At 42.5% G+C, this 288,358-nt stretch overlaps 1 protein-coding gene across 9 annotated transcripts; it reads right to left on the bottom strand.

The window, feature by feature from the left end:
* Positions 1–59,932: 59,932 nt before the first annotated feature.
* rnf220a (ring finger protein 220a) lies at positions 59,933–222,470 on the bottom strand. 9 transcript variants are annotated; one of them, XM_088927602.1, is made up of 16 exons: positions 221,828–222,470; positions 111,063–111,192; positions 102,852–102,897; positions 99,576–99,671; positions 97,068–97,110; positions 93,198–93,302; positions 90,483–90,604; positions 89,540–89,672; positions 81,871–81,967; positions 81,318–81,404; positions 81,044–81,099; positions 80,401–80,491; positions 70,783–70,891; positions 69,106–69,267; positions 68,798–68,872; positions 59,933–62,724 (listed from the first exon to the last, which is right to left on the bottom strand). In XM_088927602.1, the coding sequence occupies exons 1-16, from the start codon at positions 222,468–222,470 to the stop codon at positions 62,653–62,655; spliced, it is 2,067 nt and encodes a 688-aa protein (XP_088783728.1). In that variant the 3' UTR covers positions 59,933–62,652. The 9 variants fall into 9 exon arrangements, with proteins under 9 accessions (XP_088783728.1, XP_088783729.1, XP_088783730.1 ...); XM_088927603.1 differs by lacking the exon at positions 69,106–69,267; XM_088927604.1 differs by lacking the exon at positions 69,106–69,267 and having other exon boundaries at positions 90,561–90,604.
* Between the last annotated feature and the right edge of the window lie 65,888 nt (positions 222,471–288,358).

Below are 288,358 nucleotides of genomic sequence, written 5' to 3'. Positions count from 1 at the left end.
TTTTGGAGAAAGGATAAGTGGAAGTCAAGGGCAAATTCTATCATTACTTTTGGTATATGAAAAACTGCTCTGTTTGCACCTGAAGGAAAGATGGTCATTTTTGTTATATCTCTGATTTAGTCAAGTTCTGAAATTCCAGTATTATATGCTGATTCAAAAAGATGTACAGCATAAACTCAGATTGAGTGCGCTATAATCTATACTACCAGTAGATTCTCCTCCACTAGATTGTGCTGATATCCATCATTGCATGATGATTCACTTTCCTGAACTTTTTATGTACTATATAAAATTCTTTAATTATGTTCCCACAATCAGGAAACATGTAGGGGACACACTGAGCTGTCCTGTTACTCATCTCTGGCCAATGTTATGACTAGTTATTCTTTTACTCTTTTCATGATGTTACAATTAACTGTTGTCTTTTTTTTGTTTTTGGCTTATTGTTGTACACATTCTGTACTGTAAATTTAAAGAATTTTAACAAATAACCCATACAGTTATTGAATTGTATGAACTGCCAATCATGCAGGTATAGGGCTCCTATTTTATTGTAGAATCTCACAACTTGCTGTGGAGGTAGTTTAGTATATAAATATGTACTAATAAATCCTTTAAATGCTTCAGTTCTCAACACTGACAAATCTTAGCCTTCACTGACAGTTCTGGTTCACTGTCCCCCTAAACCTTTTACCAGGTTTGTATCTGAGTTGTCGCATCTCAGCTCTGATCCTGCCCTGCAAATGTTTCTATATACAGGATACTTCAAACTGCTTGGCTAATGCTGATTTCTTAGCTTCTTGATTCAGCTTTACACAGCATGTCATATCATGTAAGCGCAAGCATATGTTAGACATATGTTGTGCCCAGCTTACAAACATTTGAACTGGGCATTTCTGACCACAAGGCTAATTACTGGACCAAACAGTTCCCCCAGCTCTTATCAATAGTAAACGAACTGTGACCTTCTATAGGCTGAATTTGGTGAATTTAACTAAATTGGAGGAGTGGTTGACAAAACTCATCTTAGTGTAGCTCAGTGATCTTGTGATCTTGTATCCTTGTGATCTTCACAAATGTCATCCTCACACAAGTCATTGGTACTGTAGCTTAGCTCCTACAAAAGCTTGTTTCATTTCTTTTGCTTGCTCTTTCTCCAGGTACACAAATGAACAGCAATTTCCGAAGGCAGCAGGATGCTGTCTTGAGTCTGTAGATCACAAGATCTTGAGTCTGTAGAGTAAGATGGGTATTGTGGACAACATCAGCTTCAATGTCTTATTGGTAGGGGTAGTAATATTCCCACAATCCTTCTCTTCAACAATTCTGAACTGCATTGGTCCCCTTCAGAGGGAAATGCAGAGCTGCCTTTGAGTGTTTCATGCTTTTTCAAGTTATTATAGACATTGTACATGAGTATGGTCAACACTTAATCTGAGATCTGCTGATTCAGACCTTTTTACTCTGGTGAAGACCAGGCGATGGACAACAGTGCTCATTACAGGCTCTGTGACTGTCAAGGTCTTTCACTAAAACATATTATGTATAGTTTAGCTTTAGCTTGATCAGTTTTGCTGTGTTTTATCTCCACTCTTCACTTCGGTGACTTGTATTATGTTTGCTGCTGTACAGTGCTGTGAGTTTCTTGAAAGTCCCCCCTAAGTTAATTTATTAAAATGTATGATCATTAATGACCATAATCATTATCATCTTCCCATTAGGAAATAGATTTGTAATAAAGGTAATGTATGTTTCTTTTTTGTGTGCACTCCATGCATTCCTAAATTATGCATCTCAAAGCTCCCAGACGGATGAGCTTCTGCTGTGAAGCTATGAGGAATGGCATCCCATGCTGTTGTCTAGCTGCATGCCTCTAGCAATAATAACTGCTCCACAGAAGACTGGAGCCCTGTCTGTTTTTCCTGAAGGGTGTGGTTGCGTCATGCTCCACTCGGCTGCTTGAGACACACGTGAGAGGCAGAGAAGGAGAAAGGTGGAGCTCACAAGACTGCAGCAGAAACTGGCATCCAGTGAGAGCACCACCAGTTTCCACATGCTGCCAAGCACTGTTTGTCACGCAGAGAGTCTCAGCTAGCAAGTTCACACAGGCCTCTATCTCCCAGCTACTGGTCCATCCCTCCCCCTGAGTTTTAGTTTTTCCCCAGTCCTACAAAAAAAACCTGTCTGTGAGCCCTGCTCAAACTAGTGGATTTACTCAGTCTTTGCTTTGAAGTGTCAGCCACCCTGCTCCTCTTTCTGTCAATGAGCCAGTAAAGACAAAACCCTTATTCCTGCCGAAAGATCTATTTCTGTAGCATCTGGTTCAGAAAGAGATTGTTGCAGGAAGAAGACCAGGAATTGCTCAATTCCATTCATTGGCTTTTATTATAAAGTTCAGCTCAGGATCCTACCCCCATTTGTTCTGAAGTTTTTAGCGTCTTCCCATTGCTTGAATAATTAAAAAAAAATAGTGATCGCATGTGCTCTGTGCTGCACTGCTTATAGCACTTGCCTCCCCTGTCTCTTGTGCCCACTCTCTCTGTCCTCTGGCAGCCTTGTGGTGAATCAGCTACTGGTGAACAAACATAAGGACTGCACCTCCCCTAATTATCTTTTGCTGTCTGCTTACAGTTCATCTTCTCAGAATCTAAGATTCCTATGCTGTGCCTTCACCGATACATAGATTAATTCAACGTCTTTACTGTGTATTATGATCATTCTATCCTTTTTGTTAATCATATTACCCTGTTTTTTTAAACATCCTGCCTTCTGTACTCTGCATTCTATTTATATATTTCAATAGTATTTGTTGTAACTTTAGCTTTCGTGTGACATTACTTTTACATATAACCTTGTTACGTTTGGCTATGAAATATTCTGATTTCATAATTGATGACTTGGATAGGCTTCTGCAAGAAGACTTGAACATGTCTTCTTCTCTCTCTAGTATTTCTTTTGGTATCCATGAGTAGGTGGAAAACTGTATTGTTCAGAAAACAATGGCTCTACAGACATCTCCATAAATGAACCTTGTAAAAAATACTGGGTGTAACTAATGACAATATGGTAGCACCATGAAATTCTGAAACTTTACCATGGAAGAGTTCTAGTCTCAGGTACCCATATAAATTGGATTAAACTGGGAATGAGTATGTTTTCTTTACAAATCTTCTGTAGTGTGCGCACCTGCCCGGTAATCTGACAGCTGCCTTGTAGTCAGAAACATCTCTCTCTTAGGAATGTTGTTGCCCTTTTAAGCAGCCATTACTACCTGCTGGCAATATTTCTCTGTTGCCTCTATTGCCTGGGGATTCAGTGGAATTGAAGTTGTAAACTCCTGTGATGTAGTTGACCAGGAAGGTAATTGAAGGAGGGCAGGTCTTCATTCAGGCCTGGCAGGGGGCTGGAATCGCTGGCCTGCCTTAGCCTTCGGCCTGTCTAGCCTCTGCTTAAGGAGGTCCCAGCAGGAGAGGATATCACTAAGTTCTCATCAGCCCATCCTTCCCTCCACCTTACTGGCGGGTATGTTTATTCCTGCTCTAGGGAATCTCGTAAGATTCGCGTGGGACCGTACCAAGGGCAAAAAAAAGAATAATGCATGGAGATGATTTTAAGCAGCTCCTGAGTTTGATCCTTGCAAATAAATATTATTTCTTGCACTGCAGCATGAAATCTGTCTCGTTGTGTCTCCAGGATCCAGTTATGTTGCAATGCATAAACGTTATATAAACTTGAGCTCCAAGGTGTTTTGTATGAAACTGAAATGTATAGAAAATGTGATAAACAACTGTATCATTAGTGCATGCCGATTTTCAGGAATCGGTAAGGGCCTCCCCTCTGGTGCTTTTGTGAACAAAGAAAAGGAATGACTGCAGACAGGTGCTGGATCCTGGGAGGAGGCCTACAGAAACAGTCAGGCTGGCTGCCTCTCTCTGACAGGCTGATGAAACACACCGGTTTTAGCATCCAGCCAAAATAAGCAAAAAGTCATGGAAAAGCAGAGTTAGCAGCACAAATCCTAATAACACCAGCCATCAAAACTATGACAATATCTATAAAGTCTCCAAGACAGTTATTAATACCATGATGAACAGATAAAAAGACATTGAAAAGCTGTAGGTGTCCAGTTTAGTTTTATATAAAGTCTGAGCTTGACTTCAAAGTACCTGTTTTTTATGACAGGGATGATTCATTCTGAAAGCACTGAACAGAAAACTCTAAAATTTTAAAATACAGCACACCTGTTGATCACATTCAATTCTCTACTGTTATATTGTATTATTGTATATTGTATTCTGGTAGTACAGAACTGTTGTGTGTCACCCAGCTAGGTGCTGCATTTCAGTGTTGGATGAAGTGGTTCTCCTGCTATATCTAAAGCACATTGTGAGCCTTAGGGAATGAAAGTGCAATAAAAAGTAAGTTTTTGATAAAATGCATCATTGATGGTTACTTTAGGGCAGAATTACATTAGCCATTACGGTGACTAGTGAGTGGGAAGGGACACATCTCATTGCAATTCGTGAAAACTCAAACACGGAGACGTACAGAACTTTCACAAAGTACACGACTTTGTTCTTAATTGGAAATTGGTCAGTTTTTTTTCTATAATGTCAATGAATGTATTGTAAATGAGATCTAATAACTGGTCTGAGAAATTGGGACTACAGTGGGTCTTCACATTTGTGAAATCAAACATTTTGAGATTTTTGTTTCAGCTTTTAAGACTGGGACATTGACCCCTGTCCTTTTTTTTCCACCACCTCAGACTGAAAAAGGAAAATTCGCACAGCAAGTCACAATTCAACGGAACATGGTGACAGAGATGCTGGATGTTGAAATGAGTCTTAATTACGTGTGCACGGCAAACTCTCTCGCTAAACTCTTTGACTTTTCAGGAGAAAGCAGCGGCGGATCTCTTAAAATTCCCTCCTCATTCCTGCGCTTCCTCTGTTTTTACAGCTGGTGCTGAAATAAATGAATTTGCAGCTTTTTAAGTAGAACCTAAACTTGGCAGCAATCAAGCAGCAGGACAGCATCGCGTCATCACAGCGCTGGGTCAAGCCATCGGAGATGATGCCTGCACACTCCTCCCAGCCGAGAGCAGCAGAGGCATCTCTGTTCCATGGCGAGCCTCATCAGAAAGGAACCAGATTACACACAACCAGTTTCCACTGATGTGGGTGGCACAGGGAATTGGCCAAGAGGACAGAGCAATTACTGTAAGCTCCATTTGTCAGCTTCAGACCAAATAAATGCTTTATCAATCCTCAACAACCTATCCTTAAGTCATTGAATGGTAGAACGTTTAGAAAGCTAATATTGAGAATAATGCTCTGCATTGGAATTTATTCCAGTGTGCTTGACCAGAACTGATTTTTTAAACTGTTGACTGCTTCATGATGACAGAAGATTATTTCGACCTGAATTAAAACACACCATATTATACTCGGTTGGAACATACTTTCTGGCACACTGACACCAATGGCAATTTGAACTCCATAGGTGGGAAAGGAATTCATTAGTAACATCTCTTTGGTTGCCTTTGGATATTAATTAAAGCTACCAGACCTCTTTGTGTCACAGAATGTTAAAACTGGGATGATGTCCAACCCGAGCCTCGTTTTAGTGTACATGCAAAACTCATGAACAAAATATAATGCAAATATCAATAGACGATAGTCAGTGATCTATGATAGCAGAAAATCAAAAGCCAAATGGCACCATAAGTACTAATTCCCTTTATACCAACATAGCTATTGCAGTATGCTCATTATGAATGAAAGACAGATATTACATGTCATATGAACATGAAAGTCACAGTCGCTGTCAGAGGGACTCGCTACTTTCCAGCAGCAATGCATCTTGATACAAAACCGCCTGCATCCATTTCCGTGCAGATTTTACTACCAGATGTATGACTCAGCTCAAGAACAGGCAATTACCTCCTCAGAAAAGAGATCGTGCTCATGCAAAAGTTCCCAGGCTATGTCGAGGAGCAGCCAAAATCTTTTATCGCGTGTGCACTTGCAACACCTTTGACCTGGGCTAATGGCACCCCTCTTACTCTCACACACAACTGGCAGTGTGACCGAGGCTGACACATACCGATACCCCTCCTCAAACCTTGCATTGCTGTTTCAGCACTTCTTCTCCCACCAATGCGACAGCCACTGCAAAGTTAACACAGTCCGGTGGGCTAGTGGACTCACAGGCCGGTTAACCTCTTTCATCTCAACAAGCCCGGCAGTGGCCGAAGTTCATTCTTAGCAGAGCCTTGACCCCCTCACACCAAAGCCGAGCAGGTAGGTAGAAGAGAAAACAGTTCACGTCCTGTCAGTTATCTCCTCCAAAGTCAAGTTTTTAAAAACAAATCTCCAACTTAGAGCTCACTGGGCGGATCAAGGCAGCAAACTATAGTACAGCGCAAGATTTCACAAACATTCCTCAGTCAACATAACTGTGAATATTAATAAAATATATAATAATAATATCTTTAAATCACAACGTTGTTTTTTCCGAAAGTCCTACAGTGATGAAAGGCCAAATGGCCAAATGGTTCTTCTATGCCTCCAGTTTTAGAAGCCTTTTCCAGACTTTTATTTTCCTGCTCCTCATATTTTTTCTTGATCAAGCACCTTATAGTTTAAAAGAAACAGTTTCCCCCAGATGGGCTCATAAATTTATTGTGGATTTAAAATGTCAATCAACCAACGTTTGGCTGATGCTTTTACCCAGTGCTGAAGTGAATAACAGCAGTGTCTTAGCTGAGGCTTGAGTCCACAGCCATCCAGTTCAACTGAAACTCTAATCAACTGAGACACTAGTGACCACTAATGACAGGGCTGTATGGTTTTCTCAAAGTAGTTATGAGCATAAAAAATGTTGGTGGTCTCAATATAGGAGAAAAAACACCTTTATCACTACGGGAGTTTTATATTAAGAGCAAACAGACACTACATAAAAATGTTTTTGAAAAATGGAATTAAAGTGGCTAACATTACAGTCTCTATAAGGGCAATGCGCAGGTGTTGAATAATCTGGCAAATTCTACACAGCTCATTAACCTTTGAAGAAAAACATTTTCATTTTTGATATACTGGGGGGAAACATTGTGATGCTGATTAAATGGAGAAAGACAATCTCTGCTTTATCTTTTACATTGTGCATTGTCTTCTTTTAACATTGCACACACATACATTACTGTACATTAAATATGTATAAAACACAATTAACTTTTATCATGTGCTGCGTTTCATTAAGATGTGTCCATTAGAAATCGTTTGTGATTCAGATGTAAATATCTCATTTTTGTTATGTGGGTCCCGCATTCACATTTGTTAATGCACTTTGGTTTTGTTTTTTAAAGAAAAATATTTATCCTGGTAGCTTTGAACCGCATAGCAATGTAACACTTCATGGTAAAATGTGATTTATTGATTTGCTCTTCTAAGTTAAGTATCAAAAATGACTTCAAATAAGAGGAGATTTAAGAATGATTTCACCATATTTCCTTTTAAAAAGGTATTATGCAAACATAATTATATTATTTTGCATATCCATGATATTATCCTTTAATTATAATATTGCACATATAAAGGATAAGGAATATTGCACAATATTGTTTATCATAATAATATAACAGATATTGTGCAATGGATATTTATTCTTGTCTCTGATCCTTGTTAAAATGTAGTGGTGAGAACTCCACTACATTTACTGAACAGTCATTCTTGTGAAAAGCGCATGTGTTTCCGTATTACTTGCAAATGTGTACTGTATATGAAAATTCTGAAATGCATAATTCTTGTAACATATGAATGGGAGAAATTTATACAAAAAGTTTAATTTGTTGCAAGGTAGGAAGGAATATTTCTTAATGTTTCAATTATTTAAATAATTTTCAGTGTATATTGGTTATACTTGCATAACCACATTCATTTAGCATCAGTATTGCTATTGTATTTTATATTAAGAAGTAAAGGTATTTAAACAAAGATGTTTAAACAATATACCTAATGTATTCAACTGTATGAATGATGAGCAGCATCGCTGGTTAATATGAAGTATTAGTAGACCAAAACGGGCTCCCAGATCCTAAACAAAATGCTTGAAATAACAAATTCCACATTTACAAACTGAAGAATAAAATAAATATGAAGGTATATTTGCTATGATGCTTTAATTTTGATGATGCCTTTCATTTTATTGAATTATTGTTTGCACTTAGGACTTTTTCCCCTTGATCAGTTGTATGAAAATATTGTAAAATAAACAAACTTGCACGCATTAATATTCAACTTTAAAAACACAACAAAACAGAGAAGTAAAGTGGTCATAAAGCATGGTTATAGTGCTTGATTGTATGTAAGTAGCTTATCTTTGGCAACCTGTAGCAGTCTTATCTGTGTGTCTATCGCAATATTCATTGAGATAATTCTTTAATCTTTAAACAAGGTGAGGATAAGGTTTGTGTATCTCCTGGGGGTATTTTTGACTATAAAGGGCTGTTAGGGAGAATCTAAAAGAAGTGATAAATAAGTGTCTCCCCAGGGCTATCTAGTGTGAGCTCCTGCAAGGAGATGATAAAAATCAGAGGTTTGGACAGAGGTGCTGCAGGCTAGACACAAGCCTGTATAGTGGGACCTGTGTGTCTTCAGATAAACAGCTCCCTTTCTTCCAGTAGTGTTTTACCCTGCTGTGTAAAGATGCCATATCAAGATACTCAACTTATTGTATGGTAGTAAATACCAAATGTGATACTGTACTCCATCATTTCATTCATTCTAGTGGCTCTAGGCTATTATTTTATCAAATTCTCAGATTACAGTGATAATCTTTCAAATTGATGTATCTGTCCTCTGTGGCAATGGGTCTTTCTTGAATCAAATGGTGAAGACTGATTTGGATATAGTTTTCCCTGGATTTTTCTAAGGTGTAATTAATGACAACAGTCACCCGAAACTGCTACTATGATACTGACTGTGAAAATGCATCGACAGCCACTAACAGTACAAGCTATTAAGGGCACAAACACCTCCCAAGATCAGTCCATGCATCAGCTATCTGTACAGATGCACATCTTCCAGATCTGCAAAACAGAAAATCAGCCCTAATTGTGCCCTGATTTGATAGAATCTAATAAAATTAACTCATGTGTGGATGTGTGCAGGGACCTTATAGATGCAGCTATTTTTTCCCCACTGACAGCAAGTTTGTCAAAAAGAACAAGTTTTTATTTTTGATGGAATCTTCACAGTTCCCACTGTGACGCAGATTTTAATCTGCTGTTGAGGCCACCAGTCTCCCCGAGGGCTCTGAGGTGACCTATAATAATCACACTACTATCTAGAACTGCACTCCTCTTAGCACTTCTAAAGCATTCTGCTCTTTTCCTTTTCCAATCTGAAATCCCCATGCTTTCTTGTGATTACATGCCCTAAGTGCATGCAGGGCTACCTCATTACAAAGCCTATTAAACAAAACAAAAGTGACTGAAAAAAGGAACAGTAAGGACAGGTACAGGCCATTTCAGATAGTTACTGAATAAACAGACTGAGGCAGAAATGCCATAAATCTGCAGAGCTCTTTGTGGTATACCTAAAGTTTGGTAGGTATAGGTAAATTTGGGATTCTTTTTAGAGACAAAACAATAGCTAATAGCATCTCATTACATACTGTGCAACCTAAGTCATATTGTTTATGTGTGTAATGAATCCAGTGTACCACAGAAGAGTGAAAGCAATGCAAAACGTTTTTCATCTAACAAGCTTTATGATGCTTTTTATCATCCAAATATTGTCAGTGCCAAATAGGAAAATAATGTGTTGTACGTGCATGAAGATTTAAAATGAACTGAAATCTGGTTTCCTCCCAGGGTTTAGCCAAGTCACTGACCATCATAAGCATAAGCTGTTGTTTTCTTAGACTCTGTCTCAGAAAACAACACTTTATTCACATTCATTTCCCTATGCTGCACTGAATAAACTGCTTTAGCCTGATGTTGAATATATACATAGATGTAGCCTAATAGAATCCCAGTGGAACTCAACAAAAGAAATATCATTATTGCCTCTTAACTCCTAACTGGGAAGGGTCCTTGTGATACCGTTGCTGGGAGGAGTTAAATGTACTGAACATCATACATTTCCCATGTTGCATCCTCCATTTGTCTCAAGTGATAACGATTAAGAAGCTGGATGTTTGTCTTGGACAGGGACCAAAGTAAACACCCACCTTTGAGGTCATAAATTGGGTCGGATGTGACCTGGATTCACAAGTTGACACATTATTCAGATTATTCACGTTGCACAGGATGCTGGTAAAAAAATTAAACTGACTTCTACTGAACGAATATGAATCTACTGTAGCTCCTAGCACAAAGAACCAAAGGAAGAATATAATCTGCATTTAACTGGTTAAGTCCTCCTTTGTATCCAATTTGTGTATGGAATGTAAGATATGCTGGGTTTTTTAATTCCAGTTTCATTATGAATTTTGCTCAGGCATTACATTATGTCAAATAACAACCAATTACATGTTTTCATGGAGCCAAAGTTTCTCTCTGGTCACAGTTTTCAGATGTACCTGCCTGCAATGGTAACATGCTTTTGACAGCATCATAAAAATGTGTATTGGTTTAACTTGGCTCTAATCCACGCCAGAAAATAAAGTGATCTTAGCAAAAGTGATGTGCAATTTGGACTGGAGTTAATTTAGAGTTAATTTACAATATGATTAATGAGACCAAACACTTAACTAACCTCAAATTCTACCTAACTGTTATGGAGCGCGTTAGATAAAAAGATTTTCTTGAGTAACCACTAATGTTGGATGCCAAACAGCACATTTGAATAAACATGCAAGAGCTTCCCTGTCCAAACAACAAGCTAGCATAGAGCATACTGTAGGGGATTTATAGGACCACAGAGTACAACCACCCTTTCTTAAAAGCTAAGAAGAGTGTAACTGTGATTAATAGAGAAAAAACATCTTTATTCTTCTAATCTTTATGAAAAGCAACAAAGAAGCATTTACAGATTATCTGGTCAGTTTGCTTGAAGACATGTTGCTCTTACTTTTGGTTTTACAAGGGTGTGTCTGGATCCTGACCTGTAAGGTATCGGCAAAATTCAGTGTAGCATTTTGTTGCGATTTAAGCGATGCTTGCGTACACTAATCTGTCAACCACTTAGAAAACAATAATGAACCACACACCCAAAAGGCTTTTGTGATTTGTGGGGTTTTATCTGGAAAGCACTACTTAACAGCAAACCTTCCTATCCTAAGCTTAATGTACTGCACATCTTTGAACGAGTGACAGCAATAAATGGTGTTGAGCACATAACATGGAATATTTAGATTTTCAAAAGGCTTTCAATTATTTTCCTCATTAAAGATTACTGCCTCAAATTGCAGACAGTAGGCAATACACGGCATTCTGCTGAGAAAATTAGTTAATTGAAAACAGAGTACTGATAAGGGGTGGGCGTTCAAGTTTTGATGAAATTAGCAGAGAACCACAGGGAACTGTATTAGGGCCACTGCTTTTCTTAATTTCTGTCAGTGAAGGGAAGAGTGCTATATGTACAGTACATTACAGAAACATAAATCATAAATATAAGATAGGAAACACTGAGGTTGAAAAGGCCGAATGTGAAAAGGACTGAGACGTTTATGTTTACACTATTTCCATTTGCTAGATAATGTGGAGAAGCAATAAAAAGGCAAGCACAGCATTAGGAAATATACAGGGTATAGGTAACCGTGCCTCCTTTTGATATAAGAAGAGTGTTATAATGCACTTAGAAGTCCTTCTTTAGAATACTGCATACAGTTTTTGTCACCATATTACCAAAAAAAAAAGATATCACTGCTCTGGAAACAGTCCAGAGAAGAGTGAACAGACACTTTTCCAGAGTTAAGGGAATACACAGTTCTGAGAGGGTAGAGAATGCCTTGAAGAGCGAAGACTAAGAAGGCATATGTTCAGAGTAAATAGCAATTAATGAGCCAGGAGTGCTGACATGGAGGATTTGCTCTTAGTTGTTCATGACTGGCTTGTGCTCATACAGCACACAGGTCCTTTCAGTCCATTTTTAAAACATGATAACATTTTGTAAAGTCATGTCTTCAAGTATCTTGTAGATACTTAGAAGGTCTCTAATATGATTCATGGCAGAGCATTTCAGAACTCTTGTGATGCACGAAAATTCAGAACTATTAGTGAATTAAAATATAAATCACTAACACATTGGATAAAACAATACCTTAAACACAGAGGTAAGGGTGGAGCACTGATGTAGTTGAATCTATGCCAGTGTGCTGTCTGTTGAAATTGAAGCAGAGGTTCAGTTTATGCTGAAAAGCAAGATGACAGAGAGTGAAATACATTTTCATTTTCATGTATATAAACCATCCCCTGCAGCAGCTAAATCTACTGCCCGTGCACAGCACACAGCAGACAGCATCCTGGGTAAAGAAGTATAGCGCTCATCAGAAATTCAGATCACTAGAGAAGTATAGTGCACCATGGCATATTTTTGAATGAGTTTTGTGCCGCCTAGCTGAAGGAAACGCATAAGGTTCTTGTTCCTGAAGACGGTAATAGAAACTTCTCTTGGAGACTTCCCTTACACAGACACGGAGATAAAAATACCGTCTTTTTCCCCAAAGATGGTGGAGTTTGTCCCTAAGGCCCATAGTGGATTCGCTGAAAACAACCTTTCCATGAAGCTTCACCCTGTGGGGTCTCCCAGAGAGAAGGAAGTCTGCCACAGTCCCTGTTCCTCTCCTCCTACGCTGTTTTTTCATGCCTGTGAGTGTGTGTGGGAAAACAAGCTGGCTCCAGGAGTGGACCATCAGCGAAAACCTTACCAGCCACCGAAGCATGAAATGTCTGACCACAACTGGCTTCTGCTGCGATGCTGACTGCAGAGTTAAGATCTGAGGTTAACTGATGGAGACTGTGTTAACAGAATGAAATGGGTCCCCCCGTGGATGGTAAGGAAATGCCTGCCTCTCAGATGCAATTAATTCCAAACCTATTAGGGTGTTTGTGCTTAAGCCAAGAACATAACCGAGACAGATTGTCACAAGCTCTCCCTGTCGTTCCTGAGACACGTCTCGGACAGCGCAGTAAAAAAAGACAAATTTGCACGTGCCTCCGAAGAGGGTTTTCAGGAAGCGAGCAAGCTATGAAGTCATGCAAGACAAGATGTCTTCTATGATGTAATCTACAAGTGCACCACCCTAAAAAGTTCATTTGTTGAAATAAAAGACTGACACTTAACCCAGGACCACCAGGTCCTTCCGTACAGTAATGAAGGTTACATTCAGTTAAGATGAAGAAACATCTTTGTACTTTTACATGATCAAAGCAGTCATTCATAAAACTTATAACGTGGAATACAGAAGAGTATCCAGTAATGCAACAGATATTTATGTCCAGGACTGGAAGTCATGTTTTTATTTCTGTCCAAGATTGGAAATCACATTTTATGTTCTCTCAGAAGTCTCTTGCCTTCATTCCACTGTTGGGAAACATTTAAAAAAAGGCAAATGTAAACATTAACTGCAAAGATGATTATCCCAGCCATTGAAAACATGGATTTAAGATCACTAAAAAGAAAGTACACCAGTATAACGTGTGAAGCCAGCGATAAGAAATGATGATTCAATGGTTATTTTTAAACAGAAAAAGCATTCTCATCTTTTGTCAGTCTGTGACAGCTTGAAAGCTTTCCAATTCTTCTGCATGGACTTTCTTAACTAGCTTTAAACTTGTTATCCATAGCTCAAATGAAATGGCAGCTCTTGTTCAACACGACTAATCCTGCTGTTGAGCTACTTGTGTGGTAGACAGGCCCAACATGTACCAGGATTAATGCCTGTGATGTTCATTGACATAAAAAATAACACTGTGTGTTACAACTTTGCCTTTGACTACTTGAGACGGCTGAATTAATCTACACCACATTGAGATGTTACTGGTTCAGAAAGTCCTGGTATTCACTGATGTGCTATATATTTATTTTATATTAAATTTGACAGTTTGGAAATGCCATTTACTTTTCTTTTAAAATACCCCTTCTTTTTTACTCTACGCAGCTCACCGCTAGGACCATCATACCAGCGGCAGGAACGAAACCTGTCCTCTGCATTTTCTGTCATGTCACGCCAGAGGCCCCTTATTTTTCAATTGATCACATTTTGTTTTCAGTGATACGATACCCCTACTTCAGTGTTTCTTTAGCGCGTTGTACATTTTAAGACACCTTTAGGTAAGATCATGCAGAAGAATATACGTCAGAACTTGGATCAAGAAAGACAATTTGGTGCTAGAAACCTTAATTGTACTGTACATAAACTGGGGCTAAATATAAGCCTGTAACCATGAACAAAAGCCAAGATTGACTACTTAATGCTTTAATGCACATTCTTTGATGATAACTCATCTGCATTTAGAGCTGAAAGCAGTCCCATCAATCAGATGATTCCCTCTGTACTTTTGATTGGTACACCACAGGTGTGCCCTGTGGCATAGCTTCAGAACCATGAGGATTACAACACTGAGACAACACCCATCACTCTCCAATTATTTTATATATTTCCATCGAGAAATATTCACATGCCCATAATTTATATATAATGTTCCACAAAGATGTCAACTGAAAAACGGAAAACCCTCAAATCTTGAAGAATAAAAAGACTTCCTTTGTAGAAGAGGTCCATGTCATGCTTAGACTTTAGTCTTGTCGCATCAACATGAATATTCCAGCAAAAACAGCTCCTGAAAAGACATTTCACGACAGAGACAGAAGTGTACGACACGAGGAAATGTAGGAATTTTTCTAGCTAAAATCTATTTCCATATAATACTGGAAGCAGGGCAACAGAAGAGCCATGGGATTTGAGGGAGGCTTAAATCAGAGAACTGTTGCCTCTGTGGATTGTAAAGCACATCTGAAGAACACCTTCATAGCTTAGGTATTTTCTGATTTTTCCTTCTGTGCAATTATATCAAGTTTGAGGCTTGTGACATACTTGTGCATGAGTAATAGTGTATAAAGAATTTGATCTGAATTCCATGTATGATGAAATTGCAAAAACAGCAACTAGATGACATAAACTACCCATTTCTACCAAATGTAGAGTACATTACAAATGTAATATATTGATTAAATTGTGAATGAAAATGAATGTTTCAAGCAGATGGATAGCACATTCTTTGTGCATTTTCTAGAAAAAAAGATGGGGTTTCTATTTCATCAAAGTCCCATTTCATTTGCAACAGCATTCGCTTTTCCAGCTCTGTGCATTCCGACGCTAGCTGGGCGCTTTCAGCATTGGCACACTAGGTGCAATATGATCCATGTTGTTTACTGTTCTTATTGCGTAGGTGATCCACAAAGAGAAACTTCAGCTAGGTGTGCTACTGGACCCCACCCTCACTGTGCAGCGCCTCCGTACAGAGCCCAACCGAAGCGCTGCACTCAACCTCAAAGTCAAAGATTCCTCGGCAGGAAGCAGACAGCCAGCCCTGCCACAACATGCACCTTCCAGTCGGCCCTGCTGACAGAGAGAGAGAGAAAGGGGTGGAGGCTGTCAGGTGAGTCAGCTGCAGGTTCGCTCCCTCTGAGCTCTTGCCGACTTCTTGACAGGAGAAAGTGGCCTCGTTTTCCGTTTCGTTACACCTTTCGCTCAATATCCACTCCAAGGACAAAATGCCCCAGTGCCCCATGAGGCCTGTGCTGAACTGCAACGCCAAGTCGTTTTCATTTGACTCTAATGAACCAACCCACGCATGGTCTAAATAGCTGCAACAAAAATGCATTCATCCTTCTGCTGCCTAACTGCATCTAGTACCTGTTTTGACAGCAACTACTTCATTAGGCTAGCCGTGTATTGAATCCTTTATGTTGAATTGACGGTGCTTTGGCTATTTAACAACTTGGAGAAACATGACCTTGTAAAACATTATTTATGAGTTTTGTATCCAGCTAAAACCACTGGACTAGCTCAATAGTAACATGTGCTATCACGGCACTAATCTACACATTTTCCTGTGCCTTTATTTTAAATATGTACTTGTTGTGCCACCTATCTATTTCAGAACTGGAGAGAAAGGGGGGCCCAGGCTTTGGCACTTGAGACTTACAGCTGTGCAAATGCGATAAGATCACCCACTGAATCACAATTTTATTCAGTCTCAACAAATTGAACTTTGACTGTAAACACAAGATTAAGAAACTCAACAATTATTCACTCATTAATACCTCAGCCATTTGTTTCCAGTGGCATTACATGATTGACATAAGAATGCACAGTCATTCGAGTTCACACATTTCTTAATCAGCTATCGTTGCATTTGCAGGCCTTTGCAGTTCACTAAATCCAATTGATTAAACATGTTAATAATATCAGTGTCCTTCACAGATAGGGTTATGTCATAAGGTCTTGGTTTCAATGGCTAAGACAGGCAAACAAAGAAGATTTTTTGGAGCAAGCAGAAATCTGATTTAAATAATTCTATTACCTCCCCAAACCAAAAATAAAATTAGGAATGCAAAACTAACTCTTTTTGTGTGTGAGGCTTGTTAAAATAAAACCTATTTGAATCCAATAAAGTCACAAATCCCTAGTATTGAGAGATGATGGATCCTTTAATGATTTAATTCCTAATTTTTTGAGCTGAAGTCAATAGGCGACAAGGGTGTTTTAGCCCCAGTCCTCTATTGGAACACAGTATACCAAAACAGAGCCCACACTCACTTACCACAGAAGGCTATCTGAGAGAGCATATGGGAGATAGGACTCCTGGTTACATGCCAAGAATTTTTTTTAAGTTGTGAAAAGGTTAACTGGAATGTAAAGTCAGAGATCAACTGCCAATACTTATGCATACAAATAAAATAAGCGTGTTTGCTCACTGATGCAGTAAACTGCGGTGTTATTACAGCACTTGGTTCTTAGAAGAGATGCAAAGTTATAGCAGACACGAAAGGTCAACTGGCCAATGTAGTACTGTGCAAATAGGACAAATACATTTTCTGTGCATGATGTATTAAGCTTGTGTTTGCTCACAGTAAAATAGGAGAAGTTTTATAATACAGTTTCTATTGAGAAACCAAAAGTCACGACAAGTAATTTAAGCCAAAAGTCATTATTATCATTTCCACTGGGATTTCAACACATTTCTTGCCCCACAGCCAGCCTTGATCTGTACCGATCAACCAGGATCTGCACTCATATCCTTCTCTATTTCTGGGAAATGCTTCCTTGACCTCTGAAACACAGTAACATTTGACATAAGTAAATGCAGTTTATGTAGAACTCCACTTCTCCAAAATGTATCCTAACAATTTCCTTGTTCTTCACTGATCTGTCAAAACTGCAAACACCAGTTTTGCCTGCACATGTGTGCCAGGCTCTCTACCTTATTTATAATAATCTCCTGAGTGAAAAAAAAATGATCTGCACTCATATCCTTCTCTACTTCTGGGAAATGCTTCCTTGACCTCTGAAACACAGTAACATTTGACATAAGTAAATGCAGTTTATGTAGAACTCCACTTCTCCAAAATGTATCCTAACAATTTCCTTGTTCTTCACTGATCTGTCAAAACTGCAAACACCAGTTTTGCCTGCACATGTGTGCCAGGCTCTCTACCTTATTTATAATAATCTCCTGAGTGAAAAGAAAATCCTATTGTAGCTCCTCTTTTGGCTTCTCTGCATTACAACAAAATCGCCTGTTCCTGACCTGTCAATCACAGCATTCAATCATTGAACAGCACTGGACACCTTTTGTCCAGAAAAGAGAGGTATTGTGCTCTCAGAAGAATTTATTCTTATTCATAATGTAACATAAATCAAACTTACACAGATCTCTTAAATCTTGTTCTGCCAGGAAAAACTTTTTTTTGTGCTTATTTACTGTGCTTAGACTCCATTCATCAATCAACTATCAACCATTACACTACTGTGCAAAAAGCTTGGAAATTTTCACCACGAGGACTTTATACTGCATTTTTACACAAAATAATGATGAAATCTGCCAGTTAAGGGGTTAAACAGTTCAAGGAAACCTTGACTGGAAAATTGGTGTGCTAGCAATGTTTGAGTGGCCACACAACTGACACCACATGGTGTGGAACGAATTTGTTGTGTAAGTATTCCAGCGGCACAATGGAAACACAATTAAGGAGACAGAGGCCAAAAAAGCAAAACTTAAATCCTTCTGTCTGCGGGTTGTAGCAGCTGGTAGCCTCATGAGGTACAGTAGGGGTCTTTCAATGGTCTCATCACATTATCCCCATGATGGCCTCTCTGAACACTGCCGAGAAGACCTCTGCTGCCCCTCAGTACACAAGTCAAGGACGGAAAGAGATTTTACACTGTTGGACACAGAGCAGCATAATATTCAGGTTTATTAATAACTTTTTGGTGCACAGAAGTCTTTCTGATGTAAGCATATTGTCTGGACATTGAGTCTTTGGAAATCCAGTTTTAATTTTCTTCTTCTTACAGCTGGATTGCCTTCCACTTTACATAAGTATAAGACATGAAGGAAGCTGGACACAAATTCCAAAGACAATATATATGCCTGTGTGTAAAAGTGGATTTAAAAAAATCCACTGGACATACAGAAAACTAGTAAAACAAACTGGACACCTGTGTCCTGAGCTGTTGGGATTCGGTCATTCAGCTCAGCTTTTTTCAAGTGCGTAAATTGTGTTTCTGATCCAGGAACAGGAGCCCTGATTAACAGGCGTGAGGTCTGAGGGTCTGTTTGAATAACCAAGGGTGTTGCTTCATTTCTCAATAGGTCTCCACAGCTCACTACTTTCTTCAGGAAATCATTATGAGATCATGGATTAGGGTGGATTCTGCTGAACAAGTGCTCTCTTCTAATCCTGAAGTTCTGCTACCTATTAGACCCCTATTCTGTGAACAGATGCCTTCTTTGTATCTTCTGCTATTCAAACCCGAAGCCAGGTGGAATCTAGAAATCTGGTGTTTATGGTTTCAGGATTTATTTTGCAACATTAAGAGAGAATGCTGACGAACCTCTCTTTGTAATGCGCTACTGTAGGAGTTGTGATGCAAAACTGTATCCACCTGAAAAAGATGAAGGCTTGTTTATTCTGTAGATTAAAGTTTTTTCAAAAACAAATCTGCTTTCCCTGCCTAATGACCCTGTAGACAGCCTTCATGTACTGGTAATCTTCCCATAAAAAGGCACATATTAAGTATATGAATTCCACAAAAACTGCACCATCATGTTGCGTATTATTATGCAGAATTTTAACAAATAAACCTTTTTTGATTTCAACAGTGACTAAGACAGACAAACTGATAAAATTGTAATCTGGTTTCAAAGTTTTTATCAAAGTAACATTTTTCTCTTCATAGACAAAGTAACATGCATTTTTAACTTATGCATAACTAACCTGAAAACTATATCAAATCCGATGTTTTCATGTCATTAGCCATTGTTTCACCAGACCATGAAAGCTGTAGTTCCATATTCTGCTTGGTGTTCTGTTTTGAAACCCTTTTTATGTCACCACAGATTCCTGGTCGAAGGACAATTCTTCAAACTATGTTCTGCATTTATTGTCTAACAGGATCCAATGCTTGTAAATCAATTTAAAAAGCAACAGCAATCTATTGGATGCTGTTCTTTTTAAATATATCTGAAAGTCCTGGAAAAAAATAATGTTGCAAAATATTTATTGAAGTCACTTTAGTGATTCCTACAAAACTTTGCATTTGATTATGTGGTACAACACAAACCCAATCGCTTTGTGTGGCTTTATTTTACTCAGAGATTGGAATAAGCCTGCAATGAAAATGAAAACAAAAGCAAGGTCTATCAATTGCTTTCCATGTGTTTATCAATGTAGCTTGTCTCTCAGCTCAGAAAGAGAAAGCTTGTTGCATCATAGAAGGACAGGCAGTGTTAAGGTATGTAGTGTCCCCCAGCCGTTTCAGCATGGGCTACAGCACGTATCAGAGATTCCCCAGGGACAGCAGCACAAGCAGTTGAGAAATTAAAAAAGGAAATTCAGGGGTTTCGCTTCTGCATTACTTCAAAGGGGCAAAATGGGATGGTAATTGCCAGTGGTTATTTTTCCATTTAGATGCTGTTGTGGCAGTGGCACCAGTATATCAAATATCTCAATATTTCAAACTCGCAGGTCTCTCAGCTCACTCTGTCCCCACGGGGTCTGTTCAGTAAGGCATAGCATGGAGTAGATTAACAGCAGATCAGTCATGCCTTACTAATTAGTTTTTCTTTGTAAAAAAAGGGCAAAATAGGAGCACAGAACATACAAACTCACTACCCAGATACCAGCACCTTAGCCTTACTATTTCCACTGAAGAGTGAAATCTATCTATAGTGAAACGAAACAGTTAGGGTATCGTCTCCTACAGAATATTGAGTGTCAATACTGGGTTTATTTTCTTATGTGCCCACCATGATTTAAAGAAAGTGGAATTAGTGGGAATATGGAAAAAAAAGTATATGAAGTGCCTATTTCTTACGTGACATAAATGGTTAAACTTTCTAATGTCACTGAGCACAGAGGGATGCTCAGACTTGTTCTAATCAAGCCACATTCTCATTGAACACAAGTGTTGCAAGTAATTACAGCACTTTCATCTCCAAGGCAGAACACACCTGCTTTGCATTGCAAACCAAAAAGTTTAAATTGAAACAGCCGTGTTTTATAGTCGACATTAGGTGACCCCCAGTGACAAATCTGCCTGTGTTTACAATGCATGAATAATTAAGTCTACAGTTGGCTCTGGGTCCATTTGGACCAAATTGTGAAGTATTACATGAAGAGCAAATCAGCTTCCTTAAAATCGTATGTCAGTGCTGTTTTCTAAAATGTAAACATGCCTTCACAAACTTGAGAAGTTTGAGCCAGCAAGACACACAATGAATTGATTCTACATTCAAGTTTCCACTTCAAATATATATATATATTTCACATGCTGAGTGTTGTCAAGGATTGTTTGCATAACAAAGCAAATATGATGGTTTTTAAATAGTGACAGCTCATTCACATGTAATATTTAATTTACAGAGACATCCTGTTGGTACAGCACAATAAAGGAGGCTGTATATTAGATAACATTGGGAGTCTTGTGTAAACATGCAAAATGTCATTCTGATGCCATGCTGTTAACGTTCCAATGAAAATTCCCCGCACAATAAAGATAAAATAGGTTTTCACAGAATTTTAGCAGCTTAGGTAGTGCGATGGAGTATCATCAAATGTCTTCAAGACATGAAACTTGGCCAGTCCGTCTAAAAGGTGCAGATGAAATGCTTCTTTCTGCAATGCCTAACAACATAAATAGCCCCCCATTGAGGGCGATACAGTGAAGTCTACCACCCTCTAGTGGTGACTCCTTGAAGTGTATTGTATTTCATAGCACTCAGTATTGTATTTGAGAATGAATGGACTGAGTTACTGCCGGACTATGCGAGTCAGACTCTGGTGGTTTTCTATAGGCTGTGAACGTATGGATGAAGCAAAGGTCTTGTACTGATATTGTTTTGTGTGGCTGTGGTCATTAGTGATTGAATTTGTTCAGAAATGACTTTTTATTTACCAACGACATCCAAGTGCATACACAGAGCCCTTGTCTCTTTGTATGTGAATTTAAAACACTAGTATCTTTAATTTAAAACTAAGTTTTCCATTACAGGCTTTTCTATCTTCACATCTCTCTCCCTCCAATGTCCCCTGAAAGGGAAATACACTCTGTAGGTTTCTTTCTCAAGTCAAGGGAAAGTAATAGATTTTGACCACTTGAATTGCGTAGAACATTCCAGTTCTTCACTGCTGAATGAAATATGGTTGCTGAACAAATATTCAACCATAAAATGTTTTCATAACCTGAAAGATTGATGCATCCATTCATAGTGTTGACAGACCTGTCGTAGAGCAGGAACTTCTCTGCAATCCAACGAAGTCCTAGAAGTACAAGATCTCCTGATTGTAATCTTAATTTAAAAATTTGCCTCTGTGATACTTCGCTGGATTTAAGTGCTGTGAATAAGGTAAAAAAAGTGTGATTGATCCATCTAAAATGACAGAGATTGAACAAGCAGTGCAAGTCTATAATACCCATGTTTATATAGCCTATCGTGTAAAAAGAAGGAAGACCCACAGGAACAACTTTCTTATCAAAAAATCATTGAATAATGTAGTTTGGACTTGTGTAGTAATCCCAAAACTAGGGGGGGGTGGTATGAAAACTATACATCCTAAAACCTTTTTTTTTAAAAAAAACCAACTGCATATAACCAAGTTGCTAAGTCTTTCTCAAATTGGTCTTTTCGTTTTCCAGAAAACAGTCCGTGTGAATCAGACAAACAAAAAGCTTTCTCTGTGTCGTCTTCTCAGATTGTCTTGTACATTTGGGTTGCATGGTTTCAAATATTTTCAAAAAAGTATTTTTCTGTGCTTCAAAATACAAATCACATTCTAATATTTACTTCCTGCTTATAACAAAAAAAAATGGAAAAATCATTAGGCACAGTCAGTGCCTAATAAATAAGATCATCACGCCATCAAACCTACAAGGGATAAAATGTCTCCAGATTCCTGCCAGCATTTCAAAGGATTACTTGAATCTACCCGAGTCCCTCAGGGAAGGTTGTGTGAAGGTCCTATTGCAGGAGAAATGATAAAGTTCTGCAAGATATTTGCTGGCATCTGATAGGAAGGTTGGTCTCCATATTCCACAAGTTTCCTGCAGGATTTGCTGTGGGTGTGTGTCAGTTAGTGTGTGTGGACACTAGGGATTAAGCAGGTTGAGATAGTGGATAGACAATCAGAGCTGACAGATAGCTCTGAAGAATGGACGTGAGCAATCATGGTAATGAATTTGAACTCACCTGCATGGCAGCTGCCTTTGCTGTAATAGCACACATCCTGGTCTATGAAGGAAAATAAAAGTGACAGAGCAGCACTTACAAAGGTGTGGCCCAAGTACACATTCCCCAGACTGATCCGACACTCTGCATAAATGCATTACCAGTTTCTTGCCTGAAAGCTTTACGCAGTTATTAGCAAATATAAACACAAACGCCTTTACTTTTTCTGCACTTTTGTTTACTTTGTCATAGAATGTCAGCCACTGCACTTCAGAGAAAAATATTTTTTGGAAAAAACATTATCAGCTTGGAGATATAGAGACATTGAGCATTAGACAAGATAACCACAACAATCACATGTCACAAAAGCACAAGGCATGCAGATCAGACACAATATGTCCCAGAGATTTGTTTTCATGGGAACTCACTTGGTTCTGTGGAAAGCATCGCAGTTTGATTCTGCAGAAAACATTCCAGATTGTTAACTGCAATATCGTTTCAGCAAGTGCCCATGTTCTACACACCTCCAGGCCTGGAAGCTTGAATACTTCTAGATTTATATATCCCACCCAAAATCTGTGCACAACGTTTTTCCTGAACTGAAAATTTAAGACTGAGGTCATGTTTGTGATTTAATCAAGCGAGAAGTTTGAATTGGAAAAGGAACTTAAAGGTTGCGTTCAACTATTGATTCCTTGATCACGGGGACTAAAGATAATTCTGTGTGCCTTTTTTATCGTTTTCTCTTCTTTATTATTGGCAAGGAGCCAGTGCAGAGAGTTTTTTCCATGTTTAAGGCCTATGCATTGTGGTACGAAAGTCTTTTTTTCTCTCCTTGTAATTGAAGGAAGGGCCATTACAAGTTAACACATGTTCTACTATTCTAAATAATTCAGCGTTTAATGATAGATGAGTTTTTAAAATATTAGGTTAGGGACATGGTGCTTGTAACAATTACAACTAAAGCACGGTTTAATTGATCGCTGTGTATTTTTGTGCTAAACATTAAACCTGCTAACCGTTAATCCTGGTTCACAAAGAACAAATGAAAACATACATCTTGAGATCTGCAAAGCAATAAATACTGTATACAGACATTAAGAAACCCCTTGATGACAGCATGTTCAAATATACCTAAGATTATTCACATGGATCAGGCTATGGTCTTCAAACATATTATACCACTAATCACAACAGACAGATGGAGAACTCAATTGGTCTTGCTTGCTAATTGGAATTGTGCTGTGATTACTCAATGTCATGTTCTTAACAACATATTTCCTGCATTACTGTGATTTCTTGAGAAACTTGACTATTGGGATATAATCTCTGTACAGACAAATTCATATTTGTCTCCCTACATAGAAACATGTAATTCATCTATTTCAATATAATAATCACCTATTTCTGCAATTAGATTCCATAAAAGGACAATATTTCCTAGTTGTGGAATAAATAACATCACTACATTTTTTATTGTAAATTACACCAAAACAGTGCTCTACCCCATGACGGTGGGATAGCTATGGAATTTGTACAATGACTTATCATTCATAGCAGTTAATGTGTGAATGATATTACAGACATAAGACCACTGGGTCATTTCATCGATATAAAACTAATCATTTTTTTAGGCATTAAAAATCCTCCTACACTGAAGGTAGAGTGTGTTGCCAAACTATTCCATAAACATATGCAGATTATTCCCTAATTAAAGTGCTATTTGCTGGCAACCTTTAATCATTTTGGTTGCAGTTGATGCACAATCTTTCTCAGGGATGCAGAGATGTTAACGCCTTTTTCCAACAACAAGTCTGGGTGCCACTTGTTCCTCTGAATTATAAGAAATCCATAATTTCAATAGAGCAATGTTTTTTAATAGAGCAATTTTGAGATAAACTCATTTTTCTGCATTTGACATGGTACTGTAAAGTGTACTATACCGTACTTCCCAGCCTGTGGTCTGCTATACCGAGTCAGAATTTGACAGTGCTAAATTCTGTTACTTCAGATTAATGCACAGCAAAAACACTGCCAGTAACTCTGTTGAGCAGCAACACTTAAAATTAGCAGTTTAGTTCATCTGTTGGATTCTGAGCTAAATTCAGCAGCAGTTACTTTGAGTGCCAACAGACACTGTTTTACTGTTTTTACAGTCCACTGAAATTAGATAAAGTTTTCGGAATAGTGCAAACCAATTTGAAAGCAACGATTTTTTTGACAAACTGATTGGCAACATCCATTTAAATACTATTTAATTCGAAATATCAATACCCAATAAGAGCATGTGCTTAGGAATGTTTATTGAGGAGTTAGAAGTTTTGGCTTAACCTGTTTGGCTGAGGGTTAACCACCTGTACATAGGATGAGGAAAATAGGACCCCATGCAGAGAGAGGAGTGAACTGAGGAGTAGCTGTAAATGGGTGGAGGATGGGTTTATAGGGAGAGATGTCATTAGGATTATGAATAGGAGCAGCAGAAGTGAATATGGCTGCCATGATTCTTCATGAATTTTCATGAAAATCTTTGATTGGTTTTAGTGTTAGTCAGTGGCCACCAGAACCAAGTAATTTTCATGGCTGTGCTGCTCCAATTCATGCGACCATAGTGTCAGCTCTTTTCACGTTGAGGATCAGAAAAGTAATATGGAAATTCAGGAGGAGCTCTTATATTCCAGCCAATATTAGACTCTAGATAGCACAGGCTGTGGTATATTAACAGTCAGTCTCTTTTGAAAAGCTAGGACTTTCCACTTTAGGCATTTATTAATAAATAATAATTCTCAAAATTACATAGCACTTTTCTGGACACTGCACTCAAAGCACTTTACAGGTAATGGGGACTCCCCTCCACAACCACCAGTGTGCAGCCCCACCTGGATGATACGACAGCAGCCATAGTGCGCCAATAAGCTCCCCACCCATGAGCTATCAGTAGAGAACAGAGGATTTCAGCCAATTCATAACATAGAGGATTTTCATTTTAAAAAATCTCCAAGTATGATATTTGGAGTCTAAACCAAAGGAGCTGCTCAATACAATTCTTTGTAGTAAAGCAATTCCTGTTGGAATGTTAACATACAGTGAAGGAGGAATAAGAATCTGAGCTCAACATACAGTCATGGAGCAGGAGGAATGTCTCAACACATTAAAGCCAGTGAATCCTTAGGGATTTTACCAAGTGTGGCCTGGAGCATTCCTCTTTCACTGTCTCACGTCTGCAGGGGGAGAAACTATGCTGTGCCTACACACCTGAGAAGAGAGCCATAGAGATTGACAGTCAGAAAAATGAAGCCCATTCTGCTTCATCCTAAAACACAAAGCTTATCTCTTCCAAGGGAGCACTTGTGAAAGCCTTTAGATCACAGTTAAGAATGAATTCAGCAGAAAAGAAAAGCAAAGGGGCCGTGCAAACCAAGGTAAGCTTTGTTCAGAGGCTGCAAAACTCATAGAACTATGAGCTCATTTTGTGACCTCAAAGAATTATGTGGTTTCTAGCAAAAATCAGATTGTTCACATCCATTTTTAAAAATATTTACATAGTGACAATATTACACAGTGAAATATTTTCATAGTGAAGTATACTTCACTAGCAGCTTTATAATGCATTTCTAAAGTGTTAGAGAGTTTTGTTTTCTCTATAGTATATTTAGTATATATATAGTAGAGAAAATAGGATATAGTGAAAACATGGTATATTTTATCTATATAATGCTATAGTACAAGACCAAATTAAATTTGTATTATAGTAGGATATATTGCACTTAGTACCATAGCTGCCGCAGTGCATTTTAATTCCTAAATTATGTGTTATCACTAAGATGGACATGCAGAAATGTCTTTCTGGAATTTAGGAGATGGTGACAGGTACACAGACATTAATTGAATAAACCATGAATGAAGTGGTGCCAAATATCTGTCAGTTAATGTTGCAAGGTTTTTTTTTGTCTTGAGGAATGAAAATGTCAGTTTTATGTCTCACCTCATATGACTTAGTTAAAAGCCCTGTAGAGTTAATTACTTTAAAACTGCCCATGCCATCTTTCCATCAAAATTACCAGGTGTTTTTTTCTCACATTTTATTTCAATGAAAAGTGATTCTCAAGACTGCATTTGAAATTTTACCTTGAGGCATAACTTAAAAAAAATCAGACCTATATTATCAAATATAATTAGGGAGTTTGCCTTGATACTTAGGCAACACAAATATTGCCTGTGCTTTGTGTAGACATAATTAGCAGAAAATACGATAGCATGCTCCTCAGCTGTGAAGCAGATTCTGACTAATTCTGAGATTTTGATTCTGCAGAATCAATAAATGGGGAATTCAGGAAGTACATTTAACTAAAAGTTCAGGGGAAATATTCCTTTTACATAGGATTCTGCCTCCAACACACAAATATATTTTTGAATCCTTTTAATCTCAGGCCTTACACACAATGAACTTCACATTTTCCAGATATCACTTATTAGATAAGGGACATAATTAATATAAACATTGCTTTTGCAAACGTGCAATGAGTATGTTTAGCTTTTCCACAGAAGGATGTAAAAAGATTGGATTCATGTTTGTAGCCACCCTTATTTATGTATAATAACTATATTATGAGTTGTCTACAGAACTGCATGTCCTATTGCAGCAGAATGACTGAACCTCAAGTACTGCACTTTTCAGAGGTCTTGCCTGTGCTGTCTGAGGGATGTCAGGGGACTCCTCCAGGGAACCTGCGAGCTCAAGCTGGCAGGCAGCCAAATGCAAAATAGCTTGGCACTTATGGGATCAGGAGCGACTCCTTAATATCTGGGGTGCTTTTCTGGGATTAAAGTTACTAAAATGCGCTTCAATGGGGAAGACTCCAAACAATAAGTTCATTTTCTGAGAGAAAGCCAAACTCCATCAGTGAAAGCTGAATCAGGAGGTATTTCAGCTGTAAAAGGATGATAATCATGTTTAATGTACCTGTATTGTTAATAAAGAACCACCAAAGAACATGTAGTGCCAAATTTATTTTAGTATTGTATTCTTTACCCTTGTTTTGAAATAACATTGATTCTCCCTTTTCCTTTTAGATGTTATTTTTCTCTTTATTAATAATTCAAACTCTTCACTCTGCTTTGTCCAATGGTATTTCAATGAAAAGTTTGAGAAAAATCTGAAGCTTCCACAGAAGCAATAGTAAGAATAGAAAAAATAGCGGCAGCTGTTCTTAGGTCCACAGATTTTTTTTCTGTAGAACTGGAGAAAAATTCACATCATTTCTACAGTGAAAGAGGTAGAAATCCCTCATCTAAGAAACAGCCTTCCAATAGATGAGGGAAGTTAACAGCTCCACCTTAACCTCCTGCTGTTTCACCAGTGCTGCTAGTGACCTCAGGGTCTGCAGCACCGACATCAAAATCACCTTTTTTTTGTCGATGGAATCTCTGTCCACTTGTCAGCACCTGGGAAGGACATCTTTTCCCAGGAGACCCTCCATGCCGCAACAGCGATCCATCGCTCACACACACACGCGGTTTGTGATGCGGACACAAGGCAAAGAGGAACAGGCGAAAGAGAAGAATTGGGAATCAGTCCAGGGACAGATGACCCGACACATTCCTGGGCTCAAAGGAATGTCCCAAGAATTTAACTGGCATAGATCTGTACTTTTGCTGGTGTTTTCCCTTTTTTAATAGCAACCTGTGCTTTTATAGGTAAGCTTTAGAAGTTTGGCACAAACTCGAGGATGGAGTAGAGATGCGATTTAAATCCGTGTCACTGTTGGCTCAAAACGCCTAAAAAACAGACTAGCCATAGGGAAGCCTCTGCAATTGTGAGGATGAGGGGTGAATGATGATGCTGGATCAGTGTTTGTGCTGTTTATATGCAGGAGAGCAGAAGAGGGTGAGATTAGGGCTTGACCTTATTCTAAGCTCTGTGGTTTTAAACAAGTAAGCCATGGTGTACTATAGCAAGCATCACACACACACCCTGAGCATCAGAAAACAAAAAAAATTACAACATCTATAAGACATTCAAAAAGTTACTATTGTAACAATCATTTTGTAGCAGGTGCACAGTAATTGTATTTAATGGTTAAAATGATGCTAGTAAATTCATTATATCCGTTAAACATGTATCAACAGAACAGGGAGTCTACTGAGAAAAACACAGGACAGTGGTGTGCTGCCCACAGTTGTACGTCTATGAGCCAGATATATCACCAGGAGGTAGAAGCTTGTCTAATGACATCCTGTCCCTTTACTCTCATAGAGGCTGTACAAGCTTCTGTTCATTTGTCTTAGAGCCCTAGATATCACCCATCATCCTGGCTCATCCCAGAAATGTGTAGTGATCTGAGCATCCACAGCATAACAGTCACAGTCCTCTCGCGCGAAAGTGGTTGTTAAAAGAGCTTGTCCTGCTGGAATATTGTGTCAGGATGAGGTTCCAGCACTTGATCAATGTAGGTCTGTGCAGTGGTTGGCGATCTGTAGCGACTCAACACTCCTGCCCAGACCTTCAGAGATCTCCACAGTGATAGGTCTGCCATGTACAACAACTAGCGGATTGTCAAGAGGGTCATGCCGACATCCACCAGGGTGGTCAACACAAAACCCTGATTCACCTCTAAAAAGGCACAAAGATGGTCTCTTGATAAACACAGAGAGGAACCAATATTCTTTGATCTTCATGTAGCTTCACATTCACAAGTGAAACTATTAAATGCTGTGATCTAATGTTCAAGAAACAGTCAAATTAATGAGTCATTCATCAAAACGAAAACCTCAGTATCCAAAGTCTGTGTACTACATACTTCAATACATTTTGAAAAGACAATGGAAAAATCAGGAATCAGGACCTTTTCCTGTTTCACAAGAAATATTGGAGTTGTCTACCAAACTAAGGCTGATTTATTAAAATGGAAGGGGAAAAAAAGAAAACTCCTTTTGTTTAAAAGTCATTTGTTTTCTGGCTGATAATGGGTTGTCTGAACTGTTGACATGGAAACACTCCATTTCTTTCATCGGTTAATATTTTCCTGCGGTCAGCTATCATTTACGAAGGAGATATTTCTCTGGGTTCTTGGATTTGCATTAGTTATCGAGCGGTTTTGATATAAACAGCAGTAATACAGGCATCCTATCCGTGCCAAAAACAAGCTAACCCCTGTATGCGGAGCCAAGTAACTGTGAAAACGAATGAGACCGTAAACAGCCCTACCGTCTCCGAGACGTACTCTAGTAGTACTACTTAACAAGAAAGAGAATGTGTACCTTGTGGCTGGTCATTAACTTGCATCCACAGATGGTGAGAAGGAAGCGGAAGCAGTCTGTAAACAGAACAAGGTAAATGTAACCTTCACCTTCCGATAAGGTTTAGTGGCCACCCTGCCCATAGCGCGTATGCATGCGCGTATGCATACGCGTACGCGTAAGGTTATATGCTTTAAGCATCTCCTATGAGATGGTAGTGATGTTGAACACGTCTTACTGCATTACTGATGCTTGCCCATTGAAAACTTTTGTATTCATCATTCACGACATTTGATTTCAGCATTGAAAAGCAAGATCGCGAGGCTTTTAAATAGCATTTACGACATCACTACAGTCGAGTTGGATTTATTTTGGGATTTATCAGTTTCGCTCTTTTCCAGTTAGCTCCAAATCCAGGAATGAATAAGTTGCTCCGTAGTTTTTAAACGCACTGGAGTCCTTCCCTTTATATTCTGGTTGGCAGGTGCTCCTTTTCTTTGACAACTCGCCTCCGTTTTGTGCACAAATGTCACCTAACTCAATCACCCTTTTTCAGTTTTCCACATGAAAGCCTAAAAAGCCACACAGCACTTCTGCAGTCTTGCAAAGTCACAAGTCCACATTTCAGAGTTATACTAAATTTCTGTAATCCTCTACTGAACAAGTGAAGGAATCAATCACCTTGGTTCTAATTACCTTACAACGAAAGCGGTCATCAACGTAGGTGTGTTAAAAGAAAAAAAATACTATTCGTTCGGTAATTTCAAGCATCAACCATCTGTGCACCAGTTAATCTAATTTCTCCTAAATTTTAGCTCATCTTTGCAAGAGAATATCTTGACTCCGCTACGAAAAATAACAGCTGCACTTCCAAGCTCAAGCAGTTAACAGCCTTCTTATCAAATTCCTAAGAGCGTAATGTGTTAGAAATAGCACCCACAATTGTCCTAAGCATTATTTACATTTCAAATACTGAATGGGTTTTTGACCTTGCCTGTGTATTAAGAGGATTTTGGGGGGTTTAAATAAAAACTGATCATTTTAAAAAAAATAGCTACCAACAACAAACATCTGAGTTGCCATTTAAACAAAAAAAAACATCTGTGGGACAAATTCCAGAATGTTCTGATCACTTCAAGCTCTGACTCATTAAGGAGAAAACCAGTCTTCACATGTTAAATGTGAACTCGTTGAGTAAAAGTTAAAGTACATTTCCCACTTTCCTCCTCTCCCTTGAAGTCAGATCTGCTTTTAAAATAAATGAAGCATGTGGGGACATCATTTAAGAGACGAAAACACAAATAAATACTGTACTACTGTGCTTTATAATAAGACTCCCAACTCTCCAGCGCTGTTGCTAAGTCTCTATTCCTTATCAGGAGCTTCACATTTCTCCCAAACCTGGAAGTCACTTTGTTTTCTTTATTCGATATCCTATCTGGGAATAACATCTCTGGTCCTCCAGCTCTCGTACAGCAGACCAAGCCACAACATGCTGGCCTTACACGTGTACCTGCGACACTTCAGAAACCCAGACAACACACCAGGCAGGATGATTCACCCCTGATGGCTGTGTGGATATTTCCAGGAACTCCCAACTGCACTTATCAGTTGCAGTCTCGACTTCAGTAAAACGTCCGCCCAACGTGGCGGTATGGAAAAGGGTTTTTGGGATTTTGGGTTCAAGACAAAGCATTATCGTTATGCCTAAACTGTGAACTTGCTTTTTTTTTTCCTCTGTTTGAGTAACGTTAGTGTGACACACAATTAAATCAACTGGCGTTTAGTTTGAATGATGCATGGTTTGGTTGGATAGCTTTTTGGTCTAAATGCAAAAGAGATGGTTTTGCCACATGTTTGCAGTATCACATTAATGCTTTGCTGCAGGCTCCACGTAGGATATGAATAGGGTTTTCTACTCTATGATACAGGACAGCTTTGTGGAGTGATTGATTGAGATATTTTTGTGTCGTGCACTTTGTCTCCCATCTCAGCCACTGAACCCTGCAGGTCTTTCAAACTTACCTTTGGTCTCACAGTTGGATCACAATAATTTTCCTCCTTGTCTGTCTGGATCAATGTGCCTGGTCAACTTCACCATGCTCTCAAAGATATTACGGATATTTGTCAATTATCCTTCTCCTGACCTGTGCCCTTGTGCAACTTTATCCATGAGCAATTTTGAAAACCTCTGAGTCTTCATAGTTAAATCTTTGCTTGAAATTCATGACTTGGCCAAGGTGTGTTTGTTCTGACACCATGAGAGCCACTATTATTGCACACAGACAGGGGCCGCTGAACTAGCTGTGAGGCTCGTTAAGGTAATTGTATGTACCTAAATTAAATTTAGGTTTGCCACAGCAAAGGACTTGAATACTTATGCAGTCATAACGTTTCCTTTTTTTCATATTCATTATCTATGTATATCTTAGTTTGGCTGGCTTTGAGTGTGTGGAGTTGGTTGTGTATGTAGCAAATGTTAATTGCCATTTCAAGGTGTCATTACCACAAGATTTGAATAAACAACGCAAAAACCACAAGGGTCTTACTTTACTTCAAATACTTTTGCGAGGCCCTGTATGTATACAGTTATTGTGTTACCATTTGAGAGACTCCCAGCCTGTGCAGGTGAATGAATGGGATGATACAGAGTCAAAAGACTGCAGGGGAAACCGCAACACAGTTTAATGTACAAGATTTGCAAAATTTATTCTGAAGAGCAAGAGGTTTTCTAAGAATGTACATTTTCATTCTTGAAAAGAATCTCTCTCTACTCCTACTAGCTGAAGGTTGTCTTTCTGTCTTGTGCCTTATGCGTTTTTAAGTAATTAGAATTGTTAAAATTATTCATTTTCTTTTGAATAGCAGCAAATGGGAAATCTACATGCGTTCAAAAAATGTTTCCAAAAGGGTAGAATTTTTTTAATTCATCCTTTGCCCACCTGCATTAATAACAAAACCTCAATTAAAACTAACAGCTGCATAATGTTTCAGTGCACTGTATAGTGTAGGGCTATTGGATTTTTAAAACGATAGAGATAGAGATAGAGATAAAAAGGGGCATGGAGCTTTCAAAAGCCATAACTGGAGGGGAATAGTTTGCAAAGCACACAGACTTTCCTTCATTCCATCTTAAAAGGCAAGCCCTTAGACTTTTTGCACTAGGCATATTCTGTCATTTCCTGTAATTCTGTCTGGGAAGATACTGTACATACTTCATATACTTCTGAGAGAAGCTGATGTTGTCCCTAGCTTGTCTTCTGATGTACAGTAAGCAGTTGTCTCACCTGAAGTGTATTGTTTGATAGTTTAAGGGCATAATCTAGGAAAGTATTTTTTCGGCTTGCATTTCACTGAAGAATTTGGTGAGTGTCTGCAGAGTAAATTAATGGTCGCTGCAGGGGTTTTGGCACAATCTGGTTTGATTGTTTTCTGCATTTCATTAGCTAACATAAGTAATTATACTCACACAGTGCTCAGTGTTTTGAATAGTTGCAAATGTAGGAGAAGAGGCTTCAGGTTGAATCCACAAATGCTGCATTTCACCCTTTACTCATCACACACAAAACCAACGTTACTGCACTGTCTTTCAGACGTGTGCGATTCATGAGGTTTGAGCCAAATAACTTACAAAGTGCTGTAAGAGCATTTACAGGAAAAACTAGGCTTCTAAGAAGATAAGAAATGTTGCAATTGAGAGAAGGCTGTTCAGTTCATCCAGCCGGTTTGATAGCTAGTAGTTAATTTATCTGAGGATCAATTCCTGAAATCCACTGCAAGCAGCAACAGACCCCTCTTTCTCCCCTCAAATCTCACCATCCCCCTGCTCATTTCTTGAAAGAACCTAGGGTACAGGCTTCAACATCATGGATAGCTTGTTTCATCCTCCCACAACCCTTTGGGTAAAGACATGCAACCTGCTCTGGGTAGACTGACGTACCAGCCCTCGGGTTCGCAATCATCTGTGAGTGATGGAGTTTCGAGCACCATTCCTGTATAACCTGGCTGTAAACAAGGCAACCCGCCTGCCACTATTCTTTTGAAATGGGATAAACACCTTTTCTGTCTGCTTGCCTGCAGGGAGATCTGATGGGTTATTTTAAACTCTGCAGACGGTGACAGGTTTCACTACTGCAGGTTGAGAGCGATATTTTGTTTACATCGACAGGTATCTGCATGCTATACATGCCAATGATATTTTTTTGCCCTGCTAGTGTTCCCACCCTTGGGTTCTTCAAGGCACCCGAAGCTGATTCACTGTTTTTCAACCAAGTCCATGCACTCACACAGCCACTGATGGCAAATACGGTTTATTTGTGACATTTAATATGTTAATGAATTATACCCTTAGAGTGCTGAAAGGAAAGATATGGGCTGTGGATTAAAATAACAGATAAAAGAGAAGGAGCAAGCAAAAAACTTGGGAATGTGGCTGGGAAATATTAAGGGATATAGCAAAAGATGGCCCATGAAATTATTTTTAAAATAAGCAACACTGCACTTTTGAATATTATAATTAATTTGTAATTCTAAATATTATTTCTCAAATCTATTTATTTGTAGCCTATAAAGGCACGTATACAATTTAAAATCTTTTTACTGACTTATAAGATATGCAAGATATTCAATCTGGTTCCATCAATCTTTCTGGACTGCTCCGTGTATGCACTCTGCATAGACTCCGTTCGGTTGAGGCTAGTCTTTGCTCATCGTACCTGGGACTAAATATCAGACTATTGGTGACCGTGCTTTTTCTGTCACTGAAATGCATTTATGAAATGCTCTTCCTGCACCTCTTCCAGATGCAGATCCTTCGACTGTTTTTACATCTCAACTTAAAAACACATCTTTTTACTGCTGCCTCTGTCTGATAGTCTTACAGTTTGTCTTGTATTACGTCTGGGCGGATCAGAGCCGCTAGCGCTCGGTTTCCACGTGAACTGATCGCAGTCGCACGAGGAACAGGACTCCACCTGGCGCCACCCAGACCTGGTAAGGCAGGCTCTCTTGGCCATCTGCCACTAACTAAATAGCAATCAAACCAGGCTTTTAATCCCCGCTTGCCACTGGTCCTGTACTCTGTCATTGAGATGTTGTTGTCCAGGTGTCGCACGTAACAAAGTTTATTCCATTGTCTGCATTAACCTGTGCCTTTTCCAGTCCATAACTATTCCTGTATTATCTTGATCCCCCCAGCCCTGTTTTCTGAATCCTGCACTGGGACAGTGGCATTGCTGTGGATCCAGTCGGCTCTCACACGCACAGCCTCAGCTTTCTCCCTAGCCAGCCCTTTCCTAAGCTGTCCACAAGCTTTTCCACACCAATACCATGTTGTAACTGAAATAAGAGCGCCTGACACCGGGAATCCTGCAAGCACTAGTGCATGCCCACACGTTCAGCAAGGCTTCTCCTGTTTCACCATGGAGAACATCTAGTACGACTGCAACTGAACTGTGGAGCCCATAACAGCATAACATTATGTTCTTTTATTTTATTTTTTATGTACAGTGTCCTGGGTTTGGAAAGTTGCTTTCTAAAACAATTTTTAATTTTGCACTTCTCAAGTTAGCGTTGTCCATGTACAAGTTCAGAAGGTGGTCTTTAACTAGCAATTAGGGGCAGCACAGTGAAGTGGTGATTGAGGATTCTGGCCTTGTAACTGGAAGGTTGTGGGTTTAAATCCGAGCCGAGACAGTGCTGTTGTAACCTTGAGCAAGATTCTTCATCTGAATATCCAGCAAATACCAAATGGGGGTTAATGTAAATCCCTTTGGATAAAAGCATCAGAAAAATAAATTTGTGAAAGCATGGCCAGTGCAAAAAGTTCCTTTTGCCTGTGGAAAAGATCTCGTAGACACACAAAAACAGTTTTCAAGCTGGGATCCACCCTATCCTTCAGTGTGCTGCACCAAGTGCAGTTCTTAGTTAATCCTGCCCAATAAGACTTTTCTTATCTGTCCATCTGCAGAGCAATTGACTAATACTTGCAGAAAATGCATCATCCTCTTTAATTTCTCAAATTTACAAAAAGCCAGCTGGTTTACACAGAATTTCCTTTATTGGAACACTTAGCAGCAGAGCACACGCACTTCAATTGATGTACAGTGCCTCAGTGAGCAGACAAGAAGTAGGTTCACAGACCTGCTTTGTACCTGACAATATTCTGATTGTTAAACTAAAGAACTGAAACATACAAGCTATACTTTTATTTCCCAATGAGAATTCTAAATCTAGCCAAAGCAGGCTTGCTTGAACAGTGAAGAGTGACTCATTAGATGTCCTGTTAAATTCCTTTGCTGTGGCTTGCTTTTTGCAAAATCTGGCAAAGAATACTGTATGCACAGCAGGATTATAGTCTGAGTCAAATGCTCATTTTGTATGACCAAATAAATGGGAATAAATGGGGGGGGGAGTCTTGTTGTGTTTAGCAATGGTGCTAAACCCAGCCAACATGATTACACACATCTGCCGTCTGGCATATTACTATGACAAGATCCGTTTGAAGTATTCAACTGAAATACTGTTTCTTTTACAAATTAGTTTAACAGTTTAATCTGTTTTTCAGTATGCACTTCAAGACCAAGATTTGCTAATTCCTTGAAAAGATGTGATTGAATTTAATGGTTTTTCAGTTTGGGAGGAGGTCAGATTAATAATCTCCAATAAATAACTTGCCCGGTCAACCCCCCCCCCCCCATCCACTTTGTGGTTTCTTTCCTTCCCCCTTCCTCAACCCATCCCATCTTCACCCTCAGAGCGGCTCCCTGGCTCATTCCTCGTGAAGAGGGGATTCCCATCAGCTGACTGCTGTGCCCTCAGCCAGGCCCATTACACGAAATAAACTGTTGTCTCTACATTACACTGCATAAATTAGTATATGGCTGAACTACTAAAACACTTTTGTGGACTGAAATACTATTGTTTCCAATGAGATGATGTACTGTTTACCTGAAAAGGATTTTTCAAGTTAGTCGATGAGAACAAGCATACCTCAGTGCTAAGCAGCCTTATCTAAGGTGTATAGTAATTCTTACAATGTACGGCAATACAGGAAATATAACCTGTTGATAAAATATTCCTTATATATAATATTCATGCTCAGTAGCGTCTTTGCTTTCAAAAAAAATCTTAAAATGTTAATGGTCCAAGACTTATAATTTGGGGGTGCTGTAGTAAAAAAAACAAAAAATAAATCTTCTAGGAATCCAGTCTATTCTTAAAGTGAAATGATGCCACAATAGGAAAAGAAATACACATTGGAGCAGATTCTCCGGGAACCCCTGACTTCACTGGGCCTTCCAAAGTTTACAGAAAAAAAAAACTGCAACAGGAGCGCACAAGGTTGGAATAAAAGAAAACAAGAACACTACTGTGCATTGCTGGACTGAAGAATGTCTGAACATGACCTGCCGATGGACTGACCAGTGGTCGCCGCGTGTTTAAAGTCTGGTGTCCGATATAACATGACAGGCTCGCTTCCAATGGCTACTGATGAAACTGGAGGCAAGGGGTGATACAATTGTCTTGGCTGCAATACTGCAGTGACCTTTTCAACCAGAAAATCCATTGCGAGCAGCAACAGACCACTCTTTCTCTTCTCATATCTCACTGTACTGGAAACGAAGATCACCATTTGCCTGATCGTTAGATTAATTTCCATCAAAATCCTTTTAGGTTTTATTTCGTTGCTTTTACGGCGGTCAAAGCAGTGCTTAGATCTTATTATAATTATAACATCTTACCCAGCCGGCTTTTCAGGATGCGAGAACCGGTACAGACAACGTTAACTGTATTTTAAGTTAAGCAGGGTTGGCCTTTTCATTCAAATGTGAATCTCCCCGGTGGAGTCAAATTACAGTTAAGCCTCCCTAGGGCTGAAGTCCCATTAATACACTTCAGGTCTGAAAGTGGAAAGGTCTGTGGGGATTCCTGAGAAAAGAGTGAATTACTTATCAGATGAAAGAAACCAGTTTGGGTTTGTAAAGTCACATGATTTCCCTTTCCTGATAAAGCCATGTACACGGCAAACAAGCAGTCAAGCAGAATGGTACTTTAGCTCAGATGATTCCCCACAACAGCAACAAAACAGCAAAGGAGATGTTGTGTGGAATAATGTGCCTTCTATAGTGCAAAACTGCTTCTATGAGGGCGAGAGTTCAGGCTCTCAGTTTGAGAGCTTGGCTGCTCTCTGCCTCTATCACTGCACTGGGACACTGCTATTGATAAAGTAGCTCAGGTGATGTGAAGTTTCACTTTCCTATGTGTTTCTCCCATTTTTCTTTTGTTTTGGACTAAAACTCGGTATTGTACATTGTATCTCTCTGGAAGAAGTGCACGTGGTCTCTTTCGTTTCGGAATGACACTCCTTCCGCGGGGCTGGGGTTTGAAAACGTTAACACTGAAAGAATTGTTCGACAAAAAAAAGGAAAATATGTCAAGCACAAACTACATCTGCAATACATGGTGCTCACCAACATGAATTTGGCCCTGAGTGCTGCTAAGGGAAAACCTGTAAAACAGGTCAAACCACTTGTTTATTTCTGTTGAGCTCCTAGTGTAATGGAAGGGCAGCCCTTTACTTGTTCAATACAAGCTCTGCACTCCACAGAGAGAAACTGTTCTCTTTCCCGGTGCCCCAAAGTCATTCCTTATTCTTCCCTCCCCTGTGATAACTTAAGCAGTCTTGTGTTGCCTATTGCGGTAGTTTTTTTTCCCCCCCACACAAAACACAGGCATACTCCCCAAATCAAATGCTGTATAGCAATCGAGAGTCACAGTAAAATTGTGAAATATTGCTAAGTAGTATTAATAATAGACTGAAATACTAGTAATTCTACACCTGTCTTTATCTCTCAGGTACTGATCGGGGCCTTTTCCAGAAGCTGCTTTGACTGGAGTAGTACTTTAGCCTGTCAGTTGACATTCAAATGAAGACAAACTGCAAAAGCAAAACCTTGCAATGTATTTGTATGTACCTAATGTATGTATGTAATGCAGTTTTATTTGATATATGTCAACAGCATATTAAGGGTCTGTGCATTAAATTCTGTGACATCAGCAGGAGAAGGCATTAATCTAATTCTTCAAAGTGCACACTCAAACTGGCCAGAGGAATAAGTACCAAATGGATTAATGAAAAACCATATCAAGTGCTTGTTGTATACGAACAAAACAAAGGCTTTTGTCATTCCCAATGTACCCTTTCCCCAGTTAAAAAAAAAGCTTATAATAGCAAAGTATTCAGTGTCAAGTGCACAATTCACTTAATGCCTCTCTACAAAAGGTTATCTGACACAGCTTACCTGTATCAACACTATCTGCATAAATGGCTTTAAGATTCCATTATGAGACCAGTGACATAAAGAACCTGTAGGAAGTATGATTTTCATTGTTCCATGTCAGCTACAAAGCCTTCTTAAACATAAGAGCCTAAAGGAATTCATATGACACCTTTAAACAGGAAATAGGCCTTAAATTTAATGGTTGTCTAGTCCTACATTACATCCTTTACATTCAAGTGGTGGGGGAAACATTCAACGGTATTCACAGCAAAATATTTCAATGAATGTTTGATTGGTGAAAATCATAGGGATATGTGTCTGCTGTATTTTCATTACATATCGAGGGCATCAACTTGGATTAAACTGACTCTCACTTGCAACGTCAAGACAAGACATTAAGGATTATTCATGTCTCCATGTTTCTTACGGCAGAGATCATCAGTTTTGGGACAAATGCAATGCCAAGCATTTCTCTAACAGATCTGTTCCCTGCTGAATTTTGTGTTTTTTCTCATTTTCATGGCATCAAGAAATATTGAAAGACAGAGCAGGATTTGAAAGGTCCACATGCATACATTCTGTTGTGGGAATCATCTGGAACTAGCCAGTTTTAGAACAGTGCAAAAATGTCTCGCAGTAAAATACTTTTTTGTCCCCACTTCTCAGCATCATTTATTTTTAAAAGAAGCCGCAGTTAATTCAGTATTTTGTACAATGCCAAATGTTCAATGGTCAGAATTGTGTGTGTATCTCTGATCACAATAAAACTGAAAGAACTTATAACTGGACAAGCAAGCCCTGTGTGGGCTACATATACTGTAAATTGACAGAAATGCCACGGCCCTATGAATGAATATGTAAATAAAAACACAAGCAAAGAAAATAAGGTCTGGAAATTTTTCTCTTCGGCTGTGTCTGTCATCGGCAGCAAGTTTCTGATTAAAAGATATAGCTTGTTTGTCTGCACGCTGTAGGAAGTACATTGCATGCAACCACCCGGTTAAAAAAAACAGAAACTGGCTGTGCTTAGATTCTGATTTCAGTTTCCAAACAGCCTCCGGGATTTTTATGATGTGTATTTTGTAGCAATGTTGACAATCTTTGGCAAACTTTGTTTAAAGTCATGTTAAAAAGACATTCTGTGCATGCAAATACACTGCTCCATGCAAATATTACTGTTAAATGCCACTTAGTGGCAGTAGCATTCTCTTTTCATTGACAAGTGCTTGGGTTCTCTAGGTTAAATACAAAACCTTTGGATTACTTCTGCTTTTTTCCCCCATGTTTGCATGTCCAAATCATATTGAACATTTGTCATCAAGCCAACACTGAAACATTTTTCAAAACGTTATTGATTTCTTTTAGATCTACTGAGAAGAAACATATGAATACTGCCTTCTTAAAGAAAAAAAACAGTTGTGATACAGCGGTATCATTTAACCTTAATATAAAACAAAACTATGGAGATGGATATTTAAAGTGGTGCTCTACATGTATAAGTATCTGAAATCAGATAACAGGCAGTCTAACAAATCTAACAGACTTAGGGTTTTACAACACCATTAAATTCCTTAAAATGGTGGTTCCAAACCTTCAGTGCACATTATTTATTGTGAGGAGAAACTCAGAAAGTACATAATGTACAAGATGGGCCATTCACAGTTACACAAAACTGTCATGTTCCGCTTTATAATCCACTTTAGTGAACTGACACAAATTATATTTAACATGTGATGATACACAGAAACACCAAGGAACGATAACCCCAACAGAATGCTATGCATGACAATCTGGTGTGACACTGTAGAAGACTCCACAGTAAAAACCAACACCAAGATTTGCAAAAGGAATTCAGTTATTTTTCTAGCTATAATATATTCTGCTTTAAAACTAACATCACTTAATCCTGCAACAGATTCACAAAGTTACAATCAGGAGTATGACAAAGCCACAGCACGTGCACTGATATTTTATTGAACAGAAATGACAGAGGTAAAGTGTCTATGCCTATGTTCTCACAACAGAATTGATCAACAGGGTCTGCAGTAAAAGTCGTGTGATCATAGCCGATGTGACAACGTCTGGAAGCAATACAAGCTGTGTAGCCGTTTTGTGTCTTACTATACGTGAGCTTGCACATACTGTCTCGTGGGGTTTGATCATAATCAACTCACAAAGCTTGGCCAGGCATCTGTCTGTTCACTGGAGTTTGAACCCTTGATGCCACAATATCGTCCCAGCTCAGCCTGCAAAGGTTCAGTAGGAGTCAGATCATTGAGAGGAGCATCCACAGGACAAGGGTCACATTCTCTTCTGGCATGAAAATCACTGTTGCACAAGCAGCACGAGGATGTGCATTGTCCTCCTGGAATGTTATCAAATCAGGATGAGCCTGCAGGAAAGGGACTGGAGCTCTGAAGCGCCTAGACAGTCTTGCCCAGGCCATCGCCCTTGGACTTCCCCATTGATTTCTCTCCTGTACTTGACTAGTGAAACGTTCTGCACTTGCTTGTGTCCAGGTGATCAACACAAAACCCTGATGAGTCACTAAAGACGACTTGGCTCCACTTCTAGTGAGTCAATCTGAAGAGACTCAGCCATTCTCCAACAACAACAGCATGAATGCATTGACCTCTCGGTAAGAAATACTGGTTCATCCCCATGTTGGCATTCAGCAGGTAAAATCACCTTATCACCTGTGCAATCAACATCCTCTCTAATGAGGCGACTTAGTGTTTATGGAACTGTCAGTCATTCGAATGTACCATGGTCATGAACAAGCAATTCATCAAAACAGCACCAAGACACATTTAATCAGCATTAAAAGAGTGATATTTGTACAGATAAAGTGATATTTTGATTTCAAAGTTGTCCTAAGATATATTTATTAATAATCACTTTTTTTCAGCTGACAGCCTATCGTGGGTGTGCCAGAGATTTACAGCATGCTTATGTGACAGCCGTCTATAAATTATGTTATATACCTTAGTAATAATGAAAACAAAAATTCTGCAACTCTAGGCCTAGTGGAATTCTTTTTGATGTCATTCTTTGTTTTGGCACTCTGTTTAAAAATGAATGACTCACCGATATGCAACCTTTCATTTGCTGTGACATCCTGTTGGCAGTCGACAAACAGTAACTGCATTGTGAATTCCCCATTTGACAAAGCACCCAAGCAAAGAAGCAAAAGACAATCTCAAAGTTTTTACTACGACATGTTCTAAATCCTTCATTTTTAGTGCAGAATAGTTTTAATACCATTTCACTTACAAGTTCATGAAAGATTATGTTGTTAGAAGCAGTGTCTGTGAGAGCCATTATTGCAAAGCTTAGAAAATATTGCAATCAGAAAACCAATTATCTTGCTCTTGCAGGATAGAATCTTTTTCAAAGAACTGCCCCTCTTCACCGGCAGTACAGATTTTAGGTTCCATGATACCAATGAGACAACAGGATAGTCAATGCCTTTTACATATTCTATATATGATAAATCAATAAATTTGAATTGGAAGACAGCCTCTCAGTGAGCGTAAGGCATTTTAAGCTATGAATTATAGTAATGAAGAATGGGGTGAAGTTCTTCAGTATCACTTGTTGATTCTAAGTGTTTCAGAGACCAGTTTGAACTGCCATAATAGCATTTCAGTTTTTTGTGTACTATTTGGAAACAGGAACTGCTCCCCCTTTCTAGGATTTGTTGTTTCAAAGGAATCCATGGCTCTCCTTCAGGCGAGATGAACATGATCCGTGTTGGTTTGCGAACAGAGGTGGAGGATTTAAAACCGGTCCTGCAGTCTTCTCACTATTTGCACAGGTGATTTCTGTCTCAGTCACTGTGGCCTGCGGCAACTGCTCTGTCCTGTTCCTTTCTAAAGAACGCTGTATTCCCACAGCACTGCAGTGCTGCCTCTCTCTGGCCAGTGAAACAGGTGGTAACAGTATCTTGGCCATTGTAAGAGAGGTGCATGCTGGGCAGAGATGCTCTCCTGTTTCAGGTTCTCTAGAGTGCGTTTTTCTTACACAAGGGGGCATGGATGAAAACAGAGCTGTTCTATAATAATAGAAACTTTTTCTTACCACCATACTGTAGAAATTAAGTCTTCATTTGTTCCTTTTATCATTTGTCCTTTCTGGGCAGGTGCATCAAGCCCTGTACAGCACATTAAAAGTAGCCTTAGTCTTCCCCAATATCATAGTGCAGAGGGCATTTGAATATACTGACATCCATACCCCACTCCCAGGAATTTATTTTTATTCAGTACTTAAAGTGCTTTAAGCACTTAAGCAGCTGAATGTTTAACGAGGGTCCCAGGACTGTGTCCTTTAAGGAGCGCAAATGGGGCCCACTGCTGTAAAGATCTGAAAAATACATCAACACTTTTTCGTTTTATCTGTAACTTTCTCCCAGGGAGAAGTTTTAACTTTAGCAAGAGCACTGCTGGCAATACCTGCTCCCCACTACATCAAATGCAAGTAATGTTATTAATTGCTTATAATATGCATCACCTACACCTGTCCACTCATTCTTGGAGGAAGAGCAGTTTAAAAGGACAATACACAATGTAAAAAGTGTGAAGTTTGCAAATTCTTGGTAACTCATCCAAACAATGTAAACAAGGATTACAAATACTAGATACAGGATATGCTTAATAAAAATCGGACCTCTGTCATTGTAATATTTACATAATCTTACTCAGCGTGTTACACAAGGTCATTTTTGTACTACTGCAGTCATAATAGCTAAAATCCGTCCATAGATTATAAGAGCATAAATTTAAACTATTTAATTATGTGATTGTCTAGCGCCCTCTACTGGTTTCTTCTGTTACCGTTTAAAAATTTGTTTTTCCAGGGACACTTGGGAAGGCAAACCGCTTTAGTCACTTCTCGATCAATATGAAGGAAAAGGAAAGGGAAATGGCGAAGAAATCATAGATAGGGACCACTGAGGCAATCAGCCTCACTTTTAAGTAGTGTAAAACATATGCATTTATTTTGCACACGCAAAAATGAGCAAAAAGAATTAAAAAAAAAAAGAAACCAGCAGGCAGTGACCTAAACAGGCATTAAAGGCAAGACAACATATTTTAAGTTCGGCTCAACCTACGATCTTTTGTCAAGAGGATAAGAGGATTCTTCAATGAGCATTCTGTCTGTCTCTCAGTTTAGAGACAGGAAAAGCTAAGTTAAATTCAAGTTTGTCACTTTACTTACACACAGGTATATGGCATAACGAAATGCTATTTAGCTAGCTCTCAGACGGTAAGTTGTGCAAACTACAATACAATTATGCAAGAAAAGAAAGACGGAGACAGCAGGCCATGTGCAAAACAACAACAGCTGTGCAAAATCATACGTCAACAGAAAGTTAAAAAAAGGATACAAAATAATGGGGGAGTAAACGTCTTGACATGTGAGGTAGAAGTAGATTTCAGTGTGCGTTTGAGTTTTGATAAAGAGGTAAGGCACCGTAAAGATCGTAGGTGTGAGAGGCTGGGTGTTTAATACTTTGATAGTGCAGGGGTAACAACTGCACTATCAAAGCTCTGGTACCGTTTTCCAGACGGTAGAGAAGTGTGTTTCTCAACAGGGTAAGAAGTGTGAGAGATGGATGTCGGTGTGCTGGCAGACTTAATGTATTTAATTGGTGTCCGTCTGCCCGTTTGTATCTTCAACTGCATTCTAAACCCTTCTGTTTCTTTGTGCTGATTTTATTTCCTTTTTTTTTGCAGTTTTCACTGTGTTGTCAGTCTTGTTTTTACTTTTTCCTGTAAAGAGCTTTGAGAACATGCCTTTAAAGGAGCTACATAAACTAAAAATTATTATATTAAATTTATTTGGGTAAAGAAGTGCCTCCTGTTCTCAGTTTTGTTCTCCTGCCTTCTTTCAAGCAGTAACTGAATGTAATTCTTGTATCAATCAGCTATCAAACAGGTTAGTTGGGAAAAATGTCCTCCTCTCATCTGTAACCTCTTATGTTCTGTTATTTGCAGATGAAGAATAAGCAGATTATCTGTAGTGAGCCACCTTCTCACTGTGGAGCAATCAAGTTGCACATCTGATTGTGAGCCCAAACCAAAGATGGTAGCTCTAAATTAGGACAATGCTTTGCTTTATTTTCTTTTTTTTTAACACTTAATTCCATGAATTAATGATTATGGATACTGGAAATCCTTGTTGCTGAATAATGGCATCTGATAAAAGGCATTGGTTCAGTGCCTAGTGCAATCCCTATTCAGAGAGTAAACAATGATGTGACTGGTCCTAGTTTACCTGCTGAAGTACATACATGCACTTGGTTGTCAATATGCAAATCCTTTACACCATGGAATGAAACACTGCGATCTCTACAGTCTCTCCAACAAAATACAACATGAGCTTAACAGTGCTAAAACTGTTTATTTTGAAGAAACACATTAACTTCCTTAAATACCACTTATAATTTGTTATTACAAGGTTAGAAATGTGCATTTTGATTGTATTTGTTGTTACAGTTGCCAGAGCTCTCATGCAGGCATTTGTAAGCAGAACAAGACTTTAAAATGATCATTGCTTAGATTTATAGAGATTTTCCCCACCACTTGGAGTTTCTTGCAAGTGTTTTGAAGTAATTTTGTCATGAAGGTCCCTGGAGAGTCCAGCAAATATCTCCAATGCCCACACCTGGCCACTCTTGCAGTCGTCAAGCTTTGGCGTCACCTTATACAGAATGGAAAGTTGTGCCAGGAAACCAGATACACCTGGAGGCCAGAAAAACCAGCTACAAAGAATGTCCAGCTGTTCACGATACTGCATCAGTCCATTCTCAGAGTTCTACTGTCCTCAACAATCTTTACTCCTGCAGGTTTATACCTGATGGACTGCTTCTCAACATGAGGGGAAAAAAACAACTGGATTCTAATTCAATTCTACAAATGTCTGTCCTCACTGGATATCTGGTTTTAAAATGCAACCAGCTTTGTGGTCTCATTCTGTCCCTCACATGTCCCTATCAGAGACCCTTTACGCAAACCTAGTTCTTAATATTAGCCACACATTTGGTATGATTGAGACACTTTAAACAGGTATGTTGGAACCACTCCTTCATGTTGCTGCTGCTATTGTTCCTCACCTTTGATGAGCACAAAATCTTCTTTAATGAAATCTAACATAAAATGACACTGGCAAAACGGATCCAGTTGCAGCTGTGTGGCTCTGGCTGTGCCCTCTGGTCACTGACAATGAATGCACGCTGATTCAATCTACCCCTCAAAAGAGCTGTATCTTTACCAGGGGAGAATGCAGAATCTAAAAAGGTTCAGTGCATTAAAGGTATACGCCATTGTTCAAATAAATGGAGACTGGTATAGAGGGAAAAAAAAACAGAAGACAATATTCCAATGGGAAAACTGCTCCACCTGCTTGTCACGGAAAGCACAGGAAAAAAGGATGGTGGGTTTATAATTCCCCCCAAGTAAAATTTCAGGGAAAAGTACTATACATCATAAACAAGCTAGATCAGAAAACAATGATACAATTTGTATTGTTATGTGTGGACATGATCAGATGAGAACTAAGACAGTTGATCTGCTTGTTTTCACAAGAGCTGTCCTTTTCTCTCTCTGCTTCCTTTGCCCAATACACAGGACTACAGCTTGAAAGATGAATGATCCCCAGGACTGTTCTGGGGAGAGAATACACAATCAGGGATCAGAACTGCTGTATCTTTTCCATTTGTTTACAAGGCAACAAGGTTTTTGCAGGCACAAAGTATTTAAAACTTCTTTTATCAAGAAATAAATTTGACACTTCTTCAGCTGTCTTCAGTCCTTTGCCTAAACAGCCATATTTGTATCCACTGGGTGGCGCTGTTCACTCTTAGCTCTGCAACTCTTGTGTTTTGTTCCTGTTTGCTGCAGTTTGTGGTGGATGATTTAATCTGGTGCTTGTGCATGTACTGTCCATATACGGGATTCTTTAAACAGGAGTGCCTTAGGGGCTCATTTTACATGAATTCACTTCTGTCTTAAAAGGGAAGCACTATAAAAGTATTTTTATTAAAAGTCTTTAATTGTATACTTGTTTGCACGTATAGAAGTCAAGTGTTTGCCTTTTGTTGCATGATGTACCCGATTGGTTTTTCACTTTTCTTGTAATCTTACCTATTCTACACTGTCCAGTAAACCTGCTAACATTTAAGTATTTAACGTCTGAGAGATCAGTGTCTACATTAGGGGAATGCCTAAGCACTTGTCAAGATAAACTGTATGTATGAGCACACGCTTGAGTACAATGAAAGAAACCGACAGTACTGGAATTAGTGAGGAGCAAATTATTTCACTGTAAATTGCCTGATATGGGGGTAGATGGGTTTGAATGTAAACCATCTTAGATAAAGGCACCAGATAAATTAAATATTACTGCTCATTAGGGCATTAGTTATGAAAATAATTTAAAAAATAAAAAAAGAATATGTTCAGACTTATGTAGTGTGTTACAGTACATGCATTAGGGCAAAGCTTCTATAACAATAACCAGAACATACAAATGATTTTGTTTTTACTCTGCAGAGTCTGTGAAGGGCATACTGTACCACGGCTTAAATTATTGCAGCGTTTTATTAGAAGACACCTATGGTGAGGTCATTAAAAAAAAACTATCTCCCTGTCCCAGAACTATGAAACATTCTCATAGTACAAGTGAATATACTCAAAAAATTCAAATTTGCATCACATGCTTCCTGCTGCTCCCTCTCTCTTTTCAGCAGTAATTCACAGAGATGAAAGGGGAAAAAAAAGGCAGAAGATATTTCATTTCAATGCACATGGTAAGGGAAATTCAACACTGTTTTGCATGACCTCAAACTCAGATGTTTTCCCACAGTTTGTAACTTGGATAAGCGAAGCTCTCTGTGCTCGAGCACAACTGCGGTAGAGTATACTTAGCTACAGTTTGCCATGTTTTCATCACGATGCGTGCCATGATACACTTTTGGACAGGTCCCTGCAGGAGCTGAGCCACCTCAGACCCAGGACGTGCCAACACAGCACATGATGTGAGGTCCCTTGAGAAAAGAACCCCCATCTTCCAGTTGTCATCCCCATTTCAAGATAAATAGGATGATGCTTACAGGTTTTCACAAGAGGTTCCCTGCGATATGAAATCTCCTGACAGTATTATCCTACACCAACAAAGATGCCTTGTTCATTGTGCACAAGAAAGGGAAGATGAAATATCTTATAATTGCAGGAGCATCTCCATTTTTTGGAAGTCAAAGACTTCTCTTGTCTGTGGCGTTAATGATTGCTCCTTTTCTGCTTGAGTGCTTGATGACTGCAGACATCGTGGTGATTGATGGGGGCTATTTTAACATACTTCAGCCTTCACTGGGGGCACTGGTAAAAGAGAAGGGGTGGTATTTTTCGGTTTTTCACAACTCCTAAAAACCTTCTGGCTAACGTGCATGGAAGGTTAATTTCACAATTTGTTTCAGTGCTTTTCCAAAACCTGTCCCAGCCTGGTCTCCAGGGAATAAGAGAATACTTCAGGCTCCGACACTGGATCCTACTGACCCCTTCACTTGTAGGCAATCTTTACAGATAGTACTTGACAATAGTCTGAGAAGAATCACTCTGCCTGAAGTGAAATTTGAGCTATGTGAGCATTAACACCATGCATCCCATGATCTTCTATTAAACAGTCTTTGTCTTTACATAGAGAACAGTTAATTTTCTATTTATGGGTTCAGGAGTCCTTCGAGTTACAGGAGGATCCATTCTTTATCAGAAAGCAACTTACCGTGATCTGGATTCAACAGGAAGCACAAGGCGGGACTATGCCCTGGACAGGAAACCTGTTCATCACAGAGGACACACCCAAGCGCAGAAGGACAATTTTCAAAATGCCCATTAATGGAGCCAGAGTGTCTTTGAAAGGTGGTCGTAAAATGGAGCACCTCATGAGATGCAAACACACCAACCCAGGGAGAACGTGCAAATTTCACACAGAAGGTGCTCCAGGCTGGAGCTGAAACCAGGACTCTAAAGCTGCTGTTTCACAGCTCTCACCTTTGTACCAATGTAGGAGTGACAAAGGGTTATAAACGGTTTGAATGGATGCATCCACTCTTTCTAAAGCTTTGGTGATTTCTCTTTTTCAATGAGAAGAATTTTTTTTTTAATATTCAATTGGATATATTTTATATTTTTAGCCATTGTTAAGAGATTAGTGGGTTCCAGCTGGATCTTTCCTTGTCCTCTGTGTGCACAGATATGCTCATTACTTTGAAGAAGCTCTGGTGGCGATATCCCCATCTGTCCTGCTCGGGGGAGATAAGGTTTTGAACTCCATCACAAAGGCTTCTACACGTGCAGGGCTATGACTCCATGAAAACTTGGTGCTGTTACGGCTTCTGCTTCTAATGCCCACTATTATTCCCATTCGCCAATAGGGTCTGGTCTCCTGATAATTCCCAGAAGTGGAATGAAACCTTTACTTCATATGGATGAGTTTTAAAGGTAAATGTCTGAAATTTGCAGCTGTACATTTTTACAAAAAGCAGCTGCAGTTCAGAATACCTGCAGCATAGCAAGCTTTGTTTTTGAAAGATATCTTTCTCTCCGATTTACACTTGTGTACGGTTTTTTGATTTTGAGGAACACACAAAATTATGGTATAGAAGTCCCCTGGTCAGGTGGTACCAAATTGCTTGCTAGATACATGTCACACCGTTATCGTTAAAAACTATGTGCTGTACACAGATATTTCACATCAAACTTTACTGTCTATAACAAAAACATAAATTATTATAGACACATGAAAATGCTTGTTTCTTAAGGGGTACACAGTATGTAATCCATGTTAAGCTTCATAAACATCTTAACTGAAACTACAAATAAACAAAATATTAATTTAGCAGCATTAATACAATTATACCTACTGCTGCTAATGACAACACTACTTACATAACTGCTGCTCCTACTTTTGCTTTCATCCGTTCTATTAAAAATGGCAATGCTACAGAACATGTTTGCTGAGCTAGATGTGCAGTAAGTGAGGATCTGTGAGTTTGATCTAGTAAACTGTGTGGAGGGTACTGGAGAACTGCATGACAGTTCTTAGAAGATCAAGAGAAATGTAAACTACAAGTATCGCAATTTCCCAGGAGGCACCAATGAGCCTGTCGGCATGGATTTCTGAATTAAGAGAGCGTGGGTTGAGTGGAACGATCATTGGTTATGACTTGATAAGGACATTTCAGGAATGTTCCAACATCAAAGCAATTTAAAATGAATGGGCATAATGGGCAAGATGACAAAACTGCAGTCCTCCAGATTTCTTCTTGTCACAGCATATCACAACCACTCTGAGAGCAAACCCATTGTGTGCCTTTATCTCTCCATTCTTCTTACTAATATCAAAATATTTTACCAAACAGTATGGCAGGGCATTAGATTCATAAGTTACAATGTGTAACATTTGTTTTTCCTTTTTAACATTTTCTTGGTTCCCATTTCTGTGTTAAGCAAAGAAAAAAAAAGTGTTTCCCCCCCATTAAGAATGGGTCTTATTCTGAGTCAACAAAATGCTGACTGTAATATTGAAAGGCTGATAAAAACCTATTCAATACTTGCATCAGTAAAGGACCAGTATCTTTCATTAGTCTAACATACAATATGAAAACACAAAGAGATTAAAGACCCTTCTATAACCCGATACTTTCAGTAGTTTGCTGCTTCTCCTCTAGAAAATAATCAATCCAATTCCGACATGAGACTTTTGATTTGCACTAGATTGCATTTTACAGCATTATTACATGCTACAAAACACGAGCAAGTAAATAATAAAAGGGATACAGTAGGTATGAGATATAAATTTAGATGAGGAAGCTGTTCTATACACATTGTTAAGTGTTCTCAATAGATAACTTCTCCCTATCATTACTCTTACACATAAGAATGCGTTTACTTCAGCATCAATTGATTCCACAAATAGGTCCAAGAAATGCCATAGGGTATTTTTAAGAGCTGCTAAAATAAATCAAGTAGAAAATACATTTACCTGAATATGGCAGTACAGTTTTTTTTTAATATTGTTCAAAATCATAAACGATAGGCATTCATCACATTTTCACTACAACGCCCAACTTTATTTGACATATGGTGGCGTTTGTCTCCCTCTTGTGGAAAACCTTTGCTATTCTGTGTTAAGATCGGAGAACGGCTTCTGCTCAATTTTCTGCCATTGCTACAGAACTCGTTAATCGGCGAGGCTCCACAGTCTACATTAAATATCCTGCATGACTGAATTTACCTTTGTCACATGCTGTGAAATAATTAAGGAGAAAATTTAAGCCCATACCCTTTATTTCTCGTCCTACACTACATCGGCTTTAAAACGTGAACTTCTTTTCGCAGGCAAGGTTGATCACATGATACCTGCCTTAATAATATCAGCATGTATCAGTCACTGATATACAGTGGTTTAGATTTAGAAGACAGGTGTACTACGAAATAAAAACGCCTTTTAAACCATTATCTGCTCCTTCTCGTCAGGTACAAGAATGGGAACACGGATTTAAACATTCTGAGAGAGGTATGATAGGGATCGGTACAGTGTGCTTGAAGATGACAAACAGGAAGCAGTAGTTACTAAATAGAAGGACTTTTTAAAGGAAGTTACCAGATTCTGCCCAGCACTCATACCCATTTATTATACATTAAACAGTCAGATACAAACTAATAAATGAAAAACACCATCTATTCATGACTATTTGGAATATTTAAACCTACCAGGGAAAGCCGGGTTGCAGGCGGATCAATAGGAGACGCTCTTAGCTCTGAGTTCGAATTTGAATTTCTAATCCACTTACTCTGTATGGTGCTCATGGACACGGCACTCCTTTCAGGGGAGGGTCATTAAAGATCCCAGGGCTCTTCTGGGAAAAGAAGCAGCATTAAGTCCAGTGTCGTGGCCAAATTCCACTCTGGTTTCCATAATCAAGCCTTCCTAATGTTGTCCTTTAATGCTATTGGGGAAGTAATTTCTTAACTTTTTTAACCCATCTGCTGTGTTGTGCGGTTACAGGTGGGTGACAGTCGCTAGAGATCTAGAGCTAGACAGAGGATAAACTTGAGTAGTAAATGAAGTGTGTCCCTTCCTACATTCAGAGCCTTTAAAAGGAGTGATTATCCAGTCAATGGGGCAGTCACTTCGATGGTGCACAGGCAGAGGCTGATGGTAAGGCAATTATATCCTCGTTAAGGCAATTTCTTTCACCTGTGTAAACTGAGAGCTAGCAGAACACAGAGCTCCAGAGTGATGCAAGCAGGTTTTTTTCAGTTTTTGACGTTCTGAAGATATCTTCTGACAAATAACTCCTTAGAACATTTCTGTCTGAGCATGTGAGCTTGTTAGAAAAATACTGATTGGAAAAAGATGCGCGAGGATCATCTGAAAGCTTTTAAATGGTCTGAATACTTACTGTATACAAGGCACTGTATGTGAAATTGTTTGTGATCCTTTGGGTTGAAAGGCACTGTAAAAAATGCAAACAACTAATTACCGCTACTGCAAATTCTATTACTTCTAGCACCACTTACAAGAAAAAGATGTGAGTTCTGAAGCCAGTTTTGGTTCCATAAGATCTCACATCCATTCGTTTTCTGTAAGTGCTCCGTCTAATAATAGGTCACTCTGCAAGTGAGAGCAGCATCCGGGATACATCTGTCCATCACAGGTCACACACATCCCAGGGGTGATTTAGGAATGCCAGCTGATCTAGATGAAAGGTCTTCAGATCCATGGACCACAAAGAAAAAGGAGAAAACTCCACCTAAAAGATGCTCAAGACAGAAACCACACCCAGAACCCATGAGCTGTGAGCCAGCATCACTGATCTCCACACCACCCTGTAGCTACATGTTTCAAAACTAAAGGGATCCATAGTACGAACAAACTAAGACTTCTAATAAATGAAGACTGACTTAAATAAACATACTGTACACGGGAGTGCAACAAGCCGCTTAGTCCCCTTGTAATGTTAGAATAAATGAAAAACTTTTTTAAAAATGACACGGTAAAGCACCCGCTTCTCAGATTTCATTTCAAGCGATTGTTTTTAGCTGCTAATTTCCGTGTGGGAAGCCCCCACACGTTCTCGTCTCAGGTTCGACAGCTGGTAATCCCTTCACCCCTGCAGATTAAAAATCAAAATCGGCAAAGTCTAGCTGAGGTGCTTACTAGCTTTCTGTGTAATGAAAAGATGAAATATCTTGTTTTAGCAGATCCTCCGACTCTGGTAGCGTGGAGTGAAGGACCTACACTCTTAAGTCCCATAAATCCCCGTTTAGTGTGGAAGTGTGGAAGTGATCTGCGGCCAGATCAGACCTGATGTTTTTAATCTTCTATACAATATTATGGACAATAACCTTCAGGCCTTTTCCATCCCCTGCCCCCCCCCCGAAATCTTTGTTAAATTTCTTAGATCATCGGGAGCCTATCCCAGTAAGCAATGTGCACAACTTGGGGTACACCCTGGAAGGGATGACAGTCCATCACAGGACACACACACACACTCGCTCAATCGCACGTGCATGCACACCAGGGCCAGTTTTCCCAGAATCCAATTAACCTACTAACATGTCTTTGGACTGTGGGAAGTAAATGAAGCACTTGGAGAAAAACCACACAGGTAGCACATGGATGGGTACAAACTCCACACAGGCAGCACCCCAAGAATTAAACCCAAAGTCCCAGCACTGCGAGATAATGCTCAACACTGTGCCACCATGCCACCCGGGACATCAAACCCTCGATATCAGTGCCCCTGACTCAGCAGGATTCAGTAAGTCATGGTTTTCTAAACCTTGTTGATTTCAGCCTGACTCCTCTCAAGGCTGTACTGTTTAACTAGCATATCGTCTTACCACAAGACTTGATCGGCCTATTCCAAACTCCAAGTACGCAATCTCTGTTGGGGTGTTAGTCTCGTTTAGAAATAGAAATCTGCTTGCAAACCTTGTGAAGAACTGAAAAGCTTTTCTATCAGTCTCTGGGCTGTTCCTATGCCACCTTCTAGCAGCCTAACCTAGTATTAGTACCCCAGATCTGTCTGCTCTCTTACACAATAAGAGGTAATTATAGCCCAGCTAGTCAAAGAGATCTATTTTGTGGACAATTCAAAACAAAGAGCACGAGAACATAACCCTACAGAAAATCCATGAGGGGTTACAGATGGATTCTATTACACTGAGTCAACGCTCCCTGGAATTAGCCGTCTGTTAATGTGATATGCTTGCAAGCAAGGAATTGTGACCACAGTGATCCCTGTTGATAAGTGGAGGTAGTGCACAGAAATCACATTATGTGTATAGCCAAGCTACTGATGACCTGTGACCCAAATTCCTAAGAACCCTACCAGCTGCTAGATCATATGCATATACATGTGGACATTTTTCTCTGCAATTGCTTTCATAAGCATAGATATGCATATATATTTAAATAATTATTTAAAAAATCTTTATTGTCCTTTTCGGCTAAGTTCTTGTTTTGACTTTAGGGACATTACATTCCCTGCTGCCTCTTTGTTACCCTCTTAGAGCTGGGAGAATTCTGCTGAGACGTAATGTGTATGGAGTCCTGGCCCTGTCCTACCAATCCACTCTTTTCTTCTGCACCCTGCCGACGAAAATGTCTACCGACAGTGTATTAAATTTCTGCCTCCACGAGCCTCAGCCACAAGCTGTTTAAATTGTGCTGGTTTTCCTGACCCAGAGATTGCTGATGCGGTTTAGAAGCAAAAAAAGTGAAGTTTTCGGTGTGAAGCCAGTAACAGATACATACATTAACGCATGGTGCCAATGTAAAAGGACACCATATCCTTGTGCTTGCAAATTGGACAAACTGCAGCTCAGAGGTTTGAATCCCAGCTGGTGAGTGCCATTGGGGGTGAGAGAAGATTAAAAAATTCCCTAAAATTGGTCAATTGAAAATGTTATTATCCTAACCGTTGGAAGGAGAAAGCAAGTATCAGTCGTACCTTCAAGAGATTAATTTAACAGCAGTGCACACTGAAACCCCAGTGTTTGGTTACTTAAGTAAAACAAGTTCTTTGCTCAATGTTTCATCACTCTTACCAGAACTGACAGTAATCCCTTTCATGAATATACACAAAAGCTATTTTACTTTGTCTTGTTATTGAAAACATCCCCACTCTAAATCCACAGAATGTCATTCTCCAGCTTCTTAGGCAACTATAGATATGAAAGCAATCTGGGGACAATGTAATTATGGGATTAACATGAAGACGGGACTCTTGAGCATTGACAACTGCATTTGTTAAAATGCCAAGCTCTGTTCACAGCTTTTGTTTAGTTCTAATTAAGGGGAAAAAAGCAAATTACTTTTTTTTTAAACTCCTTTACATATTTAAGGTTTTAACGGAGCGAAGGCTCTTATCCAAGAACGGCTCAAGATACTCTTCCATTTAAAAACTAAACTGCATTTTCACCAATTTCTTCAACCATAGAGGAACTACACTAGACTGAGGACAACTTCTGGTTTCTAGGCTAGGAATTTGAGAATCACAGTTCTCTATATACAGTTTTCTGGAGATGTCCCTACAGCACGTTCATGTACACAAAACTGACCGTTAGAAATATAACATTTGGATGAAGCGGTACATAATAACGCCAAGCAACCCAAGTCCAGGGTGTTTACACAGATCCATTGAGGCTGTTTCCCTTTTCATCACAGTGTAAATTCTTGTTTGGGTATGGTTTTCCTTTTCCCCCCCGTTTCCCTGTATTTCTCTTTTAAAGTGGGTGTAAAAATGTAAATTGATGGGCTGTGTCGCAATTGGCTGAGCCAAAGAGCAGGGTGAACATCAGAGTCAAGATGTTTCTAGGCCCATGGTTTAAAAACCAGGGACGAGTGGGTCTGAATTGCCCAGGACACCCCTGAGTTGAGCAAGGGACTTTACCACGAATTGTTCCAATAAAATACGCAGCTAGATAAATGGGTGGCAATGTAAGTTGCTTTGGGTAAAAGCCTCAGCAAGATAAAGTAGTGATAGATGTTCACATTTGGCACCATCTAGAAGCAAATCAGCTGATGACACCTCCTCCCTCTAAACCTGCTAGCTTCCTCATAGGAGTGCGTTCAGACATGTTAGAAGGATAGATCTTTTTAATTAAGTGTCTTTGCCTAATGGGGAGCCTTCCTTTTTCCCACAAGAAAGCTAGGCTCTGACCTTCCCCACCCTCACTCATTCATTCTTGTTAATTGGATATGGATTTGTAAATCATTTCCTTTGATAAATGGGCCTCTTGACACTGTCTATAACACATTAGCATTTTCTCAATACTTTCAATACTTTTTTTATTTTCAAGCCTATTAACAGTGTTGCTCCTTTATTAACAATTCATGGACTACGCTCTGTGTGTGTAGGGAGATGTGGGGGTGAAGGATGAGGTGTAAGCTCCTGTTTAGCATTTACAACATGCAAAACATCCTTCATTTTACTTTTACATAGGAAGCTTTAAGAAGTATATTGAATTGGTTTTTCAGTTAACCAAAAATACACAGGAAGGGTTTTGGGAGATGTCCAGATGAAGAGGGGAGTACATACCTAATAAAATTTGGCACACACTTTACCTCTTCTGGTCCTGTTCCACAACCTCAGACCAGATCCTTCGTGCTTGCCACGCTGGTAGATCAATAGTGTAAAAAAACAATGGGGGAAGAGACCTGCTAATTGAATGAGTTGTATACCAGCAATATCCTGAGTGCCAGGCAGGGATGAGAAAGGGGTTTTGAAGTAAAATTCCCACATGAAGGTGTAAATTACCATTGGAACAGACAGGCAATGTAATAGAGGAATTGCAGAACAAGGTAGGAAAGGCCTGTCCTATTGATCAGTCTGTGAAGATGTTTGTAAACTGGCAATAATGGCGCCACACTCTATACTCCCCCATCAGATGGAGCTTTGACCTCCAAAGGCAATTTCTATAGATCCGCCTTGACTTTAAACCCCACTCTCTGGTACCAAAACCACTTAGGCTCCTGGCCTAGCAGTAACCTGACTCCTACCCAAAGGCCTCTTAATGCACATTTTATGGATTAGTTTGGGGCCTGGCTAACAACTCCTGTCAGAAAAGATTGGGGAATAATGCAGCTTTTATTACTCTTTTATTTAACTAAATAGACACCTCCTGTTTAACCTGACACTTTGCCTCTTCTCCACACCCCTCCTCTCTGCGTTTGACCTCTGCCTAACAGCTGGAATAGTGTTGAAGGTAATTCTACATATTTGCTGGTCAATCCTAATCTGGTTTAGGAATATGGACCACGTCAGCTGACCGCACTCTGGTGGTGGTACTCTGGGAATGAAGACTTAGCCAAAGGCAAAAGGATGGTTTATAACAGTTCGATTTGAACTACTCAGGAAATAACACTTCCCTAAAGATCTCGTTGCTAGTAGCTTAATTGATCCAACTGCTAGCAATGCAACTAAACAAGTAAGAGAGGTTGAATGACCTCTTCTCATTTGTAACCTTTCATATGTAATTGATGACATTTGACTGGCTGAATGCAATACTTCATGTTTACCACACATCTCTGATGTAGGTCTTTACTCTTTAAATTTTAATAAGCATCGACATGGATTATAATAGAGGCAGTGGGCTGCACTGACTAGCAGCTACCACTGGTGTCCAGAAACCATGGAATGACAACTAGGGCCATCTGCTGTAGGTCTCAGATAACTTTCTCTGAACTCCTGAACTTATTTCTCTAATTCAAAGTAAAATCGTTTATATTACCCATATTCATTACCCAGAAATGGCAAAAACGTCAGCTCCAGCATACTCCCAGGAAAGGCTGTATGGAAGCTTTTTAAGGAAATGTCTACAACTTCCTGTTGACTTTACATATTTATTGCTGTTTTATTAGCATCTGCCAGTACTTACGAACACCGGGTGCTTGTCTTTAAGAGTTGATGCTTTGAACGTCCCGGAAAAATTGATAACTTAAAACACTTGAACTCAGCTCTGATGACAATCTTTCACTTGTCAACTTGTTACAATTCCTACTCCTTATTCCTGCCCTCTCCTACTGTTAACAGTGATATCCCAGGTAACATGAAGTCAAAGGAAACCTGCAACAGATTTCGGACTCCTAACCACTACTGTCATGTGATCTTTTATGGCTTTCAAAGACAATGGGCATATTTTGCCTGTAGGTGGCATTACAGGATGTTGTATTTAGCAAGCATCTGGTTTCACTCACATCCCAGCTAATCCGATTTTCTGACGATTCTGAAAACAAAAATATGAAATGAAAACAAAAGCCTTCCATTATTTCAAAGTGGACCGTATTTATCTCTGATGTCCAAAATGGTAATGCAGAGGCTCAGTATTAGAACGAACTACAGCCAGCTGTATCAGGCTCAGAATTTTGAAATTAGAAAGGAACATTGATCTGATAGCTGATAAACTGATTCCTCGATTATGATCATTCAAGCTACATTGGAGTATCTATTCATATATACCAAGACTCTTGTGATAACGAATAATACTGTATAGACAATGTATCATAGGAAGGACAGGACAAGGAAGCAGACACTGGACCAACTTTACTTCCAATAATACAATACCAACATGGTTTCTGTAAAGATGAAATTTTCTGTTCACCTCAGCTGGGAAAATATGAGATGTCAGACAGGAAAAAAAGCTAGTTCCCATCAAGAACCAGATAAGAAAAAAAAATTCAAGACACTGACAGGCGCTTAAGATTTATGAACCTTTAATTGATGTCAAATGTAGTTTACAAACGGGAAAGACACGTACCATTTCAGAGAATATACATGACACACATCATCTGACACAACTCGAGAAACCACCTTGTGCAATTTGTCTTCTTTGGGGGCAGGTTTCATTAATTCCCTAGTAGTAATTGTGGCAGAGGAAGTAAGGAGATCTCAACTCTCATGAAATAAAAAGAAAGGGCTACTGCATTTTTCAAGTATAATCAGAAATTTGACAATGTTTGTAAAAGCTTCCCAGACCGCTTCGCCTCCTCACAAGCCAATCCATACTCACAGGGCACAGAGCTCCGCGACACTGTTCCAAGTCCTGATTGGAATGACCCACGTTAAACAAGGATGGTCCACAGTATCCAAATGCAATGAAATTAATCTCCAACATTTTCAAATGTTGCAGTGCTCAGATATCTGTGCAAATGCATGACTAAAAGATCTTAATCTTAAAGGAGATCAAGGAACAACTTAGTGAACATTTTAATTGTGAACATTTACGTGGTCAAACGTTTGCCATCTGGTCCCACGTTCAGCACAAGCCTTTCCAACTCACTCTAAGAAAACAAAATCCCAGCCTCAGTCATATACGTGTTTGTAACTTGTCAAGTTTTCTAAAGAAGGCCTTTTAGCAATTAGTCCCCAGAAGAGGCTGGAGTGTTTAAATACTGCTGTAACACCCATGTTAACAAAGATGCAGCTAAATAAGCTAAGAAACTATTTCAGTAAATGTTTTATTTATATAAGTAAAAGGTGAAGGTACATCTTCACAGAAAATGAAATGGGAGAAAAGCACACTTCGGTTACAAATTCACTTAGAATTTTACAAATGTGATTTTGGAAATCCAGTTCTTTTCACAGCTCTTGCAGGAAGTCAGTCCTTGGTGGTCCACCCAAAGGTATGTGCCATTAAAATTGAAGAAAGCAACCACAAGCACAAAAAAGCCACAGATTAGTGGATATTTTTTTTAAATTAAGCTGCAGTGGGATTTAGTTTTGAAAGCTATACCTTTTCCTGTTTTAAAAGCTTGCTTACTGATTTTTTTTTGTCCAGAACGTCTTGGATTGCCACCTTTGCCATCTCAAGAGATTAGAAGGGCGGTAATCCCAAACATTCTTGAAAAAAAAAATCGCTGAGCTGAAAGTTCTTGACAAATACACACGCGTCTGAAAAAGTGAGGGCTCAGTATCCCCAAGTAACAAGGATGACCAATCAACTACTGAATCACAACAGTAAGAGGCTACATCTGAGGCCCTAGATACCCTTTCTTGACATCTGATACTTAAAATATATATTTTTATACAGTATGGACCTCTGATCTCTTTTGCTTACATTGAAACAAACATTATTACAGGATACATATTGTTTTACAGATACAAAGCACACTGTTGCTCAACAAAACGCTACACAGCTCCTTCAGAACTTCTGCAAGTGGTTTCGTGACCACGCTGGCTGGGACCAAGAGCCTCACCATCGCAAAAGGCCAAGGTTTGTGATTTTGTACTGTACTTTAGCCTGCAGAACTACGCAACCCCCAAAGCAGACAGCGCACCTGCAAACTACTGCAGAACCACAGAAAAAACCTCCTTCCCATTGTGTGTAGACGGTAGCTGACCCAGGCTGGCTTCAGTAGGGGAGCTTTACAAAGTACCTCTTTTTCTCAGCTTTCACTTCTATCCTGGGATTTTGCTGCCTGACAGAATAAAGGATTTTTTTGTTTGTTTTACAAAGAAGAAGCCAAAAGGTCATTTTCAAAGGGAAAATCTAACAATGTTCTGTACTATTATGAATTTACCTAGCAAATGGTAACAATATTAATCTAGTACTGATACACAATGCAATTACATGGGCACAAAATAAAGGTATACCAAGAGGTTTCACCCCAAAACACTCTGAAATAAATCTTTAAGAGGAACCTGATTAGTGACACACCGGTCAGAGGTGAGATATCCTGTGAAGATAATGAATCAGAACTTTTTAATGTCTCCATCAGAAATGATATAAGCAAAATAAACTGTTGTGACCAGCACACACAGAAAAAAAAACTTTCTTCAGAAACTGACGAAGTTTCTGAACAGCAGACTCATTCCATTACTGCACTGTATGTCTGCATGTTGTGTTACCTTAAACCTGTAGCATTCTTGCATCTTTAAAATAAGTGGTCATTTATGGAAGAGTGTGGCTAAAATGCATTAACAAGACATTGATTTTCCAATAAAAAGAGAACTTTTGACAGTTTTTACTTTATTCTGCCAGGGGTTTGATTTACAAATAATCTGCACACTACATCTACAAAGTCATTTTCGCCTGTTGTAGCACCTTAAAAGTATGTTTAACTTAAGGGTATTTAATCTCTCCAAATCCTGCCCCCCCACCGCCAAACTACAGCTCGTAATCTTACAATGAAGAAAAATGTACACCACTTAATTCTGAAATGCTATTTTGAGTAGTAGCTTTGTTTATTATCAGGTTTCCTTTCTGTACAATGAAATACAACTCCAACCTCAAGAAGACAACATCTGTTTAAAAAATACTGAGGGTTTCTTATTTACCACTTTGAAATTTTACCCCCCCCCCCTCCACATTCCAAATCTTCCCTCTTCCATACCCAACAAAACTGGACTTTATTAATACATAATTATATGTGTGTGTAGCGTGTTTTAATTCTATTCCATTTATACACAACATTGTAAACATACATAGAATATATTACATGTGCTTCCGCCTTCTCGTTGTGTTTATTCTTTTTAATTCGGTTGAATAATTACTCACTGAAACACCACAAGAAAAAAAAAATAGGGGGAAAAATGAGAAAACAGGATTATCCCAAGGATGTCTCGAGGTTAGCAGTTTGGTTGAGAGCTCCATCCTTACGTCGTCCCCAGAAGAACCTCTTTCTTCATCGATGCTCTGGCTCAACGGCAGCCTTTGGAATCTCACGTTGTGGAAAGTGAATGTTTTTACAGGGAAAACAGCAGCAAAAGGGATAAAAAAAACCACCTGGCATGGGGTCAGCGCAGAGGGTTCAGCAAGACTGGGGAGAGGGCAGCGATAATGTACCTGTGTGGTACCTTCATCTTAGGTGGTCAAGAGTACAGGAAGTGCCAGGTATCTGTACCACCGCAAGCCTGGAGGAAAGTAAGGTGAAGCAAAGGGATTCCAAGTGGACATGTCACAAAAAAGTCATTGGGTTCTTTTTTTTCTGAGGCCTGTTCTGTATGGTCACCTCCTGTAGCGTCCTTAAACCAGGCAGAGTCTAGGCTCTTGTTTAGTTTTAAGAGGTGCTTTTTTTAAAAAAAAAAAGCAAACAAACCAACAACAGCCACAACATAAAAAAAAAACTTGGCCTCAAATATAACAACAGAAAACAAAAAGAAATGAAAATCCATGAACGGGATGGAAGGAATTTTGGGGGCCAGTCAGAGAACTGCATCCTTCACAAGTAGACACGCCTCAGGTCTCCGGGCGACGTGATGGTGTTGCACTGTGGGCAAAGCTTCTTGGCTCCCTGTGGTGGAAAAGAAACACTGATCAATCAATGGATTCATTTGGCCCAAGAACCCCACTTCCTTTTAAATGTGAACAGGAATGGACGCCTTAGCTTTTAATGCAATTTTTTATAGAAAAGGGAATGTAAAAACACCCTAGGTTATTTCACTGGCCTTCCCCTGGACATAAACTGGAGTGAGACAGTAAAGCCAGGCCACCTGCAACACATACTGACCTTGGCCTAAATATGTTCCGATACTCCATTAGGTATCGCATCTAAGGAGTTTGATTAACTGCAAACACCGACCTGCTCTGCACAGGAGGGAATTCCTGGAGGTTCATGCCTTCCTCAACGGGTTCAGACAGTCTGTGCACAAGGAGTGTATCGTGCTGATAAGGTATGGACTTGGGGAGACTGAATGTTTCCAAGAGTATAGACGAGGGCTGTGAGAGTACCGATATTGAATGAGATTTTCAGAAATGAGAACCTATATTCTCACTTCTTTCAAAAAACATCTGGTTGAGATCCTCAGATCAATTAGTTACTAGCTACCAAATGGGCTAGATGGGTTCTTCACGTTATTGCTACCAATAGGAAGAGGTTTTCAAGTCACTTTTGAAAACCAAGTATCTCTTTGCTCATGGTTTGAAATATTCACTCCATAGACTAAGAAAAAATAAAAAAAATTAAGATGGGTAGAAAATACAGTACAGTGTGTATCATCACTCAACAGAAAGGCGATATTACAAGTGTACATCATAAATCTCTGATACCCAATCTTAATTGAAAGCTAAAAAAAAGACAAAGAAAATTTATTGGTAAGCTTACTCAACTTAGCGTTCTGCTTTGTAAAACAGCTCCGTCTGAAACGCATTGTGTACTGGCTCTTATTTGCAGGAGCTCATTAAGATTAAATTGGACACTAGACACAAAAATACCCACAAGGTTTATGATTTGCACCCAGGGAAAATGAGGAAACCTATGAGCTAAACACTTCATTGTTTCAAAACCCCGTGTGTCTCAAGTTGCTGTTCCAGTCTTCATATCCCTTTCCAGGAGTTTATTCACTGTTGTTTGAATTTCTGCCACTTCCAATAAAGATCTCGCCAATAAAAAAGGGAAAAGGAACAAGTTGAAAGGAAACAATTGTCTGTGTGGTCTCTCCTTCCCTCTCCTACCACACACGAGCTCAGACAAACAGGGCTGCAGCACAGCAGCGCCGTGTCTGCCACTGTAGGGTGCTCTGCAACTCAAACAGCCATTGCCAGCAGGAAGGGAATTTAACTCCAGGCTCCTTCTTCCAGCACATTCCACTAGTCCACACCACAGCCCAGAAAACACTTAGCAGCCAGCAGAGCCTCTCTACAGCCCACTGGCCTAGGACATGTGCTTTCATGTATGAATGTCTACAGACATGTATCAAACGTTCATTCACGGTCCCACATTGGGGACCAGAGAAGCGGCCTGACAGGTTTATCAATTAGGGACAGCTCTGCTTCAGAATTAAATAAAACACGTGTGGTACGCATTAATAGTCAAATTTTACTTTAAAAAGACCTAATGATTGAAACTAAGGTGATGCAGTTTTCTAAATCTCCTATAAAACGAGGCAAATTCTTCTCCAGGAGAACTGCATGTTTGCCCAAACACAGCTCGTACTCTAGTAACCCAGGAAAGCCCCAGACGTAATGGCCTCCTCATTTTGTTTGTGAGTGTGAAAGTACGGTAGGGGTTGTGACCTCAGCAATGAGCATTAGCTTTGCCTCGATGAGTGCAGACATCTGTCAGCAAACACCCCGTCTCCAGCTTGCTTGGCCAACACTTGATCTACGGTCTTCGGGCTCTCTGCAGCTCTCGCACTCAGGTGCAAAGAGGATTCGTGACTCCGGACCTCAATGGAGGCTTTGCCAGGCCTCAAGGTACCCAGCCAGTGAACCCAGAAAACAAAGTGAATCTCACGACAAGAGGTGAAGTCATATGGAAACATCACACAGCCTGGAAACCATTTATCACAGGTCAAGCAGCCCTGACCACAATAACAGCATTCTAATGGGAGTCGGTCCATAAATTACTCTCAAATTAAATACGAGAGCAATGCCAAGTTCACTTTAAAGCTCACAAGATTAAGAAATGATTACTGCTGAAAGCTCAAAAGATGGGCACTTATGTTGTTTGGACTTTGATGTACGTCTTCAATACCAGGCCAGCTTGTACAAGACCAGAGTGGAGTTTAGCCATCAGGTCACCAGGATTAGCACAGCCCTCATGAAAAGTGCAGTAGGATCTTTTAATGACCAAATACATCGGGAACTGAAATTCAGGTCCCTGGGATTAAGGTCTCACGTTAAGGACAGCAGCACAGTGTCCTGGGTCACCATACTGGGGACATGCTTATCAAGCTCTGATCCAGAGAGAAGAGTGCCACCTACTGGTCAAAAGAAAATGATACGATGTTTGAGATGAAAGATTATCAATTGCTAGACCAGGTTTAACAGAAACTGAAGTATCCCTTTAGGATCTTTTCTAAGAAAGCAGTCCCAATTGTAGAATTAGTCTCTGGTAGGTTCCCAGTACTTGAGAGTGAAGGCTTTAGTCCTTCAGAAGAGGAGGCTGCAATCCTAAAATCATTTTTGAAAAAACAAAAAGTGTACCCAGGCATTCTGGGCTAAAAAAGCAGCTGTAAGCCAACATCTTAAACCTGAATCCTGACATTTTGTAAATGATCTGAGCACTACCTGAACAGTATCCCTGACATTCCTCTTGTAAGTATATGTTAAAGAAAATTACCTGCAGTCCTAAAGGTCTTGAAAAGGCGTGACCAAACTGCACTGTCTACTCATGCTTGCTTTTCCTGCTGCTCCATTATCCTAATTGACTTTAACTAGTTGTTTATGACTCTCGAGACGTAAGAATTCCTTTGCTAGGTCTTCTTTTGGTACTCTTTGGGGTCTTGTGGCCAAAAAAACCCCCAACTATTTCTGCAAGGGCCAAGAAAAGGAAAAGGTCTCTCTTTCCCCTTATTAAAGAAATTACAGCCTTTCCTTCTTATAAAACAAAGGAGTTACCTGATTTTAATGAGAACAATGTACTGCGTGGGCTTCTCTCATCGTACACCAGCTGCTGCGCTCTATTAAATTCATAAAAAAGGGCAACAGTAACAAGATTACACGCATTTACTTTGATCAAGACGCAAGGAGCCCCTGCGTGCTGCTTTTATTGCTGTCTTCGGGCAATGTTTTAATGGCTACATTAGTAACAAGCTGCTGCAGCAAGCAGAAATTTCTTATACAACCCCCCTCCCTCCTCCGCTCTTTCTTTTAAACAGTGGGCTTTGTGATAAAAAAAAGAGCTTATTTAATAAATTGTATATTGGAAAACGGCTGGGGCTGTGAAACAGATGAGCGTTTTCTTATTAATTGCTTCCTTGTGTAGTAGCAGAATGTATTAGCGGATAATAAGAGTCTGCTCCCTGGGGGACAGGCTGAAAAGTAAGGAGAAACAGAGGGGAGCGAGGGAAGGCAGATCGGCACGAGTCAGGAAGATCAGACTCCCAGAGAAATCTATAAAGAGTCTGGGGCTTCTTTTAACGGGCTTAAGGTATTCAGGAGGGGCTGTCCACGGTAGCTGTCGAGATCTGCAAGCTCCTTCCTGAAGAAATGCTGCCCAAAGTAGTGGCCTCGAGGAGTGAAGACGATCATTTGTATGCAGTCCTACCCGGAGTGGAACCGTGGGATTAAGGAGGTATAAATATTCCCTCTGGGTAGTTCTGGATCTTGCTCCTGGACACTTTTTAGAATGAACTTCATTATCCACACCTGTGCATATCAAATAAACTACAGGCCGCAGCAACGGCCAACCTGACATAAGCGGTCTTAACATAACATTCGCCTAGTCCTGTCCAAGTCTTTACATGGAGACATGTATGGATTTCAATTACAATTATTTAAGAAACCTTACAAATCAGAAGAGGCCATTCCACCTGTTTGGTAGTTAATATCTAATTGATCAGAGGATCTCACGTAGTTTCTTCTTCAAAAAAATCAAGTTACTGATTTCAGAAATATGGCTGAGCAACTTATTCCAGACTTCAACGACCCTTTATGCAAAGAAATGCCTCTTGTTCTCCGTTTGAACGTGTAGTGACCTGTGGCTCATGTTAAAGATCCTGAATACTTGAATCGGGTGCCCTTGCTGTCTGCTCTGATCAAGACCAAGAAGCTTCAGTCGACCAATTCCTTCAAACCTGGGAACAGATTTGGTTGCTCAGCTCTAGCATAATTCTAGACCAACAATCATTTTGTAAAGAGGTGACCTAAACTCATTTGATTTAACGTCTGAGCTTTATATACCAACAGTTTGCTTCATTCATTCTTCACACGGTCACAGATTCGAAAAAAGTAAACGAGTCTTTCATAAGTAGCTTCTTCAAGCTTAAGATTTCTCATTTTCTGTGTAGATTTATAATTTTGCTACCTGTATGTCATACTCTGCACTTGTCCACATTAAATATCATCTGCCAGCAGTATGCCTATTTTTGATTGTCTAAATCTCTTATTTTAATTTCACTTGTTGCTTCTACAGTGTTTCCTAATCTTCCTAATCTGGTTTCTCCTGAAAACTACACTAGATTACCAAGTTTATCTTGATTGCCTACTGCCTAGAATTTCTAATTCTAGATTAGAATATGAGGAACTTTCTCAAAACCTTTTGAAAACTTAAAAACATATCGTATACTTAGGCACCACATCGTATGCTCCATGTGCCCATATTGTTTTTGCATGATCAGAGAACCTCCTTTTTAAAACCAAGTTGATTATCCCTTACACTCTTACTGTCATTCCCATGATCCGCTACTTATGGAGATGATCATTTCCATAACCTTACAGTTAACAGAAGACTTATTCAAATCAAGAAAATAACATGATGCTTGAGTAGGCAGCAGGTGAGAAAGGAAGAAAATTGGCCCCTAATTAGCTTGTCTTGATTTCAAGAGGACACTCCCAGTCTCCTATCCCAGCTGAAACAGACATTATGTTGTATTCCAGGCTTAACAACAGGGATATCGATGAGTGGCAGGTAACTGCGTTTCGTTTGTAGGGAGTGGGTATTGGTTGCTGCATTTGTATGGCTTCTCCAGTAAGAAGATGCACTAAAACCCAAAGAACAGACCTTCCACTGAGACACTGGATAAGCAGCTGTAGGAAACACTTCCTTCTGGAAATAGAATCATGCAGGTACTCTTAGAAAGTCCAACGTCCCCAGCCATTGTTAAGGTAAACCGGTGTCAAGAGTTTTAGCAGATCCCTGCTGTGCTGCCCTTTTTTTTAGCATTTTTATTATACTCCATTATTATTACTTTTGCATTATTATAACTGCTTAGCCAAACTGGAAACTATGAATAAAAAATTAATCATGTATGCCAAAGGAACTGGTTGAAAAACCAGGGTTTATGCCCACCCCTTAAAGCTGACCTTAGGGAAACTCATCTTATTTTCACAAGTGAGCACACACACAGAAGGATCCTTAAACATAAAAAAAAAACAATAAACGATTCCTATTCACTTCTGGAGTGGATCTGCTTGCCGCCGATACCGGAAAAGTTACTCGGAGGCTTAAAGCTTTCATTGCTTGGATGGCCTGACTGCCTACCAGACCGCATTCTTGCTTTTGAAAATAATCCCTGCGCAGTTCTGGAATTTCGCTTCAGTTTCAAATATTTGTTGTATTTCTGTGAAGCGGTGCGACATCTACAGTAATCCCTTCCCTCGTGTGTGACAGAAATGTCATTACTGCATACATTACACAAAGAGAAATCCTCCAAGAGCTCTCCGTTCTTAACTTGTTCTTGTTCTGAGTGGAGCTCCTGGTGCTTCACTTCTCTCCAAGACGTGTTTTAGGTTAATGGGGAGACTTTAAATTGTCCCGGTGTATGCGGGTGTCCCCTGCAACCAACTTTCCCAAATATTTTACCGATATATTTCACGGGAGTCGAAGAAAACGTCCGACGAGTGATCGTTTTGACACGGGTCTGTAAAGATGTGGAACTTGTGCTGTGTGCGAAGCTGCTGAAGTCAACAGCAAGGTGTCTTACCAGAGTCCGGAGCCAGCATTCCTCGCAGTGTACGTGCCAACACTGAATGGAGGTGAGGGGCATTGTGTAGGAGTCCTGGGAATCGGGGGGGAGGGGGGGAAAAAAAACGGAGGTCATTAACGAAGGCCCACGATTGTGAAAATAAAACACCGAATGGATAAAATGAGCCAAAAAAACGTAATCCCTGGAACTATATCTCATCCACGTTTCAACAGGCAACAACTGAGACTTCAAAACTGACCACAATCTGCAATCTGGCTGACAAATCTTAAAACATCCAAGTGCGTGTGGAGTTAGGAAAGCCTTACCCTCATTGGTGGCAGTAACTGTTTTATTCCACCGGACCCCATTAAGTATCCTCTATATAAACAGTATATGTTGAGCGGGAGTCTCTTTGCGCCCCGGCTCTCTGATTTGTTAATTTCGGGTTCCAGATTCTTGTCTTCAGCACTTGTTTGGAATCTCTTCCGCTGGAAGGAATTCAAAAGCAGCACTGAGCACGAGAATGTGGACACTAAAATCGGACAAGACACACACAGACACAAACAATATCAAGTGACACTGCAAACAGAAATACAGCATCTCTGGTTTAAAGAGCCCCTTCCTGCTTTATTACTACAGTTGACAAAAGGGTTAATGCGTTGACATTTTTCCAGCTTTTTTAAATGAGTGAATTTTTTTTTTACCTACTAGCAGCTTTGCCTATTGAATACATACCATGTTGGTGTTTCTCTCTTTCTCAGAGACACAAGTATACTGATATCTGGCTTTCCAACATGGTCTCTCTGGTTTAATCAAGAAACATGCGGTTTCTGAAGCCTTAATAACTTAACACTTGGATTTCAGAAATTCTGTGCTAATGAGCGCAACGCAAAATTCTACATTTAATTTTAATCAATTATTTATGTCCATACATTTCATTTATGGGCTAAGTGCCAACAATCCGATAAATTATCAGGCCTTTTTTGCCCATCTACAAGAGATTCCTGCACTACTCCAGACAGACACCAGGTGGAGCTGAAGGTCTACTGATACTGTGGAAAGTCCACATTTCAAATGTACTCTCAAGGTCCTAAAAAACACCCTGAAACTTTTGCAAGAAATACTAAGAATTACTCTCTGCACCCTGTTTCACAAATGAAGAGTTGTAACTTTTTTTGCCTTGGGGGTTATTCAATGTTTTTAATGACATAAAGCCAATCTGAAGTTACTCTAGCATCTTTGATGTTCTTCTAGACAGACAGCAAAACATACCCACACATTCTTCAGACTCCCAGTTCTATCCAAGCAAAACTCCCACATCACCCATCACAAACAATTAAATACCAACAAAAAAAAGAGGCAGCCTCCTAAAGTAAATACAGGGACAGCAGGCAACAATGAATATCCTAACACCCAAATTCACCTCAGGCCTGCACCGCCCCTGCTAAGACTGATGTGTCACTAATTTAATTGCTTCTGTTTCAGAATGCCAAAGGTCACAGTACCAAGCCAGGCCTGTAAATAAATATTACTCAGACGTTCTTCTGCTCTTTAACAACAAAGAGAACAATGCATAGACCTTAGCACACTGAAACACTGTTTAAACTTTCGTATTACCTATTCTCCACTGTTGCCCACCTTCTGAACAGTATGCAATTCAACAAAAGCAGCCAGGAAAGGCAACTTCTTACTACACACAAAGGCAATCAAACTCGAGAGCACAGTGTAGCTTAATTGTGTACAACAGTGCATTCCAACACTTCTTACTGCACAGTGTGTCAAAGTATTCCATTAATCAAAATTCATCAGCCACAGGACAGTGACTTCTGCTTCTCTGCAATCATTACGCATATACCTCCACTTCTGCTGTGCATGTAAGATGTGGAGTGTTTTGCTGCTGACTGGGCCTGGAGCCCTAGTATATTCCTGTATTGCCAACACACTGTTAAGACAACTGCATTAAAGAGACGGTTCTGTAGGAAAGGTAGGAGGCGTGACCTTACCATGCAGATGAGACATTTGTATCTGTCCCCCCGCGACAGCTGCCTCTCCAGCTCCCGGATACGAGCCTTTAGCGCTTCGAACGTGGTCACCGTCGAGTCCTCCGTGATCCTGCGAGGGAAAGACCGGGCTTACACACAGGAAGCTACTGCTACTTCTGGACCCAAGTTAAGAAGAACTGACGGCGCTCGCAAACTGCTGGTCTTCCTTCACCCCCCCGGGCGCAAACGCAATCTACTGCTACCGATGAGCACGCATGGTTCCAAGCCACCGTCCGCACGTGCTTCCTAGAAACCGCTGGACCTGTACCATTGGAACGGCCAGATTCTGACATCGTGGGTCAGTTTGGATTATGTGCAGCGTCTCTGCCCCCTCAACACACACAGCTAATTTCAGCCAGCAACACTGAGCTAGGTTTCTTTTAAATCAGGCCAGCAATGGCTTATCATCTTAATCTTCATATTGCATTCATTTCTGTGTGTGGATGCTGCGGTGTTTTATAAACTGACAATATCTGGAAGGTACAGTTTATGCTAGGTACAGTAACAGTACAGTTCATCTGTGTTCCCTTTTAAGATGGAAAGGGGGGCCGTGGACAATCTCTCAGAGGCGGTACAGTGCTCCACCAGCTTCTCCCTCAATTTAGAAAGAGATAAGGGCTGGCATTTAGATCACAGAATGTCACCACCCAGCACCTGGCTTTCATGCAGGAAGAGGAGCCAGACTGAGAAGAGCAGACTGGTGCCCCACAGGGGAAATCTGCCTAACTAGCTCATTAGGTTGTTAGTAACTATTTTGAGGGTGTCATATAAATATTTATTGAAAGAACCCTGGATATTGACTTTAACACCAGTGCTATGTATGCCTGTTGCATACCCCCACCACCCTTTGTGAAAAGACCCCTTTCTGTTCTTGGTTTTTAATGCACCTCCTCTATAGTTTCTACTTTCCCCCCTTGGGTAGTCTTTCACTGATGATTTTGAAGAAGCCCAATGCACTCCAACATTAAAATGATTCAGTTCTTTAAGCCAGTCAGTCCTGGACATTTGTCTAAGCCTCAAAATGTGCCTGCTCATTCTTTCTTTGGACTGATACCAGAGCAGCAATATCTTTTTTATAACACGATATCCAAAAACACACACAATATTCTAATTGACATTTTACTAGTTGCATTGAAATTGTACAATGCACTCACATCCCTTGATTTAAATTTTATACCTTAACACTAGATATCCTAACATTTATTTTATTGCTTCAGCACAGCCGGAAAAAGGACGGTCATAGGCAACAGACACCAATATCTTTTTCACAAGTAGCTTCTTTAGACTGAGTGTCTCCCATCGTATATCTACAGTTCATGTTTCGCAACCAGCATGTAACACTCTGCAGTTGTGTGCATTACATAAAATCTGGTTCCCCATCTTGAATTTTATCCAAGTCTTTTTGACTTTCCGTTAATGCTAGTTTGAGTGAACGGGTACTACAGTCATTTTCCAGTCCAGTCTTGTCTGTTATTGACTTTATAAAACATTTTGTAAAAGTAGTAGCAAGTCAATCACTGCAATGAACAGTGACAATAAAACTTCATTCACCATAGTATACTTAAATACTACAGTAACACACATTTATTGAAAATCATGCAAAATGTCCCTCCTGGTGGATATCATATAGAAATATCTTTAGGAGGCTTGCTGATACAACTGGACAACGCCAATAAAACATCTAACAAAATCTTAATATACAGGGTTAGTCACAATGTTGTCGACAAGTATAAATGACTATTTTACTAAAGTTTTGTTTTCCCCTCCACGGATGGCGGAGGATTGTAAGGTAACTGTTAGAAACTTTGATATTTATGCTTTCGCTTGAAACCTTGTTTTTGCCACAGTAAGCCATGTAATTCATTTGTAATAAGCCGTCAAAGTCGTCGACGGCATTTTGACGAACCCTGTATTTTCCAGCAAAACTACATGACGGTGCTGCTCCTTCACGTTTGCTCTGAGTCTCCACGATGAGGTCTAGCTTTCCTGTGCATCTTTGATTTATGCCCCACCCCTGGGACCTGGTGGCAGATCCTCCTTTGCTAACACATCTCTCAGGCCTGCAATCCCAGTAGGGCCCCCCTGATAAACAGTTTTCACTCTGCTGTCTGCTCCTTAGATCTCCTCTGTATATCCTACTAAATATCCTTTGATTAATGTTTCTGCTAGTAAATGTATATTTAACACTGTCTACAGCATATGAACTTGTAATAACTAAATCAATATCCCTACCATTGATTGTCCGGCACTGCACCGGTGCGATGCTTATGGCGATTCGGTAATTTTCCGGCCAGATGGAGCGCTGATCTACAGTCCTCTATTGATTTAACATTGCATCACCCCCACCATTCCAGTTTTCGGATTAGCTACCGCACGGTTCTAGCGCTTTTTGATTCATTAATTTATTACCGGCTTGCGCCCCATAACAATGAGGACACTATTATCGTCCTCATCACAGCCTGATTGAGAGGGAGCAGGGGTGTCAACCAACAGTGAATGCAGAGTCTTACTGTGCATTAATTGAGTGCCGATAAGCAAGTATCCCAGGAAGCCTATAGCTGTGAAACTGCTTTGTTATTTTTTTTTTGTTATTGCTGCCGAAAACGAGATGCACAGCAACTGGAAATCCTGCACCCTGCACTAACCCTTATCTGAACCACCCCGCTTTCCTCAAGGGCTGAATGTGAACCCCGAAATTAAACTCTTAACCCGTTAAAGATGTCCGTCTACAAGCCATGCCAGCAAACTAAAACCGGAGCCTCCTTTCCCCCCTCTTCGACAAAAACTTTCTCGACTCTCGAGAACTCGAAAACGCCCAATTTCAAGCTTTCTTCATTTGTGGCAGGAATGCAAATCCATTTTAAAACTAGCAGCATCATCTTCAAGGCTGGTGGAACAAAAACCCAACTCCTGACCCATAAGGAATCACTTAAAACTTCTGGTCAAAATTTGCCTGCCATTAATTTATAAATCAGATAAAACTGTATGGTCATTTGTCTTTTTCATCACCATAAAAAATACAAATACAAGAAACACTCAACACAAAGCACCTGAAAAATCGTTCTAGACATGCAACAGTATATAAATACACACACACGTCTCAAAACCGGTTTGTGTCATTAAATGTAATCATGTCTAAACTGCAATTTATGACAGTAAAGCAAAGAACAGAGCAGAAGGGAATGAGAGAATCACCACAAGTATCTCCATTTCTTGTCAAATGAAACATGTGCACAGCTCTATTTTGCATGGCTACAACAAATTTAACAGGACAAAAAATGTTTTACAGATGTCTCAACCTTATCCGAGATACCTCGACAGGATGTTCCCAATATACTTTTTGTTATTTCTTCAATGGTGAACCTTGATCCTAGCGCAGATTAGATGTGAGCTGCTTCACGCAAAATAATGATGAAACTGCAGTATCAACGTACACAGTATTAGTTAGGGAGATGATAATTTAAAAAATAATTACATAAAATATTCCGTAGACAAAAAAATTAATTATCTAAAAGAAGATAGGCCTCTTGCCTAGCAGGGTGCTTACCGTAATGGAATCCATTAACATCATTAAGGGATAATTACTGCATCCCAGAATTCTCAGTGGACTGGACAAGGCTGACTTCAGTGAGTGGTCATTTGTCAAAGCAGTACTGCCATCCTCTCTCACTTTCCCCTCCGTGTACAAACCATCTTCCTTTCTCCTATTAAATCAAGGAACTCCCCTCTCGCCAGCATCCCAGCTGCCAATCGCAGGCAATTTCCTTTAATTAAATCATTTTAGATTGCGCAGCCATGGAATTCATAATTGACTCGGGGCGCTTAATAAACAAAATCAACAAACAGTCATTTAGAGAGCAGCAGACAGGTGACTCTGGAGGGGAAGTTCTTGTCTGAGGAGAAAGCAGTCTTGTCTCTCTGGCTACAGGCCAGAGAGCATCTGTCGCCACACTGTTAAGACTGCCTGCTTTGGCGTGAAAACTGGACACTTTACTCAACAGCTTCCTCTCTCTGCTGTTAAACGCTGAAAAAGCTTACTTCCACTGCTCCTACAATGAGAGATGCTTTTACATTCCATTTTTAGCTTCAAAACATTTGAACTTCAAGTCGGTTTTCAGGTACTAAACAAAAATTGAAACGTATCGTATATCTAAATTTTAGTTGGCTTTAATCTGTCACACTTGTGACAAGTGTATGCAAAGAAAAATATTTCAAAATAAATTTGTATTATCTTTCAATATATTGTCTCAATATGCCTGAAGCATTAATGACAAAAACACAAAAATCTGGCTTGAAATCTTCCTAAGAAACAACTTTCTGCCTTCATAAGAAAAGTAAACTTCAGGCACACAAGAAAAAATCAAGTCCTTGGTCAATGATATAGAGATCCGACATTCCCCAGACTACAATTTGTACTGTGTCCATAAACCTTTAATATCTTCTCTTATTAGCATGGAGCTTGTAAAAAACCATTTAGCCTTGATTAGCGTGCTTCCTTCTAAAGCAGTGTCTTCCATGGTTAGCATTTAGAAGTTTGTTTTCTTTACAAGTCCATAAATTGCCAATGTAGAACACGCTGACACTTCGATAGATTACCACTAAGTAAAACTTTTTCCTGTAAAGTGAACCCCCCCCCCACACCCACCCCTTGCACAGACACACTCACAATGAATATTCATTTTGCTGGGCTTTATAGCAAACTGCATTCTTCAAGTAATTCCGTTCCCAAGTGCAATAAAAAGGGGTTTTAATTTTTATTTATGGGCAAGGTGCAGCAAAGTAATCTGCAATGTGACCCACTTTGGTAGATAAAGGCAACAGAGGCGTTTGATGATGTCAAGCTTTCTGCTACAGTCCACAAACAGGGCTCAGGAGTCTGGCCAGGCACTAGTCACTGCGAAGGATGAGTCCTAAAGCACCGAAAAGAGTCCTGTGGATCAAGCACAGCTTTCGCCATGGTGCATTAAAAACATGTTCTGTGAGAAGCTGGACAGTAGCGGGAGCCCCTGTCTGTTTGAACCCCCTCACATTTGACATCCACTATAAATTGTTTTAAACTATTGCTCCTAAGCACTGAAATTGAAAATGTTCACTCGAGATTCCAAAAACCTCAGCAGGGAATGAGACTTTTGCCCAGGAACAAAGCAGAATGAGAAAGGCTAGCTCATGCATTATGGTATAAAAAAAAATACTGAGCCAATTCCCAAGCCCTTCCCAATGAAAGACAAAAAAAGCTTTAGAGGCTGTGCCAGGTGTTTCCGATTTGCTTTGCAATGCAACTTTGATCAGGCAATCTCCGTCTTCTAGATCAGGGAGCTTAGGTGTAAAGTTCCTTAACAAAACTCTTTAATTCTCAGCGTTTCCCCGATCAATCAGAATTTCGATGCCACTTTTTTCTTCTCCGTCCACCTCTCCAGCTACGTCCCGTTCTGTCCAGATGAACATCTATCTCCATCAGTCTATAATTATCCATAGTCTGCCTATATCTCTCCATTTAAGCTTTCAATATCAATATACCCGAACCTGCGTTTATCCGTCTCTGACTTGCACCTCTAACGCTGAGGGACAGAAGTAGTATCTCGGAGTGCAATTTCATGCCGTTTCAATGCGTCATGCTAACACCTTTAAATTGGATGTCTGTGGGGTTAGGACAGGAGAAAAAGCAGGTGTGAACAGCACTCATCTGTTACTCACTGTAACTGCGCAACTCCCTAATAAATTAGAAATTTATGTCCTAGCAGCATTTTTGAACAGCCTCTCTGAAAACCTATGTGTGCCACATAACTTCTTGCAGCATTACTTAAGAGGTACTTAGAAATTCTGTATTACGATATTAATTAATTAAAAAACCAGGGGTTGTAGGAAACATTTGAATATCTAAGGATACATTAATGAGGTCCTTCTCTGAAATGTCATTATTTTTATAGACTTTTTTTAATACTTCAGACATCGGTTTCTGACAGTTTTATCCTGAGGGCTCATCTTTACAATTTTTATTCATTCATCTTCTATTAAGGAAATGGGTTCATAAAGCCACTATATTACAACCATTACTACATTACACAGAGACGGTTAAGAATTGCAGAATGCTGCAAGCCTGATTTTCTGTAGCAAATATTATACTTTATTTTGGAAAAGGGAATTTGATATTATCCAAAAATGACCAAGTTTAAACTGAACTTCTTAAATTAGGTTAAGAGAAGTTTTCTTTACACTCCTGAGCATGTGAAGACTTAAGATTAAACAGAGGAACACAAGAAAGGTTACCAATGAGAGTAGGTCACCCAGCCCATTGGATAGTGAGAAATTTAAATATTTTTAAATCAACTTTTCTTTTTGCTTCAGCTTACTAAATCCTGGAGCAGCAAGGTTTTTTTTATTAAAAAAGTCATTTTAAAAATATATAAAAAAAAGGTAATAGCTGCATGTATATATAGTACTGGAGCCCCCACCTAGCCTGACCACTTAAAGCCTTATCTGTTTAACAAATATTTAAAGTGACACAGGATAATGAAAATGGACTCCTGCATAACCACATGTGCACGGCTCCGAATCTGGAACATAAATTGTATTACAGATGGAAAAATTGTACAATTTTTCACTGGGGTCTAGGGGAAATCGAGTCGGGGAGGGGTGTTTGAGAGTCATCATTTATAAATTGAGGACAGATTCAATTACTCGCTGAGCTACATGGAAATTTCAACCATTGTTTCAAGCTAAGCATGAAATTTAGCGGCAATCAGATTGCCAGCATTGAAAGTCTCATTTATCTTATCCAGAAAGAGCAGGGCCCAGCCCGACCTCAGGACTAGGAGATCATTACCCATATGGGATAGAAACTGCTCACTGAATACATCAGGGAGATTTCGCTACACTACCTCACCCACACCCTGCTGGCTTTCTGTTAAAGGCTTTTTTTTGGTCTGCAAAACCCCACATTAACGTTTCATTGTAGCTGAGACAGACAAATCTCATTTTCATTTCAAATTTTAAAACAAAACAGGAAAACTTAAAAACAGTCACCTCACACCACAGCAAAATAATACTTTGGAAGGCTGGTTCGAAAGAAACATTCGGTCAACTATGTTTGTCACAAAATAAGATTTTAGATTTGGAATTTTTCCTCTAGTTAAAACAGCACAGTAATACAGTTAATAGAGTAATGTTGCTCACTTTTTTTTTTACAAGAAATGCTGTGCTTATTCTTTGCCCGCTGTGACTGACAAATGCACCAAAACCATTCTTAAAATTCAAATCACCGCTTTATTTAAAAGCCCTGGCACAAGTTAACCTGGAATATTTGCATCATGTGTCGTTTGAAGAAGAAAAAAAGGCCTTTGCAGAAAAAATGAAATGCTTTTGTGAGAAAAGCAAAAAAAAAAAATAGCTTTAATGTTTCTCAAATTTAAAGACTGATCCAGGTAGCACCATCTCCGAGTTCATCACCCGCAGGATCTTCGCAGAACTCAAGGAGTTAACTGAACCCCACAAAAGCAACAGCAGCTGGGGTGTCTCTTTTGGCTCACCATCCCCAACACCAACAAAGGAGCCCTCGGTGAACCCCACTATTTGATTAATGATATCATCACCCTGATTTATCACTTCCCTCCTCCCCTTTATAAAAAGCAAAAAAAAAAAAGGGGGAAAAAAAGAGGACAGACCACACTCACTACTCCTCAGGAGTACAAGCCAGCCAACCAGCCTGGAAATATTAAGCGAAATATTAAATAAACATCCATGCGTCATGTCTCAAGCAGCACTAAGCTAATAAAGCCAGCGACTCCAATCGGAATCAGGAGCCCTTCTCCTTGTTTACTTTAACACTGACACCAAACAGCTGCAATGATTCATGCCTCGGCTGGCTAAAATGTTTAATACCCGTACATCATGCCAGAGGTATTCTCTGCGGCTGAAGGCAGAGAGGGAGAGCACGTGGCCGACCTCGGCAGGCCACGATGAATCAATCTGAGCTGTCAGGCTTCAGCTGCTGCATTTAGAAACACACGGCAGCTCCCACAACTGTCTCCAGCGCCGCTCGGCGCGGGCGCGGAGCCTCATTCATTTATTCCCCAACACCAACACGTGTAGAGGAAGGAAGGCAGTGCAGATAAACCTGGCAGGAAAGTGCTACTTGATGCAAGAGGACGCAATTGATCTCTATCAGGCAGGTGTATAACAATTTGTTTATCTCTGTAAGACGTACACACACACACACACAAAAGAAAGAAGGCAAGGGATGCACTGATAGTTAATCAATAAATATCAAGCTGTCCTGCTTATCCGGTAGTTATCCTCTGTGATATTTAATATGTGGTGTAATGATTGTAGAGTAGGTCAGATGATTGATTCATTTAAATGATACATTTAAGAAGCAACTCTCCCGTGGGGCTAGTCTGCCCCAGTCGGAGAGGAGCCAGAGCAGGCGCTGCCAAGAAAACAGCGCCTTTCTTTAATGTTCCACATTTGCATGAACTTAAGTCATGTGTGATGAAAAGGTGCAGACGGGCTGCTGAAAAGCATGCTCTATAGGTACTATCGCGGGCCAAAGCATAGACAAAAATTAACAGAAAGGCCCCTGTCCCCTTTTTTCGTTGGTCACTAGACTGAAATTCAATCACTGCTCTGAAGCTAACGCTATGCAATCTGCTCACACATTTTCCTCTCAGCGCAGGCTCTGCTGGTGGAGACACTGAAAGCTGCAATTCAGGTGCTGGTCACTAATCTATTTACGCAAAAGGGTGTGAGCCGAGACAGAAATGAATAGCGGGTAAGAATCAGCGCAGCCCTGTGTTATTGCAGACATGCACCAGTAAAGCAATAAGCACAAAACGCCACCACATCTCCCCTCTCCAGCGGTAACACTGCTCTGACCCCAATTACCCATTCAGTTAGCAGAATGGCACGCTCACAAACACATAGGGCAGGCAGGCAAGAGCTCTGCCTCAGCCCGGCGATGGAAATTGTTTTATACAAGCAGGTGTCTGGGAATATGGATGAGGGCAGGGAGATAAGGGAATGAGAGGGCTGCCCTTTTACATTTACAGGTTATTTAAATTTATTTCTGGATGACATCAGTCCAAATAGCTTATTCTCTACCTTCTTAGAGCACATTGGGAGGGGAGAAATAAACAGAAATGGTCTCTCCCAGTCTCTGTGGACAAGCACATCCATACTGCAAGAACGCAAATTTCTTACAACAAGCCAATACTGTCCTCCACACTGCTAAAGGTTTAGTCATCATTTATTAAATTAAACTGTTAAGAATACAAAAAATAGTCTACAAAAAAGGCTAAATACAGTACATTCAGTACAGCACATCACTTATGAGAGTGATTGTGGCAGCAGCTAGATATTTCAAAGGAATATAAGTTTATGCTAAGCGTGTTCGGCTAATACACTTTTATAAAGTTTATACATGATCTCAGCTTCACTCATTAGTTTCTGGACTGCTCTCACATGGGCAACTGAGTAACACTTTTAACTCCTGACTCCTGGCTGGAGGAGCTGGGACTGCAGGATACCGGTGGGCCTGTGATCCGAGGACTGAAGGAACTGGAGAACGAGATGGATCCCACTTACTTTTCAATGTCACTGTTTTTACATGTCTTCTGCATAGTGGCTGTACTGGCGTCCTGCTTGCTGCTCTCCCCATTACTCGTCGAGGGCATTTCTGCAGGGAGCAGGAAAACACCGGTGAGCCCAACTCTCACCCCAGAGGTCAAAGGACATCTTATAGAGAAGCTTGAGTCATGCTGCGGTATCACAGGTATACTGACAAATATGCCTGATTTAGGTTATGTTATAGAGGAAATAGGAACTAGAAAAGTTGTTTAAATATTTTTTTTCTTTAAAAAATAAATCTCGGCAGATTCTTTACTGTTACTCCTGCTATATCCGGAATCAAAAAGCAGGTAATTAAAAAAGCAAGGCTGAGGCAGTGTTATGAAAAAGATTTATCTTAAGGGAATTTAAAACTATTCTGTTGTACAGGCACTTCACAATCTCAGAAGAGGAGGAGTGTTGGTTGTGACAGTTTCCCCCAAACATGTGAAAAACATCTAAACCAACTGTACAATCCACACATTCTGGACTAACTGGACATTTCTCTTTCGAAAGTCCCAGGTCCCAGTTTAAACCTCTCTGATAACAGGTGCTTTCCTGGTACTGTTTCCAAACAGTCTGACACCAACATAGACAAAGGCACAGAGTCTGCTGTACTCACCGTCACTGGCCCATTTGGAGAACTCTGGTGTTATTCTGTTGGAGGGTGTGCCACCACTATGAGGAAAAACACAAAATTAACTGTACAACATCAAGCTGTTGTGAATGAAACAAATGAATCCTGAAGGTCATGCCTACATAAATTCTTAAATCCTAAAAATCACTAATTTCCCTCTTTTGAGCTTCACAAAGGCAAATTTCTGGGCCACCCCACCCCTCTCAGTCTAATAGAGCCGGAATCAATTTGTTTGCTGGACAAGGGTTTTCGAACGTACTTTAAAACTGCTCCTCGCAGTGCCTCCCTTTCTTTGGCTTCTCCTGGCTCCTCTCCTGAACATGGTATGATGTCTGCTTCTGTGTACCTGAGCACAACACGTTCAGGAAAAAGAAACGAGGAAAAGGGCACAACTGTGGAAGAATAAACCGAGCCATCTCCACTGAAATACACAGGCTGAACCCTGAGCTATTCCTGACTAGAAAAGTGGCACGCGGATGAAAAAGTATACTTGCACTGTTCATTTTCTGATTTGTGCTGCATTATACTTCACCTGATCATTTTATGCAATATTATTTTCTCTAGGAAATTAGTTACAGGATATTTTTTATCAGCTTGACATGTGAAATACAAAACCATCTGTCACCTCCAGATCTCTACTGTGGCAAAGCAAATCTCTTACAGGTGATTTTCTATGCTGCACAAACGAGCAGCTATAGGGCATTTTCGCCCAGGTCTGTATTGTAAGGCACTTTCTTTGTGCAGATCGGGTTGTTTCCAAGTGTGACTCGCCCCAGCTGAAGCACGTGTGTCTGTGTGTAAGCCAAGGATACTGTGCTTTTCCGTATTCCAAGGTATCGTCGCCATCGACATCCAGGTCTGCATCGCTGTCGTGGTTTTCTTTACTGTTGCACGTCACAAAGCCTGAGCCTGAGAGAGAGGAGAAGGAGGCGGTGTTGAGGAGTGGGCACGCTGTAGCTACAAGACAACACCTATTTAACCTAATTTACCATTCAATTTTTTTCATGTGGTATATTCAAAACCAGTAAGGAGAACCCCCCTTTCATGAAGAGGCATTCCATATTACTCATCATGAAAAATACAAGTTTTGTGTTTCTATAGAATCCAAAGCATGTGCCGTCTGCTACTGTCGCACGTAGGAAGGTTCTGGTAACTGACACCCACTGCTCCGTCCTTTGGATGAAGACGGAAAACCGAGGTCCCGACTCTCCGTGGTCATTAAAAACTTCCAGAGCATGTCTTCAAAAGAGTCAGGGTGCTACCCAGTGTTCTGGCCAAATTCCCCCCTGGCCTTTACCAATCACAACCTCCTAATATTCCCTAACTCTGAACTGGCTCTGTTCTCCTCCCCTGAGAGCTGATGTGTGGTGAGTGGACTGGCACATTGTCGCTGCCATCGCATCCTCCAGGTGCGGGCTACACACTGGTGGTGGTGGAGGAGAGTCCCCACTACCTGTAAAACCCTTTGGGGTGAAGTGTCCAGAATAGCGCTATATAAGTGTAAGGAATTATTATTATTACTGCTATAGAGTACCAACACAAAAAGACGGCAGTAATCAACACAGGAAGGAGAGGAAAAAGTCATGAAACGCACAGGCTGTCCTTCCCTGCCAGGATTGATTACCGGACCTGCGCAGCAGTGGCCCTGCCCCTCCACAGACCCCCATTCCAGGCACCCTTCCCTGATCCTCCCTAACGCTGTCTCCCCAGACACATTCCTCTCCTTCCACACTCAGCCCACACGTAACAGCTACTTGGCTGAAGAAAAACAAAAGTAATAGCCCAGTTCCCAGTTCTGTCAGGCAGCCGTCACACATAGTGTGACAACTAATTCCAGGCTGCCCACTGAGTGGCATCTCTATAAACCCAGTGATGAGAAAGGAGACAAACTCCCCATTCCATCTGAGTGCGCCTTTCAGCTCTACTTAAGGACTTGCCTTGTAACACTTGAAGTGTGTCCTAGATACGCACACAGAGGCGGCAGCTTGCCAGTCCTCTTCGAAAGGAGCAGGGGAAGTGCGAGGTGCAAAACGCGTATCGCACAATAAACTGGCCCGACTTGAAGACTTGGCATTTCCAGCCGGCTCCAAACCGCGCAGGAAGCGTTCCCGGACGATGCCGGGATCAGGGTATTGAAATCGCTCTGAATGATCTTTCATCTCCAGTATCAGAATCTGTAACCGCTGTGCCAACGGTTCCAGACAAAGCAGCGACTTCAAGTACAACAGTATCTACAAAGCCCAAGCAGGAGCTGGGAAGAAATCAGCAGGCTATGTAGAATGGCACCATATGCCAAAAGAAACCATTTAGTGAGCCTACGTTAAGGAAGAAATCCAGAGGAGTACTGCTTACAGGGGATTACCATGGAATAGTGTTTTACAAGAGTGCCTTTTGGCGATAAGGACCTTTGAAGGCACTATGCAATGACTAGCAGTGCTACTGTATACACAGCACAAGAGAAAACACCCAAGTATTCAAATTCATTAAACTACACGTAGCCTACTAATCTGTGATAAGTCTTTGATAAATCCTTGATCTTACAAAAAGTGGCTGAAGTCTTTGAATCATTTAAAGGGCTGCTTGCAGGACAATGCTGACAGATTCATTTCTACTACATGAAAGTCAGGTCAAAACAGCTTGGTGCTCAAAAAAAACCTAAAAACTAGGAGTAGATTTTATTTTTGTAATAGCAAACCATTTGAGACACTTGATATGCGACACCAAAAACTGTATGTATTAATAAAAGTCCTTCTTTCTAGGGAAATCTGCAGTGATGAGGGCAACGCAGCCCCCGAGGAGATGAGCAGCTGACTCTGGCAGCTCAGTTCCTGCAGTTCCGTCATGAAGCAGTAGGGCCCAGTGCTGGTTTTTGCCCTGGTTTTTGAGCAGGGAGGGCAGTAACTGGCCAAGATTCTGGGACCAGACTGCTCGCTCTAAGTGCAACGCCACCAATTCCTCTCAGAAGTGAACGCGTTAAAGGGTTCTATCCTGAGGAAGAGGATAAAACGGACCACAAATGCTAAACCTTTTACAACGCACCAATGGTTTTTAGTGATCAAATAAAATGGACCTTTTAAGTTTTATTTGGTCCCTATGGCTGTGAGGAACATATGTTAGCAATAGCCTGCCCACATAAATCACCCATTTGCTGTTCACAGCTCCTCAGTGCAAAAACAACTGGACATTCCAGACAGTGCCTTCCACATGGGACCCTAACCAAACACACAAGCACAAAGTCAAGCCCATTCTTATAGCTGCATGAGTGAAAACCTGGTTTCCCTATCCTAATGAGGATTCCGGTACGTCAATCCGACTGCCGGTGGGGACACTTCCTCACTTCCAAAGATATCTTACCAGGTAGGGATTCCTCTCCCCCTGCTTGAGATCAATGAAGTTTCAGTTTCAAATATGGACCTTGTAAAAGGAATATGTAAAAGCTACATTCCACGATTTTTACTTTCTTCACGTTAAGTACCTGAAGGCTCACAATGCAGAACCGACTCTCCTATCCCTCCCCAAAAAGACCTGATTTTCCTGTACGAGTCGCAAACTCACAAACCCTCCTGACAAGAGGAGACTAAAATGATCTTTTCTTTCTGAAAAAGATCGTCTGACAAAATGTTTAACCAACGGCTCTTGAGCTGCTGGTTCTCCACTGGAAGGCCTCCTCATTCCCTCTGCTGGCCTCAGCAGATCCTGGCATTGTGGCACAGGAGCTCTGGGATCCCCGGTGCCAGCGCAGGCTTGGGGTACTTCTGCTGGCTAAACCAAAGCCCTCTGGCACACATTTTCCGTTGTGGGGTCTTTCAGTAGAAACGTGGAGTGGACGAGCCCCAAGGGCGATGGTGAAAGAGAACTGCATTTTTTTTGGCCTGCATTTGGTGTTTTGAAAATAAAATCTGTTAAAGTATCAATCACCATTTCCAGTCTAGGACCCCATTCTAAAATATCGTGCCACGGACGTAAAAAAGGAAGCTAAAAAAATGGGCTTTGCCACATACTGAAAGCACTGTTCACTGCCAGCGGGGAAGGGGATGAGAGAAACAGCAGGCTTCTGCTCAGGCCTGTGCTCGCAGATGGCCCTGGAGCCTGAGGTTAACAGCAACAGGCAGAAGGGGAATGGGGAGGGGCGGTGGGGGGTCAGCGCTGAAGTGATGAACAGCTAATGAGGCTTAAATTTTATTAATTTATGTAAAAGAAGTGCAAATGTGAATAAAGAAAAAATAAATAGATATTCTGACCACTAATGGTGGCCTAGTGCAAGGAGACTTGGTGGGCTGTGAGCAGAAAGAAAATCACTGTTAATTTAATCAATTGATCAGAATATTGATTTGGGAGTCAGCTCAGATAGTTAGCCATGCATGGCGGGTCCACAGATGTGAGACCGCAGCAAAAGGAGCCATTGATTTCCGGGGCCTGTCACTCAGCAGTGCTTCCTGAATAGAAATGAAACCCTGGCTGGTGGGGGTGGGTGTGTGCACAGAACAGAGGGGCCAGAGCAGAGGAGGACGAAAGTGGGGAAGCAGTAAGTGCCTGGGAGAGGGTGCGTCATGGGGGGGTGTGGAGGGCATAGTTCTGGCACCGTGGGAGATTCAAAGTTGAATTAGTTACAGATGCAATCACAGTGCCTTGTGTAAACTTTATTGATTGGATGGCTGTCAGGCTCACTGCCTTGATGATCAGCCAATCAATCGGTGCGCAATGTCACCTGCCACTTTCCTGAACAGTTGACAACGCAATTATCCGATGCGGAGGCAGGGAGTTGGCGTGTGTCAAAGGCAGTTAGGCGCTCACAGGAGGCCACTCAATAAAGTATGCCAACGCCCGGCTAGTGACAGAGACACAGAGGAGACAGATCCACTTGCACAGGGAAGGAAAAAGGCATTTCTGGCAGCAGGATGCAAAGACAAGTTTTACACATTTGCTTCCTGGTGTCCCCTACAAGGGCAGTGGAATGCCTTTGCACCGAACGCAACCGTGAATGAGTTCTCCAGCACAGGCTGCCTGTGATGTAATGCTGTCTTTGTGCATTTTTGAGTTCTCTGGAGCCCAACAAATGATGATGATAACAGCTCCTGTGAAGTGACCTGTCTGAATTCAGCAGCTGGCTGCAGCTTCTCTGCGCCATGCTTCTGTGTTCTAATCTTGGGAGTGCAGAAATGTAAATGGATGAAGGGAGAGTGGGAGCTTTCTTCTACTCATTACGAATGTCGGTGCTCCGAAGCCGGGTCTAGAAAGGATCTTAAATACTTTCCAACAAAGAAGTGCCATTCGGTTCTTTGCTTTTGGGCTGAATTCCATCCTGCGTGGTTCTCATTTTGTTAAAGTAAACTGGTTCTCTTAATTACTCTCTCAAAGCAATGACCCGTCTTCTGTTGGAACGGCAGACAACTTTAAAAAGACAGCATGCTTTTCGGATATAAAATGATTCATACCTTCCAAGTGATCCAACTCCCGCAAGTGATGGGATAGTAAGAAGAGAATTCTCAATTTCCACAGCATTTAAAAGGAAGAACTTTCGTTTAGGTAACATTTTGGTCTGTGAAGATTACTTTGCAACTTGCTGAGATCAAGGACATTACTAACAGGGGACCGCAGATGGCCAAGAAGCCTATCTAACATTACAGAGCAACGTTTGCAAAGAAAGGCAGGATTTCTACCTAAAAGCTACAAACTAACACTGAGGCTTTGAAGCCGGCAGCTCTGCGCATCTGTCAAAGAACAGATTGCAAAGGGGGAGCAGGGACGATGGCTAGAAGACACTACTGTTTCATCTCCCGGCTCCCCCCCCCCCCGCCCCCCCTCTTTTCTCCAGAGTGTACTCCAATCGTACCCCCACCCCTCTCCTGACACCCACAAGTATGGTACCCTCTGAAGTTGTCTGGCTAGCTTTCCTGATCAACCGCTATCACTCCTTTTAACCAGTCTTGGCAGGCAATCTAATCTCCCCTGAAAAGGTCACCGCCACTTTAACTGCCTTTCAATCACATTATGCACGCTGCTGCACGCGCTCGCAGTCTGCTGGGCCCTGCGGCGCTGGCCCTCCACTCCCTTCCGTCAGCCGAGACAGGATCAATACCCTCACGACAGCCACCCAGCCGCACACACACACACACACACACCGAGCTCCCACTTCTAACGCGGCTACCGGACCAGCCCTGCCCGCTCGAGAACGATACACCGATTGATCAATGGGAGAAACGGCGATGCAGTAAGGAGGAGAGGAGGTGGTCCGGAATAGTAACAAAACCATAAAAGCCAAATATAACACCAAAATCAAGCAAAGCCGGTGCCCCACTGCTTGTGTATCTAATCTACTTAGCCCCATCTGCACAGGTCAAGGCTGAATCAGGATGGTATTTGGAAGTTCGGGGGAGGAAAGAGCCATCTTTGAAGTGATTTTACAAAGGGGAAGGCTTTCAAACAATCCCTGATGCCATCATTACAGCCGGAGCTGTGCCCCCACCCCCACCGCCTCCCGTTTCCTCCTGCTTCACCACCCAGATCTGAGGGAGATCGCCCGCTCTCGCCGGCGATATCGCGCAGGCAGGGGCCCATTTAAAGAGCGCTCCCCTTTTGCGAGCAAGATAAGCCGTTTAAACATGAGAGGCCTCTGCTTCTGAGCCTGAAACGGATCCAGTTCGATTTTTCCATCCCTGTTCTTTTTCTGGGTTGAAAGCGTTTCTCTGGCCAGCTCCCTCCCCTGGTGCAGACGAAGGAGAGGCGAAGCAGGAACACAAAGGCGGGAATTCTTATCCCACCGATGCCACACCTGTGGCCCCCGTTCCCAGAGCGACGACACGAAGCCGCGAGGGAGAACTCAAGAGCGCTTGTGCTTGAACGTCGCCGTGCTCCGACACCACTTTCAAGAGAACTCGTCTGTCTGAGGACACCAAGCAATCCTCCCTCTCCTTTAAAATGCATATATGTATCTGCATTGCAAATCACAGCATCTTGTACTTGTTCGAGTGAGCAGCATGCGGAGACTGCAAAGGAACAGGAAAAGGTTCATTCCATGCTGAAAGGACAAGAAAAGAGACAATGTCGGAAGAAGGCTCCACGGCCGAAAAGATCATCTCTTTTCTTTTCATCTTGTGCTTGTGTCTTCTTCAGGAACCACCCAGCACACCTCCCCAACCTTCAAAGATTCACCTTCAGTTTGAATAATACAGCCCCGTAAAACAGAGTGGTCTCTTTCAATTTGACGAGATTTTAAGAAGTGCTTTAACTCTGCACTCACGTTCGGCTTTTAATCACCTTACTTTCAATATCTGGACCTTAAGAGAAACGGATTCTTTTGGTCCTTTCCCTAATCAACATTAAACGGATCTACTTTTGACATGATTCACCTCGCAGAAATTTAGAATGAGAATTATCAGTACCTTCCTACCAGTGGAAAGAAGTACTGACAACAGACCAACACGCTGCTTAATGCTACTAAAATGAGTGTCTCACCTCTCCAACCTGCTGTGTTTAACCTAACTCAGCAGATCGGGGTGGGGGGGCTTCTGTTTGACAATCGTTCATATCATAGTTCCCCCTCAGCCCCAAGAGAGCAAAGGCAGGTCTCAGCTAAAATTACATTCCCCGAGAAATGCAACCCAGAGGTCAAATATTGCCCTTTCTCTCCTCTCGCCTTTCTCCTACTACATATCATTCTGCCCAGCTCATCTGGAGATCTGCACAGCTAAATATGTTTTTGCTTTCATTCTTTTAAGGAGTGATGTTGGCCAGGAAAGCCAACATTTTCTGCGCCAGAGGTCTTGCTGAGTGGTGCTTTTAGAGCATTTTCAATTTCCACCTCCAGGAAGCCACACGGAGTGAAGGCATGAATCAGAATACATCTATGCTGTTCCACTGCCTCAAAAGCAAGCCATTCATAAAACCGAGCGTCCCGCACGCCAGAGCTAAAATACACTTCCGCAGCTGCTTCAAACCTTTCCGTTTCAATTTCCAACAGTCAGCTACTTCACAGGTCTGAAGGATACCAGGACGTAACAAATCACTTATCAAAGTACCTCAAGTTGAAGCTTTTATTTTGTCATTTCCACATTTTTCTAAGATTCTACCTAACATGAGCTACGTGCTCTACTTTTGTTAAAACTCCCTACTTCAACTTGGGCTTGGGGCGCTTTTGGGGAAAAAACGTCTGGACAGTCTGACCTCCCTAAAGTTCCCCCTTAACTCAGCCGATCGAATAATTTCTTTCTTCACCAGTTCTGGCAGACAGAGGCTCACAGGCTTCCCCCAGGTTGGGGCTGCACATGAAGAGGGCTATAGAAATGCAGCGGTTTTTTACTCCAGAGTCATTTTTACGCTGCAAAATGGAATGACAAACCCCCGGGCTGAGGTCTGAACACCCGTCTTTCGGTTCATCCATTACGGAGCACGCACACCGCACGCGCGCACGCCTCTCACACACACACACACACACACACACACACACACACGACATCCCACAGCGGCGACAGGCTGGGGTACCTCTGAAGCCCCCTTCCAGCAGGGACGTGGCGCGGACCCTCTTCTGGCCGCACCACTCGTACTCCTCGAAGCGGTTTCCGTTCTCCCCATCCATCTCCACCGAGTCCTCCTCCGCCCCGCATGCGCCATCTCTCTGCGGGAGGAACACTGCAGTGACTCGGCTGATCGGCTCTGCGGGACTGTCACATGTCCAGCTGGCCCACGCACCCTGGCAGTGGTCTTAAAGAAATGTGCAATGGACAGCACTGCAAGGGCACATAATACACAGCCCGTCTGCATTCACATTCATCATGGGCTTACTAGCAAGTCCTAAGTAAGAAAATACAAACCAAACGCCTGTTCAGTGAGTGATCCAAAGGGTAGAGGGAGACTAGGACACTATCTAATGCACTATAACAACGAGAACAAGAAGAGTGGAAAAGGCTGATCAGCCTATGACCTAGAGCTGCACTAATTCAAGCAAGTGATCAAGAAGAGTTTAACTGTAATATAAAAGCAATGGGGGGTTCCCATTAAGACACAAAGATCATGCTGGTTTTCACACGAAAATATTTTCAGAAAAAAGCGGACCCGTTTTGTACACCTTGCTTCATTGGGACAGAGGAAGAGGAGGTAAGATCTGAAGCGTAGGAGGCCAGAGGTTTCTTTTTTTCAGAAAGCTGAAAGCAGTCTGAATTTCTAGAATCCCCCAACCTGTAAATGACTAGAATTTAGTCTGTGACAGTAGGAGCTTGCAACACACCCTTTCTTCTGTCCCCCCGTTGAGTCCTGGAATCAAACCATACAATCATGCACTCCCACTTAACAGTGCGCTCAGTGACCAAAAGCTAAAGATTTGATCAAATGAATAAAACCGCTGGAGAGCCCAGTGAGACAGCAGAGTCCTAGAGAGAAGAGCCAGAGGGCAGCGGCGTGCGAGAGGAGACGGCGGCCCTGATGCTACCTTGAACAGACACTGTTCCACATGCCTACTCATCTCCAGCTCCGTGCCTGCCAGCGCTGTGCCGCACAGTGGACATACCTGTCCATCCTCTGGCTTCCGGCGCTTCATCTTCCCGATCCGAGCTGCCGAGACACAAGGAGAGGAGGGACAGCGTCAGTGCCGGCGACATGCCCGGACCCACTCCCAGGCCAGAGAATGAGAGCGATTATTATCAGGCATCTAACACAAATATCTGAAAAGCAACGCTGTTTTTCAGCAAAAGCACTTTAGAACAGGACCAGTCAACATCTGAGAATCTGTCACTGGACATGTGATGGAAACAGGGCCTTAAACTGTTAAATGACCAGCCCTCACTGCACCCGCCACACTACCCCTGTAAACCCCTGGTAATGACTGGTGTGCTCCTGAAAAGCACCGCAGGTAGCAAAGACACAGAGAAGCAAATAATGCAACAGTAGGGTTAGGGTACATGCACATTAGCAAAAAAAACACATTTTATATAACTGCATTTAAAAAAATGTACATAAAAAGGAATGTTTTAAAGCAACTGAATGGTGAGAAAATTTTAAATGCTGCAGACCTTTCAGTGCACTGTGTGCAGTACTATACAGTGACCTGACTTTTACTGTGAAACATGGCGCAGTAAACTGTACAGTGCTGTAATAAGCAGCTGTCTATAAGTGCCTCCTGTGCTGTGCCTGACCAGCTGGTGGCTCTGTGTAACTGAAGAATGAAAGAAGGATTTGCGAATAAGGAATAAGGTTCTGTGAACATGGGCACTAATTTGACCATGTGGAAGTGAAAGGAGGTTGTGAGAAGCACTGAGTGTAGCAGGGTCTATCCGTTCCTCATTCTCTGTACAGTAACTGGCCGCCACAGCTCCTTCCCAGCAGGTTCTTCTGGATGGCATGGCAGTGATGCAAACCAGTATTGGCATTTACAATGCATCAAATTAGTTTCAAACTGCACTTGAGTTAATGTGGGTCAATGAATTGGTCTGAACACAGGAAACTCAGAATACACAGGTTTTGCCAGGGGCTCTAGGCAGCGAGCACTTGATATACGTTTCTAAAACACAAAAAGGGGTGCCCACCAGCACATATTAACACTTTGACCTTCAGAGTCTATCACTTTGACAGTGGTCGTTGAATTTTATCTAGATCACTCTCCAAGTGTGTTAATGTTGCACAGATCCTAAACTAATGTATGTACTTATGTAGGTACAAGCAGCTCTAAGTGCATGAAACTGTCCGACAGTAACAATAATTCTGGGCTGCATCTTGCAAAGCTCTAAAAGATGAGGATCTCAAAGGCAACATTCCTGAAGAATCATCCCATAACCGGAAGTCTAAAACGATCCTTTTCACAGCAAGGTTTGAATATTCATGTGAACATGTCATGCAATCAGCAGAGAAACGAGCAGGAGATGGAATGTATTGGAATCTCACTGTATGGGAAACTGCATTGCTAAGCTACACAACTATAAGGACTCAAGACTGTTAAAACCGGTCTTACGGAGGCCTTTAACAGGTTTGCCATTTAGACAAAGGCAGACTTTTGTCTGCACTCTCGAATGCACCCCACATGCTCCAAAAAAAGATTTACGTGCAATGCAAGAGCATGCCAGCAAAATCACACCGATGATGACAAACACGGCAGTGTATTATTTATAATGACATTCAAGTAATCTCATTACGGGCTATTCCAGATTATCAATGCTTGCTCATTCATCAAAGAGAAATGAGCTAAAAGCAGTCTGTAAGAGGGAGAGAAGAGTCAATCTTATGGACGTCACGTCAGAGAGAGGCCGCGGTTTGTGCGAATAGTGGAGCGCGAGAGAAGCGGCTCTCCAGCACTGCAGACATCCTCTGTGGGAATCCCTGGGAATCGTTCCCTCTTTTATTCCCTTCTCTCACAAATGGTTTGGGATGGACTGCCAATCTCGCTGTACAAACCTCCCATTCCCTTTACAACTCCCCCACACACATAATTAGAAATTTAACACAGCAGAACAGCGCCTATTACATCGTAAGTCTTTGTCCCTTTTTCTTAACTGCAAATTGCGTGCAGGGACATTAATTTTTAGGTGGCTGCGATTCTGAACGGGCCAAGGGGACCAGCAAGGAGAAGGAGGCGCCATAACTCTGAGTGTGGAGGACTGTTACTGATAATCTCTGCCAGGTAATAGTGATGGTAATTGAGAGAGGCTCCATTAAATAGAAAAAGAAAAGGCAGATTAATTAGGCAAGGCAAGGATTTTTTTTTTCCCCCCTTTAAATCACTGAGATTCAGAATGTAGGATAATAAACCGTAACGTTGGCGTGAGCTTTAACAGAGCCAACTAAGGCTTTTACTGCACCGAGAGGAAACCGGTGTGGACGTCAAAACGAAGCCACTGCCCTTTGGAACCGCAGTAACACACAGGAGCTCCGGAACGGCAAGCTCTCTTGGCTGGAAGGGAACGTGGGTAGGCAGACGCAAATCGAGAACATTTAAGAACTTCGACTGCACTGCGGTGACTGGAATTAAACGCCCCCCCCCATTACCGCTGCATCAAAGTTATCCGAGCGGCTCAGCGGGAACACAACTCTCACTCATTTGATTTCACTGAAAGTCTGAACTTCTGTTTCGACAGCATCGCCCTGCTTGGCGGAAGTAAGGCAAGGCTGGGATCTGCCGGTATCCGGGGAAGGTATTACAGAAGTTGGCTCTTACCATGTCGCGGGCAGCAGGGGACAAAGGGGGCTCCGTTGTGCGGCCGTAAAGGTACGGTTTTGCCACTTTCCCTGGCGTAGCGCCTGCACCAGCAGAGGTCATCGACTGTTAACATATCAAGAAGTCAAGGGTTAATAGATCCTCTGCTTGTGAAGGCGCCATGTCGGGGAAAAGCAGCAAAACAGGAGAGAGACTTTGCCATGAAGGCTGGCCTGGCTCACTGTGCCTCTTCTTCCTGACAACACTTCCAGCTGGCCTCGGCCATAGCAACAACATTTACATGTATTCATCGGGCGGATGCTTTTACCCAAAGCGTCCCTTCTAGATGTCTAGGTGCAAGTGACAGCAGTAAGAAACGGAGTCAGAACCACCCAAAACAGTACGCGCAGCACTAAAAAGTATGGAGAGATGCTGGGCTCCTATAATCCTAACCTATAATCCCGATGCAAGTGGAATCAACAGACATGGTTGTAGAACAACGGGCCACTGTCATTTAATAAGATAATAGTTCATACAAAGCAAGGCACCTCAATAATATATGCATTTATAAAGCACGTCACATGTAGTGGTGGAGCCAATTCATCCACCCTATAGGCAGGACCTTGATTTAATGCATTGTCACATGGGCGCCATCTCCTATAGCAGTGTCCTCGGTCACCGCAGTGGGGTGCAGGGGTCTGGAAAAATTCTGGTCCAGAGGGAATGGTGCCACCTACTGGTCCACCAACACAACCAGGCTGATGCTGTCAGTGTTCTCTGGATGCCTCCATCTCAGTCCTGACCAAGTCCAACTTTGTTTAGCTTCTGAGATGTGACCAGATCAAGCTACAGGGCAGTATATGACAAATAACTACTAGCAAGCCCATGCATCCATCAACCCATCCAGTTTCTTGTCCACTTTATCTTTCGGACTGTGGAAGGAAACCCACACAAGCACAAGAACATACAGACTCCACAGACAGCACCCCAGGAATTGAATGCAGGACCCCAGAGCCGCGATGCAGCAATGCTCAACACCGTGCCACCCAAATGAATTCAAAGTCTCTTTTATATTCTAAACTGATGCTTCAATTTAAGAAGTAAGCAGATGAGCTTAACTAAATGTTTCTTTGGTTTTCTCAGAGTGTAAGACCAGCCTAATGAATTTACTTGGAAGCTAGGGAGTTGTCATTCACTTAGCCTTTTCCTAAACTAATTTTAATGAATTCCCATCCTGAAGGGTCAGGGATCTGCCTCTAAACCGCATCCATGCTGGCAGCTGTGAGGATAATTTCGACATCTCATTTTGATCGCTGCTCTATTACTGATGATTGATGGGCAGAAGGGATTCCTTGGACAAATGTGGATTAACCTGGGAGTCCAGGAAGCCCAGAGTGCTGCACTCCACCCCAGTAACACCTCATCTGCACAGGCCAGACTGCAGTCCGGAGCACCACCTGGGTCTCTCGCTGACACGGGCACACGAAGCGTAGACTCCTATAAACAAGCTGGGTCTTACTCAAAAGGCTTCATCTCAGCGTGTAAATGCTTCAGATTAATGCAACAAATACGTACATTGTTTAATATGAGGACAAGTTAAAATTGAGCGCAACAAATTTAAGGCATTATGGTGCACCGTCCTTTTGGACTGAAACTGCAGGATCAGATAAAGATGGAATATGCTGAAAAGTCCTCTGACCAGCAGTCTTTAAGCCACTCCACATTTTTCTGAGCAGATGTGGTTATAAAGGTCTGGCCTGAAAAAAAAATATTCTGTAATTTAAGAGTCTCAATCGCTCTGCATTTTGGCCTTTATGACATTGATTCATATATTTATATCCTTTTCGATGCCTTTTATGACATATAGTTGATCTACTGAGCTGACGAGCCCCAGGACTGGTGGTAATGCAAGACTGCCTGTTTCTGCTTTGACAGTACACGATCACGGAGGGCGTGGGAGAGTGCGCACTCTGCCACACTGACCACCCCCCGGACATCTGCCGACACGCGTCCAGGGGAGCTGGGGCAAAAACCTGCCGGGAGCACGGCCAGGTCACTGCCCCCTCCCTGCGTGGGATGGCCATTCAGAGCATCGACGCCCCAGACAATGAACCCAGGCCATTAGAGATGATGATGATGATGATGATGAGCCACAACTCGCCAGCATTCTACAGAAACACTGACGTACACACAGAAACAGCCACAGGCCCCTCCGGTACCAACAAGGGCTCTAGATTAGAAGAGTGTCCTACAACACGTGCACACAGATCGTGCGAATGCTAGGATTAATAATAATCCATTATTGCAATAGGTCTACTAAATACCTAATATAACAGGCGAGAGGTCTTCCTAGTTATGCCATATTAATTCTGCTTAAAACCTCTTCACCTGTCACAGAAGGGGAAACGTCTGATGTGATGCCATACCTCTCAGGTTCGAAGAAGGCAGGGCTGCACACAAGGAGTATACAGCATCTCCTGCTTTCACTTGTTTTGTGTACGTGTGTGTGTGTGGGCATTTTATTTTCAAATTAATTCCTGTTTTTCTCTCCTCTGTTTGGCACTGCCCCGTCACTTCCAATCACTACAAATTAATTAGATCTTGTGACCCGCAAGCACACACAAGAGGGGGTCTCACTGGCTGTGTGAGGGGACGTCTCATTCTAAAGGGCACTGGAGAGGCACAGCCGTGCAGCTAATTAATGCTGAAAGGTGTGATCACGTCAAATTAACTCAGTAAGCTGTTCCACGCAGAACGCCGGGGCTTAAAAACTCCCATCGCTTGCCAAAACCAGAGTGCACTGGCTGCTGGAGATCTGACACCTCGCATTAAAGACAGGGCAGGCCCGTCCTCGGCGCCGCAACAGCGACCCCTGCAGGTGAGCGCTTGGAACTGACCCCCCCCAATCGCACGCACCGATCCGCCTGTAACCCATCCCGACTTCTCCCGTCTCTCCTGAAAGACGACCAGAATGCTCGGCAGCAGACTTTGGGAACGTCCCTGCTCAAGCACAAGGCTCATCGAGGGATCTGGGATTCTGCAACAGAATCCGCTTCTGATCAATATCCAGCAATCGGGACAAGTCCTTTAAGAAGTTTACTGGAATGTGTACATCCAATGTGGGTTGTTTTTTTTTTTTACTTTAATGTATACAAGTAAAGTATACTGGAGAAAAATCGGATGCAAAACCAGTTAAGAGTTTTGTAAGTAAATTAAAACTACACTGGAATCACCATGGGGGGGGGGGGAGCAGGGTTTAACTGGGTAGAGCTACAATATGAACAGGTAAGGTTTCCCAATCATACACAACTGAAGAACAGGAAGAAGTATCTGTACTGGCGAGCACAAAATTCCGTGCTTAGTTGCAAAGTACTTGAAATGAACTTGTAAATGACAAAAAGATGGGCAAAAAGATCCAAATATGGGACACCGTAACCTCCAGTGTTCGGATTTCCCCAATATGCGCAGGTAATGCACCTATTTGCACAAGTCAGGCACATGAACCGAGCTAGCTCATCGAGAAAGTTTCCATTTTGTGTTTATTAGGATTCAAATTAGTTCTTAGGAGAAAACAAATACCTACAGTTCAAAAGCCTTCTGGAAAATATGGTGTGTGTGTGTTGGGGGGGGGGGGGTGATTAACATATTATTAAAAAAAACATTGTAAATGAATACAACTTTTTTTTTATTACCAAGTCAACCAGACACGTTCACCCTGATTCGCCCACCACAACACAAACAGGTTGCAAAGGCATCTGGTCCCACGACAGTAACTACGCTGCTAATTGCGCAGAAAACGCGGACAATCCTGAATTTCCCAGCTAAGGATTTCAGAAAAAGTTCGGCACGTCAATCAGAATGGAGTAAAATAGAAATAAAAGCGGTACATACCATTCAATCGTGTTTGTCTGTTTGCCCTCACTCGTAAAAATGTCTGAGGGAGGGAAGAAGGAAAAAAAAGCGACAAGAAATAAAAGTTAGAGAACGACCCTCCGGAATCGTATTTTTACCACACTATTTGTTAACGATTAGACCTCGGATTGCGCTGGATTCTGCCACTGCGCCGAGCCGCAATCCCGGATTGTAAACAAAAAACCTACTTCTCTTTTGCCATTGCTCTGTTTCTCCTCTTCCATAACTACGGGCTCTCCGTACGAGGCATTAGGGCTCCAAAAGTCACCAACTCACTCGTATCAGACAATCATAAAAGCAGCCCGGTGCGCAAACCACCCGTAAACGGGCGGCAGCTTTAAGAATTTAAGAAGGATGCAAAGGGATTGAAAACAGCCGGCTTTCACAACACCACCGCTCATCCCACAGCAGCAGCCATGTTTGCTCCTGTCATGTGACCGGCAACAAAGTGAAAGTTCAGCTACTGAGAAACACGGCCGTGGAGACGTGAGAGCTGTGGTCTTACGAGTGGCCAGTAGGTGGCAGGAGCGCGCCGAAGGCTGTTAAAGGAAACCAAGGTTAGGATGCTGTGTTATTAAACATTTTTTTCATTATTATTATTATTATCATCCACAAGTCTTAAACAATAAGATCGGCGTTGAATGATTTGTTTTTAAACATGCCGCATTTTACATGCGCAGGAAGAAAAAAACAAAGTGGCCGGTCCAAGAGGCTGAACGTGAAATGAAAGAGGCGTGTTATTGAAGCAAACGATCGATTTACTTTTCAAATTTTCTAAATTGTTTCCAGCACTTCCTTAAGTAAAATAACCATATAATTAACATGGCTGGCGTTCGTTGCAATAATTTAATGGTATGTGGCATCTGTAAATTTCTAATATCATCTCTCACATGAAAAAGTAATAATGATAATTGCGGTTGACTGGATGGTAACTGATTTTCTCCAATTTTATATTTTAGGGGGAGGAATTAAAACCAATGGAAAGAAGTATCAGCAGTTTGCTTTTCGCAGTTAGTTTGAACTGCTGACTTAAGTGAGGGCAGTCAAAGGGATGGATGCCTTCATATTGACAGTGGACTGTGGGCATCAGTTCAAACTATGCCAGAACAGATGATATATCATGTGTTCTGACAGCTTCTTTTAAGAAAGCTGAAGTAATAGTATTTTTTTAAACGTGTGAATTATGATGATATGCTGTCTAAGTGGTTAGTACAAACGATAGATTGCCTCAAAAAGTTGATTAGAACTCGAAGTAAAAAGGCTTAATTGATTTTTTTCATTAGAGCGGCCTACACAGGATTGTTAATGAGACCTTCCATGGGTTGCACCTCTGAAAACACTCTTGACATTACTCAAAACAAAAGAAATCTGCTTTTCAAAATACATCTGTCTTTTAGATCCATAAACAGTTGCCTTTTCCCATTTGTTTAAAGAAAAGCCCTGCATGCTATACACCTGTCTGTAAGAACGGGCCAACATCTGAAAGTGAAAGTCAAGATCGTGCAGGTCTCTGCATTTAAAAGAACACCCTTTTCAGATGCTTGAGCTGAAACCTTCATTAGACCAGTACAGCTATAAGTTCCAAGACCTTTAAAGATCGTGAGCTTTAAAGATCGCAAGCTTTGTTTTCAAAAGGAAACTGTCTTTTGGGAAAATAAGCCTTTTTGTACCAAAACAATTCCTTAACCAAACTGGTTCTAAAAAAAGCCTAAACTACGATCACTTACGCTGGGCAGTCCAGCTATCCGCAGGTCATAGAGAAAGTACTGAAGTCAAGGACACAGCAGTCCAAGGGATGATAACTTGTTCTTTATTACATTAGAGATTAGCTCGAGGGAAAAATAGGAATGATTACATTTCTTAAGAGAAAATGAATTTCAGCTGTGCAAGGTGTCAGCTCTTCAGCCCAGATAGTGAAAACCGACTGTATCTAAATGGAAGTCTTGTGGTTCGTAAAATAGCTGTGATCTAGCTTAAAGGCAAGGGAGCTGTCTTCAGTTAACTATCAGATATACTGTACATAATATACATTTTATTATACAAATGTATTTCAATCTCTTACACAGGAGTTCACAGAAGTGTGCGTCCAGTATTCAGGCTAATGGATTATTACACACTGTTATTGATGTGGGTGGCATATTTATGGTTTGCTTTGCAAGGGCTATTAAAATGATGCTGTTCATGCCAAAAGTTTAGAAAGTTTCTTGGTGCTCTTTCCCCTTTATTTTTTAACACGGGCCACTGTTGGTCACTACCAGGACATGCGTCTGCGATCATGCAATGGCAGAAAATGCAAGCAGTCCCTGTCTGTGTTTGATCGTGACTCGGATATTTTTCGTACTGGGTGCATTTCACTGACGTGGAATATGCATCGCATGGCGTCCGAGTGACACCACAATTGTGACTGAATAATCACCCATCAAGCTAGAAGAGTCCCGTGTCTTTCTACCGAATTTACAGGTAGATGACGGGCTTGGCGCCTCTCACCTGGTATCTGTCAGAGTGGTGGATGTCTTCAGATGACAGTGGAGAGGCAGTGGGAGACTCTCCTTCCCGTTTGATGTGCACTGATAACAGGATAGACTGTGGAGACACAAGGCAGACGGGAAGGGAAGCTCGTCAGCTGCTCGTGCATCAGCCGGCCTGCGATTTGCATGCAAGTGGGACAGGGAAGCCATTTCTAAACCCCAAAAAGGTGTTGGGGTCCATCAAGAACTTACGAAAATGCATCGGAATCATTACTAGAATCTACAACCTGAAGCCCTGCAATTCAGTAGTTATCACCCCTGTTATTAGAAAATAATCCTCTGGATTCTTAGGTTAATTACTTGTAGATCTCCTCAGCTTTATTAACTACATATTATGCCTTATATTAATTACCTGAAAATGCAACATCATAAAAACGTACATGTCATACTCATTTATTTCAACATACGCAGAGCTACTTTCTGCACACGCAGGCAGCTCATCCGCTGGACTAGTGCTCAAATCACCAGGTTGCATGGTTAACCATCGACTTGACAGACATCATCTTTCTGTGTGGCCGAGACCTGAAATATCTCGTTTTTCAAATGAACGAAGCCACGGAGGAGTCGCGGGGGGGGAAATACAGTTTGCAATACTGTAAGAGGCTCTTGTCTTAAGCGCGGCTTTTTTATGGGCCGGCTATAAAATATTTGTATTTACAATCCAGCCCAATTAATCAAAGGAAGAAAAAAAAATGTTTTAGTGGCGCACAACTCTAATCTAATATTAATGTGTGAAAAATGGCGGGCCTCTTTTGCCGAGACAGTAAATTAAGTGTTATGCATTGCTTTTTATGCTTTAGGTTGGCAAGGTCAGAGAGCGATTTATTTATTTGTATATGTGCGTGTGCGCACGGTGAGAAAGGCCCGCCTGTAGTTCTGTGAATTAAGAAGTGTGTGTGTGTGTGTCCGGATGGGGCTGTGCGCGCACTGTGCGGGTGCGTTCATTTTTCCTTTTCTTAAAAAAAGATGACAAAGTGCGTGCTGAATTTTCTCCCGACTCCCAGAAACGGGAGAGGCAAACTGAAATCCAACGGGAGCGCTTCGTCAGAATGTGGGCCAGCCGAGCAGTCTGATCGAGACGACGTGTGCAATTTAAATAACAAGGACGATTAGGTGGTCAAACGTACAGTGGCGCTCTCTGTGCTTCCTGCGCGAACACGAGAGATTAGGGTTTAAGGTGACAAGCCGGGAATTGTCATGGTAATGACCGCCAGGAATAGGTGGGGTTAATCCCACCAGGGCCAGTGTCGGGATCTCGGTCTACAGGCGAGCACGGCTCAGATTATTAAAACGTCCGGCTTCTAAATTGTACGGAAGCCACTTCAATTCTTAACGCTTCGCCAGCATGCTAAACAATCAGCTCGAGATGCTAAGTCACGCTTTAGCTGCTAATTCCCCAAACGATTCCTGTTAGACCGATGCGTTCCCAGCCCTTTGCTGTTTATCATATCGCCTGGACAGATTTCTTCCGTTTGCATAATAAATTCACACTGACCTAGAAACAGAGTCATCCCTTTGTTCCTGCTTTCAACTTTTTTTTTTTAAAAGGTGCATTAAAATATCATTTGTAGTTTTAGCAGTCCTTGTGTGTCGCAGTCCTGCATCCGAGTCTCGTTTCGAAAGAGCAAGTGACTTTTCGCTGCACCCAATTTGGGTTCCCCTGTTCCCTTGTTCCCTTTCCAATGTCCCACCTCCCGGAAGAAGAGGCCTGCGTCTTTAGGGGTTAGGATGTTGCCCAGTGGCAGTTAAACTAAAAAAAAAAATACTAATCATAATATTAAAGGATGACTTTTGAGTCATTTAGCTCATAAAAATTGGCCTTTACAAGGTAAAATTATCATCTGGAGAGACGGATCTTTAAGAAAATAATTCATGGCTTCTTCACCCTCTGAGAAGATAGCCGCCACTGGCTAATTTTCCTCTTAATGGCAGCAGGACTATCAATCTCCCTGCCTGTGCCATTTTGTCTCCCCTGCTCTCTGGGCCACACAGCCCTTTCCAGAGAAAACATTAGTGCTTCTCTTTAAACCTCTGCTGGGATCCTGGCACGTCCTCGGCCCTTTCCTTTCTTTACATTTTTAAAGAACGGCTAAGCAATCCACTTTTTGTTGCACTTTTGGGAAACAGAAAATTTCACGGGAAAAAAAAAACCAAACTGGGCCTCAAAATGCCAGCAGGCTAGCAGGCAAAATGCTAGCAAAAGGCCCGGCAAAGGAAGCAGAGGATTGCTTGTAAATTCACAAAATCCTTCCGGGGCTTGAGTACTTGCTGGGCAGCAGCTCACTGAGTTACAGAGCCCCCCAAACCACTTAGCTCTCACAATGCAGGCTGAGCTGTCGGCAGGAGGTCTGTCTCCCGAGGGCCGAGAAAGACCTGACCCTATTTAACTTCCCAGATCTGACAAGATCAGAATCGCAGGTGGTACTGGAAGTGCAATAAATCCGTCCCTTCGCTCCTGCCTCCTCGGAATGAATTGAAATTGCCAGGGAGCGGTAAATACTGTCAGCCTCCCCTGCCTCTGCCGCCACAGAACCGGGTGTCGTAAAGCAGGAAAGGCAAAGGGAGACCAGGTTACTGACGTTGACATTTTGTTAACTGAATTCCTGCAAGAAACTGCCATTTGAGACTATTAAGTACTTCAGCTCTCCTTTCTCTCCCGGCTGCTGTCTGGCAGCATGGGGCCAGTTTACCTTTGTTTAGCTCTAGGCTTTAGGTTCTTGGGCTGACAGGCTGACAGCGGGATGAATAAAGCTCCTAGCGGGTCGATACCCTGCTGCCGTCCCGGTTTGAACTGCGGTGTCTAAACAGGATCTCTTCAAGCCTGCAGAGCCGCTGTTGTGACACCGTTTCAGATCACCTTTCTGAGAGCAGGGGGCTGCTAGGGGCGAGAAGCCCTCGTTAGAGAGAACTGCCTGTGCCGGAGTCTCCTCTCAATGTTGCGCCACTCTGGCACGGTGTGTGTTTCTTTCTGCGCCACAGCGCCCGGGAGTGCAAAAGGCAGTACATGACTTTTCGCCAGGCTGCGCTGCGCTGTTTGCATGTGTGAAGTGAACGAGGTGTTGGGAACGTAGCTGGAGATGCTGAATAGCAATAGAGAAGTACAGAATAACGCTCACCGCCTATAATCATTTTTTTCCCCCCACATTTCAGGGCTGTTTCGCCCTGGGATCTTTCCGTGATTGAGCACAGTCAGAGGACGGGATCTGTCTCGGGCTGCGCAGGGTTGTCTGCTTACCTTAGGCGTGCCCGGAGTTACACCGTCCTTATGGGCTGGGTTTTTGCTGGAAATTAAAAACAAGAAACGAAATCAGAGAGAGGGAAGTCAGAGAACATAAGTGGAGGCGACAGTCACATAAAGCCCACCAACCTCACATGCTTATCGCGGGAAAAAGAACAACAAATCACTTGAATTAAAATATGTATCTCTTTAATGATGAGGTCCCCAAGGAGAGAGGTGTGAAAACCAGATGGAGGGAACTATCGCTTTTACGAATCAGTCCTAAACCTGTCTACATTCTCCTCACGAGATGCTAATATGTGCTTGGAATAATGTGTGGTTTTTTAAAAAAAAAATGCATGATCAAAATCTCACAGTAAGGCATTTCTTATGGGAAGATCTGGTCAGTTTCTGACTGTGAACTCATCATACTGGGACTTGGTCTTACTGGGGTTGGGGCTGTATGTGCAATTCACTGAGCGTCTGGAGCCATCGTCAGTCCCCGTCCCAGTCTCAACGGGCACCCCAGGGTGCTGCATCACCCAATTCAACCCCCCCCCCCCCCCTCCGCCTTCACGCCCTGCGTCTGCTCAGATCGCAAAGCCGCCTCACTGGGTTTTCAAGGCAAACCCGGTGGAGAGACAGTTCCAGCGCATGTGGATGAAACAAAAAACATCGCAGATGTAATAACCTGCAGATTTAAAGCTTCCCCATCCCCTGCCCCTCCCTCTGTGCCACTCAATCCACCAACCCTTGGGCCAAGTTAAATTTGAAACAATTACTGTCCAAAGTAAGATTGCTAAGCAGATTTGGGATATAATTTTTTTATTGAAGTAATCATTCTGGTGGACCTTCCCCCCCTTCCACTAAGAGCGAGTGGCATCAGGAAATAAATTATTTGCTTGTTATTTGATTTGTCAGCGAAATGCCCTAAGCATTTGGGACTTTGAAATATGTTAAGAGCAATGCGTTGGCTTGTAAACATTGTATTAAACTCAGGAGAGGAGGAGAGAGGGAGAAACAAAGAAAGATAGGGCTGTGCTTTCTCCCCAGGGCCTGTCCAACTTGGGCTAATGACATAAAATCACAACCACATCGACATTGCGGCTTAAAGATGACTGATTAGAAGCCAGAAAGTATTAAATGGGCTGGCTAAAGCGCCCGGCGACAATAGGGAGAGACATATCAAATCAGATCTCTTTTCCGAGACATTAATATCCCCCCTCCTTGCTTCCTCTCACACGCAGGCCCACATCTCCTTTCCCTCTGTGCTGCCGTACTGGGGACATCAATACATTTTTATGAGCCTCTGAAAAGATGAGCCGAGGCGAAGTGACAAAAAAAACAAGGCTCCTGTCATGTTCGCTTTGTGCCCTGCACACAGACCCGGATTCTGAGCCGCACAGGCAGGGCGCAGAAATTGAATTTGCCCAGATTTAATCCGCCAACGTGATTTGGCAGACACTCGGGTCCCAGGAGTTAAGGAAATGAGAGATGGAGGGGAGGGGGGGGGAGACAGGGAGAGGGAGAGGGTGTGAGAGAGTTAAAAGGGAAAGGCGAGGCAGCTGAAGGACCCGAACCGAGGAAGACCCGGACGAGGAATGGAGATGGAGTTTGGGGCAGGGGAAGGAGCGTACAGGAAAATGGGAAGTGATTAAAGAACGGGATAATGACAATAATGATAATGTTGCTTTATTAGACCTATACAATTTCTTGCATTAGGAATTTGTCTTTTCGCATACCCCAGCTTGCTCTCCATGAGACACAGACACACAGACAGGGAGAGAAGCTTGGGGTCAGAGCGCAGGGTCAGCCATTGTACAGCGCCCCTGGAGCAGTTGGGGTTAAGGGCCTTTGCTCAGGGGCCCAACGGAGTAGGATCCCTCTGCTGGCTGCGGGATTTGAACCGGCAACCTTCTAGTTACAGGCACAGATTCTTAGCCACAGAGCCACCGCTCCGCCCACTCCGGGGGGAATGCAACACAGCACAACGAAAAGACAAAGCCCAAGAATGAAAGGGGCAAGATGAAGAAAGAATCTTCACATATCCAGCAAGCGCATTGGCCAGTCGGAAGAAAGATATTAGTGCTTAATGTACACGTACACTTGCTGCTTGCATCCACTTTTGCTGCTTAGAAAACTAAACGTTTTACATTTTTATTGAAAGTAACTGCACTGTCAAGAATGTAAGCCACAGTGTGAGCCAAAATGAACCATTTTTTCAGATGCAAGCAGTAACTCACAGATGTGCAAGACGATGCAGGTTCTCAAAGATGTAATTCAAGTGTCCCAGAGCAGCCACATCCCTCCTGTGACCCCAGTTAATGCCGTTTTTCATTAAGAAGCAGTCTCTAATTAAGAATAAAGGTGGTGGCTGTGAAAGAAAAGGAACCGACTGGACAGGCAAACCAATGGAAACGACCGACTTTAGAAATGTATTTTGCAGCATCGGCTCTCCTGCAGGTAGTCTAAGCTGCTCCTGAGGGTTTACAGCCCTGTGCTGTGCGATGCAGAGTTGCACTTGCAGGACGTAAGTCACCCTCACTCCTACCCCTCTCCTGGGGGCTGTGATTGATCTGACATGGCGGAGAGAGCCACACAAATCAGGGAGCCCTGAAAGAGGATAAATTCACAACATCACCAGCTCACTGTTTGTGAGATAATAAACACACTCCCCGCACCATAAATCCACTCTGTGACACAGTACATCCAGCCATCGAGTCTCTCTGTTACTGCTCAGGGGGGAGGTGGGGAGGGGGTCGGCCTTTAAACCACTGTAACTAATGCATTGTGTCATTAATCTGTACAAACAATGCCCCATGCTGAAGGTAGATGCAGGAGGATCTTTGCAGGATCCTTGGGTTTTATTGCTCTTTCTTGGCTCAGAACAGATGAGGTTAATGGGTTAAGAAGAGTTAATGCCTCAGTTTCTCACCTAACATCTGTCTGCGGTCTACATTCACAACTGGACTACCCAGTTACAAATGTCATGGCTAGATATCAGCTAGGCAGCGGCTCATCTTGAAGGAAACTTTTCAAAAAGTCGGTGATTTAAAGATCAACCCGATCAGACAAGATGCTCCCGTTGACCTGCTGTGATAACTGTCAGGACAAATGGTTGCAGAATTAAATTCAAAATGAGTGGCCACAGCCGGGGGTGAAAAATACATTTTCGGAGATCGTCCAAAGTCACCACGGAGATTTGATTTCAATGTGGAGTAACGCACACAGCCAGGTGACATAAAATGCGTGGACATTTAGGAGGGAAGAAGAAGGTGCAATGTGTTCCGCAAGATGAATCTTCTGTTATTGTTAAGTGACGATCACAATATTCAAAATGACAACTGTCCAAGGAAAGCAGACGACAGGCACAGTGCAGACAAAGAAGAACCTTAAAATTGACAGAGAGACGCCACGTCGGAGACAGAGAGCGAAAACAATGAAAAACGGAGAAGAAGATCCAGATAAAGGCAGACAGAGGAGGCTGGGGCTGGGGGGGGGGGGGGGGTGTTGGGGAAACTCAGAGTCAGAAGAGAGTGGTGCACTGCTCACACGGGCCTGTTTTCACAGCTTTTCACTGTGCAGTTTCAATGAATTTTGATGTGTGTGCTTTGGCAAAAAGATGCCTGCCTGTCTTGTCAAGCCAATAAAACGATTTTGAAATGAGCGGACGCTGAGAGAAAGGAAACAGACAGACAAGAGCCGGGGAGAGCAGAGAGCCGGTGAGTGCCTCGGAGTTTAATTTAGTTTAGTTAATAAGATATTTAAACAGAAAAAGACAAAAAAAAACTGCATTCCAACAAAGCCATGGTACCTTAGCACGAGCAAACCTGTTTAAAAAAGCAGAGTTTAAATCCAAACAATGCACTATCACAATCCTAAAAAAAACTGTTTCACTGAATGGCTTCTTCAGCTTTTGCAGATTTAAATAAAACTGCCCGTGCTCTACCTCAGTTCACTGATTTCCTTTTTTCTCTTCACCCACCTGATTCTATACCCCTGACAAAGAAAGGCTCAAGCAGTTCTGGATTTTACAGGTGTCACTCTCTACAAAATCCCCTTCTCCTTCGTTCTCAGGCTCAGGAGGAGCCCACCTCTAAAGCACATGGTGAGACCAACCCGTCACACGCGCTGCGGCCTTTCTGCACACACTCCAGCGCGCTCACAGAGACGCACGCCCACAGAGAAGTGACTTACTCAATCTCTGCTTTATGACGTCCTCAATTACAACGTTAAATGAGAAGAAAGAAAAATCAATTAGCTGGCAAATTTTTCCAATTAAAATTTGGGATAAATCACACAGATGTTATTAAGAAAAGGGCAAGCATGTTAATCTGTTCTCTCTCTCTCTCTCTCTCGCTCTCTCACCCTCTCTCTTGGTCGGCGTACAGGGGATGAGAGGAGAAGGTGCTCAGTGGTTTTGCAATGGACAGCAGTTAATGTCTTGAGCCTGCCACAGCCTGTGCCCTTGAGCCTGTCATTGCAGTCCACACCAGCTCCACCAGGCTGTCAGCCACAGGACAGCAGGGACCAAAAGAAAAAAAGTATCGAGTGGCCGGGCACGTAGGTGGGGAGGACGAAGCACTTCGTCTTTATCAATCTAAAGGGAATTTCACCTGCCGCAGAGATCCACTGTCAGCAACAGGCCAGGCAGGCCTACACACGAGACGGGGATGTTGGCGATGTGTATGTGCATGCCTGGGGAGAGGAAGGGGGAATAGTGAGCTGAAGGAGGGGGACAGAGGAGGAAGGCCACAGAGGGAGAGTTTGATAGAAATAGAAGAGGGGCATTTCTACAAAGTGTCATGTGAGGAAAGGTACTCTCCAAATGTTTGGAGTGCTCGCCCCAGCCACTGCCTGTGCATACTGACACAGGCCACACACCTGCACTGCGGTGGCCGGCACGCCCGGTGTGCAAGATATTCTGCTACAGCGCCGACTGGCACTGCCTCTCCGTCTGCTGAGAAACCTGTCTTGGAGCACCCACCACCAGGGGGCGATGTCCTTGTGGATTTGGGTCAAACGTGGGGACAGTCTAGCGGGAGCAGCATCAACTCTTTGCCGGCTTACTGGTGACCAGTCTGCCCCTGAAAGGGCAGCGGTGGTGTGGATTTAGCTACCGAAGAGGCAAGGGCACGGAAGCGCATGGTCGAAGGAAACAGGCCCTTCAGGGATGGAAGACAAGCGACTGAGTCTGCAGGGGAAGGGACCACATCAGCTTCCAGGACACAGCCTGCCCCTATCCCTCTCTAAACAAGCAGCGAAACAATGACAGAAAAAAAAAAAAAACGAGAGTCAAAATTAAATAAACCGGGGCCCGAAAGCAGATAAAGATTGCTTTTTTTGTTGTTTGCCACCAAATTTTCCATCCCTCTGTTCAAGCCAAATTGATTATGCGGGGATATGTAGATTGCTCTGCCCTCTAAGCTGTTCCCTCTGCAGATTGATGTTTAAGGGCATGATAGATTTCAATTTACATACATGAGGAATGAACGCAGGGGAGGGAGAGAAGGGGAGAGAAAAAAAACAGGTGACATGTTGTAAGAGGGGCCTCCCGTGAAGCACAGCAGCCACAATCTCATATATATCCACTCAGCCCCCAGCAAAGCATCTGCCTAATGCTACATCTTAAATATCCTTTTCCATTTTACATGCATTCAAGTCTCATTTGGACAAAATGAAACGGTATTATTAAAGGGAGATTTCTCACAAATTGCCCCGAATTCGACATGTCACTTTCAATGAGGTTCTTACATATGTAATGCGGGTGGAACAGCCTGGGCTTATTGAGATGGCGGCAGAGGGCAGAAATGTGGTAATGGGGAAGGGATAGGAGGGTGTCAAGGGCGTGCTGTGCAGAGGCGCTTGTTTCAGTAGGGGGTGCTGTGAGCTTAGAGTTCAGCGCCTTGTTTCATTGACAACCACCCCAGCTTTCAGGCCGGTTTGAGATCTATAGTTGCAGGTCTAGAACACTCAGCACAGATCCTTTAGAAATCTGTCCTGCCTGCAATACTGTGGTTTGCTCATTAGTTGATTATAGCACATCAGGGGAAACGTTACAGCTCTTAGTACCCCAGTGTTGGAAGAACTGCACAATGCTATTGCGTTTTTCTGAATGGATTGCCAGTCTTTTCTTTGTGAGTCGGACAGGTCTGATTGCTCACTTGGCTCACGCTGCTACTCTGCTTTCTTCATCTGCAGAACAGTTTATTTCTGGTCTACATTGATATATGTATTTTGTAATAAATAAGTATACGTTCAGTCTCTTGTCAACACATTAAAGAATAAGGTGTGAGAGCATAGCACTGTCCCAGTTGATCTTTTTTACTATTAAAGAAACTATATAAAAAGGCTGTGATTATCACATGATAATCAGATCTCTCGAAAATTCGAAGAATTGTGTAATTAAATACAAGCAGCATATTGGATGCTTTATTGAGGGCATTGAGCTTGATTATATCTATTGATTATTTTAACTTTTTACTTTATTCCACAATGCAACCCTAGGAAAATAAGGGGTACTTGTAACACTTTATAAATAAAGAAAACATTTTTATACACTGTCATGTCCAAATGTATAAGGTAACCTGGTGGTTTCTCTTTCTCTTTCTTTTTTTAAATGTATATTCTTTTAAAATATATTCTTTTTTAACCTACTAAGAGCCAGGTGTAAGTTATGAAAGGCCTTTATCCACACTACAGTGTCAAATGACTTCAGCGCAAGGTAAAAGAAGTCCTCACATATTGGCTTTGAACAAGGACAAACCCACAGGCACATCTAGCTCCTACGGCCTGCTGTTTCGTTAAATCAAGACGAACTGCTTGCCATCCTCCTCATAATTCAAAAGCCAACAGCAAAGGGGTTAATAGGAAAGGAACAGGCGAGCCTAAATCATGAAACCCTGACATGGACCAGTGTCCCCTACTGACAAATGAGGAAGAATGACGCTATCTCTTTAAATAACAGCAGTCGTTAAACAAAGACGACAGCACCTCTTGTCCACAAGTACTGACTAGAGAAGGGAAGGGAGGTAGGAAAGTGCCCTTTATTAATTATTAAATAATGACTCCCATTGCAGCATGATAGATACTACTCAATCTTGGCTCGCTCAGGCTACAGGCTAGGCTAATCTTCTGCACCAGCTCATTCTTTACAGGTGGCTTAGCGGGTGGTGCTGTGAGGCTGGTGAGCTGGGAAAAAGGCACTGTCGACCCCTAGTTACATGGCAGGGGCAGGAAAGTAGTGTTTGGCCACAGCAGGTCCGATCATCACAGCAAGGTGAGCTTGGAGACTTTTTCGGAGCAGAGAAAATGTTAGCTCATCACGATACGTGGGCAGAGTGAGAAAGTGAACACTGCTGCATAGGGCGTACGAGTAAAATCGGTGCTTTTGTCTACTTCTTCTTTCCACAAGATCTCCTTGAAATACTGTGCCGCATGTGAGCATATGCTGACAGAGTGCAGTGTGAGACAATGTCTCGCAGGCTCTCTCACATGAGCTCCCTCCCTGTCACAGAGTCACTGATCTAACACAGCCACCCCTGAGTGGACTACATTTTAAATCTGTCTTACTGTCAGCCCACTGGCCTACCTGTGTATCTCTCGCTTGATCTACTGTACATATCCATGCCTGACACTACTTACCTAGAGCTGGAAATTCCTATAATCTGCAGCCATGCGGTGATTTATGAGCAACCACCTCTTTTCTAACAGCTGCCTTTTTCTCTCTCTTCTTGTGTTCCAATGCACTGGGAAGCACGGTGGCCTTAGTAAAGCCAGTGAATTACTGACCCCACCCTATAATGTCTACTAAGAGATAGTCTTCTGCTCCCTCGTCCTCATCTATCCCTCTTTATATCCTCTTATTTGTTGCATATGTGTTGGAATAATAACCCAGTTTCACATCCGGAGGGTTTATTTACTCCACTTCTCTTCGCCTACAGTCAAAACACCAACCAGAGGTCACGAGTGGAAATAACATGGAAGTGCATTGAAAACTGAGGACAGGAGGCACTTTGTTATGCAAAGCTACCCAGCCAAGCCAAAACCTGGGATTTTTTCAGGAAACAGTTGGATGAGATCCTTGGATCAATTAGCCTACTAAAATGACCTGGATGGGCCCAATGGCCTCTCATTTGTAAGCTTTCTTATTTTATAATATCTGCACTGCTGCGTGCTCCCTCCATGTCGGCTGATTATTCTGCATGCCTCACAACTCCCTCCCGCTACCTGATGTGGAGCTGGGTCAGCCTGTCCATCTCTTGCTCCATGTGGTCCTGGAGTTCTCCTGGCCGCAGCAGAACCTGGCAGATGGGACAGATAGGGGCTTGGCTGTCATACAGGGAGGTCTTCTTCTTGCCTGGGAAAAGGAAAACAAGGGAAGGACAGATGAAGCTGGGTTTTTGGCCTCCAGAAGAGACATACTGTATACTGTATGACCAAAATGGGTTCATACCAGAGTCACTAGTCCTGATCCTCACCAAAAAAGAGTTATGTTCAATATTCACATTTCAGAATGCTCAGAAAATATTACCACCTGCACGACAGGAGTTTAGATTATTCATCCAGCAACAAATCATACAGTAGAATGAATGTACTGTATATGCCGTTTGAGTAATTTAGATACCGCAAGGAAACTAGGATGTAAATCAACATGTAAACTACACGCTCCATGTAAATCACCTGGCACACACATACAACAGTATTCACAGGTGAGTACATTTAAAAAGAATACTCCTAAACAGCAGTATTTCAATTGCAACCCTTCTGAAAATAAAGAGCTCCCCTCCTCTGGGCAAGTACACTTTTTACTTCCTTGTAACACGATGAAAGCTATATTACTACCTCAGTCGGCCGGCCATGTGCGGCCAGTTCAAAACAAACGGAGCTGACCTCACAGCGGTTTCAAAGGATTTCCAGATATAAAAAGCTGCCCTGCAGTAAAAATAAACATTTAGACTGCGACTCAAAGAGGAGACTTCCTGACCGGGCCTAATGTCTGTCCACACAGACTGCATCCGAGCTGGACCGAGCGGAAAGTCTATTTATAAAGACAGCTCCTTGGAGAAACAATGGGGCCGCTCGCATCTGACTCCCAGGCAGGATATCCGGGATGGACGGGCCATCACCAGCACCACTGGGCCCACTCAGGGAGCAGCACCTCTCACCCTCGTGAGGCCCACCCTTCACCCGCACACAATCCAGACAGCGAGACATCGTGTTCCACCACTGCCTCCCCCCCCCATCCTCTCACAGACACACCCTCTCGGCTAGCCCGTCTCCGCGAGCCCAGCAATCCATCTCCCAGCGCTTTCATCTTCAAGAAAGTCTGGCGATGAGAAAGTACCGTGAAAGTTATTTTTAAATCCGCTGTCTTTATTTTTAAACGGCACTCGAAATAATTACAACAGCAATTCGTTCAGGAGAGGTGCTCTCGGCATTAGCAACCATACTATTTAGTTACTTCTGACAGCTAAAGTGACTTTTCTTATAGAAATTTAGGTCGATGAAGACTGTTATATACTGAGCAGCTAAAAAGTATCCCTCTGCTTATGCATGTATGTTTTTAGAAAAACAAAGTACGGGGATTTGGGATATTGATTAAATGTTTCTGTGGCATCATTAATTGATCATTCATAACTCAGCTGTGATGATAAATTCCAGTGACTTTAACTGCTGCACAAGCACTAAATCAGCTCATTAGTGAGAGAGTGGATTGGGCACATGACAGGAGGCAATTTAACTTGTTGAATGTCAAGGCTGGTGACACCAACAGAAAGAAAAACACATAAAGGAAGCAATATTCCCTGTTTTTCAAGAGGCCAACATCTTCAAGACATTGGTAGGTTAGAGGCTGGGCTCAGTTACCAGCAGTAGAGCCAAGTCCTCTATAGTGATGAATCTAGATTTCAACCATCCTGATGGACATCAGCAAGTGTGGTGCAGAATAATACTCTAATTGTGTACAGCAGACCAATAAGAGGGAGGTCAAAGTGTGATAGTTTGGATCGTGGTGTGTAGTTGCTACAGATCCCCACTTGTAGTGGTTGATCATAACCTGACTTCATGGAGCTACACTGACCAAATCCTGGGACCTCACCTGCTGTCCTTCCTACAGACTCATCCTGACATGACAGCATTCCAGCAGGACAAGGACACACGTCCTCCTGCTGCTCATGTTACACGTGCTTTCTTGCTGCAATGAACGTCTGTGGGTCTGAGTTAGGATGAAGAGAAATATAGATCTCAGAGGCCAAGAACAGTCACATGCTTGTTTAAGGTCTATGAGAGGAATGAGACAGACAATCCCACGAGACAGAATCCGTATTCTGCAAAGAATGCATAGTAGATGCACATCATGTATTGCTGCCAATGGTGCACATACACACTACAACCCTGTGACTTTCACAGTGGAGCCCCATTGATAAACCAGTCAATCAGTACAAACACTCTATTGCAACCTTAATAAAACATCAGTGTCTCATCTACAAACATGATTTGTTTTATGTTCCTAAATACTGTGGACATTTTTCACGGTTATACTGTAAGTGATAAGTTTCTTTTGGGGTTGACGTAAGCCAACCAAAAATGGATTATTCTTTCTTCCAAAGTCTACACATCAGAGCTCAGATAACTGAGCTAATTCCTTATCTGAATTATAATTCAGACACAGGTTTTGCCAAAACAGATGTCTTTGCATTTTGTGTGCGAAGCCACATCAGATCATCTAAGACCGGAACAGGGGAACAGGTGTTCTTCAACAGGTGTGCTTCAGGAGGAACCGGGGTATCTGGACATCCACTTCGACCAATGGGTCATACAGCATCATCAACCACACTAAAGCTTCAGTTTTCTCAAAGGCAATGAGAATTTCAGTTCTGAATATTCATTCCTAAGAACACGGACTGAACTGCAGTGCTTAGTCCACCTGGCCCCCTGAACAAGCAACATCCTGTTTTGTCTGGAAGTGCCTCTATCAAACACTGCCCAGGCTTGGCCCTGCCTGTGAGGAGCGATACGATCACAGCCGACATCTTCCCAAAGCCCAGAAGTCACAGAGCACAGAGATAACCCCTGGTGATAAATTCCTGGGCTCTAGGTGGCTGTGTCCTTGACTTGGAGGGCAGTGGTCTGTTTGCTGTTTGGTTAGTGATGTACTGATGTGCCTATAATTTGAGAGGGTGATGGATCAGCAGTGCACCCCTCCTCCCTTTCCCCCCCCCCCCCCATTTTAACAAACGCGCATAAACATATACACACATATACAGAGACCCCTCCTGGGGCACATACCGCTGTGCAGATATTGGCCTGTCAGAAGTATTTCCTGCGAGAGAACAGATTCATCAGCACTGAGTTGGCGAGGTCAATGTTAGCTCTTCCCCCCCCCCCCCCCTCTGTTCCTCAGTCCCCAGCCCCTCCACCCCCCCTCCAACCTCACAGGCAAGCGTGCCTCTGCATACCCAACTCCCATTCCTCCGCACTGCCACTTAACAACCCAACAGCCCGCCACACTGGACACTTTAAGTGACTTTGAGAAATGGGTAATCGATTACAATCTGTGTGTCTCCATCGCTCCCTTCTCCCTCTCTCTCTCCCTCTCCCTCCACCTGTGTTTCCCTTTACTATTTAATTCTTCTTCCCTCTCTTCTCCCTCTCTCACTCCTTCTGCCTTTCTCCCCCTGTTTGCATCCCGGCCTTTAGCCTGTCTTCTCTTCGTCTGTCCTGCCCCCTTTCTCCTGTCACCCCTTTCCTTTCCAGTTCAGCTCGGCAGGCCTGCGCTGACGTGACAAGATAATTGAAGCTGTGCCAAAGCAATTACAGGCGGCGTCTGTAAACAAAGATACGTAACGCGGAGAAAAAGACGGCTTCGCGGCAAAGCCAGGTTGCTCAGGCACGGTGCTTTTCTAGAATTTGTTTCTACGTCTGAGACGCTTCAGGGAGATCGTGTCACTGTTGCGGCTCGTCCGCTTTTCAAGCTGTCTGGTTTGCGTGGGTCCCTCATTACCACAGCACATTTATTCCAGTCGTGTCCGAGGGCACTGCGAGACCAACAGACTGCACCTTCCGCCGCACATTAACTCTCAGGAGCTCAGGAGCCGGTGATCAGGAGTGCACTGGTATTTAATTCACTGGTACACAATCGATGGGCACAGTAATCAGGTCATGATCACTCCACTGCGCGTGTGTCGGCTCGCCGCCCTTCCTCATCACCCGTACAGTGCGCTGGTGGCCCCTCCCACAACCCTCACCCTTTCCCCTTGAGAGCGAGGGCACACAAGAACGTCTTGTCCACCGGACCCCCCTCCCCGCGTCATCCTTCAGATTTTCACTCACGCCTGTGAGCAGATCTCTCCACATCTGACCATCTTGCTGATACCAGGGGGAAGACAAAACAATGCTTCCTCTCCCTGCCCCATTCCCCGCGCACCAAAACAAAACAAGCTGCCGAGGAGTAATTAATATTTAATTCACTACTAAATGTACTGATTATTTCCAAGTAATTGGCTGGCTGCACAGCTGTGGCCACTAATGAATACAGGAGAGGAGGGGCTGAGGAGGGGGTCTCTACTGATCCACTTCCAGTCACAGAAGACTCAGCACACGCCCACTGGTGAGGGCACCCACAGGGCTCCTCAAAGTCAGTGGATCAGTGTACGAACTCAGCAAAAACGCCAGCGAGCACGCTTTTCAATGCTCTCGCTTGCTTGACTTGCAGCGAATACAAGTGATAGGGCTCTCCCACAGGTGAGAGGAAAGTGCATTTCCTTCCACAGGGTCTCCTAAGTTGGAATTGGAAAAGAACCCTTTTGAGAAGTATTGATTGAATTAATTTGACCTTAAAAGCTGCATTTTACAAAGTTAGCTGTGAATTCTTATGCATGGATTAAAATAAACCCAAAACGGAATAATTAATAAATGAAGAACGAATTAATCTGGAGCTCGACTTTACCATCTGCAGTCTATTAATTATGTCAACACTTCGTTCCTATTGTCAATTTTTGCAAGGAAATGGCATCCAAATGAACATTTGGATTTATTTCAGTACAGTACAGAAGGACCCCAATATCCAACACTTTCCCTGAACCTAAACTCATTGGGCACTGGGGATGGAGTCAAATGGCATTTTTACAGATTAAGACAATGGAAAACCAAGATGATTAAACAGGATTCTCTTTACCTCAGTCAAGTACCAATGCAGTATTGTCACTAACAGCTGTAGAAGATTCTAGCAGGGGAGCAGCTACTCATATACATGACTTTAATATTACTGCCTTACACATTGTAAAACTTACTTAGATTTCATCTGCTTCTGCATCTATAAACTTTAATATGTTTAGCCCTGAGTTTTATAGCTTTATGTTTTTTGAATGCAGTTCCTTGACAATTTTGAAATATACAATATTGCTTACTTAAAATGTAATTCAAAATGACCTGCTACTCTTCTGCTGTACTCTCTGTATGAGCCGGGGTAACATGACTTATTTGAAAGCACACTGTGAGAGTGCTCACCATGAAAGGTTGCACCATGATACCAAAAATGTTCAAACGACAAATTAGGTGGTGGATTAATATCCCTCTTCTGACAGTCTTTCTGTCCATACCTGCAACGGCAAAGCCTGATGGAACATTTGCCAACCCCTTGATTCAGCACTGTACCTACAGAATGTACTTCAGACAGCAAATTAAGGTTTGAGATACCAGTATCACCATCTATTGTCCTGGAAGTGGAATGCTGAGAGTCAATATGAATGCTCCTTTTAGAGATCAGGGCAGGGTTATAATTATGTGAAGGAATGTGGGAACAGGCTTGATGATGTCTGAAAAACACATTCCCAAATCCATACTCTAAAGCCCAGGCGACAGCAGCAGTAGGTAATGGAAACGTTGTAAAAATGACAGTGTGCTCACTAATGCTTTAAGCGGGATGCCACACGGAGATGCAGGTCTGTAATCACACAGGCTGTGCTCCATTTTCCACGATCGATCCCCATGTGTGGACTTACGGCAGCGATGCACAGGCCTGCATTCATTGCTGCTATTACAGACAAACAATTTGAGTTTGTTTGCGCTGCAGTTTTAAGGATGTCATTTTATTTTGTCCATCCTGCTGATGGCAGAGAGCTGGCAGGAGGACAGCAGCCAGCCAATGTCTAATCAATTTAACTCTTTGACTGCTGAGCTATCCAGCTACAGCGTGTAATCTAGAACTGCGCGTTGATCTCAGGCAGCAAACTTCCAAAGGCCTAGACGACTTGGCTTATCTTTCTGAGCAGAATAGTGTACAACTATCAGAGAATAAGTAATAAATGTACTACTTTTTGTCTGTTGCCATTGGAAGTTTCAATGGAACAGGTAAGCACCAGCATGCTGAAGAGGGCTCCTGCAGTTTTTTCGACGCTAGTTTCTCTGCTCTTCTTTCGGGCCTTCGCCGCGAATGTGGGATTCTTCTGGCAAAGAGGAAGACGGCAGCGCTTCAGAAAACCGAGCGAGCGCAGGAATGTGTTTTAAACCCCCTTAATGAGCCGGCAGCTGTAAAGTTTTGTGGTGGCGAGGCTGTCATTTGTGCTCGCGATGAGGTGCGCCCGGGCTGCCTAATGAAAAACAATCCGACAGGCCCATCTGTCAGAGTCGTGATGGATGACACGTCGCTGGCGCGCAACAAGGAGTCGGAGCGCTGCGCTTGCGAGCGCGCGCGTGTCTGTGTGGGAGCATCGCTGCCGTGCGGGCGTCTCTGTGTGTGTGTGTTTGTGCGAATTTGTGTATGTGCCTGATTGCAGGGGCACCTTCACCTCTTACATGCACGGGGCTGTAAAAGGCTAGAGTAATACAGAAATCAATGCCACTCGTGTTGAGGAAAATGAAGGTGATGAAGAAGAAGAAATTGGACGAGGTCTTTGTGACAGGATCATTAGAACGTCTAGCAAATGGTGGTACATGTGAGCAAGACAAAGAGAGTGAGAATGTCTGTTGTAAGCTCTGACAATCACATATAGATGATGTCACATGCTATCCTTGTCAATAACACAGCAGCCCCTTTCCATGTTCAGGAAAATCAATACCTCACATTTCTACTAGCGGTAGTCTTTGCCATCTAAACAGGATCTGTTCGTTTTTGCCGAGGAGCCAGCGAACATATGACTGAAACCCAGGGATGGCTGATTTACAGTTAGGAAAACATCACAGAAACAAACAGGCTTGTTAGGAGACTGGAAATTGAAGGGTTTTCAGAACTTGCCAACACTCAAGATGTCTGAACACCAATTTAGCATATTCATGAACCTATACAATTGCTCTCATAGCCCATGTACAGCTCCAGTGCCAACAGACAGCTCAGTGAGTGCTGGGATAAGTGACAAGTGTTGTTTGCAAAAAAACATCTTGAGCATCAAGCGCCTTCAGTACTTAATTTGGACCCCTCTTCCCTCAACTAGGATATTCAATCCAATGTGTTCACCTGCTAAGTAAAACATCATTAAAGCTCAAAGGGCACTTAAGAGTAAAACTTAAGTGGAATGTTTACTTAAGGCATTTAATATTAATGGGATGTAAGGACTAGTTGTTACAGGTCAGTGTGGCCAGTTTTATAATCAACTCTTTTCTTCCTACCTTCCCAAACTGTCGCCAATGTTTTACATTTTAGAATAATGGCATAAATGTAAAAAAAAAAGTGACTGTAACGTCAATCCAGTTCAAGTTCGAGAGCACAGAAGTTCAACAAGGCATGTTCTTTTCCACCCACAAACTCCCGGTTCTCCTAGACCTGTCAAAGGTGGCACAAGTTTCTCTTTCTGTCAACATCCCATCAATCAGGGCCAACAGGCCGGTGGTGCTGGCCTAATGTTTTTCCTATAGACAGGCACATTATGTCGCCGTGCAGCCTGGGTACACCGTGTACACACCCTTGCCTGTCTCCGGGAAGTAAATCAACCAAATTGAGAGGGCCAGTGATTAATCGCACCCAGGCTGTGAGAGAAGACAGACCCCTTCTGCTTCCCTCTCGCTTCTCACTCTCAATCTTCCTCCCTTCCCTGTGTCTCCCACCTGATTCCCCTGCTATTTTCGCCGTCTCCTTCCCTTTTCACTTCCAATTCTTCCCTTACTCCCTGCCTTCGGTCTCCTCATCCTGAGTTTCTCTCCGCCGTACCCCCTGGAACCCCCCCCACACACACACACCCCACCCCGCAATCTCACGACTTTGCTCCCCCCTGGCAGTGAGTGATGGGGAGCTGCAGACAGAGGAACGGATCCCCCGCTGGTGACAGTGGTGAGGGCACGTGGCGGCTGTCAGCGTCTTAAAGATGATTAATGCTGGGAGCCCCCTCACCCAGACCCCGGAGGGCCGCGCGCATGGGGTATCTGGGGCAGGCAGCGTGTGGGCACGCCATTTAATCTGCCAGGCCACGCAGGACAGGGCCAGCAGGAGGAGAGGCGCTACGGTAACGAGGAAATAGGGCTGACAAAACTTTTTAGCGGGGAGATTCTTCACAGAAATGCCAAGCGGAGAGAGGAGGGGGGCCAGAGGGGGCTATCTGCCTGACAGTCCTGATTGAACACATGCCTGATTTCTCCTAATGCACCAAGATGGATCATTTCATTTCTCCAAAACCGACTGCCTCGCTGGAATTTTTATTTTTCGGGAAAATGTCTCCGAGAATTTTTATGTAGCCTCCCCCACCTTGTTATCGTTAAGCATCTGTGAGAACAATATTTTTGCTATTATTTTTTACGAACAATTATTGCATCACCTGGGCTTCGGGAACGAACACATTTTAATGAGGACAAAAATATATCCGAGGAAAAATATTTAGAAAAATAATACAATTCAGAGAGATAGATTAATGCCGGTCACATATGGGAAATTCACACAAATGTCCAAAGCGTGAGAACAATAACGAAAACATGAATTAAATTTTGTCTATATATATTGGTTTTGTGCAGTAACGGAAGTGTTGTGTTGCTCCTTTGGTCTACTCCCATGGGACAGAAGACCGTTCACATGGAAATCGCATGTGGTGCTAGTTAGTTTTTTTGGTCCACGTTTGGTGGACAAAAAAATGAAAAACAGAACACCTGAGAGTGGATGAGCACGAGCCCTGTGCTTCACTGTTAGCAGTTCCAGGCGCCATCAAATGAAACACTGAAGTAAGATTCCTTTCCACTGTTAATATGCACAACGCAAATGAATAAATTAATAACACGTTCGGGCAGGTGACGTGTTCGCGTGCGTGGAAGGAAGCAGTGGGCTGAGAAACATCTGTGTGTGTGAGTGTGTTGAGAAACACTGGATTTGACAGACAGGCAGACAACTTGCAACAGGGAAGCGACAGCCCACGGTAACACAAATACCATTTGCAAACAAGGAGGAAAATGGGACAGACAAGAGATCGTTTTGAAAGTGTGTGAGTGCATCATGATGTGCATCAACAGGGTCTCTGTCAGAGTTCATGGACATGCTTTAACACAGCCACGGAGCCCCACTGGCAGGTTATTAATACGTCACATCCATTACTGCGCTAATACAGTTGTCTTCGCCCTCCTTTCACTGTAATACCACTGATTTGCCTGTATGATGAATTGGGGGATGTTTGTCGGGGGGTGTCATAATTTGTCAGGAGTTGTACACGATCCCGACTGAGGAGCCTGATGAAATTCCAGAGCTACTAGGTGCTCTCTGAGCTCCCAGCCCTGTGGCACACAGGAAACCCTCGCAATTACACACACAACAAAAAGACACTGCTCTCTCAGACTGGCTAGATTCACTGGCCAGACTCTTCTCCATTACAGGGACAATTTCCAACACGATGTGAGATTTCAATGTGAAATTTTCAAATTTCAAATCTCAGCACAAAAAATACCATTTAAAATCATGCCTTTTGCACACTGAGCCCACATTTATCTGTGATGTTAATGTCAGTAGGCTTGGGGTGATTTTAACATCAGTAGGAGGTCAGAAGCAAGGGCTGCGCTACTTATCTGATATAGCACAGCAAGGCTGAGGCATGATGTATTATCATTCATCTGTGCTATTTTGATTTGTCAGGCTGACACTTCTCTGTGTTGTTTTATACTCTACTCTGAAACCTCCAACACTGAGCAGAACTAATTTCCTTCCTGCGGCTGGCAGCAGGCCACTTGAACTCCAGGAGAGGTGGGAGGTAGACTGTGCTGCAGTGCACTCCGATTGGAGCACAGCCACTTGGGGCAAAATTTAAAGAGCGCACTTCATTTATATTTCTAAATTTACTTTTCCAAAAATGATCGCTCCCGTTTTTTTCCTTATACGCACACAAGCGAGAGAGCGCTGTGCTCCCAGTGGAGCCGAAGGAAGTTCCAGACTTCTGCAGGTTGGCCTAGACGAGTGCTCTATGTGGCGTACAGTAAATGTTTTGGCAAGAGAACAAAGACGTTGCTAATAAGCTGCAAGATGGACTTAAATGGCTTTTAAAATAAAAAGTGCTAACATTGTAATTTTGTCCTGAGTGGAGAAATTCCGACTGTACTTTACCCCCTGCCGGGTCATCTGTCAGCCCAGTAAAATTAAGTGGGTGACCCTGCGCAGCTGCTACCTATAAACTGGCCTTTGGAGATTCTGACTTCAGAAATGGGTACCTGCCTGCCGACAGAGACATGACTTTTACTGTAGAGCTCGTTTACTGAGCCGAGGAAAGGGGGGCAGCAGGCTGTGTGTGTGGAGTTGGGAGAGCACGAGACTGAGTGGGTGTGTGGAGTCGGGAGTTAAGAGGCTGTGTGGCTGTATGTGTGTAGAGTTGGGGTGCAGCAGGCTGTGTGTGTGGAGTTGGGGTGCAGCAGGCTGTATGTGTGTAGAGTTGGGGTGCAGCAGGCTGTGTGTTTGGAGTTGGGGTGCAGCAGGCTGTGTGTGTAGAGTTGGGGGACAGCAGGCTGTATGTGTGTGGAGTTGGGGTGCAGCAGGCTGTGTGTGTGGAGTTGGGGTGCAGCAGGCTGTGTATGTGGAGTTGAGGGGCAGCAGGCTGTGTGTGTGGAGTTGGGGTGCAGCAGGCTGTATGTGTGTAGAGTTGGGGTGCAGCAGGCTGTGTGTGTGGAGTTGGGGTGCAGCAGGCTGTGTGTGTGTGGAGTTGGGGTGCAGCAGGCTGTGTGTGTGGAGTTGAGGGGCAGCAGGCTGTATGTGTGTAGAATTGGGGTGCAGCATGCTGTGTGTGTGCAGTTGGGGTGCAGCAGGCTGTGTGTGTGGAGTTGAGGGGCAGCAGGCTGTATGTGTGTAGAATTGGGGTGCAGCAGGCTGTGTGTGTGGAGTTGGGGTGCAGCAGGCTGTGTGTGTGGAGTTGAGGGTGCAGCAGGCTGTATGTGTGTGGAGTTGAGGGGCAGCAGGCTGTGTGTGTGGAGTTGGGGTGCAGCAGGCTGTATGTGTGTAGAGTTGGGGTGCAGCAGGCTGTGTGTGTGGAGTTGGGGTGCAGCAGGCTGTGTGTGTAGAGTTGGGGTGCAGCAGGCTGTGTGTGTGTGGAGTTGAGGGGCAGCAGGCTGTGTGTGTGGAGTTGGGGTGCAGCAGGCTGTATGTGTGTAGAGTTGGGGTGCAGCAGGCTGTGCTTGTGGAGTTGGGGTGCAGCAGGCTGTATGTGTGTAGAGTTGGGGGGCAGCAGGCTGTGTGTGTTGAGTTGGGGTGCAGCACGCTGTATGTGTGTAGAGTTGGGGTGCAGCAGGCTGTGCGTGTGGAGTTGGGGTGCAGCAGGCTGTATGTGTGTAGAGTTGGGGTGCAGCAGGCTGTGCGTGTGGAGTTGGGGTGCAGCAGGCTGTATGTGTGTAGAGTTGGGGTGCAGCAGGCTGTGTGTTTGGAGTTGGGGTGCAGCAGGCTGTGTGTGTAGAGTTGGGGGACAGCAGGCTGTATGTGTGTGGAGTTGGGGTGCAGCAGGCTGTGTGTGTGGAGTTGGGGTGCAGCAGGCTGTGTATGTGGAGTTGAGGGGCAGCAGGCTGTGTGTGTGGAGTTGAGGGGCAGCAGGCTGTATGTGTGTGGAGTTGGGGTGCAGCAGGCTGTGTGTGTGGAGTTGGGGTGCAGCAGGCTGTGTGTGTGTAGAGTTGGGGTGCAGCAGGCTGTATGTGTGGAGTTGAGGGGCAGCAGGCTGTGTGTGTGGAGTTGGGGTGCAGCAGGCTGTGTGTGTAGAGTTGGGGGGCAGCAGGCTGTGTGTGTGGAGTTGGGGGGCAGCAGGCTGTGTGCGGGTGGCTGTGTGCGTGTGAAGCTGGGAGAAGGGTGGGGAAGGCACCGAGAGTGGTAAGTGTCTGTGTTTTTGATTTCTGAAGTGGAAAAAGTTTCCTGTCAGGATCATATGTGCCCAGTTAGGAAGAAAGCGCTGCCTCTCCAAGGCCCACTTCCAGCCGCATGTTTCACCTCTTAAACTGAGCTGCAAAGCAGCGACTTCATTAAAGCCCAAGCAGGCAGCCTGTGGGCTGAGATCTCCCCTGCTCACTGATGGAGCTTCGGCCTCATGTTTTATATACTGACTCACTGTGTTAAATCACAGGATAGATCTTAAAGTATTTTTTCACCTTTCCTGTAGTTGGAAAAATGCTCAAAAAGAGTGGAGCTCCATTCCTCAATGACCGATCCTGTCTAGAAGAGCTTTGCTATAATGTCAACCCCGATACAGTTAGAATAAGATTCAGGTGGAGAAATAAATGCATCAGGGACCTGACACAAGTATTTAAAATCCTCAAAGGCCATGAACTCATTTGACTTCAGAATGAACAGTGAAACATGAGCAAGAGGACACGAGTAACTGAGTCTGGAACGGAGATTCACAACTAAGAACAGGAGGCACTTCTTTATTCCAAGGGTTATGGGAATACAGAACAAGCTACAAAGCCACGTAGGTGAGGCTGGTATCCTGACGTCTTCAAGAAACAGCTGGATAAGAGCCTTCGATGAATTAACTCCTAACGCCCAAAAAGGCTAAATAGCCTTCTCTCTTTTGAAACTGTTCTTCTGTTCTTTTGATCTCCAATTATTAAGACATATTATACTTTTATTAGAATTATATTTGTCTTTCAAGTGAGCACTTTGAAAATGAAGACCAATGATTTAAATAGCTTGGAAGAAAATATCTCAATACTAGCTAGGCAAAACAAAAATAACCCATCGGTACTGTAGATCTCAGCTGGAAACACAGGCACACTCACTGAAGGTGCGGGCATACCACAGTCCTCCTTAATGGTTAACCGGCATCGGATTCAGGGAAGAAAAATCATTAACTTTCCTGCTTTCAGTCCTTTCTGTTATTTTCTTTTTGCCTCGAAAGCTGTAAAAGAGTCCGCGGATCAATTAGCATCAATTACGGGCTGACTTCATTTAATCGTCGTGTGAAGATGAATTTGTCATTTTTAGCTTTGAATTAATGGGGGCCCTTGAACTTTTCCTTGGCAGGGAGAGTTGATCATTCTCTTTTTAAAAAGAACCTGAAGTGCTGAAAATTGAGTTCGAGCAAGTGTTGGAGCAATCCTCTGGGGGAGAGGCCAAGGGGGAGGAGGGGCAGGGGGGCAGAGAGAGTTAAGGAATGGAGACACAGTCTGAAATAGCTGGAGCTCGGCTTTTCGGAGGAGGGCCGGTGGACTGGATTAAATGGCTCTGTAGTCTTGCGTAGTGTTACCTGAGGTGGCCCTTTCTCACCGACGAGAAAGCCGAGATGTTAAACGGTTATAACCCCGCGCGGAAACGGTGCAGCGTGTTCCCAAGTGCACAGAAATTGCTGTGCTGCATGAACCGCTGTGCTTTTGGAGTGATCAAAGACAGCAGGTACACCAGTCTTTTAAGCTCTATTTCTGCAGCAAGCGGCACCGATCTAGGAATGGAGGCTATTATTTTTCGGGATGTTTCAATGAACGATTATGTTGGGAAAATCCACCGGAGGAGGAGGAAAATCTCATTTTTCACAGCACATCTCAAAATAAGGTTATTAGCGATATGTATATGCATACCTAGGGTGTAGCAGATCTTAAGGCCCAAAGTACTGAAAATATAAGAACAGCTGCAAATGAGAGGAAGACCATTCAGGCAACCTAGCCCATTCTGAAGTTAGTATCTAATTGATCGAAGAATCTCATCCCTCTGTTTCTTGAAGGAAGCCACAGTATCGGCTTCAACCACATGGCTGGATAGTTTGTCCCTTAAATGAAGAAACATCTAAGTGAGAATGTGTAACCAACCCAAACAGAGCACTCCCTCTTTCTGTGCCCTTGACACAGTGTCAGAGCTCTCCTTATCCTTATTGTGTTTTTTATCCAACAAAGCACCTAAATGAGTCTCCCCACATGCATCAAGTGTTTACACCCTCCCCCCCCCCCCCCACCCAGCTCCACCGCGGCCTCGTCCCCCCCGCCTCGACACGCCACCGTCAGTAAACAAGGAAATCTTTCAGCTGAAATTGAATTTATAACCACATTACCGCGCCTGATAACGTCTCCAAATAACGCGCCGATAAGGGGAATTTGATTTGAGTCCTAAGACGTTTTTCTCCCTGATATGAACAAACTGCCCCACCCCCTAAACTGCTTTGGGTCTCATCTTGTCCCCCCCACTGCTTCCCCAACCCACCACCACTCATACACATATACAAATAACCCAGGACCCCAAATTCCAAGCACAGTGTGCCTCTAAAACGCAGTTATATACTGCACATCTTTATTTACAAAAATACAGCTTTACATAGCTGGAATAAAGCACCCACCTAAGCAGAAAGGAAAAAGTGTTGCTTTGTCTTATTTTATTTCAGTGCTGATTTAGATGGACTGGATGCTTAGTGGTGTGCTTGTGCATTCTGGGGCAGGAGAGGCAAGAGGAAGGGGCTGCCCATTCATTCAAAGCACATTTGATGAAACAACAAGAGCATCTTCAGAGTGACATCCGTGTGCATCTGTCAGGGATGCAGGGATAGGCACAGTATATTTTTCAATGACAATGGAGAACGCCCCTGTATTCATTAATACGCTGCTCCCTACTACTTGGGAAAGAAAAAAAAAATATTCATCTGGAATTTTGGGTGGAGTGAGGGGGGGGGTCGATTCCGTCTGGGATCGGCGGGGGGGTGGCTATCTAAAATAGGAGGGTATAGACACGATTCGGCCTCGCTGTGTATGTGCGTTTCAGCCTGGGGGGGGGAGGGAGGGAGGTGTTTTTCTGTGTGTGCATGTATCTGTTTGTGTGGAGTGGGGGGGGAGAGACTTCGGTAGTGACAGCTGTTTGTTCAATCAATCACCTTGTCGACAGTTTGCTGTGAGCTGGGACTGGAAATTGAGTTTGCCTCACAAGGGAGAATCGAGCAAATTAATAGACCATTACCCAAGCGCTGACCCGGGAAATGAGGGTGATGCGACTGGGTTAGATCTTCCAGGCTGCCTGCCTTGCTCTCCCGCTACAGGATGTTTAGAATGGGATTTAACGCAAAGACAGCAACTAACCCCCCCTCCCCCCAGAAAAATCTCCTCCTTGCCCCTTTACCCACAGACACAGCGCAGGGACTGAGGGAATAGAGGGACAGAGGTGTGGAGACTATGGTTTAATTATTTATATTTTTCAGCTTTCCATTGCCTTTTCTTTCCTCAGCGCATTCCTTAGTGCAGGATGGAAATTACTTGCTAAGCAGGCGGAGACCCCCATTGGCTTGAAGGCGCAGATTTATGCTAAGGTGAAGCTGTGTGGGTATTAAGATGGGTAATCCCTTCTTGTAATTGTCTCCCAGTCTTCCTATGACATGCAAGAGAGAGGTGGCTTGCTCTCTGAGCACACCTCTCCCTTTAGAGAGGCATCAGAAAGGCAGGCTGACGCAAACCAGACGCTGTCCTCACCCTCATGGAGTTAAAAAGTAAACCCTGTCTTTGGGAACTGGAAATAGTTTGGAGTCATGTCTTAAATTTCACTGAAGGAAATATTAGGAAGATGTTTTCCCGCAGTCTTTGCAGAATAAAGCCATTTTGCTATAAATCCTCAATGAAAGATCATTACCATTAGTAATTACAAAATATGGTGAAAGTGCAATGAACCTCCCTTTTTCCAGGAATGTAAAGTTTTCCACTGTAGGGCTACACCTTAATCCTGGAATAATTCTCCATCCCCTTGAAATCAAAGTGAACTCCCTCACCCCCCCCCCCCCCATAAAGAGATATGGCTTTTTGTTCTAGTTCAGGTGGGTAGCTGCGTCAGCATGCGTAGGCTCCAAAGGAACAAGTAAAGGTTTATTCCATGCTGAAAAGAGAAGAAAGGAAACACAGCGTCTCGGCCGTGAAGCCTTCTTGTTGTTGTTCTGATGCCAGCTGTGAAGCAATGAACTTCGGGCCTGTGTGTACGAGAGGTGCTGAGCTCACCAGGATCAAACACTCACTGAGGAGCGATGCCTGTGCTTCAGCCATGCTTAACTGTAATTGATAGTGTTGGGTAGGAGATGAATCTCACAGGTTTATCTGACTCCCCTCTTCTCCTTCCCTTTCTCTCTCAGCCTCTCTCTCTCTCACACACACACACACGCACGCAAGCGCTTGAGTGGGAGAATTAATTACCAGAGCCAATTTACTGTTTATACTCTGATGTTTTAACTAATTACCACTAATGGCAACACAACAGCGGCCAATCGAGTTAATTTAATTCCTACTGTGGGCTGGAGATTATGCTCAGTGGGAAGCTCTCCTGGAGCTGTCATAGCTGAGACTGTTGCCACCACACATCCCCTCTTATTAATACCTCCGCCTATCACAGGACACAATAACACTTCCCACTCCTTCAGAGAACAGCCACAAGTCACGGGAGGTATATACCCCTATGCGAAATAGTGAGTCCTAACTACAGTATTACCAGCAATAGGTTATTTATTTCATTTGCAAGCACTTTTCACAAACTCAGGGGCTGTACAATAGTGCACAGTTCCAACAGGGAAGGAAAAGAAAAGTGGAGAAAAGGGCACAGCATACTGATGTAATGAAACTAAGGGCTGAAATAAGTGCAAAGAGCAAAAACAGGTCTTCTCAAGCAAGTTTTGAAAGTGTCCACAGACTGTATTTAAAAAAAAGCAGCCACATTACACTGCTTCGTCTTATATAGACTTTTGTTAATACGCTGCATATGCTCACTTAACAACATGGCATTATGAGTGGACTGTTACACAGTTAATTACAAGCTTCTTGTCCTGTATTCCATTCTCCTGCTCATCAAATTGAAAGACATCTTCTGAGGCTCTCAGCCCTATCTACAAAGTCATGTATCCTTTATTGCACATAATACATCATGCAGTATATTTCCTAGATCCGCACATCTAAGGGCTTCATTTAAATGTGACAGCCAGGTACCGGTTGTTATTAGGTAAGTAGTAGATCATCCCATCTTCAAGGGCACTGAACTTGCTTTGAATAATTTTGTCACTCCTTTGAATTTCTCTGCGGCTCCTGGCTCAGCTGTGCTGCCTGGCCTTGGCTATATCAGAGCCATTCATCAGTGACCACAATATAAATGGACTCCCTCAATTTGCTGAATGGGTGTTTTGCAACTTTAGCATCCATATGCTTCAATACTCCCTCATAAAATCTGCATAAAACTATAAGAAAGTTAATGATATTGAAATTAGAAGACAAAACATTGAAGACTTGGTAATTAATTATATATAGTACCTGTAAGATAAGCCAAATGATCTGCCATCTGACCCAGTGCTGTTGAAACATTGCCTCTTCAAAAGCTCTCCAATTCTGCACTTATCACTATTCAGAGCAACGATGGTGTAACGTTCTAATCTCTCCCCTCAGGCCCACTGGTGCCATACGGGACTCCGCTGAAAGGCTTGTGTGATGTACGTTAACCCTGTGACCTTTCTAAATCCCATCACTGCAATCAATGAGGCTCGTTAGCGTTCGGTAAATGTGTGGGTTGGGCTGACGGGCGCTCACACAAGGCCGGACCTGGAATCAGTACTCATGGCGTGCTCCTAGGGGCCATCGCTTAACGAATCGCATCGCTGCGGTCTGGTCCAAGGACCTGCCTCTACCACAGGGCCCTTACTCCCGCCTTCCTGACAAGTCATCCTACCCAAAGGCACCGCACAACCCCACACTCCTTTCCTATCCGTCTAAAAACTCGGCTGACACGGGCTGAGCAGGAAGCGCGACACCGAGACGCCCCTGCCTCCGGCCTCCCCTGGGGCGCGCTGGGACTCCCACCCTCGGCGAGCGGGGCTGGATTTCCTGTTCCCCCGCTCGCTTCATCTGTCAGATTGAGAGTGTTGACAAGAGCTAACACCTCACTCGCGCAAACCATTTAAAGCCTAAGCCCCCTTGGCTTTGGCGAGATGATTCTGGCTCGCTGAGCTGTTAACGCAGCACCTGTCAGGAGTCAAAGGGAAAAGGAGGAGGAATAAATCTCCCCCATGACTTCCCGCATGGCCCCCTCGCCCCCACCCCTCTCCGCCCAGGATTCGCCAGACGGCCTGTGTCAGGACCACTGAGCCTCAGAAATATAGCCTGGGGGGGTCGAGGCAATAAAACAGGGAAATCATAAAACACAGGCCAGCCAGCGCTGCTAGTTAGCTACATCTCTACACAATAGGGAGTGATTTATCCTCCTCTCTGCCCAGCTATCGGCCTGTTCTTCTAGCGGGCAGCTAGGCTAAGTGTTTGGTCAGGTGGCTTATCAGAAACTTATCCAAGGAGTTGCCGAACAATGCAATTACTCCGGCTTTTACTGAGCTGAGCTCCTGTCATTCGAACCGAGACGACTGCAGGTCATGAGAAGTAGCTGTCACCCGATCTGCCGCGTGGTTTGTCGCGACATACACGAATACGCAAACTGTTGTTCAGTTAAGATGATCAGGCTGGACGCTAGTGCAGCGCTGGGGATGTGGAGATCTGAACGTGTGACGTCTCCGCCACTTTAAATACTGAAGATCCCCTGCTGGATGAAAATGATCGTGTCGAAACTGCTCTGTTTTTAGACACGTGGCACCAGCTGCTGTCACGAGTGACCTAAACTCACATCCCGAATGCCCCTTCTTAGCCCACGGCAAACAGCAGCCCCTAACAGAAAACCCTTACAGCACTGTGGATCAGCTCAGTCCCTAGGCTGAGCATAGGAATGTGATAGCAAACTCATTGCACCTGCTGGCTATTGTCCCTGACTGTACACAGTATCATTATCCCTGTCTGTTATCAGGGCTAAGCTCCCCAGAATTAAATATGAAGCAAATACAATACATTTCAGCTCAAACTATTATCTTGCCAGAGTGTACGTATCTAGATCCTTATACCGCTGCACAGTCTATGCCGTTTCGAGTGTCAGTTTTTTTTTTTCCCAGTTATGACGACTGCCAAAAGAAACTTAATAAATTCTCAGAATCTGGCCAGACTATCACGGATGGAAGAGTGTTGCCTGATCCGAGGCTGATAGTTATCAAGTGCTTTTAAAAAGCATGAATTATAACAGCCAGACCTGGAGCTGATGATAAAAGCAGAAGGCCCGTGCTAGCAATGTCCTGGAGGGCTGATCGGGCCCTGGGGGTCAGACACAGGGATATTCAGACACGCTCCGATACCATCGGATCACAGCAATTGGACATCATTGCGATCTTATCCCTGCTTTCTACATTCCCAGGCTCAGGCTCCTCAGAAGGTGATAGCGTGATATGAATCCTGACAGCAGAGGGTGATCTTACGCTTCTGGTATATTTTCATAGACGAGGAGGAACATAATTAAGAGTGATAAAAGCCAAACATCTCTTTCGATCTCATTGGGGGATACAGGTGATTAACCTCACGATCACGTATATGCATTCCACCAGGTGGAACTACAGAAACGCCAAGGCACAAAACTGCTTAAACAGGACTGTCCCAAGCATGACAGTCAGTCTTACTTTAATCTCATCCCAGCCAAACCCAGTGTAAGACCATCAAGTGGTTCTGACATGTGGCTAACGTGTGGATGTGCGCCTTCTGGGTTTCTGATCGCCGGCTCGGAGTCCTGTCCTGTCAGAAGGAAGTCGCCCACTATGTCAGCATTCGCCACGATTGCGAACGATCACCAATCAAACGAGCGGTCCTGGTGAGTGGAAGCGGTACGCCAAAAAAATAACGCAAGGAAAGGACATTCCGGAGAGGCCGGGCGTCACGGAGGCAGCACGAGGGAGCCCTGGTGTCTGCGTCCGTCTGGGGACTCAAATCTCAGAGCAATTTCCATGGTGTGTGATTGGCGGCTTGATGAGCCTTACCCCTGCAGGACCTGATGATAACTCTCTCCCGTTCCCATCGCCGCCTGTTGTAGGCTATTACAATGACAATGGCGATAAGGGACACTTATCACTCCTGCCGCAGGTTGACGGAGGGGGCCCATCAACAGTCCTAGGGCGAAAGGGGAACTACAGAGGGGGCTAGGGGGGGGGTCCACTGAGTTTGAATTATGGGAATCTCTCATGTGGAAAAACAATATGCTTACCGCTTGTTGGGCGCAGGTTAAATGCAGACTGCTTTGATCCTTTCACCTAAACTCTCATATACTGTAAACTGTCTTTGGTTTTGTTATTGAGTATTCTGTCAAAAAGTGATGCGGATCCTTTTGAGTGTTTCAAATGTGCTCAAGGTGATCTGCAGTGAGATTCTTGAGCGCTATGGTCCCGAAAAGCTGTAGATTTGCATCAACATGTTTTAAATAAACTATCATGTGTGAAATTAAACCCAATGTTTCAAATATAGCCCTGGCTCTAAAAGGTTCATCTGAAGAATGAATTCCACACACTTTTTTTGGCTGTTCTCCTCTGCGAAGAAGTGATTGATTTCGAAAAGATTGCAGCAACCCCACCTCTCTGTGTGCAGTACAGCGCAGTGAAGTGTTTGTGTCTCAGGAGTGAATGGGCTCATTGTGTGGCTCCTACAAGGACTGGACTGGTGGTACGGACAGGCACACAGCTGCGTGGCACCGCGAGAGGCTACAGCAAGGAGGAAAACAAAGAGGACAGCACGGCCCTCGCCATTGTCCCCCACACCCTGGACACACTGGTACAGCCAGTCAACCACATGATCCCACTAGTTCCTCCAGCAAGAAGTGAGAGGCAGCCAGAGGGCACCTCTCCAGAGAGACCACACCACCACCATCTCCAAACCCTGCCTGGCACGCCTGGGACATAAACGTTATCGATCCTGTTTCCCCAATTTGGAAAACAACACCAAAAAAAGGAGAAAACTGAATTAGAAATGTCCTATTTATATCCTAAAGTTAGAGACCCGAAATCGAGAAAAACAAGGAAATGTGCTAACAAGTGCTGTGTCACATCCACACCTGTGGTAGAGCACAGTAACGGACTGGAGGCTATCTCGCTGCAGCAGCATCTGCCTGGTGTGATTTATAGGGGTGACCTTGAGCCATAAACACTACAAACCTCCTGACATGGCGGCTAATTTACAGCCCTGTGATACAGCTCCCCAGCCCTGAATGGCTGCCGGAAGGAACTAGTGGAACTGTCAGGCCGGGCCTGGGCTTCCTCCACCCCGCCGCCGCCTGTCAGTCACCTGGGCAAGGGGAGAGCCCACACACTGCCATGCACACACAGGGCTGGGGGCACAAAGTCTCCAGGAAACAGCCAGGGCCGAACTTCGGCCTAGTTTACTGGAGAAGTGGCACTGAGCTTGGCCTCAACAAGACAGCAAGCTGTTCTTCCGCAGCTTTCTCAGTTTTCCACTCCGGAGACCGGGGAGTATTTATGGTGTTCGGTGGCAAAATGCCAAACAAACAAAAATTAAGGGACCAGGCACGTTTAATCTATCGATTAAAAAAATTAAAAGCCCTTTAATAGGCTGTGATAGATGTAACATTAATGAAACTGAACCGGTCACGGGCAGTCTGGAGACCAAAGTAATATGTTACTTATTGTTGTTTTAATAAAAAAAAGATTAGTGTACTCCTGCTCCAGTAATGGGTCAGGGTAACTTAGGAACCTTTCATTTGGAGCTTGAGATGCATAAAGTCCAGATGTAATGCATACAGAATTTGCAGACACCTTCTGAAAACGTTTCTGATTAAGAGTTTCTGACTGAAGGATGAAGATTGGTCAGCCTAGCAGGGTGGAGTTAAATGGATAGTCCATTTAGGGCAGAACAGAAGGTGTCGCATTCTCTAGATCCCCTACCCTCTACCCCTCATTCCCCCAGTCTGCATTTATCAATGAAACCCAGCCCTGGGTACAGTCTAGCTGCGTAAGATCAGATAAACAGACTCTCGATGTGATCTAGGAGAGACTTTCAAGCAATAAAGTTATTAACTTTCAACAGTCAGCTACTGCTTGGCACGGTATGAACCAGGTAGTTATTAACTCCAGCAGCGCAAAACTCCCTGAAACCCCTTCTTGTCCTTGATTTCAATTCTTTCTGTTCCTTCCTGCATAAAATCATCAGTAGATACAGGAAACAATTTCCTAACAGACCCTTTCCTCTATCTTATCAGCTGACACTTTTTTTTTATCCAAAGCAGTTTACATTTGTGCCCAATTCCACAGCTGGGCTTTTTGCTGACGCTGGCAAAGTGAAGAATCTTGTTCAAGAGTACAAGAGCAGTGCCCCACCCTGGATTTGAACCTGCAACCTTCCAGTTACAAGTCCAGAGTCCTCACTGCTACTCTACACAATTGATACGTTAGGGAATGAAGTGCATAGTACACAACTGATAACATAAATGAGTAAATATATTTTAAATAAGTCAATTGAGTTTAATCATACAGTAATAAATAGATGACAGACGTCAGTGATAAAAATATAGTTCTTGTTTTATGCATAACCCTATCAAGTAATTCATGACAACATAATGTTTGATAAGAAGTAGTGTGATATGTAACAATGTATGAAAGAGCATATGTGTGTTTTATTTCTAAAGATGATATTTTTTAGCCATCTACATTTTTACTGGATACTTCGACATCGAAGTAAATAGTTTGGCAAGAACCACAATTTTGGCTCTGAAAGAGTTGTACAACTGTTCTACTCCAGCTCCTGTGGTTGGTTAAGACAATAACCAAGACTGCAGGGTTCATATTTTTAGCGGGGTAGCCAAACCCCAGAAACACTTTATTTTCCAAGCAAGATGATTTTATTTTCAGTTTCACATATTTTCGTGTCAAAGCTCAAATGATTGAGATACTAAAATATGTATTTGCAATGAGCAACTACCATTCCTAAAATGAACTTTGAAGCATGAGGGAAGTCCTACACTGACTTGGACAGCATAGAAAGGATTAAGGGCACAACAGCACAGTGGGGCCTGTTGGCGTGAGTTTTATTCATTTCATGGAGCTGGACCTCTGGGAATGAACAATACTTGCCCTTAACCATGATGGGCTCAACCCAAAGACCAAGAAATCGCCTAGTCAGTAGTGGCTGGAGAGCAAGGCCACAGTCAGGCCTCTCACACTTGATTTTAGCCAAAAGGCGGAGAAGCAGAGAGTTGGTGCTCTTGCTGTTGCAAGTGATAAGGCCAGGAGACTCCTGTGCAGACTGGAGCAGATCGGAGTGTGACCCCCGCCTTATTTATTGACAGACTCCAGCCAGTCTGGAGTTCATTCGGTGCCTCCCTTATCTCTCCCGAGATTATCAAAAATTAATTGATCACTGCAATATTGCCCATGCTACCCGCCACCCCACTGAAGATGACAAGGTAGCTAATAAATGTTAATTACTTTTTTTTTATGACCCTTGTCAATTTCCAGAACTCATATCAGGTTGTAAATTCATTAGCTTGTAACACACCTTGCTGGGGCAGCTCATTTAGCTACAACAAACAAGATAAGGTGGAGGGGGTGGGAGGATGGGGGGGGGGTTCTTCCAAGTGCAGGAACAGGAGAGGAGAAACTCCGGGGGTGGGAAGGGCCACTTGCCCTCACAATTAACTCACTCTCACTCCCCTCCCCCCCCGCCACCTTCTTCAATAAACATCCTGCCCTGTTCATGATGACAGACACGTACAGGTGCAGACATGAGTAACGAAACTTCCATCTCCAACAATGTTATTCAATAATTTATCAAGCGCAATAAATACTGTTGATTAAACTACACTTATCTGACAGTGGCAGTCTCTCCTGCGTTTCAACCTTCTTTCATCTCAGCAAGCCGCAATTAGGATTTCCAGTGAATTAACTACTTGCAGACAAACTGTACAGAAATCGTAAATGAGATAACAGAGTTTTTCCCCTTCCAGAACAAATAAAGGAGTGAACATCTCGCAATGTGTTAATTGACTTGATGTGTTCTGAACTGGTTTAGCTGTGCTCTTTTGCTCCTCCTAGCAGAGCTATTAAATTACTATTTCTATACCGTGTCAAGCAGTGATTGTCTGTATAGGCCATGATGTATAAAGGAGCTCACCGTGGCAAAAGCAACATGTGCAACAATAATGACAATGAGTAATTTAGCCACTGACATTACATTAACACAGTGGCAAAATAAAATACAGGCAGTGAACAAATATCAATACGATTTTTAAAACAAATGACAATGAGCTCACTTACATCCTAATGTTCATGTTGTTTTTTCCTAATAGGCAGTAGCTTCAGCATATAAAACAGGTAAAGCTGGTGGGATCTATCTTGGAAACTAACTACACAGTGAGACAAATAAACACATAATGATCAGAGAGAGACTCTAGTGAGGTGAGGGGAAGAGACAACAATTTCATTAAAGCATAACAGGCTTTGTTTTAATCCCAGTAATACCATTAAGTCGTTCATATCCATTAGAACACACAGGTACAGATTGCCTCTTGGGCACAAAACGCACTAGATTGGAAACTACAAAAGGGAAAACAAAACAAAAGTATGTCATTTAAATGAGGAAATCACAAAAGGTGCGGATTCTACTTCACAAGTGCAAATACAGCGGAGAGCAGCATTTTATCTCAGATTAAAAGGACTAGAGCAGGAGTGCCAAACGTCAGCACAAATCAAAAAATCAATCTGCTGCTTATCTGGAATGGCACCTACGACAGCACACAACTCCGAGCTGCTTTTCCCTTTAAAAACACTGTTACAAAAAAAGGCCAGATGTGCTGATCGCAGACACCTTGACTCACTGCAGACACATGGTGACTAGTACAACCAGGGGCTTCCTAATGCTCTTTTGAGGATGGCTTGAAGGACCCTCAGTCGAATAAAGATTGGAAGGCTCAGTCTTGTACCATCTAACAGGCCATGCTGGATAAACTCAAACAGGCATTTTTCTTCGTGTCTATGATTCTGTTTCACATAGGCCACAATGAACCCTGAATCCCTCCACACACACACACTGGAAAACAAAATAAATGAAATAAATGAACACCAGAGAACACAGAGCCAGAGGAAAAAGCAAACAGAAAATGTTCTGCTCAAATGTAAATATTCAATGGCAGCACCTTGTGCAATTGTTTAAGTCTCAAGCATCCACTAATTTCCTACAGTAAGTTAAGGAGCAAAGCAAAGCACAATATTGTGATATAATTATAAATCTTCTCATAACACCTGATACATATGTTTACATGCCTGTGTTTATATATATTCAAAATGGTGAGGATGTGTTGGCAAAATGGATAGCCTTACTGCAGTTATAATAACAGATGATAACGGATGCTATTCAAAGTTAAGATTAATGCTTAATATGGGCTCCAAAGGCAAGCATAAATAAAACATAATTTATTTAAATGTATTCTTTGTTGAAAATACAAATCTCATGATTCCTGCCTATGTTTCCTACATTCCAAAATCCACGACGAAAAGCCACCTAAACAAGTTTAATCACAAAGGCAAAGGTAAAAGACACACACCGAGCTCAAATGATCAAGATATTAAAGTATGTATTTGCAATGAGCAACTACCATTCCTAAACTGACTTAAGCTTTCAATTAGCACGCATTAACAACACAAACATCCGTGTCTTTCATGCTTAATTGCGCACCAAGCAGAGTTTCAGTCAGAAAATGTGCTGTAGTGGCTCCTTTTAATGTTGTTTCGCACTTTTTTAAACTATGTCAGACAGCAGTCAGCAGCCAGCCTCAGTGGATTTCTTTGGCAGGAAAGTTTACGGCTTTCGTGGGCTGTAGCTGACATAGTCATTTCCATATCGGTTCTCATGAAGGCTTTAACAAAACAGCTTTCGTTGCCATCTTTCTAAAACCAGGCTCCATTCTAAGCAATCGGATGCAATTCCAAACGATCACTTTCCTGTGGTGCTCTTTCCATAACAAAGTTGCAGTTATCTCAGTAAGAAGCAAGTGGCCCTAAAATTTGGTTATGATAAGAAAAGGTGTGCATTTTACTTTTGAAAACAGCAGTAACAAAACAATGTGTACATATATATACAGTCTTCTGTATTTTATGACATATCCTGTATTGTAAAGTGCCTTGCAGAAGAATTCACCCTCTTCCAGTAACATCATTGCTGCCATTTATTTTCTTTCACCTAAAAATGTTCATTTAGATTATTCAAGTTGTAATTAAAATGGGAAATTTAATTAAAACGTTAAAAAGTTGGACATCATTGGAAGGAGTTGAATACTTTTGCAAGGCCCGGAACATCCTCTTGAACTATGCATGTTATAGAGACATATTTATTTTTTTTTATTTCTGTTGATTCATTTGGCATGACGTCCCCAGTGAGTGATGGATTCTGAGCTAGCTTTCCTTCTGTCGGACTTTCTAGTTCAGTGCAGGTTTCACCTGGGGGCTGGATCTCCTCACTGGTGGGGCACGGCTCTGGTGACAGCCGCAGGCCCCTGCCGCGCTCCTGTCACACTGTGTCACACACTGCGCTCGCAAGGTAGAAACAGGGCTGACGTTATTGCGTAACTGGAGGAAGAGGGGCACCTGCTGTCAGCCCAGGCCGTTAGCTAATCACAAACCACAGCGACAGGATCTCCTTCCTCACGCTAACTGCCTTGAGCCAAGGCTGTTTCTCAGACAGGTATACAATTTTCAACCATTACAACACACAGGGCACGCAGGCGTCAGAGATGCTTCTGCTAGCCGGACTGCAGGCAGGGAAATACAAGCTTTAAAAAGGGATCTATTGGGTAGCTGTCCTTCTGTAATATTTGTTACGCTTACGTTACATTTTGTACATTACGTCCATCTAATATTCCATCTACTGTAAGTTCCCAAGCTCTGGAACTCTCTCCCCAAGGATATCAGAGAGTCACCTTCTCTAACCTCCTTCAAATCCAGACTCAAAACCCTCTTCTTCAGAAAAGCCTTTACTGAACTGGTTCCATTCTTCACCATCCATGTCTCCTCTGTGTATTGTAATTGTGTTTTATCTTGCGTATTCTTTTTATTTATTGTTGTTGTCATCCTGTAAAGCACTTTGAGAAGCCACCTGTAAAGGCGCTATATAAAATAAAGATTATTATTATTATTATTAATATTGCTTTCTCGCTCGAGCTGCTGTAATTTCGCCTGGATGGAGACGGACAGACAAAACGAGAGCAAAGTCACAAGGACAGCAGACTGCGGACAGGCATTTGTGAGCAGAGAAGTAGAAAAAGAAAAAGGGTAAGAGCGAAGAAGGACCAGGGAGCAGTGGACAGACTGCAACTATTCAGAAAACTAAAACAAATCAGCTTTGTATTTACTTCACACGCACCGTCAAAATCATTTTTCATTCAGCGTTTGCACTGTGGACTACAATGAATCTCAATAACCAAAAAACTAGCAATAATCAATGTGTGGTGAGAAGTCCTCATTTTTTAAATTCTCACCCTGTTATACAGTAAAGCCCTGGGGCATCATATTCCAGATGACACAAAGCAGCTCTTCTTTCTGGCCCCAGTTGTGACTGCACGCAGCACTTTCCCAGAAATAAAGGGGTCTGTTTTAAGCATTTCTTTATGTACCTGGTATCCTCTATAGGAGTGCAGTGTCCTTGTTATCCAGGTTGTCATCACCATTCCCCTAAAGCACTTCTTTTACTCTCTCCACACTCTCTATAATACGGCCATCACTATTAAATCTGCCACACCGTAAGTACTGAGTGTAGCAGCCCATACATTACTGCTGCTCTCTGGTGCACCGACACCTGTGGACACCTGGCTTGATTGACATGCTGGGTCACATGCCACCCTGCTGTCACATGGTCAGCTGGTCTGCGCGTTGTGATTGGAGAGAGGCTGTCCTTTAATGCCTCCTGGCGAGAGGTTATCCCACAAGGCTGTGTGAGTTGGCGCCTGAGCACGGCCAGCAGGGCTGGACCTGTGCACAGGGCAGCAGGGAGCTGAGGAGTCCGTAAGGGCTGCTCTTCAAACTCACCACTCTCTCTCTGCACCAGCTGACTGAGCTTTGGGTTGGCTTGTTGTTGCTGGCCTGTCTGAACATGTGTGTCCTTTCACGGACAATTTCTCATGTTGAAGAAGCACCTTGTAAAATACTTCTAGGATAAAAAAAAAAACACATTTCCCAAGCAGTAATAAATGAAAATAAACTACCTGATCCAGTAACATTTGTGTTCAAAGTAATACTCAAATGCACAAGACTGTTTGTCCACAATAACAAAACGTTGTGTGATACAACACACTTGTAAAGACTCATGTTAGCATGCTGCAGAATACACAAAAATAATAACACAATAACCTTGCTTGTCTTCCATCCAGCACAACGTTTTCGAAAATCCTATTATTATGACTCGCTACATTAAAAACAGAAATTGTGTAAGTGCAGCAAAATGGAATTTAGCATTTCTGTGTCCTGTTGGATTCCTGCAGATTTTATTGAGCATTTAAGGGCAGCCGAGATAAATCACAGTGACAGCCTCCAACGCAGCCCGTAACCAGGACTGCAATTCACTTTAATTCCACCAGATCACCTCTTGTCAAAGCTCCTGTTCTTGTTATATACCACCGCACCCCCTGCCCAAATCCTGACCCCCAGTCATTTCAGCCGTATTTATCACATTAGTAACAGCCCTTCTTCTTGTCAGAGTTGGGTCTCTGTTTCGGAACAAAAATCCAATTTCAGCCCCCCCGAGGCCCCTGGTGAGATCAGATCTGGGTTACTCTCCCTGCAGCGCAATGAGAAATGTTTCCCCCTTCCGTGAGGAAAACCCACAATTCTGAAAAAGAGCAAAAGCAGAGGAGGGTTTGCCTGCACAATACACAGATTGCCGATGCCAGCTTCAATATGACAAGTGCCAGTGTTATGAAGACAGACGTGAGCCGAGATGGGCTGTGTGACCTTTTCCAAATGTCACATGTCACCTGGGTTTTATGTCACCTTCTGACAATATGTCACAGGCATAAAAAATCATTATCCTAAAGAATTATGTTATATGGAGCAAAAATAATAATTAAGATGTTATTATTCGGGGCCAAATGGAAGTAGTAAATTTATGATTGTCGTGCAGGACACAGGAAAGCTACAAAAGACTAAGGCGCAGTCTAGACCAGCGCCATTCTCTTTTTCAGACGGGAACGATATGCCCTATTGAAAAGTACATCCCTCTACTTAAAGCAGAGATCTAGCTTCTTATCTGTCTGTATCTGATCTGATCTGTCTGTATCTATCTCTCTCCGGATAAAACATCCACATAGTAAATCCTGCTGCCCTAAAACGTGCACACAGCTGCAAAAAAAAAAACAAAACCCACACACATTATGTGTTTAAAATCCACCGAAAACCGGGTTCCACCTTGAAAGCTTCAAAGTCTCTTTCTGATATAACAAAAAACATCTTTAAATCAAATTGTGTTAGTAGTGCAATTATAATGAAGAAACAGGAGTTTCCAGCTCTGCCTGAGTAACTTTCACTGTGCCCCCTGAAGACAAACAAAAGTAGTATCACTCTCAGATGGTTGTACTTTGGTTTCGTCCCTGGGTTGGAAATGTGCCACAGAACAGAAGACTAGGGAAAGACTCATGCAAGCAGTGACATGTGATGAACTTATGGACCTTGAATATATTCATCATTCTGCAGATTACTGTGAAAAGCACAGACTCTCTTTGTTTCTGTCTGTACACCAGTGAGATGTGTGTACAGACAAGCACTTGTGTTGGTTGTTATTATTTAGCGAAGGTTCCATATCTACCCAGCTCAATTGCATCATGTTGCTCTGTATATGACTGAAATATTTAACTTCCTGCTTTCATTACCCACCTTACTGCTTCATTTCACAAGCTTAGTTTCAGAGACATGTTTAGGTACAGTCAGGATGACTGTTTTGGTTTCGGCGAGCTTGTCGCAGAGTCCTCATGTAAACTCGGTGTTTGAGCATCTTGCAGTATCAGTTGTCACGCTCAGTAGACATGGAGTGCTTCTCCCCCATGACTATTAATGACACAGTCTGAACACAGAGGGAGTGTTGCTCTCTCTGGGAAGCAACACGAACTCTAAATATTAATGGGGTGGCAACTACAAAGCAGAAAAAGAGTAACTTTGCTTTGTTACATGTGAACACGGACAATTAAGAGCTCCCCTCCAAACAGCACAGACAATGATACCCACTACATTTCTTAGTGCTGGTTTGTGCTGTTGAAAATAGCACTTGTTATAGGTGAGTTATATCACCTTATTTCTTTCTGGGTGTAACACCACAAGTTTCGAGCAGTTTTGTAGGGGTGTCAACTTCACGGAGCTACAGTTAAGTGTCAAATATACTGCCTTAAAATACCCATGCTCTCAAACGTTTTCTAGAATAATATATGTAGAGATTAGTGCTCTTGGATATGGTTTATTTGCTAGGACAAAATATATAGAGAGATGTTTAAGATTCTTTTCTGGTGTCTTTAACACGTCAACAGTACTGGGGAAAGTAACTTTTAAAAGTAATCCATTATAGCTACAAGTTGTCAAGAGATAATAGTATACTACTGTAGATTAGATTGCTACAAAGATCATTGCAACTGATGATTTTTTTAAAATAATTTTCCATCAGCTTTCTAATTTTAAAACGTAATCCCTTACACAGGTAACTTGTAACTGACTGCCGAAAGTTACGTTCTGAAAGTAACTTTTCCCAGCATTGCACTTAGCATTGCACCTTGGGATAGCCCATAGGCATAGCTCCGCTTGAAGTGCTAACAATGTGCAGTCAAGAGACAATCAAGAAGGATCCTTCAGCCTTTGTCACTCACATGTAACAGTCTGAGATAGCTTGGAAGCCATGCTTTTACTGGTCAAGAATACCCAGAATACAGAGGTTCTGTAATTGCATTAGCCTTCCTTGAATCCTTCTAAACCACAAACCCTGACTCAATCTCCTAAGCCTGGCAGCGGTGATAAATGATTTAATGAAATCTTTATTGCTTTAATAAACAAGAAAGGGTGATTAATGCTGCTCCTTTTTATATTTCACATAAATTATAAGGCACCATTTATTTAATATTTTTATAGTTTTACAGACAGACAGCAGAATCCTAATAAAAACCTGTGAAAGGGTGAAGTAAACACTTAAATAAGCAGGAAAGACTCAAAAGACTGGATGCTTACAGTCCAGTAAAGAAGCCATTACTGTGATCAGAGTCAATCGTTTGTTCTAGTCTCTTAGATACTTTTATTAAATAACTAAAATCCCACAGAAAGGGTGCCTTTTTCCTGTGCTTCTTCACAAATGCAGATAAAAGCCATACTAGCCTGATGATGACACAAAACCATAAAAAAGATTTTCCTAACATACACCCTTATCCACCAGTTAAGTAGAAAATGAAGGACTCAGAACTTGTAAATCAGGTCCTTACAAAAATGGATTTTGACTTAAAAGATGGAGACAAAAGTGTTTTGATGAAATCTAGACAAACAGACCCTAACAGCATAACAGGAGTCAGTATAACTGCAAGATTTGTCTGTTGCTTAACAAATCTTCGGCTTCTCATTGCTATCTTTCACTGCAAAGTGAGATATAAGCTGTGTGCTTTTGTTTCTGGTTACAGCGCTATAGAGCTGGTTAATTACTCTTCATTAAAAACAGACAGGGCTGTGGCTGCACATTTCTGGGTGTCTTTTTGTTTCTTGAAAAAAGCACCAGACACAGCCGGAGGGCTAGTTTGAGATGGTTAATTGACGGCCCCACACATTGTGCTGGCAGGGGACAAACGCTGTTCTTCGGTAAGACATTCAGGATGTGCTGGGATCCAGGAGAGATGTCAGGCTGGAGCAGAAAGCATTTCCTAACCAGTTCTCTGAGAGGACTCTGTCACCAAGCAGAACTACGCAGGATGGTATGGTACCATATTAGTCCGATCAGACAAGTTCCAGTCATGATAACCTAAACCCAAAGCCTGCTGTGACAACTACTGGCATGTGAAAAAAAGATTTTGTTGCATATTAATTCATAATATTTTTTTAAAACGTTACTGTATAACTGTTGTCATGATGAGTTTTAACTGAACCACAGGTACAATCTTTTTTAAAAAACTACATTTTTCTCAGGGGAAACTTCAGGAAAGCACCAAACTATTTTAAGGAATTCAGATAATTTCACGAAGAGCTCGTTGTCAACAACCAATCATCTTGCACTGCTAATGATCCAATGTGATGTCAGTGGAAATAGGAAGAAATAAAGAATTGAGAATGTTTTTTCAATGCAAAAACAGTTGTTCACTGCAATGTTGTTGTTGTTGTTGTTGTTGTAAACAGGCTGTGATATAAAATAGAATTAAATTCACTAAACCAGAATTTATTGTGTTAAATTGATCATCTTATGCTCTATGCGTTATAACAGTATGAGATGGCCAGCCATTGTACTCCTGTCTCTTTAAGAGCACTCTGCTGCGATTCGACTGCTGCCCAATTTGTCCGGCTGAAACAACAATGTACGACCGGAGCCAAAATACTGTGTTTGTTTATTCAGCCCTGCTTTTTGGACTGCTGTCCCAGCAAGGGCTTCAGACTATATTTGTCGCCACAGCATATCTGTTTATGGGACTGGTTCCTGGTATACAGAACCCCCACCCGGCCCATGCATTCCCCACTGGGAGAGACAGGCCGCGAAGCCAATCCCCGCCTTTCATGGAACTCCAGCGTGCTTTCCACAGACAGGAGCCATTTCTCCAAAACCACACCAGATACCCTGCACAGCCCGACAAGCCATGTTGGAGGTTCATTGAAGTCGGCTTTTATAAACCCTTTCTGGCACCCTCTCCTTGCGGAAGGGATAGGAAAGAAAGTGTGGAATTTATCAAGAAACTGAAAGGGGGCTCTGCCACACTTATATTTGCAAATAATAGTTCCAGTGACTGAAATTCAATAAGAATGGCATCATTCCCTGCCGTTGTGTTCGAGTTGAAAGCACAGAGATTAGCCTCTCTTGCAGTTTTGGTCCACGTTAGAATCTTAAAGGGCCCAAGCTGCAACACCCTGGCCAGGGCTGCCACAGAAGGGGACCTCAAAGGCACCAGTACCCCAGAACGGGCTGTCACCCCTCAACAAGCACCTGGCACAGCAGATTGTCATACCTGCCCTGTAACCCCCCCCGAAAGAAAACGGGATTTCGCTTTGCAGCGTTGTCAATCTGGAACCTTTTACGAGCACAAAATACTTTTTATATGAAAAAGCCATTAAAGGTTTCCTAGAAAAGAAAGAGCAAAAAAAAAAAGAAAACGGCCTATTATGCTCTTTGCCTGAGGAAAGCCGTGCAGTCCCTGGTTGGCACAGCAGTCAGCCATGTGTTTGGTTCAATAATATCTCCTGCCTTGTTTGTTTTTACACATCAAAGTGCTCGTCTCCGCACCGTGGTTATTCCGTCTCACAGGGAGCTGAAGGCGCAACACAAGAGCTGGGGGAAGTTGTGACAGGCCGAGGGACACGGCGGGGCTTTTGATATAGTATCAGAAAGAGGAGAGGGTAATAGTCAACATCTTTTATCCCACTGCCAGCGCAAGTCCTGCTTCGTAGAAGGGTCAGGCTCTGATTTCCTCTCACGTAATGTTGTCTGGGTTAAATCATGAAAACAACATGGTCATGTTACTGTCAATAAGCATGTTACCTTTACAGCCATTACACCTCTGTAAACAAATATATAACTAAAATCAGTTCTCAGTTGACACTAATTAAGTTGGATGTTTTTGGTTAAGGCACCTCTAGAATATATACCACTTCTTAATTTAGGATGCTTTAAAGTGCTTGTGTGCAGCCAGCAACATGCAAGTTGGTGGGTTGTTGGAGACAATATCCCTTGTGTACTGGAACAAACAGCATCACTTGGGTGGCACACAGGCAGCTGGGCGATCTTTATCTCTTAAAATTCAATAGCAATCGGACAGTCCACGATAAACAACTGGCTAAATGCATGCATTAGGAAAAACTGGTTTGCAATGTTATGAGCCTTTACAATAAAAGGTATTTAAAAGGGTCGTTGAGAGTAGAAGGACTGGAGATAGTTGTGCAATCTGGATGTGCTTGTGGGCACATGACTCCTGCATTTTCCACAACGTTCATTACCCACCACTGACAACAGTCTTTCCTTCGCATTTCACGCGAAATTGTTAAACATTAGTAAACACATCGTTTAAAAATAACTGTTGGTACAACTATCTCAACATTGTGCTTGAGTAAATGTCCACAGAGTTCAACCCGGAACACATCTTTCTCTCACTTACAAGCATTCTTGTGAGAAATTAGTTCTTTATTTACATTACGTTTTTGATTCATGCTGTGTTTTTTAGGAGCGGGACTGTGGCGTAAATCAAACCTGCACCAACATGTTGCCTGTACCAACATACACAACAGCCAATATTCATTATGATTTGCACTCCTTATGGTCATCTTGTTCTCTTACAAAGCTGCCGTTATATGAATTCGTTTCTCTTTGTGAGCGCTAACCCCCATTGGAAATCTAATTAATAGCTTCCTGCTGTGGCAAGTGCAATCGGTTATACAGGATGTTTTTTTCTTTTCAGGGTCCTTCTGGGAAAACAGATTAGGCTTCCAGTAAAGTTAGTTTCTCATTAAGTGTGCCTTATGTAGCCGAAGCAAGAAAGCATGGTGAAGCAGGTGTGCCACATGTACACTTTGCTACACCGGAGCAGACATGACAACGAGGCCAAACAGTGGGAGAAGGCTGTATTTGTGGTGTTTACAGCAGAGATTTCATTCAAGTCATCACAAGGAGCAAGTTTTGTATCTGTCCCAGGGACTGGTTGTGCCTACACAACCCAGTAACTGGCCAACAGGCTCCTCTTGTCTGCAGTATTCTGAGGATTCCCTCTCAGAAGCAGGAGCAGAAATAGATCGCCATTTTCCAAAGCCATGCGGAAAGCCCATAAATGAGCCACTGCATCCCTTAGCCCCGATAGCAGAAGCTACTCAAGAAACACAGGGATTGTGCCAGGCCAAACACGTCCGCTATTCCCCTCCCACTGTCAATGTTACTTTAACTCTTCAAGCCCTTTTCACGGTTGCTGCTGCTCATTCAAATGGAGTGAAAAGAAAGGATGTCTTTGCCGGAATCTAAGATATCACTGGCGCGGCTCTGGGAACAGACCATCTCGACACCAGAAGCAACAGGAGCCGTTCACTTTAGATCTTCTTCGGCACTTGAATGGAGACGAGATGGAGGGGTGTCAAAAATGTAAGAAAACAGCGGAGCCATTCTGCTTTGGGCTGCGCACATTCTCCCTCACTCCTCACTGGGTGTCTAAACAGGAAGAGGAAGTGATGACCTTTGACCTTCAAACGGCAGTGCTCCTGTTGCCAGCCTGCCTTTAAAAGTTGAGAAACCCTCAGCCAGAAAATCTTCTTGCTTGGATGAAGCTGCCAGACACCTCCGTTGCTGCACTTCACATTGTCAGAGCCAGTCCTCTCACTGGGGCCCAATTAACTGGGCGCATATATTATAGAGGCTGATAGATTAAAATATCATATCCATATCATAATTTCATGAAAAAGTCAAGGGGGATCATCTCTCTTATTAACTCCATAACAAATTGGGATGGAAATGTTCAAACAGAAATGTTAATGCTACGTTACATGTAATGGTCCCAAGCGGTTTCTCCACTGAAATATCTCTTTATTAATAGTAATTGAGGGTATAAATTATAAATGAAACGATTTTCTCCTTACACGGGAAAGTGAGGCCTAATGGCAATAATTCTTAATAATCTTTTTTTTTCTCTTTTTGCCATGAGAATGCACCGGGAAAATGAAGCAATGCATTTTTAAAGCACCCTGGCTTGTATTCCTAACCTGAAAGTTGGAAAATGAAAACAAAGGAGAGGCCATTCGGACGATCTGCGGTAGTTTGTCCAGTTACTAATAGGTAATGAGTCCAAGGATTGTATCTGGATGTTTCGTAAAAGAAGCCAGGCTATCGGCTTTGACAACATGGCTGGGTAGCTTGTTTCATACTCCTGCTACCCTATGTGAAAAAAACTGCCTCTGCCTCCTGTTCTCAATTTCAAGTGTACTTTCCCCTTAGTTTTCACCTGTGTACTACAGTTCACTTTGCTCTGTTGAAGACCACTGGATTGACTTTGTCAATGCTGCTCACATCTAATGAGGTTCCATTCTTTTAGCCTAACAGCATAGGACACGACCTTTCCTGGACTGATTCCACACTGGAATTGTACACAGGACCCTAAATGAGACCTTAATAGTGAATTGTACAAGTTGAACATATTAACACGGCAACTTCTTTGAGCTCATCATTTCCTTTGCAACACTTGATTTGTGTTTTTGCAGCCTTCATCCAATGCTCCGGAGTGGCCTGCATCAAATGTCGTGCCAGGAGCTTGCCCAGTCTTCACAGATGTATTAACAACAGCAGTCCCAATACAGTCCCCTGTAGTACTCCACTAATTACGTGACTCCAGTCACAACATTTACCCCTTATTCGTTATCTGGTTTGTACCCATTAACAGGTTTTCAATCTAGATACCTGTTCTACCACCTGTAGTTTACAAATCACCCCTTACAAACTTACACACCTTCCTGTAAATGTATTGAGTGTATGGAATTAAAATTCCATACGTGCAAATGTTCTGTTCCATGTTCCAACAATCCTAATAAATTGGTTTAGCAAGACCTCCATTTTCAAAATCCATGGGCAATATCCCTCAGAACCTACCACCAGACAGATAACCAACTAATTTCATCCTAATTATTCAACCTTACCTGTCATAAAAGTAAGACTTATTGGTCTATAAACACTTTGCATGGTTTTGACACTCTGTGTATGGATGAGTACCACATTAAAGTAAATGAGTATCATCCATGTCTTGGGTGACTGGCAGAAGAGTGTAAGGCTAATGATTTCAGATGGATCATCATGCCTTTATTGCCTTTGGCCAAGGAACCTTCTTCTGAACATCATTGTATTTACTGAAGGATTCATCTTTGCAGTTTTACACCTTTGCATGATGCAGGCAGGATCCCTGAGGTGATTGCTGATTGGATGCTGACAGAGAATCCTGACAGACATTCTGCATTTCAGTTTGCTGCCAAGGGCTAGGACTCTGTCACGCAGGCAATGTGTGTAGCTCATGCCAACGGCATTTAAGATAGACAAAAACAACCAGATCTAACCCTGCCTTTGCTAGATACCTGTTGACTCATCCACCTTGGCTCCAGGGAGGCTGCACGCCTCTGCTGACTCCAGGTCCCTGATGCGTATCTCACTTACACTGTTCCAGAGAATACCGTCGCCCACGGTCACCAAGTCTATTCTTCTTGTGATTTTGGAAGCTGCTGGCTTCAGTTTCTGAAGTTCCCAAGTCTCAAGAGTCCGTCACCAGGTTGCAGAAGCAAAGCAAGCTTGTTTGGTGATGTGAGGTTAGGCGAGATTGTCCAACGTCAACGTGTTGTTGTCTGTTAGTCTGGGGTGCTAATGCCCACATTAAACAGGAGAACAACACTGGTATTACACAAAAAGCACACATGGATCTCACCTTGTCTTCAGCACCACACATGCTACAATATGGGGGCTGGAAGGGGAGTGGGGGTCACTTAATGCAGTCTGGTGTCCAATGAATCTAGTAACCTTCCTTAGACAGTAATAAGACTCCAGTAATAAGGACAAGTGTGTAATGAATACAGTTATGTGTTTAAATACATTGAAAACATATACTGTACAATGATGTGGAGTTAATTGAACTGGCTTCTGTTTTCTAACTTAAAAGGGTGTTTTCCTACAGGAGTAGTTACGTTTGTAATTGTATAACGTTAGGCACAACAGAATGGAGTCATCTGCAGCATAGATTTAGCAGTTTTATGGTGATTTCCCTGCTTTCTGGTTCATATTCCCAGCCAAGCCTTTTGACTCAGTCCTCTCACCTGCTACTTTCATTTAATCAATAAATGTATAGAAAGAGCCTATATCCCCCCTTTAGTAAACCTGTAATGCATTTGCCTTTTAATAGTAAAATAATAAGCATTTTTTAAGGAGAGGCTAGATTGTGCAGAGGTGGGGAAGGGGCTCTTTTCTTTTGGCACACTTTCTAAAGAGAACCGAGCCTGAAAGGGCTGGCTTTTCCACACCTGTGATACACCCCATTCCACAAAGCTTAGTTCCCAATATGTTCTGTTTTTGTTTAAAACATCAAAGGTTTTGTTTCATTAGGGGGTTTCGTTGCATTTGAAACATGTTTTCCGAAACAAAAAAAAAGAAGAAAAAAATATGCAGCCCACAGTTGTTTTATTAGGGGAAATAATGGGCAATTGAGAGAAGGTATTTAATAGGCAATCCAGCACAGTATGCATCTGCTTTGGAAAACCATTCGCTTTATTTTCAGCTGAGATTTTTTTTACCCAGCTATGCTCATCTGAATGACACTGATTCCTTTTTTTTGCAGATAAACTGAGAAACTAGTTGTCAGTTTGAAGACCAGCTTAACATATGCACATTCCTGTGAAGGGGAGAGTCATTGTTGCATTGAACTGCGAGTGAATTGCTCTACATGGGCTTGGCTACATCGCAGGACTGATAGACACAACCCAACAGGAGATGCCACAAGACAGAATGTCCACTGAGGAAAAGCACAAGATCTGGGGAATCAGTATAAGCAGGGTGTGCTGTGCTTCACCCTTCATTATCCAAATTCCCTGTGTTGTTATTGTTTTAAATCAAGTTGGAAAAAAAGGAAGGTTCATATACTTGATCTACTAATTGTAAAGTGAGTCATTTATATTTTAAGTTTCTTTTATATGACCGAACAAAAATAAAATCTAAACCTAAACACAAACAAATGCACTTTTTCTCTGTATTCTGTTCTTTCCTGAAATGAAGACACACAATGAAAAAAAAATGCACGCCTGTTGACACCATTGGTATCACTGTCATTTACCCATGTGGATTGCTGACTACAGAAAAATGCTTTCTGTGTTAGAATCCACAGCACTCTCAGTAGCCATTGTCAGCAGGTGTCACTATAAGGCACCAGTGCACAAGCCTGGAAGAAAAACAGGCACAAAACGTGTCAACAAAACAAAACATTTTACTTGGAATGTAATTGCAGAAGTGCAAAACACATAGGAATGCTACAACTTCAGGAACTCTGCCCTTCGTGTCAAAAAGAACGAATGAAATCTCCACATAGGACAGTTTTCAAATTATTCAGAAGTAACTTGCCAATAAAATGCATTCTTCACCATAGGACACTTATTACTAAGTCATGAAGTGGTTCCCATTATACATGAAAACTCACATGTGTTGATAAGCAAAAAGTTATTAGATCAGGAAAAATCTACCAAGTTGTATTTCCTGCCATTCAGGGTGAACTCAGGGCAGAGAGGAATGACCCTGCTGACCAGCGGTCAGCTCTCACGCTGACCGCAGGGGTCAATACACACCCCAGCCCCCCTCTTCTCCACCACACCACACTCACTGCCCAATCAATGTCAAATTATGGGTTATTTATTGAATAATCAAAAAGGTATTAACGCCAGGTTCCAACAAAGCCTGACAGCGTGTACTGCTATTTATCAGCTGTGTTTCAAAATTAGGGCAATCAGTTATCATGTAAACAAGGAGCCCAACAGCTGCTGGTGAAAAAGTCTGCCATTACTCACCACTATTAATCAGAAGGGATGGAGGCTGTGTATTGATATTGAACTGCAGCTCGACAGGCCATGCTAAGTTCAGGCTCAATCTAAACTGCTCCAGGTGACAGAAAGCGGGATAACTGAAGGTTCTTTGTCCAACAGTCAATGTTTAATTTCTTTCACGTGCATGCCCATTGATATTCTAAATCCTGATATCCTACACTTTATTTATCTTTGTAAAGAAATAGGAATTGAAATTGAATGGAAAGGAATATAAGCTGTGGACAGAATTTTTCAAGAATTCTTCAAAGAAAACTTTATACAGGCAACCTGGTCTTTTGTTTCTGAGGTTACGGGAGATCGTCCAGACATTACGTGCCGAGGTCTGGCCTACTTCATTAAGGTGACGGTATTGATTCACAAAGGTGCCATGCCACAGCTGGGCAGGTGCCACCTGGGTATGATGACCTTGGGATTTGACGCAAAATCCTCAACAGCAATCCCAAATCCTTCTAATTTGTTGGGTGCCTATGAGCTCTTCCCGTGAGAGAAGTATCGCTCATCCTATCCAGCAAGTTGACTTTCCCAAAGGGACTGGGCAGTGGGACACACTTAGTATAAAACAGCGAGAGAGGCACACAGGGCAAGTTCCTACTGCCCTTATCACTTCCTTGCTGGTGCAAGGGGCAGTAGGGCTGATTCATGAATCCTGCATTGGTGGGGGGGTTAAAAATAGAAAATTACTGACAATTCAGAAAGTAAAAGAGAACAATGGTCATACTTAAAGCAATAAAAATCCAGTGATGGACTTCTTTTGAAACCAGTACATAAGTATACCCATTTTAATGTCACAAGGTAATAGCTGGAAACTATGAACAAGGGTGGCTGTACTGCTTGTAACATCTATTAGAGAGACTAGGCTGAAACAGACTGTCCTCTTCAGGGCTAGACGGGGTCTCTACCAGCAGGTGTGTGGAAGAGCGGGTTAATATGCAGGAAGGGGAGAGGAACTCTAAGCATCGCACCCCACACTGTGTCACGAGGAGACAGGAGACTTCAGTCTCCAGTATAATCTAATAACACACAGCCGCAATTCAAAACATCTCTCTATGGCTCATCACGAATTCCACAAGACGGAATGCGGCAGCCGGCTGTCAATAAAGAGGTTAGAGAGTGAGGCGGACGCCGGAGGGGTAATCAAACAGGCCCCAAACTATTAACCAATCATCAGCCATTTTGATCATTTTTATCACTTCCATCAGGCAGGCTTTTTCTATCAGGCTGGGGCATCGGCAGTGCATTTCGATTGCCAATTTTCACCTCTGCCGGCACAAATGAAAGTCCAGATTGAGGCGGCAAGCTGCGATTGAACAGCAGCAGTTACGCACACAACAGCTCGGGGCTCTGATTAGGCTTGCCTGAGGCTGAAGGTACTCTGTCTTCGAGTGGACCGTACAGCCCGGCTGGCCAGCCAATCTTCAGTCAACGTTCACCCTGCCGTTCCTTCCCCAATATCAAGCAACATTTACATACATACCCATTAGAGGTGAAGAAGAAATTCATGCTGAATCATTCAGGGAGGTGTCTTATACATCTCCAATTTTCAGGGTCCAGAAATACACTACAGTTCATTTTTCCTCTTCCCTCACGACTGTCAGGTGTGGATTAAAACAGTTGGGTTTGAGAAGACAGAAATCCGATTCCTATTTTTTTTTCCAGCTAAACTGAGAATCTTTTATTCCAGACAGCACCCTGACCCAATAAAACGATAACATGCATCATATTCTTTGCCTAAAAATAATAACCGCATATCCATCCAAAGTCATAGTCCTTAATAGAGAAGTGTATGTGTGCCCTGGCCAGTTGTTGTAATCGTGAATCATGATTACTCCAGCTATTCTGCAATCGTCTAGAGAAATAGAAATCAAAATGGCATTAGCTCATCCCAAACACAGTAAATTGTAATTGCGTCAAATAACCATACATTTTATATATTAAAGTCAAATGGGCTATATGATGTAATTTTATAAAGCTGTCTCTTTATCCACCCGCTTACTTATCGACGTATTTATCTGTAATTTATCTGTATCAGTCTGTCTGTATGTTATGTTCTCTTGTCTCTTTCGGCGCACGTGTAATCTGTTTTCAATTCCAGCTGCAGGAATCTTGCTATTAACCTCTTTAAGCACACACCCTGAAATGATGAGCACAGTGTCCTGCCACATCTGTCTGATGCTATTCAAGACTGCGCAGGCAAAGACGGGAAAATGAAACAATTAGTTTAATATATGCATATGAATTAGGGAAGAAAAGGGGAAAAGAATTCAGTGTGTTAGGACTGGCAGGCAGGCCAGCCCCCCTCGGTCTCTCGTTGCTCAGTTCAGCGAGGTTAAAGTGATCTCCTTGGCTGTTCTTTACGAATAAAATAAATTGCCATACTGTCTGCTCTTAAACAGTCATATCAATCAAATACACTTACATTGGCCATAAATTTCAAACCAATCACAGGTCTTTCTAATGTGCTGGCTGGAGCCAAGGATGATGGGAAGTCTTGTGTTACGGCTGTTTAGTCCCATAGCGCATCGCTTAAAATGTTTCCCTGTTTGTGTTGTCATGTATATATTTTTTCTCCCCACTTTAAAACATTATGAAAGATGATGTGGCCTCCTTAACTGAATTAGAATTGGTTTTCGGCTGACCCACAAGGGAGCTAGAGTTACCGACAATAAGATCAAAATGAACCTCATTTTTTTTTCCTCCCAAAACAAACAAAGGGGATAATGGGCGAAAGCATAAACAGCTTTTGCAATGGCACAGCAATGCCTGATCGATAGACGGACGAACAGATCGTGACCGCAAACTGCTCGGCGCAAACGGGAGAGGTTGGGATTCAAAGCGAATTCGAGTGGCCAGTGGTCTTCAAAACTGTTCTCAACTTGGGGTCAGTTCTGGCGCCCGAACAGAAGTGCAGTCCAACATCCATAAAGACAACACGTCAGAGCTTTCACCCTTCTCCTTATGTGTATTTTCAATTCGCAAGAAAAAAGCTGAGATTTAAATGAAGGGAAAAAAAAAACATCTAAAAAATTCCTAGAGTTCTAAAACTTAACAGATGCAGAGCATCACAGAGCACACACGTAATATCAATATGGCAAGTGAGGTCTGGGGCATCTTGGAATTGGAAAATAGCCCCAAACGTCATCATCATTAATTCATCAAAAGTGATTTTATGACCAAACACATTCTGTTTACCAATCTTCATTTACCCAATACAAACACCTGCACTGACCCAACAACATCTTCTTAAACATTTGTGATGCATTTAAATTCACATGCAACTTGTGGCGAATATCCAATAGTAATATAAGTGGACAATGCTTAATGTTGAATAAACACAGAACAAAAGCTGTTTTTCCTTTTTCCTTTCATTATGCATTTCCTGCAGTGTCACATTTGCTTTTGTTATCATTCTGTAAAAGTGAAAAAAGTTGTTGCTTATTTAATGTCGAACTGTGATAAATTGCACAAAAAGATCATTATCTTTATCACATTTTCGGTCTTACTGATATTAGGTGGGAATGCAGTGATAGGGTGCCCTGTGTGACACCTGCTGTTAGGCTGTATTGAATCCGAGGGTCAATGTAAAATTGATTCTTGATGACAATGCTTGTGTAATTGCACTGTCAAGACAGAAAACCATAAGATGTTCAAAAGTCAAGTAACGCATGATCAGTGTTCTGTGTTTTAAGTTTTATTTTACAGGATTACACTTCCCTTTAGAAAGTAGCTAGCAGCCACTAAATCTCCACTACATCCCAGCCTAGGAAAACATATTATTTTCTTCTGGATATGGGGTATTTCTCACCATTATTAACCAGACTTATATAAACTGAACACTATGTACATGCATGTCTCTATCACACATGCTGATGACCTAATTTCTTTGTTTTGATCTAAATTGTGAAGATTACTTAAGCTGCTAACTTGTTCTCATCTTGCACCTGTATGTTTCTTATTTGTTAACAGGTTCCTGTTGTGTTAAGTGTGCTGTATGTTGCGTTATGTGTTTTACCTGCCTGCAAATTTCCCATATATGAGACAATAGGCAATAATTACAGGGAGCAATTATACATCTCATGTCTGTTAAAAACAATACTGGATATCTCATCCAAAAAAAACACAAAACTGGGAAAATAAATGCTCAAACATGTACAGTACATATATCGGTAAGCTGTACAGCAGAAATGTGAGTTAAATAGGCTCTGGCTTAGCAATCAGCATTGCTTGGAAAGTGTGTTTGAGCGATTCATGAGGCGAAACACTCAATGCTGTGACGTTTTGTGAAAAGCAGCTGCCTTGTTCTGTAATGTGTAGATGTTTTTAATGGGAAACAGAACAGGCCAAAGGCTGTTTTAAAGGGACATCACATGACAAGCAACAAACATCAGAAATGCACAAAACAGTGCATGATTCCGAGATATTATTATCGTAATTTAGGCAACTTTATTCCAGTAGGTAAGGCAATATTGGTTTTGTAACGTTTCATTTCCAGGGGAGCGGGACAGCCATGACAGGGTGAGAAGAAAAGTCTTTCATGGCTCTTGACAGGCATTAGAATTTTGACTGAGCAGCAATGTGCCACCTGACACCAGCAAAGCGACCTTTATTTTCTTAAACAAACCTGACCCCGCGCTAAAGGGTACATCTGTGTTGCTCTGTTAGCTCTCTGCTGGGACCCATTGCCTCCCCGTGATTCAATTTGAGGCCGATTTCATTTTCTCACTCCCGGCTCTAGGGTATGGCCACCCTACCAACAACCTCGCCTTCACCCCACACTCACTGCCGTTAATCGTGTTAGGCCTACAGCATTAGCCTTGTAAAGGATCACCTCCCAGCTAGGCCTCAAAGCCCCACTCAGTATGAGGGACTTTCCTAGTGCTCATTAGGGCTCATTAGGTGTCATTAATTGGTTTACTTCGGCACTCTATGCCCAGGCTCTTGCAGGTGCTACAGGCCTTAACTCTGTTACTTAACCTGTTAGGAGAATGACCCCTAAATATTGATCCCATTGCAATTTAACCTTTCTAGGGCCTTTGCCTTTCTGACCCCACTGCATTTATTTACTGGTGAACACACATAGTCACCTCGCCTGGCCCCCTACTTTCAAGCTGAGAAACCTCCGGAAAAAAAGAAAAAATCTAAAGTGTGAAGACCTGTGTGGGGGCAAGTTAAGACGTCTTCTCAACTGAAACCTGCACGAATCCGGAGTAAGCCCTGGACGTACGCAGGGGAGGAAACGTGTCACTGTTGTCTTGTGCAGGCTCGGCCCGTCGATTTCAGCAGCGAGTCTAAATAAACTGAGTTTATTTGTCCATTGTGAAATAAAACTGCCAACCTGACCTGAGTCTTATCCCAGGCAGTACATGTCTATAGACTGATAAGTCATTCTCTATGATCTTTAGCATTCTAGGGTGAGTTGATAAGCTTGCTTAAGGCTTGGCAGGATGTGCTGGTGACAGAGGCTAAGATTTTTATCACGCTTTACGATAAAGTGTTACAGCACGGCCCCATCCTTCGATTCTGCCCATGCCGCCTTCTATGATTAAGCAAAAACTGCGCAACTCCTGTTAATTAGAGGAATTTGAAACGTAATCCCATTTCAATAGAGCAATCTCGACCTGTTCTTTTCCTGCAGGGCTGCACCTTCCTTTGTCATGTGCTGTTATCCTGCCCGTTCTACCTATGGAAGGGAGAGCTGCTCCCTGGGAGTAGTGTAGCTGGCGTCTAAGCTCTGGCTGTGCTCTGTGCTCGATTACGTTGATGCAGCACTAAGTCTAGAGCCCTGGCTGGGTGATTTGAGGCACGCCTATATCCCTCGCAGTAAACGTCCTAATAAAAATGACAGAGAGACGTACATATGGATCCCTGTTAAAGTTTTATTACTAATCACCCAGCTCCGCTGACTGCTGGATTTAACTGGGCCAGGGTACTGTTAGTTTGCTGTGCCTCTGGGAGCTGCTCTAAATGAAGACATCAGCTTCATCCTCACTGTAATAAAAGCTAGTCAACAACGGCCTGGGAGGAAGCCTGCTTAGGGTTTTATTTAGAGTTGCGTTGGGGGCAGTGAAATTAAACCCCATTTTAAGTATGGGGGACAAGAGACTCAAGGTCAAGTGAAAGGAGTCCAGCTAGTTTTCACCAGCAGAATCAGAGGGATAATAGGAGTTAGTGTTTGGCTCACACAGATGACTTGCACTTCAGGCTGCAGAACAGTGCCAGAGATATGCATAACAGGATCCTGGGTTCTTTCCTGGAAAAAAAAGCGAATTCAATGTAAATCACGACTGAATTTTCCTAGTGCCAAGGGACATTCTTCATTTGATGGAATCTTTCTTCGCTTAACTGTTTTCGTCAGCAACCCTGCAAAATTCACCAGCGTGCTGTCAGTCACATTCCGACTGCTGTCATTGCTGGGCTTTCTGAAGAGCCAAGGGAAACATTTTCAACTGGAAGAAAATTGACTGACATTGGTGGCTTATCACTCATCCCTTAGCAATTCCTTCTTAACAACCTACTTTGGACAGCTTTAATCTTGTACAACGATGCAAAGTACATGCGAAAAAGTGAGGTAGAGAGTGGTATCTGTCGAGTACAGATGGAAGGAAAAAGTAAAGACCCAAGAGTTGCGCAACTCATGACAAGGCCTGGTGGGCTCATTAACCAGCCACAGAGACAAACAGGTAACCGAGGAGACGGGGGTGGGGTCAGAGGTCAGTGGATTGTTGTCCTTCCACAGGCAGAGAGTTTGGAACAGCAGGGGTGAACACGACGAGGTCTTCACTAATGAGATGGATCAAAATTCACAACAGGAAAGCCAGAGAAGAAAACAGACTCCAGCAGGTGTCTGAGGGATTCCAGCACCTGTGTACCACCAATCAGCTTTCAACTTCACTCCACCACTTAGTTTTCATATGATAATTCTAGAAGAACTTGTACCTCTCCAGAAGTCTTTAATACAACATGTACTTAATAAATATACAATAAAATGTCTTTTTTCCTAAATCTCTATTTTTTTTTTGCCAGTGACAGGAATCAAGCCACACCATTGTATCAACAAATAACCAAGTGTGTAGGCCTAAAATGTTTCCATTTCTGCATGGCCTATTTTGTAAACATCTTAGCCAATTTTGATGGAAGTTCTTGCAAAAAATATTGTCTTTAAATTACAGGAAAGCATTTTTGGTATCACAGTCCAGTAAACAAAAGGACCAGCTGAACGTGGTGTGAAGTCCCCATTGCTCTCTTTCAGTTTTCTGGAAAAAAAGCCACTAGAAACACTTAAAATGAAGAACACACACACTTACAAAGTAATTCCTAATAATTATACGTGTCAGGGAGTATTGACTGGTGAGGTTCTCCACTATCTCCACAACACAGTTATCTGAGAAATTTCCAGGGATTACTTTAAACTGTTACCTCTCCTAACAACAGAGTTTCAACAGTAACAATATAAAAGAAAAAAAATAAAACAGTTTTCCGATACTTTTGCAGCTTAACCCCAGAAAATGACACTGAAATCTGGGCACTACCCATGTTTTGAGCCGCAAACATGTTTTTTTTAAATTATTTTGACACGTCAGCCCTCGTCATTAATGAAACGCAGCCAGCAACTGTTCGAATGTGCTTCCACCAGCATTTCGGGTCTGTCGTATGCAAACCAGGCAGTGCAAAGCCGGGGAACGCAGCAAACAAAAAAATGTAAAAGAAGAGATAAATTTCCTTATGCCCCCACGAGAAACATAATGCCGAGACAGGCCTAATTGATAGGAGAATTTCAAGAAGAGGCCTACGGATGTGTGCGCGAGCAGAGAGCGAGGGTGAGGGAGTGATATTGCTCTGTATTCAAATTTCCTCTTTATGGGTCATTCTTATCCACTGAAGACCACGCAAGGACTTGCAAACACGAGTAGGTATTAAACCGTGCAGTCAATCAAAACGAGGAGACAGGCGGGGAGACTTTAACAAGTACAAGATGCTTTGGAGCACTAGGGGCAGACAATGTACCACCCCCCCCCCATCCTCCTTAACTTAACTCCCCCCCCCCTTTCCTCTATGACACTTCTCCTCTGCAGCTATTACCTCGGTGCCAGTTTCATTATCTGGGGTGAACTCTGAGTGACCCCCCCTTGGCAAATTTTTTATGTCCATTCGGGTGGAGGGCTTGTGATTTAAACCCGCAGTCCCTGTCATAATTTGATTTCTGCGTGTGTCGGTCGAGGGGAGGGGAGGGGGCTCCGGTGGGGGGGTTAGAATTGGTGAGCGTTAGCAGAGTGACTTGAAGAGGCTAATAGAGTAATCAAGCCCTTCGTTACATGGTAATAAGATTGCCCCTAAAACACCGATAACTATTACTTGGCCCAATGATTACCGAACATTAATAGCTTTTCACTTTTTTTTCTCTCTCTCGCCTGCTTGGCTGCCAATTAGCAGTTAAAGGAAAAAAATAAAAGCCTCTGTCTGCACAGCTGACATTATTGAGCGCTGATTCTAGCACGGATCTGAGCCGGCACTGCTACGTTCACTGTGAAAACAGCAGCAGCAATCAGTCCGCTCCTTCAAAGCATTTTTGTAGTAAGTCTGCAAAAAAGAAGGCTAAGAGGGAAACTAAAAAGGTGACAAATTGTTAAGTATCAGTTCTAGGTTCGGCACATGGACTGGATATTATATGTGGATCAGACACAGGGAAAACTTACCCAGGATTTGAAACAACTTTTCAGAAAACTTTAAGGTAAATTGTCTTGTTATCTTTTAGGACACAGAGGAAAAACCAAGTAACGCCGAGGCAAAGTGTGCATTTATTCCTCTTTTAACACATTCTGCAAACAGTGCCAACTTACAGGTTTTATTTAGGACGAATGATCAAAAAATAAAAATAAAAGTTATTCAAAAGCCGTGTCTGAAGCAGAACCTCGGCTTTCACTTGGTCAGAAAACACAAAGTTTCGTGCTGTATGAGTGCCCTGAAGCAGGTCATGAAGTGACCAAACAAGAGCTTCAAGTTAGAAGGAAGAATATGTGTTCCAGATCGCACAATACATTAGGACAGAAGAGGCATAACAAACATCTCTCCAGCCTGTCCGGTAGTAGCTATTTGATCCAAGGATCTTATCCAGCCATTTCCTGCAATAATCTAGGGTATTTGTGCTCAACCACACAGCTGGGTAGTGTTCCAAACTCCCCCAACACTTTGTGTAAAGAAATGCCTCCTGTTCTTGCTTTTAAATGCACTTCCACATAATAATTTCCACTTGTGCTCCTTGGCCGCTGTTTCAGTGGTCATTCTGAAGAGGTCGGTTGAGTTGACTTTGTCAGTGCCTTTGAGATTGTCTATACCTGCATCGGGTTTTCCATTCGGGACTAGTGCTCTTTACAATTTGATCATAACACCCCTTTATTTAAATTATACAGTTTATACTCTATATCCTGCCATTTTCACAGATACAGAGGAAAAAGTGCTTTGGCAGCACTAATCATTCACACTATCATTCCTCATTATATCTATCCATCTTGCTTCTGCTCTGACTCATTATTTAGGCTGATGCCAACATTGAAAAAAACAACACTTTTTTGGTCCTTTGCAATACTTTTGACAACAGTGTTCAATGTCAGTCCAAACACACACGTCCAGAGATCCCTGGGAAACTGAATATCTCTTCTGAATAGACAGTGATCCAGCACTGCCAGTCTGCTCAAATAACAGCTCCCCAGTACTGAGCAGATAACAGAAGGCATGGCTGCACTCTGTAAAAACACAACACCATCTTGTTTTTACATCCTGAGTGGGAAATAAATAGAGGGTGAATTTACGAACTTGTTCTAATTGGTTGTATTGGACAGAGCACCTAGTCCTTACCTGACTTCTGTGGCTGATAGCTTGCTCTTTTCTTAAGGCTTTTTTTTTCACTCCTCTGATATATAAAAAGCCAAAGCTCAGATTTGTTATACTTGTGATGAAAGAATCTTTCTATCTGTAGGCTCTAATTCTGTGTTAGGCAGGTCAGTGTTTTCCCTTGTACAAACACGAATGTAGCTAAGGTTTCACAGTAGTTGTTATTTCCTCCTCTTTAAACTCACCCCTATAAACCTTCAGAAACTAATGGATACCACCATCACCCTCTACGATCCTGGAAGATAAAGTCCTGGTAGATGCTGGACAGTTTCATGCTCTCAACAGATACTTAGTCCAAATCACAAAAAAGAGCTTTCCATTACCTCATGTGATTAGGACTGCCAAACCCTTACAAAATGAGTTCATTCAAAAAGAAAAGATTACACTATGATACAAGTCTTCATTCAATAAAAGAGACTGTGCACCAGCGAATAACAGAAATAACAGAGATGCATGGTTAGAATCATATGTAACACTTAATCCTTTAGGAAGGAACAATGAATACTGATGAAAAAAGGAGTGTAGCCCCCTATTTATTTGCTCCACCAGCACAAAGACACAGCCACAAGGGAATGAGAAGGAGTGGGTCCTAACTGCCTCCTGTCCAAAAGGAATTCTTATACAGGAAAAGGAACAGAGTAAAAAAAGTGGCTTTCATGAGTGTGCATGTTATGCTTGTGAATGAGCTCAAAGAGGTTAAGAAGCCACTTCTGGCTTCCAATACATTTCCAATGGTGTCAACTCCTGACAGCACATCAAAGCTCCCAGTGGGTCAGCTGGCTGGTTTACTTGGGCAGAAGCCTGCTTTATTTTTTTTTTTTTTAAAAAAGAATAAAGGAAAAAGCTGGGACCCTAATGTGCCACCTTGGAGGCTGTGTGTAGCAGTGCCGGCCAGCGGTGCCCGCTCCTACCGTGCCACCTGCAGTGACCAGACTCCATCTGGGCCGCAGACCGCCCTGTGCCGCAGCCAGCGCTTTGTGTCGAGGGGATTAAGAAAAAACCAAGTGTCTACATTCCAGCAGGCCGCTTTTCCTGCTCTGCTAACACTTAAGAAAAAGCTACATGGCTTGGCGAAGATCCCCTCGCCACAAAGACTGGCTCTCCGGGGCTGCATGTGCTCACAGGCTTTTGTGTGGGATCAGGGATTCAAGGCTCCTGACTCGTATGTGAATAGCTGCAACAACTATGAAGTGAAAGTCTGCGGTTTAACCACAGTGCATGGGTGTACGCCAGCACAGCAGCAAACAAACAACCAAAACTCAACCAGATCTTTTCCAGGTGATTTTGCACGGGGCCGAATGAGGATGCATCTGATAACCGGGAAAAAAAAAAAGATGGCGTGATCACGTTATGTGTGATTTGGGATTGGAAGGAGGGCTGAAGTTCTGATTCAGACTGGGTTTTACAAATGAGCAGGCTCTTGAGCAACTAGTGCTGTCGAGAAATGTCCTGTTTGCACACTCCACACTTGCAATATCTCCAGATCATTTCCATGGGATGTTGTGCAGAAAACCAACATGCAAGTCTCACAAATTTGTTAAGGAAGGATTTCTGACAGTACACGGCATAAAATAAAGGACAATCATAGGACCTCATAATAAAAGAGCTCCAAGCAGCGATACAGGGGATAACAGATACAGCATGGCATTACTTGATCACCCACAGGCCCTGTGAGTTGCACAAGTTTTCTGTGTCTAACACGTCCTTGGTTTGGAATTCTGAAGGCTATTACCTGCCCACAGTTAATATTCGATCCCTCCTGTCTCCCTTTGCTCTCACCCTGTGGTGTAAACACAGATTGTAAGGTTAGGGGTTAAAAGTGTTGTGCTTTGATTCTTTGACAGTAATCTAATTTCTCTTCTCTTGCACATCTATATTTATTTGGTTTTGTCAACACTCAGGTTTTTTTTTCCCTTTTGCCTTCTGTGTATTGATCCCTCTAATGGATTGGATCTGATTCCAGTGCGTCTAACACGCTTCTGTATCCTCTTATTTTCACCCAGGAAAATCGATGAGGCAAGCCTGAAAATCCGCCAGGATCAGGTTTTAAGGAATCCGCTGTTGTGGAAAGACTGGGTGCGAGGGAGGTAGGAAGGAAAGAGGTTGCACCCCACCAGAGCAGATCTTTCCACTGTCCTTCTCGTTACAAAGTATCTTCCGGGCCCGGTGACTGGCAGAATTCATTCATTCATTCTCCACCCCGTTTTTCCTCATCACGAAGATCGCATTCGATAACAAGTTTCGTCCTTTTTTCCTCCAGGTGCAGTTCTATTATTTCTGTGCTGTGAATGCTCTTGGCAGCTCTCTCCACAGCACAGGCAGACCAGGCAGGGTACAACTGAACACCACACCCAACCAACCGCAGGCATCTTCCTGCACTTTATGTAAAGAAGAAGGTCAACAATCTAACGCACACATCAAAAAATAACGCTCCATGTGGCACTACAAAACATAGCCCTTCATTTTGGTAGCCAGCCACTGCATCAGCTCACAGTCCCACCAAAATGACTACATTTTCAGCTGAGAGGCCATCCGTTCAGCTGGGGGAGGTGGAAAAGGGAAAACTCTTCAGCTTCCCTGGGATCACTGCAAGGCCCACAGGACTGTGTAAGACAGCACGTGCAAAAGCCACACCAAGAACATCTCATTCTTTCTGCGGCAGTATTGCTTTCCTGCTAAGTGATAATATTGATTGATATCATAATTCTTCCAGTTTTTCGTCTATGAGCAAGCACAATTCTTCACATTTTCTGTAGAGGGCATTGCCTAACTGTTCATGTACAGTAAGCGTATGTAAGTGACCGTCGTCTGCTTGACCTTGAAAGGCAGGTGGGGGGGGGTCACTAATGACAATCCTAAATTGGACTTCCTGCCACCTGCCCCCACTACCCTCTGGCTCTGATGGAACTGTGTCAATGTGTTAAACATGAGAAAGACGTGGATCAATGGCACTGCTTGCTTTAGTAACAGCTTCCTAGGAGGGTAGCCACACAGGCGTTGCGTTTGTGAGTGAGTGTGAAAAGAGGGGAGGCTCACAGGGGGGGGGGGGGGGGGGGCATGGGCCGGTCGAGTCCGCTGGGGTTGTAACACAAGTCGGGGGCTCAATAATTAAAAAAGGGAAAGATATCAATGGCTTCTCAGCTCCTCACACAGCAGAGCAAATTGGCAGACTTGTCAGGAGTCACAACACTGAGCTGTGAGTGCTGAGAGCAGGCAGCCTGGCGCTGGACACGAGAACACCCGGATGCAAAGGCAAGACGGTTTTTAGCAAAGGGCCTCTGGGATAAGGAAACAGAAGGGATCCTTTTAGATAACAGCAGCAGAAGGATTCCCTTTCCAGTCACCTGCCTTTTTTATTTGTTCTAGGCACACTTAAGAAAATCAAGGAAAAGACCAAATGAACTTTATCTCAGGACCCATTGGATCCTTTGTGACAGCACAAACAGAAATTGACGACGAATTACCAAAGAGCACAGAAGATGCTCCCTGTCAGTTGTAACCTTTCATATCGGAGAAGAAAACATTCTAAAGGATCCCCCAGGATTCTGACATTGAGACAAGAGCTGGCACTGAAGAGCTCATTCATACCGTGTCACTGAAATAATATCTATTTGCTGGAACTTTGTCTCTATTGGATTTGGTAGTGTAATGGATAACAGCTCTTACTGCCATTGAATTAAATTCCTTCTGCCAAAAACTCAGAGCGGAAGGGGAACCCAGGAGGCTGAGGATGGAAATCCCCTTGAATTCCCGCCCACAGGGCCGTACTGGAAGCCTGTGGACATGCTGCACTCGTGCTGACTGCCTCCACATTATACTCCCTTTCTGTGTCTGAGTCTGCCTTCACCTGAAACAGCTCTATCTGCAGGGTGGACGGGGTTAATGGAGCAGAGAGCAAATGAAGTACCAGCTGACACCTCATAAACTCTGGACTAAAGACTGACATGAAATTGCGCTCCCGCAAACATAGACACTGGAGGAGGAAGAAGCTCTCCTGGTCTTGTGAGGAGCTGGTAGTGGGAGATAATGAGGTGGTCGAGTTACAGCGTGCACAGACAATTCCACTCGAGTTTCTCCCTCCAGGACAGTTATCTGCTGCAGGAAAGGGTTTAGAGCACCTGTCATCTTTACTCTCCAGGTAGGCAATTTCCCACTGCACCAGCTACACAGCTCTTCCATGCATTAAAAAGGTCTTACAATGACACAGAAGAACCAATGGTCATTTATGAAAAAGAAACTTTCATTCGGGTAATAGATTTATTGCCATACATTTGAGAAATAAGGGGCCGGTCTTGAGCAATGCTATGAAAATTTCCTATAAACAGCCATTGCATAGAGTCAACTCCTAAGTATTTCACCAGCCCCAAAAGCATCACACTGGGGAAGAATCTGAATGCAGAAAACCCCCAAAAGACTCAAACCCCTTTGCCTTCGCCAACATTCAGTCAATTTCAGATCATTTCATTATCAATAAAGGAACCCAAATGCAGACTGATACACTCACACATGTCTGTACTCAAAGGAGCCCCACCTGCTGTGTAGCTCACACACACACACACACACAATATACACACAGAGAAACCAGGAGGGGCGGAAAACACATAGACCTCATCATGCAGGTAGCAGACCAAGAGACCAAAGCAGGGAATCAAAGGTATCTTTCACAGCTTGTTTCCAAGGATGACTAGAGATTAAACACCTTCCCATCCTCCCCCTCACGGAGATAAGATTTGATAGAATATTGCATTACATATAACAGTAGCGACTCTGACTGACATGGGGGCTGAAGAAAGGGATAATGTACTTTAAAAGCAAGTGTTTTGGTTTCCCCTAGCCATTTGGTGCACGGTGTGTTGCTGTTGTTCCAACTTCATTAGAAAGAGAGGAATTCTGTCTTTTTTTTGTAATGCTAGAAGGGGGATCTGTAAATAAGGGAAATTGCCAGTAGGAACCCAGAAACGTTCAAACCGCCTTCGTAGTCGAATGAACATCTTCCCAATTAAGACTCAGCATGACAAGCAAATAAGCCATTTAATACTTTCCATTTAATCAGAGTAACAAAGGCATTAGCGGAGAACATTGCTGGATTCCTACACAGATCTATGCTGGGCAAATGTCAGTGAAAAGACAATAATTACTTTGTGGCACAGAGTGCATTTAATAAGTAAAGGTACATACAGTAAGTACATAAGACATACTGTACTGTTCCTGCCCACCTAAAAGACAGTTCCAGTACAGTTAGCACAGGAGGGGAGATAGAGAAAGCCCTCCAGAGAAAGGCATCTCTTCAGGGGAGAGCAGAGAGATATTAGCAGGAGCGTGTGTGTGTGTGTGTGTGTGTGTGGATGAACAGATGACTCCTGTCTCTGATGGAAACTTTTAATTAAAAAAAAATGAACAAAATGATAAAAATGCACGCTTCCTCTCAGTAAGCTGAAGAATTACTGCATAAATATTTTAATTTGTTAATTTAATGAATTGACGGCAATGAGTTTCTGGAATGGATCTCCAGCACCCTGAATCAAATCCCTGAATCTCTGACTCCGTTTTAACGGGAGTGTGCATGCTCGCACACACACACACACACACACAACACACACACAAATAACACACGCATACTCACGCAAAAAAAAAAATCCCAGATTTATCACCCAAGCCCTGCTCCCTTCGGCAGCACAGTGGCTGAGTTTCTAATTTCATAGGCCACCGGGGTAGAACAGGAGTCTGCTTGTTCAAATCCACCCAGCAAGACACACCAGTCTCCACGCACAACTTTCTCTTCGGCAGCCTAGCAGATGCCAAGCCATGGGGACGATCTGCCAGGATGCCAAATCCCCACAACGCACACATCCCCCCCCCCCCCCCCCCGTGCGCCTACAGACACATACACTAGTCAGGAACAGGGAGTGGGGGGGTGGAGGGAGGCTCCTGGTGGCCATGGAGCTCAAAAAGCCAAGATTGAAAGTGAACGCGTTGCGTTTTATTTATTATTCCATGTCAGTGGGTTTAAATAAAAACTCCACGCTTTCCAGCCTCTCCTGTTCAGCTATAGCCGCGCACAGCTTCTTTCCAAATAGAGAGATCATATTTGTATTGTCTGACACAAAGGCCTGATGGAGCAGTTATTCTGCTCCTGTTCACATAGTCTCTCTCCCTCTCTCTCTCTCTCGATCTCTCCCTGCTCACGCAGTGAAAACACGCCATCAGGACGGCAGACAAGAAGCGCTATTAGCAGGGAGAGAAGGCAGCCACATGAAAGACGTTGGCCGCCAAGACTGGAGAGCATCAGGGAGCCGAGCCACCAGGCTGCACTTGTGGGGTACAGATCCCGAAAACAGCATCCTAACTCCTGCGCTATCAAGGGCAGTTAACAAGCCTTTTAAAGACACGGAAAAGGAGATTTGGAGATTTGTGCTTGTGTGGAAATTAGGTCTGGTGGTGTCTTTGGTGTTTTTCAGAAGAAGTGCAACAGGAAAACTTTCAAACTCAGTACTGCAGCTTAAAAGTCCAGTATTACAATTTCGGTCTCCTTAGAAGTGCACAGGTCCTATTATTTGTTGGGTGTTTTTCTGTAGGTTTCTGTTTTGTGATCCTGGGCACTAAGCAAGAAAATTAAACAAGCAGACGAGAGAGCTGGTGGCCTCTCTGAGGCAAAGGACAGGACGTGAAGAGAGAGCGAATTGCCTGCTCTTGGACAAACACAGGGCCTGAGAGACGTGGCTATTACAGGCAGTGTGGGACCTTGTCCAGGCACCAACACTGAGCCACATTTTCACCAAAAGACAGGCGCTGAAGTGCTCTTCCTTCATTGTTGGAGCTCAACTGCTCTCTTACCTAGAACCGAAGCACCTTTTGCCGGACACCTGCTATCCCCAGACACAACAAGCTTCGCAGGGGTCAAGAGGTTAGCACGCATTAGCTCAGCAGAATCAGTATGTGGGGTAAATAACAACTAACACAGATCCCTCCTGGAACCACGGCTGTCGGATGTGGATCTTTGATCTTTTCTCTAGCGAATGTCAGTGTGGTCATGACATGGCCGAAAACACATCAAGATAACTTCTATATCCCGAAACCCTGCACTACTACAGTTGATTGATTAGACTGAGAACAAATAAAACTTGTTATTGAAAACCAATATCTAAAGGATTTAATCCCCACAACAGTTTAAATAACCCTGAGATATATCAAAAAAATCCTCCTCTATGGCTAAAACTAACACAGGAATGCCTCTGTGTGCCCACAGAAAGCAGCCTGCGTGTCTTTTGCTGCCAATGAAAAGAATACTTCCTTCCTCAGAGGCCTAGTGAACTCGGGCAACCTGTACCACTACCTGAGTGGAAGACGCTTTTGTAGAAACAAACAAAAGTGGTAAAATTTAAAGATAGAATGTAAACACACAAGAAAAAGAGACATTACTGTTCCTTTTTTTCTGCTTCTACCTCGGTGGTTTTAGTTGGGGGTGGAGGGGGGGGGGGGGGGGGGACGGACACTTTGATGCTGGTCCAGATGGAGTAGCAGTAGATAAATATCAGAAGGCAGGAAAATATACAAGGCCCTGTGTGGGGCCTGGCCCTCGCCTGGCGAGCTGGCCCAAAGTAAGAAGAGTCTGTTAGGCTTGAGTTCACCTGCCCTGGCCTTCCAGAGCGGCACTTGGTCTACAGGGAGCGCGATATAGGTTCTGTTATTCTAACATGGTGAACACATGGGCTTGACTGGCCTGCCATTTATTTAACAGAGGGAATCCAACTGGGTCTCACATGCTACTACACCAATGGGAACCTGGCTTCCCATAGGTTTGAGCTTTTTTTCTACCCACAGTAAATAAAACAAGACTGCAATTCATTTCAAAAGTATTCACTTGGACACATACTATTATTTTAAAAACAAAGTTTTTTTTTCTTTTTTTTATATCATTTCAAAAAACTCTAATATTGAAAGGACCGAGACTTGCAGAAATGTCTGTTATTCTGATACATGCCACATTCAGAATTCGTAGTAGGATTACTAAATATATACACTCATTCGGGAAATCTGAACCAACCCTTAGCAGTATTGAAACAATTGGAAGTTTATACAGCACATAGTACAAAATTGCAGATTGTAAACTCACTTTATACCCCACCCAAACACCACCGCAGGAAAAAGGTTAAAAGGTTAACATATCAGAAAGAGCGCAAAATAACTGGAATGTTCCCATCAAATACTTGGAACTTTCAGAAATGACCAATTTTCAAGTAGTGTTTAATATCATATTAAAGCAATTGTATTACAGTACACCCTCAATTTATCTCACTAACAGAGGGTAAGGAGTGTCCATTTTTATCAAATCACAAAGCACATTTTTTCAGCCCAAAATACACTGTTTTATGAGAAATATATATTAAGTATAACAATATGTACTGTATATGCTTTCTGGATCTTTTGACTTTTTTAACACTTTTTAACAATTGCAATCAAAACAGTCAATGAAAATTATTCCTGTGTCCTTTTATCATAAATATAGAAGCTTTTTATTTCACGCGTCTTAAATATACCGTATAAAATTCGCAAAAGCATATGAAACACAAACTCCCATTGTAAGTAAATGACCTACCCCTATAGGGTGCCATTATTTTAAATTTCTGAATTTTAAATGTACGTAGTATTTATTTTTACCTTGTTTTATTATTTTTGCATTTCCCCACCACTGTGGGGAAAGTCCGGTATTTCTGAGCTTATACACAAAAAGTTTCCAAATGTTGTCCAAAGTCAGTTCAAGTGTGGTTTTACTGTAGTTCTGTTACAGGCAAATCCTGGGTTGATATAACATGGATTCCACACTGCGTGTGCAGTGTGTGTGCTATTGGCAGTGCTGGATCTAAATTAAGCCCCTGTCCATACACACAAACCCACACACACAGACAAACACACATTGCCCAAGCTCTGTTTACTCTCAGAGCAGCTGTTGTGAAAATGGTCCTATAAGCTCTCCCTAATTACTTAACACTGTCTGTCTCTGTCTAAATACCACCCCCCACCCCCTCGCCCTTCTCCAAAATCTGCCAATCCACTGCTGGGCAAACAAGCTACACTAACCCCTGTACAAAGCGCAGGACACTGCCAGCTTGGTCTCAGAACTGCTCTACACTTCTACAGTTAATATATCAGGCACTGGTTTCCCTGGAAACTGAACAAGAACCCACCCCCCCACACACACACATCCCACCATCACCAATAGCGCCCAGGCCCTGACTCTCCTCTAAAGGAGCTCATCGCTCAGACTGCAGTCTATTGTTCACCTCATGAAGTGACTGTTGGGCAATTAGCAAGTTAACAAGTTAAGAGGTGGACTCTGTCAAACATGAAGGTTTTTCACCTCGGGGTCACTGGTTTGATCTCAGCCCTGGTCGCTATCCAGCACAACAAAACTTTAAAAATATCATAAGGAAAAATCCAGCACGGACTTTACTTCTGGTCTCAATAATGGTATACTTTACTAGTACTGTACCACACTTTCCTGTGACCACACAGAGCTTTACAGTCCAATTCTAAGTTGTTTTTATAGAGTTTTATGATTCAGCGGTGCTGCACTGTTCTGCGTTCGGCAGATTTACGAGCTTGCCTATTTTAATGATTTGATTTAGTATCTAGGTCAGTTATTAGTGTAAATGGCAAGTTTTGCCCCCTGTCTTAAAATCAATTATCATCTGATTATTGGATCCTAACTTTTCTCTGTTTTTTTTTTTCACTGTGGCCCTAAATCATTAGAATGCTGAGTGGGTGGCAAAAAAAAAAAATCAAAATAAAATAAAAATACCAGCTAGCTTTTATTTGTGCTTCAGTGAACCTTTATTTTACATTTCTTGAAACGGTGCAATTTGCATTGTATTCAGAGAGACACAATACATTCTAAAGCTGCACATCCTTTCAATCCAGTCCCACCAGCCACTTGGCCTCTACTCCCCCCCCCCCACCCCACCCACCCAAGAAAGACAAAGCCCCCCAATTTGTCACGTCATGTCCAGCTGCTAACTCTGAGCCCTCTCCACCAGGGAAACGAAACGGCTTTCCGTTCTTTGGGAATATTTGCCCAGGGAAACAATGAAGTCACAGAGGGTGTGCTCCCCTTCTCCGGACATTAACCCCTTGGGAGCAGTCCACCTCAAAAAGAGCTCGAGTGAACTGAGAAAGGGCAGCAGAATAGCATCATTAAGCTCCAGTAACCACACTACGGCTGCCATGCAACAGTTACTGGGGGACCCAATAAAGATACTGTCCTTTCCAGTATGCAATCATTGCGGGGGTTTTTTTTTTCATTGAAACCCCCTGGAAAGACAGCAAGGCACTAAATACTGTGGAGTGGTATGACAGCTCATCCTGCCAGCGAAAGGTTATCGACTTATTGACATTATCAGGGAATAGAATTTGCTGAGTAATTGCTATGTAATTCATCAGGAGGGTGTGATTGTTATTTAACGGGTTTTAACTAAAACGCCTTTATGGGAAAGCTGGATGTTATTCATGTGACATTTTAAATCGACCTCGGGCTAAACTAGCCCGTTCTCAGGTCTGTGAATCATCCTGCTCTCTTTTCGTAATTACAAGCCCCGGTTTGCTGGCCGCCCTTGTGCTTGTCCCAGTCTCTATTTCCTTCCCTGCGATTGTCGTTTTGCTCGCACTTTTGCTGTAGATTATACCCCCATGAACTTTTGCAAAGGTTAAAATAGCACCTATAATTATAACATCAAAATCTTACATTAAAAAGAAGGCACCCTTCAAACCACTCCATTTTTGACACAGCAAGCAGGGCTAATTTTCAACACAGTGTCCTTTTAGAAGAAGAAGAAGACAAAAAGATTCCTTGCTTTTATTTTAATTTGCTCCCCAATTACTGCTGTCACAAACCATAAGGCACACTTACCCTATGTCTAATTATCTTCAGCTCAACTCACTCCCTCCCTATCTTCCCTCTTTGTGAAATACTGAAGCACCGCAAAACCGCCCTCGTAAATAACACTTCTATGAGAGGCAAAAGAAAAAAAATCCATCTTTCCTCATAAATTATTTCAGCATGCAATAATATTTGCTTTTTGTAACGAGTCTCTGGTGGTGCATTTCCCGAGCTCTAACATCGGGGGCTGTCACACTGCACTGATGTGTAGCACAGAAAACCCTTTTACTCACACAGCAGCCCACAATAGTGCTGGACAGCTGGGCAGCCGGTGCTCAGCAAAGCAGTATGCTCACCTATCCCAGGATCCTCCACTGTCCTGGAGCTACCCATGCACTGACCAGCAAGACACAATCCCCTTCTGCCTCCTCTGCCTTCTGTCTCCATCCATCTACAGCTAGACCTGATGCTCAGGCAGTGCACAGCTATAGAGACAGAGGATATAAGGCTTTTAAGGAACAAAACTTTCTAATACAGAACCAGCCGGGTGGTTATTACTGCAGGGAACAGTGAAACTGGCGATACTATTACGTTTATCATCTATGTCACTTAAAAAAGCCCCATAAAAATCTTTGGCAAATTCAATTTCATTTCATCACTTAATTTGGGATGTTCTTTAAAGTTCCAAAATACCATTGTTTTCTTCCTTAAGTTTGTAGATAACTTGTCTTTTGCAGAAAACTTTCCTTGCAGATTCGTTGAAGTCAAGCCGGAAATGACTGTGTATTCTGTCCTGTCAGTAAGTCAAAGCACAGCAATCCTGACAAGTATCATTTGCCTTATCTTATACCTTAGCTTTAATATGACCTTAAAATCAAATCTATATCGCACAATTGTCTTAACACAGCCTAGCATATTTCAGTGACTAAGATATTATTCACCCAAACTTTATATCACATTCCAACTAATCTCTAATACTAACCTAGTAAGTATATTCTTGGACTTTGCACAGTGATTCCAGAGAAATTAGCAATGAGGCAATAATGTCAAGGTTCGAAGGTATGTTTTGTCAAAGTCTCCATAATCTCTAAGTACAAAAGAACATAAGAAAGGCTGTTCATTAGTTAGTAGTTTACAGATCTAACAATCTCGTGTAACCAATTTGTGAAGGAAGCCAGGGTATCAGCTTCAGCAACATGGATGGGTAGCCTGTTCCATAGACAGGCAAACTCATTCCATTAAGTTGTCCCTCAGGTTCGTGTTTCAACGTTTATTCTGAAAAAGCCCGCTGGTTGTGATCACACAAAGTTATAATGATTTGTACTGATGAGCAATTAACTCCAGTTGCACTCAACCGCCCGGCTCCAGTAGCGTTAAGAGCAATTAAAAAGAATTTCTTTTCAATGAGAATTACTACTCTTTACATTGATCACAAACGCAACATCTCTGCAGCTGCCACTGTCGGAGCAAGCTGAATGGAAACAAGTTAGTAATGAACATTCTGAAGGCCACACAAACTCAGGGAGCTGATCTGAGGCATTAACTGGAGTCTGGCACTAATGTAATGCCATTGGGAGAGCCAAGGCAACATTTCTGACAGTTTCGATGCAAATCACACACGACAGGCACAGTGGGACAGATTGCAAGCTGATCCCTTTGACTAGTGAGGTGTGAGAATGGTAACTGCATGTATAAATATCGGCTTCCACCGTGTACCAAATTAGTATCACGTAGTAAATAACAATAAATGCAGGTAATGAAGGACGCCAACAGAAATTAAAAACTACATCATAGTAAATGGGAGTGTCTTTCCCCTGTACTTTATCCAGTGGAATAAAATACAACCAAGATCTGCTCCACCTATAGTATCCTGCTGTACAACATAACTGTACATAGTATCATCAGGATCTGTCATAATATAATCTACCTTATTTTACTATAAAAAGTCATGTATAACTTGTCAAATGTTGCATAAAGTGCAAAACACTTTAATATTAATCTACAGAAATATTTGAAACATTTTACTAGAAAAGCAAACTCATTCTTCTACCACCAAGGTCTAAGGTATTGCCCCATTGAGCTCTTTTTACCTGGAGGTCCATTAGAGTGTTCGCTCACACTGTACTGAAAAGCATCTGTGAGTGAGGCTGCACTGTGCTGCTTGGAAAACTGCAGGAAGAGACAAAATGTAGACACGGGAGGACTTGGTCTTGGACAAGTGACATTTTCTTATACTTGCGCAGTCCTGATCCGACAAATTGGTTAAGACTAGAGTTAAGGAGCTGTTCACAGTACTGTGGTTAAACACAACAGCCAATGTTAAAAAAAGCCCCTTTTCTTCCAGATTCAGAGCTCTTCTTGAGGAGGAGCGATTTTCTCCCCGTGGGTAGCCTGGGTGAAAGCATTGCTAGTGAGTCTAATCATTGTCTATCAATACATCTGTAATCCCCCTAGCCAATATTCCTTGCCTGGCTATGTACAGAACAAAGAGAAACGGCACACAGAGTGTTATAGATCCATGGGCCTCTGTTCTTGTTAAATCAGGTCACAAAGAAATAAGCAACAGGGCTACTTTCTGTGGAAAATTCAATTGCCCCCACTCGCAGGACATAGATTCTGGGGATGTGTTTGGCATATGTTAATGGGTTTGGACCTTGCTCAATTGTTTTCTAGCTGAATTTACAGGGGAGACATTTCTTGTGCAACCAAAATTGATAAACAATGCCTTTCTCGTCTAGCACCATATAATTAACAAAACTGTGACACACAGGGACTGAGTGATCTTCGGATTTTAAAGTTAATTTTACAAAACTATAACAGACATTTACAGATTGCAAAAAACATCTACCATTTTAAAAGCTTACCTAGACCGTATATTCATAGGATTTTTTACACTGGGGAAAATGACAGCTCTTTACAATACTGAGTTAAACAAACAGTGTGTTTTTAATTCCTGTTTAAGAGAAAGCTGTGCCATGAATTGTGGACTGGGGCTCAATCGCACTTTTGTCTTAAGTTTTCGAAGGGTGCAGAGCATTAGTGTAATATTGTCACTTACAAATGAGGTTACGACTAAAGCTCACATATTTATTTAAAAAGAACGTCCAACCACACACTTAACAATTTTTGTTACATTTATAAAAAAGGCATAAAAGAACACATAACTGGTTTCCCAAAGGACCCGGGCTGAGAGCTCGAGAAAGTCTTAAGAACATAATATGCATCAACAGGCACTTTAGTTCACGTTCGCCCCCATTCTTACAGAAAAATACATTTCTGTGCAAAGCCTGTTGCTCAAGGACACAGTATGTGTGTCTGAATTCACTGCGCTGAGCCGGCAGATTCATGTTCACGCTGTACTGGGGGAAATGAATAGTCTGCGTGAAAATAATGAGGAATAACAATGATAAAAACGCAACACCTTGTGCACAATATGTGTCTAGATATGAGAGGTGAGGAGGTGCTCGATATTGTCTCCTGGCTCTGTGGCTCAGAGGAGTCATAATAAGGCCCTTGTAATACACTAGTACTTGTGTGGTCCCCAGGGCTAATTTGCATACTAATTACTGATTGCAAATGAGAGGTCCTGATTGTGTGCTTGCTGAAACAGGGCTGGGATCTCCTGATCCTACTAACAAGCTTATCTGGCGTGCCGAGTTCCCTTGATATACAGCTCCTCATTAGTATTATAATAAAGAACATGAAAGACACATAAAACGTTATATACTGCGCAAGTGTTGTTTTCATACCAATTAACAGAGAGCAGATTTATTACCAAGGTGGATTGGAATTCTCCTAGGAACAAGGGAGAAAGTTTCCGTTCTTCAAACAGGGCTGTGATTTGGGAGGGGGGCGAACGGGCTGGGGGGTGCTGTGCGCACGAAGGGGTTATGTACTAGACCTTCACCTCGGGGGGCCTGGGTTTGATTCTGTTGAATAACAGCCAGTTCAGGACACAAAACCTCCACATTATTCAGCACAATTAGCTCAGCTAACCAAGCACACTCTCCCCTCTATGGGCTATTCTTAAGAAGGTAATGTAGTGTCAGCATGCCATCCACTTGTCTTTTTTTTTGCAGGTTTCAGGAAAAGCCCATTTCTTTTTTGTCAGGTCGGGGGGAAGGCACAGTGACTGCGGCATACAAGTGCCATGCTCTCTGCATTAAGGGAAGCTCTTATGTGCTCCCCTGCCTTCACTTCTGTTACTTTTATAGATTTCTTTCACAGCTGCGATGATTTGCCTGCAAACCAGCAGGGGAGCTCTGTGTCTAACTCTATAATGAGGGGTATGATATCAGCTGAGGCTGGTGGCAGAGGGGGAGACAGACAGCATACACACACTCACAAACACTGGCTTATTCTGCTCTTCCTCTTCGGGGCTGGTGCAAAAATGATCTGATGTACTTGGAGGTTTTTTGTAAAGAAACAAACATGTAACAGCCTCTGGTATACACACAGTTCTCACAGTGAAACATATAAAAAACGCAAGCCTGCATCTTTCTGTGGTTTTCAATCATTTTGATATTCACATCCAGATAATTAAGCTCCGACTCAAACCTAAACTTTTAGATTTTCCCATCTTTAGGAAACCAGAAACCAGGACAGACATACTGGAGATTTTTTTTAGATGGTGTTAACTATAAAAAATTAAATGCAACACAGTACACATAATTTAGTGTATTTAGCATTCATATCTACTAGATTTTAATTACCTGCCTTGTTCTTTCCACCTTCCGCACAGCACAAAAGGAGATCAAAAAAGGGATCCTCATTTTAACTCATCAAAGAAGTTGGGCTTAACGCTTTCCTAAGCTATCAAAGAACCTGGGGAGGGATGAAAACTCTGCCCCAGGTTTGAAGACCCACTCTCACACAGGTGCCCAGGCAGGTGATGCAGAGAGCCTCTGGCGCTTCAGGATTTCTGAAAACATCTGATATCCAAGACCAGGAGCCCACATATCCTCAGCAGCACAGCCACGTAAGACTGAGTGACCTCTAGCAAAACTAATTCTTTAGCAACTGGAGGGTCCCAACACAAAGCACATATCCATTTATTTTCTAGCTGCTTATCCAACACAGGGTTGTGGAGGAGCTGGAGTCTCTCCTGGCAAGCAATGGGTGCAAGGCAGGATACACCCTAGATGGGACGCCAGTGCATCGCAGAGCACACACAGACACAGGCACAAACACACTCACACCAGGGACCGTTTTCAGAAGCCAATGAACCCCCCAGTTCGTCTACGGACTGTAAGAGGAAACCGGAGCATCAGGAGGGAACCCATGTGAACACAGGGGGAACATACTGTACAAACACCCCAGGAATTGAACCAAGGACCCCAACTCTGCAAGGGTAACCACTGCCATGCTGCCCCTCAACACAACACACTTTTTTTAAAAGAAAATATACACATGCAGTTAGAAGCAAGGCATTGCTCTGTGTTAGATTTAAGCTTCTTATTTTGGCGTCCCAAGTGAAACATTCCCAGATTTAAACAGTGCTTGCAAACCATCAAATTCTGAAGGGAAGGAGAGCTGGGAGGTTTGTATTCCGACATGTACTCTAGGTTTTCTCAGGCATAAACAGCAGTCACACCCGGGGCCTCTCAGCAAAATGAGAATGAAAAGACTTCTGTCGATATAGATGCGCTGCGTGTTATAATGCAGCAGAAAAGCTCCGGCACAATGGCAGGTTGCAGCTGGAACTTTACATGCCCTTAACTCTGCGTCTGTGAGGAGGCTAAGTGGTTGTCCTCCATTTCAGAACTGGCCTGCAATCCCAGCTGTCTTGCTCATTCACCTATTTACACCATATTAATGGATTCAGTGTAAGGGCATCTTTAACTAGGGAATCAATCACAAAGACACAGTAATTTCAAGGGATGCAGGACCATCTTCATTTAAACAGACTATTTAAAGCAAGCGATTAAAAATTAATTGAATACTTCATTCAACTGAGCACAGGCTATTCCTGTCTGGTAGGTGGTTAATGTTTGTCAAAAGTCTGGGTCTAAGTTCACAACATTGAAAAAGGCAACTGAGCAGACAGGCAAGACAGGCAACAGAGAGGAGGAGACTTTTTTATATTTGAAAATGTATAAGTATTGTAACAGGGAAATGGATTAGTTTATAGTATTTATGTGCATTTCAGCCAGGCATGACTCAATGCCTGCACTCTGTGGAGTTAGTGTATTGTCCCCTGTTGCTTATTGGGATACACCAGTGTTTTAAATAGTCTACCTTGTATAACAAATGTGTGCTACCAACCAGATTAATAATAGTCCAACACTGTGATCAATACGTAACAGAATTGTTTGAGATGTTAGTCTTGGGAAGAAAGATAAGTCTCCTCAGCTACAGGACTATAATGGCAATCCCTATTTGACGTCTCAGTGTGGCATATTATCATCCTAATTTTCATCTCTCACACCGCCATTCCAGTGAAGGAGGTCAACACTTCATCAGGAGACGCTGCATTCAGTGACACAATCGTGTCTTATTTTTAAGCCTGAAAAGGCTGTCCTGCTTTTACAAGCCCAGTGCTGTGTATCTCAAAAGCTCGGTGAGATCTCTCTCTGCTAACCTCGATAAGCCCTGCGGCTCTGCACTCCCTAAATACCTCTGACAAGCTATACATTACAGCCGCTAATAATTTGCCAAATTTGCACCCATAATATGATATCTGTAAAACGTCAAGCAGGGTAATGCGATTAGTGCTCTCAAATGAAATATTGAACATCCCCAAGCTGGGGATGAATAGAGAGGTGTACGTGGAAAGAGGAGCAGGAGGGAGATAGAGAAAGGAAATCAATTTTAGCGCAGAAGGAAAGGCGTAAAAAAGCAGACGGGGAAAGGCGATAAACTTAAAAAAAAGGCAGAAGAAAGAAGAGGGACTGGGCTGTGGAGGGGGGGGGGGGTGAAGTGGGGCTGTTGTTATTTCTCACGTTTGGTGAGGTAAAGTGATTTGCACTTTACAAATGGGTTGAACAAAGCTGTGAAATAGCTGTGGGTAGTCGTGGCAACGAGGCACTTTGGAGGGGGCCGGCCTGCATAGCCCCGAACACAGTGAGCCGCCAACACACAGGAAGTGATCACATCAGCAGGCCAGCTCTGCCAGGGTGGCCCAGGCTTGATTATCTTCTTTAAGGGGAGAGGAGGAAATCAGTGTCCCTAAAATCTCGGCATTCCGTTGCTGCACCTCATAACAATGTCTCCCCATTTCAGGAGGCGGCTCTCCCAACTTTGTCCTAGCAAAATGACACATTGGGGCTCTCTTCCTGGTGAGCCAGGCCTCCGGTTTACTATGCATACGGTATCCGCAATGAAACATTAAATACTTAGCCCCTACCCCATTTTAAAAACTGTGATGGCAGTATCCACGTGATGAGAAAGGGTTATTTTGTAGCAAAACGCACATAGAAGCACAACCTTATTTAAGTTAAAAAACTGAGATCACTGTCTGTGGTCGGCTTGCTCTCCGATAAATAATCTGAAAAAAAAAGGCCTTTAAAGATTGAGCTGAACAGGACAAAACTGATCAGGGGATCTGAAAGGAACTAGGACTGAGAGGATTTAGAATCGCCTACTTCCTGGGATATCGCTGCCCAGCCCTCCCACATCCACTGTCCTCTCCGCTGTCCTTCACAAACACGTGTACGCCCGGATGTTACAACCAGTTTACTGCTCAGCAGGGCGCATTAATTACCAAGAAGCAGACTAAATAACAACTCCAGACACCTGTCTGTGAGTGCGATCGAGTATCAAGTCGCAGGCATGCTGTAAACATCAAGGATGACTGCCTGAGGAGAAAAAAAGGGGCAGCCAACCAGACAGACGCTGAAGGGGTACCACCTTAAGACACGGGGTTAGTTCTTCACCTTCTCCTGCATCAGTGAATCTTCAAGTGAACACTCTGTAAAAACTACTCACATTTAACAGCTGCTGTTGACTACTGAGGCTGGGAGCAGCACATTCCCACCTTATTCAGCAATACAATTCTTCACACTCCCCCCCCCAGAAAAACTCTCGCGGAAAGATAAGAAAGTACAGAACAGCACTAATAGTACAATTTTTTTTCCAACTGCTACTGTGTGGCCATGTCCACAATACCTCAGCAGAAGTACTCCCAGTATTTTCCGTGAGCCGTATCTAATACTGGCTCTGGAAATTAAGCTGCACTTACAAGAAAAGGGTTTTAGCTTTTTTGTTTCCCCAACACGAACAAGGCTGGGGAAAAAAAAAAATTAAGGATATAACACAACTGGCCTCCAAGCAGCAGCTGAAGTAGTGGCCTGCCTTTCTGTAATATGAGCTGCAAGATTATCACAAGTCAGAACATTAAATAACATTTTGCATGCGAGACTGAAATGGAAAGCTGTGAATCGGAGGTAAGCCCTTGTATTGTAAACAGAGTCCTACCGTCTGCACTAAAATTGTGGCGCGCGGTGCAGATGGCTTCTTCTAAGACAGGAGTGTGTCAAGCTATGTGCTGTGCCCCCCCCCCCCCCCCGCCCCTGCCACCTCAACACACACCTCCCTACCCTGGAATGCTTCAAAGTGGGGGGGGGGGGGGTAGTTCTGCCCACCTCCTCCCCCAGTCTTCAGTGCCTCTCTTTATTTCCCCTGGTCTGTGTGAGTCAGCCACCCACTGCATAGCAATGCCGGCCACTTTAACAGCTGTGGGCTTGTGAATGCTACAGATACAAAATCTGAGCACTGCTGCAGCAGGCCTGACAGGAGGGAAGGATTTGGGTAGCGGTGATGAGGAGGGGTTGGTTTCTTATTTTATGGAAGCTCTCTCTCTCTCTTACACACACACACACCGGAGGCTGAAAGCCGACAACGACTTTAAGACATCACAGCAGGACCCCCGCCACCCAGGTCGCGGCATTCCTCTGACTGACATCATTATTAAAGGGACAGTGCCTCCCATTTCAAGACAATAACTATCACCAGATTGAAGGCTCCAGTGCTCAGGTGTCCCTATTTAAACACAAGCAAAACATCCACCTAAAGTGCCTCACGAGAAAGACAAAAGTTGAATGAACAATAAATATCTTCTATAATGAAATCATTCCCCAGTAAACTGAATGGAACCGAGAGGAAGCAGCTGTTTTTTCCTGTTTACTTCCCGTGTTTAACATCCCTCCCCCCCAGTTACTGAATTTAAGAATAAAGTTCAAACAAAATCAAAGAAGCTTAGCACGAAGTATAAAACGCATGCTTCCTCACAGAAGAGGAATTTCAGCTCTTCAGTGGAATGGCAGCCACACGATGAAGAGCTTACGGGGCGGACAGTCTGTCCGAAAAGTTTGGGTGACCAGAAGCCTGTCGCTTCTTGAGAGAGAGAGTGCGTCAAGTCTGCCGGGGAGCCCACCGTCAGCTAACTGCACCTCTCAGACCCATAAATCCCCCTTTAAAAACAACAGGGAGAGGCCTGGGCTGTCTGGCAGAGCTTCTGGAGAGCGGCCGTTTGTCCGGAGCATGGAATGACCATTAGGACATCACTTCTTGCGGCACCACGAGTCATTAAAGTGGCAACCGCTGGGGGATCTTCAGCCGGAGAGACAAACGACTTACACAGATGTGGCCAGGAAGAGGGGCTTGTGAGGGGTCATCCAGACTAAACACTGTATCCCCCCACTCCGAATCCTCTCGGCACCCCCAACCAACGCTACCACCCTCCTCGATCCTTTCACTCTGGAGGGGACACTTACTCACCCGTCCACTCAGACCTGACAGAAGTGCAGCAACACAGGGGGTTTACAGTCAGTACCCGCCGCGGGTACCAGCATCACGGAACCGTTTTCTAAAAATGGGTGGAAAACGGAGCGCAGGAAAGCACAGAGCGCACCCTGCTTGAGATGTCTGTAAAAAAACAAAATGACGGAGATGCTCAGTGAAGCATTTAAAAAGACACAGTTCCTAATGCGAGTTTGTCCAGATGTGCTCTTTTCAATTTGAATGGATTCACAATATGTCCTTCCCTTTCATGTGTATGAGACCAATGCGCCTGTGAATGGCTGATGTCACTGCTGTCTCTTCTGTTTGCCTTGAAACATTCCCCTCGCTGAGCCACCTTGCTTTTTCTTCGCATTCCACTGACCTGGCTGCTTCCTGTCTTGTTTGGACAGCTACTGCCTTCTCTTCTCTTCTCTACAGCTCCCCAGTTCACTCAAATACCACATTGCAAGATTTTCTGCAACTGACGGACATTAACTTAAGATTTCACTTGTTCCTCGACACTGTCCCCTGGAAAAAGCACACACAACGCCCATAGATTTGCACTGTGGGATGTGCAAGGGGCTCTTTTGTTGCACAATTACTTTCAATGACTCATGTTCTTTTCTGCACATTTTGCTGCTCGGCCTTTTGTTAGCGAGACCATTGCCTCCGCCAGAGACTTCAGGAAGGCCACGGCCACCAAGCAGTTAAAAGAGTCTTGGTCCGTCGGCACACATTTTCCGCTCCTAGTTTTACTGTTAAGGCAATCAATTCAATTCAATTCAAACTTTATTATCCCCAGGGGGAAATTCATTTTGCAGCACAGTCCAACACAACAACGCAACAAAAACAACCATCACCAACAGAAACTTCAGGACAAACCACGTTTCAGGAAATTGAAACGATTTTACATTTTTTGAGCGTGAAATTGCGGAGGGGATAAACTGTTTTGTAAGTCTATTTCCGCTACAACTTGGGGCAAGGGGGGGTCTCCAAAATGAGAGTGGTATAAATTCACAGTGGAGGGGGTCTGCCACACACTCCATAATGCTGTTATCCTTCTTTATTTCCCTACACTTGTACAGAGCATTTAGGCTTAGGTTAGGATCCGACATACTCCCTTGGTACTTCTGTCCAGTCTTTTCCTCAGCCTTCTACAATTTGTAGTAAGACCCTTTCAATATATGTTTTGTAAAAAAAGTATTAAAAGAGTTCTATCCACCTCAAAGAAGATGTTTCCCTCAGAAAAAAAGATACCTATCGGGCTTTTTATATAAATTAGACCCCAAAGGCTTTGTTTAGCATTGTCAGAGTAGATTTTCACTTTGATTCAAAGCCCAGGGACAAAAGCCCACCAGCGCCCTCACGTTCAAGTCTGCAGACCGAGCACACACACTCACAGCCGTGAACTGTCACAGCAGCCGACAGACACGCAGAGGACGCGCAGACGAGCAGAGAGAGGCCGAGCTGGTGGCGGTTTTCCACATCAGCCCAGAAACATCCCCACCCTGGCTTGGGCAAATAAACGGAGTCTTTACAAGGAAACATTCCTGCCAGTTTGGGGGTACGCCTGCTGAAAAGGAGTTTCAGCACTCGCTGTCCCTGGTCAGTATTTACTTGAATGATTTGTAGGCTCTGGGGACCGAGGATGAGCCGTTCAGTGGTAAGCTAACTGCCCACGCCTCCCCTCCCCTTCTCCACCCCAAATGCTTTGAGTCTCTTCCCTGCTGTCTTTGAACTGAGATCAGAGGGAACCATTTTGGCACAGATGATGCGGGTCGATCAGGTGCAGGGATAGTCTCCTTTTGAGCGGTCTGTTGTTCAAATAACGCACTCCCCCCCCCCCCCCCGCTCTTCTCCGGCTACCTCTCCCTCCCACCCCTTTCCCTTTCAAACGCATTACAGCCGGCCGCGTCTTCCTCTGAACTGTGTGATTACGTGTCCCGCAGAAAGACCACAGCAGCTGCGAGTGTGTCAACCTACAGACCACAATGTGGTCCTCGATTTCATCTTCACAGAAACCGCGCCGAGACATTTTTAGCTGAAATTCGGCGGCACGTTTTGTCTGGGAGCAACACATCCAAACGACGTGAATCCTCGAGAATTGAACGCATTACACAATACTAACGTGCACTAACGTGCGTGCTTGATATTTTGAAAGGCTGCTGGTGGTCGAAAAACAACAAACCACCTTCCTTATCAGCCAAGAAAGGTACATTATGCTATTAATTGCCATCTGGGCCAGACACACAGTATCAATTTCCCATATCTTTGTTCTTTGAATCCTGTGTAGCCAAACACAAGACTTTCCTGTTGATTTGGACTGTGATGTAGACCCTTCAGACACTGGGTTTCACTGGCAAAAGTCTGCGAGCGATGAGCCATGGTGTAAAACCCAAGTGCGAGAAGGCTACGTTGTTCGTTAAACCTGCAGTACCAATTTCGTTTTATTTGTCTCGCCAAGCACAGGAGACATAAAAAAGGCAAAAGAGAGAAGTCCCTGTTTAACGACCCCCTTTACACCTGTCAAGCCTTGAAACCGCATGTCTACAGTGTTTATCTGTAATAAAAAAGCTGGCTTTGATTGAGCAAATCAAAGAGCAGACACGAGCCTGAGATGAAGGGAGAAACAGCCGGTTTCGACGCCACGGTGTAATTTTGTGTAAATTTCGCTTTAAAAACACAGGGTGTTTATTGTGAGCTATCATATAGGCCCTGTCAAAGCCAGGGGCAATTATTACCATTAGGTGCCCATCATGTCACTGCCTTTCCCCGTATTACAGCACGCCCCCTCTCCCAGCCCTATAATCTGCACTCACTTTTGCTCCATCAGGCCAAGAGAAGAAGGCAAATTGTTAAATTTGCTCCCTTTTTGCCCGTCAAATGGGGAAGCTGGATGCCAAGTCACTGGCAGAACATTTTCCAACCACTCCTCGCCTTCAAGGAGCTGACAGGCTTTTCAAGAAGAGAGTGATATGTGTGTGTGTGTGCGCAGAATGGACAAGGAAACAGCTATTAATTGCTGATATAAGTGTTGCCTTTCACGTTTGTTTTTTTTTCACCCTGCTCTCGGACCTGCTCGTGCTGTGTGACGGAAGACACTCCTCGGGAAAGGAGGGCTTCAGATCCCCGTGCAGCGTTACAGCGAGGGAGATAAGAACGGCACCTTCATCTCACCACTGCCAACCTGAAAGAGAATCTTTTATCGGGCTCTTTCTTGTACGCAAAAGTCACAGTGCCAAAACTGGTTTGAATTCTAAACAGCATTTCACACATTTTCATCTTATTCTGAAGCCTCTTACGCTGCCCTGTAACCAATCCTTAAACCCTGCATATGAGGTCCAAGCATTAAACCTTCCCCACTCACAGAAGCCGATTTTAAAAATGAGAACCCTGAAGAGGAAAACAGAATGACTGGCAGTGGAAGGACGACATTAAAAATATATCAGGAGCACCTTGGATTGCACTGTGCACCAGCCAAATCATAACTCAAGAAACATCACTGAATACTTCTGACTGTGTAGTGCCATAGGAATACGTCTGGCTAGCCCAGCAGGTGAGCTCTTCCGCTCACAGATGCAGGGCAAAAACTGGGTCTCTGAGAAAGGGGTCATTTCTTCTAGGGGGTATCCCCTGCGCTGTGGACTCCTGCACCCAGGCTGAGTTTCAGCTCTGTGGCTAGCATGGTCTGGCTGCTCCTGGTTGTCTTTCAGGGCCTGAGCAATGTGAGAGCCTCTGATTCAAGGTCGACAGCTGTGGCAGGCAGCATGAGTTTCAAGACTGAGGGGAGATCCACTCTTCTATTGGGTGATTGGTGTAGTTCCAGGTGAGTAGGATGGATTTGGGGGGAGTTTAAAAATATACGTCTCAAAACCAAAACAGGTAGGCAATGTCATTCCAAACACAAAGGTCTCTGCCAATGCTGTTTTTATCACAAAGCTTTGAAATAATCTTTAAACTTGGGTGGGGAAATGTACAGTCGCAGCCTGTGTTTTGAAAGACCAAACAATTTTAAAAACACTGATTTCCCACTGGGAAAATATTCTCTGGGTGTTCTAATGTCTTACTACATATTCTTACTGGCATTGAATGGAAATAATTCAAGAATGCCGCCAACGCCTGCCGTTCTCTCTTGTTCAGCTCATTTTCGGTGATTAAGGACACTCAACTATTTTTCTTTACTAATAGGTAATCTGTGCAAGCTGTTTAAACACACACAGCACACTAAATCAAATATCCAGATACTGCTGTCTATAGCCCAGCAGTATGTATCAGATAAGTAAGAAAACTATGATGACCTGTGTTCAGTCTCTTTAGTAAACACAGACTTTTAAGTAGTTAAGTTTGCTTCAGTAAATAATATTATTAAAATACTTTAAATTGAGGTAACGCTTAAATAAATGTCCTTTCAAATGGTTAAATGCTAATAAAAGCTTTAAAACGTATAAATAAAACAGACCTGTTTGTCATAGTGACTCATAAGTTACTGGCATTTCTAATTCAACGTCATTTCTAATTAAATCCATATCCTACTTATTAAATAAGAATCACAGTAAAAACATGCAGAGTGCAAGTTGTCTGAAAAGCCGACTCAATGCTGAGTGCAGTGTCACTATCTCAGGCGTGCAGGCCCTTGATATGTATTGGGGGCTGGACAATGGGACCCACCACAGAGCAAAACCAGGGAAGCTGCAGGCTGTCCTGAGGAGAGAGGCCCTATTGAGACCAGGCTCTGGCACAGGTCCTGAGTGAAGTCATCCTCTATCTCTGCTCCGTCTCCAGACGGAGCTCAAAGCTTGCCTTTCACAATGCTTCCCATACCGAGAAAAAAAAGGACCAGCCTGACACCAGCAACCAGCAGAACAGAAGCCTTGGGATGGAAAGCTCTTTTAACCCCTTCTGCCCCGGTCTCTGCCACTATCGTCACTGAGTCAAAGAAAGGAAAGGCAATACACACTATGGCAGTTAAACAGTGACCCCTCTCAGTCCCTATTCATTTCCAGGTGAATCCAGACCTGGTCAGTTTTTCGGTGGCGAGGTTAGCGGTGAGACCCTCTAAATTAATTTTATTGGTTGTCACACTCGAAGACAGCCAAATAGCTCAAGCCATATCCGTTTAAGTAACACATAACTATATAACAAAGACTGGATGGTGAGGACAGGCACATCAGCTATGAAAGCATGTTTTGTATCACCTTCTTTCCTTGCTTTAGAAATCCTCCTTTGTTTTCACCTACAAGGGCTTGAAAACCCCACCAATCTGCTGGACACATGGGACTTTGGTCATCCGTTCTATATGCAACAGTGCATTGTATTGACACAAGAGAGATTAAAATCCAAGAAAGTGAATGACTGCTCCAATTATTCATATTTCTGCAGGAGAGTCCCACCTCCGGGCAAAGTTCTCCAGTCTTCTTCCTTCAGCTCAGGGCAGAAACCCAGATCTCGAGCAGTACACTCTGTGGCAAAGTTCAAACGATTAAATCCTAGTAAAAGCTTTAAGACATATAAATAAATAGGACAGACCTTTTCATCATAGTGACTCATAATCACCATCAGCAAGCAAATTTTATTTGTCCCATAGCAAAGGAGCTGATTGATTGATAGACTTTATTCAGTCTCACAGGTGATGCAGAATTACATGGACTATCCCCTGCAGGGACAGATGGGATTTTGGAACAAGTGGTGCGTATATAGCACCTGATAACAGCAAAGCTGGTGGCACCATAGAGAAGGATTGTCTTTGGAAGAGCAATCAGGTTTGGTGAACCTATCCATTCATCCATCCATTTTCTAACTTCTTCTTCCAATACAGAGTCATGGTGGAGCCAAAGTCTGTCCCGGCAAGCAGTGGGTGCAAGGCAGGATCCACCCTGGATGGGACGCCAGTCCATCACAGGTCAAACACAGACACAGACATGCACAGATTCACACCAGAGCCAATTATCCCAGAAGCCAATTAACCTACCAGCATGTCTTTGGAGTGTGGGAGTAAACTGGAGCAGCCGGAGGAAACCCACGTGAACCCAGGGAGAACATGCAAACTCCACACAGACAGCATCTCAGATCTGGCATTGAACCCTGGGCCTCAGCGCCGCGAGGCAGCAATGCTAACCGCTGCGCCACCGTGCCGCCCAGTGGGAAATCAGTGTTTTTAAAATTGTTTGGATTTAATCCCATCACACAATCCTGGCTAACTAAAGGGCAACATCCTGGCAGCAAAGACTTAATAACCCTGGTCCACCAGCAACATCTGAGCTTCTGACACTCAACCCCGCTGTGCGCTGAGTGAAGTTTAAGTGCTATCAACTACCGCTGCTCTCAGATCGGCCTTAATCCGTCACAGACACCAACCTGAGGGGGAGAGAGAGCCCACACCTCACACGGCTACCTTCAAGGCGAGGGGACTGCCCTGGCTGAGCGCTTTTAACTAAAATCCCCCTGACCTTCCAAACACTATCTATCAAGGCAGCAACTCATGAAGGCAGAAAAAAAAAAGTTTGCAAGAAATTACTGAGATAAACAAGACATGACGATCCTACAGAAACACTTGCACTGGAAACGCAAAAGGCTGCTGTTTCGTCAAGCACATTTTTATAACACGGATGGGCTCTACAGAGAATAATAAGATTTCCCACACAGATAATAGCTGAACCAGAAAGGCTGAAGCCAAGCAAAATTTCAATTAGTGATATTGAAGGACTGCTGGCAGCACAGTACTGCTTATGAACATCCCTCTAATACTTCACTAGACAAAAATAACCTCAAAAACTCTGCATTGCAAGGTAATGGCATGCGTCTGCTCATTAAAGCACACATAAGTGAGCTTTCGCTTTTTAAATAGCCTGTGAAATTAACAGGTATGCAATGTTTTTTATTTATTATTAGGCGCACTTCTTTTCCAACGGCGTCACAGAATTTCACAAAGTTTATCCTCTCCAAACATGACTTTCCTTATTCACTTTTTGATGTAGCGCTGCACAGGATCTGCCACGTTTTGCAGGTGAAATGAAAATGTGGTGCAAAAAGGGACATCCGCTTTAAAAAAAACCAAAAAGACCTTCTAAAGTAAAGGTACAACGAGCGCCCCTGCATGCAAAAGATGAAAACTAAAAAGATCCAGCGCTTTCAGCAAATCCAGCTGTTTATTGATCAGCACAAACCCTGAACCAACTTTCAGACAGCACCAAGTGTGAAAGCGTATTCATTTTCTTGGCTGATTTTGCTGCTCCAATGAATACAAACTTTGTCACAGATGGTCCTCCAAACCAGAACACAGATTCCCCCCCCTACCCACCCACCCCCACCCCCTTTCAGACCCCCCCCCCCCCCTCTGAGGTCTCGAACAGATTAAAAAAAACAGCAGCAGTCAATGGTTTGGAGAAGGAATTAACACAAAAGGCTCATTTCTGTGTGGGTCTTTTCAAGGCAGGAGGATAATGTCGATCCCTTTTTTTTGTGTGTGCATTTTCAGGGTCAGAGAGGAGGGCACATTAAGCCAGTAGCAGCAAGCTGGTCATTTTGCTGCAAACTCTGCCGGCAATTTCCACATCTTTTATTTCTTTCTCTTTCTTTCTCTTTTAATACACCACCAGGGTCTAACAGCTCTTCGTGAGAAGCTTTAAGGCACCCCGCGATTATTGAGACCCTAGAGTACTTAACTACAAAATGAGAAAGGAAGGGTGGAGGAGGCAGAGGAGGAGAGACGTTTGCAGCATGGAGGGCTGCTACCTTGACTCACTTTCTCTCTGCCTCCTCGAGCCAAAGGAAGGGCAGCAGAGAGGAGAAAATACAGCCACGCCAGCTCCCCCCTGCCAGGATGAAAGCTGAAGCCACTTTAAAGTGGATTAGAGAGACAAAATACTGAAACAATAGGAGGTGAAAAATCAAATTAGGGCTCTTAAACATCAAAAAGGTGCCCGGAATAGTCCAGCCTTCTCCTTTCTAATCTGTTTACTTTCTTTTTTTTTTAACAATATTTATTCACAAGCCCAACCGGTTTCCCCACAAAAGCAAACTTGAAAAATACGGCACTGTAATCCCAGCTCGCCATATGGAGTTTAACACACTTCACGTCCCCTGTGTTAGCAAGTAGGAGGCGATTTCCGAACAAGCAGCACGGAGCAGTGCGGGGACTGTATTTTCATGACTTGGGATTTGGAGGATGAATTCAAAACACAAGGAACGCAGAACATTTCTGTAGACAAAAGGTTAGCCAGCCACACTCCAATGAAGGCCATTTACATGGTTCTTCTCTGTAAAATTATAACGATTCACGCCTGTATTTCTAAAACAAAATTAAATTGATAGATCCAAAATTTCTAGGACTATTGGTCATAGCAATGACAACAGATTATCAATGACCCCCAAAAAACAGAAGAACCTGCATTTTAATCCAATCTAGTGGTAGAGGACAATGATTTTCAGATTTCAGCGAGTCGCCCTGTCCTGGTCATGCTCACTTTCTAAGTACAACAAATTCTCTGCTCTCCTTGTCTGTTTTTTCCTCTTTTTTTTTTTTTATTCTGGAGGGGGGCGATTTCAGCTAAAGAATAACCCAGCAGTGTTCCATGTTCCATTCTTCACGCCCTGCCTCCAATTTGCTCTCCACATTCTGAGACCGCGTCCAAAACGTTACGCTGGCTTAAGAGACAAATCACACACACACAGAAAAAAATAAAGAGAAGAGAAAAGGCTAACCCTTCACAGCAAAGCAATTATCGCCGTATTTGATGCTGGCCGGCGCTGCTCTGGCTTTTGAAGGCTGGCTTCTGATACTATGCCCATTCCTTGTGCCTTACCCCGCACCTAATAACCATAGCACCAGCAATTTTTACGGTACAAGACATTAACATGGCTACACTCTCCAGCAATCCCACACAAAGGGGTGGCGGGGAGGGAAGGGAGGGAGAATTGAGCTAGCTTAAGAAGACTGAGAACTGCCACCGCGGAAAAAAAAAAAAAAAAACACATGCTCATCAATCCTCTGTCACCGCTGTGACAAAAAAACAAACTTCACCGAATCCTCCCCCGCCTTTCGCTGCACCTTGTCAAAAAACCCCTGCTTTGCGGCAAGTGAGCCACCCCACCTGCTTCGGCTGCGTTGATAGATCTGTAGCAGGGCCACAGTGTCCAAACTGGAGTCCCACACGCTGCCCTCAGGCCTCAGACAGAGGCAGGTCGCGCAGAGCACATCAGGAAAGGAAGAAACAAAATCAACAAACGTTCATCGAAGAGATCATCGCCGATGAAGAATGTTCATAGGAGAGGTGGATGGGTTTTTAAAAAAAAAAATCGATACTTCAACTCTGCATTATTAAATTGCTAAATGGTAGGCTTTAGTACGGAATTTGATTGTATGAACAGATGGGAACGTTTATAGCCATGAAAACTGCAATCTAAAATCCCAAACACCACATGGAACATGAAAGACAGAACCCCCTTTAACAACACACATGTAGTCAGGGGAGAAAAACCAATATTGAAGTGCACAGGGAATCAGGAGTAGCTGATGGATTACAACAGCAACTATTCTTAGTGGAAAACATAAGATGAGCAAATGAAATAGATGCCTGCAAATAAAACAGACTATAGATAAAATGATTCACTCATCATTATCATATTACAGAAATAAATGTCAATACATATCCGAATGCTTATACAAACACTCCCCCACCCAAAAAAAAAAAACATTCAAGATGGAAGTTCTGAACCTTTCAAACTCCCCAAGCTCCAGATCTCTCAATATCATACCAGAAACCTACAATTAGGGCACAATATCAAGGAGATCATAGACGACTCCAGTTCTGTTCGCATGTGAACAAAAGAAGATTTGAAAACAAAAAAAATCAAACAGAGAGAAAGGCGTTGATGTTGCAGCGCTGCAAAGCTTTAAAACAAAAAAAAACAAGGAAAGGCAAGTTTACACAGTGAACTACAAGCAGGTAGCCCCGAACAATAAATCTGCATCAGCCCAACATAAGAAAAACACTGAGATTCTGAAACGCCTTTCCGGTATAATCTCTCCAATTCCTATATGTCTGAACGGCAGTTGTAAACTCATTACTTCATCCCACAGGTGTTGGTCCGCGTCACGTGTGGTGGGGTTCAGTAATTACTTTTTTTTTATCTTAGCTTCACTGACACTGACATCAAATCAGATAAACCTTAAGTGGGTCTCAACTGTCATCTCACTGTGCAATAAAATTTGATAAAATCCTAATACATTTTCAGACGTATCTCAGGGAAATATTTCTAGTGTCTCCTCCATTAAAACCCCAGGATTCACCCTCACCTTAATTTCACCTTACTGTTGATACACTGATATCATGGCTCAGTCTGTGCTACAGTAAAGCACAAACGATGCTCTAAGATTCTCGTCCTGGCAAAGCGCAGGGAACAGTTATCCAGTCAGTGTAATTTAGCCCCGTGCTATTAGCTGTGTTACGTCTGGATGATTCTTACGATTGTTTTGAGCCACAGCACGCTAGGATAAAATTACTTTTCAACGTTTTATTTTCTTTCGCTGAAGTGTTTTAAAACCCGTTCATTTAGAGCGGTTTAACCAGTTAAAACGCACGGCAGCATATTCCAGTGACAAGGCGAGTTATGAAATACTGGATTGGTGGGGGAAATGTTTTTTTTTTTTCCCCAAACGGTAGCGGGCCTATAAAATACCGAATGGGGTCTTGGCAGATTAGCTGTAATAACACGCAAAATTAAAAATGTAAGACTGTGTGAAATTTGTTGGAACGGTTGGAAGAGAAGACGAATGGAATTCCTCTGAATGGGGATCACGTAATGCTCCGGGGAGGACAGTTACCTCTGTGGGACTGTAAGGAGAAGAAAACAGCTCTTTGAAAACAGCGCGCACTCAATGTATATTAAATACCTGATGCGCAAGTCTGTGTTTCAGTAACCGCGGCCGGCTTGTTTCTGAGCGCTCTGCTGGAGCCGCACCGCTATGCACACATACTGCCTTTCTCGCAGGCGTCGGGGAGGATGTGTAAAATGCAAGCGAGGGGGGCATGAAAGCGCGCACCCAGATGAAAAAACCTATAGGAGCAGGACAGCGGGCTCAGATTCACGCCCGCCCACTGCAAGTGGTCTGAAAAAAAAAAAAATAAATTCGGCACAAAGAAGCTCTGAGACGCAGAACGAGAGAAGTGGAGTCCGCACACCCCCTCAGATTTGAGGAACGGCCCTTTCAAAGCGCCATCTGGGACCTGAAATGGACGAGTGTTTTGTTGTCTTTTTAACATTTTCACAAAACGATGGTCGCGTTGAATGGGGCTAAACCTATCAGTAATTTATAAAGGTCATAAACAAATAAAAAAAAAAGTGAAAAGACCAGCTCTTTGCCTTTCGCCAAACACGTAAAACCTAACTGCGCGCACAGAAGTTAGCCTGGCACAGAAATTACAATAACAAAACCTGCCTTCGAAACTTGAAATCCGAAGACAGATTACAAAATTAGAAGTTGTACTTGTTATCCTTTTATTATGACTAGTAACAGTAGCAGTATCACTGGGCCGCCTGGTTGCAATAGCAGTCAGGGTGTTTTTAATAAGCAAGAGGCAGGCAATTTTCAGTGTAAATTGAATAAGTGAGACTAGGTCTACGCAAGTAGTTTTTTTTTTATGAAGAGCAACCACTTTAGATACAAAACTAAATGCTAGAAAACTCCGCGTATTTAAATTGAGGCTTTTAAAGTGTTGGGGGGATTTTTAAAAGAGATTATAGTTTAATTACGACGTGGAGTATCGTTTTAAAGTACGTATACTTTCGTCTTGAAACAGTTGATATATGCCTAGATACCCTGCGTAGTACAAACGATATGTTATTGGAAAAGCCCCAATTACTTTAGGAAACCCCTCACATGAATTAAAGGTGGTATACACGGTAACGAGGTAGTAAATTAAAATTGCATTTCGACCCACGCAGAATGTGTCCTCGTTTTCGGCGACTTCTATTTAATTCTGAACATGAAAAAACAACTCCGTTTTGCTGTTCTAAAAACAATTCTATCCAACCACCTCATCGGTTGACATTTACTAAGGGTCAACGTGTCCCGGATAGCAAATTCCCCTCGTATTGATCGCCTTGACAAATTCTTACATACTTGCAGCAGTCTCGCGTACACTCCTCAGCGCAGAAGCAAGTTATTAAAAATGCATTATTTTCCAAGTGACACTCATTTACACGGCAGGAAGCGCGATCATTTCAATACGTTTCCAGACAAATGTGCTCACCCGAGAACCGGCAACCAAGGCTGGCGCAGAATTTCCACACATCCTATGTCGCCGGTTTGTTTAAAACACTTTACAATATCAGATATTTTTGTGGACACGAGTATTAGAATACAGCGGGTTGAACATTTGAGAAATCCATACTCCAAAGTCTACTTTTATTTCCTGTTGTGCAGTTATCCAACCGACTTGATCAGATACGATTTACATACAACGAAGAATATTTATTTGGATAAAAAATCATTCAGAAACTAAATACGCTAAGCGATGCCATAATGATTAAATAACGAGGGTGCTTCTATTTAATATTGGAGGGAAGTAGTAGCTGTAGTGTCTTTTTTAAAGTGCCGGCCCTATCGCCCTATAGGAAGCGCAGTACATGTCAGTCTCTACATACTCAAGGGATTCCTTACAAATAGACCTGGGCTCGTCTTATTTCTTTCGCATAGCTTGAAACCTGTGTTATTTAGCAGAACCGTTCACACTTCACGTGAAGTGCGGCGTTTCATTTACATCCGATCGCTGTCAATTAATTAAAGATCTTTCATTATTCATAAACACCAATTAGCATTAGATAAATATGCATCAGACACCGCGTTTCCTCATTTCACATATCCCTTTCAACGCTGGTTCAGTGTTAACGGTGTTAATTTGCATCCACAGTAATTTAATTGAGTGTTAATGAGCTACCTTAATGTATAACACATTCAGGTAGTACGTTAATTAGCACACTATTTCTTAAAAGCGTTTTGCAAATAATTGTAAGGCGGTACAAATTTTCTTCCGAACACTACTTGGTGTGGTCTACTGTTTAATAAGGATTTTACGAAATAAATGCGCGCACTTGAGTAACCGAGCATGCAGCGGTTCCGTCAGTAACGAGGACACTGAACACACTATGTTCAGAACACCTAAAATAATGGTTCGCGTCTGTCTGTGCAATATATTAATTTTGAGTGTCAAGTAAAGATTTCGAAACTCAAAAAACACATCTTACCACAGCAGGCATGAGTAATAGTGAATACAAATAACAGTTATCATAGTCAAACATAGGAATGTAGGTAAAATACGTTTCCGACATACTGCAAGAATCAATATCTCCCAGTGGCCCAGATAAATGTTGTCTTCATTCTGTAAGATGCATCCAAACCGAACTATCATTTAATAATCGTGGTAGCATCCGTGAACAAAAAGGTTGTGAGCTTGAAAAAACAGCATCGAGCTGAGTTCAAGACACAGAGGGATCCGCAAGGAAGCGACTAACATTAAATAGGGAAACGACATATGATTTTAACAGACTAAATTTTAAAGATGTCCAGACTATTATTTTATTTCACATCGTCGCTACAACAGAATATTCTATTCTCTGTAGCGTTACTAAAAAGGGTATCTTACGATCTCGTACCTGCGTTCTCTCCGTTGTGATAGAAATGAAATAAATGCGAACCATAGCATATTTATTTTAAATTTGGACCGTTTCCGGACACATTCATGATTGGCTAATTAAATCAGATGAAGAAATGTGTTTGATTTGTACGAGTGAGAAACTCTACTTTATGGTTTAATTCCAGATGTATTATCCAAGGTCAAGTGCTGAAAGAAGAGCCAATGACTTTTAATTAAGGATCGACAGTGTTTTATTGTGTAAAGCTCAAAACCGCTGAAACCTATTAATTCTATACACAAAGTTTCCATTTTGCGGGCTGTATTAACTAGTACTCCGCAGTCGTCACGGTTTGTTTCGGAAATCTATTTTGACGGCCCGATTGGTCATAACTAGTTTTATGGTCCCATAAAGTGATTAAGATGTAAACGAAAAACAAAACATATACGAAAATAACAGGCCTCGCTGAAAAACTTCTTGGTATTTTTTTGTGGATAAATTCTGATTTAAAATACTGAAATATTAGATTTATACAAAAACAAACGTACTGAGTCATTTTCCAAAACTTTTTTTATATTAATATATTCAGATTTCTAATTTATTTACTTTTCAATGCATGATTACCATAGTCGGTTTCACACCTAATTTACTATGTTAAATGTTATACTACCTAAATTTAAGGTTTTTTTTTTCTAATCATGACTGCTAATGTTTAGTAGAATTTTACTTCTTTCGTTTTTTGTCATTACAGGCTAATATATTTCCGTTAACTGTATATATATATATTTAATACTTTTTTATAAGAGTTACTGAGAAAATATCTGCGTGTGACATATATCTGCCGTTAAAAAAATGATGCAAAGATTTCCGTTCTGAAAACTCATAAACAGGAAAACTATGATGCTCAAAATTTAAAAACGCGCTAATGAGGCTTAGTCACCAAAAATTTACTTTTAAATTATCAACATGTGAGTTTCATCCCTTGTGTCGCTATTATTGCTGCAAATACAATTTTAATTAAGTTCTCTTTCAATGAGGGAAAAAAAGACAGTTTGAAAATATTAGGTTAATAACTTCACATTGTATTTTCCTCATTTGGAATCTCAATACACCAGGAAAATAAATTATATATGTGTAAAATTACAAGTGGGGGGAAGTGATTTTTAAGCAAATTAAATGTTTTATAATAGTCTGATTTTGCATGTTAATAAAATCCTGTTGTATTTCTAAAAAATATGTTTTCATGCTTAACATTTAAACAGAAAACCGGATTATTCCAGAAACTGCATAATAAATTCCATCTATGTTTAAAGATTTAGATAGATCCTAAATAAAGAATTAAGCTTTAGCACATAGATCAAAGAAAGATTCAAAGAAACTACAACTTTTTACCATCTGATTCTGAGATTATAGTCAGATATCAGGTTATATTAAGAATTTAAAAGCTACAATATCACAACCTTAAAATCCTCACTATATATAATTTAATCTCTGTATAAACAAAAATAGCAAAGATAGAGTATAACCCCATAATTCAACAGAATCCCATATGAGAATATTATAGGTTTTAAAACCAAACTAATCAATTAACTGAAGATAATGTTCTTTGAATTTAATAAAATACTCTCATTATTCAATCTTGTTTTATGTATCTGGAATGTTAGTTTTGGAACTCATCTTTTTTTTATTTCGATATGGCAAGGAAGATATTCCTGTCTGATTTTAAATTTTAGATGAACAAATGGTTTAGGTATTTAGAGGACCTTGTATGTTATTCAATTTTCTAATCATCTTGCGTTGGGTTTTAATTCAATTTTGCTTAAATTAAAAAAAAAATCTATTATAACCATTTACATATAGCCATTTATTGTGGCCACAATTAGCTTTGATCTGACAATGACAATGATTTATTTTTAAGACTTCAAAATCATTTTTGCAACCCTGCACTGCCATGATGACAACCGTTTCGATGGTTCTGCATTTGTAATAAAAAGATGATGCATGTCAAATAATGTCTGTGATCATTTAAAATAATCTTTCGTTTAAACTGAACATGTACAGTTATCCTTAGGGTTTGCTATATCTGCTTTGATAATGTACAAGTAAAGTTTCGTTTTGCATCACAACACATTTTGAAGATACTACCGTAGCCCTTGCATCTAATATTTACTTTATTTTGCCACACAGATATCCAGGTCTCAGCTGTATGATTAAATTCTTTCTGCCTGACAGTTGCTCTTCTTCACACTGACACTACCTGCTATGTTATGCCCTGTTATGTTATTTTGTATTGATTGTCCTTTTCTTTCTTTCTCTTTGTTGTCTTCTCTGTAGTATTGGTGTGAGCCTCTTAGCCAGGTCGTCATTGTAAATGAGAATCCATCCTCAAGTGACTTATCTGGTTAAATAAAGGATTATTATTAGTGCCAGTGTGTCATTTCACATTAGAAGCAGGAAAAATAGATGTTTTCAAGGGCAAAGTGGAATCGTATTGGGCCTGATCACCAAACAAGCAGATCTTTAACACCAATGCATTCATTTGCTGACTTCAACTCAAGTTTTCAGCTGAGATCTTTCCCCCTTTCTTGTGTGTAAATACACGTCTACAGGAAAGAGATTCAGATTCAAGCCCCTCGCACTCACACCAGGGATGAGGTGTCTTATTAAGTGTGTTAAGCAGGAACCAAAGGAGTATTTATTGACCGATTCAGTTTGCAGAACACTAAATTCTTATGAAGAACAATACACTCAATAGATAAAAAAGGAAGAAGCAGTGTGGTCTGCTATTTAGTGCTGGGCTCCTGGGTTTCAGTCACTGTGTGACCCCAGTGGGGGGTAAGTCACTTGACCTCCCTGGGCCTCTGTCCCACCCTCACCCTGACACAGTAATGACAGGACCCCCCACCTCCTTCTGAGGCACACACTCGCATATCTAATGTTGAATCGGCTTTAGGATAAGGGCATAGCACAATAATGCTTAAGACTGGTAGATCCTTTTGCAACTGCAGTGATTCTGCACGGCAAAACTCTGCAAGAAATGTTTGGCCTTTTTAATCACAAACCCAAAAGCTAACCTAGTAAACGGGCTTGATGTGTGCATAGAACAGGTGGGAAACAAGACGTACGAGCTGCTATGAACATTTTCTACAGCAATCTGAATTGCCACAGCATTGCCATTTGTCACTTCAAGACGAGTAAACTGGCAAGGTCTGGCTGGACACAGGACAGGGGTGGGCCGGGAACTCTTGCTGTCCAGGCCCTGCCTATCCTGCGCGTTCTGTCTCTCCTGTGGGGGTGACCGGCGCTGCTCTGCCCTTGTTGGCGAGAGTTTGCTAATTTCACGGCTGGTGGCCGGCAGCCTGGGGGGTGCTGCTGGGAACACACACACTTGCCCCCCCTGATATAACCCCACCTTGCATGGGTGTCCTCCCCCGACCCCTCTGCCCCCTCCTACATCAGCCCTCCCCTCCTGCACGCTGCTGTGCTGCAGTCTCACAGACTCACACACTCAACCTCACAGCCACCAGAGTCAAGGTCTTTCAGTCGAGTCCTGTGGTGAGCCATTTTCTCTGAAATCCACTTTATGTTCCATATAAACCCCAGCATTTGAGGATCTGGCACTATTTACACTTTGTTTAAGAAATCAACCTGAAATTGATATTGTTTTGTGTTGCACCTACAAGGGACTCAAATTTATATTTTTGACTCAGGCTCTAAGCTACTCTATGGCTCTTCTACGACTTCAACCACTTAGTCGTAAAACTTCTACGGTACTAACAGACTCAGTCTGGCACCGAGCACAATTTTACAATTTCCAGCATTAATACAAACTCACGCTGTGTGTTTTATGTAGCTTTGATTGCTTTTAAGAGTACATTATGATGTAAAATCTTCATTTAGTTCGCCTTCTGTCTTAGAATCAGAGTCTGAATGTGACACTTCAATCTGGCGTTGTGTGAGAATATACAACAATTCACATACATTTCAAAATGTAACTAGAGTGCAACTACAGCACATCAATTAATTTTACTTTGTTCTCAATGAAATTCACGTCCCATGAACAAAGGATTTTCAACATCTGAGTCAGCCTCAATCAGAAACTGCAGTCTTATTATTCTTTTAATACAACAGAAGTCCACAAAAACTCACCTGGAATGTGAGGATATACAATTTCACTGAAAAGACGGATTATTCAGCAAAACACAATAGACGAGGACTAGCAAAGTATTAACACAAGATGCAGGTGATAAGTTAATCGATCACGTTGTACTGTACAATAAAAATCTTTTTACTTCAGGTCATGAATTAGTTGCTTTTTTCCTACAGCCTTTCAACTTCCCAAACCCAAATGAACTGAGCTTAAATAAGCCTGAGGAAACTATCTGTACACAAACACTGCCCACACTACCATCATTCTAAAAGCACAGGAGACATTATCTTCAAGCTGGTGTAACCCAGGGGCTTCCACCTAACGTAACACTGAAGAGAGGAGCGTTCAGTAGCACTGGGGGGGGGGGGGGGGCTGAAAGTCTCAGAGAGGAATTAAGAAAGGGTGTGCAGAGAGAGACAGGAACTGAGAGTCAGGGAGTGCAGGTATGGATGGAGAGAGAGTGAGGTAGAGGGGGAGAGTCAGGAAGGTGAGGCACACAGGGAGAGAGAGCGAGGCAGAGGGGGAGAGTCAGGAAGGTGAGGCACGCAGGGAGAGAGAGCGAGGCAGAGGGGGAGAGTCAGGAAGGTGAGGCACGCAGGGAGAGAGAGCGAGGCAGAGCGGGAGAGTCAGGAAGGTGAGGCACGCAGGGAGAGAGAGCGAGGCAGAGCGGGAGAGTCAGGAAGGTGAGGCACGCAGGGAGACACAGCGAGGCAGAGCGGGAGAGTCAGGAAGGTGAGGCACGCAGGGAGAGAGAGCGAGGCAGAGTGGAAGAGTCAGGAAGGTGAGGCACGCAGGGAGAGAGAGCGAGGCAGAGGGGGAGAGTCAGGAAGGTGAGGCACGCAGGGAGAGAGAGCAAGGCAGAGCGGGAGAGTCAGGAAGGTGAAGAGAATGAGGTATTCAGAAAGAGAGTGAGGCAGTAGTAAGAGAGTGAGGAAGGGATGCAGAGAATGAGGTATGGAGGGGGCGAGTGAGAGTGGCAGGATGTCAGTCAGCTGCCCTGTGGAACTGTCTCTGCATTTCAAGGGGGGGGCTGGGCTGGCATAGTTAAGGATCCACAGACGGATTACTGGCACTAAAAACCACTGGGCTCAAATTCAGCAACCTAATCAAATCTCTAATCACGATTTCTCAGAGAAGGTAATGCTATTACTGGACGTTTTTCTTCAAAAATCTTTAACTGTCGTCTGCTTTCTCCATTCTGCTTTTTTCTGAAGCTGGTTTTTGGGGATGGAGGGTCATCCTGAAATTCAACTAGTGAAGCCAGAGGAGGTCATGTAGCCGAATGTTGCAAAAAAGGTACAAGTGTGAGAGGAAAGGGGGGTAGAATTTAAAAGAAGAGCTGTCTGGTGGTTGTGTTTATGCTTATTTCATCAAGGAAGGTTAAAGATGAGGCTTCTGAAGCAAAGGCAAGAAAACAGTAAACTTTTTCAACTTTATTCTTAAATCCCTCAGAGACTTTTTTTGTAACTAAGTATGTCTGATTATCCGAACTCGCCCTTTTTATTTTTCTTTAAAAGACACCCCCTTCTCTCCTCTCTTCCAGCAGGCTAATTAAAATTCAGCACAGTGACTTTTCCCCTCTTGTGTTTTTTCCTCTCTCTCTAAAGAGTACTTAATAAAATGTGAGCCTGCAAGTTGTCACAATGGGCCGGCACGTCACCACTGCTTCATTTCCATTAGAGAGGCCTGTGGGCCTTCAGAAAACCAACTTGACGGGAATTAATTCTCGCCAATCCGCCTGCTTCCCGGCCCCAGCAGCCCCAGGAGTGCCCCTGCTCCCCACTCTCGCCAACCCTGTGACGCTGGCACCCCGAGATCCACCTGTCACCCTTGAACTGGAGATGGCACACGGACAGCTCGTCCTCAAACTGCTCCTGTGGTCTTGAGGGACCAACCAGAACTCGTGAAAATATCTCGGTGCAAAATGACTGTCATTCCTATCACAGGGCAAAATCTAATCTTCGTCAGCATATTTCTACAGTACAATCCAAATCCTTGATCCTCTATATGCGTCCTGCATAAAGACGCATGATAAATGCTTCACACTGAAAAGGAAGATCCTCTTTTGAAAGTCGTCAAAAATTAATCATATCTTCAAACCGGCAGGGCTACTTTTTGTCTGAATATGATATGTGCTCTTTGAATATCTTCAGTTCTGATCTGGCAATAATAGAAGAAACTGTTGGTTCTGCAGATGCCCCAATATAACCAACACTTATAAGAGCATTTACAGAGACTTTTACTGCAAAGTGCAGAGCTTTGTATCCTACAAAGAAGACTGTACATCTGTTCGAAGGCATCGCATGCAATACATCACAAGATGTACTGGAACAACAAGAAGCTCTCTTTCCTAAAACCAACTGACAGAACTGTGTATGGTATTATACGATTAGAATTCCTGTTTATATAGAAGTAATAGATGTATGAATAATGATATCCATACTAAGGGAATACTTGAAGAGATTAATGAAGTACGAAGAGACATTTGGAACGCAAATAAAAGGAAAGATTTAGAGATGAAGTGAAAGCATGACTGGGGTGAGGACTGGTAACAGTCTCTGACAATAAAGCAGCAACAAAAATCATGGGATGCTCCCAAAATCCCATTGCTCCCAGCACTGTCCATGTTTTTCCATTCAGACATTCTCCTAGTTTTCCTTTCAAGCTTGATCGGAACTGTCGTCAGAATTGTATTCACGAGTCCTTGGTCATTAATGAGCCCAAACTGGTTTGTGGCCATTCTTTTATCCACTTAGAAACAGGTATTTCAGATAAAAGCATTTTTAATAATAAAAGCAATTCTAATTAACACTGGGGCCGCAAAAGCTTTTGATATGTAAAATGATGGAGCTCAACTGGCATCCTGTCCAGGATGTAGTTTCAGAGATGGGCACTGCACAGACCTTACCAGAAACATTTTTGGATTTTCTCAATACGTGCTTTGGTATATAAGCTAGATGTACTGCTACTGGACTGTGAATAACATCTTCCTAAAACAGTGTACTCATGTCATTTTCACACCTGCTTCTTAATCTCTGTTCTGTGAAAGCCCAATGTGCTCTTCCATTTCACCCGGTCGGCCCTGGTCCCTTCATGATTCCAGAGCAGGGACAGGGTTGGGACTGGTGTGTGTGCGCCACACACACCATATCGCAGCCCCCAGCCCTGACAGCCCACAGCACAGCAACGCAGCATTCTCAGGCTCCAACGTCCGCCATCCCTTTTCATAACTATATCTTTAATTTCGGACAGATCTAAGATCCATCTGGCAAGTCCTGGAGGGGGTGGGGGGTGGCAGGAATAAAAAAAAAAAAGATCAAATATTTGCACCATTTCCCCAGCTCTTCATCAACAGCCTCTGCAGCTTCTCCATCCCTACAGCTCCTTCTTCCCTTCCGATTGCTACTAAATTATTCACAGCCAGTCCTCCAGTATGCTTGATTAAGTTTTAATTTTAGCAAATTACCAATCGGCGGGAGGGCATGCCAGTGAATCATATGGCCAGCGAGTTATTTATCTGAGCACAGGATGCCTCATTACGTACTGACTCCTGTACGCTAATCTACTAAACGCGGCACAGACTTTATTGTGCAAACAGTCAATAGGTTTCAACCTAGGGGATGGGGCTGGCCACTGCTTCAACAACATCGGTTGGGCTGTTTATTCAAACAAGCAGGCCTGTTTATCAGGAGTCAGGTTCCCTTGCTCAGTACTGCCTCCCCAGCACCAGTTCAGTGCCTTTAGAATCCCCTGCAGGCTACAGACCCCTCTATCATCAGGACCAGAAGTACTACTTTCAAGCCTGTATGGTTATTGTGGAGATTATAATGATTATCATGATGGCTGCATATTTTGATGCAATGCTAAACTGGTGCATGCTTAACATTTGATTTGACCAGCAGGAGGTTTACACAGGGCCAGGACGCACACCCTCTGAGGGGCCGAGGGGCCGTGAGTGTATTTGGAGGTGAGGAGATCCAAGTTTAATGGGCACTCTCCACACACCTTCCCCACTGTCTGCACACTCCCTGCCTGCGTGAATATGCACTCCACATACTGTAAATAAAAAAGCATTGCTAGTCTATAAAGGCTATGGTACAGCACGGGCTGACTAGTGGGAGAGAGTCTGGGTTTTGGTTTATTTGCTGTGCTATAAGGTGTGCTTAAGAATGACAAAATCACATAATTCCTTCACAGATGGCAGATCTAACCACACAGAAATCCACACAGCGCCTGCCTGAAGTGCCACCAGGGCAGAGTGAGAATGGATGGGTGGAGGGTGTCCTCTGTAAACTCTAGACAGCACCACACAAGCAGAACTAGAAGCAGCAAAAATTAAGGCCATGAAATGAATACAGACATGTAATATGTAACATGTTGTCCTATAATTTACAAGGTAATGAAGGCTTAATTATTATGTAAATACTATTTACTATGTAACACTTTAACAACTGCAAATCTTGTAACATAATACCAATAATGGTTTTCATTACCAGCTTTCAGTTTTGTTAAGATTAAAAGGATTATGCACAATCCAAATGCATCCAAATACACACACCTACATGTATTTAAGATGACCAGTGATTGCCTTGCTGGGTCACTCTGGCTAAGCTCTTGTGGCTTTGAACCAAATTTATAGCAGCTCCCTCGATAATTGTCCAACATGGGCAGCCTGTTGCACTAACAATAGGTAGAGATTAACAGGGCTTGCCAGTTTCTCTACAGTACAAATCTTTTTTTGTTCTCTTTAAAAGCTTGGCTAATTAGCACAGAGGGCCTCTGCGCTATCTGCTATCATTCAGGCACACCAGGGGTCACAGTGGGGAAAAAGAGAGACATTATTTTTTCTGGCATGAGCTGTGCACCAGCTACAAACAATTTCCAGGCTTTACAGGTTCTTACGATATCAGCTCTTTTTTCTCCCTTTAACACAGGGCTATAGATTTTATTCATTGCTTGTGTTGCCTTATCTCGCCCTTGCTTTAATGAGGTATAATAAGGGGAACATTTTGTAGCAACACGGCGCTCCTATTTTATCTGCCAAACGAGAGTGCCTCCGCTGTCTCTCTCCCTCTCTCTCTCCCGCTCGCTCCCCTCTCTCCTGCTCCCACTCTGCGAATGAATCATATCTCTCCCCCTACATATGCTAACACCCATGTAATTACTGGGCGTCTTAAATAATACAAGTCCTAAACCTGTCGCTCGGATTACAAGCAAACAAGGCACAGGCCTCATAACAAGGCCGTCATCATTACAATTAATTTATCACGAGAGCACTGAAAGAGTAAAGCTGTGAATTAATTCTGAGCAGGGAGCCGGCAGTGATCACATAGTCAGCAAAGGCAGGGGCTGGGAGGGAGCAGTCCCTTCACATGCCAGCCAGCTGGGCCATATCGTCACCCTCGTTAGAGTCCACACCGCACAGTGACAGCTTCTTTGTCTCCGTCGGTGACCTTAAGGTAGGTGTCTGGCGTAAGCCAGGTGAGTTTGACAGCAAAACCCCAGATCCTCCTCATTCATCCTGCTCTGCTCTCTTCTGTGTCCAGCAGTAGACTTGCCTGCAATTTTTTTTTCCCCCCACTTTAGCCAAAGTTAGTTGAGACAGAAACTCTCTTCCCTGGTCCTGATAGCCTTTCTTCTACTAGGTACAATCAAATGAGTCCGGAGTGAGTTGCTGTGTTATGTAACAAGAGGCAGCAACATCTCATAGGCTTTAGCACAGACAGACAGAAAGATTATCTGAAACAGGGCTGATGTTATTTGTTGTTTTGGCTGAACAGAGTTGAGAGCAAGCACAAGTTTTATTTGGACTAAAGAAATGCTTTAAACTAAGAAGCTTAGTGTTAAGTCTTAGGGGGAATGTTCTGACAAGTTCTTTTGCGCATTAAAATTCCTGGAGCCTGCAGATGTTCCTTTTTACAATTTATTTTGTACAAATTCATTAAGAGATGTTTGATTTTTGAGGGACATTGTTATTTTTTTCTGTTAATAAAAGCTACACTCCTCGCATACTTCCGTAATAGCATCTTCAGGCAAAAGCAATTTAGCCAGAGAACACTGCGATAGAAAGGTGTTTAAATTGTCAGGTGGGGATGTCTTTTCTATGTCAGGAAATAAAGAGAATAAATAAATTGATAACATCAATTTAAGAGGTTTCACGTAGCTAGGGCCAAGATTTATTTGGCCCAATTTTTATTTTAATTTTTTTGCTCTACTGAAAAGCGCATGTCGCGTTTTTTTTCACGGCCGCCTCTTCTTGCAGTTTTCACACTGCCTCACCCCCCCCCCCGCCACCACCACCAAGTCGTGAGGATTTTGTTTATTGAAAAACTGGATGTGTCTGTTAGTGTGGAGGTGGTGGTGATGTGGGGGGGGGGGGGGTCTAGACCACCAGTCAGTCCAGCCTCAGCTCACTCCCCCCAAAAGGACAGTGCCGGCTCAATTTAGCATCCACCCTATTGCTGATGCCTCTAATTTATCACCAGGCTCTTTGATTGATCTTTTTCTTATAGGCCAGGGCGCCACTGCTGATTTTGCACTAACGGAGCAGGGGCTCAGCTGAATAAAGTATAGCAGTTGTGTGGCTGGTTGTGAAAGTGGAGGGGACATTTTTTTAAACGTATTAATCGTGAGCTGGGATTGCTCTGAGTGTTGCAGACAGCCCATTTCACTCAGTCCGACGCTGGCGAGCACACACATACATACAAAACCTTGCTTACTGTATACGCTTAATCACTGCGCTTACCTCTGAGAAATCTAAACGCCTGACACTCTGAAGCCATCAATTTGCAGCACCCCCGTGTGTCAGGAAGCCCCTGTTTTTAATATCGAGCATCTGGCCTTTTGCATTTCGCTGTTAAATCAATGTACAGCCACATTGCATAAAGACACTGAAGGGCCACAATTTGCTTTTAAGTCAATGTGCATAATCATTTTTTAAATTAATAAGGAGCTTAATCAATCATTTCAATATTAACTTTCGATGTCTGCTCTGGCAAGATGCATTTGCTGTTCTATACGGAGGCGAAACGGAGGGTACTCTTTCTGGTTCGTGAACAATATGCATGTCCTCTGCACAAACCAGGGATCTTGAAAAGCTAGCCCTGTAATGGTTTTCCTGTTATTGTTTTGCAAGGCAGATACAACAACAGCTCCACGGGCTGACCCTCATGGTTCTGAAGGGGATCGCTATTGCCGTTTACAAAACCACAATTATACATCACAGTTCCGCTAGGCGTCTTAGGGCACTTCTTTGCTGCGCTTAATGAAAATACTATTTTGTATCGCTCTGTACGACCCTTGAAAAAGGCCATCGATTCCAGACAACCTTGCAGGCTTGTTTAATGTCTTCTAAAGGCAGTTGGGAGTAGCTGGGTTTCCATGAAGCAACTGTACTGTAGCAGGAAGCCACAAAGCTCTCAAGAGGCTAATTACAATTAGTTTACCTTCATTTATTTAATGGATTGCATTCTCAATGTTGCATCAAATAAACTAAACTGTGTGTGTGAAGCTTAAGGAGAAAATATGAGCCAACCAGAAACATTAATAAATGCTGCAGCATTATTCCATCTTTTGCTGAAAGCCAGCCATCGATAGCAGGCAGTTAAACCGCATTTAGCACATAATTCCACAGAATACATCTCCCAGTTCAAGGCAGAATTATAAAAAGGTTCCTTGGAAAAATAAAAAACACTAAACAGAAAATGCTTTTTTAGACTTATCTGCCCAACACCTATGACTTTACACCGGGTTTATATTTAATCCTGTTATTGATGTTGCTTGAATACGCAGAGGCCAGGTGGAATGGGAGGTAGGAGCACAGTGCGGAACTCTATATTTGTGCCCATCCAGCACGTTTTAAGAAACACATTGGCAGAAGGCAAAGAAAAAGTTGGGGGAGGTTCTGGGGGAAGGAGGACAGAGAGGAGGAAGTGAGGAAAAGGGAAAGAGAAACACTGAATGAGAAAGCAAGGCGGTGATGCATCCCAGGTGACAAGGCATCAGGGAACGGACAATGAATTATTTATAAGGGGATTGATGGACAAGCCGAATTTTAAAAAAAGAGAGAGAGAAAAAGACCAGGCCCAAGGGTGAGGTTGGGGGGTGGCAGTAAAAGTGAGGCCCATTTTTAAAAGTGTAAACTTGCGCCCCTCACCTCAGGACAGGCGGGCTGTGGTACTGCGGGCTTGTCTTCGAAGCAGGGTTCGAGCCAGGCGGCCAACTGAACACACTTCTCCCCAATTCCAGTTCACACCCTTACTAAAGAGCAGCAGAAGACTCCCCTGCTGTCGTGAACGGGACTGTCTAACCATGATGAAATCAGAACTCCAGCCACTCGGTCCTCTTCCTACACAGTAACAGGGAGACTTGATATTTCAATGACAAGAGCTTATCCTGAGTAAAACAAGGATCCCCAGTCCTGTTCCTGGAGGGTCGCTGTATCCAGAGGTTTTCAGTCCAGCTGGACTCCTAACGACCCGAATCAGATCGTTATTGGCCTAACGGGGCCAGTTTATCAGCTTCTCCCAGCTCTTCAGGTGTGCTGCTGCTTTAAAGAGACCTAGCACATTCACAGATACATCGGCCCTCCAGGAGCAGGACTGGGGATCCCTGTATACTGAATGAGATTGATTTTAGTATTCCCGAACAACAAGAGGCTAGTACGATTTAATTTACTTTACGGGGAATAATTCGATATTAAAAACAACTAATGTGAAGGCATCGTTTTAGTTTATGGAATGCTATTTTTTCCCCCCTTGTTTCTCAAAAGCAACTCATTTTCCAGTTTCAAAAATAGGATTAGGATGAGCGATACCATTCTACCTCCAGAATTGTCAAAGCCGCGGGACTTCTTAAATGTTTCTAAAGTAATCGCAGTATTCTAGAATTCTGAACAAATTTCCAACACCCATGTGAGGTGCTCCCTCTATTTGACACTACATGATATTTTTAATGAAAGATGAATGATTTTGTCAAAAATCATTTTAACAGACATAAATCACTGAGGTCTGCTTCTATACTATAGTACAGCTCAAAAGAACACAAGAACAGTTACAACCCATGTAGCCTGTTAGCCGCGAATTGAACCAAGGGTCTCATTCAGCCATGATATAAAGGATGCCAGCATCAACCACATGACTGGGTAGCTTGTTTCCATGCTCCCACATCCCTTTGTGTACAGAAGTGCCTCCTGTTCTCAGTTTTAAATGGACTTTTAGGTGGTTTCCACTTGTGCCCTCTCCTGTTACAAATCACAAAGGTATCTTTACGGCCTCAACACTGTAAACCTGCAAACTGTCCACGAGCAGAGGTATGCAGACTGACACTGAATGTTTAACCCTTCATGAGGGGCCCAGCCCTAATTTGTCAGCCAGTGATTAAATGCCACGATTAGCATTCTGCCGTGTTACTGACAGTCGGTTCTCACAAGCACGATGACGGATGTGTTGTGCGGGACACTAAATTGAGACAGCCAGGTCATCACGACCCCTGTATTGATAGAATATTATTAACACAGGAGTCACACCGGTGAATAAGGGAAGCCCCCTGGTGCACAGTACTGACAGACAGCATGGTACTGTATCACCAGAGCGCACTCGGGTCTGCACACTGAGGAGTACACGCACACACAGACAGAACGACAGAACAAACCGCAGACACCCAAGATTCGCCCAGGGATAGAGATGAAATACAGACCAGCTGACAGCCAAACATTGGCGGATAAAGAAAAGCACAGCCTCATACAGTATATTTCCCCCAATTCACAGGACGTAGTAAAGGAGGGCTTTGACAAAATTAGAATGAGATCGCAGGCAGCTAAAAAACAAAAACAAATACAAAAGCAGGCTTTGTTTCATCTGGACGGCAGTTCTTCAAAGAAGCCAGTGTGTGTGAAAAACGAGAAGTGCTCAGGTGTCACACGGAAAGCCCAGTGCCTAGTTCGGTGTCACCCTGTGTGAGAGAGCACCTTGCCGAGCATGAAGGACTCTGAACACTGAACACAGCTAATGAGTACAAGCGCTGTGGTCCTGGCTTCTTGCTTTCATTCCCAGATCCTTCTCTCCTTGCTGCCTGCCTGCTGGAGACGACAGTGTGACAACACCAAACCACGTTTACAAAACTCCTTTACATCTGCCAACCTATGAAGTCAAATCATTATTTCAAGACAAGCAATTGTTTTCATCTTTCACTGCAACCTCAGCCAGCAACGCCAAATGTGTTTGATGATTGTCAAAAACAATCCAAAACCCCCGGCACATCTCAAACAGAAATTCAAGTGTTGCATACACAGAACCCGCTTAAAAAAAAAAAAATAACGTTGGGGAACCTTTGAAAGGAAAGCTTTTGGAATGGCCTGAAATCTTTTTTTCCTTCCTTTTCTTAATCAAAAGTAACTCTTCTAATTTAATGCATCCTTCCACTGGTGACAGTCTCTTTGATAGAACTGCCATCATGCCTTGCTCCTTCTATAGGCAACTGTGCAATCTACAAAAAAATAACATCAGACCCAATCGCAGGACTGAAAAGCCAAAACCACACCACAGCCTCAAAGCTGCTAATTTCACAGGACCGCAACTAAGTGAGACATTCTGGGCCGTAGATGCAGTTCGTGGGTCTCTCACTGCACAAGAGCACTACTGTGAAACACATGAACATCTCTGGCTTGAAAATGGATTTTCTCTACTTGTCTAGCACATCCACCAGACACCTACCATCAAACACTGTCCTCTTACAAACTACAACATTTCAAAAAAGCCACTACCCAAAACAGACCCAAAAGACATTTACAGATGTGTGGCATTTTAACTGACTTCAGGGGTGCAAAGCAAAAAACAATATTTTTTAGCAACTGGTGAGGAAGAGAGGAAGGAATAAAGATCCGAGAGAGTTTGAGGCGATAGTGGTATGATGTTTTGTGGGGAATTTTATTTTAAACGCAGATTTATTTAAATGATTCATACACCAGGGCTATATACAATCTTATTCATTGTTTAGTTAAAACAAGAGATTAATTTAACCGTGTGAAAGGTTTCAGATAATACAAATTCAGAAAATTTTGAGATGGCTAGTAAGTCTGTGTCTTTTGAGCGCACAGTATAAAAAAGTATATATCTGTGTGCTGTGCAAAAAAAACAGCAAAATACAACAAAAATATTCCCTTTGGTTGTCAACTCCCTTTGTCCTGTGGTTCGTAAAAGACAGGCCGGGCTGTTTGTTTATCTCTTATGCTGAGGCCATTTTCAGAAGCGTGTGGAAAAACAGAAACACATGGAAAAAAAAGGTTAAAAAATTAAGTTTACAACCAAAGTCAAAGGCATTTGTTTATCCAGCCTTGGTTTGTTTCTTCTCTCCAAAGAAAAAGGCCCTTGAGTCATTTTTTTCTTTTTCCGCCCTCAGCTTTTGTCTCTTCATAAGATAGGAGGGATTTAAATAAATGAGACTTCAGCGACGACATTGCAAAGTGTTGAAGGGGCTGTCTATTGAGAGTCCAATCAACTGGTCTCAGCTTAATAAAACAAACTACTCAGCGCTGTGATCTAGAAAGGGAAAGCAAGGAGGGGAAGAAAAGGCCGGCTTCCGCCACTAAGCTTTTATCCACACGAAAAGACACCGCTGTCATTGGTTCGCTTTCTTTTTATGATATTAAAAGGACTTTTCTCAGATTGTACTGCTGTTTGATGCCCTCCTGGGGGGAGGAGTGCTATGTGTTAAGTTTAAGAAAAGAACTACGGAGCAGACATTTGGCCTCCCTCGACGAGACGACGGGCTGAAACGGATTTTTTTCCCCTCTTTAAAAAGAGGACTGGAAAAATCAATGTCTTTCTGAATGGAGGTCATGAGGGTGGTTGCTCTGGGAGAAGTGACAGATTTGCTGGCTAAGGCCCCCTAGAGTAAAAGATTCCATACATTTTGCCGCTGAGATGCAATATTAGACAGCCTACATCGAAGTGAAATACACGCGGTACTTGTAGAAACCGCAAGCCAAAAGTCGTTTTGATAATAGCAACTGAAATATTGCTTAACTAATAAAATACCTTAATTCCGCATCAAGAAGATGAAAAACAGTCAAGAAAATCAATACCATGCTATCAGTTATTTACTGAAATGTTGTCTTATTTTGGAACAAACCCTTTCCCTCCTCCATTCGTTATTTGGAGTAATTTCCAACGGTAACAATTACCGTTGTCTTCTTTCTAAATCGCTCCTCGTTTGCTCCCTTGAGGAAATGATGCACACTGAGAAATCTAAAAAAATGACCCCAATTTAACGGGAAGGGTATTTTTGATCTTTAGCAGGGGGCTTTAGTCTCAGAGATTCTTACCCTCCTACTGGGATGAACAGCCAAGCGAGTTGTTTCTCTTTGATGTGTCACAGAAATAAACTTCGCCCAAAGCCGTCTGGTGAAAATAATAGCAACATTTAAAAAAAAAGAAAAAAAGAATATTCAAGAACTGTAACGACTTAACTCTTCTGAGCAAAAATAAATTCATTGCTTAGAAAACAGTTGAAAAAGGTTCCCACAACAGAAACTGAAGCAGACGTGATATACTGTCATTTGTACAGTATATGAATGTTCATTCTTTGTCAATACGTGCACAATATCGCTTTCATTTGTGTGTATATTTAATACCAACAGCTAGAATGAATTCAACAAGCTGAAAAAAATAAACTGTGACCCAAATAAATATATATGACTACAGTTAATACAACTATGATTTAATAAAGACCATTAAACAAAAACAAAACATTTTAAAACTGAGTATAAACTGTTCTTGTCCCTTTTACATGCATCTTTGCTCACTTGCTTTGATGAAAGAATCAGTATTCTAATACGGTCCACAATTTCCATCTCCGGATATCCAAGTTTATACGTGATCTGTAGAGTTCTTTTTTAATTAAGGACATTTGATTAATTAAAACATTACATTGTCTGGTTCTAGATTGTAAATATATACTTTTATACTACATATTTATTTTTTTTTTTAAAATGTAAAGTTTTGCTACTGTTGTTTTTTAAAAGCCATATTGTTCAGGATTGGGAAATCTTACCCCCACATAATGAATACTGTAGTAAATGTTAATGATTGTAATTATCAAATTGCCAGTTTAAAAGGCTATTGATTGATCTCATTAGCTCAGCGAGTGTTTACTGATTGCAGTACTTAAACATGCATTTTCCATGCTGAGCAGAGGGCACCCCTTTTATATTTTATGTGCTTAATGTTTGCTACAACAGCTGTGAAAGTATCCTATTCCTGTGTATTTATATGCATATACCATATATTTTGCACATATACTATATGCATACATTTCCATTATCTATATATGAAAGGCATACTATTGGCATAAATGACATGCATACACACACATCTGCACACACAACAGGACCACCTGATTCAATTATTTCAAAAGCCTTGTTAGGAAACAACAGTGGCCGGGCTATAACACATCACAATCAGAAGGAAGGGGGCTGTAGACTGGTTAAGTGCCTACTTTAACAATTTCCTCTATCACTGCCTCTGCACCCCACCCCCATCAACCACCAACCACCAACAGATTTCTTTACAATCATATAAAACTGCTGGCTGAAGTTATCTCGACGTGCCGCACACGGCTGTCTGCGTCTCCTCATCTTTCCTGTCGTCCAGCAGCTACACTTAATTTAGAACCAAGCCATGGGCAGGGAGGCAGTATTTGTCACAGCTTGTTTCCTCACACCTCGTCAGTGTTACAAATGACACGCTGCTAACGGACGATTGTCCCCCTCTTATCTCTTTCGCACCTCAGTGTCTGCTCAACAAACAAGCTCCCCCTTCACACTATACCCACAGACTGCCTTCTCTGCCTGCTTGTCTCTGCCCTCTGTACCCACAGACTGCCTCTCTCTGCCCTCTGTACCCACAGCCTGACTCTCCATACCCACAGACTGCCTCTCTCTGCTCTCTTTACACACAGCCTGACTCTCCATACCCACAGACTGCCTCTCTCTGCTCTCTTTACACACAGCCTGACTCTCCATACCCACAGACTGCCTGTCTTTGCCCTCTGTACCCACAGCCTGACACTCCATACCAACAGACTGCCTGTCTCTGCCCTCTGTACCCACAGCCTGACACTCCATACCCACAGACTGCCTCTCTCTGCCCTCTGTACCCACATACTGCCTCTCTCTCACAGCCACAGCCTGACTCTCCATACCCACAGACTGCCTGTCTCTGCCCTCTGTACCCACAGCCTGATTCTCCATACCCACAGACTGCCTGTCTCTGCCCTCTGTACCCACAGACTGCCTTCTCTGCCTGCCTGTCTCTGCCCTCTGTACCCACAGCCTGATTCTCCATACCCACAGACTGCCTCTCTCTGCCCTCTGTACCCACAGCCTGACTCTCCATACCCACAGACTGCCTCTCTCTGCCTTCTGTACCCACATACTGCCTCTCTCTGTACCCACAGCCTGACTCTCCATACCCACAGACTGCCTCTCTCTGCCCTCTGTACCCACAGCCTGACTCTCCATACCCACAGACTGCCTCTCTCTGCCCTCTGTACCCACAGCCTGACTCTCCATACCCACAGACTGCCTCTCTCTGCCTTCTGTACCCACATACTGCCTCTCTCTGTACCCACAGCCTGACTCTCCATACCCACAGACTGCCTCTCTCTGCTCTCTGTACCCACCAACAGCCACTCTATACCCACAGACTGCCTCTCTCTGCTCTCTGTACCCACAGACTTCCTCTCTCTGCTCTCTGTACCCACAAACAGCCACTCTATACCCACAGACTGCCTCTACTCTCTATACTCATAGACTGCCATTTCTGCCTGGTATTTCATAACACCTTTTACTCTGTATTGCAGGACTACAATGGTATATGTACAGTTTTAAAAAACAAATAATAATTAAAAAGTGTGCAATAACATCCAGCTTACAGTTTGCAGACGACAATGCTGAAGCTACAACTAATTATGACTGACTGAAACAGAAAAAACAATATTACTAATACACAGAAAGATAGATAGACAGATATTGAATTTGAATCACGGATTGCTGCAAAGCAAAAATGCCAGATTAAAATGATAGATTGAATCAATAGATCAGCTGACAGATAGATTACAAAGGTAAACAGATGATACATGGTGGTAAATAATTAATTGGTCTTGAAAGATTTAGATAGATAGAGACACGTAGATAAAGTAAATGGCAACACTTTATAATCTATGTCATCAATGCAAATGCACTGTAATTATGCAGGAACTGGAATGTGGATCTATTGAATATATATGGAGTTCACATTAATTCATGACACCCCCTGTAGTTATTCATATTAAACTCTTAATGAGCCATAATTCATCATGAGCAGGTAATTATTTTAAATTTATCCAGTCAAACAGGATATTATATATATGTGTATATACAGACACACAGAGAGACACTGAGAAAGGACCAGAGAGATGTATTGACTAAGGATGTAGAGATAATCAGAGTGAGAAAAAACAGATAAACATACTTATGCATAGTTTGCACATACAGTATATACCTACTGTATATACACTGTTCACAGATAAATTGGGCCTGAGACTGTGGAATAACTGACCCAAGTCTGTGTAAAGTCGTTGTGTATTTGTCTGGACACAGCTCTTCTGGAGCCCTCATTTCACAGTGTGTTGATGGCCCAGGACACAGCCAGAGAGACCTCAGGTATCTTCTCAGCACAGGGTGAATTCTGAAAGACTATGCCTTCAGAGGGCAGTCCAGTCAGGATGAAACAGTATTGCACTGTAAAATCCATCCACAACATCACTTGCCTTTAAAAGGGTTTGTGTCTTTGACTTACTTATATTTTTTATTCATTACATTTCTTATAAAAAGTCTAATTATGTTCTACCCACACCTAAAACTTAGGCAAATCCCCCCTCTATTGTTTTCCAATCCTCTTCCCATGATCTTGATTTGTAACTTGGAACCTCAAGCTCCAAAATTATGTTCATCTTTGGTAAACAGTGAAAAGGGATGAAACAGATCTGAAAAAACTTTAGTCAAAGTTGGCTCAATTGAGCAAAGAATCAGCTCTCTACACAAACATTTGCCGATATAACAATCTGACCTAAAATCTTAAACAAATACTCAAATAAATCCAATGCTCACCGTTGCTGATATGAATACGTAGTGAAGTATTAGTTAAAAAAACGAATAATATGGGAAGATCAGCAGTTGTAATGAAAATCCTGATTTTGATGTCTGACAGGGTCACATTTCCATGTTTAAAAGATCCAGTAATAAAATGATTATTGCATAATGGACATAATCCTTCTCAATTCAGGATTGGTAAACCACACTCCAACATAAAACAGATGGTTTTCTGTGTTTCCCCAAATGCGAAAAATTGCCATAGATCTGAAAGACATTTTTTAATGAAATAAAAGCAAAAAACAAAAAAAATGAAAACAACCTCTATATCACATGAGGAAACTTTGGAAAAGGAACTGAAATGAAAATAAAACTGTCTTGCGACATGTCAGAGTGGTGCTGGAAACCAGGAGATCTGTTAGCAGGCTGTTCATTTAAAAATCTCATCTTTGTAGGAGCTTTGGGGGAAACAGGCTTTCAACACATCTGCATTAGACGGGTTCTCTGGAGAAATAAGCACAGTGTTTGGGCTCTTCTATTTGGATACTTAAAGAGACAGTGTATCAGTTTACTGTAATCTCAGCCTGGCCTACTCTAAAACAAGGAGTTGGTATCAGCCGGGACTCTACCCTCAGGCTCCTGCTGGGACAGGCCAGGCCTGGTGGATCCACAGTGGGAAACAGCAGGGCGTTCTTGAGCCCTTGAGGTCTCCATTCCTGGCTTTCAGTGGTGCCAGCTTCACTGTCACACTGGTGGCTCCTTGGTCACTGGAGTCAGGCTGAGGTGCAGCATGGGAAATACGACTGGGGGCAAATACATAGGCAGATGTTTGAGACTTCTATCACATTGCTCTTGGAAAACACATAGCCAAGCATATTGTCTACACACCAGTAACAAACAAAAAACGCTTCTACAATTCAGTACGGAACCAATTGCATATAAGCGATAAGTCAATATTTAACAATAAATAATTGTTCAACTACATCTGCTTAATACTTCACAACATCCTTTTCAATATCAGCTCCAATACTAAGAGATTCTCGTTCCTTTTATTGTTCATGTGAGCTCCTCGTAGTATCTGCAGGGGTGCATCTGTGGTAAATTCTCTAATAAAGTGAAAGTTTTCCTGCCTGTGACCCGATGTTATCTACAGCAGATACAGCCAACAAAATACATTAAAATAGTTATTTTAATGCAGTTTGTCTAATAAACCCCAACAAGCTATTGATGTTTTACATTTTCTATATAATCTAGGGTGTTTTGAATGCTTGTAGCTCCAGCAGCAGCTCTTCAGTGTATCATGTGCCAGTTTTTTTTATCTAATGTGCCCCTTTTAATTTCCCTAACACTACATGCTACAGCTCATTTCAATAATCAAGGCTCCCCACCAATCTGTGTCTAATTCAAGTGCCCAAACCAACAAAGCCAGACAGGAAGCATTAATCCTTGATCTGCTCAGCAGCACAACAATGGCAAAATTATTTCTTTTCCACACATTCACGGCACCCAAGCACCTGCCTCAGGACTGCAGCCGACAGCCGGGAAACTAACAGCGACACAAAATGTATTTATAGATCCAGACCTAAAAGAAGAACCCACAAAATCTATAAGTGTATTAATGATGAAAAAAAATGTTTAGAAACTTCTGAGCTCTCGTACGTTATGCATAAGAAAGTTAAAAATACACGCATGGCAAAGTGACTGGTGTGATGTTGTGGAAAACGTACCCTGACGCTCTCTTGTGCAGAAGGTCTGCAAGGGCTTCCAAGGACAGTGAGCAAAAGAAAGTCAAAGAGAGGGAGAAGCCGACAGTGAGCGCACATCAGAGGACAAGCCTTTTAACATCTGGTTAAGGACTGCCAAACACCCAGAGGCAGACTAATTATTAGAACACTCTTACTTAACTTAACCTCGTCGCCAGACCGTGACGACAGAGGGAGATGGGAAGCAGGGGTGCATTTTGCAAGGATGACAAGGTTTAACTGCTGGGAGGTTGAAGCAGTTTAACTCCTCAGGCACCAGAGCTAAGCAACGTTAGGCCAGTGTTCCTAGGAATTCAGCCTGTTAACATAACTTCATGACTGTCTTGCAAGGAGGTTGGTAAAGACATGGATATGGATGGAATTGCACATTATTTCAGAGCTAGCAGGAAAGACGACTACCCCAAAAATTAGGTTATTAACTTATTAAAATGCCAAATCTTCTAAAAATTATGTTTGTACCTGTGTTTCAGTTTCATATACCTTTGGAAGACAGGGTAGCAGCAGACAAGACCTTTCTCAACAGCACGCCTGGGAAAACATGCTGATTTGTAAGGCCTGGGGGTTCAGTTCCCAGATATGATACTGTCCCACTTCTACGCAACTTCTTCCAAAAACTTTCAACTATCTTTAAAAGAAAAGCAAACAGCGCTTGCCCTGTTGAAGACATCTGCTCTTTGAAAAAGACAACATGTTTAAACAGCTGTCGGAACACACTGTTCTTTTGAACGTTTTCGACTAAACTCAAAAATAACCTAACCGTCCCTGTAATAGATATCCTTCTGCGCGGCGATTCAGAAACATAGACGGAGAGGAAAAAAGACAGCGAGACAGACAGACCTGGTGTTCAGCATTTCGCGGACCAACAATGGGTAGAACCTGAGCGATGTGTTAAATTAATTGTTAATCTCAATTCTAATGCCAAAGACGCCAGTTTCTCAAGTGCCCAGTTAACCAGTCACTGGCCACTACTGGGGCCGGATGGGTTAAAGCCCAATTCCAGTGCCCCATAAATCAGGGGAATTTATGAAGACAGCCTGAAATGGCTCGCAGGTTGGTCACGGCAGGAAGGAAGCCCGTGTGTCCATGTTTTGTTGTTTTAAGGATTTTTTTTTTATTTCAGCTGCTCAGGAAGGAAGCCGGGGTCTGCGTTTCGACTCAAACATTGCTGATTACTCATCCTCTGCTTTTTATCTCTCATTTTATCTCCATCATACATCCCCACTTTTTGTTTTTCGCAGTCCAGTTTGGTTGTGTGGTCTTAAGCTCCAACAAACAGAACAGGATAGATTTCCACTCTTTGAAAACACAGCCTTAGCTGGTGACCCCCTCTCGGCTCGAAACTTTATTTTCCCTTCTTGTAATGTGAATCGAAGAAACCCCAGGGATACAATCTGCAGCTGTTACATTGTCTTCCTGAACCCCCTAATTCTGTCCAATAGCAGGTTTCACCCTGATGTGTTCAAAGGCCATAATTTAGGTGGATTTTCTGACATAAGCTGGAATCAAAATAACACACAGGGCTTGACAAAACCACCTCACAATTGCGTTATACTTAAGGAAAAGTCAACATTACATTCAATGTCACTCAGACTCTATAAAAGGCTTACTAAATTCATAATTGATAAGATGCATGATAAGATGCATGAAAAAACAATACAAGTTGTAAGTAAGTGCAGCTAAACTATGTTCATTTGCAAGTCTGACCCCTATCTATACCATAGTATCAAAAGCTAATTTAAACAAAACAAATATGATTCTGTTCCTATCACCTAGTTTTCACAGTTAGTTTTTTTTTCAGGCTTTATATCCACTGTCCTTACTCAAGCCTGTGATGAGGCACTTATTTACATAAAGGGTGGTGGGAGTTTGGAACAAGATGATCAGTCATATTATTGTAAACAATACCCTGAATTCTTAGATTCTCAGATCACTTGACTACAAGCAAGCTAACATGCTAGGTGGGCAAAATGCCCTCCACCTGTTTGCAACATGGAGGTCAGTGATAGTGGCAGGAAAAGGAGCTAAAGAAATAGTCAGAAAAGCAGCAGAAAAGCTACAGACAATTTGTTCTTGTTTACATATATAAATGAGTGAACTGCGCTATGGATGATATAAAATTATACAAGTATAAAGTCCCGATAGGTGGCTTCTATCCCCATGTAACCTGTATTTGGCTGGTTTTCCAGCCAATGACTACGTTTCATCTGGAAGAACTATTCGGACTTTCAAAATAAAATCTCTCCTAAGTGGAGATACGCTTTGGCATTAAGTTGCGGTCAAAAAGATCAAATCACTTTGTTTAATTTTTAGTGGCAGATTTTCTAACAGAAGGAAGTAAAACGGCGAGCCTGATCTGCACCATTAAGATTTTGAGTTTAGTGCAAAGAGGACACGCTGTTCCTGGAGTGACAGTCAGCAGTAAGGGATCCAGTCAAGGGGAACCGAATTTAAGTCTCTTATATAAAAGTGCTGGGAGTTCAATTGCATTAGGGCTCTTGGTGGGCCTGAGCTTTAATCTAATTAGACACAGCTAAAAAAAAAGCCTCTAGTCCTGAAAATCTGTTCTTCTTCGCAGATACAGGTTAGAACTCTGAACGGTTCGGCATTGCTCCTCTGCTCTCCCAGCTAATGCTGAGCAGAGAGGCAGGACTCGGCCGAGACACACCGACGACTCTGCAGCAGAGATGCGAGAGCACATGTTAATCGAATGATATAAATGTCAGCTTAATACAAACGCAAGGCAAGACAGATCTGAAGAGCTCTATAATTGGAAGGTAATTCCACAAGCAAGGCTGTAGCCCATTTCACTAATTCCTGTTAGTATAACCCAAACTCGCAAATGAAGTGCTTCTTGTTAAAACCCTGGAACTACTTTCTCTCCGTATGCACCCTGGTCTCTCAGTAGATGTATCTCCATTTTATAGATTCGCAGTCTTTTATCTGCCCAGCTCTGACAGACCAGAAGGTTAGCTTTGCATGTAAAGTGTAGGAACTTTCGTTAAAAAAGCTACTGCTCCCCTCTGAAAACACACGGCACAGAGCTCCATTCCTGTGTCTTCAGAAACAGAACATCTCTTTCCCTTCTTTCACTACTGTCAGTTTTGCTGTCTGATCAGTAGAAACTTTATATGCCACTCTGATCTTACTTTCATCTATAGCAGAGTTGTGAGCAAAGATGTTAATATTTTTTCTCTGTTTTGATATCCTTGACACTAACAAAGTCCGGGGATGTGCTCTATTTGAGCCATACAATTATATGCACCAATAATGATCTCCTGTTTTTCCTACAACAGAAAGACTGTTTTTCCACAGATTTGTCAGAGGAACTGTACAGACGCTTACGCGGGGTCAATAGCTGAGTCACTTTGTTTGAATTGAATTCTGCCACAGCTGTGCAATGTCCCTATTACCACTGCAGAACCCTCAACTGCACATCAAAACTTACATTCTCACCTAAGTCACATTATCCCAGGATCTGTATTGTAGTTCAGCAGAGAAAATACCCCTGGTAGCATTACCTCAATGGATTACCAGCAACCACAAAACAATCGTCACAACTTTTATACTGATGGGTATCTGTGCTTTTTCAACATGTAGGGTCGTTCTTCTTGACATCAAGATGCTTTTTACAAACAAACATATAAAACAAAATCGGGACACGCCCCTACAATTTACAGATATTAACACCCCATGAGCCATAACTAAACTGCAAAAAACTGAACTAGATGCTGTATGTGCTTCTACAGCAGAGCACATCTAACACTTAAACACTAGGGACACATGCTACAGGCACGATCAGAAGGGGACTGGTATTGAGAGACTGCTTAAACAGGGACATAAAGAGTCAGTCAGAAAGGTGAGCTGAAAGAAGCCCACTCCTCTGTAACCTTTCTCAATGAGTCAGAGCAGGAGTGTGGCAGGCAGGACTACTCAAGAGAGAGGGTGAGAGCAGAGGAGTTGTGGGCTAATTGTTGAGCCCACCCATCAGTGTGCACGAGTACCTGATGACAGTTTTGAGTGAGCGCTGAAGTGAGTGACCGGTTGCGAGAGAGCGAGAGTACGACCAGCTGACGGTGTCAGTGATCGAGGAGACTGCAGTGTGGAGGTTTGTAAGAACATGCAAGAGAGGGGGCTCTTCTGGTGCTGCACAGCAGCGTCTCAGCGGGAGCTGTCCTGTGGAGTGGGCCCTTTGCATTTCAAAGGGTGGCTCTGTCTTAGCAGCCAGGGAATTGTGCTTTTGCACTAAAAACAGCCAGGCCTCAGATCCAATTCCTCCAGAATGGGTAATGTTGTTATTTGACATTTTTCTGTACAGGGTTGTACAGAGCTGCAGCAGAGTGCATTTTTTCCCAACAAGACTGGTGCAAACTCTTGCCGCCGTGAGCCGAGCGTGCTACGGCAGTAAAGGTAATGAGGGCTTTGTTCCCTTTGTCAGAAAAGGCTGCCTGTATCACTCTGAGTGCGGGTCTCAAATGGGAATTTCTTAAAAGGAAATAGGTGTCTTCCAGGCAAAGCAACTACCCATGGTGAGTCTGAGTTAAAAAAAAACAGAGAAGCAACTTGTTTTGCACACTTAATTTAAGAGAAGGTGAGTGCACGTATTTATTCTTGCCTAAAGGTAGCGTAAAAGGTTCATTCTCTGATTTGTAACCACAGCCCACTATTCCACCAGACAATGCTAGAGCCCACTCCACTGGACGATGGGTGGGTGGTCGTTTCTTCTCTCTACAAAATTCTCAGGACCGGAAAGAACAAGAGGTACCAAGCAAAGCCCGTTCGCTTTGTGCCAGGACGTTTCGGGCCGCGGGCGGGCCTGGCGGCTCGCGCGTCGCCGTTGGGAGCGAACACGAGGAGGCTCTCGGTCAGGTTCCGCGCAGGTACTCACAGCGGTCGTTGCGGTCCTCTGGGCTGGAGGAGGCCTCGCGGTCTGAAAGGAGGCCCGAGACGGCAAAGATCTTCTTGCCAGCCTCCTCGGCGGCCTTTAGGGACCCCGGCGAGCTGGTGGGGATCTGTGCGCCCCCGTAGTCGTATTCCTTGCCCTCGGCGTCTGAGTAGCGCAGGTGGGGCGAGGCGTCGGCCTCCAGGCAGCCCTTCAGTCTCTTGGCGGGGGTGAAGGCGGACTGGTAGCCGCTGCCGTCGCGGTCCTCGGGGGCGGAGGCGAAGGGGCGGAAGGCGCCCACCCCGCTGTGGTTCAGCATGCTGATGGGAGAGCAGTCCAGGTTGGGGGGGGCAAACTGGGGGTGCAGGTGGAGGAGGGAGGGGGGGAAGTCGCGATTGGGGAAGCCCCCCGGGACCGCGCCCTGGCGGTGGTACATGGAGGCGAAGGTGTAGGAGCCGTTGGTGAACGGGATGTGGACGTCCTTGTCCACGGAGACCGGAACCCCGAAGGGGCGCGGCTGCTGGCAGGGGATGGAGGCGTCGCGGCTGGCTTCCGCGGTCGAGGCCAGCACCATCAGGGCCGGAGAGGCCAGGGGGTTGGGGAGGTAGGAGGAGCTCTCCATCTTGAAGGCGGCTCGGTGTAAGTCCATCTGGGGTCGTGTGCAGTGGGCCCAGGAGGGCTGCTGGGGGAGTACGGGGAGGTACGGGCGGGTGAGGGTGGGGTGGGGAGGAGGGGGGGTCAGAGAGACAGTCAGCAATCTGCACTGGTTCAGAAGGCGACTATGTCACTGCAAAGTCATTCTCGGAAGGTCACCTCCTGCAAAGAAGAAGAAATGAACATGAGGAAAGCTCCGGAAGGCACTAAACAGAACAGTAATACAACAGAAGTTAACTGTTCAATATCGATCCTTATTTTTTATCTCCACGCTTTTGGTCCAACATGGATCATCGGCTGTGTATTGCCCATCTCGGGCAAAGAGACCCCATCCAGGCCCACAGATAACAGCCGCACGCTCGTATTGCACATCTTTTCCAGCATCCCCGCAGCCCGGTGAGTGTGGGCCCGCTCGTGCACAAGTTCTCGTGACCTTAATGGGATTGCAGAGCGGATCTGATAAAGGTAAAATATCGGACTGTCATCTTTACGGGAAAGCTTTAGAAGACGGTCTGTAAATGAATGAATTAACTCCTCCTCCCCTCTGGCCCACACCCAGAAGAAGTAGAGGTTCTTGTGCTTTCATTCCAGTTTAAATATTTCACTGCTTTCTCCTCTAGGTCACTCTTTTAACCTGTGGACTCCTGGTAGCAGCCTTCATAATTAAATCAGCAATTAGGCATGGCGAACAGCCCCTAATGAAAAGTAATTTTTCTGCAAACAGGGCACTTTTCTCAAAGCACTACATATGTAAAGAGTAACAACTTACTATTTACAAAAATGCTTTTTGCCAGTCTAGTAATATAAACAAACTGTTCTCCTAAATTGTTCTTCATGATTAAATAATAAAAAACACTGTTCACAGGAGCAGAGATAATTCCTCTCTTACTGCTAGAAAACTGTACAAAATACCCTTTGTGACATCAAAGAAACTCAAGAGGAATTTCCTTTGAAATTTTAAAGGGATCAGCTGTCCAGAATACTCATTTAAATTGATTTCAAACCTGACATGCACATTAACACACTGTGGACATTCACTATAAATCACAAAGCCTTTACGTTATTACATAGGTAGCAATGGAATGTGCAGTTGTATACACCCTTGTGCTACAGAGTGCAGCTTTGCATTATGACTGATGACACACATTACTGAGATCTTTTTATATTTATGCCTGAAAATAAAAAAGTCACAATAATAAAAGGTGTCTATATAATTTATACTGTGTATTTCTTCTGTATCAGTTCCGTTTTTTTTCTGAATAACCTTAAAAAATGAGTCAAGCAGGTGCTGAGAGCAAGGTAATACAGTGATAAGTGCCCGGATATTTCAATTTTATTATCATTACCATCAACACAGCGAGTCAATGTGAAGCTGACAATCCAATAAAATGACACACGATATCCCCCTTATGGTTGCTCAAAACCATAAGTAGGCTGAGTGTTCTACAGATGTGCTAATCATTTCTTCCCTCTTCAAAGGCTGTGCCCGGCTCTGTATCAACAAGAACAAATCTTCTGCACTACAGCGATCGAACAGAGACGCGTGCCTAGCTGTCCGCAAGCCTGAGGAACAGTGACAGCCAGGTTTCTCATTTGATGGAGAGAGCGCACTGGCGTCTTCCATCAGCAGACTACACAGAAGGGAGACCGGAGCAGCTCGGGATTGGAAGACCCACAGTAATTAACCTTGCTGTACATTTTAGCAGCTTGCTCATGTTTTAAGGATAAATCACAGCTTGATAAGAGTAGGGGAAAGGATAATAAACGATTTTCAACAGGATGACATAAGTATTGTTTTAATGCCTTGCCATCTAGTTTACTAATTCAAAATACATGAACTAGGCTACGTAATCCTTTACCTGTAGTCATTTTAGCAAGTCACACAAGATTACGCATTTATTTTTCTTAATTTATGATGGACACCAGCTTTCCTATTTGCAATCAAATGACATTTAATGAGCAACCTTTTGTTTTTCAAAGCAATTCTAAGGCACTAAATGTACCTTCTATTTATTATTAAATTATTGTCTACAGAACTCTATTTAAAAACATAAAGCTTTATAATTCAGTTGTTGTTGGGGTTTTTTTTTTGGCGGGGGGGGTTGTGTGTCTTCCAATCTAAATTACTGCTTGTTTTGTCAGTTTATTTTGGTGGTGGTGGTAGTCTGGAAAACGCTGTGAAACACAGTCATTTAAAAGCTGGTGTGTTAAAGGGGGAGTCTCTCAGAACAACAAATCTGCATTAAGCAGTCCGAAACTTCTATGTAAAATCGACGTAAACAAACAGGGAAAACTTAAATTCAATCAGAGAGCTTCTATTGTTAGGGTGGAAGAAGTCTATGAGCCCCGTAACTGTCAAATGTACGGACTGTTGACAGCCGTGAAGTAAGGGTTAAGTACCACATTCACATTTTATTACAAGAACAGGCCAGACACTGTTATTTGATCCCCACCAAACACAAATCACACACAGACATTAGGAGACAGAGCTTCAAAACAGAGACAGCTTTCACCACACCGCAGAAATACTAATTATTATTACTACTCCTCATTGTACTGCCGTTATTACTTTAATTATAGAAAATAGCAACTTTTTGTCTGTCGCATAGCAGGACTTGTCTTAATGATAGCAGTTTAAAAATCGATGCCGCATAAACCAATTAGCCTTCCTTGTATAATATGCTTTTGCGGGACCTAAAAAGTATTAAAAAAAAACAGTGACTTGCAATTGTCGCAATGACACTGATCTCTTCAAAACCGCTTAAAACTGATTTATTCTGTCATCACCTGCTCAGAGATGGGGTCTTTTAGGCGAATGGTTATGTACTTTAGCGTGACATCTTACTGTTGTTGCTCAGCTGAATATACAAAAATGATATCAAACGTTTTCCAGTATTAAACCTGCAGATTAAAATGTCTGCATTCTCGAAACAATTTGAGAACCATCTCTGCCCTACAGCAGACAAGTTACTCTGTATTCACAGCAGCTTGTGTTAGGTGTAGGCCAGCGAAGAGTCGATACTATTATAAATACAGTAATCTGCCTTTGGCAGTATAGCAGGATACGACGACAAAGTTCAGATTTCCTTCTGAATTAGTATCAGGTACGGCTCAATGAATGAAATCTACTACCAAATGTGCTATTTAATAATGCTTTACAGCCGCACATTAAAAACCCAGAGTAGCTCTGAAAACACCGAGACGTGATTCAATTTCAAGAGCTTCAACACAGCAAAGGACAATGATACTGGCGAATACTAACAGAATCAATAACGCCAGTCCACATGATTCTGTACGGAAGGTATCTGCATGTCTCATCTGTGTGGTAGCATGACAAATAATAATAACAATACACTGACCACCATGTAAAATAATTTTTAAAAAATGTTGGATTCTAGATTAAAAGTAGAATATGAGCATGCAGCCCTTGGATTATAATAAGGGGCTATTGTTTGCCTTGTTTACTTTCAATTTTTTAAAATATAAATATTTAAATCTTTTTTAATCTTGCAACTGGATCTAGCCCTGGTGATCCGCTGTACATAGGACTGCTGAGGATGATAGCTGTTTTCAACATCTTTAGCATAAGCATATTGTTGCTATCAGAGTGCACATAAATTCAGAATATTTTCCAAATTTATTTTGTTCGGAGCGGCAATGACTGAGCAATAATACATTGTCCTGGTATATCATTTTGAGGTTAGAAGCACCCCTCCAAAAAAGAAAATTCAAATTATCTTGACCTCCCCTGACCGTTAATCTAGTGTCTTATCTCGTCTGTTTCATCTCAACCACCTGTTCTAACAAAATCTTCCAATCGAGCCCTGTTTATTCACAAGGTGTCTGGTTAACTGCACTGCTGTCCAGCCGTGATCCAAAACGGCATTTCTCACCTGACCTCAATACACATATCGGCTCCTAAAACCATTTTTCTGTTAGGAGGCAAAGTGAAATTGCACCCTTTATTCCTTGATCTTTTGGTCAGCATTCTCAGCGTTTTGAAAGCTGTTTCCTTAGTTTACCAATCGCACCATCGAAGTCCTGCTGGCTAACCACTGGATCTTTAGGAATAGATAATACGCACAATGGGAGAGGCAGCCTGCCTTTAAGCTATTGACAACAACTTCTTGGCCAGCTAGACTTATAAAACACCACAGACCAATTCAGCTACCAAGGCTGTCTACTAATTATGGTAAAACAGTCTTTGCATATTCCACTGCTTATCCAACTAAGGTTTAAAAAAAAAAAGCGGTTTAGCAGAAATCCTGCCTTTTCTGTTTGCACATGGAAATGAGGAATGCAGTTTTAGCGTTGCTGCCCTAACGTGAAACTATGCTTCTTTTAAACTGTCTTGATTTCTAAAAATGACGTCATCAAATATATGTACAGTACAAACACGCTAACTGTTAAACAACAGGAGGCATTTTGATTGCCTGAAATTTGGCTTAAGTGGTGATGTCATTGCACAACCAAACAGTGAAATCACCTTTTGCGTTTATGACAAGGGCACCCCTTTCACTCCTGGGCTATAACTCTCCAGAAAGATCAGAAGCGACATCGTGGCCGACTGACAGAAATCAATTACTCACAACCATTCAGCTCATGCCTTTTTGGCTGCGGTGAGAAAAGTACCTAAACTTATATATTATTTTTTTGCACATTAAAACAGCTGGACCAAAACTACCCAAGCGTGCATTTGTGCAAAACCTTAATTTATCTGCTTCCCTTCTATTTATCTGTGCACTGCCCACAACATTTACTTTAATGCTGGTAATTCATGCACCCATGCAGATCAAATATTAATTTTAAAAATTACTCGTTTTAAAACAAAACCCTGCCAGTAGAGTAAGTAACGGATAAAATCCAATTAGGAAAAAAAAATACATTCAAGTTTAAGCAAAGAAAAAAATCAATTGTTAATTAATTAGAAAATAAACAGGGTACTTTAAAGTATAATGTTTATATTATGCCACATGTTTTTTTTATAAATAGCTAAAGGCTGAAATAGGATCTTTCGGTTTTTAACTCCTAATCTTTTTCTTTCTTTTTTCCCCAAATCAATCCTCTTAAATTGTATCAATTTGTCCCGATTTAAAAATGGGAAGTGCCCGTTCCCAGGGGTATATTGTTCAGATTCGCATTACGAACAGGACATAAGCATATGTCAGACTACTGACTCCACAACACCTAAAGCTCCGAGACGAAAAAGCCCAACTTACAGACCCAAACAAATGCTCCCCATACTCCTTATCTAAAAGCCTTTGAACAGCAGGACAATTCATGAGCTATGGGTCCGGTCCCAAAAATTCTTTGAAGAGCTAGAGTCTTACACAGCAGGCTTTGATAATGCCCTCAAACTACAAAAAATAAATGACTTTTTCAAAAAGATGCAGCAAAACTCCCACATCTCTTTTCTGTAAAAATAAACACCTTTAGAAACCAAATAAACATTAAATAATGCATATTTATGGCCTCCTTTAATGAGCATATAACAAAAAAAACCTCACAGAACTATAATTTTGCAATTCATTAAACAACATGAGTTAAGAGTGCGATATTTATGGTTTTACAACAGTACTATTAATTTGAGAGAAAAAGGGAGCAATCAAATATGTGTATTAATGAAATAGCCAAAGAAGTGTTCCTTATGCTGTATTGCTTCCCAAAGATCACAGTCTCTTGCCACACTCTGCCGTGAGTAAGATAACAGTTAACAGAGGTTAAGGTTTTCTTTTAACTTTGCACTCTAATCACAGCAACATTGTATAGTCATATATTAGAGAAACTGAAATAGGGTCACTTTAGTATCACACAGCAAAGCACAATTACAATCCAGATTTAAAGCCCTTGAATTGGCTCTGCAAATATAACAGCAATTTTCACAATTTAAAATGATCTCTTGGTCATTTAAAATGAGGAGAAAAATGTTTTCGCTATCGACAAATGACAGTTCTCCAGGAAACTGTTTCATTTATTCGAAAAGTCGCGCTGTTATTTTTCTGAAGACTCCACTGCTAAATCCAAGTAGGGGCCCAACCCTATAAAACCTTCGAAAGGCACTCCAGGTACCGTGAAGAAGCAGTCACATAGTCTAATCACACAGAATCGGCTGAGAAACCACTGCTTTCATGCTCACTGCTGAGACATACACCACACAAAATTATTTCTAGATAAACTCTTCCTTTTAAAAAAAATATTTTTGTGACTGAGCTAAAACCCATTCTCCTCTCTGTATATTACAGCAATTAAACTCCTTCTCTTCATAGCACAGCTTGCAGCAAGACTCTCATATATCCAAAACACAAGCGTGGGTACAGACAATACTAGGAAGACTGCAGGAGCACATTGATCAAGGATAACACTGATGTTAAAACCCATTTGAACTCTACTTGTTATGCTTGTATATTCTGAAATGTAACAATCCAGTGCTTTAAAAAAGCAGCTCTAAATTTCTTTTGATGGCAGTAATTATCTAGGTTGTTCATGACAAATGTTATTTAAGTGAAGAGCGTATCAGCACATCACAACATAAAGAAGAGCCCAGAACAAAATACTGTTTTCCAAGCTGGGCCACGATACCCCAAAAGCTGTTAGGGTATCATATATCGAGGGTCATCAAGCCTCAGCAATTTTGAAAATCAATACTTAACATGTTTTCTATGTCAAAGTATCATCTGCGTTTGTGTCAGAACCCCCCCCCCCAAAAAAGCACTTCGCTTGCACTAACAAAACAGACACTTTAAAACCCTTTATTAATCCAGGTCGGAGGTAGCATGGAAGGCTGTTTTGATTTTTTCTTCTCTTTTTAACTTTATCTTTCCTATCTCTCATGGCAAAAAAAAAACAACACTCCCTAATTGTTCTCCAGAAAGGAGTAAGTGTTTCATTCCGCCTGCTCACTCTCTGATTTTTAATTCCACACCGTGCACAAATCCAGATTAAAATAACTCTGGCTATTGATCCAGGCACTGGAATTGACATTAATTTTAGTTCACTTCTCACTTTGCAAAGGGATCAATAGGAAGCAATAACAGCTGACATCGCTGCTGAAAGGGACAGAAAAGAAGGACTCAGGATGAAAATCGAAACACCGCCAAATAAATCATCAGTTACTTTTTCCCCTTTACTTTCTTTCTATCCATCTCTCTGAACCACATCAGGCAACCTGAAACCCAACTGTAAGTATCCATTATTGCACTAAATATATCAATAGGGGAACCCATCTGAAGAAACCAAATCAGAGATAAGAAATTATGTGATACGGTTGTGGAGGATGTGTACAAACATCACAATGTCGACAATCTAAGCACAGACAGAAAGAGAGGATAAATAATGGCAATGTGGCACAACGACCATTTTTGTCTGCTTCTAGCTTGAAAATAAAAAAAAAAGTTCAATATTTCATACCGGTCCACCAATGGGTGATTTGTGCAGCAAACACAATTTGTAACCAATCTTCCCTATTTGACTCCAAATTCCATCATATCCCTGCATCCACTTTTCATATTTCAACTTTCTAACTCAGAATTCATTGTATTACCCTGTGCATCCCAATAATAATTCACAATTAACAAATTTGTTTCAATGTGACCATGGTCTTTGCCGAGGATAATTCAATTTTTCCATTTGCCCGAGATGAAATATAGTATTCCACTCTAAAGAAAAACGAATTAAATAAATTCACGTAACTACAGACGATTTGTAATGAAAGAAAAAAAAAACAAGGGTGAAATTGGTTTAACGCCAGTGACCATAAAATGCATCATGTAACAAACACACTGCCGGAACGTTTTCTTTTAAAATGAAACATTTTTCAAATGTGTTTCATCTTGCCTTTTAAAGGGAAATAAATGCGACACATAGCACACTTTTGACGTTCTGTGGAATATATCATCATTCACAACACAGTAGCGCACCAAGACAGTTAAGTTGTGTTATTAAGTACTCTCCTGCCTTATAATAACCCTCAATACTTCGCAGGCTGACCAGTAATCGAACGGTCTGCTAATTCTTGTGTTTTATCACTACAGACAAACTCAACAGTCAGCGCAATAAACGACAAACTCGAGTATCATGTCATTTTGGAAAAGCACCTTCTCACACGGACACTATTCGTGAAATGCAGCTAAATAAAGGAACTATTAGCAAAATTCAAACGACATTAAACGTTAAGAGAGTGAAATGATCTGCGCATTTCAAGGATTCTAAAAGGGAACCACATAAATCAGAAACGGTTAAAAAAATTAAAAGTCGGGCAAGTAGAATTAAATAATGATTGAATTCGATTGCTTCAGAAAATAACAAAAATAGCAGTCGCTTCTAAAACCAAATATTAATACACGCCAATGCAAAATTTGCCAATACTATCAAAATGTGATTTACATTTTTTAATTTGATATTTTAACTGATATATTTTACAAACCGTGTTTGTTAAAAGTCTGCGGCTTACACAATTTAATGCAATTCACTGTATGCTTACATATAATTAAAATTACTATTATTTATGATAGTGTATTAATTCTATGCCGTGGTGTCTAAAATGTTTTATCTTTAATTGGGTAGAAGGAATAAAAATATTTTCTGGGGCGAGCCGGACCATTAATTCTCGGGTAGCATTTATGAGCGGGACAGAAATTCGCAGTGAACTTTAAAACGGCTTTATTTTCCTCGAATAATTGGCCACATCATTAAACTGCTACCAAACTTAACAAGGAAAAAATTGTCCTGTAATTTTAAAAGTGGCTTTAGGGGTTAGAAAACGTTTTTTTTGGGGGAAAAAAATGCTCCACACCGATAATAAGCACAAGCGAAGAGGCATGTTTGTAAGCTCTGAATCAGCTGTGAACTACAGGGCAGGTCTGATATAGGGACTAGTTCTAGGTCATGGAATAAAAATATTTTAATGAAAGTTTTGGAACAGAAGATTCGATGTTCCCGAATAGTCCCTTTTTAAAGAAAATACTGTCGCCACGTCATTGTTTCAGACACCAGGCTTTCAACTCTGCAGTTTAGCGGAACCCTTCCTGATATTCAGTAAGGCGTCGTTAATAGCAGGATGTTAAAATTGCTGTGGTCCTCAGTAAACAGGTGTTTCCCCTCGCCTGCTGACGAGAATTCGAGTTCCCGATTTGAGGTATCACTGTTCTAAGGAAATCAAAACTGAATACTGACACCTGCTTGTAATATCTCGACTTGGGAACATGCACGCCACTGAATCTCCCTTTGCTTTTAAAAACACTACCGCAAGAACGGGATCACTTCTTTATTTGAAACTTTCGAAAATGCACCCGTCCCCCGCAAGACCAATTTTGGGTTGTTTTAATACTTTTTTTTTAAATAATCGACAGCACGGTCATTAAAGACATATTTATATCCTTGTCGCTTTATTTTCCAGTAGGACGTAAACGGTATTATTAACCCATTAAGAAAATGTGAAATTCATTAAGCCGATCTGTTTTTAAAAGATTCCTTATTTTCCGACAACTGCAAACACGTGCATGGTTTTTAGGTATAAACACATATGCACTCTATGGATATACTGTCATTACGTGCGTGAAAATTTAGAAAAAAGTGACGCGAATTCTCTTCCGCGCTTTCATTTAAAAAAGTGACCTCCATTAGACATAATGTGCATTAAAAAATAAACGTTTCCGTACTCTGAAAAGTCGTCATCGAATTTGACAAAATGGAAAAATTAAACAAAATACTTGTGTGCATGTCTTACTAGATCCAAACATTTAATCTCCGCTTAATTTCAAGTTTATTTTTATTTTGAATCATGCAAACCGTGAGCAAAAAAATAAATGAATGCTCAGCCGCCGGTTGTAACTTTCTAAAGAAACTATCCGTCTGATATAAAAAAACAGTAAAAAAAAAGAAGATAAGATCCCAGCTGCTTTATCGGTGTCCAAACTTTGTACAATCATAGTGAAGACCTTGGAAAAAATGAACGGCAAAAAAAAATATTAAAAGTTTTTTTTTAAACTTGGCATAAAACGTACGAAGTCAATCGCAGCACGGGTGCGGGGGTTTAATTGAACCCTTGGTAAAATGTTCAGCGAGTTTCCAAAAGTGATCTGCCACAGAGTCCACGAGCATCACATCCATGGCAACAGAAATGCACAACACGCGCGCAAATACCCTCAAAGGCAAAGTTGCAAAAGGAAATAAAATCATAAAAAAAAACACCCTCCATACTTACAAGGCATTCCAGCTGGATGTGTAATATGTATTGGGGAAAAAAAAGCTTGAAAACGCAGAACTACAGAAAATCAATACGGATCGATGATAATAGCAATAACAGTATGTACTCGCTACGGGGAAAAGAAAAAAAAACGTGACGGAAAATCAAAACTAATATTTAAAAAAAAAAAACAAATCAACCCCGGGAAAGATTTCGACATCTGTTCTAAACTATCGTTTTCATCTTTACAAAACTGTACATGAGACAAGGGGAGGGGATTGCTCAACTTGAAATGAAAGTTAGCGGATAACCAGATCAAAACCAGCCCCTTCCTCGGGCTCGGAGAGTACTTACGGTGTTCAAAACAATCCCTTTGGAGATTTCGTGCTGCCCTTTTCTGCGCTCAGAACAGACACTTCGCACCGAAGGCTGCCGTGTAGGTGACGGAGACAAGTGGAGTAAAAAACCATGCAGCGGAGGGAGAAGTTGAGCCGGACAAGGAGAAGGGAGCAGGCTGCGGCGCAGAAAGAGAGCTGGTCCCTGCCAGTGTGTGGAGAGGATGGTATCAGTTGCATGTACGGATGAGAAGGAATTTGTGTTGAGTAGCGCACACACACACACAAAAAAGCGCAAGAGAGGTCGGATCTTGTACTGGAGTGCCGCTCTGGTACAAGGTACAGTGCTGCCTCTCAGCGCCTGCTTCGCTCATTGACTGACATTCCCCCCTCTCTCTCTCTCCCTTCTGCCTCCACTCCGTCTTTCTCTCGGCCCCCCTCTCCTCCTCCTTTCCGTCTCCCCCAGGGGATCTCAGTGCCGCTTTGTGAACATTGAATATATTATCTCCTCGCTGCACCGTGGGGGAGACCATGGGAAATGAAGTCCTCCGTCAACACAAAAGGCGGAAAGAAGGGGGGAAAACGACGCGGAGACGGCCGAGGACCCAAACGGGCCGTGTCGCCTCTTCGAGAGCGAAAGTGCGCTGGTGGAAACTGCGCCGTTTTCGGGGAGTTTCTGTGCCTTCGGGGCGCTCTCGAGGCGCTTATGGTTAATTTCACGCTAGAGGGAAGTGGCAGTGCTTTCAGACGGCCGGTTAGCACGGTAATATGTCGTTTGCGCTGGTTATATTAAAAAAAAAGTGATCAACTTTGTGAGCTGCCTTACCCAAAAGTTTATTTTGAGTTATTTTACCGGGGGGGGGGTATTAAGGCGCAAAATCGTAGACGATAGTAGCAGGAGGGACAGCGGAGCAGCGAGTACTGTAATCCGAGGTGTCCACTGTAGGGTGGACTGCACAGTCAATGTGTGAAAGCACATGCCCGGTGCATTGCAATTTCAGGTTGTTGGGGGTTTGCCCGGTTTTCACCTGACTGAAAAAAAAAGACGTTTAGTTTGTCAACGATGTAATCGTTTTAGTGGGGGTAATGTGATTGTTTTAAGCCGCAAAAGTCCTCCCCACTAATTGTGAAACGGCCTCTAAAACGAAAAACCTCACCCATCAGGGGGCGTCAGCAGGGATCAAGCGACCCCAGACATCACAAACGTGGGAGATGAGATCCGATTACACTCGCGGACCGGACAGGTTTATCACAGGTACTGCTCCCTGCTGTCCGCTATCCGAAATTTGAGTCCCTCGCCCCCACATGACCACACTACGACTACTAGTCGAGCTTTTTTGACAGTCCAGAAATGACACCCACCTGCTGGACAGAAGGCACATTGCACTTGTTGGATGCTGAGAAGAAACAGGTAGTCGCAAACTGAGCAGATTTGCACGACGTCCGGGAACAAATCAGTTTTGCTCGGCCACTTTTCTCACTAGCTAGAACGGAGCGGGATCGATGCGAGCTCAGCGAGTTCGGTATGGCAGCGTGCGCGATATCATGACTTCCGTGTGCTTTCCTATCTGAAGAGTGGTTATGTGGTCCTCTGAGAGTTGGAAAAAGGGCACGGGTCACTGTCATCTGGCATACCTGGCTGCAGAAAACGTGATCCGGGGAAGGAGAAACTGCGTTACAAAGGGACGTGTCCTTTTTCGGCTTCACAATATGTATTTCCTGTTTCTAGCGTCACTCTTTTCAGTAAAATCTTATTTCATACCACCCTGATTTATTTGGGGGAAAAGCATCTTTATGCGGTAATGGAATGTAAAATTAGATTTATGATTTTGTGTCAGTAGTCATTTTCCCTAGGAGATGCGTGACTCTCAGTGTTGTATTGAATGCTTTATTTTTAGACCGGAGGTATGGATGTCAAGGTGCACATCTAAAAATAAAAAATGAGAAAAAAACACTTATATATTGCATAAAACGTGCATTTGTGTGTATGTTAGATGTATTATATATTGAACAAATGTATTAATTTGAAGGATATTTTAATAGTTAAAATGTTAAAAGCTAAGGTTCACAATATTTTCTACACAGAGTACACCACTGAAAACCCTCATCTGAGACACTGCATGCAGTTTATGACTTGACTGAGAATAAATGAAATAAATGATTTATGAATGGTCAGTAATGTCACCAGTGAGCTCTTCGGTCCTTCTCCGTGATCCAAGCTGTACCTGTAGGGTCTCCTGCTCAATCCCTGTAGATTCTGCTCGGTTACAATCAATAAATATTTGCTACAAACACCAGTCCCCGTGTGTGGAAGGCTGGGTTAGGCAGGGATTCAGTTTGTGGCTGTGCATATGAAATGTCAGCTCCAAATTTCGCTACTTGTAAGTGGTTAACACCACACAGACACACTGGAGGGATAGTTTTGAGAATCCCTCTGTTTCCTTCAGTGTGTTCCCTGTTCAGTAAAAACTGAAAGGACAGCACACTTCTATTTCTGTGCAAAAAAACAAGAACGCACAGGAATCGGCATGCGAAATTGGGTCATGAACAATTTTGTTTTTACTGTGAGTGTCCGTGCCTTTGATAATAGGGGGCCCCTGCCAGCTTGCTTTGCTTGTTGAGTACATGTACCCCCATTTCCAGATGTTATTTTCCTCACCTGCCCCATACCTCACTAAACTGGCTCACTGCATCCTGGGATAGTCCAGGGCTTAACATCTCTGGGAGCACAGCAGAACAGTTCATCAGCATCAGCAAGAATAGGAAAGGAGCCTCACTAAACCACAGAGGCCATGCCCATGAAGTGACTGGACATGACAAACATGCGGTTTGGGCCTCAAACTCTGTGGGTGATTAGCCCAGAAACCTACCGCTGGCTGATCATAGGTGGTGATCAGGTTCTGAGAAGACAAAATGACTGGAGGAAACTCATGATTAGAACTCTGAGACTTCAGTCTCTGGGATAGGGGGAGAGCAAATTAGCAGTAAGAGCTCTGGACCTTTGACCAGAGTGATGCAGGGTGTCCATGCTTGTGTCCTCAGACAAGGTGCCTTACTCCCAGTTCCACCCCAGTCTCCCCAGTTCCAAACTCCTGCCCACCCAGATCTATGAATGGGAGTCAGTGTTGCTGGGTTCCAGCAGCTTTTCTGTGAAGGTGCCCTGTTAAAGACTTATCTACCTCAATATTCCAACCACTGTACAAAAGGACACTGAGTTTGTATTTATGCAAGCAAAGATCTTGATTTAAATTTGATTTTAATGTTATACAATTCCCATTACCAAGACATGATCTTGGGTATAAAAGGGTATATGTGAAAAGTGAATTACACCTCCAGCATCAAAGCATTCATCACGTAAACTGAAGTACTCCATGCTCATATAAATGAAACATGTGACAGTACTGTTTTAAAACCCTGCTCGTGTTTCTTCCATCTGGTTTAATCATGTGCACAGTTTTTTAATACAGTTCAAAATTTACTGTTATTTCTTCAAAGGGGAACAAATGCATAAGTTTCTAGTGTAGGCAGTAAAGACAATACAAAGGTGCTTAATACCTTTTAATTAATGATGCAAAAGAGTTAAATAAATGCTGTTTGTGTTTTTTTGGAGATAAGCTTAAATTTTAAACATATGTAAAACAATTTATTTAATCAAAAATGGTTTGTTCAGATGCCTATTTTTTCTTACACTAGAATTGCTTTCCATTTTTGTTTAATGTTGGCTTAATGATGTATGTAATTAGATCTAAAATGGAGATAACATGTAAATAACAGATTTAAAATTGTAATGCTTTCCACCTTCAGTTATCACTTTTGTGTAAATGTGTAATGTCTTACACATTAGCAACATACTGCACATCATGGGCAGATTGAAATCCTGGTTAAACCTTTTAACATCCTGTTACAATAGATCAACAATATTAATTTCAAATAAAAAAGAGGGTTTTTGTAGTGGAAAATCCATATCAACATGGCAACACTTCACAATCAAATATAACAAACCGTTCTGATTGATTTATTTAATTTTTAGGGGATCTGAATTACAAGCATTTGAGGTCACTGCTATCTGCCTCTCATACAAACTCCTTATGTACAAAATCAAGACAGACCCGCAGTCAATACTGACAGACACACAACTGCAGATAAGTAGAGTTTGTGTTTCTGTGGATTGGAATGGTAAAGGCGTCAATTATCATTCAGCCTAAGGTAATACCTTATCCACATATATAATATTTTATAATGTATCTAATATATTTTATCTGATATACCATTGATATAAAATCTGAATAAAATATACAGTAGGATACATGTTAAAATCAAATTAATATGTTTTGTTTGTGATGATAGTAAGGCCCTTGAGTAAGGGCCTGTGTTTGCGATTGTTCATTATAAATCAGTCTAACGGCAATGCCATGCAGATATTTTAGTTTATTTTTTTTTCTAACTCACAAGGAAAGAAAACAACCCACAATACTGCAAACGACATTATATATTTCACTTTTAATGTTTCTCTGCTCTTTTAAATTGGTGATTTTTATGCCTGGACCTTTTATGCTGTTTGTGAATCTATCTGTGTTCTGCAGTGCAATGAAGTGCTCAGTTGATTTCAACAATCAGGTGATTGGTGGTAGCACAGGGATTGGGTCCTGGGCTTTCTGGGATCTCCCTAGGTGCTCCCAGTTCCCCTTACCTCCCAAAGACATGCTGGGTAATTAATTGGGGTCTTTCGAATGTCTGTGCAGAGTCTGTGCCCTGTGATGGCCTGGTGTTCCTTCCAGGGAGTTGCCTTTATTTGCACCCTGCTCTTCCAGGACAGGCTCTGGGGTGCTGTGACTGATGATAGGTGGATGGTTTGAGGGTGTTTAGGATACCTGTATTTGTCATTATAAGGGCATTTCCACGACAGCAAGATTATGCCATTTGGCTGAAAGCTGACCAGTATTAATTGTACAAGGTGTACAACTGTACTTACACTAATGAAGAGCCCAAATATGATCATTATAAAAATCAGACATATTGGTTTTGCTAAGCCATTTTTCAGTGTCATGTGGTGTATGCAAACGGACTCAGATATATGGAACAAATAATTAATTTTTATTAAAGTTCAAAGTAAAACTTCCAATGTTTCATTAAAACAATTTCTGTTTCCCCTTAGCAAGTCCAGAAGCTTTTCAGTGTTAATCTAATGTGACATGCAATTTCCATTCCTTAGATGATGATTGCTCTACTGGCTTCGATTTCTAATGTGAGGCTGTTAAACAAAAAAAAAAAACACAACGTTGTTAGCCAATTAATACCAGTTAGAGGTTGTTTAAATGTTGTCCCTGCAATAAACAAACCAAGTAAACAGGATTTGTTGTTAAATGCAAAACAGAGTTTATATCCTTTGGCAATGTGTTTCAATGCCTGAATCCAAACACATGCATTTTGGTACACTCCCAAATGATTGACTGTTTAGGAGTGCTTCTTGTTTATTCCAATCTACAGTTGTAAACACAAGCTTGATAATAACGCAGGTATCCAAACATTTATCATCCACCCTCTCCCTTCTACAAAAAAAACACAATTCTGTTTTGTAACATAAATTGAACATCAAAAGAAACTTATCACATATGACTACAACACATTCACAAACATTTATTCTGACTTGAAGCTAGGTCACTCGTTTTTGCAGCGGGTGCACTGACATTTTATTGATCAGACATGATGCAGGTAAATACCTTCTGCTGTGCTCATATGTCATATCAACGGGGTTACTCAACAGGGTGTCTACTGTGAACGGAGTAGTAGTATTTGTGTTCACTGTTTGATGCAATAACAGCTGCATATTTGCTGTGCATGCTTTGCACCAGGTTGCAGATGCTGTCTCATCTCTTTCCTTTCATATTGACTGGACAAAGATCAAATCTGGTGAGTACGGGTAGAGGTAGGGTTAAGGTAAAGGTTTGAGACTTTGCTCAAATGTAGTGAGTAGGGTAAGGGTTAAAGGTAGGGTAAGGGTTTGAGCCTGAGCTGAAATCTGGGAAGTAAGGTTAGGGTTAGAATTTGATTTAGGGTTTGAGCCTGAGCTGAAATCTGGGAAGTAAGGTTAGGGTTAGAATTTGATTTAGGGTTTGATACTCCACTGAAATCTGGTGAGTAGAGCTTTCATGGCACACAGTAACTGTCACATTCTCATCTCACAAGAAATGTTTTACACAGGGGATGATGTGCGCTGGCCTGCTGGAATGTTGTCTTGCTAGGATGAGCCCACAGGCAGGTCGCCATCAGTCATGGCAGCTGGAGTTCTGTAGCAACTATGTACTCCTGCCCAGACCATCTATAAGGGACCCCCCTATAGAGGTCTCCCATTCCAGTACCATTCCAGTAGAGGCCAGGCCTGGCCTGGTTTAACGCTTGATGAGATGGGATCAGGCTACAACAGCAGGTAATAATTCTGCCATCGTTCAAAAGTATCATTTTCAGTGAGCGCAGCAATATGCATATATATACACTACATGTACAATTGATGCATATCGATTTCTAGCCTATAAAATAAGAAAAATAAAGCTTTACACTGTAAAATATTATTTCCTTATGAATCTTCTGAATAAGTGTTTCTGATTTATGGATTATTTAAAAATAAGAGTCATAAAGGAAAAGAAGCAGCTGTAAACCTGTCCTGTGTTTCATAAAATCAATTTGGTATCCAAACAGCAAGGAATTCTCACAACAAATATGTAGATAATAAACCAAAGGTCATTTGTTATCATTCTGTCACTTATTGTCTCCTTTATACTGATAAGATGTGGTGCAGTAATTTCAATGATGATCAGTGTGTGTTTACTAGTTATTTAGTAGTAACAGTAGTCACTGTTGCTTTGTTGCAGAGTGACAGATATAGTCTATCAGACTTTTATGATGTACAGAGTCTAAAGTAATTTGCATTTAATTAGGCATAATAACTAACCAACTCACAAGCAATGATTATTCAGAACTTTTGGGACGTGAGTGAACTCTTTTAAATAGTTTGAACAGCTCTGTAAGATACAGTAAGTGCCATACTATATTTACACTAGGAGGACCATATCCAACAATTTTATCTACATAGTAAAAAATACCATAGAGAGGGAGTTTTGACAGAATGGAATTAGTTGCAGTAGATTAAGGATTACTGTTCTCAGCGGCACAAACACAGCCACAGTGTGAAAAAGGTGAATGCTGTCATAATTTCTCCTAGCCCAGCACTGAAAAGGAAATATTCTCCAATTCATAACTTCCATTTATCTCTCTTAGCAAGGAGAGGTTTGTTGTGGGCAATACATAACCAGTGGCACATAAAATATTTTATTGGCCAAAGTGTAAGGATAACTGAAGATGAATAAAATGAATTTATGAGGCTCATGTGTAACATACTGTATGCTTATACCCGCTGTACAAGGAGTAGTGGACCGTGTTTCATTCATTCTGAATGTCATGGACTGGAAGCTTCAGGAAGTCCTGAACTAATTTCCAAGGGCAGGTGATCTCATCACACTTACTAGACACCAGCATCCCCAATCTCATATTTCTTGTCCAAAATATTTTTTTGTCCTAACATCTCAGATATTTTCTTTTCACTCTGTATTTTTTTTGTGGGGTATGACTTACATTATCTATTGCAATCCCATTATCTTTTGCAAAGTCCTGTTTCTTGGCTACCATAAAGAAATTATTTACCTGGATATTTGAGTGTCAAATTACCTTTCAGGCAGTTTAATGCTTAGAAAATCCTATAGTGAAAGCAGACCTCAAGACTGATCCATTGGAATAGTATAAAATATTCACTTTTCCACAGAAATTAAAAATAAATTGACTTTATGGCACAATATTAGGAGTTTTTGACCCATTGTGGGTTCAAATCATGGATGTGGCAGTGCAAAAGGTGAGTTGCTTTGGATAAAATGTTAGCCAAATAAAATAATGATTACGACTTGAAATGTTGATTAGGTTGCATTTCCTTGTCCTAATTGCTTAGGTTTAGCATGCTGTTTAGCAAGCAATTAATAAAACTGCATTTTTTAAATGGCCAGAGAGATTAATTTGCACTCATCTAGACACACAGATCATCTTCAATAATACTGTGTTGGAACTACTGGTTATTAATAAACTGCTGCTTTCACTGGGAAGTGTGGGTCAGGGTTGCTGTTATTTTTTTTACCACATACTGTGACATTACTAATTAATACAAAATGCATTTTGGAAGTAAAAGCACCAGGAAGAAAGAGAGAGAGCCTGAATAAGAAACAAGGAAGAGTAAAAGGCAGACCAGTGTTCTGAAGCACAGCAGCACAACGTGTGAGGAAGAGGGAAAGGAAACTAATGAGTGTGTCTGAGTGAGACACCGTGGATATTCACTCATTATTGTCAGCCTTTTCTCCACCTGCCTTCCATAATAGTCCACTTTAGAGGGCACACTACATTAAAGGAGCTTTAACCCAGCAAGATATCGGTCGAAGCCGGTACCGCTTTTGTAAAGAAATTAAGTTTACAGTAGTTCTCATCTTAATCTCAATACAAACACTCCGGCAGGCCAGTCTAACTGGAAGTGGCATTTCCTCTGGCTGTCGGTGTACAGACACAGAGCACAGAGCAGACAGCATAGCGAGAGGCAGCCTGTGATGAAAACCAATGCAAATAGGCAGGATTGTGTCTGTGAAGAGCAGCTGGCCAGCTGTATGCTCCGCAATACAGATGCCTTCAAATGACACTAAAACCAGGTCCCACATGTACTCAATTCCAGAGGGAGACACCTGAGAAAGCTGATGTGCAGACCGAGCTTCGTCTACTGAGGGTCCCTGTAGACTTGCTCTTTCTAAACAGCCACTTGTTTGTAGCTGTTGTTTAACGTAGCATTTCTAAAGTGCAGTTTTGCAAAAAAGGTTTGTCGCACCTGGGTCAGTGCCAGATGAAGAAGTGCAGGAATGGCACAAAGCTGAGGACATTAAAAGCAGAGGATGAGGGAATCTGTAGGGTGTTTATAAACAGATGTAGGGGCCAAAGCCCTCTTCCGCCTTCTGAAGGTACAGTGTAATGGTTCTAATCATAGGCACTTAGGCCTGAATAGCGGTGGGTGAAGAAGATTCACAGGTAAAGAGAAAACACAGAAGTCATAAAAGGCCATCTTTTGTGCCTAGAGACCTATAACATCACTGAGACTCTCTTTCAGCTGTCAAAGACAAAAAATAAGAAAAAAAGTTATTAAAAAGCACAAGGGCTTTCAACCTGAACTTGAACTTTTTTGCCGTATGTAACTGGTACATGTACTGGTCCAACTCACAGAAAGTCTCTCGAAAAGTGTAAAACATAAGGTGCAGACAGTGCATCAAGACAATATACAAACAAACAGTAGACAATGAACACGTAAACAGTTCGAATGTAAACAATGCAGGCATGTAAACAATTGCAATCAATAAAATGACAATGACTTAGACGGTGTAGGTGTGGTCCGAGGGGCATGGCCAAATGTGTTTGCCACTCGCACTGCTTGTGGGTAGAAGCTATTGAAGAATCTGGTGGTTAGTGTCCATATGCTTTCACTGTCTCCATGTGGGCCAATCAGTTTGCACAAAGTGGTGGTGCTTTAAAAAAAGCAAGCCCAGAGGAATCTGTAAGGTGGTGATGATGGCACCAAAGTGATGAAACAATACTGAGGACAGAATTTGAAGACCCTTAACATTTAGATGTGCTATAACTTTACGTTATCACCTTATAATCATTTTCAATTACTTACAAGCGTGCATGTATGGCTTTGCATGGACAGCATAACACTTATAAATATCTGATTTACTATGTGTACTTGTTCAGTAACTTCTGTATTTTCATATAATTTGCATGTGCATCCTATGGCAATTGAAAACTACATTCTCCACAATTACACTGAGTGATTCGCAACCAACTTGATGGTTACAGACACTTAGAAAGACTCTTCTCATTGGCTAAAACTTATTCAATGATGCTTTTGTTTGGCTCCTGCCAGCTGTCAATCAACATTAGTAAGTAGCTTCTAGTTGAAACATGAGTATATTTGTTCTTTTACCATTCTTTTGAAAACCACAGTTTGATTTGTTGGTGAACTAAAGGAAAAGTTAACATTAACACCCCTTTCTTCCTAATTCTTGTGTGATAGTGAACAGTGAAAAACAGTGAAAGGACGGTGTTACGAAATCAAGGTGTCTTTGACTAACTGGCATGTGTTTTTAAACCAATTTTCTATCTGTATTAGGTGCTTCTTAGGACAAGTTTTTACCTGAATCTGAGATACAACCCCTGTTCTGTTCAGTTTACAAAGGCAACTTTTTAATTCTGCTGTTTTAATTGCTTATAGCAGCCCTCTTTCTCTGAACTGTCTTAGTGCTCAGGATTTAACAACTGAATATGAAATTGAACATTCTTCTGTCCAGCACTGGTTCTGCTGTAAAATGTTTTTTTTGTTAAATAGTGCATTTACTTTAGAAGAATGGCACCACATCCATAGCATATAAGGAGATCTGAAGACATCGGAATAGCTGTTGTGTGAAGAAACACCTTTTCTTCCCAGCTTTAATTGATTTTAGATCAAAATCAACTCAATGTCTGGCTTGCAATGCATAACAGGCTCTGTACTTTCACAAAATACTTAATTTTTCAAACCCTGATCTTTGAGGAACATTTCTGCTGGGTTTCATTCCAGATGAGAGCTGATTGACGACTTTATTGATCTGCTTTCTTGTTTAGACTTTTATGCAAACTTGTTTCTTCGGTGAGTTCTGTATTGAAATACACTGTTCAGAGGTACTGTTTCCAGCAGCTTCAGCACACAGGACGTTATGCTCACTTTGCTTGCTTGCTTGATTTTTATCTAAAGAGCTCTTACTAGTTGACCAGTTGGTGATGATCAGACACAGGTAGGAATGACACTGTATCAAACTGTCCACAATGAGCATTTTAAGCTTCTGCAGAGGTCCGTTACGTTTAAGGCCACAGATGAAGGCAGTTCTGAAACTCTAAAATTGATACAGGGCTTGTACCAACTAGCAATCCCATTTGCTCTTTTAAGAGCTGAAAGCACATTTACAAATATGCTCCAAATATAAAGCCGAAAACAAATTGTCTGGAGCAAAAGGCACAGTGTTCCTCCAGGACCAAGGTTTGTAACCACCCTCCTTTTAGGTGAAAGTTGAAAGTGTGTATTCCCTTAATTAGGCTGTTTTATTCAGTGGCTCACTTTGAGGTGCTGCTGCTGCTGCTATATTCTTAAAGAAAGAAACCTTTCTGCTGCAAAGCTCTGTACATTCCTCCTCAGCTTCTAAAAAGCAGAAGCCAGACCCTTCCTGTTCCAGCCAACCAGTCTAAGCACCATATCCTTGGCAGGTTTTCCTTTCACCTTAACAAATATCACTTTTTCCTTGCCCATTTCAAAGCACCTGTTAACCAGCAGGTATTTTGTCACAAACTAAAGGCTTCCTTTAAAAGGAGCAGATCATGTAGAAATGACCGTAACAGATCCACTGTAGGCAGCATATTAAGTGATAGGGGATGCTCTGGAGGAAACGGATTGAACAATGATCAAATAAATGATGTACTGTTGCTCAATGACATTCCTGAGTCCTGCACTCTCAGAAGCAACATGTTGAGAGGATACCTTGGCCATGCTATACCCACAGCTCACACAATTAAAATCCCAAACCTCCACCTGTTTTTACATCACACGCTCCAAGCAGAGAGCCCAAACTGCCATACCTGTGGCTAACTGTAACAAACAGCCTTCCGCAGCGCAATTCCTGGATTTTCTGGGCAGCCAGTTTCGGAATTTGCAGCACAACTAATGAACCTGTTTCTGATCCGTAAGCGTGACCTTTCTAATCTGGCAGCTGGCACAGTCTTCAAGAGCCCTTGCTGCCAATTTAGCCTCTCGGTCCTCCTTTCCGAACTGTTTTGTAAAGTGTCAGAAAGCAGCAGCTGTGAACCAGCTGAGTTATTCATTTCTGTTCATTTTTTTGTCTGTCTTTTTTTTTTTTCACCTCCCTCCTTGAAGTTACACTGCAGCTTGGAGTTGTGCTCTTAACACTCTGTCCTTAAAGAGCCTTAAGCGATCGAGGAATGCGGTTGGCCTGCGTTCAAACTCGACACATACCGTCCACCACGAGCGTGCCCACAGTAAGACAGGAACACATATGAACAGGAACGATGCCCACTGTCACAGCTGATGGCTGGAAATACGTTTCCCCTTCAAAGCAGAAAGAGTCCTGGTGCTGCAATGGGCAAATCAATTTGAGAAATTGCTGTTATTTATCCATTTTCAGCTCAAGGGATTCCCAATACATTTGCAGAAATCAGGGACCCCACTTCATCCACTACTGCAGTGCAGCATCCACCTGGGCAGCTGCTATGCTTCACTACTCAACAGATCATGCTGCAAAGGGAGAAATTTCTTCATAAACCGAAATAAAAAGGATCTTTATCCAGGGCACCAGAGTTAACACTCTTACTCTTCTGAACACTTATGAATAGTGCCATGGATTCTTTAGTAACAGGTATTCAGGACATCTCTTGACAGGATAGCAACTCCCTCAGCAGTCCCTGGTTACCATACTGGGACATGGGTTTGGAATTGTGATCAGAAGGAAGAGTGCCACCTACCGGTCCATGAACACAATTCACACCAGCAGCCTGTGTGTTCTTTGAGGCCTCCCATCCCAGCACTGTCCCACATTCATTAGCTTCTGAGATCAGAGAAGGACCAGGCCAGAAGGTGGAAATGCTGCCTTCACATTAAACAGTGCACACAGCCGATAAGCTCGTGAGGGCTGTCCCCTGGATCGTGCTTGATGACAGCAGGCACCTCCTGGCCAAGGCAGCTGAAGGGTTACTGCCATGATGCCCTTGTAATGCGGGCCTGAACTGCAACAGTCTTCAGACTTCAACGTGTCATTTCCTCTTTGTCCTTCTTCTAATTATGTTCTGAGCACCGTAGCTGCAGGCACCTCCTATCACTGTGCATTTAAATGGACAAAACTGGCCTATACGAGGGGGGAGTGTGTAGAGAGCAGGGCTCTGAAAGATTCTTGCTTGTTTATCAGGACAGCAAGACTTTGCTATAATCAGGCAAGGCGGGACAAAGACAGCTATCGCCATTTTGCTAATACAACAGTGTAATTTTGGAAGGTTACTTTCTGTAAAAACCCAGAAGAGCTGGGTTTACTCTTCAGACAAGGAGCTGACAGATTTCCATCCAAGTTCCATACTTCAGTCTGTATTTCTTTAGGTTTGCCCTGTGAAAGCACGAGCAGTGGGACCCTGTTCTCTGCCATGCCTTTAAAACAGATCCAGTTGCTGCCGATGTGCACTGAACCTTAACGCAAAGAAATCCCACCTCTGGCTGGAGCCAGCGGGCGTGTTATTTATTTCCTGAATCCTGGTTCTCATGGATATTTAAAATGCATAGTGCTTAAATTACAGAAAGGACAGCGAGAGAACAGAGGGAAGAAAAAGAAAGATAGACCGCCAGACTGGCAGGAGAGCAACAGCATCATTGCCAGCCTGTCTGTAAATCTGTCTTCCTGATTTAGACCGGTCCAGGATGTTGTGTTTTATTCCCTGTTGGCCTGTCTACTGTTTATGTTCTGTGTGCTGTAATGGCTTACCAACACCTTTCATGTCTTGCCTATATGTGTTAATTCAATCTGCAGCGTATTCATTTTAGGTTTGTTTGAAAAAGTTGTTTTTTTTAGAATTTTAAAATGTTGTAGGTCCTTAATACATATATACAATATTATTTATCCACTGTTGTATTATCCGAGATCCACACTGTATTGCATAAGCCTCAATTACTGCGGAATAACACAGCACATCCCAGGAAAGGAGTTTTCTTCTGTGTTGGTACTGAATGCAATTTTCAATTTTCGGTAGGACACAGAAAATTCTGTAGGACAATTTTCTGTGTGTAAGTTTGAATAAATGCGAGAGCTCATTAAAAACGCAGCTTTTTTTTTGCATTTTAAGTGAAAATATAAATGATATATGAATAGATCAATATATATGAAAAGCCCGCAATCTCAAGAGGAATTGAATTCCTTAACGACTGAATGAAATGCACTGTGCTTGCACCTTGAGGGTTGTCTCTTGCAGTTACAATCTTAGAAGTTTTGTCAAGTTCCAGCTCAGATCTCAGGATGCTGGTGTGAAGGCTGGGGTTGAACCTCAGCACCTGTCTGTGCTGGAGTCCTTAATCTCCTGCACCTCAGAAACATGTGTCCTCTTATCCCTTAAATGGCAGAATCTTTTCTCCACCAGTCAGAATTTTCATCTTGGAAGCTTCTCACCACAGCTGAGTTGAAGAAATGTCCTCAACAGATGTTCCTTCATGTGCTCTTTATGTTTTTAACAGAAGTCTTTTATGGTTGAATTTGGTTATTGCCAGCGCTCTGGGACATAGCATAGGCAGTAGAAAACAATAAAAATTGAATTCCAAGTTGCTTCAGAGGAATTCACACGTGCTCAAACTAGAAGTAATTTTAAAATGTTTTTCGTTTTATTAAACAGTTTGTATTTCTATTACAAAGGCCTCTCCTCGGTCGGCACAGACAATCTAAACCCTTCCGAAACATCAGGCATCAAGACTCATCTGTCTAAGTGTAACTCAGCAATTAAGAAACAAACAGGCAAATGCCACAGATGACCTGAAGCACAAGGCAACTGACAAACAGGTCCAGACAAATCACAGGATAATTTATAAGCGCTGCACTAAAATCTAATTATTTGGCAATTCGAATTTTGCAGCTAGCCCAGGCAGGGCAATAAATTCATCTAGCCATAAATTATTAAAGGAACAGCCCCTGGTGTAAATCAAAATCAGGGCTGTTTGTTTAAAGAACGAACTTCCTCCTTTTCGCCTTTTTTTCACGCTTTTGTATGTGTGTGTATGCTTGTAAACTGTCAAGCCTCTGTATCGTAATTCAAGCCAATTCAGATTTCATTCCATAAGAAGGCCAAACAAGGTCTTGGGATAGTTCACCCCCCCCCCCCCCCCCCCCCAAGTTTCTAAAAGGAAACTTTATCCGACACGACATCCCGATCTTCTCCTTTCACTTTAAATTTGAATTATCAGCTGCCATCTTAGCGCAGAACTTTTTAGTTTATAAACTAAGACGTTGGGCTGCCTCTAACCGCTTAACCTCCAGACACGTTTGATACATTTGTCTCTCAAACAGCGACCAGAGAAGGTCATTACCCAAAACAGCTACCGTCTCCACAGCGGGCAGATTCAACAGATTCCGGTGTCGTCTCCAATTTATTACCCCCTTGGAAATCTGCACTCCCCGCCGGAATGCGCATTGGATAAGACATCGGAGGGGTTGTTTGAAGTGGGAAGCTGAGAAATGGAGACCAGGGAGCAATGCGCCCTCTTCCATGGATAGTATTTTGGACAGCTCCCCAAGATCCTACCGTGCTTCTGCCCTTGCATTGTTTTTAATCGACACTGCTGAGATCCGTTTGGATCCCCTGGAGAGTGAAGTGTTAACGGCGTCGAAGTTATTTCCAGGTTATGGCGTGAGGGGCCTTTTTTTTTCCTGCTTGTGCTGTAGTTGCTGGTTCCGGGAATAAATTACCACCTCGAGCGATAAACATTGGTCAACATCACAATTACAAGGCAGCGAGCAACCCTGAAGATGATCTGATGTGATGCCCACTGTATGTTTTTTTAGTTGCCGCTGAAAATGACACATTGCCTATGTGGGTTGCTAGGATGTTTAATATATCTTCCACCACATAATAATAATAAGAATTATTATTATTATTATTATTATAGGCCCTGCCATGTTTGGTCTTAAACTGAAATTAGTTTTTCCTCTTTTTATTTTACGCTGTCTACTTTGTAACAGTTCTCTCAGGGATTGCCTCACATTGTGCTGAAGTACAAAGAAGAATGCAATCTGAGTTATATTTGTGTACATGAACGGTAGTGCACGATATATCGAGCACAGGACTGAAACTGTTGCTCGGTTATATTATTAGAATGCTGCTCCATCCCCAGTCATTAAATCTTTTAAAGGTTTAAACAATTCTAGTCTACAGCGTAGCTTAATATGATAAAATATGTTAATTTGCGATGTACTATATCTATTACGAGTTGTCCGCGTAAAATAATATTTGTAATTATGTTATTAGCTATACTCGCCATCAGTTGAGAGAGAAAGCAAAGCGAGGCGCAGATCTTATTCTGTTATTTTTTATCCCCAATGTCGATAAACGATCCTATATGCGTTAAAGTAATTTCTCACAAGGTATTAAAAATTTATAAAAATTGCTCATTAAGATTTCGACTGAGCAAAAAAAAACACGAAATAAAGAATGACGCTGCTTAGTTGCGCTTGCTTTCTGCAAAATGAATTGGAACTCTAAAATTGCAATGAAGCCCACTCCTCTCACTCTGACAATGCCTTAACAGTGTCATTTGCATAACCGCTGTGATCTGCGTAATTTAGGGTTCATGCTAAAATATAAAGCAATGAAGAAATATTGGCCTTTTAAATACGAATGAGATTGGAACTGTCCTGCGTTCATATTGTACACAATAATGTTCGACCTGGCGTTCGGAGTGTTTTTGGGAGTTCTTACACGTGATAATGTGCAACGAACCGAGACCAGAACATTTTCATTCCTGCTTTTAGTTTTGATGTATTACCTCTCGAGCCTAGTTGTGATAATGTCTTTTGTTTTGTTCTCAATGTTTATCTTTTTATTTATTTATTTTTAATTTGCAAAGATCCACTTGAGTGACCACCCAAGCTACAGTTGCATTTTTCTTACGGTTGAAAATACTCTTATATTGGCATAAATGCACTTTTTCTCCGTGGGAATCCTGCAGGAAAATCTTTTATGTAGTGTGTTTGAAGTCTCATCTCAGAAGGGATGTGTGTGTTCTCCCTGTAAATGTAATGTCTAATTTCCTCCAGACATATTAAAAACTGAAAACCTAGAACAGAATGACTTCCACTTTGAATACACTGTCTTGTTCAATAAATTCTACAACCATTATACTCCAGTCATTATTGCATTGCACACAGCAAAGTCACATTTACAGTGAATAATAAACCAAAATACAAAAAAACTCATGCGTCACATTCATTCACACCTCTCTGTATACCTTTAAACAAAATTCAGCAGTGACAAATCTACAGTAGCATTCTGTTCTTTGGAAGAACAGTAAAAGCCTATGGATCTCTGTAGAGAACTTCAAAGGCCTCCTGTTTCCCTGGGATGTAAATGGAGGTAACACACAGAAGACATAGCATGCATCATCATGGTTAAGGTCAGAGCTCTCTGAAGATTGCAAACAGTCAAGCTGTTGGAAGATGGCCATCAATGAATCCACAAAAAGCTCAATTTCCTGCTCTGTAGGCTTTGGCATAGTGTTGACCACACCAAGAAGAGGACACAAGCATATCTTGCCCCCATGGGCTGTGAGGCAATTGAACATCCACAGTTCTCCATCACAAACAGGTTTGTTTGGCGTTCATGTCCAGGTATCCATGGAGAAGGCAACCCACAAGAAGAGGCAACTTGAATTGGCCCAGCTATGTCTGAGTAAACCACAGGCTGGGCATGCTGATTACAGCTATGTTCAGAGTGAAAAAGGTGAAGCTCACGACAAATCACTCGTGCCCATTGTGGAGGTAAGTGGGAGGCTGTTATAATTTTGAGCTGCTTGGTCCCCAGTGGTCTTGTCAGGATTGTGGAAATCATCATCTTCAACATGTACCAGGACATTTTAGCCAAACTCCTGTGTCTCCGCCAGGAAGCTCAGACCAGGCGGCCACTGGACCTCCTAGCAAAGCATACATTTTAATTGACAAAATTCATATTTCACTGGGGGGAATGAATAAGTCTGGAGGGCACTGTATACAGAAATGTGATTTATTCGGAAATTACTATAAAACAAATGCAAAAAGTTATTTGTTTTTTTCATATCCAGGTCTCCTTTAAATAAACGCCAAGAAATATCCACCTAGTTGAACCTTCCCTCTTCCTTTTTCCTCTTTCTGTTCACGTGTTAAAGAATATGAAGTGTGAGAAAATCCTCGAGTTTTAATCACAGCTCACATAATAAGCAGCTCAAAATGAATATTCAGTTTGTGTTGAACATAGACCAATGGATTTGGATACTATTCTTTTGAGTATAAGTATTAGCACTGTGTTCATCTGTTAGCTGTTAATGAGAAAAATTAATGTTGTGTTCTGATTTTTGCCCTGCCTTTGGAGATAATTGAATTTCCAGTTTTAAAGCTCAATGAAAAGACCATGGAGATCAAATCCATATTTCACACCTATGTATAGCCTGTCTGTCACCCACACATCTACCCCTTGTGCATGCAGGTGAGAGATCCATGTTTAAGTACTTTAGTGGTGTGCCGTCTGTCTTTCCTGCTGCCTGTGATCTATCATTCTGTTGAGACAGGAGACGTCAGGATCTTTCTGGTCTCTGGAGAGGTCTTGGGGCTTTTTGTTGTCTTGTGGGAAAGATATGACTGACTGGCAAAATTGAGCATCTGTAAAGGTTTCTTCTTCTTGCATCTTCCTGTGTCAGTCCCCTGGGGAAAGAAGAACTAAATTTCTGCCATGTTCCTGCTGTGTGCTGCTCACGACCAACTAAGCGTGTTCTCACTCCTCCCCTGCCAGCAAGAACCAAAATATCGTTGCACCCCCTCTGAAATTCCAACCGTGACACTTCTGTTTTGTTTTCTGATTAGATTTATTTTCCCAATCTGTTCTTGAATTGCCTCCTATGTCACAATCGTAAACCCCTCCTCTTAAGGACGCTCCAGCCCTTCCTAGTTTACCTCAGATTTCCTGCACCTGCCTCCTGTTCCAGTCTCCTCTTTAAAAGCCAGACGCTCCCACCAATCCAGGCTCAGCTTTGGAAGATGGACGCCCGGAAGCCCGCCCACCAGCGAGTCCAGGAGAGGCTCGACTGCACAGGCTTCGCAACGGCGTCCTGACCATCTGGGTCCGGGGCTGGGAGCGTTACCCCTTTTTATTCCCCCGACCCTTCGCCGGATCCCGCTCCGGCTTTTAACTCTGTCTTGTCTTCGTCACGGATGGACCATCCAGTTCTGGACATTTGCCATCACATGGATTTCCCTACGAACACCCTTCGGACTTGTTTGCCTGGACCACGCCCCCCCCCCCCCCCCCCGAGCACCATCACACCTTGGACACGCCCCTCTGTTCTTCCAGCCCCGATCCTAGTCCTTTTTTCCCCGTGTTTGTCTCACTCACTCCCCTCCGGATTGGGCCGTCTGCATAGGGTCCTGAAAAATCCTGAAAAGCGCTTCCTGGCATCCTATCCTTAAAAGAGAGTTTTGTGCACGTCTGTAGAGACACGATCGACGGGGTCCTCACTGAAAGAGAGAAAGAGAGGAGAGCTCATTGAAGAAGCTCCACATCAAGACTGTCAACCTGATGTTGTTGCACTTTGGTAGATCGCTTGTCAGTTGCCTCTGGCCACCACGCTGACAGTCTGAATCTGCAGTCTGCCAGTGTCAAAGTGCTTTGTGTGACCTTGCACACAGATCTTAGAGAACCCATACAATAGCATCTCACCATGATCCCAATGTTGCAGGGACTAAAAGCCTGTTCTTACACTGTAGGAAGGGACAATTATTAAACAATAGACTGGACAGCATTCAATACATTTAATACTTGAGACAAAATATGAACTGGTTACATGTTTACACTGTTCTTTTAAAAATTAGATTTGTCCTATTGTTTTTCCCAGAAAAAAAAATCGAAAAAAAATCATACAATTAGTAAAATCACTGAGTGATAAAAGCAAACCGGAAAAGCAGCTATTGTTCTTGACTTCAGAGCAGCCTTTGTGGAAAAGGTTATCAACAGACACCAGAGCAACACCATTCCAGGTTTCAGCTCATTGTGGAAGGAATCAGCTGGGTGCTTCAGGGTTGGTCCGGGGCTGTAGATCGGCAGTATTATGAAATGGACAAATACCCAAATATGGAAATGAAGCGGCCCTCAGCCTGTTCCTGGGCTCTGTCATTTTCAATGGCTGGGTTTATTAGGCTCCATTGTTGAGGTCTGAAAGCAGACTGTGATTATCTGCCTGTCCAGTGTCACAGCACAGCTCTTATCAGCACCCTGCCATTGTGCTCTCAGTGATGGTGTCCAGATAAGACCGGCTGAAGAAGAGAAAAGGCCTTGATGTTGACACAGAAGTTATTAGTGGCCATTCAGGATGGCCAAATGTGATCATCGGAGGAGGCTGGGAATTTGCTTTTCATCTTGGCTTTTCGAGCAGTTATTTAAACCAGGGATGCGCTGGTCCAGACCTGAGATATGCAGGGCACTGCAGCCTCTGGAACCTCGGGAAGATCTTTATGTTTTCTTTCATGTTAAAGAAGAGCTTAGCCTATAGCCTATATTAATGAGCAAAATGAAAAACACTAACTGTCACATAAGATCAACTGGGGTTTGGGGCTGGCGTTTAATGAACGTACAGTATATAGGAAATGTAATGACAGATCAAAGTGCAGTGTTTTCTCAATTACTCTTATTACTTGTATTATTTTTTTCATCATGGTGAAGCCACAGATAATCACAGTTCTCAACGCTGCAGCCTGCAAGAGCTGGGTAGTTTTGTTATTGTTGTTGTAATAATATACGTGGATGAAAGTTACCTCTTCGCCATAGAAATGCCAGATGGGTCACTTCTGGGGCAGATGTTGATTAACATTTACAAACACCTAGTGCAGGTATCGTAGATTGTATGAATGCTGATGTCCTTCTTCTGAAAGGAAAGAAACTAATCAGCCTTTGGATCTGAATGCAAATTATTATTCTCAACAAGTCTTGCTAGTTGCAATCTGACTGTGTAAGAGAACTCTAAGAACATAAGAACAAAAATACATCGTTAAGACCAACAAGCCCATTCGGTAAGTAGTTCATTGAGATTCAAGAATCTCATCCAGCTGTTTCATGAAAGAAGCCAGAATATCAGCTTCAACAAACATGAAAAGCTATCTTTTCCATTCTTCCACAATGCCCTAGGTAAAGAAATGTTTCCTGCACTTCCATATAGATTCCACTTCTGTTCTCTGTTTAAAAAACGTAGTTACTTAAAGGAATGTGTATTCAGAAATAAAACTGTATCTGAGCGAGGACTTTCATTTCCTCATTTGGGAATGTATAGCAAATAAAAACTAAGGCTATCCATGTTGATCTGAAAGAATATGTTTCTGAAGGTAACTGCATTCTGTGGTGTCTGCTGGATAATGGGGCTCTAACTAAATGCTTTAATTACATGCTGAAAGAAGAATTACACCAAGTATCATAGAGGGAATGTCTACCTGTAGTGGAAGAATGCTTCAACTTACTGTAATTTGAGTTTCCAAACTATCACAGTTGAATCTTAGGTAAAAAATGTGTTGTCAAAAGTGCACCTAGGAAGTTCTTTTAAAAATCCGTACAACATCTTTAAAGTCAGACTTCAGTTAGCTGTTATCATCCAACTGGAAATCACCACTCCTGGAGTTTCACACAGCGTTGGTTGATGTAAACCACTCAAAAAACAGGCAGTGAAATTAATGCAGGACTGGCTGTGCTTACAGGGGCTGTTAATTTCGAGTCTTCCTTATATACTGTTTAAAAAAGCAATAGCAAAGTCTGTAAATGTATTGGCCTTGGTAAATTAAATCGTAGTTTAATATTAGCTTTCCACATGTGTAAAACTGTGCCAGACATTATTAACACAGTCCTTTAACATTCTCCCTCAGTTGCTAATTAGACCTGCTAAAATTAAAAAAAGTAAATAACACAAGCACCTTAAGGTAGATTAACTCCCTGAAATAGGAATTTCTTCCTAACAGGTATATCATCTTATTAAAGGGGGAGGAGAACTCATTTTCTGTGCAAACTGAAAACTAAATTAGTACATGAAGTTCCAGAGAGTCATTAAACATAATTAGAGTTTAATTGCTGGTTTTAATATCTTTGAGAGCAAGGGTGCCATGTCATATGCATATAGTGCACAGTCATTAGCGACCCCTTTTGGGCTGATGGGGCAGCTGCAGCAGACAAAGTTAGAGCATAAAGGCACTTTGGATTGTACTGAGATTCTTGCTTCAAGCTTTGCAAATCCTGTGCTTTTGATGCCACATAAAAGTATAGGTAATGAGTTGTGTTGCAGTCAGTAGCATCACAAATCCACCATGTTTTACTAATCTGTTGAAATTTAATTCAGTGACTTCCTTACTCCAGAAGGGTAATGTGTGTTTATATCAGCACCTCTTGAGCTACAGGAATGCATTTGTGTGGAGCCTGGTCTTTGCCTTCTGCACATAGTAAGCAGGGATGTGCCTTTGCACAAACATCCACAAGCAGTGCATGTAACACTGGCTGGACTGACAGCTGTAACCTGAGACCAAATCACCTTGTTCTTAATTTAATACAGTTTAATGAGCTTCCCACTTGCTGTTTGTGTTTGATTGAAACGCTTCACAGGGATCATGTGGGACATGGTGGATGGTGAGAACACAGTGCAGCAAACCCCGCAGGTATGATGTGACCTCTACCTCCTGCCCTTTGACCTCAGGTCCACTGCCCAGAGTGCTATGTCTTGAGTGATGGTGCTGTGATTACTGCTTCATTGGAATAACATTGTCTAGCACTGCCTTGACACATGGCAGAGTTTATTGAACTATTGATTATTTTTAGCTGTATCTGTTGGGGGGTGGGAGGTCTGACAGGAAATCCAGCATGACATTTGTACTGTCCCTAGTGTTGACCAGATCTTGGCCTGTCACTGACAGCTAGTTGGCATTTCATGGTGTCATTATTTAAATGTATTTGAAGTTTTGGTGACCGTACTATTAAGTGAGCCAATCTGAGATGACTAATCATGTTTGTACCCATCACGAACAGCCACATTTGAAAGCGCTTGGCTAATTTTTGAAAAACAACACACAGCTGTAGATTTTATTTGTGCTTTTTAAACATGCATGTGAGTTACCCATTGCCTTTATAGCACACATTGCGAGTTCTCATCTGGCCGAGTTGTCATTTTCCATCTCCTGCTGCTCTCTAGAACAATTCCTGTTTATATGCAAAATCCCCTCACGATTAATCAAAATAATGATAAAAAAAAGGAAGAAGATTAAGGTTATTGGTAAGATGACAGGTAAGTTCTATATGTTACGTTTGGATGGTGCTTCTTTTCCTTTATGTTGGCGATTTCTCAGATGGTGGATGAACAGATTTCAGGGAAAGGGCTGTTAAATCCTAGTGTGGACCTGTTGGAAAGTGGGCTCTCAAGTGGGCCTGCCTCCTCTGAGCTTTGTGGCATGCATCTCACAAGACCCCCTGCTATTGTACAGTACTGCCTGGTTTCACCTCTTTTTATAGGTCTGTTGGGTGAACTAAATTGTCCCCAGATAAAGGCTCTAAAAAAAGAACTCATCTTTGCTCAATAGTGTCTTGCCGTTGCAGCTGAAAATACTGAAATCTCTAGGCACCACCGCTATACTCTCAAGCGCTGGTGTGTGTAAGCATTCTTCGGTTTAATTACACACACCCGCGTGTAGCAGAGCGCAAGCATACGTGAGGATTCACAGGGCCCAGACCTGAAAGACAAGCGAGCACTGAGAGGGAGAGTACTGCGAGTCACAGGGAGTACATGAAGAGTGAAGTCTTGTTCAGCAGTTAGGCGGGTGAGAGAGGAGGTAGGAGACAGTGTATTAACGTGGAGAAAGGGAGTGTGTAAGTGCAGTAAGAGAGTGTGCAGCATGAGGGAGGGAGGCCCAGACAGCAACAAGATGGAGTAGCAGCGCGCAGGAGATGAGCTGTCTGGTGGTGACAGTGTGTGACAGTCCCTAAAGCAGGCAGAAATCAGGAGTGTGACAGGGAATACAGAGAGCTGCATTATTGTTTAAATCATTGATTGCTTCCTCCCTCCAGCCCTGATATCTTTTCCCCTAAAAAGAGAAAAAATCCACTTTCCTGCTCTTTGTAGTTATTTATCCCATATCTCTGTGCTGATTTCAAGTTTCTGTGTGCCTGTAGTGTGCTGGACTATGGTTTGTTTTAGAATGAAAATTACATAACTTTCAGCACAGGTACACACAGTAAGAATTCAAAACATTTTTGCAGCGCCGTGGTAAATGTACAGTACAAACCAATGTTAAATTTCTCATATCACACGGAGAATATAAATGAAGAAATGTAGGATAGTGGTAAATACGTATTTAAATCCATTAAAATTCAGAAAAATAAGATTAATACAACTGTTTTCAGCTTCACCAGATAGACTAGAAGTATAGCATGCAATATCATACATTGTGCAATTGTGAGAACTGCTGATTTTGAGTCAGCAGGTCCACAGAGAACATTGTATTATAGATTATGTTAATTCAGAGGGGCTATTTTAAATGTGTGCAGCCCTATATTGTTGTGAACCTAATGCAACAATCAGATATATTTCATTATATAAAAAGATGTATTAAATGACAGCATTATTGAAGGTACAGATGTTGAGTTCCATTAAGCCTTGTGCTTTCTGTCAAGAGCCGTGACACATGGGGCCACCTGTTGCCGTATATGGCTTATTTATTATTTTATTTTGCACATTGAATGTTATGGTGTGTGATCACACTGTGACTCCCAAAAATGTGCAGCAGATTGGCAAATGGCTGCCAAGCTGCGTAGTATAAGAGTGAGGTACAGTAGCTCCACTTTGGTGACATCGCCCTCTGTTCACTAGGGAGTTCCAGACTCAGGAAACGTTTCCTTCTGTCTTTGCCCCCTCTGTCCCACGGCATGATCCTTAATCTAGTAGATTTTCACTGTGTTCAGTGACGTCTTCACACGGCTGTCATTGTTGGTACGCCTTTGCCCATAGAAATCAACGTTGATGCTCGGGAAAAAAAATCAGAATTGTAAAATCTGCATTACAATTGTAGTGCAGCCCTAATGCATATATTATCTCTGCAGGTTCAGAAAGGGGTTAATACAGCAGAGACAGGCGGTGCAGACGCTGTGTGCTGTGGACTGAAACAGACATTACTGGGGCTGTTTTATTAATGACCTTCAATCCTGTTTTGAAAGGAAAGAATGAAAGAATCTGAGAGACTTCCTAATATTGATCCTCCTCCTTGAGTAGCATGAAGTTTGCAGTTTTTTTCGTCCATGTTGGGGAGCAGACAAATGCAAAGTATGTGCAGTATTGCTGTAAATAAATTATATCGCTTTGCTAGCTGTACTCTAAGGAGTGTCCTCCACAGAAAGAAAAAGTCACCCTTGTTTTGCAAGAGAGAGAAAAACCCAAGCTCCTACATGCTGCTCGCTCCTAGCCCCCCTGCCCATGCTGAAATGCTTAGCAGCAAAGTGGCTAACAGTGAGGTTTAGTGACAGGCAGAGAGCTCCCTTCTCTGGCAGCGTCTCTCCTCCCCTGCAGGCAGCCTGTCTCTTTGTTAGCGGAGAGGATGACAGTGACGTGACACTCTTAAAATAATTATTAACAAAACGCACTGCTGACTGCAAACAGCCTGCTCTCCTCAATGATGTGTCACCAGTGATTAGCATGGGTCTTGCCATCTCCCCAGCGCTTGCAACAGAGAGAGGAGAGAGAGAGAAATAAGGAGAGCGAGAGGGAGAGGGAGAGAGGCAACCAGGCCCTGCCTGCGGAGACGCAGACACAAACACGGGAAAGTGACACCTGGCTCCATCTCCTTCTGTTAAGAGACATGCCCTGTCATCAGCCCCTCAACTGGGGTGCGCCCCCAGACATGAGAAATCCGTGCTGTAGGTCCAGGGTGGAAAAGTGTGAGGGAAAGACAACCTCACCTTCTAACCTTGCTTCAGTAGACATGCAAAGGTTAAACTGACAGTGACATTTCAGAGCACCCAGCCCATTAGTTTCCCATAGTGTGAGCGAATTGTAGAGGCTGACTGTGCTTAGACAGACACAAGTGGAAAAGGCCTTACTGCTGAAAGTGTGCAATAGGAGCTCGAGAGACATGGAGACCCATGTACCTCCATGGAGCAGCACGTTTGCTGGTGCTACCAAAAAGGTAGTTGGGGGACCCTAAAATTTGGACTGGCACATTGGCATTTCAAACAGGGCTGAATGTCCACAGCATCAAAGCAGGGACATTAACGGCAGAGTTTGCGTCTCTCTTAGTGGCACGGGAGTCTTGCCAATACCATATCATGCAAACTATTCGTGTTTTGAATAAAAAAAATCACTATGCATCAAAATACACAAAAAAAAATGGAAATGGGTTTTCAGATAACCCAGTGGGTCGTAATACGTCATTCTACTGCTTTAAAAGAAAGAGCCGAAGAAAAAGAATGCAGAGGACTGGCTGATAACTGACTGAGCAGCCGTGCTGGAACATCCTGCAGTCTGGAGAAAGCTGATTGTGTGGCTGTGTGCGGTGGGGTTGTGCCTCAACACCATGTGTGCTGTGGGTTCTGAGCTGCTGTGCTCAGGGCGGGTGTCTAGCTGGCTGCTGGATGGGATTGGATGACAGGGTGACACTACAACTTTGACGAGCTCATACAATATTTATAGATGAGCGAGAGAGTCACTTGCTTGACCTCAGGGGTCAGCCAATTAACTGGAACACACTTACATTTTCATAGGAATTGGCCAGGGCCCTGGAGAGCTCTGACTGCAGAAAGGCACAGCTCCATGCCTGCTGGTTCTCCTTCACTGTCCACGCAGCTGCCTTTTTTTCATCTTTATTTAGTTGTTTTTTTTTTATTCCAGAAGCTGGAAAACCAGCAATAAGGGCTCAGCTGCTGCTTCCAGGAATGGTAATAAGCTTGTGTTGTGATATAATGCATATCATGATGCGCATTGTAGGATGTAATACTGCTCATACTGGAGTCTCTAATTGACTGCTCTTGAAGTCCCCATGAAAAATATGCAAGTGTTGTTTTTTTAAGATGGCCAATATAATAAACTAGGAGTGTTATGGTAAAATTGCAGAGATAACACTTTTAGGTTTTATCAATAAGGGTCTAACTAACTAAGGATCTATAGATACACAGTAATGTTTATACCATCCATAGCCTAACACCATCACTGCAGAATAGCTGAATATCTGTTCCACTCGAGCTTAGTTCTTAGTTATAACTGCCTATAAACAGGCTATTAACATGTTACTAAGGAGGTTATAATCAGTTACATACCCCTCAGTTTATAGTGAATTGATGATTGATAGAATGTCTAGTAAGCTTTTGTTTTTACAACTTACAATTGTTTTTACAACAATCTAAATTGTGACCATTGTAGATATCACTTATCCATGAGTAGAAATGATTATTGAATTATAAAATAAAGATAAATGCTGCTCTAGCTTACTGCATAGTTAAAACATCCCATTATTAAAGTACATCCATCTTTACTGGGAACATAGTAAGTTTTGCATAGTGTGGAATTTGTTAACTTACAGATCGGCTAACCCAGTCATATATATAAGGCATTAATGCTATTATCATGATATACTGATCATCGAAATAAATTTAACACCCTTATCTATGCATATGCAACATGTTTTTAACAAAATAAAGTACAGTATATGGATTTTAGATAGTTGCTAAATGCTTGTGGCATTTAATCAATATCAATAATCTCTCAACTGTTTAGTGAGAGAGCTGATTGGGCACTGGTGACGAGGTAATTATACAAGTCAAGCTTGCTGAGAATCAAGAAAAAATACATAAAAGAAACCAATGTGCCCTGTTTATGAAGAGAACAATGCCTTTGTGACTATGGTATTAAGGAGGCTATATAAAGTCCAGGGTTGATGGGTGTCCACAGCCAGCACTATCTAACCAGGAAAGGTGATGGTGATGAAACAATGACAATAAGGGTTTCAAATAAGTGGCCATGATCTGAGAGAGCATCATTCTGGATGGGGAGGCCGTGGGCAGGAGTGTCTAGTCACTACAGATCTCCACTTGTAGTGGCTGATGGTAGCCTGAGGACATGGAGCTACACTGCTCAAGTCCTGGGACCTCACCTGCTGTCCTTCCTGTGTGCTCCTCTAGTCACAACAATATCCTAACAGTGATGCTGTGGATGTCCTGTTCATCAGACTTGAGCCCGTTGTACTTTGGTGTGATGCGTTGGGACAACACACATCTTGGGCTCAGAGATGAACGAACCAGCAAATATTTTTATTATGAGAGGAATTAGACAGGATTCCATGAGGAATTCTGCAACCTGGTGCAAAGCCCGTGTCAAAAATATGCAGCTTGTAGTGACTCCAAGGGTGGTCTCCTTCCAGTAGGTGGCCTACTGACTTATAGTAGAGCCTCTATTTGTCAGCCCTCTTGAGGATAAATATTAATATTTCACTGAATGAATTAGTTAATGAATGTATCTGTTTCATATTAATAAATCATCAGTGCTATTGCTACAAAAATATGCTGTCATTTTCCTGACAACTTCGTAGATTTTCAGTTACAATAACTTTGCTGACAATTGCAGTTCTAAGTGATAAATTTCTTTTGATGCTTTGAATATGTTTTCAAAAGGAGCAGGTCCTCACTGTCTTTGCCAGCTTCCTGTCTTGTGTTTCTCAGTGTTATGGCCTGACAGGGGTCTTCCTGTTTTCACCTTGTTCTCTCTGAATAGGAAATTTTATGGTCTGTTTTGACATTGCAGAAGTTTCCTCCCTCCTCTCTTATAAATTCTGTTCCGTTTTCTTGGGCTCATATTAATAAATGATGATTAATCTTTTCTTTAAATGGACGGAAATTTGATGAATGGTCGCAAAAGGAGACTGCATTTAAGCAAGTCAATTATAATAAGGTAAAGCCAAAGAACGCAGACAATACGTGCTTTTGGAAAAAGGTATTACAAATTTTAGAGTACCGATTATCAAGTCTTTAGTTCTTTATTACTTTTCTTCTACAAAAAGAACTGTTTTCAAAGGCACACTTTCAATCAGAAGAGGAAGATGCTCAGGGTCTGCTGTTTTCTCTGAGTACCAGTAACATCCTGTAAGAAACATTTTTTCCTTTATGTCAAGTTGCAAATCTTGAGATCTTTACAAGTTCTTTTTTTCTGTCCACCCCTATATAAATCATTAATGAATAATGTGTTTAAGATTCCTTTTCTGCCTCTGACATGATGCCACAGTTCACACCATAGAAGCCAGCGTGACTTTGAAAGCAAAATACAGCCAGTTTCAAAATTAAGTATGGCTACAATGTTTTAGTCATTTGTATCTCCATCTAAGTTGACTCAAGGTTACGCAGGGAAATTGGCATCAGGAACAGCAGCTGACAAATAGGAATTCGACTGGGAAGCGTATATAAAGAACTTCACTCTGGGTGATAATTGATGAGCATTAAAAATTACTCCAGTGTGTCTGCCAAATGGGCTTCTTAACTTTCATCAATCTGGCCTCACACACAGGAAAATAAGAGCAGAAAAAAGAATAAGAAATAAGAACTCACAGGGTTTAACATTTTTACCCCTGTTCTCCTCTCAGCCTTTGCTGCGTCCTTCAGTGCCAACTCTGACTGATAAAACAGGTCACAGAGCACTGGGCTATCTGCACAGTCTGAGTTATCAACAGGTAGTTGACACAACAAGGTCTTTATATCTTTCTGGTGACATTTTCCTCTAATTGTATAACTGTTCTTATCAGGCGAGTGACTGGAGGTCATGGGCAAAGCACCAATGTTTTTTTTTCTTTTGTCTTGTTTTGTTTTTTAGAGATGGGCTGAACGTGTGGTCAACATTATATCACTGCCAGGGGGCAATAGGGGTTGTTTTTAGGTGCTGAATTTCTAAACGACCAGGTTTTCTAGGGAAAGATGCTCAAGTCTGCCTTCTCCTTGGTGTTGTTTTCATTGATTTACCAGGCGTGATATCGATTTCCTGTCCAGGTCGATGCTGTATTGCCAGGGTGCTGTCCGGTTTGGGTGACGGCGTCTTAGGAATCAAAAGCAAAGTTGGTCGACTTAAGACATGTTGTTGAAGCCGATACTCAGGCTTCTTTCAATACACCGCTAGAGGAGTCCTTGGATCGATTAGCTACTAAGTACTTAATGAGTAAAATGGGCCGAATGGCCTCCTCTTATTTGAAAGCCTTCTTGTATTCTTATGTTAAGGTGCATAAGTTTGGTATGACAATTAGATAATCTGTTCCTATATTTCTTTAACACAGCACAATAGCCGGAGGACATGAACTAGTATTCTGCATGTAAATAGGCAGTGGTACAAATTGTGCTGTAGATCAGGGATGTTGCTCTGTTCTTCAGCTTCAAATCAGGTGTGACTTCCACACAGCACAAACCATGTGAGGAATGTGGCTTTATCGGGGAATGAAACCTGTTAGTTGCAAATGGCCTGTTTTTATCAGCCTCTTTAAATAGTCATCAGCACACTAATCTGGAGGTAGATGGTTTTAAGAGTGGTTATCAGTGAATGGAGTAATGGATTGATCCAGCCTATCTGCGGCCACAGCCCCTCGTACATCACTGTGGTTTTCAGGTCCTCTCCGTTCCCCGGGCAACGAAGAACGCCTCCTTCCTGAGAGCCTGTCTTTGTTTCTGATTACCTGCTGCCCCAAAGCTTTCCTTGTTGTTTTAGCGGCTGCCCTCTGATGTTGCTGGCGGCGGGTGTTTTTTTTTTCCAGACTTGTTTTTTTCTTTGAAAGCAACAGAAGAGTGCCCCATTGGCAAAGAAAGTCACAACACAACCAGCTCGGGACAAAATACTTAAGCTGAACAAAACAATATCAGTGACAGGAACATTCGGCTTGGCTAAGGTTAAGCTTCATCTTGCTGGGTAGTTGCCCCATACGGACACCCCAGCTTGTCTGCCTTCTGGCACATTTCTCTTCATACAGACGAAAGTCCAGTGCACTGCAACACTGCAGCGCGCGAGTGAATGCAGTGAAATTGGATCGGTGGGTAAAATTGAGCATGATGGCTGGACAATGAGGTTTTAAATAGCCCGGGGGGTTCAAGGGCGAAAGCAGTGCGCGTGGCTTTCTCTCAGGTTTAAGGTGAGGTGCCTGGCTGCACAGAGCGAAGGCGAATTGAGTGGAAGGGCCCTAATCTCTTCACCGCACAGTCCTTCCCGTTGACACAGGCGCTGAAAGCAGCTTAATAAAACACGGGGTTTTGTATTGTTGAGAGTGGCGGTAATAGAATCAACCTGCATTATTCCTTTCCTCTTAGGCTGCCAGGACAATGCCAGCACTTAGGAGTGCGGGCTCCTGATTACTTCAAGCAGTGGATTAATCTCAAAAAGGTACTTTTGTTAGCGGCAACAAAAAAGAAGAACGCTGTTTTCCGCGGCACATTAATAGCCCGATCCTATTTGCATTGAAATGAGTTATTTTTTTTTTACGTCTTTCTCTTTCTTTTTTCAACCCTTTACCCGCTCCCCAATCAGTTCTGGACACAAATCTCTCGCTTTATTTTTTTTCCTCCTTTTTGTAAGGATCTTCCTTTTGTGTCCTTGCTAGATAGCAGGCGCTACCTTGACTGATAAGACACTTGACACTTGCTTATCTGGAGAGAGAGCACTTGCAGAATGAAGTGTAAAGGGACACACAGATGGCTGCTTGTAGGTTCTCTGAGGTCATCCTGAGACATTAGGAGGCTGTTTCAGCAGACACTGACAGCCTACCTGTCCAATTTGTCACTGCACAAATTTTAACGCCTAAAGGTGCAAATCCACCTCTCACAGTCCTGTCCTGGGAAAGTGTTCTCATTAAACACATTGTTCCATACCTCCTTGCCTGGTGAAAACACACGGTAATCTGTTCTTCGTCCTTTGTAACAGATAAACAGCATTATTCTGCAGCGATACAGAGTATTTCTGTCAGTATACAGTGCTGACACTGGGCAGAGTCTGTGTATCCTGTTTGAAAGCACGCTGGGGAAGCACAGTAGATATCTGTAGCAAACTAGGCTAACTCTCCCAAATGTTAGCTTCGGATATAGCCTTGTGGGTTTCCATATGGGTGAACTGAAACACTCTCAGAACTCTGAGTGAGACATCAGGCACCTGTTTGACGTTAAGAGATCTAATATTTATTCTTCAGCTTAGTGGTGAAAGCACAGATTAGAGCTCAGAAAAGAAGCTGTTAGTTTAATATGACGAATGACAATTAAAGCCAAAATTCAATCCAGTAACACATATCTTTTAACTGGGGATACAGTTTTTGTGGTGCTGAAGATGATCTGTTATACAAAAGCCAATGATAAAAACAGCAGATTTCAGGGATAATGATAATTATAATGATTAATTACACTTAGTGCAGGCATTTGAGTCAGGCAGATCCTGAATCCTGAAGTGCTTCACGCATAGCAGGGGACCCATTTCTTCCACCCTGATGCTCCAGCAGCCCCAACACTCAGCATGTCAAGGAGAAGAGTCCAAAGCTGTTCATTCATCAATTGAATTAAAGGAGAACTTCAGGGAGGCCAGATTGAGGAAGCTGAATCGAATGCAGCCAGAATACTGGTGTTAATGCTCCTACTCTTACAGAAAGGGCTTTGAAATCGTCCCTGGTCAAGATTCTGGGGCACTGGTTTGGCTTATGGGGAAGAGCACCACCTACTGGACCACCAACACCACTTACAGCAGCACCCTAGTCTGAACAGGCCCCTCCCTCATGTGAACAGCTGAGCAGAGTGTTTCAGACTCTTGCTCTGCTGACGGATGGCAAAAACCTGCATTTCCTTCACGGCTGCTGAGACTTGAATCTTGGCTGGTATCGCCATATGTAAAGGAACATTATCTCTGTCCCCTGCAGGGCGCTGAGCCCCTTCATGCTTTTGTAGCTTAACACGAGCTGGTTTGTTTCTCACCTGGACCTAACCATGAGTCAATTTAGCTTTTACAGCATTGATATATTAACACTCTGCCGATCCCCACCTCTGTGGGGAAGGACAATCCACTTGATGAGAAAGTCACTGTGAGTAACACCTCCACACTGGTGGGTTAAGAATAAGCAGGTGCCCACAGGTCACAGCATGTACTGTATACATGCATGTTGAAGACCCTCACTGCAAGCACAGCACACAATGTATTTTTTGTATCTAATAGCCCTATATAGTTGCAGATATGTGTCTGATGATAGAGTTTGGTACTTGCTGTATCGTAATAAAGAATCGAGCACTAGAGTCTATTCTGGGATCTTTCTGTTCGCACAGTATTGATATTACTCATTCAAAACATGTAATGGTCAGAGATCCCTCATAACTTACAACTAGTTCAATGGAACATTAAAGTGCAAACATTTCATAACCCATGGCTCTTGGTGTTTTTCCTATCAACAAGTGCTTTGTAACAGCTTTTATCCTGTTGTCCTGCCCACATTTCCCCCTGGCCTTTTCCAGTCATGGCCTCCTAATAACCCCCATCTCTGAACTGGCTTCATCACTCTGCTCTCCTCCCCACTGAGAGCTGGTGTGTGGGGAGCGTACTGGTGCACTGAGGCTGCTGTCGCGTCCTCAGGTGAAAAGCCCTTTCTTTGAGTGGAGTATCCAGAAGAGCGCGGTATTGATGTTATTATTATTATTGATGCCTTCATCAGACTAATTAAATTACAGGTTTCATGTACTAATTGCTTTCTATCATTGATGGGGTGGTATGGTATGATATGTTATGTTGTGTCAAGTGTACTTAATCACAAGGTCTTCCTCTCCTGTTGCTTGCTGGGATAGGCTGGGGCTCCCCCACAACTCTGTGTTGGATAAAATGGTTGGAAATGGCGCTATTTCATGGGCATTACGGTTCTTAAGTGGTGAGTGTGGAATCACATGCTCAAATGTACTTGCCTTCTCCTGTGTGAGGAATTCCAGGACATTTAGCACACAGGACAGGCTGCTCTCCCCTGGGGCTGCACTGAGAGAAAGTAACAAGTGGCTGAGCTGCAGCTGTGGTTGTGGTTATTGGAGTAATTAAATATCTCCTGGATGGACTTTAACTTTGACTTTAAACCTAATAGTCAACAAATACATAAAACCAATAAACTAATGGTGTGGGTAATTAACCAAAGCTGTAATTAAATGGATGAAAGAACAGAGGGCTGAGAGTGCAGGATGCACTTACGTTGTCGAAAGCTTCCCATTTGAAAAAAAAGAACTTCAACAGCAAAGTGCTGTCTCGTCTCATTTGTCTCCTTTTAAAAGGATTTTTCTGAGGATGCAATGCTGTGACACATAGGTTACAGTGATGTTTTCCAATCCTAACGACCAATCAAATAAAACAATCCCTTTATTAACAATTCTTTAACTCTAACTCAGGGATACTCAGCAGGACTTTGATTCAACCAGCTCTTTCATTGCTGTATTAGTCCTTTTAGTTAACAATAATGAATAACGAAGGAGCTTGTTGTAGCAAAATTATATAAAAAAGTGGACTGAGGAGCTGCAGGCTGAATCTCCCTGGTCCGACCTGTTTTCCATGTGTGGCCACACCTGACAGAGCGGTACGGAGTTCTTGTTCGGAATGGCCTTCCTGGGACCTGCAGTGGGGTGTGAGGACGTGCGTTCCTGTGGAGTTCTCTGCAGGAATGTGCGATTCAATTCATACCAGTGCGCCTGCCACTGGCTGAAAGCCTGTCAGGTGCTCCCACTCAGATTTCGAATCCTATGTTTTCTAATGAAATGGGAATAAAAAAGAATGCCAGAATAGTCTTTGTAGCACAATTTTAATATTTTTTATCTATAGAGATTTGGAATTCATCCACATCACATTCTGCTACATATACTGCTACATGTTCCTCAAGGAAGCTGGCGTAATTTGAAGTAACTGCTCTTTAATTGAATGTATTAATTGTACCATCTTTTAACCTAAATGAACAAATAAGCGGTTCAATCGTTTTAATATTGGGGTGGGTTTTTCTTTAATCAGCTCTAGTGTCGTCTGTTTATGAATGTCCTCTCATTTCACGTCAGACTTCGGAAAGCTGCTTATTCCTGGGAAAGGTTGTGGACGCCCAGAGCCTGTCCGGGAAGCAGAGGGCACAAGGGGGAGCACACATGCAGAAACGATTTAGGAATATCAGATTAAACCAGGCAGCATCTTTCTGGGATGCCTGGGGAAATGTCACGCAGGATGGAACGTGCAAACTCCACACAGAAGGAGCCCAGGTCAGACTTGATTCTAGGACCCAAAAGCCATGAAGCAGAAGCACTAAGCACCACACCACTGTGTCAACCCTGTGTTCAATGCTAAATAAATGTGAACCAAAAGAGTTGTATTCTAGTAAAAGGAGCTCACTGGGTAATGTAACTAGAAGTTACACTGAAGAACCTCCCAGGATCTTTCTTTGTCACCTTGAATCTCAGACAAAAGGAGGAGGATTTCTGAAGAACTGAGGCACCATGAGCAAGAGCATCCTGCCAGTTCCACATTTCTGTAATGGAATTTTTTTGTCCCCCCACCTTTCCTGCAGCTGTGATCTGGGGCGAAGAAGACCAATATTGGGTCTCAGGTGGTGAGGAGGAAGAGGGAAGGAGAAGTAATTGAATTGTCAGAGTCTTAGTTTGACCCACCTTGCTGCACCCCCCAATCCTTCCCAGCGGGTAATGATCCCCAACGTCCGAACCTCCCTGCCCTCTCCCTTTCTTCGCCTGCCGTGTTAACATGTGTTGCCTTTGGGCTAATCAGCGGGGGAAAAAAAAAAATATTACGTCCTCTTACAATTACCAGCTTTCGGAATATTAAAATGTCTGGCTGCATCGGCGGGGTTATTTTGATTGGTATTTTAACCTTTGACTACCCTATAAAGCAGCCGGCTCTCCGAGCCAATATTAGAGGGCTGAAATTTAATTCCGAAATGATTCCAGATAATAAGGGAGATGGATAATGTATGCATGAAGGATATTATGTTTGGGCTAAATGCAGTTGGGGCCAGGGCTTTGGAGTTGAATAATCACAGCGAGTGAGTTATAATCTGGAGGATAGAAATACCTTACTGTCAAAGCTGGGAGCAGATCTCTTAAATCAAGCAGGGGGAGAAAGGAAAGCAGGAATTGAAGCAAAGTGGGCCAAAGGCACTGCTGTGTTCTTTAACGAACTTTCATCAGTTACTGATGTCCTTTTGTTCTCTATGTTGTCCCTTTCTCTTTGTGTGCTTTCTGTTCTAATTGTTTTGTTACTTTACCACCTCAGACAGGCAGGGGTCTGGGTTGCACGATAAGCTTCTTAGATGGCTTTAGCAGCAGACTTGTGTCCCCACAGAAGCCCTCGGCCACAAGCGCTATTGGCAGAGTTTGGATTCCAAGACTCCAGAACGGACCGTCTTGCCTTGCGCTTGGAGCGGGTTTTTGCTTGACCGAAGTAACAGCAGGTTTCAGCCAGAGAGGACGAATGACTTGTTAGCTAGCCCACAGCAGGAAAACAGATCGCAACTTCTGCGGAGGTGACGTACTGAAGAAGAAACAAAGCCCAGGGTTATTCTCTGTTTCTTTGAGTTTGACCCAAGGGCTGGAAGTGGCGGTAGCTGTAGCTGATTGAAAAGCTGACTTAATCATAAATGTATCATTTTGCCCCCTTTGTAAGGGAAGTGTATTCATCTAGTCATCCATTTTCTAGCCTCTTTATCCAATACAGGGACACAGAGGAGCCGGCAAACAGCAGCCACAAGGCAAGATGCAGCTGGGCAGGACGCCAGTCCATCACAGGGTACGCACTGACACAATCATGCACACACTCACACCACGGCCAGTTTTCCCAGGATCTAATTATCCTATCAGTATGTCTTTGGACTGTGGGAGGAAACCAGAGCACCTGGAGGAAATCCTACATGCCAACATGGGGAGAACACACACACTCCACACAGACAGCTGCCCAGGAATTGAACCCAGAGCCCCAGCTCTACAAGGTAGTGATGCTAACCACTGTGCCACCAAGGGGAGTTTATATTCTGCATACATCATGACAACTGGATCTCAGATTTCAAGTTCAATGTGGCAATTATTTGGGTTTTTTTTTGCTGTCCTCCTTGGATTAGGCCTTAATGAGAACAAATCAAAAAGAAACAATTGCCTTTCCCCCTGACTGTTGTGTTCAAGGCCTTGGTTTGTCTTCTGAAAGTTCTGCGGCTGTGCGTCTCTCAAACTCTCACTTTCCCCCTCTCCCCTCTCTCTCTCTCTCTCTCTCACTCCTTTTGTTCTCCTCTTGCCTATTTATCACAGTGTGAAGGTTGAAAGAGATATTATTAATCCTGGCGAATGAAGGCAGGGTTAGTGGTATGGATCGCATTGTGAGAGGTGTAATGATAGCAGGCCTCGCTTGGCCAGTGGCCTGTGCCGCCTTGATGAATGGGGAGCAGTGCGAACTGACTGGCGCTGGCTGGCAGGCTGCTGGGGCTGCCTTCCCACCAGCACCCCCACACGCCCTCACCCTGCGCCACGTCTGCACGCAGACGAGGGGAGCGCGGAGACCGGCGCACACCTGATCGCCGCCGCTGGCCCTCGGCTGACTCCACCGACTTCCCTCCCAACTGTTCCCTCCCCTCGGCCTCCCATCCTCTACCCGCCCCCCCCAGGCGTCTCCTCCATGGTCTTAACGGCTCCCCCTTGCTGGACGCAGCCCAGTCAGGTGCAGGTCCGACTTATCGCCGCCGTCGCAAAACAGGTTTTCTGTCGGCCAACAGCGTACGTTGCGTTTTTTGAACTTTTACAACAGAAAAGGCTGGTTTCTTGCTGCAGCAGCTTTTAAAATGGCCTATTTAGCTGCTTTTGTGGATTTCAGGGGTGCCTGTGTTCAAACCCCAGGGGCCCGGTCAGGTGTGCCTGTGTACTGAGAGAAAGGAGGTGGCTGGTGTACGGACTGCGAGGTGCGGGTCCCCACTTTACTGAGCGCACTGAGAACACGATGAAACAATCTGGATGCTAATAAATCTGTTTTTAACTGATTGTTTTCTCTTCCCTGCTAATCCAATCTTCTTCTCTCATGCAGTATGTTCCTTCCGGCTTCGTCCTACTGTGACAAGCCCTCTTCTCACCTTGTTCTTTATCTCATTCTCTGCTTGCCATTTTCATTTATCTCTCTCTCTCTTTCATTTTCTGCTTGGTCTCTTCCCTCTCTTTCCGTCCTTCTTAACGGGGGGCCTCCCTGCTCCCTTTCTTCATTTCCAGTGTCTCCATTACTCCTCGGATCATTTAGAAAGACTCATTTGAAGACAGAATATTTTTCATTGTGCTTGCATCAGAACAGGGCTGTGATGCTTAAACCGAGGAGCAAAAAGTCCTCATAGTCAGTCACTAGGTTTCTCCTGTTGCATCTGCTATACCTATGTCACTTTTTCGTTCTAGACAAGTGTTCTTAATATTTAGAATACAACTTTCATGACGATACTTCTCTTCTGACACAAACTCTTATTTTGTTGAAACATTCGGCCTTGGTTATACAGTAGAGGGGCTAACTATCACTTAGGACAGCAGTGAAATTCCATGAAATTCTAACCTTATGGCAGAAAATCTCTTTCCCAATCAAAATTTATCTTTGGGACCAAAACCGTTAGATTCAAAAGTTACACAGTTTTTGCCAAACAATTTAAAGAAATCTGTGAGTTATGGATGGTTTCTCTTAGAATAAAAAAAAAAAATTGAACTGCAGTAGAGCCATTCAGCAAAGGTCACCAATATTGTAAAAAACAAAATGAATGAATACCAAACAAGAACTCCACTTCCCATCATGCTCTCTGCTATCTGACGCTTGGTGTTGAGCCAATCATCTGCTGCCTCTAATGCTGTTGTGATCACAGCCTCTTTCCACAAGTGGAGTCGGACTACTGTCCCTGTTCTCCAAGGATTGTGTCTGAAAAAAGTTCCAAGAGGGAAAGTTGGAGCAGCAGTACAGAGCCGATCCTTGTGAACTACTTCCCTAAATCTTCCAGTCTTCAGAATATAAAGTATTCATCAGTAAATGAATTGTTAAATTGAACTGCAGCGTAGTAGTAGTAGAGATTAAAAGAATACAATTAAATTAAATAAAACATGCCATGTTGTTATTATTAATAGGTTATTACCGAATACTTCAAAGGGATTATCTACTTTTCTGTTTTGCTGAACTGAAATTGCGGCAGGAGGATCTGGAGCCCGCGGGGTTAAATCCATCGCAACCATAAAGATCTTTGATAAATGGTATTTCCAGGTGCAAAATGATGATATTTTACACATTTCAACACAACGGTTTCCTGAACGGTGGTGTTGAACGCACAGCCCTGACGGAGTCGCGCAAGGCTTTGAAACGAGAACAACGTAATCAAGCCAGCCAGCCAGCGACTTAAAGGTGTCGTCGCAGGAAGGAGACGGCATCCTGATACTGACCGTGCAGTAGCTGCAGTGGCGTTTCTGCGAAGAAACACGATCCCTGCTGCACAGACACATCACCGAGCTCCTCTTCTTCATTGGTCTGCACGGTCGTGGTCCTGTCACTTGAAACAAGTATCCCAACTTCTATTTCTGTTACAAATTACGCCACAGACAATAATTAATTAATTTGTTTGGGGTTTTTTTTTTGCCTTTTTTATATCTCTTCAGCTTCAAAACTCAACTAAACCCTGTACAGACAGTTGTAAAATAGTAAGTTTTTCTGCCCACTTGCAAAGAATCAAAAGGCATGTCTTTTGTGTAACACAAACACGACTATCATTAAAAGTGATGACATTTAAAGGAGACGAGAAATATAAAAGTGTGCACAACTTCAGCTACTAAACCTGTCAAACTACAAAATACTGTTAGTCTGATTAACATTTTAAGTTGTTGCAATCAGCATTCTCAGTTTGAAACAAAGTTTGAAACCCAAACCTTCCCTCTGTACATTCTCTCCTGCTGTAACATAAAGCAATAATAATGCAACATGATTAGCATAGATTTAATATCACCCGATATATCATTATATTATTACCCCATGACAGATGTAATTGAAATACACTTATTAGAGCTGAGGGTCATGTTTCATTCAATCAGAGACCCCTCTGGGGGGAAAAGCAGAGGACTAAAAATAATCAGCAGCAGGAAATTACAGGGAGCACGAAGAAGAGGCAGAGGTGCCTGCCAGTGCTCTCAGTAACAGGCAGCAGTGTTCGTTGTGACTCGGAGAGAAGCCGCACTCTTCCTCTCCCTTCTCCTGTGCCCCAGAGCTACTGCTGAGGGCTGGTCAGGGAATGCACAGCTTCCTTTCAGCCGCTGTGTGGCCCTTGTACTTGCTTTACACCATCTGATCCGCCTTTGCAAGAACATGAGAAAGGTTACTAATGAGAGGAGACTATCTAACTGTAGAAGTTCAGGTGGGGAGCTGCGTCAGCATGCATAGTCTGCCAAGGAACAAGTAAGGTTTATTCCATGCTGAAAAGAGAAGAGAGAAAACACGTTTCGGCTGTGAAGCCTATCTAACTGTCTTATTATTGGTCATTGGGATTATTGGCATTGGTAATAATAGTGATTCCATACACTGATGTAGTGCTTTTCTGGACACTCCACTCAAAGTGCTTTACAGGTAATGGGGACTCCCCTCCACCACCACCACCAGTGTGCAGCCCCACCTGGATGATGTGACGGCACACCAGCTCTCAGTGGGAAAGAGAACAGAAGCCAGTTCAGAGATGGGGATTATTAGAAGGCCAAGACTTGTAAAGGCCACTGGGAAATTTGGCCAGGACACCAGGGTAACAGACCAACTCTTTTTGAAAAACGCCCTGGGATTGTTAATGAGCACAGAGAGTCAGGTTCTCGGTTTTCAATCTCATCTGAAGGACGGCCTCTTTTTTCACAGTGTAGTGTCCCCATCACTATCCCGGGGCATTAGGACCCACACAGACCGCAGGATGAGCGCCCCCTACTGGTCCCACTAACACCTTTTTCAGCAGCAGCCTTAGCTTTCCCAGGAGTGTCCCATCCAGGTATAATTGACCCAAGGATCTCATCCGGTTGTTTCTTAAATTAAACTAAGGTATCAGCTTCACCCTCATGGCTGGGCAGCTTGTCCATACTCCCATCACCCTTTAAGTAAATACATTCCTTTAGTTATCAGTTTTAAATACACGTACATTTAAACTTCCACTTATAGCCACTGGTTTGTGCTTCACTGTTCATTCCTTGCTAACTTGTTTTGCTTCAGGACTGATGTTGTAATAATTACAATCTTTCAGACAGACAGTGTCCTCACTTACTATGTCAGAGCAGTAATGTTAATTTATCTATACTAGGAAGGGCAGAGCTGGGTTCCTTAGCTGGGCTAACACTTCAACACTTTATTTTTAAGTAGCTGAAGCACAGTTTTCCTTTTAGGTTTCTGAAACTACTTTATGATTCTTCTTCTATGTCTTACAATTAGTCAGAATGAAATAGTTGTCCTCAGAACTAGTTATTTCATTAAAGTGACTCTACCTACGTTATTTAATATACTGAATATTTAACTTTGTGTCTGTGAATGTGTTTGGCATAATGCATCTCCTTGCTAACACATTTTTATCTCTAGATGTACAGTAAAATATAAAGTTGTGGCAGGTGGTTAAGGACATTTAACTACACCTTCTGTCTCTGTGGATTTAGATCACTCTGGGCAGGATCTATCTACTTAGAGAAAGCAGTTATTTTAGTCTTTAATAAAGTAGGGAGATCCTTCCCGTAGTTCAGTGGGAAAATGTCACAGTGACATTGAGAAGGACAAGTGAAGAAATTAGCTGCTTCCTACTCAGGTCCCACAGTGTGATGATGACACACATAAACTGGAGTGCTCTTTTCACCTACAGCACCTTCTATGAAAAACAAAACCTTTTCTCATCCCGATGGAGCAGTGCGATGCCCACCCTAAATATGTTATTTCTAACCAACCTGTGCTTTTTTTTAAAAGAAGGGCTACACTTAGCCCCAACAGCGCAATTTAATTGGAGACAGTCCTTGTCTTTCTCCCTGATCTTCTTGAAAGAGCTAGAGATAGCCCTTTCCACCCCCATATTCCGCACTCTCACGCACGCTTCTGCAACGTCGTGTGCAAGCCATCGTGTGCTGTATGTCTTTATGTATTTGGCGTGCAGCACACACACACACACCGAGGAGTACAGCCCCATGTGAACGCCTGCTGCAGCTTGTGTTTGTGACAGGAGTGACAGTGCATGGCGCGGTCTGATTATACCGCCACGGTTTCCTCCATTCTGCTGGTCGCGGCGATGTAATTTCCAGCCGGTGATCAGTGTATGAATGTAATAGCGGGCTGTGTTAGGTGTCAGAATATTAGAAGCGCTAATGGAAAAAGTCCCCGATTCATATGGGAACACCATTACTGGAGACTGTCACAGCCCACTGGTCACTAAACTAATGGGGCAAAGTCGGAACAGAGCAGAGGGGAAAGGGAGAGAGAGGCTGGCAGGAGGAAAAGAGAGAGGGCTGAGGAGAAGGAGAGAGAGTGTGTGAAGTAGAAAGGAGGGCGCAGAAATTGGGGGTGAAGGGAGAAAGGGAGGGAGGAGAAGGGTCAGACGGAGGAGGCCGATGACAAACCTGGGCAAAAGCAGCAAAGGCAGAGAGACCCGCCGCAGCAGGGAAAAGATGGTGGGTACACAGATTGTAAGCTGGAGAGGGGAGAAAAAGGAAGGAGCCAGAGAGGAGGCGAAGGAGAGAGAAGCTCATTACGAGGACAGAGTGATAGGACAGTGAAGACAGGGCTGCAGTGATGAGCAGCAGATGCTTTCTAAGCAGGTGTAAACAAACAGGCTTCACAGAGGCTGTGGTGAGGCCTACGCCTGGAATCCTATTTAGGAATTTAGAAATGAAAACAAGCTGTCCCTCCAGGCTACAGGCTAGACTTGTGTTACAGCTTTTCCTGACACGTTCACATTCTGCCAGTTTATTTACAGCACAAAATCCACAGCACAATAGAGTAATCTTGGCAGTTTGTGTAATAAAGTGGAGGTTTGTTCCGAGCTGCTATAGGAGGTCTCATAAGCACTGCCAATTATGAGCTAACACACTCGACAGAATGTCCTGAGCCATCTGTGTCATTGGGCAGATGAATGATCACATACCTATGCTGAACAACTGCAGTGATACTGAACTCACACTCTCCAGCAGCTGCAAAAGGCTAACTCTCGGTTTGCTTTCCCGAACTTCATTCTAGCACTGCATTTCCATGGCACTCGAGCTACTGCAGATTGTGAAATCGTTAATATGCTTCAGAAATGCTCGAGGAAATCACTGATATCTTACGTTGAATAAGGTGCATTGAAAGAGCTCCATTCTAAATTAAAACAAATATGCCTTATGAAGCTGTCAGGCTTGAAGCAGGATTTCTGGAGCTCTGTTTGAACTGGGAGGGGTGGGCTGGCTGGATGATCAGAGAGGAAGTGGAACAGGCCCAAGTTTGAGGGAGCTGAAGTGATGTTCCAGCGCCATTACAAGCCACTTCAGCAAGCAAACAACATTGAAAGGACAAACCCTGCAGAAGCAGTACAAATTGAAGACCTCAGCGTACAAGGGGGGTGTTATGCAGGAGAAGGGAAGGCTTTCTGGGTACTTCTGCTGCCCAGTTGTGGTGCGAAGGCAGAAAGAGAAGAAGATCTTAAAAGCAGAATCGAAACGCAGAGCATCGCACAAAAGTACCTTTGAGGCCTGTACAAGCAGAGCTCAATTGTTCTCTCGAGAAACACCCCAGTATCCTGCACGGAGGCTGTGCGGTATCCCCTCTCACTCCCAGGAAAGGTTTTCCTTCAGGAGGAAGGTGTCCGAGAAGGAGTCTTGCAGGAACCCCGCCGTCATTTCTGAGCGGATTAACAGTGCAGAGGGGGAGACAGGGGCAGTGCGGTTCGAACTCTCACACCCCGCCGACCTCTTCCGCGACCTCAAAACTACATGACGGAAAGAGGGAAAGCGTTTTGGCCTCCGAAGGCACCCCCCATCACCACCGCCGCCCCCCTCCTCCTCCTCCTCGGAGGTTCGCCTCAGACCCCCTTTCTTGCCAGCCAGCCTAAGCCCTTCATCCTGAGAGAATCTCCACTTGTCCTGATCCGCAGCAAGCAGACAGAATATTACCAGTGAAAGCCACACTCGGTGTCACTCTGGCAATTGCTTTATCGTGCCTTATCTAGGAATATGAAACTGTGTTGCATGACATCTCACAGCAGGCTGAATAGATATGCCAATTCATTTTGCAGCCGGCGATTTGACAAGCTAGACTGCTCCTGTTGAAAGGCATCAGTCAAACGCTCCACTGTTGCCTGGGCTTTTCTCTCTCTCTCTCTCTCTCTGCCTCCCTCTCTCTCTCCCTCTCTCCCTCCTCCAGCCCGCTCTCCCAATGCCTTCCCTGCGCAATCTCTAAGCCGTGCCTCTTAAAATTGAAAAGCCCGGCGACTGACAAAAAAAGAACGAGAGAAAGAAAAGAGGCAGGGGGAAAAAAAAAAACTAATACCGTTTTAAGTATTGAAAATAAAATGATAAGAGGGTATATGGAGGTTCTGGGAGATAACATTGTGGATATTATAACAGGAAAGGGAAAGAGAACAGAAAAAAAACTCTGAAGAGATTGGTGCTATAAGCTCCCAGTGAGGAGATGACACCGCGGCTAATACGAGTGTTTAAATATTTGATGCACTGGGATAAAGGAGGATCTCCTTTGAATCGAATTGAGTGTCTGGAGGAGAATCTATTACCGAAAATCTTGTGTGATTTGACAGCAAAAGCAGCCCGATGTTATTCTTCAGTAGTTCCTGCAATCTCCTTTCCCCACTTCACTTAAATGTTTTTTTGCCTTGCTTGAGTAAACGCTGATTATCCCTTTTCTTAGTGAAGAAGGCAGGGGGAAAGGAAAAGAAACAGTAAGAGAATGGAGAAGGAAACATTAAACTGTGGCTTGTTGGCGGCCGGTTTTGTGCGGATTGATGCCATCGGAATGAGATAAAGGCGCGCTGTAATATAAAGAATATTTTATGTTATGTGGGGGATATGTTTTTGCGACAGCTGCAAAGCTATAGCAGTGGCATTTTTTCCTCACATAGCTCCCCATTAATGTCTCTGACAACAACAACCCCAAAAAAAAGAATAATTTCGCTTCTGACCTAAGCTGGAATGGAATCCAGACCTCCACAGGTAAAAGACCAAAACCAATCGCCTTGATAAAATTAGCAGTGTTTGTTTTTCCAAGCACAGACGCATCGCATAAGAACCAAACATTGGATTTGTGCATTTGACTTTGACTTGTCCAGGATCCAGGTCAGGCAACAGGAGAGCTTTCCTGGCTTCACTCTTTGTTGTTGACCGGGCACTGCTGGCAGTGAGCTGGCATGAGCTGGCAGCTTCGTTTCACAGCCACGCCCTTTGTCCAAACAGGAAACATGGCCGCTGTCCTGTCTGACATGGGAACCCACATCTGCTGAGAATTTGTTTTCTGCTTCGTTGCTGTACAGTTCACATGACTCCTAAGAATATCCCTCTCCCACAGAGCACCTGATGCTCACTTTCAATGGGCACTTAATAGGCACCGTTTTCCTTTATTGGCAACAAATTTCCTCTTATTATGAGTCATTTTCTCAGACAGTTTTTGTTAAAATGTATTAGGAGTCCAAGTGGGGGAAGCCTACTGCAATCATATGGAATTATTTAATCTGATTTTCGAAGCTTCTTGTATTTGATGACCAGGCAAAATAGGACTTTCATAGTGGTTGGGAATACCGGGATGGATAAGCCATTAAACGTTGGACACAATGTTTGGTGTCAACCAAGATGCCCCTTATTAGAAAACCAGTTCAAAATCTTATTTTTCAAAAACACTTAAACTGTAACTTGAATTATTTAATCATTCATAAACATTTAAGGTTTACATCTGCACAGATCTACATCTGAGAAATACAATTTGTTATCTAAACTGAACCTGCTCGAAAACCATTGTAACCTGATTTTATATATAATTATAATACCAGTAACACAATGACTGGGATCCTATGTAATTCAAGATGGTTGTCAGACTGCCATTTTTTTCTTTTCATTGTAGATACTGAATTGTGGCACATTTGGGCAGTCATAATAGGGATCTTTTAAAGGACTACTACTGTAGCTGTCTTTTTGAGCTCTTACTAAACTACTTCCAATGTCCCTCGCTATAAACAGCTAGGCAGCTGTGCTACTTACTAGCAAAAAGTGTAACTTAACTTTTCCCAAAACTCACGAGTTCCTCTGTCGATCAGCTGGATAGACAAATCCTTCACTCTCTCCCTTTGGTGATAGCATATCAGAAGACCTCACATCTTTTCCAATCATCAGATACACACCAACACTGGAAGTCACCTCTTCCTGGTTTTTAAATATCACCCAACCATTTGTTTTTCTTTAATTGGTCAGGTGCACAAGGAGGAAGGGTCATTTGCCCCACCGCTTCCTGGGAAATGTAGTTAAAACAAAGAACCACCATCCTGTATAAACCTACTGCCCTGTTTCAATAGACTACCTGCTGCTATTTGAAAACTGTTTGCACACATCTGACACAATGTAGTTCCTGTATATACCAAGACGACTGCATGCTTGCTGTTATGATCTCTCACCTCAAACTGCCTGTGCCTTGGGACCAGCTCTACCAATTGAATTGAAACTTGTCTGTCTTCGTGAACAGACAGAGCAGCTTCTGATTTGGTGGCATAATTTTTATGTACACCATGTATCATCAAGTCTGGCAAACGGAGACGTCTGCCAGCACTGCTTGACCAGTTAAATCCAAACTCGGAACGCGGAACGTGTCCTTCCAGTGGCTGTACAGCCAACATACAGTGAAACGTGGCTCCTGCAGGAGCTACAGTCGCCATCTGACCGCCATTGTGTTCTCATAGGAAAGCAACGCCTATTGACGTGAGTTTTGGCAGGTGTCATCATGCTAACATCTACTTCAGACATGTACTTCACATGTTATAATGACTCTTTCTGCACCTACTATGAATCATGCCCTGTACCGCCAACTGCTCTTCTTCAATAACTGGCCAGTGAACTTTGAACTTTAGGTATCATTCTGCATAATCATTACCCCGTTAAAGTAATTTCCCCCATCTTATTATTCAGTTCCAAAGTAATACCTTGCGCAGGTAACTTGTAACTGTAATGGAGTGTAATGGATTACAAGCACATAGAAGTAACGTTCCCCAAAGACGGCTATAAGCATGTTCACATAAGAGGTCCACAGGTTAACATGAACACCCGGTGTTGTAAAATGTGCACTGCAAAAAGTCATTTAAAGAGTTTCTCCACAAACCAGTTGACTACGTTATGGATCTGCTGATGTAAACTATTGCCATAGCAACGCATAACACAACACCTCGTCCCGCCCCACTGACATCAGCAGGGAAGCACAGCGGAGGAGAGACACAAGCTGCATACTAAACTGCCCTTCAGGTGCTCATCTGAGAACTTCATGTCCAACACTGACCTCCAATATGACCCGCAAGCTACTGCAAGGGTTTTCAAGCCAGTCATTTCTCAGCATAACTCTGAAGTGTGGCAAAACAGACTGTTTTGGCGATGTTTGCCAGGCAAGCTTTGTAAATCAAGTGAGCGTGCTTGCATGTTGCATTTGTCGATTTCCCTGAACAGACAAAAGGTTCCCTATTCACGTTACATGAATGCTTCTAAAGACGCTGGGGAAGCCCTTCTCAAATCCTATAGGAACAGGTCAAAACATGTCGCAACGCCGCGACAGTCTGAAACAATTGCCTGTCTCACGCGGTCACATGCACACTAGTCACAGGTCCAAAGCTTAAACTCTGGATTATGAGCTCTAGTTTACTTCATCATTTCGCCTCTCTTCTTGCTCCGCTGTGAGACGGACAGGGGAGCTGCAGCAGAGCACTGGGCTGCGGTGCCTCAGTGGAGTGTATAAGCAGGCCGGGCTTGGGAGCAGTATTGCCCTGATTGACACTGATGCTGTGTTTTGTGTCGGCACCTTGTCTTGTCACATTTCCCCAGCCTGCGCAGCGCCGGGCGACGGCCTCTCAGGTTGATGTGTAAGTGGCCTCATCTCCAGCAGATCAATAGCTCCTGGCACTTCCTCCCAGGACCCAGGAAAAACAATTAAAACCCATCGATCCCGCGTGTCTCCCCATGAATATGCATGAGGCTCTCCTTGACCTTCAAAACTAGGAGGGCCAGGTGACTCCATTCCTAGTGTCGCCATCTTATTCACTCCCTCTTCATTTGCCTGTCCAGTGTACCCAGATGTGCTTATTGGAAAACAATGTACTTGATCATTTTATTAAAAAAAACAAAAGTTGGCACCCATGTTCCTCTACTTGCTTAAAATGTCTGAAATTTTTTATTTTTTACTCTGATATTTCTTAAGCCAGTGGACTGAGCTGTCGAGTACAGTCTTTCTAAGCATAAAATACAGACGACATGCTGTCACTGGACTAGTAAAAGATATCCTTGCACTGTGATTCTTACAGCTGCACGATTCTTACCTGGACAAACAGGCCTAGATCAATACTTTGCTTTGGCACCATTTGAGCTTCACCCCGGAAGATTAAGCAATGGAACGGGGTATCAAAAGTGCAAGAATAATAATTTGGGATCTGTCCAGAAATGCTGGTCGCCTTGAATACTCTTGAATGCACTTCCACAAGTTCAGATCTCAACGAAAACAGAAAGACTGCTGTTGATTATAGGCTTTATTTGATGGCTAGAAAGGAATGCAACTGTGTCTTTATGTGATTTTGCTCCTTGTTTTTATATTAACTTCTCCATGTCATTGTGCTGGGCAATTTAGCATTCTTCGTAAGACCTTTTGACAAAGAAAAATCCTATTAATAAGAGAGCAATCTTTTTAATGCAGCCTTACAAGTGAACAGCATTAGGCAGGTACATATTTCGGGTCCTCTGGGCTGGGGTTACAGAGGGGTTATAAGGCTGTACTGTGTGAGAAGTCCCAGGACTGTCAGGAGAGGACTGAAGGGGAGTTTTGGCTCTGGAGGGGCGAACAGTGACATGGGTCATCTCACTGCTGGCTTTCTGCTGCGGGAACACAGACCGGCCCCAATAACAATGCCTGCCCTTGGGAGAGAGCTTTAGACTCGCTCCAAAGGTCATCTAACATGTTTCACTCAAGAGTTGGGTTTTCCTTTAATCCGACTCCTCCTAAGCCCACTGCTTTGTGCACATTAGAGGATGTTACTCATATTTCTTCTTTTTTTTTGCTGGGTAAGGAAGCAGCTGTCCTCAAGTGAACACTGTGTTGAAACTTCTGGAAGTGTTATTGCTACCATAAAGTATATAATTACATCCTGTTCCCAATAAAAGTTTAGACCGCCCATTATCCAATAGCAACTAACGGCTTAAATAGATGACATGTCTGAGCAGGTCCCTTCTCTGGGCCCTCTGCTTTCTGTTTGCTGCGGGATGCCGTTGCTCCTCTGTGCACCCCGAATCATCCACGTGATTTTGCGGGTTGACTGCTGTTCCCACTCTATAGGGACCAGAGCAGCCTATACTAACCAGTCTCCTAGTCACAGTTAATGGCTGATGATGTCTGGAGATAACCGGCGAATTGTCCTCGTACAGTAGCTGTCCCATTAGTGTGCATCCTTTATAAGTGACCTTTGCAAACTGGCCGTCCATCCTTGCTACAGAAGCCCAGCTGGAGAGAGTCACTGTCACCATACAGTATGTCTTGACTAGAGCCCGACCAGAGCACTCTCATGCACACAGTATGTACAGCACTTCCTGAAACAATTAGAAAAGGGCCCTTTTTTAAATCTATAACCGATGGCCTCTCGGCGTTTGACAGGGAGCAAAAAAAAAGAAAGGAAAATCGGTCTGGCAGTTTCACCCCATTCCACGTCAGACGCTGTGTTTTTTTTTCCCTCGCCTGGGCTGGCAGCGGCGTGGCGGCGGTCTGCCTCCATGAAGTGATCTGGCGCGGCGTCCTTTGACAGGAGAGAGGGGCACCGTCCTAAACCGAAGTGACAGGGCGCTCCTGTCAGCCAAACGGCTGCCGTGAGACGACACGGCCCAGCTGTGCGGCTGCGAGAGGCGCGAGTCGCCATTTATCACGTTTTCTTAACGTCTCTTCGGCTTCGTCGCTCCCCGTCTCCGAGTTGATCCATTGTATCGGGACTGCCTGGGCAGCTTTGCACTTCGGCGGTGACGAGACGGTAATAGAGACAGACCGCAGTCGGAGAGCGGCGGAGCGTCTGCTAGTGAACTGCGATCTGCGTGCGGTGTGGTAGGGCTCACTGCAGCCCGGGCAACACAGCCTTGTCAACGTAACACCTTAAAACGGCATGTACAGAATGAAACTGGACCGTACGGGAGCTTAATTAGTCCAGCAAATGCCATCATCGATATCGATATAACTTTCAGGAAATCGTGTGAATTGTGTAACTGCCCTGCTCATGTAATGGATTCAAAAAATCCTGTGCCATTTTCTCTGCACTTGTCCCAAAACCTCCTTTGTCCCATTCAGACCGAATTCCTTCCAATATAGACCCAGTGACAGTTTACAGAAGACACTCTGACCACTCAGTGCGTACCTTTTAGGAATGTTTGTCAGCGCTTGCCTTCAGACTATAGCGTCTTCTGAATGCGATATGGAATAGAATAATAATAATCTGATGTGATCTGATATCTGATTTGAAATCTGATCCATGGGCAGTGACATGAATATACATTGGCTGGTGGAAATAAAAATGCAAGTTTTAGATTCAGGTGAGTTGAAGTTTCCCTCCATGACCATAGTGAATGGAGCAAAGTGTTATGTCAGTAAGCAGAGGGTATTTGAGAATATGGCTGCTCACACTTGTACAGAAGATCTCAGATGGGATTGCTGCTGTGTGTGTGTGTGTGTTTTTAGTTTTTTGTGATTCTGTGAATGCTTATCTAGAATACATCCTGTATTTGTAGGATGTGTCAGTAACATGGAATGCAGTGCATTTTTATTTTAGTTTCTTTGTACATTGTATTACAGACACATGAAAGTTGATTATATTGTTATAACCTTGGGGAATGCTTTTTTTCAGTTGTGCAAAATGTGTTATTTCCTTCCTTTGAGAATTCTTATTGCAAATACCATTCAAAGGAAAACACAAATGTGGCAAATAAGTGGAACTGAAAATAAGGCACCTTTAAAGCCTCTATAACAACTGGCTGAACTGGCTGTGTTTTTTTAAATAGCCAGGATGACCAGACTCATGAGCCTGCTATATTAATTTGACAGTGTAAGAGACATTTGTTCATGCAGATTTCACTCTAGGACTGAGTCTGAGTGATAAATCCAAACTTTGCCCCACCTAGAAATTTCACAAATGACAAACGCTGTACTTGATAGCAGGTGTCCATTAGGCAGAACGAGCACGTCTTTGTTAAAAAATAGACTTGCCAATATCTAGATAGCTGGCGTGTGATTGTCAGGTGGGTTACAGCTAATCCAGGCCTTTGTCTGAGTACTATATTCACTACAACTGGACCCACACACAAAGATCCGTTGTGGAGAGAAGCACTGTGCCCTCAAAGTAGAGAAGGCAAGAAAAGCGAAGTGACCCTACGCAGAGAACAGTCCACAACTCTTTATTATTTTACTCTGATATTTCTTAAGCCAGTGGACTGAGCTGTCGAGTACAGTCTTTCTAAGCATATAATACAGACGACATGCTGTCTCTGGACTAGTAAAAGACATCCTTGAACTGTGATTCTTACAGCTGCACGATTCTTACCTGGACAAACAGGCCTAGATCAATACTTTGCTTTGAATCCATTTGAGTTTCACTCCGGAAGATTAAGCAATGGAACGGGGTCTCAAAAGTGCAAGAATAATAATTTGGGATCTGTCCAGAAATGCTGGTTGCCTTGAATACTCTTGAATGCACTTCCACAAGTTCAGATCTCAACGAAAACAGAAAGACTGCTGTTGATTATAGGCTTTATTTGATGGATAGAAAGGAATGCAAGTGTGTCTTTATGTGATTATGAACTATGTTTTCATATTAACTTCTCCATGTCAGTGTTCCAGGCAATTTAGCATTCTTAGTAATTAAAGACCTTTTGACAGAGAAATATCATGTTAATAGAAGAGCTTTATTTTGCATTCAGCCTTACAAGAGAATAGTATTAGGCAGGTACACATCGTGTACGAACATTTTCAGTTTCTACAGGTGGATGTCTGGCTCGAGGTTTGAAGACCCGAGCCATCTCATGAACATAGAAAATACAGAACTGAACTGTGTTGACTGCTGCTCTGTAGCTTACAGAAAGAAAACAGTTTTGTCCCCCCCAGCCCTTCATAGCGAATAATGGTTCAAAGCCATTATAAATGCTGTCAAGCTTCTCCATTGGACAAGAGCAGCCAGTCAGCTTTCGGATGTGTCTAATTCCTGTCAAACAAAGGTGAGCCGCATAAGGAGACATCACACCAAACTGCCAACGACAGACACAGAGGCCGCACGACTTGTTTAGATGAGACTTTGGAGTGCCACAGTAAACACAGTTGGCATAATCAATGCTAGGCAACAGTCATTGTGAAGCAATCCTTTCTCAAGTGGCATAGGTCAGCCAATTCTTATTCTGCTGGAGTCCTCCATGCCTGGAGTGCTGTACCTTCGATATTAGCGTAACTCTCTGAATATTGAACAGGCAGTGCAGCTCGAGCCAGACAAAGATACTTAAATTCGAATGCATTCCCAAGGTTTGACCAGTCTAGCTTGGAGAAAATCGAGATCCTTATTTATGGCCAGGTTTTCCATCAAATTTTCTGTTTCCCGGATCAGGATTTCTCACACCGACAGACACCGCCCCACCCTTTTGAAGATGTGTTTGGGGAGAGCAGGGGCGAATTCCCAATCCCTTGAGCTCTCCCTCCCTGAGCTCGCCATTGTGCTCTGGAGAAGCTACATATAAGGTTCACAAAGATGTAGCCGCACAGATTGTTTTAAAACACGACAAAATCACATCTTGGTACCGCTTTATTTTAGGAAGCACAAATCACACTCTAAGTGCCTCACAGAAGTATGAGTTAACAGGGAAGTAACCAGTGATAAAGTAATCATAAATGATGAATATCTAAGTAATAATCATAAGCGAGGGTAACTTACTACCATGTTATTGACACTGTATTTTTGATACTTTTCATAAACGATGTGTTATAAAGGCTGGATTTGAACCCGTAAAGTATTGTGCCAATTTGAATACTCTATTATTAGAATTATAGCTGTTATAATTAAAAGCAATGATATTCATACAAATAACTTGAATAAAAGAAACAGATTTATGAAGATATTTGTTTACAAGGAAGACCTGCCTGGTTACAGGCAGAGGATCAGACTGTCAGAACTCCAGAGATTTTTTTTTTAATGATCCCAGCTCTGCAGAATATAGGATTTGAGTGCAAGAGCAACCTGCTCTGTGTGGCAGGTTTGGCCATCGCAGAGGCTGTTTGTGTGTTCTAGTTAGTGCCCTTCGCCTTTGTTCGAGTTTCTGGTATTCATTTCCCTCCCTACTCCTCGCGTGTTCCTTCTGAAGATTGCTGTGTAACGGAGAGATAAGGTTTTCGGAAGTTTGTTTCATTCTGGTCTCATTTTCCTCCGTCTCGTTATGCACTTATTTCCTTTAGGAATCAATCCGATTTGGATACAGAAAGGGGCTCGTGCTCCGTGACACCTCCAGAGTGCCGCTCGTGGGTTCCCGGTGAACAGGTGAAGATCTGTCACCTAATGAAACGCTTGCAGATGAGCTGAGATGAGATCCTGGAGATGAAGGAGCCCTGGAGCCACAGGGCTGATGGATGTTCTCAGCAGATAGAGTTAATCAGGAAATCCACATCCTCTGGTGTTGAGGCCACCTTCATCAGATTACTCTCCCACAGTTCAAAGTTGTTCAAGTACAAGAGATAAGTGTGTCGTCACACTGCTGTTCTGTGTATTTATATAAAGAATTCAGCAGGGGACATTTGGAACATTCAGGGTCTGAAAAACATCTTGCCTGTTGGTTTTCCTGTTCAGTTCACGGCACCACAACATGCCTTCCTTCAGGACCTGAAAATAAGACGTGCGGATCATAAATTAAATGTAGAGGTTGTCTCTCCGCACGGCACTTCTGCTTTGTTTGAGATTGATAGCTCCCACTCTCTCTATCTTTTTTTACAGGTGTTTCATTGCCATATATGTCCGGATCTCCTCTGTCCTTTACTGTAACTTTTTTTTCCCCCTCTGAATAGACAGCAGCTGTAAACTATCGGGTGGTGTTGTGCTTTGCATTTCAGTTGAGAAAAGAAAAAAAAAATCCCTGGTCAGAAACTGTTTTTGCGAAAATGTTTTATACATATCTTCAGAGGCTAATGCAGAGCCAAGGTGAGGTTTGGTGATTATTTCAACGGTCTGAAACATTTCTAAAACATTTGGCTACACTAAAGGGAACTGTAACTTGTTTAAACAGTTTATCACTGTTAGGGACGTGATACACTGATTAATACAGATGTTAAAATGTTTCTTTGATTTTTGAATCAGCTCTGAGTAGGACTTCTTAGAAGACAGACATGTTTTTAGAAAATGTTGTTCTCGTTAAATTTCAGACACTTGAGCTTGACCTACTAAATGGTCTGGCCGGCCTAAATTAAGTGGTGTATATTTATAATGATGAATATAAAATTGTGAATTTAAAATAACTTCTATGCCCACACAATCTGATTACTGCAGAGGATTCCTCTGGCTTGTCATTCCTAAATCTAGTTTCCCATGACAACCAGGTACCTTTAACAGCAGACCTTTAATATCAGGCTCTGCAATATTTTATATTTTAAAACTGGAAATTGTCACCTGGCCAAGAGGTTTAACCTTTCTTCCTCCTTATTACTGGCTCATCAAAATTGTGCTGTATTGACATTAGCATGGTAACAACTGGACCAAGGTTGTCCTGTGTCTCTAAAGCTGTTGGTTGACAAGAAAGTGAAACTTTACAGTTACAGCTACAAGTTTTTCTTTTCCATGATTAATTGTCATCATCTTATAGGTAGGACAGAGTCAGTTTCAGGTATTTTGGGGATATCGGACACTGAAATGATATTGGGGTCAGAGTCCAGTAGGAGTTAGAGGCACTGCCATTACATTGTCATGAGGATCTTGCCGAAGAGCAGGCTGACCGCCATTTTGGAAGTTCTGAATCTGTGACACAGGGGGAGTTACACTGCAGGATCGAAAAGTGTGCACTACATCACTCCCCACCCCCACCCCCCAGCTTTCTGGCAGTGGTACAGTCCCTCGAGCACAATCATACTGCATTCCTGAAGCACTTCGAGAGGCCAGAGCTTTTCTCCTTACGTTCCAAAAAGGTGTTATAGTACATGTGATTTTTTAAAACAACTGAAGTCAATGAAAATGGTTTAATGAGCAACCTTTTGTGCCTAAGGTTACG

Source organism: Atractosteus spatula, chromosome 11 (assembly GCF_055471065.1).
Source record: "Atractosteus spatula isolate fAtrSpa1 chromosome 11, fAtrSpa1.hap1, whole genome shotgun sequence".
In the NCBI taxonomy this organism is placed as follows: Eukaryota; Metazoa; Chordata; class Actinopteri; order Semionotiformes; family Lepisosteidae; genus Atractosteus; species Atractosteus spatula.
Note: the sequence above shows the minus strand (reverse complement) of the source record. Positions and strands in the feature narration are given on the sequence as shown.

Bases quoted from the DNA above. Each gene is read 5' to 3' on its own strand.
- rnf220a (XM_088927602.1), bottom strand. From the start codon at position 222,470: ATGGACTTACACCGAGCCGCCTTCAAGATGGAGAGCTCCTCCTACCTC. The intron at 111,193-221,827 runs GTGAGTACCTGC...TCCTTTTCCCAG, and splicing joins AGAGGACCGCAACGACCGCT to GCAAGAAGAAGACCTCCCTG. The intron at 89,673-90,482 runs GTAGCATCAGGG...TTCCTCCCGCAG, and splicing joins TGGAACAGTGTCTGTTCAAG to AGAGATGGCGCATGCGGGGC.